This window comes from Podarcis vaucheri, assembly GCF_965113315.1.
Source record: "Podarcis vaucheri genome assembly, chromosome: 11".
Classification (NCBI taxonomy): Eukaryota; Metazoa; Chordata; class Lepidosauria; order Squamata; family Lacertidae; genus Podarcis; species Podarcis vaucheri.
Genome location: NC_138749.1, coordinates 61109781 through 61398138, shown reverse-complemented (window position 1 = coordinate 61398138; position 288358 = coordinate 61109781). Strand labels below are relative to the sequence as shown.

The 288358-nt window shown below is 42.1% G+C and overlaps 1 protein-coding gene and 1 long non-coding RNA gene across 7 annotated transcripts; both read left to right on the top strand.

Annotated features, from left to right (window-relative positions):
* Positions 1 to 19239: 19239 nt before the first annotated feature.
* On the top strand, positions 19240 to 34898 carry LOC309542779. The gene is made up of 3 exons (XR_014224425.1): positions 19240 to 20147; positions 33365 to 33536; positions 34313 to 34898. It is a non-coding gene; the product is annotated as an uncharacterized lncRNA (long non-coding RNA).
* Positions 34899 to 46479: 11581 nt separating this feature from the next.
* LOC309542677 (transducin-like enhancer protein 4) lies at positions 46480 to 172253 on the top strand. Of its 6 annotated transcripts, none has more exons than XR_014224357.1 (21): positions 46480 to 46922; positions 47814 to 47911; positions 49210 to 49273; positions 50715 to 50759; positions 85960 to 86022; positions 104669 to 104743; positions 119456 to 119660; positions 121384 to 121400; positions 157340 to 157459; positions 158443 to 158496; positions 158779 to 158931; positions 160993 to 161125; positions 162014 to 162207; positions 162596 to 162672; positions 164138 to 164387; positions 165545 to 165792; positions 167976 to 168123; positions 168569 to 168719; positions 168974 to 169050; positions 169861 to 170310; positions 171431 to 172253. XR_014224357.1 is itself a non-coding variant. In XM_082241568.1 (20 exons), the coding sequence occupies exons 1-20, from the start codon at positions 46878 to 46880 to the stop codon at positions 169966 to 169968; spliced, it is 2325 nt and encodes a 774-aa protein (XP_082097694.1). In that variant the 5' UTR covers positions 46480 to 46877; the 3' UTR covers positions 169969 to 170313. The 6 variants fall into 6 exon arrangements, 1 of the variants encoding a protein (XP_082097694.1); XR_014224360.1 differs by having other exon boundaries at positions 46481 to 46922; positions 119459 to 119660; XM_082241568.1 differs by lacking the exon at positions 171431 to 172253 and having other exon boundaries at positions 169861 to 170313.
* The last annotated feature ends 116105 nt before the right edge of the window (positions 172254 to 288358 follow it).

Genomic DNA, 288358 nt, shown 5'->3' with positions numbered 1-288358 from the left:
CCTCAGGGGGGAAAAAAGGTTACACAAGGGAACTTCGCAGTGTGCCATTCAGCAGAAGAGATTTACGCTTCCTAATTACTAAAGTGCAAAATTTAGCCACCTCATATGATATTGAGCTTGAGGAATCTTCCAGGAGGTATTTTCGAAGAATTTCGGGGGAGGATTCTAAATAATATTGAAGGGGTATAAATTTTGATAGAAGCAGTAAAATAAAAAGACCAACTGAATGCCCCAATAGGAAATGAAGAGATAAAAGAAGTTATAAAGGAACTGAACAGAGGGAAAGCCCCAGGACCAGATGGATTTACAGCAAGATATTATAAAGAAATGAGAGAGGTTTTAATGCAACCATTGAAAGAAGTAATGAACAACATCTTAAAGGAAAGAGACATCCCAGAAACATGGAAAGAAGCTTTCATTACATTGATCCCTAAACAAGACTCAGGCCTAACACAAGGGAAAAATTACAGGCCTATTTCACTGCTCAATACAGATTACAAAATATTTGCAGGGATTTTAGAGAATAGATTGAAAAAAATACTGAAAGAAATTATTCATGAAGATCAAGCAGGTTTCCTTCCAGGCAGGCAGATGGAAGATAATATAAGAAATGTAATTAATATTTTGGAATATCTGACTGCAAGGAATGAGAAGCAAGCAATATTAATGTTTGTTGATGCAGAAAAGGCCTTTGATAATATTGCTTGGGACTTTATGTTGAAGAATTTGGAGTATATGGATGTGGGAACAGAGTTCTTTAATGGGATAAAGGCAATTTACACAGAGCAGAAAGCAAAGTTAATTGTAAATAATGTAACCACAGACGATATAAAAATAACAAAAGGAACTAGACAGGGGTGTCCACTTTCGCCATTACTATTTATAATGGTCCTAGAGGTCTTCCTGAGGTCAATGAGACAAAATGAACTAATAAAAGGGGTAGCAGTTGGCCACAATGAATATAAAGTAAAAGACTTCGCTGATGATCTGGTAATTACGATTGAAGAACCTTTAGAAAGTGTAAAAGAAGTTTTGGAAGAGATTGAGAAATTTGGAAGTGTGGCAGGGTTCAGATTAAATAAGAAGAAAACCAAAATAATCACAAAAATATGGATCAAAGTGTAATAGAAATAATGCAACAAAGGACAGAAATAGAGGTGGTGAAAAAGGTAAAATACTTAGGAATTTGGTTAACTCCTAAGAGTATTGACTTGTTTCAGAACAACTATATAGCGGTCTGGAACGGAATAAAGAGAGACTTAGAGGTGTGGGGAAGAATGAAATTATCTTTTTGGGGTAGAATATCTACGATAAAGATGAGTGTCCTTCCAAAGATGTTGTTTCTATTTTAAACTATCCCCATATTAAAGGGGGTAGCAATCTTTAGAGAGTGGCAAAGAGTGCTTTCAAGGTATATCTGGCAGGGCAAGAAGCCGAGAATTAAATTTAAATTATTAACGGATGCCAAGGAAAGAGGAGGCTTTGCCCTGCCAGACTTGAAATTATATTATGAAGCAGCATGTCTTTGCTGGTTGAGACAGTGGATAAAATTAGAGAATAAAGAACTATTAGACTTAGAGGGATTTGATAACAGATTTGGATGGCACGCGTATTTATGGTGTGAAAAGAAGAAAACCCATAAAGGCTTTGGGAACCACATATTTCGGAGTTCATTAATTGAAATATGGGATAGGTATAAAAACCTATTAGAACCGAAAGTTCCACACTGGTTGTCTCCATTAGAGGTTATGAGTGTAAAGAAAATAAATATGAGAGGTAATTGGATTACATATGGTGAATTGATAATCAAAGAAGGAGGGAAATGGAAATTAAAACCATATGAACAAGTCAAAGAATATGTATATGACTGGTTGCACTATTTCCAGGTTAATGAAATGTTTAAAAAAGACATTAAAGAAAGTGGTTATGTAGAAAAAGATTCAAAGTTCCAGACAGACGTGATAAACAATAATTGTAAAATTTTGTCAAAAATGTATAAAATATTGTTGGAATGGAATACCAAAGATGAAGAAGTTAAATCGGTAATGATACAATGGGCTAGAGATTTTGGTTATAATATTCAGTTTGAGGACTGGGAAAAACTGTGGAAAGAGAATTTAAGATTTACTGCATGTACAGTACTTAAAGAAAACGTTATGAAAATGTTTTACAGATGGTATATTACACCGGTAAAATTATCAAAAATGTATAAGATGTGTAACAAATGTTGGAAATGTAAAGAAAAAGAAGGTACGTTTTATCATATGTCGTGGGAATGTAAGAAAGTGAAGGGCTTCTGGGAGATGATCTATAACGAAATGAAAAAGATGTTAAAATATACATTTGTAAAGAAACCAGAGACCTTTCTTTTAGGAATTATAGGGAATGAAATTAGAAGACTGTAAACTTTTTCAATATGCAGCCACAGCAGCAAGAATTCTACTGGCCCAGAAATGGAAACAAGAGGAAATACCGACAATAGAAGAATGGAGACTGAAGCTGACTGACTATGCAGAATTGGACAGATTAACCAGGAAAATTAGATATCTTCGAGACCAAAAGTTCATCGAGGACTGGGGGAAATTTGTTGAGTATCTGAAAAGAACATGTGATGTGCAAACAACACTGGTGGGATTTCAAGAAGCACTGTGAAAGTTGAGGTATATTGTTAAGAGTGGGAGAGAAGTTTAATGGCAATATAAACAGAGGAATGCGTAAACTGAGAGGTAAATATGGATGATTGTCAGAGAAGCCGAAGGAAGTCTAAAAAGAAACAAATTTGTGAAAACCTGATAGAATTGTATATTTGTGTTGGAAAATAATATATATATATATATATATATATATATATATATATATATATATATATATATAAAAGAATCACATCGGACCTTTGTGGGCAAATCTATCTCAGCCTCAGCAGCTTTTATGTCAAATACCCTACAGATTTATCATTATTATTATATTTTATCATTATCAAGTTTGTTTATATGCTGCTTTCCCAGCAATGTTCAATGCATTCACAATAACATTATGACACAAACATCAATACAACAATAGAAGAAAGGTATATAAAATGGCATAAGCATACTGTATGAAATTCATTATTAAAACATTTCAGAACTCATAGCATTTATCTTCACATTAGCCAGTTAACAAAACAACATCCCATCAATTAAATTCCACCATTATTGAGATTGGCACAAAAGTATCCATTTAGCTAGCTAAGTTATCCATAAGGTCTAAACATGAGGTCTACTAGGCTACACGGAACATGGCACTGAGGCCGGGAATTCCATGTTCTCAAGGGCCATTGCCTAGCAATGGAACTTGTGACCGTTTGAACTGAGATTCCTGCATCCTCAGCATCTCGCGGTTTGCAGTGGTGGCCTGTAGTGACCTTTGCTTAGTCACTACATTAGAAGATGGCGTCCCAAAGATTCCTGGAGGTAAGTGGAGGTTGCCATGGCCAGGGGACTTAACTCTAGAACCTAGATTAATGGTCTCACCGAGTTTGGCAAAGAGCTATCCAAAGTCAAATAAAGGGTTGAGCCTTGCCCAAGTTGTAGGAAGGGGAGAAGGAATGCCGAAAAGGAAAATTTAGTGTTCTATATTGCAGTCGATTGAATATTATTTTGAACAGAGGATTCCTTCTGATTTATGCACATGTGAATCTGGGAGAGGCTTCATTTCTATTTCTACATATGCTGGATGTTATCTTTGTACTATAGTTTGGAGGGAAAGGGAAAAACAGAAGAAGAAAAGAGTGTGAGCGGCTGGCCCAGTGGAGGGGAACGGGGTACCGGATGGATCTGGTTTTTCTGCAGAGCTGATGCAGGGAGCCCTGCTGCCCACCTGTCCCCCAACTGTCATGTGGCGGCAGCCATTTCATGAGGCTGCCTCAGTGGAAGATATGAGAACAGCATTCTAGACCCTGGGGCCTGAGCTTGTGAGTTGTCTTTTCCTCTGCCCTCCTTGCCCCCTTTCCTTGTGTGTTGTATTTCTGTTGGTCAGATTGTTTATTACAATAGAAGTCTGCGATTAGGGAGTTTCTTGCATTTGATTTCATGGAAGGCTCTCTTGGAGCCTTTTTGGCTTAGGAGAGGGGCACAAATGCTCTAAAGGAATGAATGGATGAATAAGGTCTCCAAGGAAATTGAGGACAGAGATTTTCAGTTTCTTTCCCAACCTCCCTTGCCTGCACTTTCCTGATCAACACAAAAACATGAATGGGTCTGATCCACTCCTCACATTCTGACGTTCTTGTTTCTCTTTTCTCGTGGACAGGGAATTGATTTCGACGAGGATCAAATATCAGAAATCAGCCTGGAAGAAGGGGGGGGGATCTTCCTCCAAGGTAATGCTGTGCTAATCCCCTCCCCCCAATCATCAATTGCTTTCAAAAGCCCCCCCCCATCCATTTCTATGGTGGTGGTGCTTGGGGTCTTTGAAGGATGGGAGGCAATAAAACCTTTTTACACAAGTGCTACTCCTCTCTCCCCTCAGCATCCCAACCACAGGTTCACCGGATGCGGCTGATCTTCCTCCTGAAAGCGTCAACGAGGACCAGCTGAAGGACAGACTTGCGGATGTGGTCACAAGGATGAAGAGTGGGAAGATCCGAAGGAAGGTGCTCGGAGAGCTTTCCGACCTCCTGCAGAAGATCCAGGAATACGTGAGTTACTGAAGCAAAGCATTGCAACCATGCAGGGCTGTCAAGGCCTTCAGGCGGCTCCTTCTAGGCCCACCTTGCAAGGTGCCCAAGGGACAATCAGGCATCCCAGCACATACCCAGTTTTGAGAACAGAGCTGGACCACAGCAGAATGAATCCTAGTGAGTAAAACAGCTGATAAAAGAAGCAAAAAGCAAACATCAGGAAAAGAGGGGTGGGAAGTCAAAAAGAAATTGATATTTTCTGTATAGGATGCTAAATGTTTTGGAATGTTTTGGAGATTTAATAAAAATGTTTATGACAAATGGTGAAGGGTTGCTTCTCTTATCAGTCCCTTCTCTGGGTTTCTTCTCAGCCATTGGTAGTGCTTCCTGCATCCTCCCTTAGCCAACTGGTGGCGATTTCCTGTCTGTGTGCATTGGATCCAGACCTGGAGTGCAGGCAGCAGAGGCCCTCTGCCATCTTCTGCCCATCCTGGGGCGCAACGAAGGCAAGACTGGAAGAATGCATCGCAGAATGGGGTGGGGTGAGCAAGACACAAACTAACTTTGACTTTCCTTTGCAGAGATGCTGGCACAAACGCCAAGGAACCAAAGACGCATCATCAGAGCTGAGAAGGTCCTCAATTCCACCGGAGGACCGGTTCCTGAATTGTTCATCAATGACTGCTACTCTCTTGCCAGGGTAAATCGCTGTTACACAAGGCACAGCGGTCTCTCAAGCCACATGTTCTGGGTTCCGGAGAGAAAGCCCAGGTGCTTTCTGCTCCCCAGCCCTGCCCTGTGGGCATCTCTGACCTTCCTCTCTTGCTTCAGGTCTTTGGCACCTTTCTCCCTGCGGAGCAGCTCTTGGAGGCCATGTGCTTCCTGGCCAGAGACCTGGTTGTCGAGAGCAGCTTCGACCCCTTGGACATCTCCCACCTGCTGCAAGAATTCATCAAGCAGTTTAGCAGCAAAGCAGTAGAGGTAAGGTGTCTTCAAAGGTAGGAGAGAAGAATCTCCGCTTTGGTGTAGGGGAGGCAACCTCATGCCATTGGGTGGCCAGGACTCATGTTTGTTGAGAGGGCCCTGGCAATGTCAGGACAAGAAGCTCAGCCAAGGGCCCTGAGAAACATGGATTGAGGAATGGGGAATCCTCCTCCTCCTGGGAGCAGACTGGTAAGCTTTTCTCTTGGCCCACAATGGAGAGGGGAACTGGTTCCCTGGAGCTGCCTGTGTCCAATACTCCCAAGGACCCTGATTGGTACCTTTGAAGGAAGATGGCTGTGGTGGCACACAGGTCAAGGGTCCCTCTTTCTATGAGGGATGGAGGGATCCGCCTGCAGACAGCCCCGCTTCCTTGTACTCTCCAAGCAACCCTCTCCTTTTCTCTGACAGGTGGAGGTGCTGCTGGAGGCCTTCTACAAAATCACCCAGGGGCCTACAGTGGAGGGCAGAAACATGGCCGTCTTCACTTTCTCCATCTTGTCACACCACCACCTGGTGAAAGTGGTTGAATACCTCCTCCAGTTTCCCTTCTTCTCTTCTTGTGTTGCAGGCCGCAAGGAGGGCTCTTTCCCATCTAGCCCCACAAGTCAAGTGGTGGGCGCATCCCAACAAATTTAGCCTCCACTTTGCTCTCCACCAGGCTGCCAAGCATCTGGTAAGGTCTTTCTGCTTCATTGGCAGCTTTGCCCAGGGACGTCCTTGGGGGTGCAAGGCTCTTCTGCTGTATTCTCAAGCCTGTCTGATGCCACTTCTCCTTTGTCTTTGCCAACAGAGCAAGACCTTCAGCAAGAACATCCTTCGGAGTGCTGCCTTGACATGTACAAAGCCGTCTGCCAACAGGCTGCCAGCAGTCTCCAGGGTGGCAGCTCTGCTTCTGGGTAAGTCAAGCAACGTCCTTCCCTGGTAGGGATGGACAGAAACGTCTTGGAAACAATGGCAGGGAGGATGGGCATGTCCCCAGGCCGCTTGCTAGATAGGTGTCCATCTGCGCCCAGATCTTGCTCTGAGTGCTCCACGAGGGTGGAGGCCTCTAGACGCATCAGAGCATACCTGACCCCTGTCAAGCTACCTGTGGCGTTTGCCCCTAGGATGCGTCAAGGAAAGAGTTAAAAATGGGTGTGATGTGATTGGCCAGTGAGAATGCGAGGGGGGAGTAAAAGATAGAGTGGGAGGTTTTGAAAAGACAGTTGAGGTCTGGGAGTTGAGTTTTGTCAGTTGGGAGTTGAGGCTTGGGTGTTGGAGAAGGAAGAGGGAGGCTTAGGTGTGAGTTGTATTGTGAGAGAGTGAGAGGAAGTGATAGGTGGAGTCAGATAGATAGTTGGGAATAATTCAGGTTGAAGTTGTTGGGAACTAAGATTTAAGAAACTGTCAAGAGAAATAAACAGAAACCATACGCTTATTCTTGCAGTTTAAAAATAAACTTGATTAGTTGTTTATGTTAACTACTGTCTGGACTCTGTGTGTCCCCGTGAGATACAGGGGGGTGGCAGCGAAGAAAGCACAGGGTCAATAGACCGTGAAACATCCGGGGGCCCTGTGTGATTGCCACAAAATTGGTGGTGCAGCGGTGGGATAACAACCGAACCTGCCGCCACAAAATTGGCGGCAGTGGTGGAATTTGTTAAGTCTAAGTGCCTGTGAGGGGAAGGGTAAATCGGTGAAGAGATTACCTGGCCTGGGGGTGTGATTGAGGATAAACCCCAGATTGCCGTGTGGCCGAGATAACAATAAGAGCAAGAGATCTCAAAAGACTGTTCTGGCGGAAGCTTAGGCTCAGGGTCAGAGGAAGTAAGCTTGAAAGGTTAGAGGGGAAAAACCTAAAGCTATACTTTGGGGACCAGGGTCTTGGAAAGCCAAGCTGGGAGGAACAGTGCTGAGAGTAAAAGTCTCTTATTTAATTAGTGCAAAATACTCACTCACCCATAATGCCACCCAAGAAGACCAAGCACCCGGTGAGAGAAAACCCATATGGAAGCTCTGGAGAAGAGAATGGAAATCCCCAGGGGGAAGAAACGAGAATAGAAGAGATGACTAAAACCCCACCTGAAGTAGAAGTTCCACAGTTTTCAGAGGATTTTGAAAAGTGGAAATTAGTTCAAGAATATAACCTGAAATTACAGCTTGAGAAAAATAGAATTGAATTGGAAAAAGAAAAACTGAGGGCTGAGCAGGAAAGGGAACCTAAGATTAGAGAAGTGGTAGCGTTGGAGCAATTTTACGACACAATAAATGGCCAATTGAAGTACCTGATAAAAGAAAGGAACCCCAAAACAATAGAGGAAGCAGCGGGTTTAGCCGATAAAATATATGAAATCAGAGACCATGGATTTGATGGGCCAAAATTTGGTGGGAGATATTGGGAAACAAACAAAAATAAATTTCAGCAAACCAAAGGAAAAATTACCTCAGAAACCGATGAGAGAAGCAGCCCCTCATGAAAAAGCCCACGAGAAGGCACACCCCCATAGGGAAAAGTCAATAAAACAAGTTATGGAGGACCCAGAGACATTTCATGCTGGAGATGTGGGAAATTAGGTCATAAACGTTTTGAGTGTAAACCTGGAAAAGAAACATCTAGTTATAGCGCCACACAGAAACAGACATATTGTATGCAGCCTGTGGAGCAGGGCCAACTCGTCAGGTTGTCAAGGAAACAGAAATGCCAACTAGGCCCGAGCCTGCTGAGGTAGTAGAGGCCGAAGTTGTGCATTGTTATGCGATTCAACAAGATAATCTCTTGTTAAAGAACGCTGGAGAGTATATCTGGATAGACGGGAAAAGATATCTCGGGTTAAAGGACACGGGATCGCAAGTCACCATTATAAAGAAATGAGAGAGGTTTTAATGCAACCATTGAAAGAAGTAATGAACAACATCTTAAAGGAAAGAGACATCCCAGAAACATGGAAAGAAGCTTTCATTACATTGATCCCTAAACAAGACTCAGGCCTAACACAAGGGAAAAATTACAGACCTATTTCACTGCTCAATACAGATTACAAAATATTTGCAGGGATTTTAGCGAATAGATTGAAAAAAATACTGAAAGAAATTATTCATGAAGATCAAGCAGGTTTCCTTCCAGGCAGGCAGATGAAAGATAATATAAGAAATTTAATTAATATTTTGGAATATCTGACTGCAAGGAATGAGAAGCAAGCAATATTAATGTTTGTTGATGCAAAAAAGGCCTTTGATGATATTGCTTGGGACTTTATGTTGAAGAACTTGAAGTATATGGATGTGGGAACAGAGTTCTTTAATGGGATAAAGGCAATTTACACAGAGCAGAAAGCAAAGTTAATTGTAAATAATGTAACCACAGAAGATATAAAAATAACAAAAGGAACTAGACAGGGGTGTCCACTTTCGCCATTACTATTTATAATGGTCCTAGAGGTCTTCCTGAGGTCAATGAGAGAAAATGAACTAATAAAAGGGGTAGCAGTTGGCCAGAATGAATATAAAGTAAAAGACTTCGCTGATGATCTGGTAATTACGATTGAAGAACCTTTAGAAAGTGTAAAAGAAGTTTTGGAAGAGATTGAGAAATTTGGAAGTGTGGCAGGGTTCAGATTAAATAAGAAGAAAACCAAAATAATCACAAAAATATGGATCAAAGTGTAATAGAAATAATGCAACAAAGGACAGAAATAGAGGTGGTGAAAAAGGTAAAATACTTAGGAATTTGGTTAACTCCTAAGAGTATTGACTTGTTTCAGAACAACTATATACCGGTCTGGAACGGAATAAAGAGAGACTTGGAGGTGTGGGGAAGAATGAAATTATCTTTTGGGGTAGAATATCTACGATAAAGATGAGTGTCCTTCCAAAGATGTTGTTTCTATTTTAAACTATCCCCATATTAAAGAGGGTAGCAATCTTTAGAGAGTGGCAAAGAGTGCTTTCAAGGTATATCTGGCAGGGCAAGAAGCCGAGAATTAAATTTAAATTATTAACGGATGCAAAGGAAAGAGGAGGCTTCGCCCTGCCAGACTTGAAACTATATTATGAAGCAGCATGTCTTTGCTGGTTGAGACAGTGGATAAAATTAGAGAATAAAGAACTATTAGACTTAGAAGGATTTGATAACAGATTTGGATGGCACGCGTATTTATGGTGTGAAAAGAAGAAAATCCATAAAGGCTTTGGGAACCACATATTTCGGAGTTCATTAATTGAAATATGGGATAGGTATAAAAACCTATTAGAACCGAAAGTTCCACACTGGTTGTCTCCATTAGAGGTTATGAGTGTAAAGAAAATAAATATGAGAGGTAATTGGATTACATATGGTGAATTGATAATCAAAGAAGGAGGAAAATGGAAATTAAAACCATATGAACAAGTCAAAGAATATGTATATGACTGGTTGCACTATTTCCAGGTTAATGAAATGTTTAAAAAAGACATTAAAGAAAGTGGTTATGTAGAAAAAGATTCAAAGCTCCAGACAGACGTGATAAACAATAATTGTAAAATTTTGTCAAAAATGTATAAAATATTGTTGGAATGGAATACCAAAGATGAAGAAGTTAAATCGGTAATGATACAATGGGCTAGAGATTTTGGTTATAATATTCAGTTTGAGGACTGGGAAAAACTGTGGAAAGAGAATTTAAGACTTACTGCATGTACAGTACTTAAAGAAAACGTTATGAAAATGTTTTACAGATGATATATTACACCGGTAAAATTATCAAAAATGTATAAGACGTGTAACAAATATTGGAAATGTAAAGAAAAAGAAGGTACGTTATATCATATGTGGTGGGAATGTAAGAAAGTGAAGGGCTTCTGGGAGATGATCTATAACGAAATGAAAAAGATGTTGAAATATACATTTGTAAAGAAACCAGAGACCTTTCTTTTAGGAATTATAGGGAATGAAATTAGAAGACTGTAAACTTTTTCAATATGCAGCCACAGCAGCAAGAATTCTACTGGCCCAGAAATGGAAACAAGAGGAAATACCGACAATAGAAGAATGGAGACTGAAGCTGACTGACTATGCAGAATTGGACAGATTAACCGGGAAAATTAGATATCTTCGAGACCAAAAGTTCATCGAGGACTGGGGGAAATTTGTTGAGTATCTGAAAAGAACATGTGATGTGCAAACAACACTGGTGGGATTTCAAGAAGCACTGTGAAAGTTGAGGTATATTGTTAAAAAGAAATAGGAGTGGGAGGGAAGTTTAATGGCAATATAAACAGAGGAATGCATAAACTGAGAGGTAAATATGGATGATTGTCAGAGAAGCCGAAGGAAGTCTAAAAAGAAACAAATTTGTGAAAACCTGATAGAATTGTATATTTGTGTTGGAAAATAATAAAAAATTATATATATATATATATAAAGAATCACATGGAACCTTTGTGGGCAAATCAATCTCAGCCTCAGCAGCTTTTATGTCAAATACCCTACAGATTTATCATTATTATTATATTTTATCATTATCAAGTTTGTTTATATGCTGCTTTCCCAGCAATGTTCAATGCATTCACAATAACATTATGACACAAACATCAATACAACAATAGAACAAAGGTATATAAAATGGCATAAGCATACTGTATGAAATCCATTATTAAAACATTTCAGAACTCATAGCATTTATCTTCACATTAGCCAGTTAACAAAACAACATCCCATCAATTAAATTCCACCATTATTGAGATTGGCACAAAAGTATCCATTTAGCTAGCTAAGTTATCCATAAGGTCTAAACATGAGGTCTACTAGGCTACATGGAACATGGCACTGAGGCCGGGAATTCCATGTTCTCAAGGGCCATTGCCTAGCAATGGAACTTGTGACCGTTTGAACTGAGATTCCTGCATCCTCAGCATCTCGCGGTTTGCAGTGGTGGCCTGTAGTGACCTTTGCTTAGTCACTACATTAGAAGATGGCGTCCCAAAGATTCCTGGAGGTAAGTGGAGGTTGCCATGGCCAGGGGACTTAACTCTAGAACCTAGATTAATGGTCTCACCGAGTTTGGCAAAGAGCTATCCAAAGTCAAATAAAGGGTTGAGCCTTGCCCAAGTTGTAGGAAGGGGAGAAGGAATGCCGAAAAGGAAAATTTAGTGTTCTATATTGCAGTCGATTGAATATTATTTTGAACAGAGGATTCCTTCTGATTTATGCACATGTGAATCTGGGAGAGGCTTCATTTCTATTTCTACATATGCTGGATGTTATCTTTGTACTATAGTTTGGAGGGAAAGGGAAAAACAGAAGAAGAAAAGAGTGTGAGCGGCTGGCCCAGTGGAGGGGAACGGGGTGCCGGATGGATCTGGTTTTTCGGCAGAGCTGATGCAGGGAGCCCTGCTGCCCACCTGTCCCCCAACTGTCATGTGGCGGCAGCCATTTCATGAGGCTGCCTCAGTGGAAGATATGAGAACAGCATTCTAGACCCTGGGGCCTGAGCTTGTGAGTTGTCTTTTCCTCTGCCCTCCTTGCCCCCTTTCCTTGTGTGTTGTATTCCTGTTGGTCAGATTGTTTATTACAATAGAAGTCTGCGATTAGGGAGTTTCTTGCATTTGATTTCATGGAAGGCTCTCTTGGAGCCTTTTCAGCCAGGGGTTGTCTGCCATGCTGAGGCAAGAGGAAGAACAGGGTGACCTTCCAATGGTCTGGAAAACGGAGTTGAAGGCACAGGATCGGACTGTGCCCCTGTTTGCTTCCTGCGGTGTCTCTCCCTTCCTTACCAATATCTGCTTCTCCATTTCAGAGCTGTCAGAAAGCGACGCTGGTGGATCCCTCCCATGGTAGAAAACATCACTGCTGCTCTCGAGGACCAGGAGTTTGCCGGAATGCCACAAGTAGCGGCAGTTATCTACATCGAGGTGAGGGGGACTGACGCGAGAGGAAATGGGTGCAGCAAGGAGGCCCTGGCTTGGTTTCTGTCGAGTTTTGGGCTTTGTGTTCTTTGGCTCCCTTTGTGTCCTTGGTTCCCCAACCAGCCTTCATCAGAATTTGGACCTTGCAGCTGTCTTTAGCTTCCATATTCTGTGGCTTTTGTCAAGGCTACTTTGAGCCTAAGGACTGTTGCCTGTTTTAGTGTTCCTCAGAGTAGACCCATTGGATTTGATGTCCATGACAAACGTGGGTCCATTCACTTCAGTGGCTTTGCTCTGTGCAGAACTACAGGTGGTGGATAAAAGAAAGATCTTACCAGATGCTTGGCAGCCTGGTGGAGAGCAAAGTGGAGGCTAAATTTGTTGGGATGCGCCCACCACTTGACTTGTGGGGCTAGATGGGAAAGAGCCCTCCTTGCGGCCTGCAACACAAGAAGAGAAGAGGGTTACAAATTGCCATAAAAGAAATCTCAGAAGCTCCTGAGAACAATCCCTCCCTCCTACTGTGTAAGTCCACCTCCTTGGCCCTCACCTTGGCTACCTCATCCTCGTCTTTGAGGTGAATGAGGACGACAACCAGTTCATGAATGGCTTCTTCTTCTTCTGTTGTTGTTATGGGAAGCCTTTGTTCTCTCACCCAGCCCCGAAGCAGCCCCAGATGTTGGATGGCTGAGGCCCGGACAGAGTCTTCCTCCTGTAAGCAGAAAACATCAGAGAATGTGTTTCTCATCAGAGCAGTTTCCTTTCGCCTGCCCACTGGGGTGTTTTGAGGCTGGAATCAGGGATGAGGCCATAATTCCAGGGAAAGTAATGAAATTAAAAGGACTTTCGAAACAAGCAGAGATCCTAAAGGTGGTGGAAATAGATGTCAGGTTCAAAAACTGGGCAGGGAAGTGGCAAGTAGCCCTTTCGGAAGAAATTCCCGCCCCTGTGCTCATTGGTTGGGACATTTTAGAACATGTGCAGAGTAAACCAGAGCAAAAGGGAGCCCACAGTCACCTAATCCTGAGGGGGTGAATACAGTAGCAGAGACAGACAATGCTGAAGGACAGCAAGGGAATGATCAGTGTGAGGAAGGAAAAGACGCCTTTTTATTTCCTTTGACCAAAAGTCAAACCCCAAGTTTTGCCAAAAAGCAAAAAGAAGATACTGAGTTACAAATGTACTTTGAGGCAGCTGAGTCGGCGAGGCCGTTAACTCCTGAGTGCCCAGAATGGTTTTGTTTGAGCAAGGGCCTTTTATATCGAGAAGTCCTTGACCCACCATGCAGGGGGGGGGGGGTGTTGAAGAAATGAGAAGACAGCTAGTAATCCCTCATACCTATGGAGAAAAGATTTTGCAACAAGCCCATAATAGCATTTTACTGGCCAGGCATAGGGAAACAAATCAAGCTATATTGCCAGGCATGTGATATTTGCCAAAGACGAGGTACAGAGCATAAGGCGGTTCATGTGAACATGTTAAAGCCTTATCTTAGACCCGAAGGCTGGACACTGTATGCAATACGTGAAGATCCAGACGAAGCTGAGATAACATGCTGGGAAGGGAGAGGGGAGCAATTGTGCAATCTACAAGTAAAGATAGCTCCTACATTAACCCTTAATCAGCAGGTGGAGGTTAAGCAGATCCTACAAGATTATAAGGAAATTTTCAGTAACACTCCAGGTAGAGCTAAGGGAGTTGTACATCATATTGACACGGGAGATGCCAATCCTATTGCTATAAACCCTTATAGAATAACTGGAGAGTATGTGGGGAACGTTAGCAATGAGGTAAGGGCAATGCTGAAGGCAGGGATTATAACCCCTTCGGAAAGCCCCTGGGCAGCACCCATAGTGTTATTAGACAAACCTGATGGATCTATTAGATTTTGCCTGGATTATAGGAAGCTGAACTGTGTCACTAAAGCGGATGCATATCCAATGCCCCGTTTAGATGACCTGATCGAAGCTATAGGCCAGTGTCATTACATCACCTGCCTAGACTTAACAAGTAGAAATAGACCCCAGGGACCAGGAGAAAACTGCATTCAGAAGTCCTTTAGGGTTGTTTGAATTTAAAGTAAAGCCCTTTGGCTTAAAGAATGCGCCAGAAACTTTTCAGCGATTGGTGGACAAAATCCTGAATGGATTAAGAAACTGGACAGTAGCATGTCAGCAGGCGTTTGATGCCTTAAAAAGCGCCTTAACATCAAATCCAGTCCTTGTTGCTCCTGATTATGATCTTGAGCTCACCATCTTCACTGATGCATCTGATGCCGGGATCGGGGCCGTGCTGTGCCAACAGGGAGAGAAGGACGACCTGTATCCCATCACCTTCATAAGCAAGAAACTACAACCAAGGGAAAGACATTATTCAACCATCGAGAAGGAATGCCTTGCCATCGTGTGGACATTACAGAAGCTGAAGCCATACATCTGGGGCCAAACTTTTACTTTATATACTGACCATTCACCCTTGTTGTGGCTGAGGTCAATGAAGACCAACAGTAAGTTGTTGAGGTGGGCTCTATCACTGCAAGACTTTAATGTTACGATTAAAAATGTGAAAGGGACCCTGAATACCGTCGCAGATGCTTTGTCCAGAAGACCTGCAGTTGAAAGTTAACTGAATACCTAATATGTAACAGGTTTTTGTATATATGTATATTTTACCAAAACACAGTATTTGATGTACAAAGGTTAGGTGTGATGTGAAGGGTGAAATGACAGGTTAGGAAATGTTTATTTGCCATAAAGATGTACTGCTGATTGATCAGGAGAATAACTAGGTTAAGTTATCCCTCCTGAGTCAATCTTCTTAAGGGGGGAGGAATGTCTTTACTCTGTGTGTCCCCGTGAGATATGGGGTGGCGGCAGTGAAGAAAGCAACCGCAGTGGTGGCACGGTCAATAGACTGTGAAACGTCCGGGGGCCCTGTGTGATCGCCACACTGCCTCTGTCTCCACTGCTTTGCACCGAGATGATGTCCCTTTTCTTGCCCTGTCTCTCTAGGTCATCTGGCTTTCCGGGATGCCAGTTTCATCCAGAGCCAAGACATGGCATCCTATGGCACATGTGAGATGTACGGAGGCCAGGGAGGGATGCTTCTGCTGAGAAAGGGCTTTAGGGGAAGGCAGATTCCCAGATGTATGTGCAGACAGAGGTGCCACAAGATGAACATGCAAAGAGGATTGGAATGCCCTCTCTCACACACAAATATTCCCCTACCCCACACCCTGGTCCTGGGAGGAGCTCTGGTGGGGGTGCTTTGCAAGTTTTTGCCTTGTGAAAAGCTGATTCCTCCTCCTCAAGGGGAACCACCACTGCTTGTGTCCTGGTTGGGGTGGATACCCTCTGGACCCCTGCATCCCCACCTACAACCAGCGCACCTCCCCGGCCCAATTGCTGGGGCCACCCGACGGCTGTCTTAATTTTTTTGATGGATGGCTCTTTTCCTATGCATCTCCACCTTGCTCAACCTTTCTCTCTTGCCACTCAGGGCTGGAAGAGATGCAGCAGCATGAGGAAGAAGGGCTCAGGCGGACAGGGAGGAGCTGCCAGGGAGGAGTGGGCCTGTAAACATCGGCAGAAAGGCAGGGTCCGGTGCAAATCAAACAGCACCCACCCAAGATAAAACCCCATCTTTGTTAAAACAGTCATTTTAACACAAGGGGACTGGCCTACGATCTGGTCCCACCCCCTAAGTGCTGCCCCCAAAGGGACAATCTTATCTTTGCTGTTTCCCCTTTGTTAGGGGTCCCGCCCTCAGGACAGGCAGGCTTCCCCAGTTGCTGGTGTATGCCCAAGGTCCGGTTCCTTGCAGGACTCTCTGCTGTCCTCTTGAGTGAAGGGTGGCAGGCAACCCCCAAGCAGTAACTTTCTTCCATTTCTTTGTTAGAAAACACCTCCCCCTTTTTAATTTTTTTTTCCACCAACAGCAGGGATTATGTTGGGGGCAACTAGAGGGACTAACACTCATGAGATTTAATACCCTTTCTAACATAATCTCTTTTCTCTCTTTCCTGCATGGAACAAAACCATGATAGGAAATGGCGGCCTATCTGCTGGAGCCTGGGGGGAGACCTCCGGAGAAAAGAAGACCCCCGCGATCCAAAGGGTGTATAACTATAATTTGTCTTTTTTTCTTTATTCTGTTTTATTATTAGTATGAAAAGTGGGGAATTCGTGGAAGGGAATTTGGGTCGACTTTAGAAAAAAGGATTTAAGAATGAGTACCGAGGTATAAATTTTGATGTTTGTAAGGTAAAATTGGTTTTTTAAAATTAATTAAATATAAAAAGGTTAAAAATTGGGGATAAGAACTTGCTGAATTTACAATTTGAATTGGAATATAAGAAGGGGAGGTGTGGGGAAGTCAGGGAAATATGTTATAGAAAATAAGGATTTTAAACTGTATTATGTTTTTAAATTTTCTTTTTCTTTTTGGCTTTTTAAATTGGAAAATTCTTAATAAATATTTATTTAAAAAAAGAAAGAAAAGAAGACCCCCGCAAGAATGTAATCAGCCGGGAAACGAGCCTCCCTGAAGACAACACCTGCAACATCGACCCTCCATCTAGCAGTGAATTTCAGGACTGGACACTTTTTATTGACTCTTTCAGGACTTAAAACAGCAAACAGGACTTTTTTTTAGTGAGGTAGGTTAAAATGGATGTATAGAATAGTATAGGCAAAATATGGAGCATTCAAGGATAGGTAACAATATGCTAGATAGTATTTTGTATATTATTTTTGTTCCTTCTTTTTTATAAACATCTTTGTTCTTTCCCCCCTCATTTCCCCCCTTCCCATCACTTTATTTCTTTGTAATTGTAATTATTTTATTAAAAACATATATATTTTTTTAAAAGGGTAAATATGGATCTTATGGTTTATGTTAAAATGTGTAAAAAATCATTTTGTAAAAAATGAATAAGTAATATTTTTGTTAAAAAGAGAAATAGGTCTTTTGGTTTGTGAAAAGTAAGCTAGTAAGGGAAATCTCTACACACTTCCCTGGAGGGATGCCCCGTCATCCCAAGATGGAGACACAGAGGCAGTGGCAGGGGTTGCATCTGGTGAGTTGGGAGGATGCTGGAATCTGGAGAGGCAGGAGATTGTCTTGCTCTGAGCTGGACCCAGAGCTTTGGTCTGGGGCCACCCTGGGAAGCTAATGGGGAAGTAAGATCGGTTGGAGGGTTATGCCGTGAAACGTTTCATCCTAGCATCTACGTGCAAGCAAAGCCTAATATCCCAAAGACACCCCCGTCTTCATTCCAAGGAAACTGAACCCAGGCTAAGCGCAGGCACCCCTGGAGTCGTCTGCCGCTCGGAGATGGGGATGTTCACAACTGTCCCTTTTCAGCATCCTGCCCCACTTCCTCCTCAGTTCTCTCCAATGCATCTCACCTGCAAGCTAGGTAAGAACTGAGCAAACTTTTTGTATGGTGTTTAAATCATTAGTTGAGAGAGCTAGAATGGCAAGTTGTTTGACTTCCGTGGGCCAGTGTGGTTAACATGAAAGATTATTCAACATTATCAGAGATTCTAATGTTTGAACAAGGAACCTCATAGTTAAGGGATCTGGCCTAGAAAAGGACTTGGAGTCCTCTTCAAGCTTGAAAAAGAAGTACAGTGGTACCTCGGTACATACGCTTCAGGTTAAATACACTTCAGGTTACAGTCTCCGCTAACCTATAAATAGTACCTCGGGTTAAGAACTTTGCTTCAGGATGAGAACAGAAATCGGGCAGCAGCAGCGCGGCAGCAACGGGAGGCCCCATTAGCTAAAGTGGTGCTTCAGGTTAAGAACAGATTCAGGTTAAGAACGGACCTCCAGAACGAATTAAGTACTTAACCCAAGGTCCCGCTGTATGTTGGTTACTAGCAGGCCTGGCATTATGAAGGTCGCTTCATCTGGGATAAATGCCTTGGTTCCTTAATACAAAATTCTCTTTGCAGGTATTGTTGGATACCAGCTCGGATAAGCCCAAGCTTATCCGACAATTCCTCACAGCTCCAGCCACAAACTTCAGGTACTTTGGACCCCATGGGTGACGCGCAGCGTAAATTAATAATGCAGTTTTCAAGTGAAAAAATAAGAGCTTTTTTGAGTTAAAATAAACTTCTTCATAAATAACATGGTTCCAAACTGTTTGACCGAGATTACATACTGACTCTGCTTACAGCTGCAGCAGACTGACTGAAATCTTACTGAGAACAGAGAGAGAAAATGGCTGCCACTTATAAGGGGCAGGAGTCACATGTCAGAGTGACTCAGCAGTTGGCAGTTAGGCCTGAATAACTTTAGTAGGCCCAAATGACTGTGCAGTCCCAGCACTTCCCAGCCTGCTTTGCTGCTTCTGCTCTCATGTGTCTCTGTCACATGACACTCCCCAAAGACCTTTTTTGGTGATGAATGTCCCCTTTTCTGCTGATTTGTAACTGAGCATCAGACTCCAAAATCAGATCTACCGTATTTTTCGCTCTATAAGATGCGCCGGACCACAAGACGCACCTAGTTTTTGGAGGAGGAAAACAAGAAAAAAAATATTCTGAATCTCAGAAGCCAGAACAACAAGAGGGATCGCTGTGCAGTGAAAGCAGCAATCCCTCTTGCTGTTCTGGCTTCTGGGATAGCTGCGCAGCCTGCATTCGCTCCATAAGACGCACACACATTTCCCCTTATTTTTTAGAAGGGAAAAAGTGAGTCTTATAGAGCAAAAAATACGGTATGTGTAGTGAATATGAGGCAGAGGGAAGTTCTGCTTTCCTAGTCAGACTGCTCTATCGACGACAGGCATATCAATGGACATACCAGCAGTGAGAAAGAAATACTGAGGTATGCACAACCAACAGAACAATCTTGGCATGTTTACTGCCATACTATTGCACACAATCAATCTTAGTTCCAGGTAAGTGTGTGCAGGATTTCAGTCAAAATGACCATTTGTGCTATACCACCTCTGGTAGAAATACAATTTGTAACTTCAAATGTCATCCTGGAAAAATGCTGCATTTTGTGACAATTGGCTAGCTGGTCTTTGGGAAGGAATTTATGTTCAGTCAGTGCTGTTCTCTCTAGAAAGGAGGATTTCTGAACAAAAACCTCTACCTCTTCATGCCCAAAGGCATATAATAAATTGAGTCTGATGTGCCAATATGGACAAGTGACCTGCAGCTGTACAGTACCAATTTTGTTATGATCCTTGCTGCTTTACCAGGAGGTGGGAGACACAATGTGGGCCTGGCTGAGCTTGCATTTTGATGTGGGTCAAAATAATTTAATGCACAACCAGTGAATTTCTTAAGGCCTCCCTCGTTCAGGAGGAACTTGAAGCCACAAATGCTGTGAAAATGCTGTAAAAATATCTACCACTGTACTTCTTTACACCTACACAGACACAGACACATTTCTTATGAAGTTTCAAGCATTACTTGTGTGTGTGTTCAGCAATACAAAATGCAAAGAAATAATACTATCACATAGCATCCAGTGACAGAAACGTTGGACAAAAACTTATTTATTCATTTATTTATTGCATATAATCTAGGACTGCCATACACCTGGATTTTCCTGGACATTGCCGGGATTTCAGTGGCGGAACTGATGTCCGAGCTTAACAACTCTGGCGTTTGTCAATAATGTAGGCCTCTCTCCTTTAAAAGCTCAACCATTTCGGTGGTTTCCTTTTAAAAAGCCCTGCAACTTTCAGGATGTTTTGGCAACTCTAATATAATCAGGGTGATGCTCTAACATGGAGGGTGGAGGAGATAGGTTGATTGTTGCAGTCCAGGATTTGAAATACCAGAAGCAGCTTCATGTTAAGAAGACAAATAATTTAAACTGTGTGTGTGTGTAAGAAAATGTATTTTAATAGCTTGCTAAAACTTCTAATAAAATAAAATCCAAACATGTCTTTCTTCATAGAATCTTAGAGTTGGAAGGTACCCCGAGGGTCATCTAGTCCAACCCCCTGCAATGCAGGAATCTCAGCTAAAGGGTCCATGGCAGATGGCCCTCCAACCTCTGTTTAAAAACCTCCAAGGAAGGAGAGTCCACCAGCTCTCGTGGGAGTCTCTTGCACTGCTGAACGGCTCTTACCGTCAGAAAGTTTTTCCGAATGTTTAGTCAGAGTCTCCTTTCTTTCAACTTGAAGCCACTGGTTCGAGTCCTCCCTCCAGAGCCAGAGAAAACAAGCTTGCTCCCTTCTCCATCCTTAAGATGGAGCCCTTAAGATATTTGAAGATGGCTATCATATCTCCTCTCAGTCTCCTCTTCCCCAGGCTAAGCATACCCAGCTCCTTCAACCGTTCCTCATAAGGCTTGGTTTCCAGACCCTTGATCATCTTGGTTGCCCTCCTCTGCACGTGTTCCAGCTTGTCAACATCCATTTTAAATTGTGGTGCCCAGAATTGGACACAGTATTCCAGGTATGACCAAGGCAGAATAGAGTGGGACTCTTCCTTTTTTTATATAAAATATTTATTAAGATTTTACACAAAACATACAGAACATAAGTTTTTTTTTTAAGTTAAAAATAATTAAACCAACTATTATACATACAAAAAAGAAAAAAAGAGCAACAGCTAACAAGAAAATTACCAAAAAAGAGACCTAAAAAACCAGTAGTTGAAAAAATAAAAAAGAATGAAAAATATCTTAAAAAGAAATAATCCATTTTTCAATATATTTAAGTTCGTTTGCTTATTTCCTTGACCTCCTCACACCTCCCCTTTTGTATTCCCGTTTACAAAGTCCTTTCAGCAAATCCTTACCCTCTTTCATTTATCTTTACTCTATAATCTTAACCTATTATAACTATATATTTTCATCCAAATAACTATCTATATTTACATATTCTTATTAGCCTTAATACCAAAACAACTTATTTTCAGTCCAACATCATTTTAACATTCATTAATTTTACAGTATTTCTGTAGATAATCTTTAAATTTCTTCCAGTCTTCTTCCACCATTTCTTCTCCCTGGTCTCGGATTCCGCCAGTCATTTCTGCCAATTCCATATAGTCCATCATCTTCATCTGCCATTCTTCCAGAGTGGGTAAAAAAGTTCTATCCTTCTTTGACACCAATTGGCCAACAATGCCTAGAAGAAAGGCCTCTGGTTTCTTCAAGAAAGTGTATTTAAATACCTTTTTCATTTCATTATAGATCATTTGCCAGAAAGCCTTAATCCTTGGGCACGTCCACCAAAGGTGAAAGAATGTACCTTCAGTTTCTTTACATTTCCAACATTTATTATCGGGCAAATGATAGATTTTTGCAAGCTTGACTGGTGTCATGTACCATATAAATCATTTTCATAATATTCTCTCTTAGGGCATTACATGCCGTATATTTTATACCTGTGGTCCACAACTGTTCCCAATCAGCAAACATAATGTTATGTCCAACGTCCTGTGCCCATTTAATCATAGCAGATTTAACCGTCTTGTCTTGAGTGTTCCATTTTAACAGCAAGTTATACATTCTTGAAAGTATCTTTGTTTTGGGATCTAACAGTTCTGTTTCCAACTTTGATTTTTCCACCTGGAAGCCAATTTTTTTGTCTAAATTATAGGCCTCTCTTATTTGATAATAGTGAAGCTAGTCTCGCACTTTATCTTTTAGTTTCTCAAAACTCTGCAATTTCAGTTTATCTCCTTCCTGCTCCAAAATTTCCCAATATTTCGGCCACTTGGCCTCCATATTGAGCTTTTTCTGGGCCTTTGCCTCCATCGGTGACAACCACCTTGGGGCTTTGTTTTCAAGCAAGTCTTTATATCTTGTCCAGACATTAAACAATGCTTTCCTGACAATATGATTTTTAAATGCTTTATGTGCTTTAACCATGTCGTACCACAAGTATGCATGCCACCCAAAAACATTGTTAAAACCTTCTAAATCCAAAATGTCTGTATTCTCAAGAAGCAGCCAATCTTTCAGCCAGCAGAAAGCTGCTGATTCATAATAGAGTTTAAAATCTGGCAGGGCAAAGCCCCCTCTTTCTTTTGCATCAGTTAATATTTTAAATTTTATTCTGGGCTTCTTGCCCTGCCAGACGAATCTAGAGATGTTTCTCTGCCACTTCTTAAAACAGTCCACTTTGTCCAAAATTTGTAATGATTGAAATAAAAACAACATTCTTGGCAATACATTCATCTTTATAGCAGCAATTCGACCCAACAAGGAAAGCTTCAGATTTGACCATATTTCTAAATCCTTTTTAACATCCGACCAGCATTTTTCATAATTGTCTTTAAATAAGTTCCCATTTTTGGCTGTCATATTAATTCCCAAGTATTTCTCCTTCTTAACCACTGTTAAACCTGTCTCATTCTGAAACCTCTCTTTCTCATTCGTTGTTAAATTTTTCTCAAGGACTTTAGTTTTTAACTTATTCAACTTGAATCCTTCCACATGACCAAATTCTTGGATCAGTTCTAATACTCTTTTAGTACTAGGTTCTGGCTCCTGTAATGTCAATACTAAATCATCTGCAAAGGCTTTCAATTTATATTGTTTAGCTCCGACCTTTATACCCTTAATCAGATGGTCCCTTCTAATCATATTTAACAGAACCTCCAGGACCGAAATAAAAAGTAATGGGGAAATCGGACAGCCTTGTCGTGTCCCTTTCTCTATCTTAAATTCCTCTGTCACCACATTGTTAACTATTAATTTAGCCTTTTGTTCTGAATAAATTGCACTTATACCATTTTCAAACCCTTGACCGACCCCCATCCCCTGAAGATTTTTCTTCATAAAACTCCAAGAAATATTATCAAAGGCTTTCTCGGCGTCCACAAAAATTAAAACTGCTTTGGTGTTAATATCCTCTTGCAACTTCTCCAAAATGTTAATTATATTCCTCGTGTTGTCAGACAAGTGTCTGCCTGGGAGAAAGCCAGCTCGGTCCTTATGTATCTCTTCCCCTAGTACTTTTTTTAGCCTTTTAGCCAAAATGTCGGCAAATATTTTGTAATCCACATTTAACAGGGATATGGGTCGGTAGTTCTTAAGTTGTGTCTTTTCAGACTCAGTTTTCGGTATAAGTGTAATATATGCTTCTTTCCACGACTCTGGCGCTTTTTCCCCCTCCAAAATTTCATTGCAAACCTCCTTTAGTGGTTGAATTATCCAGTCCTTCAAAGTTCTGTAGTATTTTGAGGTTAAGCTATCCGGCCCTGGAGATTTTCCCAACTGCATATTCTGAATGGCACCTTCTACCTTCTGTTCCGTAATTTTATAGTTCAACATTATCTTGAGAAATCTTTTGCAATCCATTTGTTTTCAAAAACTGGTCTATGTCAAACTCTTTCTGGGGCCCTTGTGTATATAATTGTTTAAAGTACCTCTGGAAACATTTTCTAATTTCCACTGGATTCTGAATGTTATTTCCATCCACCTCTAGATTAGCAATAGTGTTTAACTTTTGTCTTTTTTTCATCTGCCAAGCTAGCAGTTTCCCACATTTATTTGCCGATTCAAAAGTCCTTTGTCTCATTTGTTTAATTTTCCATTCAATTTCCTGATTCATCATCTTCATATATTGCACTTGATGTAGCTTTATTTCTCTCAGAATCTCTTGTGAATTGGGTTTCACTCTCAGTTTCTTCTCGCCCTCTTTAATTTTTTCAATTTTTTTTCTTTTTTCTCATTTTGAGCTCTCTTCTTTAATGAGTTCTGTTGAATCAGAAACCCCCTCATAACTGCTTTACTTACGTCCCAGATTACTCTTTTTTCCACGGTAGTGTTCAAATTTATCTCAAAATAGTCTCTCAAGGTTTTTTGGGCCTTCTTAATAACCTCTTGATCTCTAAACAAGGTGTCATTCATCCTCCATCTGAAGGAACCAGTTGGTGTTAGTTTTATCTCCATTTTCACAGCATTATGGTCGGAGCACGTCTTAGGGCAGATCTCCACCTTTCGAGTAGAGTGGGACTCTTACTTCCCTTGATCCAGACTCTAGACTTCTGTTGATGAAGCCTAGAGTAGCATTGGTGACAGCAGTCACGAAATTAAAAGACGCCTGCTCCTTGGGAGAAAGGCGATGGCAAACCTAGACAACATCTTAAAAAGCAGAGACATCACCTTGCCAAAAAAGGTCCGTATAGTAAAAGCCATGGTTTCCCCAGTAGTGATGTATGGAAGTGAGAGCTGGACCCTAAAGAATGCGGATCGCCGAAGAATTGATGCTTTTGAATTATGGTGCTGGAGGAGACTCTTGAGAGTCCCATGGACTGCAAGAAGATCAAACCTCTCCATTCTGAAGGAAATCAGCCCTGAGTGCTCACTGGAAGGACAGATCCTGAAGCTGAGGCTCCAATACTTTGGCCACCTCATGAGAAGAGAAGACTCCCTGGAAAAGACCCTGATGTTGGGTAAGATGGAGGGCACAAGGAGAAGGGGACGACAGAGAATGAGATGGTTGGATGGTGTTCTTGAAGCTACTAGCATGAGCTTGATCAAACTGCGGGAGGCAGTGGAGGACAGGAGTGCCTGGTGTGCTCTGGTTCATGGGGTCACGAAGAGTCGGACACGACTAAACGACTAAACAACAACAACAAGAGTAGCATTAGCTCTTTTTTTTTTTTTGCAGCTGCATCACACTGTTGACTCATGTTAAGCTTGTGGCCCACCAAAACCCCTAGATCCTTTTCACATGTACTGCTAGTAAGCCAGGTACCCCCCCCCCCATCCTATATTTCTGCATCTGGTTCTTCCTGCCTAACTGCAGAACCTTACATTTGTCCCGATTGAAATTCATTTTGTTAGCTTGTGCTCAGTTCTCCAATCTGTTAAGGTCATTTTGAATTCTGATTCTGTCTTCCACAGCATTAGTAACCCCTCCCAGTTTGATGTCATCTGCTAATTCGATGAGCATCCCCTCAATTCCTTCATCCAAGTCATTTATAAAGATATTGAACAACACTGGGCCCAGGACAGAACCCTGCAGAACCCCACTTGACGCTTTCCCCAGGATGACGAGGAACCATTAATGAGCACTCTTTGGGTTCTGTCAGTCAACCAGCTACAAAGCCACTGAACAGTTACCTCTTTCAACCCACATTTTACCAGCTTCCTCATGAGAATATCATGGGGGACTTTGTCAAAAGCCTTACTGCAACGGATGTTGAAAAAGATGTTGACTCAATTTATCTGACCAATCTCAAATTCTGAACACTTTAATTCATGTTTTTCTAGAGTCTCTTTGCTACTTCATTTGGAGACAATATTGTTCCTAGCTGGAACTCTTAGATAGAATTAACAGCTGCTCCCTTTTGCTTCAATGACAGATACAAATAATTCTCAGATTTATTTAGTTTTTGTCTTATTCACATTCAGGAAACAAATTAGAATGGTACATTATTTGATCAGAATCTGCTCCTCCTGTATGTTAAGAAGTACGAGGCGCCACTAATTTCATTGGTGAAACTGGCTTGTTTCAATGGTGAGACTATTAGCTGGTATGTTTGCAAAAATAATCTCATTCCTGCTAGGAAACAGCAGTTAATACAGGCAGCTGTATTTATAAAACTGAACCCTTTCCCTTCCTCCCCCCTGTCATTTACCTCTGTGTAACCCCTCCCCACAGGGATTTTTCTCCCAGTTTAATTTACTTCTGGTATCAGAGGAAAAAAGATTTTAGATAATGAAGGCAAATCTTTCAGCTCTCTGTACCCATGCAATCCTTTTAAAAAGTCTAATTCCCCTTTTCTTAAAATTTGAATTTTTCCACTCTTCAGCTTGACCTGTCTCACAACACCCATTGCCACCTATAATGTAGAGCTGGCAAAGCAAAATAAGGCCTTTCTAACACAGTCTTTTCTTGCCAATGTGAACTGTTAGCAGAACTGCGTATTATGCTATAGCAATACTAAAACTGTTATTTATTTTCCAGTTTGTTTACCTATGGCGCAGGCAGGTTAATATGGCTAATCTAGGATTGTGCTTAGTTGGCTTCTTCAGAGATAACTTCAAGGAATGTTTAACGTATGCCCCTGGTTGTCAGTCACAAGCTTGGAAGGGGTAGCTTTACATTCTGGTATAGTGCAGAATTCAGCCACTTTGCATTGCACCTCATCCTTTACGCAGGATGAGATGCAATGCAAAGTAGCTGCATTCTGGACTATACCATTTCAGGTCATAGTTTTTTGAATGCTCCCCCAGTACCCTGCAAGTACTTTAACAAAACTTCTCCTTGATGTTTTAGGAATTTTTTCCCTTAGGAAAACGCTCAAAACCATTGCCCCCCCCACCTCCACCAATTGCAATTTAAAATGGTACAGTCTAGAATTTTATCACCTAATTTGTGTAATGTGTCAGAGGAGCTCTTATTCCATTCATTGAGGGAGTGTCCAGCCAGGTTATTCTGATAACCCTTTCCAAGAACGGCAAAGTTTCTTACACAGTTATCTCTTCTGCACGTTATTCTGCCAAATAAAGTAATGGCCTTTATTACCTTGTCACTATCTCTGGGTCTCTCTTTCTATAGTGTTGTGGTGATTATTAATGTACAGCATCATAAATATAATTATAAGGAAAGCTTCAACTATTCCTTTCGACCCACCGATCTCTTGATTACATCATTTGCAAATGTTTTCACTGAGCGCATTATGAATTTCTCTAAGGACTATAAAATGTGTTTTAAAGTAAGCACAAAATGCTCTGATAAATAAAAACACTCAAATGATCTTCCTATTGGGTAGGAATGTCTATTTTAAAAATTATACCCCTCTTTTAAAGAAGTAATTGTAATAAAAAATGGGTATCCCAAATGGCTAAGTTACATTCGATATTCCTTGTCCCTGTGGTATGTACACTTTCTGAAAAGCTAAACTGACATAAACATTACTTTAAAAACTAATCAGGGTATATGGAAATCACATAAAATATCAGCACTGGTACTTAGAGCTAATCAGAAAATATTGCTTTGAGCAATCCGAAATCATAATATTTTATTGTGATTATTACCCACTGTGGTATCTCAAGTCTATGTGATCCTGATGGGCTAAGGCAGGCAGAGGCAACATCACAGACCTCTCCAGATTGGTTGAGCGCTGCCTTGCCAAATAACTTGAGAGCCACCCTTCCTCGTGGATATGAGCTTTCCTAGGTCCTTACAGAGGGAATAGCCCCCTTCTTGCCAACTATGCCATTGCTGGACCGAGTTGTCAACATTGTGCGGCTGATATATTCATAAAGGCTTGATATATTCATAAAGGCTCCTATTGCTTTGTGATAGGAGTTCATTGTTTCCATGGGATAAATGAAGAACAGAGAACCAGATCAGATATTCCATTTTCCCCCTCATGTGTTTTGATAGCCCTGCAGGGTGCCTTCACATATTGGGCAGATTTTATAAGTTAAAATGTATAATCAAGCCATAAAGTGAGACAATTGTGTTATGTGGAAATCTTAAAGTTCCTCTTAGGAGTTAATTCACTGTAAAGAAGACATTTGATTTTATATTAGTAGCATATGAGCCTGCAATGTAAATCTACAATGTTTTCTGCAACCTGATATTTGTGATTTCTAACATTTACTGGAAACTCTTCTTACTCTGATAGGTCAATTATTATCCTCCTGAGGGGGGAAGAGGGGAAGATGTAGAAATTTGACAATGCCAGAGAATGCTCCCTGTTATTTTTCACTACTTGTTCTGTTAGATAGTATCAGGGAAACACATTATTCCTTGCATCTAGAGTTTAAGGCTGTTAGGCTGATGCCAAAGATAAGTAAGAGAGATGAACTATAGCAAAAGTCTAAATGCCATCTGAAAGCAAGATGCCTCTGTTCAGTTACAGCATATCCCCCCCCCCCCTGCAATGGCTACTTGTAATGGGCTTTGTGTTAGGAGCCACAGAGCTGCCTCCAGTTCACTTTAATTTATTGTTGCAATAGCTCATGTACTTCAACAGCCTAAAGAGCATTTCCCACAGATTAGTTAATAAGATGCAGCCCCGAGAAAGACCCAGTGACTCTGTTTGTTACCGTATGCTTAGCGCTGCTCTGGCTACAATATGCCAGTGCTGAAGTCAGTGAAACGGCAAAGGCATCATCAGCACACCATCGTCCAAGGAGAAGGCAAGCTGATACAGCAGGAGAGATACTTTGTTTAGAGGCAGCAGAAGCTTCCAGCAAATGACCCAAGCGATTAGAAAAGAAAAATAGACAGGAATGCGATGAAAGGACAACCCCAAGCAGAGAATCATTATGAATGAACAGAAGGGCACTTTTTTTTTTAGTTTTCAAAAATGCACACACTTAAATGTAAAGGAAGGTCCTGACAAAGATAAAACACTACAAAAGAGTGACACATTTGATGGATGTGTCATAAGCCCTGAAACAAACACACACACTCATCAATTGCTTCCTTGGCTTCAGTCCAGTAATTTTTATTTGGGAAAGCCACACGCTAGTGCAGTTTTGATTGCAGGAAGTGAGTGGTTGTGAGGATACTGTTTTATTGATGCGCTTAGTCCCCCCCCTCCACCCCCGATAGGGATGCTGATATGATGGGAACTGTTCTGTTTCTTGGAAAGAAGGGCTAGCAAACCTTCTCAGTTTGTTTTTCGTAATCTGTCATCCAGCCCAATAAACTTCCCCAATGCTTTTATTTTAAAATAACACAAACACATGCAACTCCCTGGCAATCCCACAACTGTGTGTGTATTTATGTGTGTGCATCTGTCTATGCATCTGCGGGAAGCCTGTTGTGCTGCTATTAAAGCCAGTGATGGCCTTTTAAGACTGCCCTTTTCTTAATACGTTTGATTTGCACTAGCCATTTCCAAGTAATGAGAGGGAGTGGGACTGGCCTTCCTTCAGTGGATACATGAGGATTATCCTGCTTCCCTGTTTGAAGAGATGTGCTCTCCACTGCTGGAGAGAAGGAGTACAAAACATCCCAAGTGAAGAGAGACAAAGATTACAAGGGCCAGATGAAACAGGCCAGAAAGTTAGTTGTGTTTATGCCTTATCTGATGTCACTGTAGTATAGGATGTCAGTTACACATTGTCAAAAAAGAGGAATTCCATCAACAAAACAATTGACATGAATTTGCACAAATTTTGTGTGCACTAATGTATATGTATAGATGCAAATTTAGAAATGTTTACAACAATCTAAACAGAAATATGCAATGAATCTCACCTTAGTGGAAAAGACTGTGGCTGAATAACTAACTATTGCTAACTGTTGATGGGCAACTTCAAGGCTCTGGTCTCCCTTATTCTGGTTCTTTTAACTGGATTTGGACCAGACAGCCCTTCAAAGAATGGATGCCTTCAAACAGAGGACTGTAATTTGATAGTCTTTTAAAGAGAGGCCTTTTTAAACTTGGCCACATAGCCAGCCTATGTCATTGGCACCATTTTGTAGGTGCTCAAAGCAAGTACTACTGATTTTCCTGTCCTAAAACAAACAAACAAACAAACAAACAAACAAACAAATCACTGTGTTTCTTGCTTCGGCAACAATCACCATTTCTAAGCAAATGGACTACAGTTTTAGCAGTGGGAAATAGTGAGTTCACTCCTGATAAACTACCTGTTGATGGGATGGGATCTGAGCAATCACTGTTTAGTCTCTTCTCACCTTAATAAACTAACATCTGCAAGGTCCAGAGATACTTTTCGTATATAAATGGATTAAGAGTCAAATATAATTCAGATTCAATCATGTCTCCCTATCCATTTGCTTCATTGGATTTCCTATGCCCCAATGTATACCCATATAAATAGTGATGTAAGACCTGCGTTCACAAATAACCAAATGGTGTCATCCAAAATCAACACATTCAAAACTAGATAAGCACCAGCCAGGTACACAATGCTGACTCCTGCCCAAAGGGACTTGCAGCATATCAGCATAAAACAAGTGAAAAGAAAAACAAAGGAAAAGAAAAAGTCCCAGCGAAGAAACCTATTTGGGAACAGGCACTCACTTGTAACCTGAGAGTCCTTCTAAAGGGACTCTGAAAACTCCATGCATCCACCCCCATATGTGCACATGCTTCAGTTTCATGCTTCACTTTCAACCAGGGGAATTATTTTTGGGGATATGAAAAATATATTTATAGAGAAAGCATTAAATTGTTCATTAGAATATGAAAAAATGTAGATGGATTGGAATTCACACCACCTTTTGCACACAGCAGTAAATAAGAGTGCAGCAACCACTTTTCAAATCAGTCCTTCATAGCTAAACTCCTTTCATGAATAACTTTTCCATAACAAATATATATATATATATATATATATATATATATATATATATGCTTTCGTAGATTTTCACGGGTATAGGAATGCAGGTTTTGGTGTCTTCGGGTGTCTTCCCGTGTAAGAGTCGGGGTGTCTGTGCGACGTTTTGACGAGGTCTCACTCGTCATCTTCAGGCTGGTGCTTTCGGCTTCTTGTTACTGGAACAGAGCAGAATCTGGTGTTTGAGTTCCTATAAATACTGTTGAGGGGTGTGGTGTATAGCCTCCAACGTTCTGGGCAGAGAGGAAGTTCCTAGATTAGTGTGCCTTTTCTTCTTTTGTTCCTTAATTACTTGAGGGATATCTTGAGTGATTTCATGAGTGATATTCTGAATACCACTGGGTGGGTCATTAAGTGTAGATTAGTTGCTAAAGCTTTCGTGTCTTGACCTCTTGAGCTTGTGAAGAGTTTTTCTGAGAAGATGGCTGTGCTGCATTTAGTTGTGCTCTGGCTTGGCTTCGTGTATAGGGGCGAGCTGTGGTTTTGTGCCTTGTGCTAGCCAGATCTGTGTAGGGATTGCAGGGGGGTGCAGCATCCGGAGGTGCCACTATAGTTTGGCTACTGGATGGAGTCTGTAATATGTCTGTGGAGAGGGTCTGGGTTTGGGTCTGGTGTGGTTGATTGGTGACGGCGTTCTGTGTGCCTCTGGTTCTGGTGTCGGTTTTTGTGGGGAGGGCTAATTTCCAGATGTCTGGCAGGCGGGACGTGTCGTCACGCTTGTTCATGTTGTGAGGGTGTTTCTCTATCTCGATGGCTTCCATGATTATTCTCTTGTGGTGATGTTCCATGTTAAAGAGCAATTTGGAATCTGCAAAATTAATTTCGTGTCCTGTTTCTTTCATGTGTTGGAAAAGAGAGGAAGTTTTTTCTTCTTTTTTGACGGCATTCTTGTGTTCTGCGATACGTGCATTTATTCGTCTGTTTGTTTGTCCAATGTACGTGGCTGGGCAGACTTTGCAGGGTATTTCATAGACCCCTTGGTTTTCCAGCTGGATTTTGTCTTTTGGGTTTCTGAGGATATTGGCTATTTTTTGGTTGGTGCAGAAGGCTGTTTTGATATTGTGTTTATGGAGGATTTTGCTGATTTTGTCTGTAGTGCCCTTGATATAAGGAAGGAGGGCCATGCCATTGTTTTCTTCTGTGTCTTGGTTTTTGGGGGGTGTTTCTTTTTGGATTAGCTTAGTAACCCTGTTTTTCTGGTATCCATTGGCGATTAACACATTTGAGAGATTCTGTAACTCAGTTGTCAAGTGGTCTTTGTCAGCCAGGCGTTTGGTTCTGGAGATGAGAGTCTTGGCTACGGAGTTTATTTGTGCAGGGTGGTGGTGTGATTGTGCATGTAAGTAGCGGTTGGTGTGTGTTTTTTTCCGGTAGATAGTGTGTCCTAGGGAGCCATCAGGTTTTTTGTAGATTAGGACGTCAAGAAAGGGGAGTTGGTTGTTGTCTTCTATTTCCATAGTGAATTGTATTTTGGGGTGTAAAGTCTGCAAAGTCTGCCCAGCCACGTACATTGGACAAACAAACAGACGAATAAATGCACGTATCGCAGAACACAAGAATGCCGTCAAAAAAGAAGAAAAAACTTCCTCTCTTTTCCAACACATGAAAGAAACAGGACACGAAATTAATTTTGCAGATTCCAAATTGCTCTTTAACATGGAACATCACCACAAGAGAATAATCATGGAAGCCATCGAGATAGAGAAACACCCTCACAACATGAACAAGCGTGACGACACGTCCCGCCTGCCAGACATCTGGAAATTAGCCCTCCCCACAAAAACCGACACCAGAACCAGAGGCACACAGAACGCCGTCACCAATCAACCACACCAGACCCAAACCCAGACCCTCTCCACAGACATATTACAGACTCCATCCAGTAGCCAAACTATAGTGGCACCTCCGGATGCTGCACCCCCCTGCAATCCCTACACAGATCTGGCTAGCACAAGGCACAAAACCACAGCTCGCCCCTATACACGAAGCCAAGCCAGAGCACAACTAAATGCAGCACAGCCATCTTCTCAGAAAAACTCTTCACAAGCTCAAGAGGTCAAGACACGAAAGCTTTAGCAACTAATCTACACTTAATGACCCACCCAGTGGTATTCAGAATATCACTCATGAAATCACTCAAGATATCCCTCAAGTAATTAAGGAACAAAAGAAGAAAAGGCACACTAATCTAGGAACTTCCTCTCTGCCCAGAACGTTGGATGCTATACACCACACCCCTCAACAGTATTTATAGGAACTCAAACACCAGATTCTGCTCTGTTCCAGTAACAAGAAGCCGAAAGCACCAGCCTGAAGATGACGAGTGAGACCTCGTCGAAACGTCGCACAGACACCCCGACTCTTACACGGGAAGACACCCGAAGACACCAAAACCTGCATTCCTGTACCCGTGAAAATCTACGAAAGCATATATATATATATATATATATATATATATATATATATATATATTCTTACTTATATATGATATTCTCACCAAAGGAAGCAATAAGGACAAAAAAAACACCTCTCGCCTAATGCAGCTATCAACAGGAGCAAAACTTTTTAAAAAACACACATTTTCCTAACTAGTGTCTTGAACTTCTTGCTGAGTTGGCAGACCCATAATAACATGCAAGTCAACTTCAATATGGAATTGAAGATTAAAAGAGAAATGGTGTCTTTACACTGTTAAGAGAAACCAGGAAATTTGCAGCAAGGGGCATGAGCAAAAGAAGTTTGAAATCTTATCTATACTTTCAAAGTAAGTTCCATATCTTTCTTTTTTACAAAGAACATTTGTCCTAGTTTGGTGTCTGTGTGTGTTTATGTTTTCTCCCCTTCTTGCTTCAGAATAAGAGAGCCAAAACAAAAAATGGGTTGGGGGGACCATTCCTCTTGTAAAAAAAACCAAAACCTGTTTTAGAATGGATTCTGATGTTTGGTTTTATGTGGTACTAATGCAGTCCTTACACAGAGTCAGTTTGGTGCATACTCCCCTGGTGAAACAATAGAAACTTGCTTCATTTGAGTCACTGCCAGTTTTAGAGAACATCCTTCTGTGTATCTACATTGACTGTGGATATAGAGTCTCACTTTCTCATGTAGATCTATATTGCTAAGTTGGGGTGAGCACTTCTGAAGAATCTGGGTATGGCCATATAATTATTACAATACTGTTATATAGAATGTTTATATACTGTCATTTCATCTTAGTTGGTAAGGCTAAATGGTCCTTAATGGTAATTCAATTCTTTTTTGAACTTGTGACTCACTCCCCACTTTCCTCTGACTGTTCCTACCTCCTGGATAATATCTTTCAGAAGAAAGCAATAGGGTGAGAACAATATGGGTGAAACCAATTCTGCAAAGGTCAAATAGATTTGCTTAATTCATGTGACAAAGGGATTGCAGCTCTCAGTATCCTTGACCATTGACCAGGTTGCCTAGGGATGATGGGAATTGGAGTCCAACAGCATCTGGAGTAACAGAAATGCACACTCTGAATCCCAAAATTATTTCCCACTTTTTCTTTCACAGTGGATGCCATGAAGGTGAAAATGGAATGGTAGCTGAATGAACACGCTGGTCTTGCAGTGTATGTTCAATACTGGCTGGCGCCCTCACCGCAAGGTGGCGCTCGGAGTTCTATCCTCCCACCAGGTTCTTCTCAACTGCCTTGTTTCCAAGGTCTCCTGCTGCTCTGTTTTCTAGCTGCACACACCATTCTCAAAGGTATTTGAGGTGTTATTAATACAGATGAATTTTCACCTCTAAATGAGGTTGTTTAGTTCTCAGATAGTTAAATGTGAATTAGTATGGACCTATGGAGGCTGATTTCCATTAGTTTTCAAATCCATAGGGAATTCCTTGCATGGGTTTGCATCCTGCTCAAAGGCACCCATTAATACATGCTTCAAATGGTTTTATGTTTGGATGCAGAGTTCAACTGAATTCATACTGTGACTGCAAAAGCCATGGATGATTCCTATTCCTGACAGGGATGCAGTGGCAGCCCAGCTAGCTCTAAGGATGAACGGATCACCATATTTCTGGTCCATGGTCCATATTCATGTCCATTCTGTCATATTTTTGCATTTATCTGTTATTTGTTTTTAAAGAAAGACCAGCTACATGAGATTGTACATTTAAATGTGTAATTACCGTATTTTTTGCACCATAACACTCACTTTTTTCCTCCTAAAAAGTAAGGGGAAATGCCTGTGCGTGTTATGGAGGGAATGCCTATGGGTGGCATACCTACAGATTTTCCTCCTCTAAAAACTACATGCGTGTTATAGTCGAGTGCGTGTTATAGAGCGAAAAATACGGTAAACAAAACTTTTGAAAGAATTTTCTGATAAAATATTGGAAGATGTTTTATTTTAAAAAGTATCTATGTGCCACAAATTCAATGTAACATGGTGATGTACAACAGTAGAGATAATAAAATCCTATAAAAATAGAACAAAATGCTTAGGTTCAGTGGCCAAAGAGTTGCATAGACATAAAAAGGTCTTCAAGAGACACCTGAAAATCAAAAGCAAAGGTGCCTGCTGAATCTTTGCTAGAAGAGCATTACACAGCATGGGACCAGTGACACTAAATACCCAACTTCTAGTGGAGACCAATCAAGCGCCTGTAAACATAGGGGACAGTTAGCAACACTCACCCAGATGATCTCAGTGATCAAGCTGGGATATAACGTAGTCTGTAAGGCATCCTGGACCCAAGTGGTTCAGGGATTTGTATATTAATACAAGAGCCTGGAACCAGGCCCAGTAGCGTATGGGCAGCCAGGTGTTACCTGCTGTTGGCTACCTGCAGTCTAGTCACTCTAGCTAGAACTTGCAGCCAGGCCTACAGGCAGCCCCACCCAGAGCACACTGCAGTAATACACTTCCAATATTACCAATGCATGGGCCACAGTGACTAGATTATTCCTGGCCACAGGTGGTGTATCAGATGAAACTGGCATCATCATCATTGTTGTACCCCACCCATTTGACTGGGTTGTCCCAAGCACTCTGGGCGGCTTCCAACAGAATATAAAAGAACACAATGAGACACCAGGCCTAAAAGCTTCCTGATACAGCACTGTACTCCTAGCCACAGAGTTATGACAAAGATCCGTCCAAAAGTACCAGCAGGCAAGACTATCTAAATAAACTGTATCTAAAAATATGCATTTTGATATGTGTCTTAGTCAACAGCTGCACCACAAAATTCAGAGATGTGCATGCAAAATCCATTCCAGCACTTGGTGAGGCGGATCGGTGACTTTGCATCCGAACTCACAAAGAATTAGTAGTTCCTCAAGCTTCCCTAGCTAGAACAAGCTATCTATATTGATCTGTGCTTTAGAAATGATTCTTCCTTCAAGGTGCTGAAAAAGTGAAGCCTTTGTTTCCTGATGTGTGTTCCAGCTGTGACAAATGTGAGGTAGTACTAAAGAAGAGCAGGTCTCCGCACAGTGTGGTGTGCCTTTGTTGCCACTGAGTAACCACAGCTAAATCTTCCCCATTTGAGATTATGAAAGGATGCTTTACACCCAGTGTGCATCTTCCAGGCACAAGGTTGATGCTGGACCAGTAGATTTCACTGCAGAAATGAACCACTCCCCTCTTTCCAAAGTTTGGCCCTGTATAAAAAGAGGAAGCTAGCGGGCAATTTGTTCAACAATACTGCTTCTGGTCACTTCCCAGACAGAAATTTTGGCGCTACCACTGCTGCTCTTTCTCTGGAATGTGTGTATGGAAAACCTCCAGCCACACTGCTCTGACTTTAGTATAATTGCTGACATTCCTCTTCATTATTAAAGGCTCACTCTTCTGAAAATGAGACCACAGCTGATAAAAATGGCCGCAATAAAATGACTCATTTTGCAGAATTGGGAAATCTCAGTGGTAAAGTCCTTGCTGTGCATGCAGAAGGTCTGAGGTTCAGTGTCTAGCATCTTCAGTTTCAAAGGACCAGGGGGAATGGGACATGGAAGCCCTCTGCCAGAGAAACTGGAGAACCACTGCCAGCCAGAGCCAACGGTATTGTGCTGGTGGACAAACGGTGTGTGTCCTGGCCTAAGGCAGCTTATACTAGAGTCTATGTTTGTGTGTGTGTGTGTGTTTATCCTGTTGGCAGTGCGTTGCAGGGTTGGACTAGATGCCTCTATGGGCCCCTTTAAACTTCTATTATTCTACGCTACTCTTGCACAAGCAGCCTCCAATGCTCTGTGATTAGACAAAGGTTTCTTGGACAAGACAGCACTCTGATTTCCTTTCTTAGAGACACGCTATGACTCCCATGTACACCTGAAGCCCAATGCTTTGAATGCAGTGCAAAGATATAAATATATATAATTATTTTGACTTTTAGAAAACATCTGAAGGCAGCCAAGTATAGGGAAGTTTTTAATGTTTGATTTTTATTGTGGTTTTTGTTGGGAGCTGTCTAGAGTGGCTGGGACAACCAGTCAGATGGACAGGATATAAAATAACAATAACTATCATCATCATCATTATCATTATTTTATTTATATCTCATACTTTCTCCTTGAGTAGCTCACGGTTGTCTCACAGTTCCTCAATGAAAACAAGGGGAAGAGGTAGAAAACTATAGAGCATGCACAGTTGTTGTATTATTATTATTATTATTATTATTATTATTATTATTATTGCTGTATTGACCTGAATATAAACCTCACTTTTCCCCCAAATTCTGATCATGAAAAGTTAAAGTGAGGCTTATATTTGTGACCTTACAGTATGCAGCCAGGAGTACGGGGCAAACAGTGCCAGGACCGCGGAGAAGCGGCGCCCGCCCTGTGCGTAATCCCCCATCCTCTCCACCAAGGTCCAGGAAGGGAGAGAGAGCGACGAAGGAGTAATTTTAAGTTCCAAGTAAGGTGAAGAAATGCTTTCTGTGAGTCTAAAGTATAAAGTGCCCTTCCATTACAATTCTAATGCAGCCAGGCTGACCAGCGCTTGCCAGGGAACTGCCTCTGGCAGAAAAAAATGCTCACACACCCCTTCCTTTCCTGTGTGTAGATCATGTATAGTTTGTAAAATGAATCAACCTTAGCTATTTAAACACATTCAAAGTTATGAAGGGTTCATAGAATCATAGAATTGTAGAGTTGGAAGGGACCACAAGGATCATTCTAGTTAGGGGCGTCTTGCCCATAGAGGCTGGTGGGGCAGGGTGCCAGGGCCTGGAGGTCACCAGGGAAGAGGCGGAGGCTGGACGCAGCGCCTCCCAGCATCAGCTTGCTGCCCTCGCCCGTCTCCGCCATGCCGCGCTGAAGCTGCGCCATGCCCGGAGCCTCTGCGTGCCATGGCCACCGCGGCACAGGTGCCAGGGAAGAGGTGGAGGCTGGGCACCGCAGCTCTGAAAAAAGGTCGGCAGCTCTGGGAAACGGGGGTGGGGGGTGGAGCAGCGCGGAGGGATCTTTGCACCACAGCGCTGGATATACTTAAGATGTCCCAGATTCTACTCCAACTGATTCTCTTCCTCAGCTTCCCACCCCTCCCTCTGTCCCTCCATAATTTCTTTCTCACACAGTAGCAAACCCACAGGGGATCCTTTTCACTTCTTTTTCACCGGGAAGCGCCATGCAGCCTCTGCCATTCACTTTTTCATCTTTCTCCCCGGCTGGGAGCCTCAGTGGCACCCCTCCGGAGGCTTCACCCGGGGCAGAAACCCTGGTTAGATGCCCCCTAGCTACAGCTCTGCCAAAGTTAAGCCCTTCAGTACCAGAGGTTTCAATAGGAAAACAGTATTCGCCCCACTTACGAGTGTTCTACTCATGCACAACCACATATACACGTGGTGCTGGGAAATAATTAAATGCGTAATTCAATTCATGCCTGGAAATGGTGGAAGAGTGCTGGAGAGCCCTCATCGCTAATGAGGAGATCCTCTCTGGAATCCAAAGAGAACATCAGTGAGGGTGGAGGAAGCACTGTGAGGGTTTGTTTACGCTGCTCAGCCTCCCCGTCTAACAGCTGATGTGCTGATGTGCAGCAGCAACGAATTTTCCACTTGTCCTCCAACTTTCTGCAGGTCCCAGAGCTTCACTTCTAGCTGTGGACATATTTGGATAGAGTACCGTATTTTTGGTTTGGATTGAAGAGAGTGGCAGAGAGGGTGTTTTAAGGGCGTTTCCCACTTTATGCAATTTCGCTTGGGGGGGGAGAGGGCAGAACATAACCCCTGTGTAAGTGGGAGTCACCTGTAGTTCAGCATATCATCAGATCTACATTCAACTCCCCTCCCCCCGGGCCCATGTAGACTTTAGAGTTAAATATCATCTGAAATAGTTTGCTTATTATTTGCAATCACAAATTCTGGCTTTTCACTTTGCAATCTTTTAATTCCCAATTAATTAATTTGTAGCTTCTCAGTTTGCAGTTCTTGACTTCATAATTTGTACTTCAAAAATTGTGATGTGGTGGCTTATTATTTAGCAAATTAACCTTTATGGTGCAGATTTGAAATACTGAAATAAATTACTATCTAATATGTCATAAATAGCTGGTCATGAATTACAAAATGTCAACTAAATAATTAAACTGTGACTTCATGACATCACCGGCAGACCCCTGTTCATGACTACCATGTTTTCGCAGGATGTTACTACCTACGTTCAGTGAGAGAAAATGGGTGTCACATCTGAGCATGCACCATGTTTATTTTTGTTTCGCAAACATTTTGCATGGTGTATGTGTGTTGTTGCCTGGGACTGCTACCCAACAATTGCCTAATTACTACAAAGGTTATCTGGCTTGCAATTACTGCTTCTCCCTCTGCAACTTGGAATTCCTTCTGAGGTATTTTCATAACGTCAGTCATGAAAAGGCAGGAATGTTTGTAGGCAATTCTGTAATGATGCTCAGATTAGAAGTCGAGTGCCCTGAATGAATTCCGCAAATGCCACCCTAAACTCCTCAGAGTTTCAGCCAAATTATGACTTCCCCTATCCTATATACTCAATAGTGGTGAGGAACATTTTTCTGGCCAGCAGGCCAGATCCTTATCTCCTCAACCATGGCAGATCAAAGTTGACAAGTGGGCGAGACTGTTCATCTGCCAAGCACCTCATGTCATTACGACATCAGGTGATGCTGTTCTTTGAAGCCCTGGTTGTTGGTACTTCAAAGCACAGTGCAGCGCTGCTTGCAAAAGGGCTTTCAAGCAGCCCTGGGCTGCTTTTTGAACTTCCTAGAAGTCTTACAGCAAACTCTGTTCTCTAAGTTCTTATCTTTATGCAGCCAAAATGACACCATCTACACAAAGTAAATTAAGTTTGGGGAGGACTGAGTAGGTTGACTGACTTTTCTGGCTGGCTTTACAATGTAGCCTCATATTAAAAGTCTCATATGTTCTATAAATGGAAGCCATCACTAAAGGTAACTTAGTTACGGCCTCTCTGGCCATCTGTGAATGGAACACTCTTCTGCACAAGATGAACACCCTTCCCCCCCAATGCTGGCCAGTGGATTTTCGACTAATAAGGAAAACGAGGGTACCTGGTATGGGGAAGGTTTTGCCCTGTCTTCCAGTGCAAAAGGGTAGAATACTCTCCCTGATGGCTCTAGAATGTCTAATGAAATACCTGGAGGGGAACACTCCTCTGATGTTTAGGTGATGAAGGGAGTTGCCTCCTCAAAGGCATCATTTGGAGGTTTTTAATGTTTGCATTAATGGGAAGAGGCCTTTAGTGTGGGAGTGTTACCGCTGCCAAAACTACTAATTACTCATACAGAAGACTCAAGAACACACCCTCAATTATTGTACTGCATGAAGTAACTGCTTACTTTGTATGTCTCGACTTGCCAAGGCCCAGTTGTGGGACACCGTAATTAGGATCAGTCGGTAGATCAGTCGGCAGGAGGCTTTCAGTGGAGTGGGATTGCTTTCTTTGTACTTGCTTGATAAACTCAGTTTCATGGCTTAGAAAGATTTCTCAGGTTAATGACTTACATTAAAAGTATATGATGCCTGGCTGAGAAGGCGTCTTTGGCAGTGGAGAGGTTTGTTCATGAGGCATCATTTCAGTACTGAAGAATCAGAAGTCTAATTTTATCTTGCTACAATGAGGGGGAAGATTCCCGGATGAACTTGTATTTAAGCTCTGTAGAATTTTGTGTGTCAATTTGAAATTGAGTTTCAAACTGCCATTACTTATGTAACACCGTCCCTAGAACAGAGCAGTGCAAGTGTGTATACAACAGAAAGCTCCAGATTGAACATGAAAGGGAGAAACTTGCAAAGGCTGTTCCAGATCCTGGGCACAATCCAAAAGAAAATTATGGGACAGTCACATGGAAAGGAATGGGAGTTGTACGAGGGTAGCTGTGTGCTTAGCCGTGTGTAATGGGGTGTGCTTACCACTTGGGGATACTATTGAGAAATAAACCACAATGGTGATAATAATGACTAGTATGCCCAAGAGCATGGGTAGGCAAACTAAGGCCCGGGGGGCCAATTCAGCCCAATCACCTTCCAAGTCCGGCCCGTGGATGGTCCGGGAATCAGCGTGTTTTTACATGCGTAGAATGTGTCCTTTTATTTAAAATGCATCTCTGGGTTATTTGTGGTGCTTAGAAATTCATTCTTTCCCCCCACAAAAATATAGTCCAGACACCCACAAGGTCTGAGGGACAGTGGACTGGCCCCCTGCTAAAAATATTTGCTGACCCCTGCACAAGAACAGTTCCCTGATATAAATGCTCACATACCAATAGTGGCAAAAGAAGACCACTGGTGTCTTATCTTAGAGCACAATTCTAACTATGTCTATTCATTCAGAAGTAACTCCTATTGAATTCAATGGGATTACTCCCAGGTAAGTGGGGGTTACAACTGCAGTCTTAATCATCATGGGTATTATTATACTGGTAATATATTTTCTGCCACCTCCTATAATTCGCAAGTGCTTACTGGTACTCCTAAAAAGCTGAAATAGCTACTCAGGAGTGTTGGCTTGGCAAGAAAAAAAAATATCACCAGTGCTATTTAATTGTGCACATGCTCCCTGTGCAGTACTAACACCATTCTTGCTTTTTACTCCTGGTATGTGGGGCTGGTGCCCGCTTGTATCTGCTCCACATGAGCTGTGCAGCCTTACAATCTTCTCTTTGTTCACATTCTGTTGTGTGCCTGCACATGGATACGGACAAGAAGTGTACCTACAGTGGGCTAGAGGTGCTTTCTTTTTTTGGTTATGATTGTATTGATTTTTGAGGCCCAAATCAAGATGTATACTTCAGCAGTAGCATTCGCTTGGTAGCCTGGGGTGCACATTGTCTGCAATATATTTTACTGTGGTGTTCTGGCCCCCTACTCTTCCTCCGTTATCACCCTCGATGGAGGAATCAGGAACAGTAATCTGGGCCTAGTTTTAAATCAGTCCTGTGAGCTTAGGTTATTCTGGACAAGGAGTGCTGGCGACTCATTCTACCTCTGTCAGATGAAAGCAGGCACACTTGTTTTACACTGCATGGAAAACTAATCCTCCTCAGAACGAGATTTTGAGCAAACACCACGAGAGAGAACCACTTTCTGGTGGTCTGGGAACTGACACGGCATATCCCACCAGAGAATTTGGGGATCTTAACACAGCTCAATTACTGTCCAAGAGCTAAAGTTTGCAAAGCTTTGAAAGTATATGCACTGGAGTATGGATAGTGTATTTCATACAAAACTCAAGGAAAGATGCGTACTCTCAAAATGTGTACTCTCTTGCTTTTGAAAATAACTTTATTTTACTTAGTAGCAAACCAGAGGAGGGGGTAGTACACTGTGCTATTTTTCTAGAAAAATAGTGCTGGAACTCACCATGAGCACCTCCCTTGTGGGAATGGCGACCACCTGAGTTCTGACTGAAAAAAAGGCCTGGTCATAGATATTAAAATTTAGAAGGTAACATTGCTTTGTCGGCCAGATCCCCTTAAGGGGTCACCACCTCTCATCTAGTTCATGGATCTTAGCGCTTAGTAGGGTTCTTAGTAGGAGCAAACCCTAGCAAAAACCTGGACACCTATGCTATTTATTTTCTTATTTTTTCTTATTTTCTTCTTATATATCTGCCTCTCTTCCAAATTGGTAAACAAAATGGCATAAATCTGCTGCATTTCAGGAAGGTGGCGCTTGCCTCATGTCCTTCAGACCACACTCCAGGACTCAATGGAGGATCCCAGAAAACCCATTTTTTTAAGCATTTGTCCAGATTTCTTTGCTTGCAGGGAGATTAGACAATATCGGCTATTTTTAAAAAAGAATTCGTTCTGATTTGTTCGCAGTGAGGTAGCACACCATGGTATCAATTATTATCCTACACTTTCCAATTCACAAATCAGAATGGATGCTCAAGAAACAGATCTCCTGGAAGCATGGGCGTAGCTTTAAAACCTTAGTTAGCATAGTAGCCAACCCCAGGGGGCCATGGACACCCCTAAGAATATAATTGTGGGAGCTGGGCACCCACAAAGTCAATGTGAAAAGCTGGCAGTGGCACTGCCTCAGAGAGAGAAGCAGATCAGCGCCGCCCTCTGCAGCCAGCCAACGAGGCATCCTTGGGGGGGGGGTGTGTTCAGATGTGAAGACAAAGTCTCTCTGCCTCTGCGTCTCAGCCCCTCCCCATGGAAAGGGGTGCCTCACTGGCTGTGGAGAGGAAGAGGAGGCGCCACTGCCGCCAACTGCCACAACACAGACATCGCACATCTGTGTTTCGGCAGCAGGCACCCACTGAGGGTTAGATGGCACCCCTGTCAGTTAACTATGTATTTTTATTTATTATCGGGGGGGCAGTCGCCCCTCCCTGGCCTCCTTGGCTACACCCATGCCTGGAAGTCTTCCTTGGGTCAGAGGGCATGGTCTGACGGTCCATGAGGCCACCACCTTGTCAAAGTCAGGCAGATCTGGGTCTGGTAGGGGGACGGCTTGTAAAGTAGTTGTAATGACAGAAGAAAGGCCAAATATGACTGTGGCACAAAAGTGCCAAATCTGCTTTAACTGCGCGACCTGAATTTGCTGGTACTGTATGCGCCATTACTTAAAATGGAGACATTGTGCGTAATACACATGGGAGTAATTGCATCGTCATAAACACTACATGCATTTAGGAACCACTTGGCATGTACATGTGTCGTGGGAAGCCCTGGTGTTAACAGCTGTATGCATGCAGCAATCCTATGTGCTGTGGAAAGTTTGAAGCCGCACTAATTCCCTGCTCCATTGCACTTCTTTAAGAAGCCGAATTATGTGCTCTTCTGCTTACTCCCAGAGCTGCCCGTCGAATCGCAACCCTAAGGCTCTCCGAGCAATGCGTTTGCCGGCAGTACAGCTCAGGGTCCATTGCAGATGTACACTCGGCTCAGCCACGGCGTCTCGTCCATGCTCTAGCACTTAAACTACAGCGTTTGCCAATATTCCCCTTACCCCGCAGTCTCCAAACAGTTTGTTTTTCACCGTAGCCTGCACAATGCAGTCGTGTTCTATCTGGGTTTTCTGTGCATATAAGCAAAACTACCAGGTTTTTATTTTTCGGGAGGGGGGCGTTGCTTGGTTGCCGTTGGAGTCTAGGCAAACCACCCTCACTTCACCCGCTTATTAGAAAGGGAGGGCGACCCGACTCCGTCGCAACGCCCTCGGATTTCGAAAGGAGCATCCGCGTTCGGGGTGATGGCGGCGAAGGAAAAGCGATGCAATGTGCGATGATTTCCCAATTAACCTCGCGCAAAGCCTCTCTGGCACCGGGGGGGGGGGGAGTCCCGGCCCGTTTTGCCCAGCCTAGGTATTTCTCCCCCTCTCCCCCCCCCGCCCCGAAATTACTGCTCGCCCGCCGCCGCCGCTCTGGACAGAGGTCAGGGGCGCTGAGTAAATCATCTCCGGATAAATTATCCGTTTGAACAGCCTTCATTTCCTTCTGCCGTCTCTGCCTCTCCGTGCCAGGCGTCTTGGTGCCCAATTAGCAGCCAGCCTTTTTATACCGAGGGAAATCCTGACATCTCCCTAAATGGAAGAAAATGAAAAGATCGCAATCTCTCCCGCCCCCCCTCCTCCCTCCCTTCCCTGGGCGTCTGTGTCCCCATCTCTCTCTCTCTCTCTCTCTCTCTGCAGCGTTTCAGTCCCGTTCACATGAAAATTATGCCAGCTCCAGTGGCGCGTAAAATTGATGTGAACTGAAAGAAGTGGGATCAGCGTGCGCTCCCCTCGCTCGTCTCGACAGGGGTTTCGGCGCGTTGCACAAGGCCGAGCTTGTCTCTTTAAGGAGACATTGGCCCCTAATTAGTCCGCATTCCTCCCGGGGTGGGCGATCCGGCGGCGCTGAGTGGCACCGGGCGCGGGGGGGGGGGAGGTTCCGCGGATCCCCCGCTCCTCCAGCCGCGCACCTCCCTTGTTGTGCCACCACCCAGCGCCCAAGAGCCGGCGGCGGCGGCGGCGGCGGCAGCAGCAACCACCACCCCACGTTACTTTGATTGACAGCTGAACAAATGTTTCCCCTGTTCGAACGCCGGCGCAATCGAACGTCAGCAATCTCAAAGCTCCACCTCGGGCCGAGCGGAGGAGGGAGGGGCGGGGGCGTGGCTTTGGAGACGGAGCCTCCCGGTTGGCCGCCGCGCCGAGCCACGTCGGGTCCCCACGTGGGGGAGACGGAGCGGAGCCGCCCCCCCCACCTCAGAGCCGTGAGCCCATTTGTCAGCGGCGAAATGATGGGCATTAATACAGAACGGCGATTAATGAGTGGCCGTCGCTGATTGGTCGTTGGCGACGCCCTCCGTAGGAGGAGCTGTCGAGGCGGGGGAAATAGACAGGCGGCTAAAGAGGCTGCGCGCCGGCCGACGGGAGTGGTAGTTTATTTTCCCGACATCGCGCGCGTAAAGGCGGGGGGGATGGCTCCGCCAAGGACTCCACTTCCCAGGGTGCTTTGCAGCCACCTTGTCTTCCGATTGTTGTGAATATGTATCAGAATGTTAATGATTTGCTGCTGCTAAATTTGGTCAAAGGAGTCACCTCGCCAGAGCGTGTTGTTAGAGCTGCTCGGAGCGGTGGGTTTGGGTTGCCGCTGCGGTTTCGTGCGATATTGTTCCGTCTTGCTCTCTGCAAGAGTTTGGAAGGCGAAGGAGAGGATAAAAAAGAGGGAAATAAACAACTCAATCAACCGAGATCGCGTTTCTTCTTTTTTAATTTTTAATTTTTTTTTCATTCAAGGGGAGGGAGAACCAGAGCCATTTAAAGGGGAAGGAGAAAAACAAAACCACAACAAAAGGGTTATTGCACTTAGACCTTTGAAGACGCGTGTAATTTACTCGGCGGGGAGAAAAGAGACGGGAGTGAAAACAACACATTCTTTTCATCTCGGGAGTTCCTGGTGGCTTTCAAGAAAAAAAGGATTCCTTCTCTTCCTCCCCCCGCCTCCTCCCTCTCTCTCTCTCTCTCATCTGCCTGGTCGCGAAGGGCCAACAACTAAGATCCATAAAAGTTTTCAAACGGAAGAGGCGGCTGCGCGAGGCATCTGCTGCGGGGAGGATCGCGCTTGGTATGAGCGGAGTTTTCCTCTCCCTTTGCTTCGCTCGCCACCGAGGGGGACAGGCGGAGGCGGAGGCGGGTCAGCCGCGGTGAAGGCAGAGCAGCGTCGACCCTCGGACCGCCGGAGAGCCAGCGAGCGAGCGAGCCAGCGAGGAGGGAGCCGCCGAGCCAGCGCCGCTGGCCGGCCGCGAATGAGCAGCCTCCCGCCGGCCGCAAGCGGGACATCGCAAGCGGGACTTGCCGGGAGCGCCGCGGCGCCTGGACCTTCGGACTGCGCCTAGGGCCCTGGGCGTGGGAGCGGCGGGCAGTGGCCGCAGCCTCGCCGGCGCGGCTGGTTGTTGGCCAGGGACGCCCCCGGGGAATGTTGCACGGGTCCCCTTCTGCCGGGGACTCAGACGCCGCCGCCTCTCGCGTGTCCCCCCCGGGGTGGGAAGGTGCGGGCAGAGCCGGAGACGCTCCTCGCAGCGCCGGGCAGCCCCGTCCTCCTCCGCCTCCATCCCCTCCTTTGCATCGCTGCAATTAAAATCCATGAGCCGAGTTTTCTTCCAGGCCCAGAGCACCCACTAAATCGGTTTGGATGATTCGCGATCTGAGCAAGATGTACCCTCAAAGCAGACACCCGGTGAGTAGCGGCGAGACCCGGGGCGGGCTGGGGGCGAGGCTGGGGGTCCAGCAGCGTCTCCCCCCCCGCGACCCTCCCCCGAAAGTCTTGTTTACCAAATGGGAGGGGCGGAACTGTGCGGTCGGTCCGGGGAGGGAGGGAGGGAGGGAGGGAGGGAGGCTGGGGACGGTGGACGAGAATAAAGACAGATCTGCCCCCCCCTCCGCTTTGCCTCCCGCTTGGAGAAGGCAAATGAGCGAGGGAGGAGGAGGGTGAAGAGGTGGGAGGGAGAGTTGGGCGAAACAATTGAGTTGTAGCCATTTTCTTATTGTTGTCTTTGGCTTTCGAGGCTTTACGGTGTCAGGGGCTGGTTCCCTAGTACTTTCCGGCTTGCTTAGCCTTTGAAAGAGTCGCAGGCAAATGAAGCGGAGAGGGAGCGGAGGCGCCGTCCTCTTAATTCGGTTTAGCTGCCCAGTGCGTTGCTGCTGCCCATTTGCGCCTTGCGGTTCCCTTTCCCCGCCCTCGGCCCCCTTGCATCTCCCTCCGCGGGGCAACACAAGACCCCCCCCCCTTCCTTGAGCCCTTGCTGGTGCTGTCGGTTGGCTATCATGCTGGAGCGGGAAGATGCGCCGAGGAGCCGCCGCCGCCGCCTCCCTGGGCGGCTTCTGGAGGGGCGGACGAGGCTCCGCTCGGTGGGCGCGGGAGGCGAGCCGGACGGGCGTGATTGAAAGACAAAAACACTCGGCGTGTCCGTGCGCGCCCCCCCCTCGCGCCCCGAGTGAGTTTTAATTGCTCTTTTCCTGATTGATGTCTGGGTGACCTGGGCAGGCATGTTTGTATGTGTTGTGCGCGCCAATGGCGAGGCTGGGCTGAGGAGTAATTAAAACATTTCCTTCTGATGACCGCTTCTAGGCACCGCATCAGCCTGCGCAACCCTTCAAATTCACCATTTCCGAATCCTGTGATCGGATTAAGGAGGAGTTTCAGTTTTTACAGGCTCAGTACCACAGGTAATGATGTTTACTTTCCCTGATCCTTGTGTTTGCTGATCTCTTGTCACTCCCCCTGCCACCCCTCCAGGCATGGGCATGCGTCTCTCTTCTCCTTTTAAAAAATCATCCTCTTGTCTTCATCACAAAGAGACAGCATCTTCCCCGCCACTCTGCCAAACAAAACAAAGCGCAGCCTTCCCGGGTCACAGCCCTGATAGAACGGTGCCATTTCATCTCCTTTATCTTGGCAAGGAGCTGTGCCCACTTGACTGAGGGAGGTTTCCGATGCTAGGAGTGTGCTTTTAAACATATCCCTGAATATGTTCACAAACACTTCATCAAAGGTACTTCTTTTTTTTTTTAAGTTCTTCTGAATTAATCCAGGTGGAGGAAACACGCCTTTAAAAGGTTAGTCTTGGCAAATCTAAAAGCAAAAGGCAAATAAAAGTGCTCTTATGGATTGGGCAAAGCATCAGGAGCAAAGTGTTTGCGAATCAGGAGGCTTGGAAGCTGCTGGGCAAGGATTTCTCCCCCTCCCGGCCCCAGTTCTAGGGGTGTAAGCCAACAGGATTTGAAATCTCGCCCCCGCCCACCCATGCACATCTTTGCTTAAATTAAATGTTTTGACCCCACTCCTTCATATCTTGCGTGACAATGTGCCGTGTCAGGTGCTGATAGAATGGAATTGGAGCTGGAGTGTTCTCTCATTATCCTTAGGGTAGAAGTACTTTTATACTCTTCTTGACAAACAACTCTCAAGATTGTTGCAACCTTAAGTGTGTGTGTGTGTTGGGGGTGGGGGACTGCCAAGAAGGCTTTATTACTCAGAAGATGTCACTTGTAGATGCTGTTGTGCTGCTTCCTTTAAAAGCCTAAAACCTTTCAACCCTTTCTATCTTGAGTGGTTACTCAAAGTTATACTGCCCGTTTAAGGGCAAGCGAGATCACACGTAAAGGGAGCTTAAGTAGTGGTCTTTTTGAAAGAATTCTACAATAGCAGGTGATATTTATCCTTCGAAGACAGTCAAGACGCCTGCCTGAGAATTCCATTTTCTGACCATTTTTTTCCCTACCACCACCTCACCCACGCAAGATGCATTTGCCTGAAAACTTTCCTGCATTTTGGTTTGAGCAAAGGACAAGTGGATCTTATCGACAAGGGAAATCATAGATTCGCTCTAACTACTTGAATTTGGCTTCTTATTAATATTACAGAGGATAACCTGCAGGGACTTTTCATATATCGAGAGGCTATGCAAAGGGGCATTATTAAATACTCATGGCTGTCTGTGTGCCTGTTTCTTTTTCTTGAACAGTTTAAAGCTAGAATGTGAAAAACTGGCCAGTGAAAAGACAGAGATGCAGCGGCATTATGTCATGGTAAGCAAGCGGCATAACGAATTCAAAATGTCTATTAGGGTGGTATACGAACAGAGAGGAACACGAAGGTTGCTGGAGGCAGTCAGCTAGCTAGTGATAAGAGGCACTGTTGTGATGAAGGTTGCGTTAGGAAACCTTGGCCCTGAAGGTTTTGCGCCTGCTTGCTATTAGGCGCTTTGACATAATTTTTTCTGCTCAGTGGAACAATCCACTTGGACTTTCTTGTGTGAAATGAGTGTGTTCACTCCAGCACCCAATGGGTCTTGCATGGCAGAAGGTCCTTGAAGACTCTTGGTGCTTTAAGTATAAAGAATTCCTTACCCTTTGACATATTGATGAAAATATGATTAGCTGGTCAGAGGCGTATCCGAGTTTGCATGTAGTGTTCAAGACAAAAGCTTCCAATCTATGCTTCCACCTGCCATTGATCTGCAGAATAAATTTGTCCTTTCAGAGAAAGATATTTACATTTTAAGAGGCAAGGCAAAGAGAACCAGCACTCTAATAAAAAGTCTTAGTTCTTAAACCTGTTGCTTAAGAGCTGCCAATTAAAGGCTTCATGGTTAATTGAGGACGTTGGTGACCAGAGTTTTTGTAGAAAGGACCTCTCCCCTCCCCAGTATGTATTTGAGGACTCCCTGCAGCAATGATTGGCATATGATGAATCCCTAAACACCTAATTTTCTGATGGATTGGGATGACACCCAAAGACCTGTTTTCTATCTGCTCATCTGTTTATATGAGGAAATAATTGCTTTCTTTATGTGATGGAGTGACTGTTTTAAGGAGGACAGTAACCTTGAGATATGCCGCCTTCTAGCCAGAGCAAAAGCTATCCATCAAAGCTTCTATTCTGGCCTTCACATGTTCTGATGTTCCTTGTGCATATGGTACTAACTGGCGAAGCCGAGCTATCCTGCAATACAGGAACGCAGGGTTTTCCTTTTCCTTTTTTTAACCACACACACAATTGTGTGTCTGCTTTGAATCTGAAACGCTCTGCTGTTTTATTTCTTTGCAAAGCCTATATTTGCTTGTAGTCATTTCATGTTTTTAATTTAAAATATCGAAAGAAAAGTCTCCTCTACATTGCTGATTTATGACCCTGTCTGCTTTCTAGCATTTCCAACATTTTACCATCTTAAATTGGTGCTGTGGAACAAAATGTATACTTGGGCTCTGTCTGATCTTTAATAATTGTATTTGTCATTTTTCCTTTCTGGTATGCATGTGTGTGATTTCCTTCACCCCCTCCTTTTTTGAGTGGTAGTTTAAACAAATGTAGAATTAAAAGCAGACTAACACAAATTAGGAATGTGTATGATTTGAGGAGATTCAGCTTAGTTACATTATGCTGCATATGCTTTCAAAAGATTGCAAATTGTGTGTGTTTGTATGATTACATATTCTAAAATGAGTTCATTTTCTTCTTTCTTCTTAGTATTATGAAATGTCCTACGGGTTGAATATAGAAATGCATAAACAGGTAGGTAACACATTCCTTCTTTTTATAAAGTTACTGTTTTCTTCAATTTTTAATCCACTTAAACTACAGCACTTCTTTCACTCAAATTGTAGACAAGATTTTGATTTTTTTTTTTTTTTGCTCACCGGGACAAACTGTGGTTCTTTGAACGTGCCATAAGAGCCTTATGCAGGCAGGTGTAGGTGGTCGTAATATTTTGCGAACATTCCCTAAAATGCCTGTGTTGGATTTGTGTTGGATAAATGCTGTTGGATTTGGTAACAGTTGTGTGAATAATCTCTGCCTGCAAGTAGTCCAGTTGTTGCCTGTTGATAACAAAATCAGAATTTTAGGTACGAGCTGTCTGAGTTGAAGCCTACTGCCTTGTAGATGAGCTGATGGGCAGTGGACCTGAGACCAGTCTGTGTATGGTGAAGGGGCCACTTGTCTTCTAAAGTTGCTGGATGTGTAAGTTGGTGAACTTCTTGAGATCTGTAGAATGAAAAAAGGAAGTTGATGCGGAATGAGAAAGCCTGCCTCTGGGTCCTTTTATGTGGACCACCTCAGGAAATCCTGCGCTTCAGTGCCAAACACTCTTCACGGCAGATGAGCTTATACTGATGTGCCGCCCTGGTTGTAGACACCAGCAGTTAGGCCACGACTGGTAGGTTAATTTTTGTTTTTAGGTAACTCACTGAATGAGGCTAACCTTTCCTGGGGAAGAAGTGTGATTAAACAAAGTTTTTTTAGAATTGTGTATTGCTGAAAGTTATGGGAAGGTGGTAATGGAAGTCGCATAGCACTGCAGCATAATTCTGATCAAGTGTTGAATTCTGTATAGTATGTGAGAAAATTTGACTTCAGAATTTTGGTAACTGCTTCGTAGTTTGTTCCTGTATTTACACTTCTGCGGGTTTGTCGCAATAGTTAACCTGCTAAACTGGGCATAATAGTAACACACACTGTCTAGTGTCTACTAGCTTAAATTTCCTATTCTGTAACATAACAGGTTTTGCCTGCAATTCAGTTCATTTTAATTGTGCCAATTCAGATGTTGAGGACACGTGCAAGTATCCATTGGGTTAATGGTTAATATTAAAATTAATTAGTGCTGTGAGCTATTGGGAAGAATTGTTAGTGTCCATTGCGAGGAATTGTTCAAAACCTTTTGAAGTCAGGAAAACTTTGTTATGTCTTGAATTTGATGTAAAAACTCATCCATCTACCTTTTTTAAGGACAATAGAGTATTTTTGTATCTAAACAAAATTGGTAACCAAAATCCTCATGGATTAGTTTATGTGGTTTCTGGTATGTGTACAGAAAGAGCCATTAGCCGTTTGTTCAGGAACACATTGAGAACAATTTAATATACGTATATAATCCCCCCCCCTTCTTCTTCTGGGCATGGGGAACCTAGAAGGTGGAAAAGTCTAGATATAAAGTATGTAATTGCACTGCCTCAGTTTAAAACAAAGAAAAGTGGGCTTTAATTTTATTTCAAATATTTCACATTGAAAACTGCTTGCATCAGGGTGCTCTGAGTAAATTTTATATTTAATTTGAAAATGTGCTGATTTTGAAGGATTGAGTTTAATTAGAGTATCGTTCTTCCATCGCTGTCATTTCTGTTCAGATTAGTAGTGTCAACACTCCACCTTTGCAGAAAACACTTCTTTTAATACTTTTTATCACATGCTGCTGACTCTAATGAAATGCAACAAAGAAAGTTCTTCGCAGAATTATCATTCTGAAGAATCTTATTGTCTTATCTCTGTTCCTCTGCAGTGTAATATGTGGGCTTGGTAATGTGGATCATAGCATTTCCCCACCTGCCTGCAACCCCGTCCAGTAAACTTCCCCATCTGACATCATGGAAATATTGAAAGCTCCCCTTGCTGAAAGCCACCTTCTTCCAAGGGGACAAAGCCTTCGGACCTCCGCCTCTTTGTCCTGCCCTCCCCCCACCGCCCAAATTTTACCCATTTGAGGCAGAGTGATCTGCTTTGGGGATTATTTGTGGGTTTTGCTCTTATATTCAATCACACAAAAATCCTGAGGGCAGTTTATCACATTATGGAATACAGACAGCTCCGCAAGCCACCTACTTATTATATTTCCTTTATTCCTGCCCCTCCTCCATTTCTCCCCCCCCCCCCAAGAAAAAAGCACAGAGCCCTATCTATCTTTATTTGTTTTCCTAGGCAGACAGCCTTGGTTTCTCGTAGCTCCTTTTCCAGATGTAGTTGCTGGATGCCCTTGTAATGGAAAGCAGGCAATAATGGAGCGAAGTTGCCCTGCGGCATAATTGGGCCTAGTTCTCAAGATCAGGTTAGGCTTATTCGCTTATTAGATTTGTGTCTCGGCGGGTTCAAAAGTAGGGCTCCCTGGAGTCCCTGGAAGTACCCTAGTAATTGGTGGCCCTGGTATTTGAAACCTTTGTGTATTTTTCTGTTAAAACGTCTGTTCTTCTTGGCTGCTCCCAGCCACCAAGTATTTATTTTTAGAGAATTTTTTCATTGGAACAGAAAATGATGGCTGTGATGGAGTCATGACTGTGATTTAGCAAATTGATAAAAGGATAAATGCACATAGCTGGCTGGCGCTGTGTGTGTGCCTTGAGGGTGGGGGCGAAGAGGATGTGGCAAGGTTCCCCCCCCCCTTTCTCCTCCCCTTTCGCAAGGCTGATCATCAGTCATCCTGTGTTGATTTTGATAGAAGACTATTAAAGTGAAACCTATGGGGAATTTGTCATTCTGAAAGGAAAGCTAATGTAATTAGTACCAATTAAAGTACATTTAGCAAATTGGATTTAATCTTAATTAAGCCTGCATAATGTTGCCAATTTTTAACAATTATGTTTGAGAACATAATTAATTTAGATTTTGGTAACTGAGTAAATAGCATTAGACTGATAGAATTAGTTTTCTGAATTATTTAGGTTTATTAAAAAACAGACAGCCAACACCAACAACCCTGGCGTGTGGCACAGAATTGTTGTTGTTTGTTGTTTTGCAATCTCTGCTAAAATCAATAGTGTAGGCTAAGTGTGTTGGGAGATGTCAGATTAAAATGTGGTGTTCGCCCCCCCCCTTTTGTTTTTGCCTTGGGATGTGAAAAAAATTATAAACAATGCTCTCTGTGGCAAGATGCTATTGATAAAGCTCTGGTCCTGAATATTACTAAGAAGAAAGTGCCTTGTATTCAGTAGGATTTATTTCCAATCAAGCATGCCCGTAATTGTGTTGTTAACGGCATTAGTGTCCTGAAATATTTTTGGATTTTTTAATGGGCCAAACCTTCTTAAAAGCACATGCACACACTAGCACGTCTACATAAATTCAAAAACATATGGATGTGCTATTTCTCTGACGCTTTGGATTGTATTTTTGTTATTTTAATTAGTTGATAATGATAGGGTATAATAATCTCATCGTTTTAGTCAATCGGGAATTGAAGTGCTTTTACTCCAATATTCACTATTAAAATAAGAATTAGCCCTTGGCTGCAGATAAGACAGTTATGAATAGTACCAGTGGGAAGTTAAATAGGAGGCAAATATCATTCTCTGCGTGTGTGTTTTTTCTGAGTTGAGATTACAGTGGCCCTTTTGTTTTTCAGCAAAGCTCTTCCTAGTTGAAAGCATTCTCAGATAAACTGACTCCTTTTCCTATGGATATTTTCAGGAGATCAGACCTTGGAGCTGGACACAGGGACATGAATGGCATGATTTGTTTTCCTGCGTGCGTTTTTCAGAAGCATCACTGTACTCCCCTCTTTCCTTCCTCCCTTTCATTGCAATCCATGTAAATTTTATTACAAGTCTTAGGCAACAACCATTTGAGTGCTTCTAAAATATTAATTGAGTAGAAATGAAAGGGCTCTGGCCAGCTGATAGGATATCATAATCGTAGCTGCAGTAGTCGATGGTAAATGATGATAAATGGCATTAGGAACCTTTTAGCAAACTGTAATAACTACAAGGAGGGAAGCGGTATGGATTTGCATTATATCTGATACCCTCTGGTACCAAGTGGATTGCCAATACTGCTTGTTTAGCATTTTCTAAGGGCAATAGGATATTGATTTCTGACTTACAAGGAACAGCTCTATTTTCACCATTGAAAAGTATTGCAGGTTGTTAAGAAGAAATTGACTTGAAGAGGCCTGACTGCTGCCCATCATGGAGCAAATAAAGCAAAACTGCCGAAGCATGGTGGTGCAGTGAGATGGGGCCCTCAGCAATTTGTTGCTATTAATTTACCATGCTCGACAGCAAATCAATCGGCATCTACTTCATCTGCTGGAGAAAATGCTGTCCAGGGCAGATAAAAGGCCCCGCATAGTACAGGGAATAGGGCTGGATTGGCCAAACAGAGGCTGCAGTTAATGTGTAAATAAGTGAAATCAAGGCAGCTCTTGCAGAGGAAGCTGTTTTTAATTAGGTTGGGGCTTTATAGTGAGCTATTTAAGAAAGTAGCATAGAGCTTGGAGGGGGAGGAGATTTATTGCCGACTGGGTTGATATATGGTTCGTATGACATCCTAGCCTTGAGTCTGCTTACTGCTGGAGCTTCAGTAAATTACTTTGGTAAAAGACCAAAGATGGAAATCCATTTGTTTAATTTAGAGCTGGATTTTGACTGTTTTTCATCTCTGGGGCCACAGAATACTCATATTGTTGAGAACTACGGGTATATTCTCTAATGTAATGAAGGGTCAGTGGGTTGCTGAGGTCTCTGACTTAAATGAGGGCTCACGTCAACCCCTGACCCACCTGTAGTGGAAAGCCAGTGCCAGATGCCATTGTCTTGGTACCAGATCAGGGCTTGGTACCACCCCATCCTCAGGTACGCACATTTCACTCTTTTTCCTAGAGGGGACAAAAGAGAGATTTGCCACCACATTCTGTGTGTGTCCGACAAGCAAACTGGAGCTGTTCCCAGCCGCTCTTGGTGGCCTGTTTTCCTGAGTGGCAGAGTGTGTCTACCTGAGCAGGTGAGCAGCAAGCAAACAGAAGCAGCTGCTGTTTGTTGGTTTGCAGCTTCTTCTTGCAAGTAGTAGCTGCCTCCACTTATACTCTGTACAGGCTTCCTTATTCACTCAAGTGTTGAGAACAGCTCGGTGTTCAGATCCCATCTGCAGAGGAATGTCATGTGTGGGACAGAACTCGCCGTGATCAAGGATCCTCTCTGTTGGGACGAGCGTATCTCTCTTTACATTCTGAACACACAACTCTGTGATCTGTGGAAATTAAGAAAAAGGAGTGTAATTGTTTAAATGACATTTCTCTCTGTTTATCTTTCTGATTACCTGAAATGTTTTTGGATTGCATAAGGTTGCACAATGTATGTGTACTATATTGATCCGTAGCTGGAGAGATGTTGCCCGCTATTCTGGAGGAAAGCTGAGGAACCCACTAGAATTGCACCTCTTGAGTTTTCTCTCCATTTATAGACAGTAGGAGAGATTTAATTGAGATACCAGCAATGTAGTAGGAGCTGGCAGAAGAACTGGGAGGTTTAACATCAGATACACTAGAAGTGAAAATGTAAAAGATTGTGGTGTCTCACCGTGTTAAGGTTCTAACCGTGTGATTTTCTAACCCTGAGATTTTCCATCAAGTTTTAAAATATAAAATGGGTTGACAAATCAGTATGAAGGCCAGACTTCATGTGTCCTAGTTTAAGATGATTAAGCATGTATTGTGAAACTGATTAAGCCAAAATAGCTCATTTTGGACCTCACCTTCCTAGAGCGCTCCTATGGCCACAGCTCTTTGGACACTGGAGGATGGGGGAAGCAAGGGTTTGTCAGCAGGAGGAGATTCTTGTAAACAGAGCCATACACTTGGGAACAGGAGCAGAGAATTTGAAAATAGGATATTCTTGTTTGGTTTTTTTATGAAGTTGTATTGTTCCAAATTTAAAATAAAATGTACATCTTTAATAAAATGAGGTTTGCTGTTGCAGGACCTCAGTTGCAGGGGCATAGTATCTTTCATTGCTGTAGCAGGAAAGGGATCAGTTACTCTCGGGATAGCTGGATTGAGGCTGATATGCTCTAAATACCAATTTGTTCCCCCCCCCCTTTTTTGAAAGGCACTAATTTCCGCGCTGTATCACTCAGTTTAGCATAAGCCTCGTTTACCTGCACTGCCTGGAAAGAACAGAATCATTTGTATAATTAGATTTTCATATATTTGAGAAATAATAAATAAATAATAGTAAAAAAAGACTGCTTCTATAACGTTCCATTGCCCCACGGGTATGCATGGCGAATGGGATACCTATTTTGCCTTGATGCAGTTACACTGACATTTTGCAAAGCAAAAACATACGACGTGGGTTAACATGGCCACATCCTTAAACATCCACCATCCAGATGTCTAAAGATTTAGCTCTTTTATCCGCACTTCACATACTGTGAGGGAGAAAAACTGATGTGGCAGCAGCAGCGTACCAGTTGGGCCCATTTGGTAAGAAGTTGGCTCATGCTACTTTTTAGGCTGCACGCAAGGCATTTTCCATAGTAAACACACAGAGAGTGAATAGAGGCACACCTTGAAACAGCAATATGATGTTTACCTCTGTCAAACGTGATTGCTATGTACAGTCTGGGATGTTCGTGATGATACAAGTGAGTTTTCCATCATGTTTATCCATGTTCTTATTAATTGCTGCATATTCATAAATAGAAATATTAGGGCTGATTGAGTTTGATTTGTTCTAATTATTCTGGAGCAATTAAACTCCATACTTGAAAAATAAGAGAGACGAGTTTGTGTGATTATATAAGCTCAGTGCCCATTTGGAACTTGATAGTTCTGAGCGCACCATTTGCTTCAGAAAGTGTTTGGCTACATGTTGGGAGAAAGTCATGCTATTGGCTCTCTGAAAAATTTGATGTCTGTGACGTGTAGTGAATGCCATTTATTCCATGCTTTTTTTTTTTGCACTACAAAGCAGAACTGATCTCAGCAGGTCTGATGCTAATTGGCAAACATAGGTCAGCTTGTAATGGTGAGCCTCTAATCAACAAAGCCTCTAATATTCCTCTTAATTGAAGAGTGTAAACACTGGACCAATTGTCAGTCCATTGAAGTTAAGACCTAAATATTTATGCCAGCGTTGCAGCCTGCGAGCAACAGCCCATGAGGCTGGCATAACATCATATTACTATATTGCACTGTTGCAACAATTGGTGACCACCATTCTTCTAAACATTTATTCTACTGTGTAGCAAGTCTTTGGATTTGGATGCTACATTTATAATCAACAGCTAGAAAAGCCATATTAAGGAACATGTTGTTTTTTGTTTAGCCGGTGTCCTATGTTGTGATTTTTAACCAAGAAAAAGAATATAGATTCTCTTCTAATATTTCTGAACAGTTAAGGCCCTCCCCCTACTTTTTTCTTTCTCTGATTTCCTTTGCAGACATGTGGGCTGGAGTCCTCCAGGTTAATATCCAGCTGGTCATATTCCAGAGCAGGGTGGCCAATTAGGGATTTGTGGATCACAATACAGTTTTATCTGCCCTTCAGCAGTGGCATTTTTTCATGGCGAAAACATACTGCATGCTATTTAACTCAGTGAGCAGGACACTTTTGTTTTTGGAAAGCATGCATGTGTACATTTCCCTCTTTTAGTTTATAGAACCATAGAGATCTGGAACTGGAAGGAACTCTGAGGGTCATTTAATCCAACAGCTGCAATGCACACAGTAGTCTCCCATCCAACAGGAAACCATACTGGACCCTGCTTAGCTTTGCAAATGTGCTAACAGTTTTATTTCTGCACCACTAGGGGTTATGTAATGTCATGGTCATTCATTTCAATTAGTCTGGTCCAAATTAGAATGTGCTTGCTTTCAGCCCAAACTCAAGTTGTCCTTTCATAGTCCTTTTGTGCGGGGTTTGATGTATCACTAAAAATAAATGTAGGAAGTTTACTTTATTTTCCTTTGTAGACTCCAAATATTTACACATTTATTCCTACTAACTTAAACTATTTTGGAACATCTTCAGCTTATCATTCACTTGATAATTCAAATATTTATAGCATGGACTGCTTTCAGTTTTTGGCTCTGACTGTTAATGGTAAAAGACTGGAAATTAAGCCTTATGAGGAGCGCTTGAAGGAGATTGGGCATGTTTTGCCTGGAAAAGAGGAGATTGAGTGGAGATATGATAGCCATCTTCAAATATCTTAAGGACTGTCACATTGAAAGAGGGAGCATACTTGTTTTCTTCTGCTCTGGAGGGTAGGACTCAGACCAGTAGCTTCAAGTTATAAGAAAGGAGTTTCTGACTAAACATTCAGAAAAAGCTTCTGTTGGACAGTGGAACAGACTCTCAATAGAGATGGTGGACTCTCCTTCCTTGGAGGTTTTCAAGCAGAGGTTGGAGGGCCACCTGTCATGGATACTTTAGCTGAGATTCCTACATTGCAGGGGGTTGGACTAGATGGCCCTTGGAGTCCTGTCCAACTCTGATTCTATGATTGTTCCTCATAGCCATATCTAAAGTTACATTTCTGTGTTGACATTTTGAGAGATTTTAGGAAGTAGGTAGAATATGACTAACAATACTCATCTTGATAATGCAAAAGTAGCCAGATGTGATCTGAATTGTAGACTGTGGTAGATAAAATCTGGAGAGGTTAACCAGGCCCTTTCTCAGGCTTCCATTTGGCTGCTCATGTGTTCCCAAGTTGTGCGCCTTTAGTCATTATCTGATTGGTTTGTGGTGCCTCAGTTGTGGAATCTCCCCTAGGAGATAAGGATTAAGGATCCCTGGACGGTTAAGTCCAGTCAAAGGTGATTATGGGGTTGCAGTGCTCATCTTGCTTCAGGCCAAGAGAGCTGGCGTTTGCAGAGAGATTTCTGGGTCATGTGACCAGCATGACCAAACCGCTTGTGGTGCAACGGGACACCGTAATGAGCGCCAGAGTGCATGGAAACACCGTTTATCTTCCTGCCACAGCAGTACAGTGGTATCTTGGGTTAAGTACTTAATTTGTTCCAGAGGTCCATTCTTAACCTGAAACTGTTCTTAATTTGAGGTACCACCCTAGCTAATGGGGCCTCCTGCTGCTGCCGCGCCGCAGGAGCACGATTTCTGTTCTCATCCTGAAGCAAAGTTCTTAACCTGAGGTACTATTTCTGGGTTAGCGGAGTCTGTAACCTGAAGCATATGTAAGCTGAGGTACCACTGTACCTATTTATCTACTCGCATTGGTATGCTTTTGAACTGCTAGGTTGGAGCTGGGACAGAGCGACGGTAGCTCTTTCCGATTGGCAAGTCCAGGAGGTTCAGTGGTTTGGACCGCAGTGCCACCCACAACCCCAGGATATTTTGGCACCTACCAGGCCTTTCCAAGTTGCTTCTGGCATTAGTGTTTATTGTTTGAAAAGCATTGAGTTGGTCCCAGAAGATGGTTTCTATGATGGTTCTTTAATTTATTTTAGGCATGTTTCTTATTTGTTCTTGTTTGTCTGTTAGGTTTCTTGCATTTTTATTAATTTGTAGGCCGCCCTGAGATCCTAGGGTGGATAAAAATAGATGAAATAAATAACTCAAAATCATGAAAGTGTTGCCTGCTAAAATGAAGTCTTTTCAGGTTCTAAAATCATTTCTGACATGTGTTTGGAAATACTTGATTCATTTCAAGGTCCCCGATGGTGATTGTGTGTTAGTCTGAAGGGCTCTGATGATGAACAAAATGGAGCCTTCCTTCCTTCCTTCATTTCATTCTTGTTTTCAGTAGTTGCTTTAGCACTGAAGGCGTGAATACTCTCTGAGTGTGTTTTGTGTATCTATATTCGCTCAAAAGCCTCTCCTTGTCTGTGGTTACCTGATGTGTGAAAACACCCCATGCTTACATACCACAAAATAAGTTCTCATGTAAGCTTTTTTCCCCTTCTAAATAGGGATTTTATTGCAGGTTTAAAAAACCCGTAGAGATACTAGTTCTGATTTTGGTGATGCTTCTCCTTTTGAGGCCACATTTCCTGAACTTGTGTTCTCCCTTCCTGCTTTATACCAAAGGCAAGGTTGAGTTGGACCTGGTCAGCTGTGCTTGGCTGCCCGCATCCTGGGCTGTAGTAATCACTGAACTTGATTGTCAAGGTCAGAAGGTGTGTGTGTGTGTGTGTGTGTGTATGTATATATATATATAGTTTCATTTTGGGTTCTTTGACTTGTTGCAATCAGGTTTTCTCCATACATGAAAATTTGGAAGTATGCTGATGTAACCAAAAATGCAGTTTGGTGTCGTCTGTGTCAGGAGTGGTCATGTAAATTCTGGGCCAGGCTGTTCTTAGGTTTGGCGCAGTGGTGAACTGAATGAGGTTGGATCCTGTTAAGACAAAGACCTTGTGGGTGGTAGTGGGCTTCCTGGGTCTAATTTGCTTGTTCTAGACAGGGTTGAAGGAACAAGTGCTTTTCCTTTCAAAGTCACCACTGGGGACTGAAGTGACTTGGAACACCTTTCACCAGCTTTAGATGTGGTAGCTCTCACCATGCCTGAACTGCAATAGCCTTGCAACTCATGCATTAGTACTTTATAAAGCCCTTGAGGCGAGTCAGGAGGCTGCAACTGGAGCAGGATGCCATGGCGGGGTTGCTAAGTGCAGCCATTTACAACAAGCATGAAACACTGCTTTCAAAAGAATTGCATTGGCTGCCAGCTGGCTACCAGGCCAGGTTTAGGGCAGTGATGTGTTTGCAGCACTTGTTGAAAACCAACTTCTTGACTCAGGCCTTGGAGCTCATTAGTATGCCTTGTTGCATTTTAGTTAATTATGTATGTGACTGTATTTATTGCTCTTGTTTTCAATGCACTGTTGTTAATGAACTTCTATTTTAGTTGGCTGTAAACTGCCTTACTGTTTTCAAATAAGGGGTGGTGCCTGAATTGTTTTAAATAAATAAATAGGAACAAGAGTAAGAAGTATTTCCTCTCCAGTGAATACACTTGATAATAACCATCTCAAAATGCTTTCAATGCCTGCTTCTGCATTCAAGAATTGAGCCCTTAGAAGGATGATAAAAGGCTGCCACTATATTATACAACTATGCAGGGCTTTTTTCAGCTGGAACTCACAGGAACTCGGTTTCACCACCTCTCATGTGGGTTCTGGCACCTGTCAGGTGGGCACCAATGCCATTCTAAGAACGAGGGAGAAGTTCATGGTGAGTTCCGGCACCTCTTTTTCATGAAAAATAGCACCGCAAGAATCAGTGCCCAGGCTTGCTCCTCATGCAGATTTATGCATGCATGTTTAAATGAAACTTACTCACAGGTAAGTGTGAAAAAGCTTAGCGCCTCAACTCATTCAAACTAGACAATTTCTTCAACTGCACGACTGCATTCCTATTGCTTTCTGGGTCATAACTATACGGTTTCCACGCTTGCCTTCTGGGGTAGCATGATGGGCCAACATACATTCTCCATGGCTTTTTATACCATGACTGTTCTGTTTCCTCTTGGGGTGTGCAGTGTAAAATATCACACATCCCAGTTCTCTTTGTGGCTGTGAGGCCACAGCCTCCACCCTACCGACACCCCACATATTACTGTGTGCAATGCATCCCTGTGTGCCATAAGCTTTACTGCAACCTTCTGGAGAAACGTTCTCCTTGGTGTTATGTTTCTCTTTTCAACTTGTATGCCTGAGTCTCCAAATCCCCATATTCATTTTAGATTGCAATTCCCCTCGCCACTTTATTTAGGAAGGTATTGAACAAAAATGAAAGGCTAACTAGATGATGAGAAGCCACTAACCCACTACTGGCCTCTAGCACCACCAGTATAGAAACAGTAAATAAGGCATATGGTAATGCTGTGGTTAATCCATCAACTGTGCTTTCAATTGCATCCTCAGGCCAGGGATGCAGATTTACTGTCTTAGAAAAGCATTTCTGAAAGCTGAGGGACCCGTTTCCCCTTGCCTTTTCAGAGTTTGGACCCAGAATCAACAAATCAAAATACAACAAGAGCAGCATATGCTCTCTGCAAAGACTTAATAAAACATTTTGGTACTTGTAGGCACTGACAGAAAAAAGCTGTGTGGAAATTTAATACTGCAGAGGGATGGTGAAATAGAATGAAAAAAAGAGTAATAAAAAAAAATCTACCAGCTATAGGTTGAGGCTGTGTGTTGACGAAAGAAGTGCAGTTGGGGGGGGGGGGGTTATGAGTTGTGATTGCTACCTATTGAGGAGAGAGCAGAGAGAGCTGAAGGCCACTGGGCCTTGTCAGTGTTTTTGTGTTGCACAGATAAAATGGGCTACAGAAGATTAATGTCATCACCGAGAGTCTGAGCCACTCAGTTTGATGACACTTGGCCTTCAGCTGTGCTTCAGTTCTTCCTCCTCTTCTTCCTTTTTTCAGGTGAGAAGTTCAGCAAGTGCAGTTTCTCCCGTCACGGTACTATTGTGTGAAATCCTGATGCTAGATGAAAGGAAGTCTGTAAAAATATTTATTTAGTGGCCAGACTTGTCACTGCTTGCGTCCATTAGGGAAGGGCCATGGCTTAGTGGTAGAGCATGATGTGCTTTGCATGCAGAAGGTGCCAGGTTCATTCCTTGGCATGTCCAGGTAGGGCGAGCGGAGACTCCCGTCTGAAATCCTGGAAAGCCATTCCTAGTGGGTGTGTTCTGCGCTGGGCCTTGGAGCCTGATTTGGCACAAGGCAGGTTCCTGTGTTCCTATGAATTAGCAACCTTTTGGAACTGAAATGAACCCCACTTAATGCAGCTTTCTGAAGCCCAGTTTGTTTGGCTTAATTGCTTTTCTTCATTGGAAGGATCTTTTTTATACTGGTGAGGAGACGGTGTTTTAACACTGTGGGAAAAGAGAGTTTAGCTAAGAAGCGACTGAAGGTGTAGTTTCAGCACAGAAGAAGAGAGGAGCAACACAAAAAAAAAAAAAACTGCAAAGCTCAACAGTGGAATTTATTTGCATGGCTTAATGTTCAAACATGAAATCTTCACCAGAAGCGTCTTGCATTCCCTGTAGACGTAGGCCAGTCAGTAACCACAGCAGTTTGCAAGCTCTATTCAAGCATAAAACAAGTTGCAATCTCTTTGCCTCCAGTGAAAGACAATGGCTGTGTTCAGACTACCATATTTCAACTTGGGCACAAGTCATTTTGCTTTGCATGTAGCCCCTTCTCTTCTTCCTTCATGTGTACTTGAATGAAATAAGTCTCCAGTTAGGGTCGTAAACCAAGGGGAACCTTGATGCCACAGATGTTGCTGGACTCCCATCGCCACTTGCCATTGGCCACACTGGCTGGGGTTGATGAGAGTTGTAGTCCAACAACATCTGGAGGTCCACTGTCTTAAAAAAACCATTCAAACTATGATTTAAGATCCTGGCTTGTTTCATAGCTAGTAACCATAGTTTCCAAGTTTGCTTGAAATGGTTCGGTGGAGACTTCTCATTTCATATAGATGAGGAGAGAACATATTGTGCGTGTTGGCAAAAGACTCTAGCATATCTTGGTTTATTAAATTGAGATAGGATCTTTTGAACCCAACCCTATATGTTGAAATGCATTGAGTACATTAAGTATTGTAAGTCAATGCTACTTTTGAGTCCTGGCTTGAGACTTTTCTGCTTCTGTGTTTGTTTTTTTAAAATGTAGTTTCTTGTTGGCCACAGAAAAAAATATTTTAACATGCATAGTAGAATTCTAGTTCCAAGTGATTGTTCCCATCTCATGTATTAATCCTTTGAGGAACTACTTCTGTAGCCAGCAAAATACCTGAGAACACAATCATGGGGTATTCTTGTTTTTACTGTATTCTAGTTCAAAAAAACATAGAAATTGCAACTGGATTTAGAAAGTGTGGAGAAAAGCACTTGAGGGAATGGTTTGGCAAGAAAGGAGAATCTGATCAGGGAAGAATATTGTAGTTTGACGGTTGTGAATGAAAAGATAAAAATAACCCATCAGTTGAAATAACAAGGATGGAGGAGTCTAGGTTGATGTGAGGAGTAGGAGTGTTAAGTGATACTATTCAAGCTTAAAACAAGATCTGAAACAAATATTGGCAGAGATCTTTGATAAATTAGGAGTTTTTATTCAAGTAAATGAATATTTTGACTATGAGTGAAAAGCAGTGTTTGCTTTATCTCTACAATTAAAGTAGTATGTGTAGGACTTTTCTGCAATAAGTGATTCTGTGCAGATCACAGTGTTCCCAGGTACTTAAGTGCATTGTCTCTTTGTGTGTTTGCACATGTGAATTATGTTTAGTGCAATGTAATTATATATTTGTGCCTTATTAGTCATGATAAAAGACAAAATGGGCCTTGTTAACTCACTGGGGTGGTGATTTGGTCCTTGCGCCATCAGCCTTTACCTGACACAGCTGTCCTGTAATTAACAATTGCTGCGGGAGTGGGGGGGCGGGGGCTTTGTGCTTCCTTACTGCAGACACACACCCAACTTGTGGATGGCAACTGGGGAGGAGGCTAGCATGGGATGTGACTGCAGGGGTGGGGGCCAGTGGGGAATTGCTAATCCCTGGTGGTTCTCTAACTGAGCCATGGCAGGTTTTCTGTCACAAGCCGGTCTACAAGTGTGAAATGCAGACCAGAAGACACTGTCAGAATGGACACTGAATAGCACAAGTGAGAAATCTGTGGCCCAAGGCAGTAATTTATGGGTTGGCAAATAGTAATAATTTTCAACCTGTTTCTCAAATGTTACTTTTTTGTTGCACACAAGCTCTACATGATTGGCACATAGGTAGCAATTTAACATGCTATTTCTAAATGCCCCCAAAGGCTTCTGTGAGCCGGTATTAGGGACAAGCGGTTTTTCCTCTGTACTTAACAGCCATGCCAGAACCGGCCAGTCGGAAGAAGCTTGGCTAGGAACTGGCCTAGCAGAAAAAAGCAGAGCCCAAAGTTAGGAAATTGTGAATGTTGAAATGGATGCAGACACCCAAACAGGGGGAAATGGGGGGGGGAGTCTCAGACAAATGGGAGGATCCTAATCTCACAGGAGTGACCAAAGCACTTCTGGATTTCTGTGAGGGGGGAGAGACAATGTGCTTAAGATGCATTACCTCCCTGCCTACCCCCAACACCACTTTCTGGTGAACTGATGGAGGACGACTTGCTCCTCAAGTATTTGTAATCAGCAGTGCAAGATCTGGCAGCTGACGAGTCTCATTGCCCACTGAGTTCCAGGGAGAAAGATGCAGCTGCGCTTACATGCTCCCATTCAATGTATCAAAGCCATTTGAGGCATGGCTGTCGCTGTAGCAGGGTTGCTGTGGCCTTGTACCTTTCATTACTCTTACGCTGCAATTTGCACCTTCCCGATGTTGCATAGTGCTACTGCTGGTGAAATAAGTTGTGGGTAAGGATAGAGTAAATGGAGAGGAGGGAGAGGGAAAGAGAAAAGGGGGATAGATAGTGGGTGCAGGAGAGAGAGCCATATGCATTGTACAGGGGGTGAGGGAACCTAGAAGAACAGGAGAAAGTAGGAGAGCGATTGGACGGATACATACGGATTGGACGGAAGAAGGCCCACCCCTTTCTCTGTACCTGAAAGCGCTCTTTTCCCACCCCATTCTGTGTTCATGAGAATGCCATGGAGATAAGCAACATGGTGTGTGGGGGGGTGTTGGGGGGTCAAGAGAGAAATAAAACCTATTTATTGATTTGGGGCCTGTGCGCTTCCTTGCGCCACTATAAGCAGTTTTGGCAAACTAGCCCCCATAGTTATGCAGGCACAAAAGGCAGCGCGCATCAGGCGTAAGTCAATCAAAGTCTACACTGGAGTCGTGGTCTGAGGGAGGCTTGCAGAGAACAAGGAACAATGGGGAGAAATTACTTAATTAGTTTTCTCTACACGTCTCCGATTTCCCCGCAGTACCATTCACTCTGTATGACAGCCTTCCCATTTCACAGTACTCCCTTTGAAAGATGGCAGTGTATTAGCATGTGAGACAACTGAGTGCAAGGGGGAGAGAGTTCACCACAGCAGTGGCACTGTCTGCATTCTTCTTCTTTTTTTTAAAGAGAGAGGAGATATATCTATATCTATATCTATCTATCTATCTATCTATCTATCTATCTATCTATCTATATATACTAGATCTAGATCACATATGACGCGGCACAAAGTAAGACAGCTACTGTGAAGATAAAAGCTCGAAGCTGGACAAGGCCGCTGTGGCAGGCAAAAACGGTTCAAGCACATATATATCTATTTCAAATCTACCACATGCAGAGTTTAAAATGACTGTGTGCGTCTAAAGTTTAAGTCTACATCTTTGTCATGTTTATTAAGAGAGGCGTCGTATGCGTGGTTGACTTCCAATTTTGTGGCTTATTCACATGTTTTTGAAATAAATGACTTAGAGTCTCTCCAGGGAACTTGGCAATGACTCCACAACATTCCCAGGCTTGTCTTGTGGGAAATGTCAGCTTTGGCCCTCTGCAAGTTGGGTTCAACGTATAGGTCTTGGCCATGTGTGTGGGCTTCAGGAAGTCCTTCCTGTTCCAGTCACAGCACCCAAAGGGAGAAAGACTCCCTGGTGTGACTCTTGGGGCACTCACACAATTGTCCTTTCTCTGCTGGATGAGCACCTTCCTGTCCTCCCAGGCCTTTGGATAACAATCCACCAGGTGCCTCATTTCTTGCACCAAGTTCCCCTTGGCTGGCTTTTGTGGTTTCAGGTGGTTTAGATCCTTTTCATGGCTGGGTTTTATGCTTATTTTAAGTTGTATTTTATTTTGGTTCTGAATCATATTTTTTTCTGAATCACTTCTTAACTTCATTGTTTGTGTGAGCTGGCCTGTGAACTTGGTTGGATGGGTGGTGTGCACATATAATTAAGAATAAACACTAGTAGTTGGGGATAATAATGTGACTTGCCACATCGAGCTCTTGGGGACCAAACTGGTAAGGGAAGAATTATTATTACCCATCCTCTGTCCACCAGGTAACATGGGAAGGAACTGAAAAACTGAGAGCATTACACCTGAAGGTAATCTGAAGGTAGCAGGCCTCACAGGAAGACCTGCAGTAAGTCTCAGTTTGCACAGTAGCAGAAATCACAGCGGCAGTTAAAAGCATTAAACAAGCAATAATGTGGTTTTCTGATTGTCTGTCTTCTCATCTCTGGATGCCTCTTGGTTAGTGTGACCAAAGTCTGACGAAAGTGGTTCTTTCTTCCCCTCGCATACCTCCATCCATTTTGATGTTATGGTGAATTATAATGCTTCGCCCCCACATGCCCCTCCCTTTTATCTGTTTTTAAGTCATAAAGATAAATTTGTTTTTGACTTTTGGGAGGATCAGCAGAAGGAGACTGGTGCATAATCAGAGCTGCTTTTGTGTCTGCCTCGTTGACATGTAAAGAGATTTCGGTGTTATACTTGCAGCTGCTCTTGGGGCCACAGTGGTTAGGACAGGAAGGAAGTCTTCCCCATTCTAAGAACAGGCAACAAATTTTTCAACAAGGCGGTAGCAGAGGATCTGTGGGTGATGTGTACTTTAACTTGCAAAGGAGGAATTCACATATCTCTGCTGCAGGTGGAGCAGAGATGCTAGTTTTCCACCTTTCTGTGCCAGGCTGGAAATACAGAGCAGTTTGCCTATCCTGTCACCGCTTCTCTGCATATCTACGCCCGCCCTGAGTAAGTGACTGAAGTGATCTGCCATCCACTGCCACAAGAGAACTGGTGTGTTCCAGTGGTAAGAGTATTTGGAGCTGGAACGTTCATGGTTAAAGCAGGATTCCAGCAGGAAGTTCCCTGGGTGGCCTTGAGTGGAACTGATTGCATTCCTATCCCACCTTCTTCTCCAGGGAACTCAAGGTGGCGAACCTGGTTCACCCCAGTGCTGTTTTTCTGGCAGTAGTAAACAGTACAGTCATACCTCGGGTTGAACGTGCTTCAGGTTAAGCATTTTCGGGTTGCGCTCTGTGGCGACCTGGAAGTAACGGAGCACATTACTTCTGGGTTTCGCCACTCGTGCATGCGCAGACGCTCAAAATGACATCACGCGCGGAAGCGGCAAATCGCGACCCACACAGACGCGGGTTGCATTCGCTTCAGGATGCGAACAGGGCTCTGGAACAGGTCTCATTCGCATCTAGAGGTACCACTGTACATAGAACTGGCACTTACCACCCCCCACCCCATCAAATCTTGTGATAAGGTAATGGAGGGTTGGGAGAGCATGCAAGCAACAGTGGCTGAAAGGAGGATTGTGAAAAGCAGGAGTGGTGGCTGTGGCGAGGAAAAGGAGGCCCTTGTTTGGGGCTGCGGTTTCCGCTCTCAGTCTCCCCCTCATCTGCCTCGCAATGCACTCTCCCCCCCTGGACAAGTTGCTATGGCGCTGCCTCACTTTCTTCACTGCTCTGCGAGCGGCTGGGCAAGTGCAAGAGCTGGCTTCGCTTTCATCTTTACTTGCTGTTTCCATGTCTGCGGGGAGGAGAGAGAGAGAGAGAGAGAGAGAGAGAGAGAGAGAGAGAGAGAGAGAGAAGGAAGGGGGAGAAGGCAGGGGCCTCTGCTGCTAGCACCACCGCCCTCCACTCCAGGGGAAAGGGGCATGCAGAGTGGGGCAGAGGAGAGAGAGAGAAATGAGGGGGAAGAGTAGGCATGGCCAAACTTGGCCTGCCAGGTGTTTTGGGACTACAGTTCCCATCATCCCTCACCACTGGTCCTGTTAGCTAGGGATGATGGGAGTTGTAGTCCCAAAACAGCTGGAGGGCCAAGTTTGGCCATGCCTGGGGGAGAGGATTATTGTGATTACTGGCACCATTTTTCTAGAAAAAAAAGTACTGCCCCCCCCCCATTTAGTCCCCATGACAACACTGTGAAGCAGGTTATCCCAAGAGGCAGTAACTGGCCCAAGGTGAGCATCACAGCTGAGTGGGGAGATGAGCCCTTTAACCTGTCTAGTGTGCAGGCAGGAGGGCATTTTTTTTTAATGTGGATGACTGTGACACTTGCCAGATATTCCTTGAATAAACTAGAGCTGAGCCAAAATGTGTCCTTTTGCAGGGGACTGGAGGGGCATCGCTCTCCCCATCCCCTCCAGTGGCCCAAATTACGATAGGACTGGGGCAATAAATGAGTGCCACCTGAGAAATTGTTTGAGAATGTATTCTCCCCATTTAGCTGCGGCTTGCTGTGGTGGGTGAACTGGGCCAACGTTGACCAAAACGCCCTCATCCCTTTGTGACCTAAGGCAGTTCAGCCAGTCACTGCCAGTAACTCTATCACCGCCAGAAAGCCTTACGGTATATTGCTAACTATACCCGGTCATATTCATGTTTATGGACATCTTATGCAAGCAAATTATGTAATGGGCCTCTGTCTTAAGTATTTCTTACGTGAACTGTTGAGTCAGTTTCTCATCTGTGCATGAATGTGACCACTTTCTAGGCGCATGTACTCCTTAAGCCCTCGTCATTTCTTTGTGTGGTTGGCATCTGGTCATCATAACAGATATATTGATGCTATCTTAAAGGGCAAGAAACAGCACCTTATGAGTAGATGGCAGTAATAGGATCCATGGCTAATAGTGATAGAATAGGCTCTTCCCTCTCACACCTGTCAGCAAACCTACTGTTTTTTAGTTAGTTCTAAAATACATAAAAGCTGTACACTCTTAACAGAGGTGGGACATGGTCTGTGTAGCCCACCTCACATGTTCAAGGAATGCCTGTGTGCTTGAAGGTATGTGCATGACCCCCCTCTTCTATTGCTGACTGTTACAGCCTTAGTTTGCCTCTGCTCCAATTGAAAATGAGTAATAAAAAAGGATAGTTAGAGCTATCTTACTCTCGGTTGCTTTGTTCAGGATAACAGTGTTGGGTATTCGTTGATCCTATAATGTCGACCCAAGTTTGTAGAGAGGTTTAGGGTACACATGCTCTGGCTGAGGGGGCCGTGGCCCCATCCCCAGGCACATTTTGGGCCTGGTTGCGCCCCCACAACCGGCTCCTGCGCATGAGGCAGCTTCTTGGTACCAAGAGCTAGAGTATTATCTGCGTTTGTGATCCACAGCAATTGGCGTTAAGAAGTATCCTGCCTCTCCTACTAAGTTATCCAAGCACCAAGAACAAGGACCAATATTTGTTGAAAGTGTAAAGAAAAGGAGGGTACCTTTTATTATATGTGGTGGTCATGTAAGATAACAAAGTCTTTTTGGGAACTGATATATAATGAATTGAAAAAAATGTTTAAAATATCATTTGTTAAAAAAACCCAGAAGCATTTCCATTAGGAATTATAGGTTCCGATATCCCAAAAGACCAGAAAAGACTATTTATGTATGTGACAACAGCTGCAAGGATGCTACTAGCCCAAAGATGGAAAGAACCAACAGTTCCGACCAAGGAAGAATGGCAAGCCAAATTGCTAGACTATGCTGAAATGGCAAAACTGACTTGACTGGGAGACTCTGGAATAAAAATAATGGGGGAAATTTATAACTTACTTAGGAGATCATTGTAAACAAATAAAAACATTAGCTGGACTTTAAAAACAACTTGTAAAGAAACAAAAAATATGGATAATTTATAGAGATGAAAACTGTGGAGAATGTAATGAAATGTAGTTTTAGAAAAATTATGTTAAAGACCCATGCAGGGAACGGGGGGAAGTCACAAGATTCAGGGAATCTCATATATGGATATGGTAAAAGTTTTTTTCTTTTTATTAATTTGAATTTGTTCTTGTAAAAACAAATAAAAATATATAAAAATAAAATAAAGGTGAGCTTTCACATAAAAAAGAAGTCGTATCCTGCCTCCAACAGTGGAGGTAGAACATAGACATAATGGCTAGTAGCCACAGATGAAATTTCAACCCTTTTTTCTGAATCTAAGCATGGTAGATTTCATCTTTGTGAGATGCATTTGAATGACCATAGACCAGAGTATATACTAACAAACTGGAGCAATGCCTGCACACCCTGTAACAGATGCAGATAACTTCCAAGCAGTATGTGAAATGATGTCCTGGTCAGTGTGTGCTGTCATGTCTTCTGCTGCTGAATTTCAGCGCAAACCCTAACTTTCTGTAGTATTCTTCAGAGATTGCTGTGTAATGTAGGCTGTGTTGTACAGAAGCTGCTTGTTGATGTGGAAATTGTATGTGGCACAGGTGATATAATTGTATAAGAAGGCTAAGAACCAAGACACTAAAGATCAGAGCGTTACAGCTGGGAAGGTGTAGACATGCAAAGTTTGAATAGCAGCCCAACCAATAAAGAAAACCCTAATAAACATTATTAGTCCTTTGGAGAGAGATCTGTTTTTTCAAATTATAGTGTTTTAATTGTGGAACCCGAACTTTTGGAATACTAAGGCGATCGTTGTGATTTCAAATTTCTTAAGTTGATTGTTTTCACCAGAGTTTACACATTTTGTCCATTGCCTCTATAATGCTGCAAAATGCAGGCATACGTTTTGAAATAAATTTATTTATATACATAAGTATTTGATGTTGGGTGGGAGGGACCCTTTTAAAGACACACACAAAGGAAAGCATTCCAAAAAGTGAGATCAAATGTACTTGGAATATAAATGCCACCCTGTTGTGAACTGCCAGGGTGCTTGGCTCATTTATTGAGCTTCATATTTGGCGTGGGGGTTTTGGATTTTCAACTGCTCAAGACAGACTGCTTGGCCTCTAAAAGGCTTCTGCAGCCAAGCTTGTCAGGGTTTGGTAAAAGCCCAAATAGATAGAAAATAGCCCAAAATTACACGAATAAACGAAAACATGCAGACTGTTTCCAAAACCTATTAACTAGATCTAGAGACTTCCTGCCTGCCTGCCCATAGCTGGTCACAATTCTTCAGCATATGTTCCAAAGAGACCTTGCAAGAGACCATTGCCTTCTTTGTGATGGTGGAAGCAGATTAGATAGTTCAGATCTGCACTCATGCCTTGTTCACTTTCAAAGTGTGCTAATTTTTAGTGCTGTTGCACCAGGATCCTAGAATGACTTAAACTTTGCTAACTAAATCTAGTTTTTAGATTATTAATTTTGTTTATTATTGCTTGCTGCCATCTGGGACTGAAGAGAAAGAAAAGCATAGTAAAGACAGTGGTACATCAGGTTACATACGCTTCAGGTTACATACGCTTCAGGTTGCAGACCCTGCTAACCCAGAAATAGTGCTTCAGGTTAAGAACTTTGCTTCAGGATTGGAACAGAAATCGTGCTCCGGTGGCATGGCGGCAGCAGGAGGCCCCATTAGCTAAAGTGGTGCTTCAGGTTAAGAACAGTTTCAGTTTAAGTACGGACCTCAGGAACGAATTAAGTACTGTGGGTAAAAGCCTCAGCGCCTAGGGCTTGCCGATCGAAAGGTCGGCGGTTCGAATCCCCGCGGCGGGGTGCGCTCCCGTTGTTCGGTCCCAGCGCCTGCCAACCTAGCAGTTCGAAAGCACCCTTGGGTGCAAGTAGATAAATAGGGACCGCTTACTAGCGGGAAGGTAAACGGCGTTTCCGTGTGCGGCTCTGGCTCGCCAGAGCAGCGATGTCACGCTGGCCACGTGACCCGGAAGTGTCTCCGGACAGCGCTGGCTCCCGGCCTATAGAGTGAGATGAGTGCACAACCCTAGAGTCTGTCAAGACTGGCCCGTACGGGCAGGGGTACCTTTACCTTTACCTTTACCACTGCAATAGTCTTGGATAACAAGGTTTTGGGATGGGGTTGCTACATAACTTCATGTGACTGAAGAGTGTTTGCATATGCTGAGGAACAACCATTCTTCAGCCACCAGTTTATCTCCTTTTTGTCCTGTGGCCTAGCTTCTCTTATATCAGTGCTGGTGGGGTAGGATTAAAAACCATGAGAATAATAATTTCCTGGATAAAGGGGAGATTTATGTCTTTGGGATGGCTAGAACTGTGCTATAGTGGTTCAGGTTTCAGACAAGGACTGGGAAGCAGTGGCATATTGTGGGTTAGCAGCGCCCAGGGCAAGGTGCAGGGAGGGGAACAGATGGAGTATGCATATACACTCAACTTCCTGACAGTTTCTGCATCACCCAGGAGATTGCAGCTGCAGGGATAAGGAAAGAAGAGTCGCTCCGTTGTCTGAAGAGGTGGCTTCCTGGTTCGCATGGAGAAGCCGTTTTCAACAGAGCCCAGCGTTGGAAGCAGACAGTTGCATTGAGGCAGCATCGGGTGTTGAAATTATGCGCCCTTAAGAATTTTTCGCCTGGGGCAACTGCCCCGTGCCCCCGTCCCCATGCTATGCTACTGCTGGGGAGACCCTGGTATATATCCTTAGTTATGTAGATTATGGGTGTATGTATGGACTACTGTCAATGAGGTCATATTTCCCAGTATTACCCTCCCTCCCAGGGTTATAGCGAAGATAAAACAGAAGGAAGAGGAACCATGTTCACTATCTCTTTGGTGCAAAAGTGGTTTATATTTGGTATATCTATGTATGTTGAGCTGGAACCAGATTTGCCCTTCACAAACGGAATGGCTCTTTTTGCTGAAATCCAGCAGAGGCTCCCACTGAAGGAAGGGATGGGGGCACTTTTCTCCAGTTCCTCCTGATACCCCAGAGCAGCTTCCCTTGCACTGGACACAGTTCTGCTCATGGGTAGTCTGGCTCCATAATCAATAAGCAAGGCAATGCTGTAAATGCATAAATAATTATTTTTTCTAGTGAACATATCAAAACCTTAGAATACACTGTTATGTAGCTGATTGGGGGAGGATGTTTCATTATTTTAAAAAGCAACGCAAATGTACAATAATGTGCTTTGTTTAAAAATACGAAAAAATGAATTATTCTTGGACTCTGTATTAGGCTGTATCATTTTAAGAAATGGAAATAGCCTGTCTTCTCTGGGTCATCACTGGTGTGTTTTTATGCAAGGGGAATGCTTTTTCGTGTTAAGGAAGGAAGCGGTAGACACGTCAGTATTTATTAACATTTTTGACAAAGTATGGCAGCACAGGCTATCCTTTTTAGGTTTTGGCATGAACAATCGCCCTTTTATTGGGCCATTAATGCTCTTTCGGAACATCGTGCTGCATCCGCAGGCAATAATTTAGCAGCTGTTTATCAGAGGCTTTCATAAAGCCCTGAATAGTCTTCTAACATTCAGTCACCCTAACATCAGCGTTTCAGAATCCATGCCTGCTTTTAAATGGGAGATCTGTGAATGTGGTTGCTCAGGGATGCGTGACCCACATAACCTATAAATTTGATTGGAAGTTACATTGCTGGCATAGGCTGATGGATAGCAGATTAGAACCCTGATTAACCATGTGATTCGCAGGCTGGGAATATATTGTCTAAGCAAGATTCATCAGATGCAATCAGAATTTCAAGTGGTCAGATGAAATTCAAATGTGCCGTGTGGTTTCTCCACCCCCCCCCCCGGCTTTGTGCTTTTCTTCGTAGGTTGCCTTCTTTCTCTTGCACCCCCCCCCCCTCATTTCCAGTGCTGAAAAATACTTCTTTGATGAATCTGCTCCTCACCCTAAAGCTGTCTGACTGTTGTTCATCAGAAAGCAGGTCGCAGTTCAGTGAGCAGAAGAAAAGATTTTAATAGAAGCTGTGCCAAGGGCTGTAATGCATCATTTTAGGGCCCTAATTACATTACAATGACAAATATCAATGGTGACAACAGCAATAACCTACATCCTTTAATGGCTGTGCTGGAAAAGGAGTTTGGGCTCTGTGCCATTAGATTAGACTCGGTTTCAAAACAGAGGCCATTAGAAGTGTGTGTCCACAGTATTATTGGCCGATAACTGAAGCCCCACTGGAAAGCCTTGTAAATAAATGCCTCTCTAAAGCATGGCCCCATGGGACAAAAGAAGCAAAATTAGAGGACCATGGAAGCAGCGGTGTTTCCGAGGCAACTTTAGCTTTCAAAGTGAAGAATTGGCTACTTAATTTTGTGAAATCCTGCTTCTCCCCCTCGCTTGGTCTCTTTCTGTGCTTCCTCTTGCCAATTAGGGGGATCATAAAAACTCTATTGGCAAAAGCATCTGAATGAAGAAAAAGAGCATCTTAAGCGAAAGTAGCTTCCTTAAATGTTTTGCAATATGGATTTTTTTTTTTAATGAATAAATCAATGCAACTACTTTGTATACAGAGTTGAGCAAATGCTGGCAAGAAATTATGTCATTCATATTAACCTAGCTGGGAGCCAGGGAGAAATATTCCAAATCTGGTGTAGCCAATGTGCCACCCTCCATATGATAGACAACACATCCCATCATCCGAGGGATGATTGTAGCTCAGTGGTAGAGCAGTTGACTTGCCTGCTGCAGGTCGCAGGTTCAATCCCTGGTGTCTCCTGGTAGGGCTGGGAAAAGCGCCTTTCTGAAACCCTGGAGAACCGCTGCCAGTCAGTGTTGGCAGTATGCACTGAGCTAGATGAACCAGTGATCTGACTTGCTATAAAGGCAGCTGCCGGTGTTCCTGTCCCAGACCATCCTGGCTGGGCCTAATGAGTGACAGACTAGTGATACCTGGAAGGTGCAACATGGGGCATCCTTGCGCTAATTCTTCACCCAGAATAATTTGTACAAAATTAAATTTATTTTAAACTTCTTAAGCTTGCATGCTTTCAGTTTCTAAGTCAGAGCCAGACTTTTTAAATGCCGATTCTATGAAAAATAATAATGACCCTTCTCTGTCATTTATACTTATTTATACCTTCACAGGAATAGCATGAAAAGAATCCCCCATTATAACCTATTATTTAATTAATTAATTATTTATTTATTTAATATACCACCTTTTTCCCTGACGGAGACTCAAGGTAGCTTACAGATAAAATAGGAGCAGCAAAATGAAATGAAATACTATTAAACATTAACAGAATTAAAACTATACATCTATATCTGTCTATATATAGATGTATAAGAACTATTAAATACAGATAATTACAATAAAAACATATTCTAGGTCTTAAAGCTCTATATTATGGTATTTACTGTAATGGTGGCTTGAAAGCAACTAATGCAGGAACATTCCCAGTAAGTGTTACCGGGTGCAAGTGTAGCACAAAATTTAATTTCTGGCGCAAAGGAGGTGGAACCCATAAATAGGCTTTTAATCATGGGCAAGTCCCTGTGCGTAGGAAGATACTTGAGAGCCATGAAAACTACATGTGGCTCACTTCATCATTGTCTAGCTTGTGGCTTGAAAACCTGTACTGTACTAACTTTCCACACCCAAGAGATACACTGTACATGGGAGCTTGTTGCTAGTGGTAGGCAGAGTTATTGAAAAAATTGCAGTGAGTCCCAGGAGAGGTTGCCAACCAACTAAAGGAAACCCCCAGGATTGGCTTTGCTTTGCTTGCCTGCTTTCTGGCCAGTTGCCAGGACAGCGTGGAGCAAGGCCCTATTCTCTGCTCCCTGCTCCCTGCCACTTTTGTGTCTGTGTGTATCATGGATGAATAGATGGCTTGTGCTGCCAAACATCACTGGTGCTCCATCCTTGGGCCCACTCTGGGCTCTGCCCTTTGGCTGTACCCCTGGGCCTGCCACCTGTCCCGGCTGGCTTTGTGCCCATGTCCCAGTATTTTATTAAATACTGGTTTTTTACGTTAAAAAAAAGAAGACTGTTTTCTTTCAAGAGCTGGCAGCCCCAGGGGTGTGCATCTCCACCCACCGCTCACTGCCGCTGGATATATTGTCCTTCCTGTCTTAAAATGCAAACAGATGTAAAAATTCAGTCCCGAGTCAGTAGAATCTGCCACTGGCTGCAAAGGGGAACGTGTAGCAAACGCTTGGCATTTAAAAGGACTTGTGTGGAATTTTCGCCCGAGACTTGAAGGCATGTTGCAACTCAGAATTGCCTTTATGTGTGATTACAGTACAACCAAACATCGCTTACCAGAAAGCCGTAGATGTGTGCGGCGATTCTGTCATCTGCTTTAATGGGATGTGAAGAAACGATTGAAGAATGGTTTCAACAAGCCTGTGACCAAGAATAATTTGTATACCACTAATAATAGCTTTGCACGGATAGTACACACAGAACAAAATGAAGGTTTCTGCTGTGCCCGGAGAGTTGTATAATCCTTTTGCTACACTTTTATAGTATAACGATGCCAGAGCATCTGGGTTTCAGGGGGTTTTTGTTTTGTTCCTGGGGTGAGGCTCATATTTTCAGGGAGGGGAAATTACCTTGCGTTCTCCCTTTGTATGATTCTCCTCCTCCTCCTCCTCCTCATAATTATCTGGTTTAGCAGGTGGCAGGTTACAGCAGGTTTTGGGTGAACACATAGAGCAACCCGCTTATTTGCAATAAACTTTTATTTGATGCTTAAGATAAATCTTTGGCTTTGAGGGAAAGATTTACACAGGCTTCTGGGTGGCCAGCCCTAAGTATTGTAAAAACAATGAGTCAGCCACCCTGCATAATCACGAGAATTTTGAGAATAAAATAAAGCTTAGTTGCCGTTTTCATTATCTAACTTTCAGTGTTCTGTAGTGCTTCTGTCTGCATTTCTCCCACTCACCTAGGAGACACGTAGGTTTTTCCTAAGGCCTGCCTAAGAACCACATTATCTTTTACTTCAAACTCCTTAGCTGTCATGTTTGTAGGTGATCTAAAATCTACAGCAGGGTTGGGAAGCCTGTGGCCCTTCAGATGATGTTGGATTACAGCTCTCATCTTCCCTTAACATTGGCCATGCTGATGATGAGAGTTGGAGTACAACAACACCTGGAAGGTTGAAGATCCTCGATGGCTGGACTTGGAGTCTCTACTTTTATGATATTTTATATCTCTGCACAGAATAACAAAACCAGCTACCGGTGTCACAAGGTGAACAGTAACAAGCCATAATCTTGGTTATTACCATCATGAGAAAATGGCATTTTTAAATTTTATTTATGCCTTACTGGAAAAACGCATTTTGCTTGGAGCTACCAGGAACTTCAGTTGGCTCCAAATAGGGCATCAAGACTGTAAATGGTGACTGGACGATTTGACCATATTATGCCAGTGCTCTGTCATCTGTTCTGACCTCAACTTCATTTTTTGACCCTATTCAATGTTCTGGCATTAACATTAAAAACTTGAAGTGGCTTGGGGCCAAGCTACCTGAAGAATCACACCTGTTCTGACACTAAATTATGCTATAGCCTCCACCCCCCCCCCATGTGCTGGATAGCTAATAGGGAGACAGGGTTTTTTTTTAGCAGTGGCACTCCAGCTGTGGAATTCCCCCTCTCCACAATAGAACTTCCTTTAGCCTATGCTGGACTGTCTAGCTTTATTATTTTATTTGCTTGTTTGGTAGATCTAGCTTTTAGTGTAAGCCACCCACAGAACCTAATGCTGTTGGCCTCCCTATTAGCATTGTGAATTAAATAAATAAACGTTTTGCCCAGTGCAAATTGTGGATAGCAAGTTCATCCTCCCCTGAATCCCTTCTGGTTTTTTTGGAGGGTTCCTTAGTCTCTTTTGTAGGTTTGTCACCAACATCATTTCTTGTATGGTCACTTATAGGAACAAAATTTTGCTTAGCCAAAATGTGAGGCCTTCAAAATACACAGTGCAAGCACCCAGATGCCCTGGCATCGTGGAAGCAGAAGTAGACTTTTGTACAAATGAATGTACCAAGTTTATTGTGGTCAGTGTCTTGAAGTGTGTGTATTCTTTTTTTTAAATTGGTTTTATTTGACTGTAGCTGTAAAGGTGTTCAGAATCATGTGCCCGTGGTACTCCTCAGGTAGACTTCCCTAAAGGTACTGACCAGGCCTGCACAAAATTATCTTCATGATAGCCATTCTCTACACCCATACTGGATTTAAATTTTATATTGGAACCTTTAGCGGGGAAAACATAGCTAGTCTAGCCTAAAAGGGAACATCAAATTAGCTTTGAATTTAGATTCTGATGAAATGTTAGTAGTAACTTTATTGAGAACTGTACCTCTATTTTCTTTTATCCCAGCTGGTCCAATAAGTCGATAATGATTTGCAATTAAAGGTGCACTTAAAAAAATGGGTCAGTCGAACAATGTTTTCTTTACATAACGCCTACTATCTATTATAACTTGCTATTACTGTGGTCATCTTCTCCTAGTGGTTATAGATCTTAAAGATGCTGCAACTTCTACACAATGGAATAATGGTGAGCTGGTAGGCTGCATTTAAAAAGGGTGTTTGTGGAGTTGCAGCATAAATTAAGAACATTCATTTAGTGACTCTAAATATGTTATTATCTCAACATGCTCTGTTTGTTTTCTTAATTTTTCTTCTTGACCTTGGCCAACTTCTGTTCCTTTCACACATCTTCTTTTAGCTCAAGGGAAACCATATCTCAATGTTTTCCAGGAAGATGGCCTTAAATCCTTGTTTTCTTCTGTATGTTTTCATCTGATCTTTTATCCTTGCGGAAGGTACTGTCTTGACAAGTGCATGAAACCGGATTTTCCAGCCTAGGATCATGAAAGAGCTGGTAGTTTGGGAGTGGCATAGACAACTGTAATTAAAGCCGCAAAACGTTTCCATTACTCCTGCTTGTCATCAAGCAGAATATTATGAAAGTTTTCACTTTTTTCAGGATGTTGATTTCAGGCGAAATCCTTGTAGGTGATGGCAGCACAGAAAATCTGGAAAGAAGTGAAAACAACAACAACAACAATTTTATTATTTGTACCCCACCCATCTGGCTGGGTTTCCCCAGCCTCTCTGGGCTGCTTACAACATACCTAAAAACATAATGGCAAAAGTAGAGGAGCAAAACAAAGGAGCATATCATGAAAATCTGATAAGTTATTTGGGCCAGGTTGTACAGCCAATAGTAGAATGAAAGCAATGGGGAGCAGAGTGAGAAGGAATCTATGTTTTTTAAAATAAAATATTTCAGTAGTTATTCAAGAAAATAGTTCACCAGCCAGGACTGCTGGATGAGAGAGAATGCTTTCCCCATCATTGAGAAGTTTTTGACATCTGCTGAAGTCATATATGTTTTATCTGGGGACCAAAGAGATGATTGACCAGTTTGTATTGTATACAGAAGTACACTTCTGTACTACTGCTATTTTGTAATTCAACTGTGAGTTGGATAATTTTATGATTTTAGTGATGGTTTTATGTTATACTTTACTGTATCCTTTCCATACAATCCTGAGAACTTGGGTTGAAGGGGTGGTATACAAATATATAGATATAGATACCCACAGTGGTACCTCTGGATGCGAATGGGATCCGTTCCAGAGCCCCGTTTGCATCCTGAGTAGAATGTAACATGCGTCTGCGGGTCACGTTTCTCCACTTCCGCGCATGTGCGCGACATCATTTTGAGCGTCTGCGCATGCGCGAGCAGCGAAACCCAGAAGTAACACGTTCTGTTACTTCCGGGTCGCCGCGGAGCATAACCTGAAAACGCTCAACCTGAAGCATATTTAACGCGAGGTATGACTGTATATATATAACACCATCTCTAAACAGGAACACAAGGTTCAGGAAGAAATAAGATGCAAACAAAGGTAGTAACCTCCGTGCTATAGGTATATCTCACCAGAAGTAGGGCTGGTCAAAGTCCACTGCAATTTCATGTGGTCTGTCATCAACTTCATGTGGGAGTCATGTGGACCCTACCATGGGTCCCTAGGTGGTGTTGGACCACAAGTCCCGTCAGCCCCAGCCGGCATGGCTCAGTAGGACCACTCTCTTTTTTACAAAAATATTTTCCTCTCTTTATTGATGTATGCTGGTTTAAGTTGTGCTTTGAATGCTTGACTATTAGCGACCAGTGTCTTGACTAGTCAATTTGTTTGGTGATGTTTTATTTTGCCATTCAAATGCCAATCTTAATATGAAACATGTCACTGGCCTGCTACATTTCCGAAATGGACCTTACTTTTGATATTTGGAGATTGCCGCATTTGGATCTCAATAATTATTGTACCATGATAGAACCACACAGGTAAACCTGAAGATCATGGAGGTTGGGCAACAGGAGGACACAGCAACATGGGGGTTATTGTAAGGTTACCAGACGTCCCCGTTTCCCTGGGACAGTTCCCAGATTTACAAATCAGTCCCCATACAAAATCCATTGAAGTTGAAAAGTGTCCCCAGATTCATTGAAAAAAATCTGGTAACCTTATGTTATTGTAGTCTCTACAGTTACAGTTACTGCTCATCCAGTGAGGGCAGGCCTATTGCACAAGGACCCTTTGAAATTGTGCTGTAGGGTAGAGCTTAACAATCTGGTGTTTTCGAGTAGATGTGTAGACTGCTCAGTTTGAGCATTATTGTCAAGCGAGACTGCTGCCACTAGTGTGATCAAAATTCTAGCTTCACTTGTATAATTCTGTGTATGTAACTTTGCACACATGTGCATATTGGAGTGTGCAAGAATGTGAATTGCGCTTGCAAATAGAACTTTTGGTGCTCCCTTCCAAGCAAATTCAAATTTTCCATGTACCAAGGGCTAAATAGGGAGGGTATCATAGCTCAGTGGAGGAGGACATATTGTGATGCCAAAGATCCCGGGTTCCATTCTTGGCATCTACAGTTAAAAGGTTCAGGTTGCAAGAAATATGAAAGAATCTTTGTCTTGAGCTCCTGTTCAGAGTAGTCAACGCTGCTCTAAAGGGAAAAATAGTCTGATCCTGCAGTTTCGTAATGAAAAAAGCAACTTTGCATTTCCTGGTTTTCGGCAACGTAGTTGGGGTTTCCTTAGTAAGGATCTTTCAGGAAGAACGGCTTCTTCTTGGTCACTCTGTATTCTTTTCTGTGTTAGACAGGTTTTTGACGTATTTGCCTTTTAAAAGATTGCATAGTGAGAAGGTTGAAAGGGTTGCTGATGAAAGAAGGAAACCTAAATTAGACAAGTATGAGTGTATCTGTCCTTCGGGTAATGACTTTGCATGAAAGAGCATTTTGTCACTGAATGTAATGACAAACTGGCCCAAAGTTGAATGCAATTTTAAAATCTCCCTTTAGACGTGGACTGTCTTCCTTCCTTCCATTAAAGCAAAGCACGTAGAGTAGATTACAGAACAGAAGGGGCTGAATGTGCGCCATGCGAGCTGTTGGATCGCATTTTGAGAACAGAAAGCGCTCAGTTATGTTGAGCTGCTCTCTTTTTATTCTGTGTTAACTAGCTAAAACGTTTTGTTCACAGATCTGCTGGTATAAAATGTGGTGTTTAGGTGACACTTTATGCTCAGCAAAAACCTGTTGATGCTTCCAAAGTACAGTAACAAACGCAAGAACTCAATGGGAGAGAAGGGTCCAGCACCCTTCACCACGTCCCCCCTTTAAGGGCTTTACAGTATTTATGCAGTTAGAGATATGCAGCAGTGTTGATGCTCCTGGTTAAGAAAACTCTTGAATAACCAGTTCTTGCTTTCAAAAAGTCAGGGTGGGGGTGTTGAAGCCATGTCCCAGTTGCTCAGTACCTCTGAGACTTGTGTCACAGTCTCAAGTCAGAAGGATTGAATCTCAACCCACCGTTTCATGAGTGGACAATGTTCCCACTTATGAACAATGCTCCCCCCTCCAACCCCCACCTTCCCGTCTCACTGCATCTCTCTTTGGCACATCCCATTTCATTCTGGAGGGTCCCTTGACCCTCAGGAGCAGCTTTTTGGAGGGCTGCATCAAGGAGTAGAGGGTGGGATACAAAGTTTGAACTTCTTTGTATCCAGGTGTGAGTCATTTGCTGTGGCAGGTGTCTTTGGCCCTCCAGATGTTACTGACTCTCATCAGCCTCATTGGCCAATGGCTAGGAATGAGGGGAGTTGCAGTTCAGCAACATCTGGAGGGCCAAGGTTCCCTGCACCTATGCTATGGGATGAGCCTTTGTAGACACAAATGCCTATCATCAGAATGTGTTGTTATCTGGTGAAGTGCCTGGAGAAGTTCATGTAACAATGTACAGTATTATTCTTTAAACTACAATGGACTAATGCAGCTGCCTCTGAACAAAAAGCAAGCTGAAGGGACTCTTATTTCAGGACAATATGTTAGTAGGACCAAAGGATTTCTGTCTTCAGTTGGTTTGGGCAGCTGAAGTCAAGAGGATGACTGCTCTATCCTTTGACGGGCTGCTGAGCTAGGGGTGTGAATCCTGTTCAGCTAGGGATGCTGGTATGTGGACCGAGGTTCATGGGTCTGCTTTTATTAATGGTGAAGTTGGAGGTCTGCGGGAACAAGCCCTTGCTCAAATCCACACTATTTACAGATCCCTAAGGGATGCCAATTCACATGACCCTCGAGCTGATGTTAACTGCTTGAAATTCCTGTGCATTTTGGTTTCTTGCCATGGCCAGCTGCTTGGATGTGGTCACTACCATGTGCAGGGTTTAGGTCTTTTGCGCACTGCTACAAACACAACATCTCTCACTCTCTTTGTAATTATGTCGAAGTTATAGTCCTGTGTGAAAGGACATGTATGCAGGAATGTCAAGCAAGTATCACAGCAGTTGTGTGGAGTGGCCCTGATAACAGGGCTCATTTCAGAGGCATTGGATTGGGGGCTTCAGCAGCCTTGTTGTTGTTTATGCAAGCAGGGTGGTCCAGGGTGCGGTGGGGCGAATGTTCACCCTGTGCTTGAGGCTAGAGTTTATCAAAAAGCAAGCACCCACACGTCATCATGTGTGCATCTTGTGCCCTGAAGTGGAGCCCAGGTGGAGCCCCACCAGGAACAACACTTTTATTAAAGTCTTCCTGAGGCATTCAGATACCAATTCCTGCCTTCGTTTATTTTTAACTGGAACTATGCCCATGTAAGGGGGTGTTGTAAAATATGGGGGTGTTATGTGTGGGGTGTGCAAATGTTTGCTTTTAATGGATTGTTCTGATGCTAGTTGATCAATCAAATAAAAACTTTTAATCGTCCAGTAGTTGTTTGTAAATAAAGTCCGCACTTCAGTGTGAAACTTCACTTAAAAAAAAAAAGCAAAACATACACTTGATCCCATATGCAGTTGAAAGATAAGAGTTTTGCTTTTCACTTGTTTTTTTGGGGGGTTGCAGGGGTTGTGAGGAATCTTATTAAAGAAGGGGAAAGTGTGTGCCAATCTCAGAGGTTGTTTTTTATATTTAAAAAACCTGCTTATTGTGCTACAAAAGGCTCCGGAAATCTTTCAAGAAAGTCCGATTCACCAATGGAAATTCAATTCTCTGTTCTGCATTGAAGCTCAAGCGCTTGCTATTATGAGGAGCTCTCAGAGCAGCAAGTGGTCATTGTTGACCGTTATTCGCTTCCTAATTGCTGAACTGGGTCTGCCACTGTTGTTCCTGACGTTTGATTTCCTTTTGGAAGGATGAATACAACCAAGGAATCCAGAGTTCACCTAGGTCTAAAACATGCACATGAGTGATGCAAGATCCTCCAAACCTAACACATCCTGTTGGACCATCCAGTACAATCCAGATGCTGGAATTGCACAGAGTTAGCTAAACCAGTACATCTCTATGCTTGGGTTGGCAGTGAGGTCCAGCCATAAACACTGAGGCAGCAGAAAGCACAAGAAGAGGTCTGGCGCATCAGACCAAAAAGCCCATCCTGGCCAGCATTCTGTTCCACCGTGGTCAGCCAGGTGACTGTGGAAAACCCACAAGGAGGACACAAGTGCAACAGCCGCCCTCCACTGTAGTAGTACTAAAGCACTGTTGTTTTGATTCTGGAGGGGATATTCAGCCATCATGGCTAGAGGCTGCTGAAAGCCTTGCTCATTAATTTGCCTAATCTCGATTAAAGCTGTCCAAGTTGGTAGCCGTCACTGCGTCTTGTGGTTGTGAATTTAATCATCTTATGCGCTGCATGAAAAAGTACTTTTGTCTGTCCTGACTCTCCTGTCTTGCAGCATCACCTCAGGTTCTGTTATTGTATGGGAAGGTAAAAAACTTCTTCCTATCCACTTCCATCAGTGCTAGGCTGTGAAGGTGAGGGGATAGAAGCTGCAATTACCTTTCACCCCATGTTTTAAGAGTTGCTTATTGGTCTCGAGGATATGCACAACTGCATGCTGCTGTCCTCCTGTAGTAAGGCTATTTTTGTTAGAAAAAGGGCAGCTCTATGTCTCAACCCACCAGAGGTTCCTGTTTTCCTCCTTATAGCTGCTTTGGTGCAGCACCTGAAGCCAGTCCAGAGGACTGAGCTGCCCATCTGTCAAAACGGCTGTTTTAAAATGTGTTTTGCTCTTTATTTGTGATCACAATGGTATGTTTGCAATATGTTGCTCACTCACTTTCCCTTTCTCATCCACAGGCAGAAATTGTCAAGAGGCTGAATGCCATATGTGCCCAGGTCATTCCTTTCTTATCCCAGGAGGTAAGGGGGGCTGTTTATATGTGCTGGCCTCAAATTGCAGGATAATTGCTTTAACTAAAGAGAAGATGAGGTGTCTCTCTGGCAGTGCAATGCTTTCACTGTTTATATTTCACTTTTCTGCCATTTCATTCCTTGTCCATCATCACTTGGGTTTAATATGCATGCAAGAGTTTTAAAACAATGATCCTAAATATTGGTGCCTACAGCATCTCTGCCCTGGTGCCAATGTGAAATTGGAAGGACCTTAAGGTTAATCTGACATCCTGTTTTTTCCAGCCAGGTGCCTCTGGAAGTTTATAAAGAGGAAAGAGAATTATAGCCATCAAACTTTGCTTTGATGCCCACCTCCACACTCCCCCAAATGTAGTAATTGGAGGCATATTGTCTCTGAACATGTAGGTTCTAGTTAGAGGTCATGGTAAAAGGTATTAATAGTCCTACCCTCCATGAATAAACCTAGTCTGTATATATCTAAGTTAGTTCCATCACCATGGTTTTGGAATAGTGAAATTCCGTATTTGTGGTTTGCGGCATCAGCAGCTGGAAAGCCTGCGTCCTATTCTGCTTTCGTCCTGCTGCAGTAAGCATTAGGATCGGGCCGCTAGTTATATAAAAATGTTTGCCTGTCATTCTGATACATTGGTGTTAAAAAAATGACTCTGTCAAGCTGGCATCTAATAGGATATATTGAAAAATTGCTGGAAAGGCATGATTTGTGCAGCATTCTTGACAATTGGTGTTAAACTTGGCAGAAAAATAACAAGAGCCATCAACTGCTGATGTACTAGAGAGTAAACAGTAAACAGGCTAATGCAGGTCTCTCCCGCCCCACCATCTGGTCTTGGTTCCTCTTTCTTCAACCTGATTATTAACCAAGGATTAAAAAAAAATTTATCTAGGCTTAGAGAGAGAAAATTCGTATAGACTTGGTGAGCTAGTTTTCCAAATCTCACGCTTTCCTTGAAATGAAAAATTATGCTTTCCTAATAGGCTGCTGGTAACTTTTTACCTTTGGCTAGTGAGGAAATAAATAGGACTCTTAGGCCATGAAAAATATCATATGGCTTAATCGTAGATTAATGTTCATTGGGATTGGGGAGGAGAGAGTAGACTCAGTTTGTCCTGGGATAATGGAACCTTTCACATTCCATCCATTCCTTATTTTTGCATGGTTATTTCTCTCTCACTTCTCAGTAATCCTAAGAAAGGCAATCTGGATCTGGGGGGCTTCTGTTTACAGCATAATCAGGATGTGCTTATGATTCATATTGCGTGACGGTTCTGTGCATCTTATCATAGCTAGGCTTGATGCCTTTGGGTCCAAACCTCTTTATACGTATTTTGAGTATGGCCAGGGATAGAAATGGAGTGTGACCTAGAAATGAAAGCTACTTTTTCAAAGGCAGAAAGCCCTCCTTCCCACCAAGAACAACAACCCCCACATCAATGCTTTTCTCCTAGAAAAATAGGTGCTGGTATTCACCATGGTTATAGTAAGTGTCACACCCTTTTAACCCCCCCCCCAAAAAAAAGAGGTGCCAGTACTGCGTACACTTGAGTAGCCCCTGAAAAGAAAGCACTGCCCCTCATAGAGCAGAACGAGTGATTTCCCCAACTGAGTAGGCCTTACAGTGTTGTTTCATGGGCTTTGGGTTTTGAGTCTATAGCGCTGAGGTGAGGAACTTTGGCCCTTCCAGATGTTGATGAATAACAACTCCTATCAGCCCAGCAAGCACTGCCATTGGCCTGGAATAATGGGAGTTACAGTTCAGCAACATCTGGAAGGCCAAAGGTATCCACATGTGCTATAGTGGGAGGAAATTCCATAACTGGAGTGGAGTAGCCTCTGAAAATACCATCCTTTCTAGTCTACCGATGTCTAAATCTGGTGCAAGATGGCGTTGTTAAGAGTGTTCTTGGGGACCCCAGAGATTGGAACAAGTACTGAACTGGGGTAAGTTCCTCCAACCCTGTTAGAAGATGGGTTGCTGCAATGTACACTAGCAAAATAATATCAGCTTTTTTGGATTCTGAAGACAGTGTATGCTCTGTTACACAGCATGTTGGTGTTACAAACCTAATCTGGTCACGACTTCCATCTCAGGAATCTGGAGATAATTTTTAGAACTGTCCAGGAATTTGCATTCCCAGGGTTTCTTGTAGGAAACCTTGGCTCCTAAAATTGGAAAGTATTTGACATTTATAGTGCAAATGCCAGTAGCAGGCCTAATATCTGCTTTCAGGTGTGCTATGATACTTACCTTTCTTTGTGATTGTAGCTTAGATGCTTCCTTTAAAACACGGTCACAATATTTCCTTCTTCCATTTTCCATATAGCATTCCAGTTCACAAAAATAGTTTCTCTCTTTATTCACTGGCAGTGCAAATATGAAAATGTCTTTTTTTAAATGGAGTCGCCCATTGAAATTACAAATGTGGTTGGGGCAGATGATCAACAGTATGGAATGAGTTATCCTGCTGCTTGTTTTATCATCTCATTGGTTACATAAGCAGATGTGTAAAGACAAATCCCTGGTACCCTAAACCCTTGTGATTATCTTGTTGGGTTGTAATTTTACAAACAGTGGTTTGTTCTGCTTCTAGTCTTACATATCCTCTTGCCATTTGTATCTGACTAGGGAGCAACAGGATTTCAAATGAAAAGTAATTGTCAGAATTTCCATATAGAGTTTAAGTATAATGCTAGAAAAAATGGGTGTTCAGAGGAGATTTATCTCCCCCCCCAAACCCCCCCATTAGTTCCATTCCTCTGTATCTTACATTGAGGTGGACAGAAGATAGATTAGGATCTATTGTCAGATCAGCAAGGGTTTCTAACTCACAGCTGTTCATGAACAGTACAACATTTCCACCAGAACTAGGCTTCTCTCATGAAGAAAGTAACTAGGAGTGGAATTATTGGTTGAGGATTGTAAATTCAGTTCAGTTTTGGTACTGAAAACAATTTCCTGGGCTCTGGATGCATTTAGTGGCACCTTGTACTGAGCGTATGTCTTCTTCACTTGGCCCTGGCTTGTAAATATTGGAGTTCTAGTAAAGAAACACCAAAGTGGATCCTAGTGGCCTCAAGTCTGCCCACTCTTGCCATGCACAAAGTAGCACATATGCCAGATGTTGAGGCAGACGTTTCATCTTTAATTCCACTTACCCTGTGTTCTCTTCTCACCACCTTACCATCTGCTTGGCCACAGGAAGCAAGATTTAAAGGCCAGTAACCGCACACTTCCCTTTAAGCAATGCCTTCCCAGAATTGTGCTCATTACAGTGGTACCTTGGGTTAAGTACTTAATTCGTTCTGGAGGTCAGTTCATAACCTGAAACTATTCTTAACCTGAAGCACTACTTTATCTAATGGGGCCTCCTGCTGCCGCTGCGCCACTGGAACATGATTTCTGTTCTTATCCTGAAGTTCTTAACACGAGGTAATATTTCTGGGTTAGCCGAGTCTGTAACCTGAAGCTTATGTAACCTGAGGTACCACTGTATTGGACAATAATGTTGAAGTGTATCAGATTCTAAGTAGGTCATTTCTCTTTATCAATATTTTGAAATCACAGGTAGGATTACACTATTTTGTGCAGCAGTCAGCTGAGATGTGCAGTGTTTGGTGGGGAGCACAGATCATTTGTATCTGTAATGTTAATTATTTCAGCTATTTACTGCCCCTAGCAGTAAATGTTTCATCTAGGGCCACCCAGTGAGTGAGTGGTGGATTGAGCTAGTGTCCATATGAGATAGATATTATTTTTATTATACCACATTGGGCCTGTTGTATGGTAGATTACAGTTTTTAAAAAGTGAACCTTCATGAATTAAGAGACAAGAATGAAGTTCTCTGGCCCATGACTATAAACTTGGTATCAAAAAGTAATGAACCACTAAATAGAACTGGCACTGCCATGTGACAGAATAACCCTCTGAAAGCGTGATAGGCAGATATTTCTGTCTGAAAGCCCCAACCCCTTAAAAAGTGTTGCCATTCATTGAGGTGGTGATGAGGGACTATTTGCGCTCTGCTCCAGATAGCAAAATGTTGTGGGCCAGCATTGTATGTGTGTCTTGGGGGGTGGGTCAGGAGTGCCAAATAGTTATAAAAGAGCAGCAGAAGGAGGAGTAAACTCATAAGGGCGAGAGAAAGGATTGGTTAAATGTGGTGCCACACTCAGTGTGTGAGTTCTCAGCACAATCATTTAGTTGGTGGTAATACGTCCTTGTGAGAGTACTCCACAACTCCAAATTCTATCTACACCAAGGCAACTTGAAGTTTGCACCTGTAAAAGTACATAAATAGGGTATATTTCCAAGCATTCTCCTATTTTGCTAAAGTCTGAATATCTCCTATTTTACATAATCTAGTTCAGTTTTTGTATTGATATGGAATACCACATTTTTTAATTCAAAAATTGAAAACCGGTAGATAAATCTACTAAAGCTTTAGTAGTTGATTCAGTTACAGGTCAAATTGGCATTCAGTTTATATGGTATTTTTTCAGGGCTGAGAAAAATGATTTTTTTAAAATTAGAGTGAGGAGGGAGATTGGGGGATTGATTATAAAAAGAGGGTTTTTAAAAGAAGTGTGACATTACTTGAGAACATTTACAAAAGCTGGCAACTTCTGGCTATGTCAGATGGGATATAAATGCAATAAATAATAACAGTGACTGGGTGCACTGGGTGCTATTCTTAAAAAAGGGGGGGGAATTGGGGGTGGCACAAAAAGTCTTTAGCACCATGGCATTATAGCAGGAGATCTACAGGAACAGCCTTTAAAAATATCTAAATAATTTTTTAAAATGCAAATTTGGATGGCCATAACATATGTCTTGGGAGCTTGGATGGTATAAAATGGCACTATTTACAACCTCAGCTGACAACAATTTAATCAGTCACCACCATTAAAACGTTTAATAGTTTAGGTCATCAGTCTCTTACTTCTACACCTCAAAGGCTTCCAAATAACTTGACTAAAGTGAGTGGTGGTCTGAGCAGTAGCGTCACAGTCAGTGTTATAAGACGCCTTTGGCAAAGTCTCAGTGAATCATGGGTGGCCAACCTGGGAGTCTTCAGATGATGTTGTTGGACTCCCAGCTCCCATCAGCCTCAGCTAGCAAGATCAAGTATCAGGGATGATGGGAGTTGTAGACCAAATGACATCTATAGGGCTGCAGGTTCCCCATCCCTATAGTAGATAAAGTTGGGTTTGGAGGTGCAAGAATAGAAAGATGTCTGTTTCTACTAAATATCTCATGTTCCCTCAACAATATGATTTGGGTGTTCCATTTTTCCATGTACCATAGTTAGTGTCTGCCATGTCTTTTCTCCATCAAGTTTGATATAAGCTCACTCTCCTTGGTTCTCATTGTCATTGTTTTTGCACTGAGTTACACTAGTTATAAAAAGTGTAGAGCTTCTTTAGCTTTGTAATCTGAAGAGGCAGTTTCTTTCAGGTCAGGCCACTTTGGAATGAGATTTTTCTCTGGAGTTAGAATGGATACTCTGATTTGTCTTTCCATTAGCAATTCTGCTGAGCTATATCCGGTAGCTATCAGTGATGTTGACCTGTAGCTTTAAAAAGAGCAATATGTCAGTCATTCTGTCTCAATATTTTCTTTGCAGTCTGTACTGCTCTCACTGCCTCACTATTTACTTGAAGTCAATGAGATCTGTTGATAATATGGTAAAAGTGGTAAGTTGCACACACATTTCCCCTTCATTTTTGGAGGGGAAAAAGTGCGTCTTATAGGGCGAAAAATACGGTAACTGCTATGTTATGTGGGCCACTAGTAGGATTCTAGTATGCTGTCTCCTATGTTGTTTGATATTTTGGCGGGGCAGGTGGTCAGGGGATATACTTCTTTAAAAAAAGTAACTTGGTGTGTATGTGCTTATGATTTTCTTTGTCCTTATGCCTCCAAGAAAAAAAATACATATTTTGGATGCCATCAAGTGCACTCTTCCTTATAATTCAATGCAGGAAACCTCCCTGCACATCAGAACCCGAGCAGATCTTCTAACATTATCCAGACCATAATATGCCAGCAGAGGAAATGAATGAAATTGTGCCTACTAAATGGAGTGCATTGTGGTCCATGAAAGCTGATGCCATAATACATTTGTTACTCTTTAAGCTGCCACACATCTCGTTTTTAGTGAATGTAAAGCTCCCTTGTGACTTCTGTGAATAAGACCCATTAAGAGCTGGTGAAAAAGGCAACCTAGTCACTAGCCAATATAACCCAGGGGAATGAATCCTTTTTTACTCTAGCTATGGTGATCAGTCATCTTGAGTTGTAGAAGAATAATTAATCAATTTTTTTCCATTTTATTGAGAAATAAATCCATTAGAGCAGGCTTCCTCAACCTCAGTCTTCCAGATGTTTTTGGCCTACAACTCCCATGATCCCTAGCTAGCAGGACCAGTGGTCAGGGATGAAAGGAATTGTAGTCTGGAAGGCCGAGGTTGAGGAAGCCTGCATTAGACTCTACAACTTGTATCTAGTTGTGGTGTTACTTTATACTCTGAGACCATGTAGCAAAGAGAGTAATACACCCTGACTGGAATACAAATACAGTGGTGCCTCGCAAGACAAAAAGAATCCGTTCTGTGATTCTCTTCGTCTAGCGTTTTTTTCGTCTTGCGAAGCAAGCCCATTGAAGGATTAGCGGATTAGCGCTATTAGCGGCTTATCGGTTTATCGGATCAGCTGATAAGCGGCTTAGCGGCTTAGAAAAAGGGGGGGAGGGAAAAAACCCCGCAGGAACTCGCAATACATTGTTGTCTTGCGAAGCAAGCCCATAGGAAATTCGTTTTGCGAAGCACCTCCAAAACTGAAAACTCTTTCATCTAGCGAGTTTTCCGTCTTGCGAGGCATTCGTCTTGCGGGGCACCACTGTATCAGAATCCGGAAATATAGCACATACATCAATGCTCATTGTAGGAGATGATGTTGATAAGCAGAAGAGTCAAAACTAGGAACCAATTGGAAAGAGCATGGCACTCCCTCTCTGTGGTCCAAACCGATCCACATTCCCGCTTGTTTTCTTTTGTTAAGCTTTTTTTGGGGGGAGGGTAGCATAACGGTGCTGTACATATCTGAACCCTGGCGAAAGATGGTAGATTTGGAGTAGTCTTCGAGTACCTGCAACAATCTACCTGATTTCTGACCTTTGCCTAGGGAACGATTGTTGCAACTGCCTATAATCATATAGTATCTGTGAACAGGATGCACTATAGATCCTGGTGTTCTCTCAGAAGCAACAAGTAAGCGCTGCTTTTTCATATCCTGTGCCACTTTACTTCTCAGTGTAAAACAGAAACACCTAAAGAAGTTGTCTTTTCTTTCAGCCATGTGAAGGCATTGACGGCTTGTAAATGCTCCAATCTGTATCCTTCCTTTTATGCGCATATGTAAAAAAGAAAGAAAAGGGAAGGCTGGAGAATGTCACCAGTCATTTATTTATTGTGCCTGTGGGGAAAATGAACAAAATGCAGTGGCTGCATGCACTGATGGCAGTGTTAGAGCCTGATAATCGTGCTAGGTTAACTCATCTGATTGCTTGTTAACTTCGTAAGAAATCAATGGCGTGCGCTAACATGGTTCGATGGAAGAGATCATCGCCTAAGTCACCAGAGATTTCTTACGAAGATTATCATTGTGGTGTGCCACCATTGTCTGAAGTATATGCAGGGCACTTTAATCAGCATGCCTAAGAACATTCTGACCTTGCCGTATAAATGATCTCAGCAGCAAACCAGCTAAAGACCATGGAAACTCTTGCTTCCTTATAATACTTAATATGGTGTATTGCATATTTCTAGTAATCATGGCTGTTAAGTGGGATAATCAGTTTGTATATTTATGCAGCGTAGGGTCAGACTAGATGTAATGTCTCTGAAAATTGCAGCCACATAAAGAAACCCAGTTTAACCCTGTTTAGGCATTCTTCCCCCGGTGTAATCATGGTGGTGTGAGTGTCAGAGCAGGGTGTGACACTTTCTGGCCCCATTCTTTCTTTCTATTGCATTAACGTTACTGCTCCTGCACTCCTTTGCATCGGGGCTGGACTTACGCAGCAATTATGTAGGATCCCCACACGATTTAGAGCCCTAGGACAGGCATGGGCAAACTCGGCCCTCCAGATGTTTTGGGACTACAACTCCCATCATCCCTGACCACTGATCCTGCTAGCTAGGGATGATGGGAGTCCCAAAACGTCTGGAGGGCCGAGTTTGCCTGTGCCTGCCCTAGGATATCATGAGGCAAAAACCATCCCTGATGCAGAAGTAAAACCCCAGCTTCTCACATGGGAGTGAGTTGTGGGAGTGGTGTAGCCATAGAGGGAATGGGGGCAGGTTTGGGGTGGGGCTTAAACTAGACACTCTCTATGCCACCCCCGGCCCCCATGAGGCCTTTGCTCTTCACTGCTGGGGCTCACTTGTCAAGGAGAGAACTGGTCAGCAAGCAGATTGTAGCAACCGTTGCTCGTTTTCCTCAGGACTGCCACCACTCTCATCTTCATCTCTTCTGAGCGGGCCAGTAGTTGGGTGGGCAACAGTGGAGAAAAGCAGCGGTAGGTCCAGGGTGGCAGTGGGTCTGGGGGCAGTGCCCATGCCAGCCCTTGACAGATGCCAGGGGTTGGGTTAGGATGTGGGTTGCCTAATTCCTGCTCCGCTACAAAGCATTCTGGGTATTTTCATGCAAGTCTTGTTCTCTTTTCCCTACCTAACCCATCTGTCAGTATTGTGGCAAGAGCCTGTTCTGAGATGACCTTCCAGTTGTTATTGGACTCCTATTCCCACTATCCCTGGCCACAACATGCAGGCTACTGTGTTGATTATATCTGCACTCGCTGGATCATCACCTTGCCGTGGTGAGTGGGCTGACATGTTCCTATGACCCTTGTGAGTGAAGCTGTCAGGAGTCTCATACTCCAAGCAGGGTCACCCAAGGCGGTAAGGTCAAAGGGGAGGAGCTAGACAAAGAATGACCCAAAAAGTACTCATCGGACAGGCGGAAGATTACTTAAGTAGTTATAACTTTGCAGCTAAAATGTATGAAAAAAGCAATTGTGTGTTTGCAGGAAGCTGTGACATAATAACTCCTTGCTTGCTTCTTGTGCAACGTGTGAAATGGCCCCAATACTGAAAGACTTAGTTCTTTAGTTTACTGGTTGACCCATTTTATTTTCTGAGTATGTTTCCCAAAGGCTTAGACAAATGAACTAAGTTTCCTCGTAATGTATGCTCATTCTAGCATCGTCCAGTGCTAATGGCATGGTACTCCATTGGCATATGATAGATGGAGCAATATAACTTTATCTAGGAGGACCCTCAGTCTTCCTGTTTTTCCCCACTTTCTTTTTGCCTTTATTTTCCACCTCTGCTCATGTTTTCTTATCAATAGAAGAACAATATGATACGTGAACTATCCATTTCCCTCCTGATAAAGGAAATGCATGGTGCTGCTTTTTGTGAGGCATATTGAAATCCTGGAGACTTTGCATTCAGAACATTTGTGCTGTGTTCCTTTGCCAACCGTAACCTTCGAATGTGACTTACTGTCAATTTCCATGGGACTAGCATCTTCTGTCTGGGAAATGGCCGTCATTATTGTCTTTGAGACACTCATAGAGGTGAATGAGCATCATAAGCACTGATGAGCAAAGGCTAGTATTTGACTTGTACATTAATTTGTTGATGCCAGAAGGTCTCTGTTTCATGTTGCACTCCCTATGTGCACAATTCTGTTCCACAGTGATTCTGCACCAGTGATTTTTCTTTTCATCAATAATCTCAGTAGAAAAATATTTTCTGAAAATTGTGTCCTAATGGTAATGTTATTGCAATTAGTTGACCTATGATGCAAATAGGGTAAAACTACTTGTTTAGCTTGCAGCACATATAATAGGTCCTAGAACAGACAGTTCAATGGTAAGTCTGTGAGCTCTTAGAAAAGGATGCTGTGATTACTAAGACTCAGCATAGGTTTTTAAAAAATAAGTTATGTCAGATGACGCTAATTTCTTTCTTTTTTGATGGAGTACAAGCTTGGTGGATCAGGGGAATGCTGTGGAAATAGTGTATCTTGATTTCAGTAAGGCTTTTGACAAAGTCCTCCATTATATTCTTGCAAGGAAGCTGGTAAAATGTGGGTTGAACAAGGTAACTTATGTGGCTTTGTAGCTGGTTGACTGACAGAACCCAAAGAGTGCTCATTAATGGTTCCTCGTCATCCTGGGGAAAAGTGACAAGTGGGGTGCTGCAGGATTCTGTCCTGGGCCCAGTGTTGTTCAACATATTAATAAATGACTTGGATGAAGGAATTGAAGGGATGCTCATCAAATTTGCAGATGACACCAAACTGGGAGGGGTTACTAATGCTGCAGAAGACAGAATCAGAATTCAAAATGACATTAACAGATTGGAGAACTGGGGCCAAGCTAACAAAATGAATTTCAATAGGGACAAATGTGAGGTTCTGCACTTAGGCAGGAAGAACCAGATGTACAAATATAGGGTGAGGGACATCTGGCTCACAAGTGAAAAGGATCTAGGGGTCTTGGTGGGCCACAAGCTTAACATGAGTCAACAGTGGGATGCAGGAGCAAAAAAATAGCTAATGCTATTCTAGGCTGCATCAACAGAAGTATAGTGTCCAGATAAAGGGAAGTAAGAGTACCACTCTATTCTGCCTTGGTCATGCCACACATGGAATACTGGGTCCAGTTCTGGGCATCACAATTTAAGAAGGATGTTGACAAGCTGGAAGGTGTGCAGAGGAGGGCATCCAAGATGATCAAGCGTCAGAAACTAGACCCTAGGAGGGCGTGATTTGGGTATGTTTAGCCTGGAAAAGCAGAGACTGGGAGGAAATATTATAGCCATCTTTAAATATCTAAAGGGCTGTCACACGGAGAGGGAATAAGCTTGTTTTCTCCTGCTCTGGAGGGTAGGATCTGAACCAGTGGCTTCAAGTTACAAGAAAGGAGATTTCAACTAAACATACTGTCAGAAAGTTTTTCGGCAAGAGCTGTTTGACACTGGAGGTTGTGGACTCTCCTTCCTTGAAGGCATTTAAGGTTGGATGGCTCTATGCCATGGATGCTTTAGCTGAGATTCCTGCATTTCAGGGGGTTGGGCTAGATGACCCTCGGTTCCCTTCCAACTCTACGATTTTATGGTAAAGAAAATGGGCGATCCAGCAATTTCTTACTGAACCATTAGTAAGATATACTAGAGATTTCTCAAAAGAATGATCTGAACAATGGGCTATTTATGTGTATTAGGCTTGCCATACGTCATGAAAATTCTGGTTTTCGGGTGTAAAAATGGCATTGGGGGAATTTTGCCGAATCAGCAAAATGTCGGGGGAAACCTGGATGTATGGCAACGCAATGGTAAAAGGCGTGGAAACAGCTCCAAAAGCTTAAAAAAAGCTCAACAATTTGGGTGGGTTTCTTTAAGAAAAGCAATTCTACTCTTTGAAATATGGCAACCCTAATGTGCACTAAAAACAACTGTATACTACCCTTCTTCCAGTTTAGGATTTTCAGATGGTGTATAGCCAGTTACAGAACCCGTCCTCTTCCAAAGCCCATGTCACTAATGTGGTGCCCTTCAGTTGTTGTTAGACTACAACATCCATTATTTCTTACCATGGTTTAGGTTGGCTGGACTGATGGAAGCTGGACTCCACACTGGCCACTCCTGCTATAATGCAATAGAATGAAATATATTCCCAGTAAACTTGGGTTAACAAAGTGGATTATAGGAAGTAATATCTACACAAATTTTATTTATGATGCCTGTTCTACACACTCATACAGAAATTGCCTCCGCTATCCCCCGCTGGTCATCTGCACCAGTATTAACTATGCTCTCTCTTTTACTACCCAACCTGAATTACTCGAGCTTGTAGTATTTGCCTGAATCTATTTAGAACTTGCTATCTTGAGACATTCAAAAGCAAGTTGTTTTTCCTCCACTGAACTTGTGTGTGAATGTGTTTCCCTCCAAGGAAATGGTGCTGTGATAGTACATTACACCATGGAAGAAGCCGTGGGTATTTTATGTAACAGTAGAGTAAGGAGTTGCTTCAAGAAAACTCTGGCGTCCACCCAGTTTTGAATACAATGTCTTTGGTTTCTTTGTCCGGTCCTTTATAATGGGTAAAAAGCCTCTTACTGTAGTTAAGACCTGCTCTTCCCACCCACCCCTCCTCCCCAATTCCCATCAATATAAAGAAAATCCTCCAGTTCTTAAATCTCTTTTCAGTTAGTGTGTACTACTAAGAGAGTTTTTAATGCTCTGCTAGTGCTCTGTGGGGTGGCACTGACTTTATTTTTTTTGGTTAAACCTACTTTTCTAAATCTTTTAAAAGTAAATGTTATCTCCAGAGCATTTGCAAATTCAGACTCTGTGCCCATCCTAAAGAGGATTAAGTGAAATAAAGATACATTTAACAGCAAAAGAATATCTGGATCCCCCCCCCTTTCTCTCTCTCTCTCTTTTTTTTACTAGGAAGGCGTGTGCACAGAAACATGTATTAATGCCTTGGAGTAAATGTTTAATATTGAAGCACTCCATTCCTTTCTTATGCTTTCTGGGCAGAATAGCAAATGGAAATGATTTGAAAAGAGGATTTTTAAAGGCTTCGCGGCTCTTCTTAGATGTTGGGAAAGAAAATAGGCCTGACCTACATTAGCAAAAAACAATTTGGATGGTGTTGATAATGGCGTCACATGGAGCTTCCTATTGTCTGATTACTGATGAGCATGATCATATTAGACTAATACATTGTATCCCCCTCCCCAAAAAAAATACTTCAGTTGTCATTTTTGTAGAACCAGACAGAATCCCTTCACTCTGTACTTCATTCTGAATGATGGAGTGAATTGCCATACTCTTATGTTAGTCTGCATTTAAAGGTATTAGCTGGCTTCAGAAACTTTAGTCGTGTGTGTGAGAGAGATTTTATTAAGAAGGAAGTTTTAAAAATGTATTCTCTTGAGCTCATTCATGTGTAATCCTGCTATAGCACTTACAACAAGGAATCGAAAGCATCTGAGGGCCTTCACAGGAGGCACCTTTGGTGAAGTGGTGGCATCCTTCTGGTTTGTGTTCAATCAAGAACCTTCCTTGCCTGGTGACCTCCAGATATTTTGAACTCTTATCACGGCCAGTGGTCAGGGATGATGGGAGGTGCAGTCCAGCAATAACTGGAAGGTATCAGGTTTGTCTGTGGACTTCCATATTAGCAACTTTTAAGCTGATCAAATCCAAACTTCATTGGTTGTGGCCTTTATTTGTCAGCTGCAAACTGCTAGAAAGAAACCACCAGCAGCAAGTTGCTTTCTCAACAAGATCTTCCAAGCAGAGATGGATGCAAATACTTCTTTCAGCATCTTTGTCTGTTTTGGTGGTCCTTGGACACACACCTTCTTATTAATTATTTTGCTTTTCAGACTTCCTGTCTTGCCTTCTGGTGAATTTGGGTTTGATTTATCCGAGTTTATGCTCTTTGTTCTTAGGGACAAAACTTCCATTTCTTAAAGTTACATGTCTTGCGTTTTGTAGCCTCCTTGACTCACATACAGTCTGTGATAGACACTGTATTTAAGCCTCTATTACAAATGTATGTGTATGTTTTGAAAATTAGGCTTCATGCTTGTTGAAGGTATTTAACCCTCTAGCTTCATTCTTCAACTTCCCTTTTCACTCTTTTGCAAAATGTGATGCTGGAAAAACATATTTGGAGTTTATTTTTTGTGGGGGGAGGGGTTGGAGTAATTTTCCACTTAAACATATTTCATTTTCAATGTTATGGTCACTGTTTCTAAGTAGCTCAACATTGTTTGTCTTGAATCAGTTCCTTGGCACCACTGGTGATTAAATCAACAGTCGCCTCTTTCCTTGTAGACTTATAAATAACTACATCAGGGAAATTTGTCTAGTTCTGTAAGGCCCGAAATTACATTTTACCCTCATATATTTATGGCATTCATTATTATAGTTTCTACCTTCTTCCACCTTCCTGATGCCTCCTCACAGATCACCATCAGAATTTTGGTCAGGTAGCATAATATGTCCCTAATACTGTATTGCTTTTTTTGGCATGAACTTCTACCCATAGTGATTCTGTGAATAAACTTGTTTCCTGCAAGACTGGGACTGTGTGCTTCCTTTGACATAGCGGTACTCCAATATGACCCACAGATTTTGTATCCAGGGATAACAGTATCCTATTGGGTTTTTTTCTGCTCTTCTACACTTCTGATTCTATTCCCTCCCCACCCCCTCCGGCTTGTCCACATTTGATAATTACTTAGCTGTTAATCCATTTCCACCACCACCACCATTTCAAATTAGACTGGAAAAGTCCACAACCACACGTATTTGAATTTGCACTTGAGGAGCAATTTTGGTCTTTCATGTTCATCCCGGCAAGTGATCCCTGTTGTGTTTGTCGCCTCCTTCTGTTTTGTTGATTCTATTATGCCAGTTAAGTACTCACAGGGCATGCACTCAAATAGCTCAAGGTGCGCATGAGCACACACATAGATCACCCTGGAGAGCTGCTGCCATCACGGTAGGCAGTTGTGAGTTAGATGGTGCCAATGACTTTAGGCAGCTTTCTGAGCGCCCTTCGTTTGCAGCTCAGAGCCTGGAGTTGGGAGCACGGAGGAAAGTGAAAAGTCAAAGCCAATCCCAGGTTTAACCAACATTTTGGAGTGGGGAGAAGGCGGGGTTCATTCCCTATCCTCTGTGAAACCCTTGGTCCCCTGGTGAGTGTGAGTAAGATTGGTAATCAGGCCCTGGTAATCCTGGTCTACCTTCCCCAGAAGTTGGTTTAGATGCTCCACATACAGCCTTTGTGATCTTGGGTGCCAGTAGTGGGTTCCATTATAGTTCATTCAGGTAAAAAGGCAAAGTTGGAAAAGATGAAACTCAGTGAAGAAAGAAATTAAGGCCCCACTGCATACCTGGGGGGAAAGTAGTTGAGTGGGGAAGAGGATTGGGGTGGGGAATGATCAGGGTCTAAGAAGGACGTGGGGAAGAATTCTAATAGTTGTGAAGAAAGAAAAGAACGAAGAAGAAAATGGCAGAGGGGAGAAGAAGGATTCTAGGATTAGAAAGGGATGGGGAATGTGAAGAGGCGAACTGATGAGAAAGGAAGGGATCAGGAATAAATTATGAAATGAAGGAAGGCTAAAAGATGGAAGAACAAAAGAAGAGGAGGAGGGTTAATTTTGACCATTCCCAGCCCACCAGCATTCTCCTTTTGAGGCACCACCGTATTCTTAGATGCCCCAGGTCACCACTTGGATCATCATCATCATCATCATCAAGTTGTTGGAACCAAACTTGGCAGCTGCCGCTCACGGGACTCAGCTGGTTTATGAGTGACTTGAGGAGGGAAGGGAGGAAACAGTGACCAGCCCCTCTGCTTCTCCTGCTAATCCACCTTCACCTTAGGGAATAGAGTAAGCCAAGTGGCTGCGAGAGTCGGGGGGGGGGCGGGAAAGGAACAAAACAGAGAACAAGGGGAGGCAATAGCCAAGTCCTGTGTTAGAAGAAGTTTAAGGTCTTGTATATATAAAATAGATGTTCATAAATGTACCAAACACATGCAAATATGTAAACCACATGTCTGAAACCCACAGAAAAGTCCTGAAACCATTTTCTCTCTCCCAAAATGACCTCAAATATTTCTCTGCAAGGTCTAAGGAAATGGGAAAGCTCCCCATTGTCTCTGTACTCACAAATCCTGCCTTAACGGCACATTTAAGGTGTGAATAGGGTGAGCCTGTGATCTGGATTCAGGAATTAAATAGTTATAATAACAAAAGAGTGGCCAAAACCCAGATAATGCATTCAGGTAAATGGCGGACAGGAGATAAACAACGCACTCAGATTTCTGTTGTAGACCGCCTTTTCTGTGATGTAGGTGTGATGTATCTGGGGGGTGGTCATGGGCTACACCCCTTCTGTGATGTATACATGATGTTTCTGGGGGTGGTCTGGAGTTTGAGGGTGGGCAATTTAAACTGTCTATATAAGGGTGGGCACACCTTTGTTCTGGGTCCCTCCCCCCCTCCTGTGTGTGAGGGGGAGCACCCTTTTGGCACAGCTTTAATAAAGATCAGGCTTACTAGCTGCTTTGCTTCTCAATATTCTCTGGTTGGTCTCTGTTATTTTCTCCTACAACCTACAAAAGGACTCTATATGGGCTCTTGGGTACCCCATAAGGGAAAAGGAGCAGTTTTTTCTCATAGCACCTGCAAACAGCAGCACACAAGAAGCATTAGAATCATAGAATCATAGAGTTGGAAGAGACCACAAGGGCCATCGAGTCCAACCCCCTGCCAAGCAGGAAACACCATCAGAGCACTCCTGACATATGGTTGTCAAGCCTCTGCTTAAAGACCTCCAAAGAAGGAGACTCCACCACACTCCTTGGCAGCAAATTCCACTGTCAAACAGCTGGAATTGCCAGCAAACTGGTGCCAGTCACCAGGTCCAGCTTTAAAACTACTGCTGATTTGGATTTTTGCAGCCCTCTGTTTTCCTGTTTTGCACTCATTGCACAAAGCTCTTCATGTTTGTGGTTGGTTTCCCCTTTTCTTTTAAAGCAGCTGAATGCTCAGCAAACCTAGTAAGAATTCTCTCTGTGCCCAGAAGCAACAGGACAGGCCTGTGTGTGGGAGTTTTGAGTATGTTTATACTTCTTTGGTGGTGGCAGTATGATGCTGGTGTCCTCCATCACTACGTCTAGAGCTGTGGTTTTCAGCCGGGGTGCCTTGAATGGTGGTCAGGGATGCCACGGGCAGCACCAGCCTCCATCCCTCCTTCCTTCCTTCCCTTCCTCCTCTGATGTCCTCCCATGTCTCCAGAGGTTTGTGCAGCTGTTTGCTGCAGTGGGCCTGGCTACAAGCTCTCCAGGCGAATGGTGCCTCTGGGGTCAGTCAGGGGGTGCTGGTTGCCAGGAGCTGAGGTGGCTTCAGAGTAAGCAAGCAAGCGAGTGAGGGAGCCCAAGGGGAGAGGAGAGGAGGCTGAGGGAACCCTCCATAAGGGAGGGTGTCCGAAAAGGGGGGAGCGGCTGCCAGCTTGGCAGGGAAGGGATGACATAACTGAGCTCCTGAGACTTGGGAGTGCCTTTCCCCGCAGGTGAGCCACAGAAAGAATGTAGTTGGTCAAGGGAACCATGGACTCAAAACGGTTGAAAACCTCTGGTCTAGAGTAAGGAAAATCTTGATTCTTGCATCAATTCACCAACAGCCTATTTGGCAATTCATTGCCCAGTGTTCCTACAGTTAGAGTATCCTGCCCTTTGTCTTTCCTTACTTATTGGAGTGTCGTTTCCCCTAAACGGAAAAACTTTGTGGCGCTCCAGTCTAGAACATTTTTTATTCCATTTTGTGCACCACTCTGCTTTTCTAGAGGGCAAGGAAATTTCACACCTGCTGAGCTGAACAGCATTGAGACTTTAACAATATGTTCAGTCTACCTGATCTTTATGAAACAAATTGCATTGAAACTACCATGGCTCTAAGCCGAAGGCACCTGAGAATTATGGTTCTTTGGGAGGGGCCAGAGATATCTTTAAAAAAACCCCAAAAAAAATTCAGCACCCTCACCCCAAACTACCCATTTTTGACTTCTTGGAGGCTCATGATAGTTAAAGCTGTGTGATGATATAGTGCAGGTAAGCCAGCCCACCTCAGCTTAAGCCTCAGACATTTATCTGAGAGTTTCATGATGGCTTTTTCCCCTGGTGTAAGCATGTTTAGAATCTCAGCCTTAGCCTTAATCATGGCTCTGGTGATCGAAACAGCCAAAGGCTTTCACATTTTGATTGAAATATGAACAAAGATTCAACATGTATTTTTCCCTATAGCAAAGCTTCTTTAAAATGTGCCAACGCCTGTGTCTTCTGTCTCCAGACTTGTAATCCTAAATTAGCAAGCTTGTCTTTGCCTTGTTTACATACAGATGAAAGGCCAGGGTGTTTCAGCTTACTCTCTTGCTCTCCTCCTCTCTTTCCCTATCCTCTCTTTCTCTCTCATTTAATTGCTTCAAGTCTGGATTAACCCCTTTATTGGAATAAATAAATTTAAAGCTGAAGCTAAGGGATATATTTATATCAAAGTAAGCAGTCAAGTGCACAAGTCAGAGAGAATTAGAACTAACGTTTGCTTTTCTGACAAGGAAATAGCGTGGCTAGTGGGTGGGTGCCTTGCTTTTCAAATGCATCACTTTGTTCACTACATTTTGCTGTCTTATTCCTAGAGAACGACTCTTGCAGTTGAGGACAGCACTGTCCTCTTAAGTCATAGATTGGTATGCTGCTGTTGCCCATTTGGAACAGAGAGTTCTCTCTGGGCAGAGAGATGAAAGCTGAATTCCAGTTAATTACTTGGTCTGGATAAAATAAACCCTCACCTCGAGCTATCTTACAAATCCACCCAGAATTCTTGCTCTGTAAGGCACATATTATTTCAGGCCTGCATGCAATCTAAAAGAGGGGTTTTTTAAAAGCTTATTTTTAAAGGAGAGAAGGAAATTCTGTGCTTAATTCACTAGAAAGCAAATAATTTTATTCTGTTTCTGATCTTCATTTATAGCACCAGCAACAAGTGGTGCAGGCTGTGGAACGTGCCAAACAAGTGACCATGGCAGAACTGAACGCAATCATTGGGGTATGTCGTCTTTCCATTTTAGCTTTCATAGTCTTTTTTAAAATTAGTTCACTTTCTTTCTTTTTTCCTCCAAACTCTGCTTTTTGTTGTGAAGTTTAGTTCTCTCAGCTGGTCAGAAATAAATTGGACAGCAGTGGATCCAAGCACTGGTTAATCTGTGCTTCTGCAAATTGGTCAAGCTGTCCCTTTGTTGCAGTCCACCTAACAATATATACATATACGCTGTGCTTTTGAAACTTCGTAACAAGCCAGCTGGTAAACAAAAGAATACTACTGACCATGTAGCTATTTCTCATTTTCATTTTTCCAACTCATTTCTTTTTAAATGTGCAGAAGCTCAAAAGACTGACAACCAAATTGACAGAAGACGCTCCTATCTGGTGAAGAGCTTTGCCAGCCTTATATTTTAAGATCTTTCAGCCCCTCATTTACTCACTGGAAGTATCTACGGGCATCAAGATGTAATGTGTGAACTGAGACATATGCTGTAGCAAGTTCCACAATCTGAAATGTACTTCTTTTGAGGATGTGGAAGCTGTCATTGTAGAAGAACAAGTAGGATAATGTAGAAGGTGTAGGATTTGCAGTGCAGTGGTACCTCGGAAGTCGAGCGGAATCCGTTCTAGAAGTTCGTTCGACTTCCAAAACATTAGGAAACCAAGGCACGGCTTCTGATTGGCTGCAGGAAGCTCCTGCAGCCAATTGGAAGCCACGTTGGACATTTGGGTTCCAAAGAACGTTTGCAAACCGGAACACTCACTTCTGGGTTTGCGGCATTCAGGAGCCAAAACGTTTGACTCGCAAGGCATTCGGGATCCAAGGCACGACTGTAGTTTTTATCTCATGTGCTCCTGAAAGCATGCATTTGGTTTTACTTATTTTTCAAAATTGCAACCCACCTCTCAAACCAGAGTTCTCAAGGTGGTTGTAAAGACATAGGGGGGAAAGGCTGTGTGTGTTTTTAAGTCATATCATTTACAAATTAAAAATTAATATATAAAATATTAGTAAACATTCATTAAACATTAAACAAAATATATGAAAACAACAAGAAGCCACAGGTAATAGGTATTTTCAAAATTGACCATCAGATTTGATTGTTTTCTGAATGCACGTCTCATTGCTTAGGGTGGAGAATGGCTTCTGTGAATGAAGAAGGAGGCTAAAGGAACATCTGTGCAAACCTCAAGATGCATTTCAAAGCTATCCAAATATGATCAGTAAACTGCACACTGACTGTGTCTTGACTTTGCATAGTGTACACCCTTTGACCTTTTTTTGCTTGTTGTTTTGCGCACCTCTTTTTAAAACACCTCTAGAAGAAATGGTGCGATTGAATCCTGGAAACAAAGTGCCCCCCCCCACATGTGCCCTATTTTAGTTAGACAACTAAAAGGGCTACTTTGGCTGGTCAGCCATTATACCAGGGTAGAGCACCTTGTTTTCTCATGTTGCCTTTATTCCTTTTAACAATTCCAGCATGCCTTTGGGGCCTCTTTGCAAATATCATTCGGGCTGTTTTGACCTGAGATAATTGTATTTTGTAACAAGGACTCAAAGTGCCACACACGGGGTTCTGTGTCCACACAGAACTCCAAAGAGCTCGAGGTTGATATTTTAGATCAAATTCAGTGTGGCACAAGAAGCAAAATCTGCTCATATGGAATCGCTTTCCACTTGCCCTAGTGCCTTTGTATGTAGCTAATTCCAAGTCTCTGCCATCCCAAATACATAACATAGTTTTATGGAAAGCCATAAGTCATATTCCAAGGCAAAGGTGGGTTGTTGGGGTTTTTTGCAGAATTATCTAGGAATAAGGGATTGGGTAATATGACTCGTATTGGCCATCTATCATTACATTTCAGTTGGCTTTTTATTTTCTTGAGAACTGGTGGGCTCCTCATTGGCATTAACTGGGACAAGATTTTGTCCCAGTAAATTTAATATGAAATGTTAAATGCTGCCTCCTGAATTTCAAACATTGGGCACACAGTAGCAACATTTAATGGGCTCCCTTTAAACAAAGGAGGAGGAGGAGAAAACTTTTTATGATTCACTTCTAAAGACTGATAAAACAGTTGGTTGTTCAGAAGTACCATATAAAATAAAGGTGAGGAAAAATCACTAATAGCCCCATGATTCACATCTGTAATTATTCAGTTAGTTCAAGCAATTGTTTAAGTTATTCTAATGAAGACCTTACCAGTGTGCCTCTCCTTTCTCTGCCCACTCGCAAATGCTTTTTTCCCTTTTGTGTATAGAATATACATAAAAGTCTCCCTTTAAAAATGCACTGTATCAAACACGCTTTGAAATGCTAATTATTCCATTTACTTTCATTAAAATTCAAATTGCTGAGTGAAGATGTGGATAAGGGTTGCGGAATAATCAATCTGTAGTGAAGATATTCCTTCATTTATGCTTCTATCTTTTAACAAGGAAGTAGGGGCACTCTGATCCTGGCTGACAGGAGTGTAGATCGTGGTCTGATTGTAGCTTGTTTTTCTTAATAGGCTATTTTGAGTGTTCTTTCCTATCCCTCTGACCACAAGAAAATACCAGCAGTCAATTAAAAAATATAAATGGGAAAGAGTAACCTTTATTTCCTCTGAAGTGCCCCTTAGAAAGGAGGAGATGAATCAGACAGAGTAGGTTGTGTCGAATCATGAATAACATTTGTTATATGTCTTTTACGCTCCAGTGGGGAGACTAGAAGATGAATAATTTCCCAATTAGTTTTCATTACCTAATAAAACTACTGCTATCTAAATATTCTTTGAATAAAATAAATTGCAAAAGGTCTGATTTTTTTTAAAAACGTAAGTGCTTTTCATGTAAAGTTATGAGAGTGTGAGCCTTGTTTTACTCTGATTGTTAGACATTTTTTAAAACCACTCAACATTGTTTTAGTTGATGGACATGCATCTTGTAGTCCAGTGTGTGTAGTTTTTGTTTTATTTCGTTTTTTAACTGTTGTGTGGAGTTTCAGTGAAAATCTCCCTTTTAATTTTACTGTGAACTTCAAACTGCACCAAATGAATGCTTCCCCCCTGGCTGCTTGCTACCAGCTGGAGCTACAGCCTTTCAAACTAATTTAGATACCCTACATGGTTATACGTATTTAAATGAAGAAATATGAGAATAACATTGTCTTGCAAAAGGCATTTAATTTCACTGAGCAGGTAGGAGAGTTTATCCTCGCTAGGTGGCTGTTTTAACTGAATTTGGACATTCACAGGGTTGCGGGGAAACTCGTTCTTCTCCCATGTGCCCACCCTCAGTCATTTTCATCACTTTTTAAAAAATAAATAAATCTCTGCATACAAAATAATAGTGCTTCATTAATATCCATATTTTGGGGTTCCTCAAGAGGTGCGCTATCTTGAGTATATCTCAATAGGAAGATACACATACGTACATAGAAATGTTAGGAAAGAAAGTGCAGTTCTTTGTAGAATAAAATATACATGGGAGATATATGGGGTCATCAGGGATTGATCTAAAGGAATTCTGTGGTGTAGTTCAGTATTTTGTGAACATGTATTTGTAGTACGTTGTAGATCCTTCATACCTTGATGCTAGGATTTTGTGAAACCTAATGAAACACCTTGTTAACTTTGCAATATTCTTCCTTCATTGGTAAATGAACCAAACCACTGATCCATGCCATTTAAATGTGGAATGCTGAAGTGAACTTGAAAAACGGAGAGACGGGTTGTTCTCTTGACAGTAAACTAGTTGTGTTTAATGGAATGAAACACTTATAATGACTTCTTTCACAGGTCATGTTCCATTGAAAATTACTGACAGATTGTCACAAGTTAAATATTAGCCATCCTTCTTAAAATTTGTTTTTCAGGGGAAATGAAAGGGGGCGGGGAGGAGGATTTCTGGGGGAAACTTCACCATTATAATTATAACAGAACCCATTTGAGATGAAACTACTTGGTCACTGTTCACATTCCAGGGTTTTTATTCTAAGCTACTGTACACATATAGAAACATTTAATGCCCCCTCCAGAAATACTGCTCTTCACTGAAATGTTTTGGCTGGAGTTCTCTGTGCAGCTAAATGCCATTGGTCTGTGACTCTTTCCTTTTTTCTGGTATACTTTTACATAAAATGGGTTAGAGTCTACCTTGAGTATCCCAAGATCCCCTTCTCCTTCTGTTTGTGCCCTGTTTCTCCAGCCTGGGGCTGGGGCTTCTTCAGTGGACCAGGGCCAGGGCCATCAACTCCTGAGTAAAGGTAGTCAGGAGGCAGAGAAGTTTGGCAGGGGGAAGGGCAAAGGACCAGAGAGAAGTTGTTGAAGAAAATGAAAAGGTGAGGTACAGTGGTGCCCCGCAAGACGAATGCCTCGCAAGACAGAAAACTCGCTAGACGAAAGAGTTTTCCGTTTTGGAGGTGCTTCGCAAAACGAATCTCCTATGGGCTTGCTTCGCAAGACGAAAATGTCTTGCGAGTTCCTGCAGGCTTTTTCCCCTTCTCCCCCTTTTTCTAAGCCGGTAAGCCGCTTATCAGCTGATCCGATAAGCCGCTAATAGCGCTAATCCTCTAATCCGTCAATGGGCTTGCTTCGCAAGACGAAAAAACCGCTAGACGAAGAGAATCACAGAACGGATTCTTTTCGTCTTGCGAGGCACCACTGTAAAAGGTTGGTATCTATCATCATCAGCAGTATTGATAGTACTGACCTTAATGGTGATTATTATAATATAAACTGGGAATAGAAACGAGAAGAAGTTGTTTGCTCTCAAGGAGGCAGGGGCAGCATCTTAAAAAACACAATGTTAAACTCTAATTAATGTATCACTAGAATGAGAGATGGGTAGGTAAAGAAAGGGATTTAGAGTAGGGGGCGGCAAACTACAGCCCCCGGGCCGGATCAGGCCCACCTGGTCCTAAATCTGGCCCGCACCGTGAAGCTGGAACCCGCCACGAAGCCGAGACTCCCAGCGATGGCAAAGGGAGGAAGAGGCCAAGCGGTGGCAGCTCTGCCAAATGCCAATCAGTGGCGTTTGATTGGCAGAGACGTCACCGTGCCGCGCTGGGGTAAACTAGGTGCGGCGTTTGATTGGCAGAGCTGCCGCCGCTCAGCCTCTTCCTCCCGTTGCCGCCCTGGTGCTCCTGTGGGCCAGAGAGCAGAGCGGACAAGCTCGCTCTTTCTCTAGGCAGGAAGAAGCCTGTTTCACGTCACTGCTGCCAGCATAGGAATCAGATGATAGAGAGAGAGAGAGAGAGAGAGAGAGAGAGAGTCAGTCATACCTCGGGTTAGATGTGCTTCAGGTTGAGCACTTTCGGGTTGCGCTCTGCAGCAACCTGGAAGTAACGGAATGTGTTACTTCTGGGTTTCGCCGCTTGTGCATGCGCAGACGGTCAAAATGACGTCACGTGCATGCGCGGAAGCAGCGAATCGTGGCACTCGCAGGCATGGGTTGGTTTCGCTTCAGGATGCGAACAGGGATCCAGAACGGATCCCGTTCATATCCAGAGGTACCACTGTATATAGTCTGGCCCTCCACAAGGTCTGAGGGACAGTGGACTGGCCCCGTGCGGAAAAAGTTTGCTGACCCCTGATTTAGAGTAATAGAGATGGACAGAGAAGAATATGGAAGCAAGTGTGGAAGTCAGAGGGAAACAATTTAAAAACTATTTGTACACATTGACCTGCATCAAAGAACTACCAAACTGTATTTCCAAAATGTCAGCTGTCCGTCAGCTCCCTGTTTCACATTGTAAACTGCTTTTGATGTTGGGGTGTTTCAAAAGCAGTTTGAGAGAGGACATTGGGATCTGTTGCTGAAAGCGGGAAAGTGTTGCAAAATAAAATATCTTTCTGGATCACAGCCGCTGTGATAAGCGGTTAGTATAGGTGACCCCAGCTGAAACTGAATGGCTGTAGTTTACTTAGAATCATAGAATTGGAAGGGTCCCAATGGTCATCTAGTCCAGCCCCCTGCAATGCAGGAATCTCAGCGAAAGCATCCATGGCAGATGGATAGAGGTTTAACATACAAGGTTTAATTTACTGCATGTGAGCGGCAGCGGCTGACCATTAATTACAGTCTTATGCTGAAATGTATGTAAAGCAGGAAATACCGTATTTTTCGCCCTATAGGACCTCATTTTTTCCCCTCCAAAAATGAAGGGGAAATCTGGGTGCGTCCTATGGGGCGAATGCAGGCTTTCGCTGAAGCTTGGAGAGCGAGAGGGGTCGGTGCGCACTGACCCCTCTCGCTCCCCAGGCTTCAGGAAGACATCCGCAGCCTAGGCAGCCCTAGGGCTCCCCACGCTGCGGATAGCAGCCTGCCGCCCCTCGCGTGGGGCAGACATCGGCCAGCCCCACAAGCTCGGGGGACAGCAGGGAGGCGCAGCGCCGCCATCCTGCTGTCCCTCGACCTGGTTCGGTTTCCCCGACCTGTTTTTTTTGGGGGGGAATAAAGGAATTTCCCCCCCTTTATTTCCCCCCAAAAAAACTAGGTGCGTCTTAGGGGATGGAGTGTCCTATGGGACAAAAAATACGATAAATCTGATGTTGGCTCCATAAAGACATGTAGAATAGATTGTGATGTCAGCAATCAAAGGTACAAACAAAATTTTGTAATAAATAATTTCCGTTTTAACATAAGGATTTCATTTTTACTTATTACGTAGACAGAACGCTTTGGGGGGTGGGCAGGGCTAGCAGAAATCCACTGGACTAGTAAGTGACACACTTTTAAAAAGGGGAGTAGTAACTTGGAACTTAAATAAATTGATGGCTGTTCAGTGCTCCCCTTCCCTCAGTTCTGGAGGTAGTGATCATTTGTCTTTAAATGTGTTTGTGTATCCTCATATGCATACACACATACATTTATGTGTGTGCATACCGCACACCGTTGCCACATACGCCTATTTATGTTGCATACAAGTGGAGCCTTGCACTTGTGCTTGTTTATCACAGAGGGAAATGTAGCAAAAATGTAAGAACCAGGTATGCAGCGATGTTCCAAAAAATACAATTTAGCACAAGAAGTGCTGAACCTCAATTTTTAGCAGTGACACTTTAATGATAGGAAGCCTGCAAAATTATTTGCTATCAATTGTGAAGGCAATAACAAGCCTTGGTGGTTTTTCACACTCTCTGTGTTAAGTGCTTTCAGAATGACAGCGTAAACTGTGTTAGAGAACTCCAAGGAAGTAAAACTGATTAAAATGTTCATGCTTGAATGGTGCTGATGGAATAGTTCATTTGGACTTTCTCTACCTCCTGCAGCTCAAGCTGAAATATTAAAATTCAGTGGATTTAAATCTCTCTCCCCTCAGCTCAGGGAAAAAAAACATTACATTTTAATAGGTTTTAAACTCATAATTCACTGGTTTGGAGCAGTACTATTAAATCTATTTAAATATTACTTGTATTACTAAGGAAATGATTTAAATGATTTTGCCTGTACTGTTTCTCTCATACATATATAAATAGTATACATATATGTGTATAATTTTTAAAACAGTCTGGTTTAACCTTTAAGCATTTTGTTTTATTAATAAAATTATATTAATTGCTTTGGAAAATTAAAAATATGTTAAAAGTGAATGGCAAGCTTTAGAATAATAAACCTTTTAGATTGCATATAATTAGTAGATTTAAATTTTTTCTCATTAATGCTCTTGATGTAAAAAACAATCCATTCTGTGTTTGAGATTGAAATGTCTCTGCATTCCTCATCTTCCAGTATTTTTCTTTATTTTTTTTAAAGAGTGGGCAGCACATTGGTTAAAGCTTTTTGGAATATAATGTTTATTCTTTTGATTAGTACTTAACGTGCCACCTCTTTTCTATGTTTTCTGAGATATTTGGGGTTTGAGAGGGAAGTGGAAATCTCTGGATAGCCATGTGGTACAGATAAGTGCATACAAGTTCTAATAAAAACTTAGCATCGGTGCATGCTATTATCCCCGTGGCGCCACTGGTCCATGGCTCATGCTGCTAAATGCTAATGCATTTTTGCACTGGTGCTGAACGCAAGGAGGAATTTCTGACTGGGTGAAGGGGCTGCTTTTTGCCTTTCAAATGAGTTTACTCTTTGGGTCTTTGATCTGAAACAAAGGTTATGAAATAAGGGCTAGGCTTTGGGATGGCATAATTTGGCGCAGCTCCACTGAGTACCTTGATTTATGCCAGCTAAGAGTGCCTCCTCCTGAATCTACACAGGGAAGAGGATTTGACTGTCCCCGTTGATTCTGAACATTTTGATTTAATGCGCAGGGAGGGGAAAGTCGCATTTTCTCTGTAAATTATGGATGGTTACAATTTCAGTTTGTTTAGTAAAGTCATTCCCACCGAATGTGTGCGTGTTCAGAGCTGCCAACCTCTGAGAGCCGGGGAGGGTGTTGTATAAATTAGTAATAGACTGTGACCTCTGTGCAGCAATCATTTATTTTTCTGGCTTTTTATTGTTTGATCAAAGGCTCTGCCTATATTAAGCTGTGCTTGGAGCTTAAAGGCTGTAAAACAAATTGGCCACCTGCTGTATACTGTATACAGATTGCTATGGCGGAAAGGCAGAAGAGGAGTTGACATAATGGTGTGTCTGTTTCATGTTGTCTTTTGTTTCATGTTTTAGGAAACGCTGAAATATGCCATATCTTATTTAATCACAGTGTGGAACAGGTGCAGTGGCATGGCTCAAAGTGTCTGCAGTTGGATATTATATACTGTCCTATTTGGAGATTTTAAATTAAAGTATGAAAATTTCACTTGGTGCAGTAGCTTAGTACACTGCCTAAATAGGCTTAATGAATTCTTGGTGGATCATAGTACTTGTCATGAAGGGTTTCCCCCCTTCATCCCCTGCTTCAGTCTTGCCAAAATTACTGGGAATAAGACTTCTGAATAGGCTCTGCACATAGTGATGCTAATTCAGAAGAATTCTGGTTATCAGCCATTTTCCCAGGCAAGACAGTTCCAGGTCTTCTCATATTGGGGCGTGTTTTGCTGCATTTCAAAGGTAGTCTAAATGAACAATATAATACCTGCTTTGATGAAATTTCACCCACCGGGAAAGATCTTTATTATTTTTCCAGGCCTTTCTCACTTGTTGCCTTTGTTTCTGCCACTACTCTTGTGCTGCTTTTGTACATTTTACCGTTTGTTTGTTTGTTTTGTTGTATACATTAGCTTTATTCATTTTTATTCTTGTTGTAAGCTAAACTTGGTTATAGGAGGGCAAACTAATCCTGCAATGAACCAGTAGGGTGGATGGTTTTGGTCTGACGAATATTGCAAAGCCTAACGTTTAAAATGCAGAAATACTAAAAGAAGAAGGTGGGCACAGGATTATTCAATCCCTTGGCCATTTTGAAGGTTCGCAAGGGATGTGTGAAGGGAAGCAAAACTCTCTGGGGAAAATGGCAGACTGCTTAGTTGGTTCGTTTTTACAAGTGGGAAGATGCATCCAATAAGTTAATTCCTTTCCTAGTCAATACATACGGGCACACCTTAGTTACTCGGGTGAGTGTAGGCATTGCAGAAGCTCTTAATTATCATTTTAATGTTTTTCGCTGCTCTGGGCCCAGCTTTGGCTGGGATATTAAAAATAATAATAATAATAATAATAATAATAATAATAATAATAATAATAATAATAATAATAATAAATTCATTAATTAACCCACATATTGAGAGCCATTGGCAATTAAAGTGACTATAGATGTGTTGTTCTCATATCTTTGGCCAGTTGTCCTTTGCACCATGCTAATTTAGACACAAAGATGTAAAATTAGAATTACCATGTTTAAATAGAAGTATAACACATCTCACCACAGTGGGGAAGACTGTGGCCAGGTGCCTGGTGTGCCTGCTTAGTCTGCTGTCCAGTTGTTAACAGTTGATGGACATATTTAGGACCTTCCTATACAGGACACATGTCCACTGGAATTCAAGCCATGGCAAGTCCTCACATGAGTGATGGATTTGTCCTGCTGGCTCCAAAAGTGTGTTATATGTGTAAAGAAGACAAAATCTTAATGGATAACAAGTAAAATCCAGTCTGTATTGGGGGAGGGGAGGTAATAGCCAGCATCATATGAAACCTATTATGTCTTGTTCAACGTCAATGGCTGCCTTCTAAACCTGTGATTTCCCTCTCTTGCTAATGTTCATCATACTTGTTTTCCTGAAAGAAGACATGCTACTGACTTTTCCTCTTACATTTCTTACTCAATGATAAAGTCCAAGAGGTCAATACTAGTATGGGAGGCAGGAGTAGTGGTTAGTCTATGTGTTTTAACCCTGCATATTTAACATACCAGCTCATGTTATAAGGAATAGGATTTTCGAAGTGTGTGTGTGTGTGAGAGAGAGAGAGGGGGGGGAGCAGGGTTTTGGGGTGAGTGAAATGGATCTGCTGATTTACTGTTAATTTAATATTAAGGATTTCTATGTCTTGATATTTTATAATTTATTTTTTCCCTTTCTAGGTTTTGTAACTTTCTAGGTTGCTTATTTCTCTTTCTCCTCTAATTCTATTTCCTCCACTTGGTAGCTGTTTTTGTATGCAATGTGACTTGAATAGTAATACTAATGAGAATATTTTAATTGGATGTTGCCTCTATTTTGCAGGCAGCGTTGAAAGGATATACATACAGCATGCATGTGGGCTGAGATATAAAGTGAGGTCTTTGAGAGATTAATTTGTCAGTTAACATTAGAAATGTCTCTGGGTTGGAGGAGGATGTTAGGGCTGTTTGGATAATGGCAATGAGCTTTCAGGGTCTGTAAGGGGGAAAGCACTAGATTACTCTGGCATGGCACTGCTTGGATGATATCCAGTAGAAACCTGAATCCTTTCCAGGAAAATAGGCTTCTGAATGTGCTGACTCTAACAAGAGAACATTAGAAGCTAATTTGTCCATGGTTTATAAGCACATTGTGCTTTTAATTTGATCCCTTTTAGATATGTAGTTGGGAGATTTAAGCTTGCCATCAATATTTCATATCTTAGTTAGGAAATGGTAATGAAATCAATGGTAAACCTTTTTTGACTCCCTCCATGTTTTTCCACTTCCCCTTTAAAACACACCAAGTCAGGTTAATTCTCATTTTGTATTATGTACCTGGAGATTAATACCAATTACATGAAATGCCATAGATATTTATTAATAGACGAATTACCTGAGTTTCTGGTCAAGTGCTGTGTGAGAGAGAGAGCAACTCTACATGCTTTTAAAAAACATTTTGAAAGATTGGGCTCATGTTTCTGAGGTTTTTAAAACCTCCTACATTCATATGATTTGTTTTAAGGGAAAGCTTGGGCGTTCCTTTCAGGTTACAAAACATGAAGTGAGAACTGGTCCTCAGCTCAGAAATCCTGATTATTTGATTCCAGAAAAACAATTTAAAAATGACTCCCTTAATTTCACTTGCTGTCTAAATTACAATTAAATAATAAAGGTGATATATTGCTATCCCATGCTCAAGAGTTCACATATGCTTGTTGACTGGATATTATTTGAATAGCTTTAAGATAACAGGGTTGGTATAAGTTTGTAGAGAAATAGTAGTGCCCAAAGGACTCTGCCCAATTTATGATGCCACATTCCATTACAGAATATATTTGCCTTGGTGACACTTTTTACTGAATTTGTATTAGCTAGCCAGATAGTTGGAAGGTAGGATAGCATTGATTATATTCAAGTCAATGTTGCATTTCCTTGAAAAAGTTGGTTATTGCTAATGATCCAATCATAAATGAATCTGGTTCTTTCCCCAGATTTTTCTAAGAAAGAGTGAGGCCTCTAGAACCCATTGGGTCCCTTTTCAGAATAGATGTCTATAGCCTCTGCATCTCAACCTACTACAGCATCTCCCTTCCCTTTTTACAGACGATGTGCAGAACAGGAGGAGAGGATACTGCGACACACAGGTTGAGAGCTTGGGTGCAGGATGCAGTGATCCTCCTTCTGTCTGTGATGAAGTCAAGGCATCTGGGCATTATGGGAAATGCAGTTCTTAGATTATCTGAGATATCCTTGGTAGATTGAGAAGACAAATAATAAAGCCAGAAAGAATAGATCTTTGCCGTGTTTTAAACTGCACACATTGGAAGCCGTGTTTGCATTGGAAGGCTGTGATCAAGAGCCTTGTGCTTCCCTTGTTGCCAGTGTCAAGGGGGAGGCACAGCGGATAGCAGGATGGGACAGAATTATTGGATCACATTTTTATTAAATATTTTCTTGGTTTAGAAAAGCTGTGCACTGTCTCTTTTTCAGGTTGTGGAGTCTTTTCTACAGATCAGTTACATTTGATATGAGACATTAGTGTTGTATACAGTATGAGGTTGCTGAAGAAGGGGGGAGAGGAGAGGTGGGGTGGTGGAACTTAAATTATTTTCTATAGTGTACGTGTGGGGTTTTGTGTCAGCATCAACTGGGTAGCTTCTCTTCCTATTCGCTTAATATATTTCCTTGGTATTGAGAGGGATTGGGGGGCCCAGGGTGTGGTTGGTTGTCTGTGTTTGGCTGCAGTGAGGTTTGTTCGCATTTGTGAGGGGGGTGATTGTTGGGTCAAGTTACCCATATTGATTTGTATGCTGTTGGTGGATTCTTCTTCTCTTGATGGGCTGTGTACGTGATAAAGGGGAGACATACTGGGGTGAAGGCATCCTCTTCTCTTATCCCAGTGTCAGTTTCAGTTTATTGGTTAGATTTTCTTGTATGGCTGTTTCCCATATGATTTGGTACCACTGGTCCATGTTCACGCCTGCCAGGTCTGGCTATGATGCTTCTGGCTGCTGAGAGTAGGTGTGTTGTAAGCTCTTTATAATGTGAGTGGGCATTATCATCTTGGAAAACGTTCAGTAGGGCCAGTTCTGGATGACTTCTAATACTTGCTTAGTTCTTTTGCATATTTCTTGTAGGGCAGTTGATTGGATAACACTTCTCAAAGAAACATCTTTATTTTGGAATGTTCACCCTGTAACACTGATGTGGCCTCAGTATTAATTTCAGCTTGAGCAGGAACTGTTGGCTTATGTTTGCACCATTGTCACAGCACTCCTTCTGTGGCTAAAGTTCTAGTTTTAATCTGAGCAGAAGTCGAACTAGGATAATCTTTCCAACGGTTTAGAACCAAAAGTTGCAATAAAATAACTGGTGCAGCTGGTTGTATATCTAATTTAAATCCAGGGTGAAATGGTGGAAGTCGGGTGGAGGGACGGTAGCTTAATAGATACCTTTTTCAAATGATAAATTTAATTGAAAGGTAATAAGATTTTCACATAGTACAGTGTTGCCCATTTACATAATAGGCAGGAGTAAGTCTTGGAGTTTTGGTGGGGTGTTATGTTTCTGAAATTTGGTGGTGGTAATGCAAGTTCTTCCTGACCCTTTGTAAACATTATTAAGGGCTTGAACACACACACACACACACACACACACACACACACTGCTTAAAGAGTATAGTTTGTGAAAGTGAAAGCTGATTTCAGAGTCATTTTGTGAATCGCAAGTAAAGGAGTGGGGGGCGGGGGGGTGGGCTATTGTTTGGGCAAGTGTGAACTGAAGCAGTTCCCTGTTCGGATAGATTGAGCATGACACATTTCTTCCTGTTACCACTGTATCCCGCCCCCGCCCCCCCACGATTCTCACTCAGCAGCATCAACAAACCATCTACCCCACAATGGTTAGTATAGTAGAAAGCTTGATGCAGCCTTGGCTGAGGTCAAGCACTCCAATTCTAACCTCTCAAGGGCTTTCTCTATGTGTTGCCAGTGTACTGGTAAAAATGACTTTAAACTCTTGTCAGCGCAGTTACTGGTGCATGCATCACAGTCCCACTCAAATAAACCTGTCACAACACAGAGTCAGCAGCTAGAGAAGAGTACAAGGGCAGGCCTCTAGCTTTTCATTCGAGCATCACTAAACGTGCACAGAGTGCCCAATTATTTCAGCATTATTGAGCAAGCCTACAGGAGGACCCAAGCTTTGCTACATTAGATTTTCTTTAGTAATTTGCTCAAGTACCGCTGAGGACACTTAAAGGACTTAAAACGGTGGCTGCAACCAGTTTCCTTTTCTGGATTGTTAATTCAGGTTTCCTCTTTCAAATTAACTCTCACTGCACGCTGCGCACCAGCTCTAGGAGAACTGTTTAACACTAATTTTCTCAATTTTCTCCCTTTTTTTGGTGCGTGCGCAAAACTTTATTGCTGCTTTCATTGTTAACTTGTGTGTTTTGATTAGGCATGTGTATATATGTGTGTAACTGCTCCCGGAAGAGCTGCTCTTGAAAGGCCAGGCTTATCATTTTGGTTTTGTTCAGTTTAAAAATAGCTTAATAAAGTTCATGATGTGCAGCCTTCATCACTGTCCTACCCCCTAATTTTCCAGACATTATAGGACATAGTGCCACTCTAGATGTTTAATGGACCACATTTCCCATCATCCCTGGCCATGGAGATGATAGGAATTGGGAGTCCCAACAGCGTATCGGAGGGCGGTGCTTTGGCTACTCTTGCAGCAAACAATTGTGTATTTCAGCCAATTTCATTTATCAAATGTCTCCACCTGCACCAAGATGCTGTACTGTCTTTAATTATTTTTTGTGAAGCAAGGCCATTGACTGGCTGACAGCCCTTGAAGATACACGAGCGCAGTCCAGTGCACAGTTAACTGCACTTAAATCTCCCTTTCCTGGAACAAATTCAATATCTGTGTTTAATTTTTCACAGCAGCAGCAACTCCAGGCCCAGCATTTGTCACATGGACACGGTCTCCCAGTGCCTCTCACTCCACACCCTTCAGGATTGCAACCACCAGCCATCCCACCCATTGGCAGCAGCGCTGGCCTCTTAGCCTTGTCGAGTGCCCTTGGGGGTCAGTCCCATCTCCCCATCAAAGATGAAAAGAAGCATCATGATAACGACCACCAAAGAGGTAGGAGATGCTTCACTGGCCTCCGGGAAAGAAGTTTGCCTTTTAAAAATATACAGCCTGCCTCTTCGTGGAGAGGAAGGAGTGGGTGACAAAAGATTTGGTGAGCATGCAAGGGCAAGAGTCATCTTGGAACTCACGGAAGGTTTGGCAGCCTTAAAGAATTGAACTCATTCTGTTTTCCTCTCACCTATTCATAGAATCCCCTCGGTGGAACATGTACATGGTTGGCATGGTGGCATACATCTCCTTTCTTTGAAAGCCTTTTTTAGAATCCACATTTTCCATAGGCTTGTCTCCTAAAATTTATTCCCTACTGTAACCAATCCCGAAGCACATGTAACTGCATTTGCCCACATTATTCCCTCCCTACCCTTCTTTTGCCCATCTCTCTATTATTTTCATACTCTCAGCTTCTTGGGGGACGAGATCTATTTCTTTTGCACCCCAGGGAGCTCACTTCAGGGCTGCTAACATAGCAGTTTGACTTCACCCCCGGAGGTGCATTCCATTGCTTCTCGAGACAGGTGGATGCCAGTAATTCTGTAAGGCACCATGAGTCAGGTGGCTTTCAAATTTCAAAGGGGCATCCCACAGACGATGGAGCAGAATTCTGCCCTCTGGAAAAACAGGGAGCGACTAGAACCAGAGGATGGAAGTTGCAGGGAAGCAGATTTCTGATCAATATTAGGTGAAACCTCCTAATAAGAGCTGTTCAGCAGTGGAAGGGATTCCCTCAGAAGGTAGTGGAAGGTTTGTGTTTGCAGGATGTATTTAAGGAGAGGATGGACTGTCATTGTCCAGGATACTGTAGTTGCATCCTGCACCACAAATCCTGCATCTGAGCAGGGGTTTAGAGCACATGACATCCAAGCTCCCTTCCAACACTTTGATTCTGTGATCTGCTGACAGCACTGGCCTGGTTCAGTTATATTGCCAAACCATGGTATAGCATTGCAAGAACAAGCGTGTATCAGCCTTGGGCGGCACACATCTCCTTTGCACAAGGAGGTTAAAGGTTTCAGCCTTTGATTTAGAACTGTCTAAATCAACTATTAGTTCTGATTCTTGCTAGAAGAGTTAACTTGATTCTCTTTGGTGTTAACTAATAAAACAACAAGCCACAGCTCCATGAGTTTGAATATCACAGAGAATAGTGGTTAGTTCTAAAGTGGAAATATTCAGTCTCATTGTGTGTTCATAGTAGGATCAAGAGGGAGGGCTATAAAGCCAGAGGTTAAGCATTATATTTGGGTAAATAAAAATAATATTCTGTGTATAACCCTTGATTTGGATGATGTATGGATGGCAATGTTGGAAGTGTACTTTTGTTGGACTTAAGAAATTTGCTGTGGGCCATAATGTTAAGAGATAAGGATTGAATACAGTGTGCTTTGCTCCTATCTCTTCTCTTTGAAAAGCAAATATTTAGCTATACCTTGTACTGTAGATTCCTACATTATTGCTGTAATATTTATTGCTAGAAAGTGTCGGTAAGCCAATATAGTCAGATGATGAATTCAGTTTATAAAATTAGTTGTACAGTACAGGTGTCAATAAGAAACTGCACATATTAGATTATATGTGTGTTATTTATTTATTTTAGCAGGGATTAGGTTTGGGGGGAGGGTAAAGAAATGCATAATTTTATGTAAGCTAACATTTTTCTCTCTCTCCCTCCCCCTTGTCTTTCTCGGCCATGTTGGTGCTGCTGTTGTGCATGAAGATAGAGACTCCATAAAGGTAAGACTCCATTTCACAACTGGAAGGATTAGCTTAGAAGAGATGCAGTACTTTTCATTGTAGTTGAAGTAAAGCATAGGAGGTGTTGTGATTGTAGCTAGATATAATCTATATTGATTATCAGAGTCTTGGGTCAGCTATTCCAAAGGTGCTACATATAAAGACAACTTCAAACGGTCACACGATAATGATCAGTAGCTGCTGTGAGAACTATTTATGTGTGCTTTGCTTGTTGGCTGATTCCTGAGAAATACATACTACTCTTCTTATCAGGAAGTTTTCAGGATGAATGAGCTGATGCATGCTGGCTCTTTTGAGAGGTTTTGGGTTGCAGGGGAGACATCACACAAGGGAGCCTTCCTGCTTCCCCAACTCCTAAATCCCAAGAGGACCTTTGTTCCAATGTGCAGAGAGAGAATTCACTATGGGCTTGTCTCCCATCTGTTAAATGGTTGTCTGGAGTGACTCCCACAATTTTGAGCCTAGTAATGAATATTTTCACTGGAATTAGTGTCGGTGCCTAGAGGCTTTTTGATATTTTAACACAAATTAGCTGTACCGAGGCATGGCCTTTCAGATCTTTGGGTATGAAAAGCATCCTAAATGTGAGCGCTAATCTGTTGTCAAGCAGAAACGAAGACAGATGTCTTTCTAATAGCATTCTCCAACCCAGGTTCCAAGTTGGTATGCTATGTAAAATAGAATATTAGAGCTGATGTAATAGCCCAGAATAGAATATGCTTTGTATTTTTTTGTATAACAAAAATTATGCCAACTAGCCGAAAACAGTTTAATGGCTGCTTGTATGACACAGTACTAAACAGATTCAATTGATGATAGTAGAAAAACCAAATTAAAATAAACAATAGTCTTGACTATAACACGATAAAATAACTTCAGCCAGAAAGTAAATTAAAAGCTATTCTAAGCAAAAAAAGTGTATAAATTAATTCTCTAAAAGTCATCAGTGAACCAGCCAACTCCTACAGCATGTTGGTCAGTACCTGACCACTCCTGAACATTTCTGAATGCATATGAAATGCATTTATTCCCTCCTGCCAAAACTCTGGAATAGACACACATCCTGAATGGATTTTTTGCTATCCATGAGCTTCTCATGTATTTCTAGAAGGGGGTTGGAACAAGGCTGGCATCTTCACCATAGAAACTACTCTGCCATCCTCTGGTGCAGGAGTAGCCAATGGCTGTGCCATACAGGTGCTGTTGGACTCTAGCATGGCAGTCGGTCATGGATGATGGGAGTTGTAGGCCTAAGGAAGTTATATTAGCTTCAACCAGAGCCAGGGCCTTTTCAACTCTGGCTCCGGCCTGGTGGAACGCTCTGCCTCATGAGACCAGGGCCCTGCAGGATCTGATTTCTTTCCGCAGGGCCTGTAAGACAGAGTCGTTCCTCCTGGCCTTTGGCTTGGAGCCAATTTGATTCCCTCCCTATTTGTAGTTGATGCATACTTTCAGTTAACCATGAAGCATGTAAGCAAGAAGGCACTTTCTAGAGCAGGGGTGGGAAACCTATGGCACTCCAAACGTAGTTGGACTCCTATATCCATCAGTTCCAGCCAATATAGCCAGTGGCGAGAGACAGCAGATGTTGTAATCCAACAGCATTTTGAAGACCACAGGTTCCTCACCTCTGATCTAAAGTATATAGAACTTAAGGTTTTATGCAAAAACAATCTTGAGCAATTGGAAGTGTTCCATACTCAAAGCCTTTTGTCTCCAGTGATGACAGTGAAGTGCCAGAGTAACGTCAGGTTTGCAGTTAATGACATCTAAAGCTTTTTCCTATGTACATTTCATAATAAGTTTTTTTTCTGATGTGCACAGAGACACACTCCCAAGTGCAATGTTCCTAACAATACATGCATAAGACGCTACTACTAAAGCAGAGTTGATCTTTATGTGTTCTTAGATGTGATTTCTAGATATGCCTCATTGGTGCAGATGCAATTTAGCATTAAAATAACAGGAAAGCATAAACCTGCATGTATGAAGTCCACCTTGGAGAGTGAAGGAAATGGCTTCATGTTAACAACTATTTTTCTCTCTTTCCTGAAGTGGGAGAGGTCTGCAGTCTGAACCCTATCCCAGTCCTCTGCTGGTGCTGTTCACAGCTTTGTCATGTTGCAACAGAGTGAATTTGACCTTGTTCTTGTCACTTTCACAGTTACCCTCAGGGTTCTTAACAGCTGCAAACTGACAAGAACTGTCAGTTTTCCATCTGCAATAATTTTCAGTGTGTGCAGCAGTGGCAGGATAACTGTCTTTCTGCAGACTGAAGAAGCCAGCATTAAATCAGTTTACACATGGTTCAGTTTCCCAAATAATAAGTCCTAAAAACTTACCCCTCAAAAAGAAAGGAAGGAAGCCATATGTATGTATGATATATCTACCCCACCTTTCTGGCCTAAAATACCCAACCAATTTACTTGTTAACTGTTAAAATAAGTTCATCCAAAAAACCCCAGTCCCCAACAAAACAATCCATTTTGTTGTTTTTCTTATTTGAACTATAACAGTACAATAAAAAAACGTAATCCGGAACAGTTGGTCCATAATGAATTTGATTTTGCCCTTTCTCATAAAACCCTGGGTTCCCTTTAAATGTATTTCCAGACTCCAACAGAGTCTCTGTAAATCATAGGTTGGGAATAAGATCGAACTGGTGGGCTGCATCCTAAGCTGCCCCCATCCCTGACGGCTCCCACCCTCAGCTGCATGCCATTCTTGCAGGTAGGCAAGGTCAGCCCCCAGCCAGTCACCCTCCTGACATCCCTGTATGATGCCAGATGGACTTAACGTGAAAGGAACAAATCGGGAGCACACACTGAGAGTGCCCTCCTGATGCTTCCCCTTCTTCCTTTGAAGGCGTGGCTTGGATTCAAACAGGGGATGCAAAGGAAGAATGCAAGCAGGGATCAGCTCCACTCGAGAGATGTAGTGGTGAGGTGTCATGGCTGAAGGCTTTCTCTGCTTGCATTAGTGTTTCTGCTTTGCATATTTCTGTTGTGATCTTCGTGTGTGTGTGTTCCGTATGTTTTTAAGTTGGTTTTAATATGATTGTACACTGATTTTCAGATCTGCTTCAGTGGGAGGAAAGGCGAGGCATAAGCTGAAAAACAGAAATATACAGCAAAGACTATATGTGTTTCTCTTGTATTTGCAGCCAGTTTTCATTCAACTAGCAGTTATGGCTCTGTTAGTTTCTCTCTCTGCATGAACCTAAACAGAATGCATGGAAGCAACTTGTGATCTTTCCAAGAGGTGCTGTCTTCAACCATGTATGGTGGCCTTGCAGGGGCAAGCCTCCCATTTCTTGGAACTGCAAAACCAAAAGGGTTGCCCAAGCAAATATAAGGCAGTTTATGATACAGCTTATGGCTGGAAGGCTGCATGTGATTTAGGAAAATAAAAGTAAATTGGGCCTGTATACTAGTGGTTTAGGACGCTGGTGGCGCTGTGGTCTAAACCACAGAGCCTAGGGCTTGCCAATCAGAAGGTTGGCGGTTTGAATCCCCACGACAGGATGAGCTCCCGTTGCTCGGTCCCAGCTGCTGCCCACCTAGCAGTTCCAAAGCATGTCAAAGTGCAAGTAGATAAATAGGTACCACTCCGGTGGGAAGGTAAACAGCCTTTCTGTGCGCTGCTCTGGTTCGCCAGAAGCGGCTTAGTCATGCTGGCCACACGACCCAGAAGCTGTACGCCGGCTCCCTCGGCCAATAAAGCGAGATGAGCGCCACAACCCCAGAGTCGTCTGCGACTGGACCTAACGGTCAGGGGTCCCTTTACCTTTACTAGTGGTTTGGAGTGTAAATAGTCATGGCTATCTCCATGAGTTTTTCCATAATTTGTGAAAGATTGCATCATTACCCAAAGCTTTTAAGTATTTTTTTTTAAAAAAATGTTACTGCTTTTACTTTACCCCATCATATGAACACTTAATTGTTTGTTGGTTGCTTTTATGTTATTTAACTTATTCATCTCTTTATAACAAAGTCTTCCAGCAATTTAACACGGAGAATTTATGGTTAGACAGGGGTTTGGATCTGAATTGTAAACTGATGAATGGCATGTTAACAAATCCTGTGTGAACCATGAATGTGTGTAAACGATATTGCTGGATGGCCAGCGTTGCTCAAAACTGAAGAAAGGGCAATAGAGATTAACCAATGAGGTGTGTCATTGTTCAGTAGATGCGACTAATTCACCTGCAATTAATTTGGGGTTACTTTTTTTCTAAGCCATTAGGTAGACATCTGGAATGACAGCATGCAAGGGTGCAACTCCTTTTGCACTGATTTATTAGACAGCGATAGCTATAAATAAATGTTTGTCTTGTACAGCCATCAAATTGCAAGTTGGATTGTGTCAGCATCTAGGGCTTGTTGCCAGCTTTGCAAGGTGAAATAGTTTGCTAATTTCCTTAATGTGATCCGTGATGCCCAGAGTAGCAGTTAGTTGCTTGTTCTATTGATCTGCCCTCTCTTAAGTGGCTCCTGGTTAAGAGAGGCTTTTTATGATTGTCTACTGTGTGACTTGAGATGGTTTTTATCAGCCAGAACGTGCCAGTTGCCAGCAGCTGGAGACTGTGTGCTTGTATGAAATAATTTATTCATGCAAGATAATGCTCCTTAACATTTAACAGGTAATGAACGTGACATAAATTTCCTCCTTGCTTTTAATTTTTCCCTTTCCTCTTCTAATGTGCAAACAGGCAGCTCTGGTGCTCTAAATAATAAGTAATTTTTGGCCATCTGTCAAAAGGAAATTTCAATACAAATTTAAATTAATGGTGCCTGAAATTTTTTATAGCTCCTCTAAAAGCCTCTAATGTGCAGAAAATTCTGAATCTGCTGGTAGTAATTAGTGTAGCATGTAATGAGGATGTGGGCAATGTTATGCAGCCCCAGTGTAACGTTTTGATATGGTAGCAAAAGTTTGATTTATACAAGGTTGTGGCTGGGTTTAATTGTGGGAGACGCTTTCAAGTGTTTTCTTGAAGATACAGATTATTAAGCAGGGCAGATTTTAGAATAGCTCATAAAATGTAAATTTAGGTGTTGCTGTAAGAATGAGATAATTAAGGTAGCCTACTCGCCGGTGTGAACAGGAAAGAAATATGTCCAATTGTATTTTTATTCCCATATTTTTTGAAAAGATGTGACCACCATTCCCTAAAGGGCTCACAAAATGTAGAGGACTAGATCAATGCATAAAGGGGGATCCACAGTCCAGAAGTAAAGAGCATCAGTGAGAAAGGGGTACAGCATTTCTTTGCACAGATGTGTAGAAGAAAAATAATTTACACAGGTTCAGATCCTTTGAAATGATGAAGATGCAACTGCAGACCACAACAAATGAACTTAAATAGCCCTTGTGTAATCTGCTTTATGTTGCTCAGTGAAATTACATGTTTATTTTAAAGTGCTAGCTAACCAAATGAGTAATAGTAATTTAGGCTGGAATCCTAAGCACACTGAACCAGGGTTGTAAGCCCATTGGACACAGCGAACAGGAGGTTGCCACATGTCCTCTTTTTCACGAATATGTAAAATAAGAGCCATCATAGCGATCCATAGTTAAAAGTAGAAGTCGGCAAATGTGTCCTCTTTTTTGCCCTTCAAAATATGGGAACCCTAATTCTGAATAAATATGCACAGAATTCACTGTTGGAACAGCCCTCTTCAGGCGTATTTCACTCAGACTCCAACTTTCTCAACTCAACAACCCGGATCCATGCATTGTGTGTAGGCCTTGAAACCTATGTGTTTTTGAACCCCATTAATTATTACTTACAGAGAGCTAAGCATAATGATTTTGGTTTGTTTTTTCAAATGCAAAAACTAACACATGGTTGGAAAGCAAAGAAGCTGTGTGGTCTTCGTTGGTCCCACTAGCCATGGAAAATCTTTATTTTTCTGTATTCTTTATACTTTTTAAAGTTTAGTGTAGATAATATGGTACCGTTCGCACCATTGTTGTTGCTAGCAAATGTGCAGTCTGCCACTTCTATACTGACATGCCATAAGTAGCAATGGTTTTGCTGTGCTTCTCAGACCTTTAGTGTCAAGAATAATAATAATGTTATTATTTATATACCCTGCTCACCTGGCTGGGTTTCCCCAGCTACTCTGGGTGCCTTCCAGAAGAATATAAAAACATAATAAAATGCCAAACATTAAAAACTTCCCAATACCGGGCTGTCTTCAGATGTCTTCTAAAAGTTGTGTAGTTCTTTATCTCCTTGACATCTGATGGGCAGGCGTTCCACAGGGACAAGGCTGTTTGAAATGCAGCAGCAGAGATGCTGTGTACACTTAACAGTTAATTCTGTTAGTATTACTTTTAATAAATATTATTTTTTAAAAAATCTGTTAGTATTAAAGTCTACTAATAAAGAGGGGGATAGGTGGAGATATTGCTTAGCAGCTGGGCAGAATGTCATGATCTTTGCCGAAGTAACACATGCGCTGATTGGCTGTGTAGTTTTCAGTGACTTTTTCCTCTGTATGTTTGGTTGAATGTTTACAAACGATGTACAAGGCCTGAAGGAAGAAAGACAAAAGCTCTCTGTTTCTTTCTCCTCAAACTATACACTGGTTCATCTTGCTCGCTAAAGTGCTATCAGGATTTCTTTTCTCTTTCCTCAACTCCGTCTGCGTTATTTAAGTGACTTTGCTAACAATGGGTAGTTCTGAGTTGCATTTTCCAACACAGGGAATAGTTCTGTTCTGTTCTTGTTTTTTAAATGATAGAAACCATTTGTAGTGGTGATAATCAAAGTAAGGGAAGTAAGGAAGAATTTATCAGACTGAGAGGTGCAGGCAGTCTGTCTTTAGTTTCCTGTAATATTGACTTATTAAGCCAGTGAAATTGGGGAATTTTGCTTATAATGCCTTTTGCTTGCTTACTGGCAAGTCTCATAGTGAGGTGGGAATACACCTCCTCTTAAGACTTGTCCCTGCACTGTGGGTTGTGGTAGCTTTGTGGCGAGGGAATAAATTGTAGTAAATTCAGCAGTTTTAGTAAAGTGTCGGTGGACTTATTTGGCAATGTAATATTAAGTTGTAATAGAAAAAATACTTTTGAAAGCAGCATTTTTAAGGCCGCTGTAGATACAAAAGAATAAGGAGAGACACCTGTAGCAGAGAACCTTGTTAGTTATTATGTAAACCTTGAAAGGTATATAGATGTACACATTTTGTTCTTTTGTCTATGTGTGTTGATTCTTTCAATTGCTATAGTCATTTATACCTCCAGTTGCTTTAGGTTCATGTTGTGGATTTTCGGGTTGCAAACACCGCAAACGTGGAAGTGTATACTTCCGGGTTTCGCCGCATGCAAAGAAGCATTTTGCGTGCTTCGCGCAAGCGCAGGAGCGCTCTATTGCATCACGCACACACGCAGAAGTGGCACTCTACTTACGGACTTTCCGGGGTGCAAACGGCACTCTGGAACGGATTGCTTCCATAAGTAGAGGTACCGCTGTATAGCATTGTAGCACTTTAGTATTGAGAGAGCACCCAGTTTGCTTTCATAAAAAAGCACAACACGTTGCTGAAGGAGATGTACATTGAATGCCACTCATTTTTATCAGGATTTTTTTAAAAAAACTATTAGCTCATGCCAACCTCTGACTTACTGAATGTGTGAACAAGCCTTGAGACTGATGATTTATTACAAGGCCAGCGCTTCACCACTCTTCCCTCTCCCCACTCTCTGGATCTGTAGACTCGGTTCCCATGGTGAGTTGGGAGTCACCCCATCTTCCTTGCTACCAAGACTCAGGCGGGACTGAGGCAGGGGTAATCTTCCGAATCTCAACAGCAGGACTTTGAAAGCAGCAACTACCTATTTCCATTCCAAGAGGTTGACATGAGTTTCGATTAGCTTTTCCAGGATAACATTTATAAAGAGATGCAGTGTGAGTTTTCCTTTGTTTCACAAGGGTGTATTCTCTGGAGACGCTTGGTATTTTATTTTATTTCCTATTACTTTTTGGAGAAGGGAGGAAGGTCGCCGCATTGTAGCATGATGAGAAAATTTTGTTGGTCTGGCAGTACAGCAATTTGTGCAGTATTAATTGATACCTGGCTTTGGACGTGTAAGCTGTGGGGAATGTAACAGGTGCTGTAATTCCAGAAAATGTGTTGCAATTGTGGAGCAGATGAATAAATATCAGTGGGGCAGAGCCAGTCCTCAGGTGGTGAAACATGAGTGGATTGATGATGTGATTGGGTGAGACAGGCTTGTTTGTTTGCAATCTCATCCAGTGACTGCTGAAGCAAAGCAAATATTAATTAGCAAGGCCCTGTTTGTTGTCTTGGTCTGTCTTAAGTGGCTGATTTTGCATTGTTCTTTATAATACCCAATATTGTTGTTGGGTCATGAACATTTTGCAACTATACATATACGTATTTAAATTGCATCATTAACCTGATATTCTGGTAAATGCCTTCAGATGGGGACTTCTCCCTGCCTAAACTCTTCTTAGATTTCTACGTTTTTCTCCCACACTCAGTGTTCCCTTTCTAATGAAGTCATCTTGTGCTTTTTAATTCAGCATAGAACAGTCATTTGAGAATAACAGCATGTATTCTTGTTGCAAAAATTAGATTTTCCATCTCTCAGTGTCCTGTGTGTGTGGATATAGATATAGACATATGTGTCCATATTTCAGTGCTGGAAGCAGTCTTATCTAGTATCTTCTCCCAGATTTGCCTGCTGAAGAATTGCTTTATGCTTGTAAGGAGAGCCCCTATAAAGACACTTCAGACAAAATCCTCTGATGCCTACTTTACTAAATCTCTGACTGATTAATGATTTAGAGAAACATGAATTTTCTTTCTCCAGATGTTCTAGTCTCCCAGAAGGCAAAAATCTTATGGACTTGCTTATTTTTAACTATTTTTACACCACCCAATAATAGGAAGTTATCTAGGTGGTTTATAAATAAAATGATTAAATTCTAATCAATTTAATTAATCAATTAATCAATTAATTAAAACTAAGTGATACAGAGTGGACCCACTGAAAGCAGTGGACTTAAGTAGGTTGATACCACCTTTAAAGTCTAAATATAAGATGAGGCAAAAACAAAAAAAATCCGAAGCAGAATAAAATCAAGGTAAAATCAGCAACATAGGTTATAGGTTCCAATGTTTAATGAGTTACTGGAAACAGAATGTGATGTTTGATGTAGAGTAAACCTGTGACTCAACAGCTGCATGTTGGATGTAACAGAGATCTAGTCTAATCGACTCCCTGACATGCTAGCTTTCTATGGGCATAAAAAGGTTTATTTTTGTATGGAGAAACATTCAGTCATGTCAGCCCTTATCTGCATTTTGAAGTAATATGGCCCAGACATAAGTTTACCAAATTAATGAAAACTAGGTAATTTGTTGAATGAAGTCCAGGTGGTGGTGGTGTTTGTAAAAATGGACAAGGTTTTGTCCAGTCCACTTATCCTGCAGTTCAGTCTTATCAATCCCTAATACGGTTCAGAGAAAATGGAGAATAATAAATTACTGAATTATGTACTTTGAGATTTCCCAAGCTGTCATATAGTTTTACTATCACAATTAGCTTTTATATGATGGTATTAAGAAGTTTTACACTTTATTCATAGTTAACAGAAATGGCTCGAAAATAGCAGACTTGTATTTAAATTTCAAATAAATTCTAGTATTATCGCAAGCGGAAATGGGTGCTAATCAAACATCACCAAAACTGAACCTCAAAAAAGCCTCACGGTCTTGCATGCTTTTTCTGGTAAATGCTTGAATTTAATTATAAATAGTTTTCTAATCTGTAATACATTTGTGCAGTCTGAAACCTACATATTTAAGGAACTCTATGATAACATATTTAAACAAAGGGGCTTATGCTACTAATTTATGCATGTATTTATCACAGTTGTATAACTGCATAACTAAGGAGTTCAAAATGACATATACAAGTTGTTTTTTTAATTTTATTTAAGAAAGCACAACTATCATGTGAGATAGGTTAGATGAGGTATTGTGACTTGCTCAAGCAAACCTGGCTTGCTTCGTGCCTGAATATATATTTAAACTGTCTTCCTGGTCCCTGCTGCAACTATCACTCTACTCTTGTAAATGGTGTTGGAGTAACTGAAAATAGGCTTGGTCATCCATCTTCCCAATGAGTCCGGAAACTGTTAATATTCTAGGAAGAATGTAGGAAGCTACTTACATTGAAACATACTAATTGGTCCATCTCAATACTATCAGCTGACTTGGAACACAACCGCTGCATAAATGGGGAGTCGCTTGCACTGGCAGTGTTTCTTAGGGTGTTTCCCTGCACTGCCTGGAGATGTGTTCCATCACTAAACTCTGGTTGTTAATGTAACACTTCCATAGTCTATCCAGGAGATCTGTGTTGCAGAGATCAACTAAAGTACAGTACCAGTGGTTCCCAATTGATGATCTGCAGGGGTGGAGGGTAACTCACCCAGGATGTCCATGGCACCATTCACATAACAAAAACCACCATAGAGATAACAAAATTCTGAAAAGTAGGGGGCTGATGACTTGGCTTTTGAAAAACGGGGGTCCGCAGTATTTAGCTAATTGCCAATTATGCTTCTATTCCTTGTGAAAATGGGCAGAACAAGAAGCTATGGCACTAGGGCAACAATTTTAGCTGCTTAAAATGTTTTGGAAAATATAAATGTTATAGTCCTCTAAGACCCTGGAATGTTCTTCTGTGGCATTGGCTTCCAGATACATGGCTGCACAACATTTAACAGCAGTTCTTAAAATTGCCAGTGTCTTAAGACTTTTCAATATTTACCACTAGATAATGAGTAGTAGATAATGAGTAGATGGATCTGTGTGTCTGAAAGAGAGGACCTGATAGCCATCTGCATATTTCTAGTCCTATTCCAAAAATGTTTTTATGATGCCGTCAAATTTCATACTGCAGATACCCCATACTTTTAAGCTTTCAGAAAAGTTGGTGTGCATGTGTGCTCACTGTAAATAAATGCCAAGTGTTCGTTAAGATAATGCCAGGTAGGAACACTGACTTTGATTAATGTAAGAAGGTTTAATTTTAATATTGGTATTATTTTGGAAAATTGATATATTAATCTTAAATATGTTTTTAAAAAGAAAAGAAGTAGTGGGAAATGGAAAAATCTGACAATAAATTTAAGCTACTTCCTTTTCACCTTTTCATACCTGATTCATTTAATTAGATAAAACAAATACATCTTGGATGACCCATTGCATATAGCAATGTTTGAAGTTCTATGTTTTCTTAAGCTACATTTGGCCTTTGAAGAACAAAATAAAATAGGAAATGCTAATGTTTTTTTCAGCCAACTAAGGGAAGAAAATAAAAATGTCGCCATGGTAACAAAGCTGCTTTCTAGATGGCTTCCTAAGATATGCCTGAACTAGAAGCAGATGTCTGATTTGAGAATCTTGCCTCCTTCAATGTAAACAAATAACTTCTAGGCAGGTGTTAGAAATAATATGGAAATCCTATTAAGGGGCCCTGGGTTCCTGTCAGTCAGGAAGCCCCTGCCACAAAAGGGCTGGTTGTCTGAAGAAAAGAGACAGAGTAAATTCTCATTAGGCTTTAGCTTTCCCAGGAAATGATTGTCTCTGCATGTTATTTCTCCTGTGAATCTGAATGTAAGCCGTTACTCCTATTGATCTATTCTGCTCGCCCTCTCTTTTTCTCTGCCCCCCTCTTTTTCCTGGATTAACACTTGATATGTGCTGCTACTCTACGATTTGTGACATTTGTGATTTTAACCCTCAGCCCCTCAAAGAAGAAGGCAACAGACAAAACCTCTTTATCCTAAGCATTGGCTGGCCTGTTGAGCGTGAACAAACGCTGAGGTGTTGAACTCAAAGTGTGATGGAGGAAGAGTAGAAAGCTTCTGAATAAAAGCATTGAGCCAGGTTATTTGTGTGACTGTTGAGTAGATTTGTTCTCTAAGCCTCGGTTAAATGGTTCCGTGTCGCAGGAACCAAAATTTCCTCCCTGCTATAGGCTGAAGAAGCTTGGCGAAAAGTCGCCTTATTTTGGACTAATTATTGCCTGGTTTAGATCGGAGGCATTCTTTTTCTCCTAGAGAATTAGGAGGCGAGTGCCCGGTGCAATATATAAATATCCAACTGGTAGGGAAAGTATGTTGCTTCACGATTCTGTAAACATGCCGAGGAGGTTTTTAAAAAATAGCTTGCAGCAGAATTTTACCACAGGCCTGTCTGGGGCTAACCCCAGGAAATGCATATCTCAGATCTGGAAGCTGAGCATCTTTCCCACCCTGTTGCTATCTGTGTGTGGTGGGGGTGCCATGGCTGTGCATAGCAATGTGCTTAATAATACTCTGAGGGTTAAATGTGGATAAACACAAAACAAGCCTCCTGAAAAGCCTTGCTATTATCATGCAGCATTTCTCGGACTATAGTCCCCGAGACACACTTCATAAAGCCAATAAAGCGCACACTGGTGGTCTCCTGTTGCCCTAGCAACGGGCCATAGGGCACAGTGTATGTGAAATGCATGAACATCTGTGAATTAATCTTTTTTAAGTTTGTTCTTTTCTTGGCACTGATTGGGCCACTCTGGCTTGCGCTTGTGACATTGCGTGAGGAGGGATAAGCTGGAGAGTTCCCCTGGGCCCTGCCCTAAGTGGTTGGCAGAATGGAAAGTGAAGTGAGATTTATCCAGGCAGTGCTTTCAGTAGTTGAGGGATTTAGTCTGACAGCCCTCTCGGTGGGACGTTATTAGCTTACTTTCTGCTGCATTGGGGAAATGAATAAAAAATTTTCTAGTAAATCTAGGCATTATTGGGTTTATTGGTCTGCCACGGAAGCATAATCTGAGGAGAAAATTGAAATAATCGCTTGTGTTTATACTGCAGTTTACTGGACCTTACCACTCCCCCGCCTGGCTCTTATTGGGTTAGGGAGAGAAGGAAAATGGTTTAGAGCAAATCCGGATGTAAACACGGAAGAGGGGTGATCCAGATCTATAGTACCAGTATAATTTTCAGGCATCGTTTTTTGTTTTTTTTTAATTTGGGAGCCAAAGTAGTGGAGATGGGTATAATTCTGGTGCTGCTGAAATTTGAAGTGTGACACTTAATTATTACAAAGCATCCGAACATCAGCCAGCAGTTAGCTTCTCCGGTGAGCCTGAGTGATGATACGTAGTGCTTCTTTCCCTGGACCCCTTGGGCACACTACAGCGTAGATTTTGTGTTCAGCTCCTAATGTCAATACCAGATGCTCACTTGTAAACTGCTTGGCTTAGCCTTGTTGTTTTCCACTGTGTCTCTGAGAGGACTGTAGGGGGAACACTGTGTACGTCATATAATCAGTTAATGCTGCGTGCAGTCAGTATCTTAATGAAGTGAAATACTGCTTTAATCTGCTAATTGCATTAAGAGGGCAACAGATTGCTCCATATTTCTACTTCTTTTTGAGCTATGAGCTTATCAAAGAGTACTGAGGTGCTTTTAAGTGAAGCATATCCAGTCAGCCCAGAACCATTTGTTTTCAAATACGGGCTGATTGAAGCCGTACCTCCTGGCTTTTCTGTATCTCTTGAGAGGTTAGCAGCATATTTGCGCAAATATTCTTTTTATTTGCTTAATAAATGGAGGGGGAGGGGTTGCAGCTACGCTAGGATTTGTGCCCATGCAGTGAAATCTCAGTCAAATTTACTTAGACGTCCGTCGCATTGTGTTCCATGGGGCTTGCTCCCTATGAAGTCTAGTTAGGATTTCAGGCATTGTTAGTTTTCACGTCTGAAAACTAAAGTTCAAAGACTACAGGGGCTACATTTAAGGAGTAAATATCTGGGGCCAGGGGTTGAAAAATTTGGCCGATCCCTAACTCTAACGCTGGCATGTCCAAAGTCCGTTTCAGGGGCCTAATCCGGTCCAAAAATCCGATTCAGGGGCCTAATTTGAATTCAGCCCCTGGGGTAAAAAGGTAAAAATCCTAAAAAGCTGGCCCTCTTTGAAAAAAGTTTGGACACCACTGCCTAAGGTAATATAAGTCACTTATAGTAGATGGAGGAAACAACCCCATATTGTAGACCAGGGAGTAATTCTGCCATGGCAATACAGGGTGGAATTACATTGTTCACAGAGGAGGAGGAGTTAACAAACAGAAGTTGGTAGTTGCAGCTTCTGATTCAGCTGCCCTCACAGTTTAAACCATGGAGACAAGTGATTGGTGTGTCTTATTTAGGAGGGCTTTGGGCATAATGCTTTGAAGCTCCTACACTGATTTGTGTCTTAACCCTCTGCACGGAATTGTTTTTATAATTACTAGAGAATGTGTTTTCTTATTATTATTAGTTACAGTTTTATTTGTTTTCAACTTAAAATTAGCCAACTTAAGATTTTCAAAAGAAATCCAGAATGGAAATGTTTCACATAAATGGAACTAGGACAATAATTTATCGCTTCAGATAAGACGTTCACTGGGTAGGATTTCGACTATTAAAATGAATATCCTTCCAAAAATGTTCTTCTTATTTCAAAATATCCCAATAATTAACAACACTCGATTCTTCAAACAGTGGCAGAAAAATATATCAAGGTTTATCTGGCAGGGAAGGAAGCCCAGAATAAAACATAAAGTCATGATTGGTATAAAAGAAAAAGGAGGCAACACTCTACTGGACTTCCAAATCTACTTTGAGGCATCATGTTTATGGTGGATAAGAGACTGGATATTGTTAGAAAATATCAGAATGTTGAATTTGGAAGGGCATAATGTACAATTTGGGGGGGCATGTCTGCCTATTATATGGGAAGGCAAAAAATTATAAAACCTTTACAAACCATGTGAACAGAAAAAAATATATACAGAATATGGAAAAGTACAAAAATCTGTTATAAAAGAAAACATCAATGTGAAGCCACTGCAAGGAAAAGAACCAATATGGATAAAAAATGGTTAACATATAAAGAAACCCTAGATCTCACAGGACAGGAACCAAGGTGGGAAAATCTTGAGGAATTAAAAAATATATTAACGGATTGGTTAGAGATACATCAGATTAACGAACTGTTTACAATAGATTAAAAATCGGATTTGCAGAACAAAAATCCCAGTTTACAAGAGTTTTATTAGATACAAAAATTAAAGTATTATCAAAAATGTACAAACTGCTTCTAGAGTGGTAAACAAAAGTGGAATTTGTGAAATCAAGTATGATTAAGTGGGCACAGGATGTGGGTCATAAATATTAATTATGAGCTATGGGAGAATTTATGGGCAGTAAATATGAATTTTACAGTGTGTTATGCATTAAAAGAAAATATGATGAAAATGACCCATAGATTGTATTTAACACCTGCCAAACTAGCAAAAATGTTTAAAAAAGAAAAAGGCAAATGTTGGAAATGCAGTGAAGTAGAGGGATCTTTTTTCCACATGTGGTGATCCTGTAAAGTAATCAGGGAATTCTGGGAAGTAATTTACAGTGAATTAAAAAATATATTCAAAAAAACCTTCCTAAAAATGCCCGAGACATGGGATATAAACTTTTGCTATGTATTCTGCTTCAAAACTTTTAACCACAACTGAGTAACTCTTAAATGATATATTAAAATTAGCTAGGTCTATTCCACAAGCAGCAGTAAGATAACTATAAGCTGATTGGTAAATAGTGTGATTTTTCTGTGCCTAAATGAGTACCGCACCTTTTTACCACTTAGTCATCTTGTTGAATATTTATTCAAGATGTTAAATCTGTCCCCTACAGACTTTGGCTATGTACAACTATTAAAGACCACCGTTTGAATGTTTATAGAGCCTTATATAGAGTTTAGATAGCTTCCAGAAGATCTGAGGTTCTGCCCCCCTAACAAAAATCCTGGCCAGTGTGCCCACCCCCACCATCATATGGTAGAAAGGTAGCTATTTAAATGCTTTGTTTGTAAAAAGAACATGTTTTATTTATAATTTATACAAAATACAATTACATAAAGTGATAGGAACATAATGGAATATTGTTGAAGCTGAAAAACACAGAATCATGGAGCTGGAGGGGACCCGAGGGCCATCTTTCTAGTGCAACCCCCTGCAATGCAGGAAACTCAGCTCAAGCACCCATGACAGATGGCCATCCAAGCTCTGCTTAGAAACCTCCAAGGAAGGAGAGTCCAGAACCTCCTGAGGGAGATCCATCTTCCATGTATTATAAAAAGTAAACAACACTTATTTGACCCCAGTTATTTGACGCAGAGTGGGAAACCTACACATATAGTCCAAAAGGCGCACAGGGAGTTCTGTTTATATGGGAGAACTTTAAAAAGCAAGTGGTCTTCACTGACGTGGTGCAAAAAGATCTTGTCATTTGGAGGAGCCCTGGCTGCCTAGATAAAACACTATAGTCCCACACACCCTTACCTGGGAGTAAGGCCCACTGAACTCACTGCGGCTTTCTTCTGAGTAAACAGTTATTTACTAGATGCAAGTCAGTAGCAGCACCATACGACCCTGCTTGGTTAGGTGCTGGGTGGATTTCAGATTTCAGAGTCAGGCCCACCCAGGCTGCCACCAGGTCCAGCACTGGCAACAAGCAGCTCTGTCTCGCCCAACCCTACCCATTGCCACCCCACCACTGCCCTTACCTGACCTGGGGGTTCTGGACCATGGACTCTACTGGTCAAAATGGGAGGCTTGGCAATCGCCCTCTCCCTCCAGAAACAAACCATGCTGTGGCTCCCATTTATGCATTTTTCACCTGTGCCCCCCTTAAAATATCCTGGGGGGCCCCATATAGCCCCTGGTTGGGAAGCACTGCTATAGAGGAAAGTGAGGGGCAGATGGGGTTCATTAACTGGGGAGGGTAGCCCATCTAGGAGAAGGATAACTCTGATCCTAAATATCTGATTCCTTGTGGGATATCTTTGGGAGAAGAAAAAGCTAGGGAATAAACCCCACACAAATCTGGAGTGGAGTCCCTTGTGTGCCTCCTTCCAGCAATTTCCACAGCCAAGCTGGTGCCAAACGTATTTCTCTGCTTTGCTTTGGACAACATCAAGGAGGCTGAGAGGCAGATCTTGTTGTCCGGGTAACCCAGGACGTCCATACACATTGCCCAGGCTTGTACACCAGGGACGTCACCTCAGTCTCTCAAGACAGATGGATGCCAACATTGACCATGGTTATATCAAGCACTCATTTCAAACTTAAACAGAAAATTTTATTTGCATATTTTCTTTTCCAGAGTCACTAGGGATCAGATTAATTGAAAGGCAGTTATGGTGTGTTCAGTGTGCACAATACAAACACAATGAAATAGGAATATATCATTTAATAAATTGGATTAATTGATCTAAAACCTATTAATTGACTAAAAAGTTGCTCTGACTTTTTAAAAACTGGCAGGAGATTTTTAGAATATACAATTTTAAATTTAAGTACTACTAAAAACCAAAATTCTGTGTTTTTTTTACTTCAGAAGTATTTGATTATGTTTGCACGTGAGTGAAAGCAATCAATCAATAATAATTTTTCTGTAACATACCAGACAACCTCTTTCCAAAGGTAGACTACAATTAGTGGATGTATAGAAGTTTACAGCCAGGATAGTCCATCAGTTTGAAGCTGCCTGCACTAACAAGGAAATGTTCTGAGTGATTGCATAATATTTCCCACTTCCATTTTTTCTGAAATCAGTGGTTGTTTGAAGGGGGGGGGTGCACCATGGCAGTCCTCAGTCCTTGCCCATAATTAGCATTTGGATGCTGGAAGAATATGAAATAATTTGCATCTATCGATAATGCCTTTGTTACCAGTGCTTCTTTGTTGGCGTTCCATTACTGATTTTATGACATGAACTCTTAAAAAGCATCTTCATTGCTGTGTTCACACCCAAATTGTGATGCCCAACATCAAGCTATTTTGCAACTCACAATTGTTTATTTTCCCTGCAACAAAATGAAAAGTTATTGTAATATTATAGCTACATGTTAAATTATACAGGGGAGGGGAATCACCTATTCACAGGTGTGTGGGGTGGGGACCTGTGATGGTGATACGTGATCAGTTGGTAGATGGCAAACCAATACCAAGTCCACTTTTCCTGCCTTTGGCTACTCTCATAACAAATGTGCTTAGGTTTAGAGACCCAATTTTTAGTCCTTGGAGCTGCTTGGCATAAAAATTACCTTATGAAAGTGCCAAAAGATAGTGTGAGAGAGCATTCACGTGTAATGCTGAGTCATGATTTAGCACTACGTGAATGTAATCTTCCTCCTACTCCTCCCACCACCACTTGGCTTAAAGGAAGACTTTGGAATATTTTGCTTGGTTGTTTCCTGAAAACTGGGAATTGTGGTTTAACATTAACTGTTATCAGTTTCAAAGCATGCCACATTTAAACAATGAGTTATAAAGCTGGTTTGTTGAAACAATCTGATTATGCTCTGTTGTAATCTCCTCGTTGCCTCACCTTGAGCAGTATTCAGCTAAGTTTTATTAAGAATAAACCCACTGAAATTAGTTAATGTGAATAGGTGGTTCATTAGTTTTATTAGCTTTACTCTGAAACTTAGTTGAGTACCACCCCTTATGTTAATATTGATGGACTGTCTTGTGAGCTTCCGGGCGGGGTGGAGGTTTGAACCTGCCTTTCCTATATCCAGACCCTCCAAACTTTTATACTGTACCCCTTCGTCACATTGGCTCTTGCTAACCATCCACCCCTGCAGATTAACATGGATATGAAAGACTTCACTGTGTGTGTTCTCATCAAACTGTGGTGTGCAAATGTAACCTCAGAGGCATAAACGTTCTTTATCACAGTAGTGCATACCAATCCCTCCTCCCCTTTCTCTTCTAATGGTGCAAGAAGCCTTTTTTTGCAGGGGGGGGGGTACAGAATCAATTACAAGCTATGGCATTAGGTTGTGGTTTTTTAAAAAGAAAAGTAAGGGCCTAAGTTTACTTCTGTCCTCTGTGTCAGGATTTGCCTAATGCGCCTTCCGTTTAACAAATTGGACAGCTGGCACTTCCTCTGAAATATTTGAGGAGCCTTCCTTTAAGCAGTTTATGTGACGAGCCTTGAATAATTCATGCACGACAAATGATTAGACAAGCCCTCGTCTATCTGGCTGAATTATTCTGCATGTTTGCTGAAGCAGTAAAGCGGGAGAAGAGCATTTCCTCCTCCAGAGGGTTTTACAGTGGTAGTATTGACCCACCCCTAGTTATTGGGTTTCAGCCTTTTGTTGACATTGTTGTAAATGAAAGCGGCCTGGACAGGCCTTGAGCAGCTGGGGTTGGATAATTGTGAAGGATTCGCTGCTTGTTGCTGTTACCCTCACTGTTTGTAGTGGGTTGTTTGCTTTGCCTTGTGTTGAACTGTTGACAAAAGCATTAGATACAAATGGGAACAAATAAAGTGGTGAGGTGCCAGGAGGGCTTGGCAGACATGGAGGTTTACAGGCTGTCTGAAATGAGGGCTGTCAGCACTTAATCTGGATGGGAAAGTGTCTAGAAGGTGCCTAGGATGTTTGATTTCTCTTTTCCCTGCTCCCTCTGTCTGTCTCCCCCCCCTTCAATTGCTGTTTGCAAACAAAGGTGGTAACAAAGCAAAGAAGAACCCCCTCTGAACTATATGTGTTTTACTTTGATGGAGTTCCTGCTCTGACTCTGGTTTCCCTTCTGAGAGAATCCGGTTTGTGGCAGGCAAGGGTTAAGCATTTAAGAGAGAGGAGGGGGAGTTGGGAAAGTGCAGGAGATGGAGGATTGGAGAGAAATGGGAGGTGCAGGATTAGACTAGTATCCACCAGAATGGTATAGCCAGCAAAATTGAAGTCATTTACTGGAACGCTTTTAATTTGGTTTAAACAAAATGCTCTTTTGTATATTCAAATGGGGAGTAGCTCAGCTGTTGTGGAGCCAGAAAATTAATGGTATTTTTTAGTGAAATAGCAGAAAACCATGTCAACAACATAGCTGTGGATGATAATGCTGGAATTTTTATTCATGAGGAATTATCAATGCAGGTTACTGGACAGCATAGTGTGACTGCGAATGACTGAGCATGAGGAAGCGGCTGTCCTCCTGCAAAGACAGTTTCATTTAGCCTTCCGAAAAGAGGATGGGATTTTAATTCTCCCTCTTCCTTTCCTCCTATGCTTTGCAAAGTCAGAGGGGACTGGTACAACCCCCCCCCCCCCGCAGGATTAGTTGGGCTTTCCTTCTGGGAGTTATGGAAAAAGCTCAGAGTGGCAATTTCTTAGGAAAATCAGTAGGCACTGGCTGGTGTGAATGGTGTGACAAAGGATCAAATGCACTTAGGGAGACTTATTTCCATTAAAGGGGGTCTTTCTCTGAGATCAAAGCACCATAGAATTGTAGAGCTCAAAGGGACCCCAAGGGCCATCTACTCCAACCCCTTGCAATGCAGGGATCTTAACTGAAAACGTCCAGTGAAGGAGAGTCCACCACCTTCTAAGAGAAACTGTTCCACCCTTGAACAGCTCTGACCGTCAGAACATTCTTTCTGATGTTTAATTGGAATCTCCTTACTTGTAACTTGAATCTATTGGTTTGAGTCCTACCTTCAGGAGCCAGAGAAAGCAAGATTGTTCCATCTTCCATGTGACAGCCCTTAACATACTGGAAAATGACTATCATATCTCCTTTCAGTCTCCTCGTTACCAAGCTAAACATACCCAACTCCCTCAACTGTTCCTCGTAAGGCTTAGTTTCCAGATACTTGATTATCTTGATTGCCCCTGTCACTTCACCACCCTCAACTTGTCAATATCCTTCTTAAATTGTGGTGCCCAGAACTGGACACAGTACTCCAGGTGTGGTCTGACTAAGGCAGACTAGAGTGGTGCCATAACTTCCCTTGATCAGGACACTATACTTCTGTTGATGCAGCCTAGAATAGCATTAGGTGTGTTTTTTTTGTGTTTTTTTGCTGCATCACATTGTTGACTCATGTTAAACTTGTGGTCCACCAAGACCCCTAGATCCTTTTCACATGTACTACTGGCAAACCAGGTGTCTCCCATCTTATATTTGTGCAGCTGGTTCCTCACACCTAAGTGCAGAACCATACACTTGTCCCTGTTGAAATTCATTTTGTTACTTTTTGCCCAGTTCTCCAGTCTGTTAAGGTCGTCTTGAATCCCAATTCTGTCATCTGCAGCATTAGTTACCCCTCCAAGTTTGGTGTCATCTGCAGATTGGATGAGTAACCCCTCAATTCCTTCATCCAAGTTATTTATAAAGGTGTTGAACAACAATGGGCCCAAGACAGATGCAAGGGTTTTATCTGTGCTCTTGCTAATGTATAGAAAGGGGTGGGAAATTGTTGGACTCAGACTCCTAGAATTTGGTACATTTGAATGGCAAGTTGCAATAGTTTTTTATCTGCAGAGGGTCACATGGACTCGCGTTCAAGTTTGTTTCTTCCTTGACGTACGGTCAAGGGCAGTCTTAGCAGTGAGTCCTTAAGGAGCATAACTCCTGATCAAGGCCACTGTTTCCTGGTATTTAAAAGGGGGCAGTTGGGCCTCGTAAATAGTAATCACCCTTGAATTGCCATTGTAGTAGCATCTCGAGAAGCATCCCAAACTAGGATACATACTGCTCACATTTGAAGATAGATATCTAAGAATGTGGTTTCCTAGACAACCTTGATGAAATGTTAGCTTTTGCAAAGATCTAAACCCACACCAGAGACATTGTTATCTCTGTCCCTGCTGGGTAATTTGTACACTGCAATAGTTTGTTTGGAAACATGCCTGTTGTTCCTTAAAATGGTACTTAATGTTAGAGAACAGAAGCATCTTCCCTCCCCCTTCTGTTTATATCATTTCATTTCTGAACCATTTAAAATGAAGAGCTTGAGCATGTATAGTGTTCAGAAACCTTTCAAATGGTATTTTTTAAAATAGATAAATTTCAGCATGAAAATGTTAGGAATGGAGCCAAGGAGGAAAAAAAAAAAAGCTTGGCTCATTCCATACAGCTATAATGATAATATATTATATCCCCTTTCCCTGAAAGTGATTCTAACAGCTGAGTTGAGTCTGGTGAATTTAGGAGTGCATGCCAGAACACTGTTTTAGAGGGATTACTGTAGTCTGTTTTTAACAAAAATGAAATATGGATTCCATTATGAAGTACTTACCCCGCCCCCCAAAATAGAGACTTCTCAATGTATCTAAAGAACAAAACAGAAGGTTGCATGTTTGAATAACAGTTATCACGCTTAACACGTTGGCAGAATGTGGGAGAGCACTAGACAACGAAACCTGTTTTTCAGCTGCTCTAGTTTGAATTAAAAATTTATCGGCCACTCGTTGCTGACATTAAAACATTTCTAGCCAGACAGGCTTGATCATGCTTTTAACATCTAAAATTTTAACTGAGCACTCTTTCTCCTACCAAGAATAGAAAGAGAAAGAGGCAAGAGCTGTTCACAGAGCTGCAAAAAAATTAGGTGTAGGAAATCATGACTTAAAAAAAAAAGGCAAAATGGATATTTTAACATTGAGTTCATTTGCAAATGGGATATGCAGGGTTATAAATTATATATATTCCCCACCTGTGGTTTTCAGGTGGAACTGGTCCAATAGATTTCATTGCCACTGCCACACTCCACATATGGGCAATGCCAAGTGATAAGCTTCATTTTTTCTTTCAATCAACATTTCTAAAGCTACGTTAAAAGTGCCACCATTACCAGTATTTACAAATAAGGAGGCTTGTGTTGCAAATCTCTAGCATATTTTGAAGTAGGTATGAGTCCTGGCACCCTTTGAAAGTAAGCTTTCCCTTCCCTGTGAAAGATTTGAAAACTATCCTCAAAGAAGATCAGTAGTATCAACTGCAAGCTAAGCTATACAAGTAAATTTCTGTCAACTGCACATAATTCAAAGAAAATATCTGTAAATTCAACATATAATTGTTAGGAGATGTCAGGTTTTAAGCACCAGTTACTTGTACATTTGGTGGAATTGTAAAAAAATAAATACTGAAAACAGGTATTTAAAAAGTACAGGATATCAACTAACTGTTAGGTTAAATACAAGGTGACATTGAAAAATAAAGCATTAAAATGTGTATCTGAATGTGCTAAAAGTGGTTAGAACAGACACAGGACAACAATGGGGAGAGGGGCAACCAATGTACTACAGGCCAGTCAAAATGGACCCTATTGCCAGAAGCTCCTCCTGCATTGATGATGTGTAGGGACTGAATCATACAAGACCCTTACTGGGTCCTCAGAATCTGATAGAGGTGCTTTTAAGCCCCATTCACAGAGTAGCTCCTCTATTTTAATAAGGAGTGAGTCAAAAGAAATGCAAACAAAAGCTGGGAGTTGTCTTTCTCTTTCTCTGGGCAGGTCCAGTGTGGTTTCCAGAACTGGTTCTGGAAGTGCAGCAGCCTCACACTGATAGTCTTTCTCTCTGCCTTGGCCTGTAACCTCCCAGCCAGAGGTAAATTCACCATTCTTCTTAGCTTTTGTTGGCTTGTATCCCTGCCCAACAAGGGAAAGGATGTGCTGGTTCTTTGAAGGTAGAAGCCGCACCCTCTGCAAAGCTCCCTTCTCTGAGGATGTATAGCCAACTCATCACAGCAGGTCTTCAAGAGTTACAGATCTTGCCTTCTCTAGTCTATGCCTTTCACCACATGAAATTGCTCCGTTGGATGAAATTGAGCGGATAAAATGATGGCGAAGATTTCTTTGTTGCTGCCACAGGAAAGACCAGCAGTGTGTTCTTACCTGTGTGCTGAGTCATATTCATTATGAATCTTCTCCCACTTACATTCCAGTCATTGGCCCTGCCACTTCATTACCGTTAGTTTCCCGGAATCTCAGGAAGCCAACATGACTCTACAACTGGGCCAGGGGCATTTGGGAGACAGCATTTGACTTAGCAAGACCTGAGAGCAGTAGTGTTCCACCCACCCACAGCTCTGTGGCGTTTCTGTGAATACTTGAGGGGGTTTTTGAGGGTCATTTGCATGTCTATCCATGTAAACCAGGCATGCCCAAAGTAGATTTTGTTTGGTGTAATCTGGCCCCTAAAAAAGGCCAACAACTTTGGTTGGCCCTTCGGTTGACCCTCACGGCCCTTCACTTCATCAACTCTGGCCCTCTTTGAAAAAAGTTTGGACACCATTGATGTAAACAGAACAATTCTCCATCCCAGTCTCTTGCGAGACGCATGAAAACAACTGCCAGTTTAAAAGCATTATATGCAGGGTTCAGTTATGCTCAGGTGTGGTTTGGTGATCCTTGTTACATAATACATATTTGGTCTCATGACTGAGCCCATCCTTTTAAATTACTAACCTGGAAGAGAATTTCCCTTGGCTTCGTTTCGCTGCATTATCCTCTGCACTGCAGCCCTAGTGACCTTCTCTCTCACTGTGTTCTGGGGATCTACAGACAGGGCATGAACTCATGCCGCATTAGCAGAAATTAGAAACAAGGAAGTAGATAATGGTTGTTTATATTGTCCTTTGCATGAATACTGTTGTAAATAAAAATATGCCCTTTTCCCTTATGGGGTATCCAAGAGCCCATATAGAGTCCTTACATAGGTTCCCTATTGGTAGGAGAAAATAACAGAGGCCAACCAGAGAATATTGAGAAGCAAAGCAGCTAGTAAGCTTGATCTTTATTGATCTGTTGCAACAGGGTACCCCCCTCACACGCAGGAGAGGAAGAGGACCTAGAACAATGGCCTGCAAGGCCTTATAAAGACTTTTGAAATTCCCCTTCTCTAGATCAGGACCACCCCCAGAAACATTATGCATACATCACAGAAGGGGTGTTGTTTTTCTCTTCTCCTTGTTTATCTCCTGTCTAGCAGGTTACTTGATTGGATTTTCTGGGGAGCCTGGCCATTCTTTTGTAATGCTAAAATACTTATTTCCTGGGCCAGGTCACAGGCTCACACCTTATTCAAACACAGATTAAAGGAAGAGACAATGGGGAGGCTTTTCCATTTTTAACCTTGCAGAGAAAGGATTTGGTCAGTTTAGGAATCAAAATGGTTCCAGGTTTGCCTTCCTGTACTGTTCTATGTATGTGCAGTTATGAACATTACTATATATCTAAAACCATAAAATTCCTATCACAATACAGTTGGTTCTGAATAGGCATTTTTACAGCCTAATCCTGTGCATGGGGACTGTGAAGGAAGTTCCATGGAGTTCCATGAGACTTACACCCATTTCAGAGTAGATAAGATTGCAGCTTTAGTAAATGTTTTAGTAAGACACATCAGCCTTTCTTAATTTCTGCTTTGACTGATTTCCCCCCCTGCAGCTTCTAAGCAGCTCACAATCTGGCCCACTAGGGGGCTACTAAAATATGTAGCAAACATTTACCGTAGCTTTGGATTTGTTTATTCACTTTTTTTTTAGTATTATTGTCCTTTACTTCTTTTAAGCTGCAATCCAAACACACTTACTGTATTGAGGAGTAAGTTCTATTGGAATACAAAGGCACTTATTTCCAAGTAAAGAAACAAAAGTTTACACTGTTACAATTTATAGGGATTGGTTTGGCATCCTATGAAAACACCCTGATGGTAAACCTAATCAAAATGTTACGCTTCTCACATTCTTGGGAACTTGAATACAGTGGTACCTCGCAAGACGAATGCCTCGCAAGACGAAAAACGCGCAAGACGAAAGAGTTTTCCGTTTTTTGAGTCGTTCCGCAAGACGAATTTCCTTATGGGCTTGCTTCGCAAGACGAAACATCTTGCGAGTTTGTTTCCTTTTTCTTAAAGCCGCTAAGCCGTTAATAGCCGCTAAGCCGCTAATAGCCGACTCGCGGAACAGATTAATTTCGTCTTGCGAGGCACCACTATTGTTTTTTGGAGGGGAGGGAGAGACTTAAAGTCTTGCTTTCAGTTGTGTTACACCCACACATAACTGCTGGCCTTGAGTAGTGAGTTGTAAGGTTGCTCTAGACCAGGCATGGCCAAACTTGGCCCGCCAGATGTTTTGGGACTACAATTCCCATCATCCCTGACCACTGGTCCTGTTAGCTAGGGATGATGGGAGTTGTAGTCCGAAAACATCTAGAGGGCCAAGGTTGGCCATGCTTGTTGTTAGGCAGTCTTGTGAGATGTGTCATAAAAAATAATTCGATTGTCAACTATAGTTGCTATTAAAAAACAACTGTGCCAGGGATTCATTTCCTGTCTAGCATTATTAGCAGTGTGGTGTCTGCCCTTTACAAATATGTCAATGTAGACTGACTGACTGCCTCCATGCTAGTACTTTAAAACCATAGAGGGATGAGGGGCGGGATTGGTCCCACAAAAACAGCCATTCTGACTTCTGTACAAATTGCTCTGGTAGACAGTTCACGCCTTCCTGAGCTATGTGCCATGTAAACTTCATATAAGTGTTACTCTTATGTCATGAGTGGGATACGCACCAAGCTATCGTGGAATCACTGAGGTGGAGAACAGGAGACTCAGCACCTCCCAAAAAACCCCATGATACATGTTGCAATGAACAAAGCCATCACTTGAAAACTTTAGACCTTGTGTTTTTTCCTCCTGAAAGATGTTCTGTACCTCCATTACATTAAAATAGGTGCCAGTTGCCAAAACACCTTGCAAAATGACTACTGAAGGTGACCCGGAAACTACAACTAATCCAGAATGCAGCAGCCAGACTGGTGACTGGGAACGGCCGCCGAGACCACATAACACCGGTCTTGAAAGACCTACATTGGCTCCCAGTACGTTTCCGAGCACAATTCAAAGTGTTGGTGCTGACCTTTAAATCCCTAAACAGCCTCAGTCCAGTATACCTGAAGGAGCGTCTCCACCTCCATCGTTCTACCCGGACACTGAGGTCAAGCACCGAGGGCCTTCTGGCGGTTCCCTCACTGCGAGAAGCAAAGATATAGGGAACCAGGCAGAAGGCCTTCTCGGTAGTGGCGCCCTCCCTGTGGAACGCCCTCCCACCAGATGTCAAAGAGAAAAATAACTACCAGACTTTCAGAAGACATCTGAAGGCAGCCCTGTTTAGGGAAGCTTTTGATGTTTGATGTATCATAGTATTTTAATTTTCTTTTGGAAGCCGCCCAGAGTGGCTGGGGAAACCCAGCCAGATGGGCGGGGTATAAATAATAAATTATTATTATTATTATTATTTCCAAACTTCTCAGCAATTAGGTTTTTTAAAAAGGAAAGTTGTTCTGTAGTTGTCCCTGTTTGATCTTGCTGATACAACACTTCACTCCCTCCTCCCTTTTGTGCCATTGCTATTATCCCCCCTTCACAGTTCAAGTCCTTTATTCTGGAATAATTAAATCAGACTGGCTACTCTGCCTGGTTTTTCCCTTTCAAATGCTAATATAAATTCTCATTCCATCCCAACATAAATTTAATAACTTTTTGTTGTTTATCCAGTGTGTCTCTTGCGCCCAAATGTTCAGTGTTTATCTGAAAACATAAAGATGCATCCCAGCTCAGTCGTGAGCTTTCAGTCTCTGTCAAACTCAGTTTATCATCTGTGAGTCTAGAATATTAACTTTTCTCTCTCAGTAGTTGTGGGGCAATATCCATCAGAAAATAAAGAAGATGCCCATAGCTAGCTCAAAATTGGTCACCAAAACCAAGACTAGATAGAAAATTTCAGCCCCATGGTTTATGGGCTTCATATTTATCCTAAACTTGTCTTGCTGCAATACAGCTGCTTTCATGCTTGCATGGAGACCCATGTGTGCAATAGTGTACTGTATTGTTAATTCTAAGCAATTTTTGGTATTGTCTGCCTGGAACGAAAACTTCCTTTATTGCCAAGAAACAGAAGAGTCTATACATTTATTTTCTCTGTCTGTATTCATCTTCCTGCTAAGAAATACCTTTTATCACACCCTGTGCCTTTATTTTTATCAGCCTTCCCATGATGCTATTCCAGTGATCTTTCCCCTAAGCGTTGCTGCTGTGCTCTTCATTTTCTTTCACTGACTGTACTTCAGCATGGTTGGTTACTTTCACCCTCCATTGACCCTTGTAGGTTCAGTAGCAGCTAGGCCTCACCTGCGTTAGATCCCCTTAGTCAATGATTGCAGAGGAAGCTGTATGTTAAAGGATTAATTTTAAACTTCCACCTGTGTAGCGCAAGGTAGCTGCCCTTGCTGTTGCTTTAAACACCTGTTAAGCTCGCCTTTGTGCACTTGTGAATCAGGAGGGGCCAAAGAATCGGCAGCCCATGCTGACAGAATTATGCTGCAAAATAGGCTGGCATTTTTTGACTTCCATTGTGTAACCTGATCTGTCTGTGCAAATGCTGTGTGTGTTTGTGTGCGTGCTTAACTGCACACATTGAAGCGAACCTGCAGACAGCTTAGCAAGACCCTCCAAATTAGTTAAATGTTTATATATCGCCAGCCTTACAACTATGATTAAGCATTTACGCTTTTCAGTTTTCCTTTTCACAGCACTCTGCTTTGTTTTAGGTAAGAATAGTCTAATTAGTTCAGTTTGCTGTTTATGGGTAAACAAAATGGCCTGCGTAGCCTGGTATCTCATGTCTGGCGATAAATTGATAGCCAGGGGTTTTTTAAGCGAGAGCATCGGATGTGATTCTGAGGGCAAGTTGTTCCAAGGGTGACTGAGTCAATAAGACTATATACTTCTATTAAATTTAAGGCAGCAATACAGAACCTGCAGTTCTTCAAATGGCGTTGGACTCCAACTCCCATCACCCCTGACTATCAGCCATGCTGGCTGCAGCTGATGGAGCTGGAATCTGAGTCCAGACAAATCTGGAGGGCCACAGTCTCCCTCCCATGTTTAATGTCTCCTAAGCTGCATTCTACTTCTACTGATTCCTCCCACCCCTTTTCTCTCTTTTCCTGGGGCCTAAAAATACCCATTGTTAGAAGACCTATGTGAGGGCTTCTGCTTGTGCAGTGGGGCTTTCCTCCCTCCCTGCATCCCATGTACTCCCACAATTGGCTCTCAAGGGGTCGTGTGAGCCCCCAGAACGGCATGCAGGCGCAAGGGAGGAACAGAGCCATCTGGCAAGTTGATATGCTTGTGCAGATGGAACGTTCAACACAGCACAGTATTGAATTTGACCCTCCATGCTTCCACCCTCTATGTTTTAACTATTCAATTACTAATTGAAGTAGATGCTAATGGAAGTAGAGTTGGTCGGTTCCTGTTGTGCCTCATCAAGGAGGCTGTTCCACAGAACAGGGACAGCCATGGGGATCCCAGTGGATGAGGGTGCAGGGTGTACATTTAATCCAGCAATTAATCATCCAGATTATATGGGCTAATCTAGGCATAGAGCATCCTTTCTTGATATAGCAGAAATACCATGGATCCTTGGAATTCCCCTCCCATTGTGTAATATTGCCATTCTGTCAGTGACTTGCTTTATGTAGACTTCCGATCAAAAGAAAAAGGAACTTTATATATTTTTTGCAAAATTATTTTACTTCTATTGTTAACTACCAGAACTAAACATTTGTATTCTGCTATATTATATAGGACACTGTTTTCTGTTAATTAACTTCATTTAATCAGCAATTAGTGAAATTAATTAGTGGGTAAAATGGCATATAAACATCAAACACTGCCTGTTTAAATCATAATTTTCATTAAAAGTAATGATTGAACCCTTGCATTACTAATATCAAACCAATTATCTTAAAGAGCCAATGTGAGACAAAGTGATTTGTACTTGAATTTTATAAAATGCACAACTCTAAGGCTGCAATCCAGAAACGGGCAGTCTTATGGCCTCATTGAAATCAATGAGATTTCTACACAAGTAATATGTAAAGCTACAGTCCTGCAACACTTTCTGGAGATTAAGCACAATTGAATGTAGCATGAGTTACTTCAAAGTAAACATGCATAGAACTTTCATACAAGTCTGATTGAATTAACTGAGGCTTAAATGTGTCTACTTTCTCTGGAGAGAACCCAAAAGCTGCACTCTTAAGCACACTAGGAGGCCTGTTCCATTGGAAAAAGTGAGATTTACTTCTAGGCTTGTTCTGGATGTCTTGTGGAAGATTGTGCTCTGGAGACTAGGACCCAAACCAATTCAAGTTACAAGAAAGGAGATTTCGACTAAACACTGGGAAGAACTTTCTGACAATGAGCTGTTTGACTGTCCCCTTCCTTGGAGGTTTTTAAGCAGTGGTTGGGTGGCGATCTGTCCTGGATGATCCAGCGGAGAGTCCTGCAGTGTTTGGGGGTTGGACTAGAGAACTTTTGGGATCCCTTCCAACTCTGATTCTATGATGGCACACTGCAAGCATAAAAGGGACATTCAGTTTGAACTTCTTTACTGTATACAGTGGTGCCCCGCAAGACGAATGCCTCGCAAGACGGAAAACTCGCAAGACGAAAGAGTTTTCCATTTTGGAGGTGCTTCGCAAAACAAATTTCCTATGGGCTTGCTTCGCAAGACGACAATGTCTTGCGAGTTCCTGCTGGTTTTTTCCCCTCCCCCCCTTTTTCTAAGCCGCTAAGCCGCTTATCAGCTGATCCGATCAGCAAATAAACCGCTAAAAGCCGCTAATAGCGCTAATCCGCTAATCCGTCAATGGGCTTGCTTTGGAAGACGAAAAAACCGCTAGACGAAGAGAATCACAGAACAGATTCTTTTCGTCTTGCGAGGCACCACTGTATATTATGAGTTTGCACTCTTTCTTTGTTGCTATTTAGACTCGTAAGCATGTGGCTTTGCATATGCTGAATGATTACACCCAAATGGCCCAGAATCCTCTTGTGCGGCAGTTCCTAGAATATCTTCAGAGTGGAAATGAGAGGCAGCAAAGTAGACTCTGCACAAGTGCATATTCAGCCAAGTAGCCTTTTCTTCTGAGGTCATTTTCCTGCCATGCATACTTTATCAATTTTTTATTGTTGCATTTGTACTTTGAGCAGACTTTATAACACCAATAATGTCATTCAGATAATTATATTATAATTGACCATCGCGATGAGCATCCTTGGCTTTTACTATGGTTTGTTTAATACCCCGGGATGGTCAATTATCTCATAATCCCCACTTTGTTGGGAATTGATGTTTTAATTATTGCACGCAAAATACATCATTGTCCCGGTGTTGTAAAGTTTCACAAGGGAATGATCACATTTTGAGTCCTCAGCCTTATTGCGTGGGAGGGTTCTCAGTTGTCCTTAGTCATTATTTCCATCTCTAATTTTCCTGAATTCCTCCCCCCCCCCCCCGGTCTGCCTGAGGTTAACTGTCTAAGACGCTTTGCCAAATGGCTGAACAGTATGGAAAGCTTGCTTTAACTGGAGCTTTATTTTGCTGTACAGTGGTACCTTGGGTTATGTAACCCGAGGTACCACTGTATTGCCTTTTCCTCCCTTGTTGCACTTTGACCCACATATGCTAATATAAGTAATATTCAGTGGACATTGGGGGGTGGAAGGGTAATAATAATTCTTGGTTTGCAGTAATTTGAAGTACCGTATTTTTCGCTCTATAACATGCACTAGACCATAACACGCACGTAGTTTTTAGAGGAGGAAAACAAGAAAAAAAATATTCTAACCGAAATAGTGAATATATGATTTTTGTGGTTCGGTTCATGCTGTGGCCACAGACATGTGATCTGACAGTGAGTTTGGAGTAGCCCAATGCAAAAATCCTGAGGATCCATGTGGATCCATGCTTTGTAACCACGGAGGAGGGAAGGAAGGGGAACCATGGATCCTCTGCTCAAGACTGCAGCAGATCTCCCCCGCCACCCACAGGCATTCGCTCCATAACACGCACAGACATTTCCCCTTACTTTCTAGGAGGAAAAAAGTGAGTGTTATGGTACAAAAAATACGGTTCTAATTACTGCAGGCAGGCAGCAGGCTGATGTTTGCCCTCTTGCTGGTGAGATATTTATGGCTTTCTAGGAGGGTTTCTATCACCTTCTTTGTGATCAGTAAATTTTAGGATAGGCAGGCCATAGGTGGCATCTGCTTCCAACAGTGACTGACACCCCACAATTGCATCAAGGGACATGGTGCCAACTCCCTGCAGTGTGTCATCTGGTTGCTACTGTTTTTTCCGGCACACACCCCACTTTACCTCTGTACCACTTCCATTCCAGCTGGGGGCTGTGTGGAAAAGCTTCCATCCATATGATTCTCCTAAGAGTGTGCTTGGCATAGCACCCAACTGAGGCCTGGGGGCCTTGTGTCACCTGAATGATATTCAAAGCATGTGGTTGAGAGACCATGTTATATGGATGCAGGCAGGCATAGCAGCATAGAGGGGTGGGGTGGGGAGCTGGGCTATGAAGTTATGTGTTAAAGAGGTCTTAGTCATGTCAAATAAATCAATTAGAAAAACCTCTAAATCAGTATGTAAAGACTGATCTAGCTTCCAGTGTTCCTATTTTGTTCTAAAGATCCTCCTGATTTGATATTTATATTTAGTTTCAAATTTTATTTGATTTTCCTTAATTAGAATTACAAATAACAAAGTTAAACATCGTAATAACTACTCTGGATTCCATAAACGCAAAGTCATAATAAGTACAATCACATATTTAGTGGGTACATATTTTACAATATTTCAAATATCTTAGGTTTTAAATAACATGGTCTAGTATTCCAAAAATTAATACAGATTTATCTGTTTTTATAAATTTGTTTTGCTTCTATTTACTTTTAATTTGTGTTGGATGTTTCTTTGCTTTCTTGCATTTCCACCGTAAATGGGGGGGAGGAGACACCTAGAGTATTAGATTTACATTTTCATCTTCTGATGCTTAAATTTTCCAAGCGGCCCCAACCTCACTCCTGCTCTGCCTCACCCTTCTACCATCCTGTTTAGGGCAGTGATTCCCGTTTGGGAGGGCAGCTCCATTGCACTGGCCCCCACTCCATTTTTTTTGAAAGGCGTGCAAATGAACTGCCTTCCCAACACCAGCCACACCTTTTAAAAACATCAACTAGGGCACAACCAAAAAATATGCACAACTGTTCATGTGTACAGCCAGATGTCAAATGGTATCAAGGTCTTGTCCTAAGCTTGTCTTTTTAAAAAAACAAAACGAAAAACCTTTCTCCTTGAAATTGGAAGCAAGCAACATTCTGTATAGTTCTAAGGCAAAATTTCTATTGTCCACTGACAAGTATTTATTATCAGATTTAGTATTTTCCCTTAATCAAACCCTTTCTACTTAATCCACTTGGTCACATTAAAGTTTCTCCTTACACTTCTGTACCCAACTGCATTGAATAATACTTGTTTATGTGAATCAACCGTGTGTGTGTGTGTGTAAAAAAAAAATCAGTTTGATAACACTGTAATTGCCCTCACCCCCACTGAGAATTAGTCTTTTGCAGTAATTGATGTGGTGGATCATCACCACCCATGTTACCTCTGGTCAGTCACATTACTTCTGTTTACTGGCAAAGTAGTGCAGAGGTTGACATGAAGCACTGGATTGGCTTCACAGATGTGTTTTCACCACAGCAGCCTCATTCCTGCCTCATCCTCTACCTCCCGATAAGCAACAGCAACGTGACCAACTGGACACCAAGTGAGTGACAGTGTCCCACCATGCCACCTGCCTCTGGTTTTGTGTCGGTGGCGATGATTAAGAGATCTCCAGCCACCAATTCCATCCAAGACTAGCACTTTCCTTGGGAGACAGAGTGACTACTAAAGTAGTTTCTGCTGTAGGTTTGTGGTAGTTCACTTTCTCTAAATCCCTGTATTTATGTTACACTCTAAAATTGGGATTAGGTTTGGACTTCCATAAAATGGGGTCATATAGAACAATATTTGCAAGTGTATGTATGGACCATTTTTTAGGTCATGTATAGACAGATGCTAGGCAGTATACATTGTTCCAGTGTGTGGATCACCCTTTAAAGAGCTAGCCATAATTTAGCTGCTTTATCATGCTTCTAGGGTGCTCTAAATTATAACGTTATTAAGCACCAGAATCAAAGATTAAAAGGGTATTTGTAGCACTGAGGCTAACTAGATTGAGAAAAATTGAAACCATGTGGTTTCAAATTTATGAAAATAAATACTTTCGTTTAAATCAGTACCATGGTTTACTCCTCCCTCTTTAGCCATCATTCTAATTGTCATTCAGCAATTAGTTTTCTCCTTATTGCAGCCAATTACTTAGAGAGAGAGAGAGAGAATGAGTCATAGTAAATTGAATTCAAATTATAATCTGCCTTCTCTCCATTTGTGGAATGGAAATAAATGGAGCAGGGGTATTGTTAACACATGCATAAGGGTATTTGCATAAAGTTGCGGGGAAAGCTCTAGGTTTCTAGTAGTATTAGGACAAAGGGGAAAGGATCTGCCCTGAACCCTAAATATTGCTACTTAGAGATGAGAGGTAGTTAACAACTTCTTTATACTGATCCCAGCCCACTTCCCAACACACCAGGAATCTTTCATTAGATCCTTGTGTATTATATCATAAGGTAACTAGGGACATTTTTGGTGGAGCAAAGAAACCTAGTGTGAGAATGGGATGCATAGATCCTGATTTGCAAGATTAGACCAGATTTGTGTGTTTCTTTCTGGTGTGGTTACTTTCCCTGCCCCCCTACCCACGTATTTTCTATTTGCATACATTGCTGGTGCAGCGTGGGACCGGGCAGTTAAGAAACTGCTCCTGTAGCATAGCAGTAACACACAAATGACTATATAATGCTTGTGAACAGAACCATAGCTTCTGTATACAGCTTATGTTTTCCTTGGGCAAAACAGTGCAACATTAGCCTTCTGTTTTTAATATGCAATAGGTGTTCACACATGATATTCTTCTTGACTCTGGGAAGTAAAATCAAGCAGTTGGTGTGTAAACATATAAATGAATAACTCCCTGAGGCTGTTTAGGTAAAACATGTATAAAACATGTATAAAATCCTGTCTGTTTTTAACTGCTAAACAAGTTGTAGTGATTTCTGTGGGGCTTTCTTCAAGTGTGTTAAGCATCAGGGTAGCAAGACAATCATTTGAGATTACAGTGTCATAGGAAAGAACACCCAGCAGTCTTGCACATTAAAAGAAGCATTAACGTTGGAGGTGTAGTTTTCTTTTTAAATAAAATAGTTCAGAGTCATGTCCCCTCCCCACTATTTTTTGTCTGATCTGGATTTTGTGTGACTTGACAAAATAAAATTCTTACTAGAGGGCTGCTTGCTTGCTTGAGGTCATAGCAAACACTGGGATTACGGGCTGTGTTCCCTTTATCAGGACTCCACTTCTACCTTTCATTATGAGGTACTAACTTTCCTGCACCATTGAGACGGCAAGAAGGCTTATTCCCCTGTGTTTTCAATGTGAAATGACAGCAGACGTACTAGCAAGAAGACCTGCTCATGCAGCGCTAACCCCCCCAGCCTGCTCTTTCAAGTGGCACACTGGTGCAGCCACCCACAAACTTACCAACTTGAGAGTAATCACCCCTGTTTTCCGCTTCCCTCCATCAGGATAGTAAAGTGCTCATCAAAGATTAGGTCCTCTGGGAGAGACCTGGTGTTTGGAAAGGTCACCTGGCACTGTTCCCCATTCACAAGACCCTTTTCACAAGATCTGTTGCAGCCTGCTGCCTCATGAAGTAGATATGGAGTTGTTTTGCAAGTGAGCCCTCCAGCCCACTGCTTACAGTGGAAGACGGGCAGAGATCTGCTTATGACTAAGTTCCACAAAGCCTGATGCTTGACATGGCTGCCTAGATTATTTCCAAGTAGTTCATGTGCTTCTCTAATACTGTGCCAGGAGCAGAACTGTTTGCATCTATTTGTTGCGGAAGGAAATATGAGACCCTGTTTGTGGAGATAGAGCATTAGTTGTTGGTGATCTTCTCCAGGATGAGATATAAACACTTTTAGTCACCTTTCGTCTTCTTTTCTCTGATTTCAGAGCTCATCTGTGTCTCCATCAGCCAGTTTCAGAGCCTCTGAGAAGCACAGAAACTCAACAGACTACTCCTCTGAAAGCAAAAAACAGAAAACAGAAGAAAAAGAAATAGCAACTCGCTACGTGAGTGAAACCATCTGTATTTTGAACATTCCCCAATGTTCCACCAAGGCTTCTGCATCTACTGCTGCCTCCTTCTCATACCCCAAGAAGGGTGATAGGGCAGAGATGGCTCCAGCTCTTCAGTGAAGGAATGTGCTGGGGCATGCTTGGGCATGTGTTCCCAGTGAAGGCAGCTGTGCCATATCTTCTGTCCTAGATCACCTGTAAGGACCCTTCAGGAACCAGGGAAGGGAGATGGGTTGCAGTTACAGAGGTGGCAGATGGTGTCATAGGCAGTAGACTATGAGGAGAGCTTCCTCGTAAAGGGGGGTGGGCTGTGCTTTTACAAACTTGCCTTTATGGAATTCTGACAACACCCCTAATTGTGAGCCCCTAATTTAAATACTGAGTTTCAGATAACTGGTCAAAATTGTTTTATCTCAGGAGGTTTTTGCACGCTGAATGTTTCTCAGATTTCTACATTTAAAAATAATGAGATTTTGTGTTCTTTGGATTTTAAATTTTGGAGGTTTAATGTTTTAAATTTTGTATCTTTGTTGTAAGCTGCTTTGAGACCTTTGGTGAAAAAACAGGGGATATATATATATATATATATATATATATATATATATATATATTTGCTTTCGTAGATTTTCACGGGTACAGGAATGCAGGTTTTGGTGTCTTCGGGTGTCTTCCCGTGTAAGAGTCGGGGTGTCTGTGCGACGTTTCGACGATATATATATGAATACATAATGTGCATAGCTTTAGTAAATAGTCACCTTCTAAAAGAGGCCAAGAGCTATTTTTTCTGCTGTGACCCACGGGCACTTCTGTATGGCCCACCTAGCATGTCATTCGTTCATCGTTGGCCCTTACATTTTTGTTGTCATAATCGTTTTGGCTGTGCAGCACTACGAGTCTTCGTATTTGAATAAAATATATATTGGTTGTGCAAGAAGTTACAGACCTATAGAATCCTTACTCATTCTTCTTCACTGCAGGACAGTGATGGTGAAAAGAGTGACGACAACTTAGTGGTTGATGTTTCCAATGAGGTATGTGCAGTATCACTTTTGCTACCATCATTTATTGGGCTTGCTTCTTGAATACTTAGGAATTTGTTATTGTTTTGCTCTGCATCTGTTTTGAGAAGGAAAAGAAAAATTTCTTCTCTTCATCAGACCCAATGGGAAAGCATCATCACTGTCATGTCCTCTGGGCTGGAAGTATGCTTCTTTGGCCATTTCTGCCAAAGGCAATAGTCAAAGGAAACATATGTCGCTCATCCAACCTACAGCAAATAGGATGCCCTGATTATAATTACAGTTTGTTTTCAGGATCCTTCATCACCACGAGGAAGCCCAGCACATTCTCCAAGGGAAAATGGCTTGGACAAGACCCGTCTACTCAAGAAAGATGCACCAATTAGCCCAGCCTCAATAGCATCTTCCAGCAGCACTCCTTCCTCCAAATCCAAAGAACTTAGCCTTGTAAGTGACTATACAATCTATGCCCATGCTCGTATCCCTGTGTGCACTGCTGGGTGCCTAAATAGAGAGGGGGAAATAATGAGATGTGCCCCAGTTGCACATCTTGATACAAAACTGCCTTCAGTGCATTTCTACTTTAAAAAAAGAAAAAGCACATTGAAACCCAGGCTCTTTTTAGGTGATAGAGAGGGTTTGTTCTGCTAGCAGTGTCTGAAAATGATGTATATGCCTTTATTGTGATATATTTTTTTCATGCCAGGAAGCTTGCCATTCTGTGGATAAATAAGAGCACACAGGGGTTCTTTGAATATTTTTTTTCTATGGCAGTTTACAGTAAATTCAGCTTTCTACTTGGACGTGATTTGCTTCTTGGCTTTATTTGTATTACTGGGCTATGTTCAACTACAATCATTTTCTATCTAAAAAGTAATCTGTCATTTACAAGAGCCTTTCTTGACTTGCATAACAAGTCATAATTCAGAAAAGGGCTGCTTGCAAAGCCAGAATAATGTGTTTCTGTGTTCGTACATACATATGCACATATGTGCACTGTGTGTAAGAGAGAGAGAGAGAGAGTAGAAAATGCCATGCCTTGCTCACATTTTTCTCAGAAAGGCTGTTCTTGCTCTTCTCACACTATTGTCTAGAAGGTGCAGAGAATTGGAGGCAAATTTAGTAGTAGCCCTTAGTGCAAAATTGGTTCTGCAAAATCCCAGGCAGAATAAGGAGTTGGCATGTGACTAGTGACCTGAAACAGGGTATATGCATTTTTGCACCCCTGTTCCTATGTTACAGTGCAAAGGTAGGGGAGGAAGGACTTAGGCAAGCACCACGTCTCACCCTCACCTCCTCCATGAGACATTACCATATATTACATTAAGCTCTGGGCTGAATTACCATTGAACATTGCATATGTCACTGATGCCTTGCAGAAAGGTAGATTCAGACAACCAGATTCAGACTCCTCCACCTGTACGCCTTGACTTCTTTTGTCTGAGTGCTGCAGAAATACTGTTGTGATGTTTTACTCTCTGAAGTTTTAGCCAATGTCGTAAATTTTGTACTTCATATTTTTCTTTTTCTGTAAGCTGTTTTAAGACATGTGGCAAAAAGCAAGATAGAAATTTCTTAACTAAATAATTCAGACAGACTGAACTAGGTTTTGCAGTTTGGTCGCCATCCCTTTTGGGTTCGTTGGCACATTGGCAAAGCAGAGGAACTGTCTTGGGCACCAGACACACTGCAGCCAAGTCTGTTGACTACAATATAATGCTACTTTCATTGGGGTGACCCACAGGACCCCGTGGGCACCAAGGATGGCTCCTATGGGCATACCTTGAATGTGCAGGCACCCCATTGGTAACCCCTATTTTAAAGTATTCACTGCCTGATGGTATTGTAATTTGATCATAGGAGTTTTTACACTTTGTTGAATGAGTGTTGGCAGTGGAATCCATTAAATGTCAAATCCCTTCATTCAGTTATGCACATTTTGGGATAGAGAAGGAACATACCATTGCCTGATCCATCCTATAAATGTGGAGACTGGAAATATAATAGCTGTGTTAAAATCCCTTCCCATCCCATCACTGGGCACCTATCTTAGAAGTTACGGTTCCTCAGCTTCGTATTTCTGTCTGTGGGGGGATGACTTAGTGCTTCCAAAGCGATATGTACTGTAACTAAATAAATGATTATATAAGTAGGAGGGCCTAAAAATAACACCACTTAATGTCTGCCCTTTACCTTTCCTGGAAACACCTTAATGATCCAAACGAGACTGGCTTTTAATGCTAATTACAGCAAGCAAGTACTTGATTTTTTGTAATACAGACTGCTGGGAAGTCTGCCTATGTAGATCCAACTGAAATGAACTTCTGCAAGTTGCATTTGCTGTTGTTTTTGCACAAGCTGTAGCTGGATGATTGCACCCTTAGATGCCAGGAAGAGCAGATAAAAACTGAAAGAGAAACCACACAAGTCAACCCGTTCTAGATTGCGCTTTTGTCAATTGCCTTTTGCTGAAAATGTAAATAATCTACCTGTCTCTTTCCACATTAGAATGAGAAGTCCACCACCCCTGTGTCTAAATCGAGTACCCCCACTCCACGGACTGACGCTCCAACTCCCGGCAGTAATTCTACACCAGGATTGAGGCCTGTGCCTGGGAAGCCACCAGGAGTCGACCCATTAGGTTCGTAGACCACTTGAAGGAGGGGCTGCCCTCCTTTTTTTAAAGATCACATTGCTGCTTTGCACTCTCTCGCCCATAAAGTGGTTGAGCTCAGATCTGGGTTCAGATTCCACACCTGCCCTGGGTTTGCTAGATGATCGTAAGCAACTCATTTCATGGTACAGCAGGTCAAGACAAGGAAGCACTTTGGCCTTCAGTCAAAATTTGCCTTCAGTTTTATGTCTGAGATTATTCACCTGTGCAGAAATGACATTTATTTGTTTGTTTGTTTGTTTATAAAAACATTTATGTAACACTGTAGCATAAAGACCTATCACAGCAGTTTACAACAATATAAAACCAAGAAATGACATTATAAAAGTTTTTTAAAAAACAAGTTAAAAGCAAGCAGAAATAATAAACAAACATCAATAGACCACTGTGGGGTATACTCTCATTTGCCTACATAGGCCTGGCACAATGGAAAGGTTTTCAGCGGGTGTTTAATAGTGGGCACAGAAGGCTCCCACTGAATTTATGGGCAGTGTTCCACAGGACTGGGCCAATGACACTAAAGTATTGATTTCTCGTTGTATCTCAGTCGGTGGAGCAGGAAACTCTTAATCTCAAGTTAATGGGTTCAAGCCCCACATTGGGCAAAAAGATTGCAGGGCATTGGCTGAGATGACCCTCAGGGTCCCTTCCAGCTCTCCAGTTCTCTGATGCCATCAGCCTCACCAACTCTGGGAATAACCAAAGATGCTGGGATGTAAGGGTTCAGGTATCTTGGACCCAAGTTCTTCAGGGCTTTGGAAAGCAGTACAAGAACTTTCAGGCTCAGTAGCAGATGGGCAGCCGGTGTTTAAACAATGGTGTCACCTGTTCCCCCCCCCCATCTATGTTTTGTAGCTTCAGGCCTAAGAACGCCCATGGCAGTACCTTGTCCTTACCCTGCCCCATTTGGAATAGTGCCCCACGCTGGGATGAATGGGGAGCTGACCAGCCCTGGTGCTGCCTATGCAGGTCTCCATAACATCTCTCCTCAAATGAGTGCAGCAGCAGCAGCCGCCGCCGCAGCAGCAGCATATGGGAGATCTCCAGTGGTGAGTTTCTTTCTTCCTGGTTTGTATCCCATGCTCATTGTGCTCATTGTGTTCCTGAGTGGAAGGGGTTTGTTTTCAACCGAGGCACGAAAAGGGAGGTAAACTGCCCTAGGGAAGCAAAATAAATCAGGAGAGGTTTAAAGGCAGTATACCTCTGAATATCACCTGGTGGGAATGACAGGTGTCTGGCCATGGCTGGAAACAGAGTTTGGGAATAAGGGTCCTCTGCTTAATCCAGCAGGGATTCTTCTTATGTTCTTAAACCTTAGGGAGGACTCTTTTAAAGAAATGTTTGTGAGCCCCTGAGATTCAAAACTAATGGCTAGAATTCTATCATTCCCCATTAACGCTTTGAACTTTCTTTGTTCTGTTTGTGGGAAAACTTCAGGTTGGTTTTGATCCACATCATCATATGCGAGTCCCAGGCATCCCTCCCAATCTGACAGGCATCCCAGGAGGAAAACCGTGAGTGTTAAACGTACAAACTCAATCATATTATTAAGCTTTTGTTCCTTTTGCTTCCTCTGTGATACTGAATTCGATGCGTGGCAGAGGGTGGTTAATCCTCCTTTTAATCTTAAAAGCCTATTTGGCAGTTTTTCCCATAGGTGAATATGCGCCAAGGGTATCGGATGCTGTGGATAAAAGAGGCCATGGGGTAGGGGTTATCCTTCTGCAATGGGACGTGCTGGACCACAGTAGCTCAACTTGGCACAGAAATGCAAATTGCAAAGGGCTCTCTAGTGTGCATGTCTTCCGTGTTCTGCCTCTCCGTTTTAAAAATAATTCCTTTGTGCACAAAAGAAGCCCTGCAATCAATTGCAGACTTACTGGATTCCATAAACAGCACTTTGCAGAGAAAGAAACAGCAAAATGTTCTGTTTGATTGAAAATACTAAAAAGAATTATGGTATTGTAATGTACAAATGCATCCGTGATGGAACCGACCAGAAAGGGTGACCTACTCTAACAAGCTTGGTTCACTGGGAGCTGGGCATGAAAGAATTATATAATTAATACTGAGTTTTCACTCACATTCCTCTTCAATGAAGTGAAAATAGACACAGTGATCCCAGGGCATTCATTTGTGCATATATTTACGGCATTACAATCCCCTTTTGCAAGCAAAAAAACAAAAAGTGGCAGAGCTCTTGACGATAAGTAGTCATTTTTCACATGTTTATTTGGTTTTGTTTTTTTAAAAAACCCCAATCAGTTTATTTTTTGCACTTTCTAAGGCATAAATACTACATGTAAGAAAAACATTTAAAAGGCTTATGCTTCTTCACATGCCAGTATGTCTTATAATAAAGCTACAGCAAATAAGGCAGCAGAATTTCTTCTTCAGGAAAGATTTGTGATCCATTTTCAGTGGCCTGTGTGAGTTTTCCATTTGCGCACTACCTCCATGAATCTGCTAGCCTCCCCCATCCCTTCCATTAGCCATATATTTCCATATAATGTACTCCAGCTGAGCCTTCAATAAAGTTGTGAGCAGTGACAGAAGCACTCCAACACGTTGCATCTTAGAACAAAGCTGTTTTGAGCAGTGGAGCGCTCTCCCTAGCAGAGCTTTTGAGATGAAGTTGTTGATAGGTTATTCACAGGTGGTGTAACTGGCAGTCATATAACATGTTGTTCCTGGTGAGATGTACTGTTTGCCATGTTGGCTCAGCATTTATTGGTCTGCCATTTTGGCAATTCTTTCTGAAGAAAAATATATATAAACTCCTTGGTATTTGTGTCCAAGAAAAAATATTGCAAGGGTTAAGCCCAACTATGTTAAACTATGTTTCACAAATTGTGCCTTAGCCTGGATCTTTTTTTCTAAGTTAAGAGAGACGTTCTGCATCTATGTAAACCCTTTGTCTTGTGCATACCACACGTGTGGCTTATTGAAACATGTTTTTCTCTCTTCTTCTTTCCCTAGGGCATACTCATTTCATGTCAGTGCAGATGGCCAAATGCAGCCCGTACCTTTTCCTCCTGATGCCCTCATTGGGCCAGGAATCCCACGTCACGCTCGGCAGATTAACACCCTGAACCACGGGGAAGTGGTCTGTGCTGTCACCATCAGCAACCCCACAAGGCATGTGTACACTGGTGGGAAAGGATGTGTCAAGGTCTGGGATATCAGTCATCCAGGTAACAAGAGCCCTGTCTCTCAGCTGGATTGCCTGGTGAGTAATGGCAGTCAAAAGGTCTTTAGAGAGTTGGTGCTGGCAGTGGTGAGGTGGCCATGGAGGCATAGAGACCATTGTTGGGTGGTTGGGGCATCTGTAAATTAGTCATCCAATTTGATGTTTCTGCATATAGTTTAAGTAGTATTAAAACCCAGTAATTTTGCCAGCTGCTTAATTCATCAATCACATATTTTTAACTCTGGGATTTAATTGAATTTCAAAGGAACCTGTCAACTTTTAATACAGGTTTCTGTTTGTGTATCTCTAAATTTAGGTTATGCATTTTCTATAAAGGATAATTCTTCAGTTTTGGGTGCTTAACCAAGAAAAAACATCAACATTAGATACTTTTCAAATTATTACCTGCATTTGTTAAAAGTGACATTTATTGTGGCTACAATCCAGTTAAAGAAATTTTAACTGGCTAATCATGATGTTAGGAGATTACCTAGTTTATAATTTTATTAGGTTAACATGAATTTGCATCTGAGTAAAAGCAATAATTGTGACGCAAGAAGCATATTTTGTTTTTTGAAGATGATGCACACAATAACACCTATAATCATACAAGATTTTAATAAATAAGAGAAAAATTGTCAGATTTGAGAAGCATTGTTGTTCTAGCTTTTGGTTCGTTATCTTTTCCCCATCCTTGACCCTGATACTTTCTTCCCCTGTATTGCTACTATTATAATACTGAAAATACTTGCCAGATCTTTGTTTCTTGATTTTTCTTATGTCTTGGCAGCGGTGGTAGATTTTATAAAGTCACTGTCTGCTGAGAGTGACGTTGGTCTCCTTCAAGGGGTTAAAATAACAGAAACACAAACTTCCTCAAAAAAAATTGTAGGCTTCCATAAGCACTCAGAAGGCTCGCAAGCTCTGAACTGTTTGGGGCTGGGCACAGGCCTGCATGTGCGTTTTGATACTAATTAAGATTAAATATCTCTCACTGCTGAATTTTGTAGATCAAGTTTAAGTACTTCCCTAATGTCGTGTAATTTTCTGGCATTAATCCACTTTATCATTGTCATAAGTATAAATGGCTCATTAAAACCAAGAGGGAATACAATACTTTTATGGATTCCTGCTCTCGTGTTAATGCTGTTTTCCTTTCCTCATGAGTAATCTCTTGATGGCTTCTGTCTCTACAGAACAGAGATAACTACATCCGCTCCTGCAGATTGCTCCCCGACGGCCGCACCCTGATTGTTGGCGGGGAAGCCAGCACGTTATCCATTTGGGACCTGGCAGCTCCAACTCCGCGTATAAAAGCAGAGTTGACGTCCTCGGCTCCTGCCTGCTATGCTCTGGCAATCAGCCCTGATTCCAAGGTCTGCTTCTCCTGCTGTAGCGATGGGAACATTGCAGTCTGGGATCTGCACAATCAGACTCTGGTCAGGTAGGTCAGCTTAAGACAGATTGTCAATCCAACTCTAAATGTGTTCACCATACTCTGTGTTTGCACTGTAAATGTGTTCACCATACTCTGTGTTTGCACTGTAAATGTGTTCACCATACTCTGTGTTTGCACTGTAAATGTGTTCACCATACTCTGTGTTTGCACTGTAAATGTGTTCACCATACTCTGTGTTTGCACTGTAAATGTGTTCACCATACTCTGTGTTTGCACTGTAAATGTGTTCACCATACTCTGTGTTTGCACTGTAAATGTGTTCACCATACTCTGTGTTTGCACTGTAAATGTGTTCACCATACTCTGTGTTTGCACTGTAAATGTGTTCACCATACTCTGTGTTTGCACTGTAAATGTGTTCACCATACTCTGTGTTTGCACTGTAAATGTGTTCACCATACTCTGTGTTTCCACTGGGGGTGTCATGTGGTTGGAGCTATAGCAAATGAAGCAGCCATAAACTTGAAAGGTCAATAGTTGTTTGCGCATTAGGCTTCCAGAATCATGAATTATTACCTTTAATGCTGGATTATTTGGATGGGAAGAGTCCTAGGGGCTATTTCAGCCTTCCACTACCCATTCTGCCAGTGTTTCCCCATTCTGTCAAAGGAGACATTTCTAGGCAGTTGCTACCTGTGAAGCAGCAGCCATTGCAGACTGTGTGTGTGGGTGTAGTCCAAAGATTAGAATTAGATTTTTGATTGGTGCTGGAACAAATAAGAGTATTAGTATTAAAATACACAGTATGGCTCAAGTGGCCTGCTAATTTGTTATTTTTGTGCAGACATAGTGGAAACAAGGGCTGTAGCTCAGGGTTGGGGAAGACACCTGTCTTGAAATCCTGGAAAACTACTTCCAGTCAGACCATACTGAGCTAGATGGGCAAATTGTCTGATTCTATTAAAACAACTTCCTGTCAAAATTATGTATATGCATTAATGGCTGAATGAAAGGCCCTGGTGTTTGTAGTCTCTGAAATTAGATTGTGTGAACATGTATACATGATTTTGAGTGGCTGTCAGAAAGTACCAGTCATGTGAATTCCTATACTTTCTTTTTTCCTTTGTTTCTTCTTCATTGGCTCATTATGAGTCCTTTGGGGCTTGGGTGGAAAAATTGATTTTTTTTAAAAAAAAATGAATTCATTTTGCTCCTGAGATCTGAGGGCAGGGCAGGCAGTAAACCTAATTAAATACAGATGAGAGTTTAAGTACCTCCAAGCTGGGAATTCTTTGAGATGCATTGGTTTGCTGTTACCTCCAGTGGAAAAGAAGGCTAAACAAAAGCTAATAGCCTATGCAAAGTCTGAAGGCTAATAATACATGTAAAACATGGGTTGTCCTCAGCTAATAATCATGTTCTGTGTTGAAGCGACTCTACGGGGGGGGGGGGGTACAGGAAATGCAGTGATTGGGTTGCCAGAGAGAGAGAGGAAAGTGTACATATGTTGGATCTTTTAAAACGGATTTTCTTGAAACTGCATAGTTTTTTTTAATGGGTTCCTCACCAACCACCATCATATCGCAGATCACATCTGTGGCGTTCATACGGAGCCCCCGGTTGTCTCACGGACCACTAATCCGCTGCCACCAACCAGGTCCTCCCTGGTAAAATCACTTCAGTCTCAGTCAGCTTTTCAATTCATAAAGAAGAGTGTATTTTATTTCAGACTTAAAAGAAAACAAAGAGTGTTCCTCTTTATTTTCTTAGTCTTATGTTCCTCTCTCTATCTCTGCTACCACCACCCCCCACACACACTCAAGGACCAACTGCCCTGTCTCTCTATAACCAACTGCCTTTCCCAACCAGCCAACCCACTCAAACCAACCAACCACCCACCCACAACTCCCAACAAACTCCCCCCAGAACTCCTTTATAGACCCACTGACTCCACCCCCCTGGGTCCTGTCTGTGCAACCTATTTAACTATTTCCCCTCCAGCACTCTCTCATATATGGTAACGTCACAGCATCTATCTCTACTGACTAAAGAGCACAAATTGTGGATCTGGTGCTTTCTCGCATTACCTTGATGCAAAAACATGGATCATGTAATTTGTTTTCAGGATACATCCAAAAATTAAAATTGTGTGTGTGTGTGAAATTCCTGCCTCAAATCATACTTCTTTTGAAAGTGATGGCACTTTTGCCTTGTTTTGACATTTCCAGGCAATTCCAGGGCCACACAGACGGAGCCAGTTGTATTGATATTTCAAATGACGGCACTAAGCTCTGGACAGGAGGCCTGGACAATACAGTGAGATCCTGGGACCTAAGAGAAGGCAGGCAGCTACAGCAACACGACTTCACATCACAGGTGAAGAATTCACGACAAGTTAAAAGCAGTCTGTGATGTTTTTATATTTTAAAAATCAAGGTTCTTAAAGCAGGCTTGAAGAACAGCCACAGAAGAATCTTTTCCTTTGGCTTTTGCATCCTTTAACTGGTGTGTGTAGGGCTCCTGTAGATGATCGGCTATCTATAGGTCCTATTCCAAGATAACCTGTATGAAAATGCTATTTCAGCCCATTTCAGAATTAAGATGTAGGTCTTGATCAGTGCCGTAAGTTACACTGTTAATTGAGTTTTGTTTATCTGAGCTGCTGTCTCTTGAACTAGTGCTGTCGCTTCATTAGCATCTCTTTGAAAAATAAAAAACTGTGTTACACCAAATTATCTTCCCAGCAGCAGTAAATTCCGTCACCGAGACAGGTGTGTAAAGCTTTCATTAAGCATCAACCTGTGTACTATTTTAATTGCAGATCTTCTCACTGGGTTATTGCCCAACTGGAGAATGGTTGGCAGTAGGAATGGAGAACAGCAATGTTGAAGTGCTGCATGTCACAAAACCAGACAAGTATCAACTTCATCTTCATGAGAGTTGTGTGTTATCCCTGAAGTTCGCTCACTGCGGTAAGCAGTTCAGTATACAGTAGCGCCGTCTTCCGAACCTGCTTCCCGTAAAAACCAAGAAGGGAGAATCAAATGGCAGATATTTAATTGTACATGTATGGTTGACTTTTGTTTTGGTGAGCCGTTCAGCTGCAGATCATTGTTTCAACCAGGGATAAAGAATGGATGGGAAGGGGAGAAGAGAATAGATTTTGTTGATGTGCAGATTAATCAATTGAAAAACTACTTCTAATTATTTTTAAATCTGATTTCAGGCAAATGGTTTGTAAGCACTGGAAAAGACAACCTTCTGAATGCTTGGAGAACACCTTATGGAGCCAGCATATTCCAGGTAAAAATCATAGAGGTGGGATGTTAACCACATACAAAGCAGCCTTATACCAATGGTTTGTCGTAGGACCTTGTAGAGCTTTTGTCAGGGAACATTCAGCAACCTCCCTTCGCATAGCGACATTTTACCACCCTTTTCCCATAACCCCACCTTATTCTTTCTTTCTGCTGCAGACTTTGGCAGTTCTCAATGTTTCTTTCAGTGTTCTCCTTAGATACACAGTTTTCCTTTCTTTGCCATTTTGGCACGGCATGCCTTCATTTGCCACAAAGGCTATTTTTCACAACCAGTCAGCAAAATGGTGATTGGGTAACATGATTGTCCGGAATACATGCAAGGCAAGCTTGCACATTGTTCAAGTCTATGGCTAATTTTTGTGCTGTGGGGGTATATGTTAAATACAATTCATGAAGTTCTGCACGTTCCTTCCCAAATTGCCTGCTTTGGGGCTAATTTTTAGCCTGTTGGTTAACTTGATGACAACACATTAGCTGTTTCTGTTTCCCCATTAACTACTGAAGGAATTAATTGGGTGCTGTGTAACAAAGTAGGTTCTTAACTTCTCTTGGTTTTAATCTCTGGAGGACAGTTGATGTAAATAATAACATGATCAATGTCTCGGGTCTGCCGAGTTTACTGAACTTAAGTTTAAGGGTGCAGAAACAAAAAAAACAAAAAAAATGACGTTGGGAAGGAAGCAAAAATGGCTAGACCATTCTGAAAAAGTCTTGTTTGAAGGGAAGAGTTTAATATTGCAATTTTTTGTGCAAAGGGTGGTTAACTTTCTTTTTCTCTCTTTTCTTTTTTCAGTCCAAAGAGTCATCTTCTGTGCTTAGCTGTGATATCTCTGTGGATGACAAATACATTGTTACCGGTTCTGGGGACAAGAAGGCTACAGTCTATGAAGTTATTTATTAGAGACAAATCTGAATGAGAACTGTACTCCTCCTTGTAGCACTTTGCTGTATATTTTTCTTCTCTCTTTCTCTCTTTCCTTCCCAAAGTGAGGACAGAAACTGTTCATCACAATTGTGGACTTTCCCCACCAGACTTGCTATTTAATATCAGGCACCCATTAAGGACTTGTAATACCAAATCTCCAGCTATCTACTTGGAAGAAGATGGAATAAGCATACCTAACAGGGAACTGACTCTTTCAATTATGTATCATAGCTGTAATGTATTTATTTTGTTTAAAGAAAATCTTTTTAACAAGGAACTGACTAAATAAAGTAGTCTGCTTCTGCCTTGGATTTAAAGGTATGTTGCATTCTCAATGTTTGTATTGTTTGTGTGGGATGAGGCTATTTGGTAAAGAATGGGAATTTACCATTTATTACCTAGTGTACACATCTGCACCACTTCTGATCTCAAATGAGTGCTTCATTAAATTCTATTGTTTAATAAACAATGCATAATTAATTACAAGAGGTGATAAACTTGTTCAGATGAAAGTCTAGGAAAACAGGGACTGCAGAAGATCTCGCCTGACTTGCCTCGCCTTTGGCCTTGCCAGACAGCCATGGATGGCCTTGAAATTTGAAAGGTCCACTACATGTTGAAACAGACAATGGTCGAATTTGCAGTATAACTAAACTAGGATTTATCATTGCGGCCCTGAGGGCTTGTTTGTTCTCCCTCACTCTCCACCTCTGGTGGAAACTTTCACTTCTGTTTTTAACAAATTGCAATTGTCCCTCCCAGTCCAAATCCAGATAAACTGATCAATGTTGACTATGGATTAGGGAAGAAAGCCAACTTCAAAGCATGGTGCATGATCCGGGCTTATTTCCCTATATGTTGGTGCTGTGCTCCTTTGATTTTATATGCATAGGCCTTATGCAAACCTTGCACCTGTGTGGGGGCTTAGCAGGTCCAGAGGCAAGTCAGAGCTAGACACAAAATGACCAAGGCTCCTCCCCACCAAACATAGACTAGAGGCTTCTCCAGACCCAGCCAATCCAGACATAGTCAAGCATAAGTTTTTCTGGCTGTCTTGAAATTTTATACGGACAAACATGCTGACTGGAAATTTGAAAGGGGAAAAAAATTGGTAGTTCTATATCAAAACTGGGTTATATTATTGCCACTTCTGCTCTCAAATGGGTGTTGGTTTAATCTCAGGAGGCTACACACAGTGGGGTCTTGCCTGCTTCACCTACTGCATTTTGGGGCTCATTCAGTAACTCTGATTTATCAACGGCAAGTTCAAGTGACATATGACGAGGGTATCAAAAAAATACGCCCAAAATAGAATTGCTATATTATCTGCCATTTTATAGTGTTTTGTAAACAGTGCTGTGTATGTTGTTGTTCTTTTGCAACAAGTGCAGCGTGTTGCCCAAAATGATGAATATCACTTTTCTTTTGTATGTTTCAGAGAGAAGTACAATAGTGTGTCTCCAAGAATGACCTTCATCCCTTCTGGACATTTTTGCCACATTTCTTTGAAAGGGGAGATGTGAGTCTCTGGGCAATTCTGCAGTTACAAAGATTACAGAAAAATATTTGATATATTCATTGGAAATGGCACTGAGAAGGGAAAGGATTCTACAAGTGTACAAACTATAAAAGCGAGGACCTCAGAGGTAGGATTTAGAAGAGCACTCATTCTGAAGTGCAGAACAGAATGGATTTTCACTCGGGAGAAGGACTTGCGTTATTTACCGCCAGTTTTACCCAAGTCTTAGTTGAACGTCCCTGAAATGGACGCAGGCTGAGCCATTGTGCCAGAAACATTGTGTTATCTTTTTATGTTGTTGTTGTTGCTGTTAAACTATGACCTGTGACTTTTTTTTTTTGAATGCTTAAAAAAAAAATCTTTTAAGTCTGTGGATCTGCTGATGTACAGTGCCTTTGCTGCTATGGATCAAAATCAAAAGAACTGTGTAGATAAATCTTTATTGTGTAAGTAGAAATTTACTTAATTTCATACTAGAAATGGGTTAATGCTGCAAGTTGAAATGGACTGTTCATTGAAGTTCCAAATGTGGTAGCAAAAAAAAGATAATAATTGTGTTAAGTGCTCAGTGTTTGATGTCATTAACAGTTTCGTAATACTCTACAGTGTAGAAAGATTTTGATACTAAACTGTGTCATTGTACATAGTTCTAATGCATTGTATTGACCACAAGTACTTCTATAATGGTAGATTATCGTTTGTGCATTCAAACTTTTAAGCATTAAACATAAGTAACTTGTAAGATGTGGTTTTCCTAATTTCCCTCCCTCTGCGTGTGACAAAAATGAGCCCAACTGACAGGCATAAAAGCTTTTTAAGCCCACACGATGAACAGTGTGTGTGTTAGAAAGAACTTCTCACCCATGTGTGTCTCTTTTCCCATTTATGAACAGAAGAGAAATGTGAAATGCAGTTTCTGCCAACTTCATGAGCATTGCAGGATTCAGCTCCCATTTATGTGCCCTTCTTCAGGGAGTTTCTATACTGCAAACGTAAAGTGTTCAGTAGTCATTCCCTGGGGAAAATTAGGAATTGCAGTTTTGTAAGAGGGAGTTAGAAGTGTCTGTTAGAAAATTCTCAGCATTCTCACCAAATTAACAATTCTTTACATTTGTCATCATTTGCGGGAAGGCACAACAGTAAAACCAGTTGTATGGATAGAGGTTTGTGGTGTAAATCCACCCTTCCTTTCTATGTATTTCTTGTAATTTTGTCGATTGGGTGTGGAAGCAGGTAATGTTCCACATCCAAAGAACAATCCTCCCCCTTCTCTCCTCAGGAACTCTGATATAATTTTGTATTGAGAAGAATGCAATCCTTTTTCCTTTGGTTCTATGGCATTATGTGTAATTGACATGATCACATGGGTGGGGAACTTTTTTTTAAAAGAAATCTGGGTTGACAGCCTAGATTGAAGCTTGCATGGGGCAAAGTGATTTGTATGAGTGCTCTAATTCAATTTGCAACTGGTCAGACTGTTCTAGGGCTGCTTAAGGTGGCACATTCAATGGCAAGATGATCTTGGTAGCATACTCTTAACCATCTCTATGCATTTGCACTCTTCAAGGCTGACTTGTGATCAGAATGAACAGAAAGCAGCCTACTGCACATTTAAGGGTTGTGCTAATCAGCTCTCAATGATAGTTATGTGATAGTGGTCCCATCTTGCCCTGTTGCTGCCATTGAATTTAAAGCCTTGCCCATAAAGCAATCCTTCAAACTGCTTTATTCCGAACATCGATGAGGCCGCTCTGCTTTGCATGGCCTTCCCTTGTGAATATCCTTTGTCATTGTTCAGATGCTGGATCTGGTTATTGCTGTATCAGCTCACATATGTCCTTGTTTGAGGTGTACTTAATTTCTTATATTCTGTTAACTGGGATGCTTTGAAAAGCAAAATCCAGTTAAATCCAGGCCTCTGATTCACAAGTAGCAAACAGTGACTGATAGCCTTCTGCAAGGATAGCGCACGGTATATTACCTTGATTGCACTCCCTATGTTACATTAAGTCTGCAACACATCACAGGGTGCGGAGGATCAGATCAGAGCCATACCTTTGAAGGTTGTGGATTAGTTGTCATGTGACAAGGTCATGTGAATTAAGATTCCAATGGGTTGCTCATTTATGTAATGTATGTAATATGGTTTGGGCCAGTGGGTGGAAAAGAGAGCAGAGACGAAGTCCTAAGTCCCACATTTTCCACCGTGTGCCCCCTTCACAATCAGTGGGAGAGATGAAGCTTGAAGAAATGTGCTGTAGAAGATCATATTTGACAAGCTCTTAAATAATGCACCTGCCGCATCTGCTTTTGAACCAAGAGTTACTGAACATAACCCTCGAGACTTCACGTTTCTTCCGGTATTTGGAGTACAGCATCTCTCCCCAACAGAGCAAGTTTTTTTTAATGTCAAAACCAATAAATGTTTTTACTTTTACCAAAAGATTTTCTGTCCTGGTTACAAGGAAACAGTATTATAGTGTCTTTTTTATTATTAAAAAAGGCGTAGCCTGACATTTACAATGTGTCCATAAAACTGCTGTTGGCTGCAGTGAAGAATGCCTGTGGGTCACTTGACTTCACGTGGATTCAGTCAAAAACATTGCCTCTGTTTTTCATTTCTTATACAGCTATGATGCTTTGTAGTGGCCAATAGAGTTATCTTGTTAGTCAAGTCAGGATTTTTATTTTTGTCTCTTCAAAGTAGAAATGTGTGGGATCAGAGAGATTATTAAAATATCCTTTTATTGTTCTACTAGACAACTGAAACAACTGAATAGTGTTCAGAACTTGAAGCGAAATTTAAAGTGCAGAAATCAAGGTTTGCAGAGCAAATATGAGGAGGTGTTTTTAGAAGTAGAATTTCATAACTAAGGCAGAAGTCCTAAGGTGTCAGAACAGACAGTCCAACTCAGTATATGACAATTTCCCATGTTTCTTAGGATCCCTTGAATCACCTCATGCCAAATTTGACATCACAGCTGTAAATCCAATGCATCCTATGACCACTTGGACTCCCAACCAAGGGATGTACGATCACACACATAAGCATAGCATGTAATATAATTTGTTGAGTTGTCGAGCTTAAAGGTAAAGGGACCCCTGACAGTTAAGTCCAGTCGCGAACAACTCTGGGGTTGCGGCGCTCATCTTGCTTTAGAGGCCGAGGGAGCCAGTGTTTGTCCGCTTCCGCAGACAGTTTTTCTGGGTCATGTGGCCAGCATGACTAAGCCACTTCTGGCGAACCAGAGCAGCGCACGGAAATGCCCTTTACCTTCCCGCCAGAGCGGTACCTATTTATCTACTTGCACTTTGACATGCTTGCGAACTGCTAGGTGGGCAGGAGCAGGGACCGAGGAACGGGAGCTCACCCCGTCATGGGGATTCGAACGGCCGAACTTCTGATTGGCAAGTCCAAGCGGCACAGTGGTTTAAACCACAGCACCACCCATATATATCTATATTTTCAAACGTATGCCGTGGGACAACACTAATCTTAGATCATGCAAATGTATTTAGCTGGGGAAATGAAGCTAAAAATTTGTCAAGTTAATGAATCTCCAGCATTGGGGATGAAGCTCAACTAAGGTTTTTCAGTGAATAGAAAAAAGTTTTTTAAAAGAAAATCAAAGTAAGCAATAAGACTTAAAAATATATCATTGATGAAAATCAGTAGTTGTTTAAAAGCATATTGAGAGAACTGTGCAGCGTCTCGAGAGTGCTGCGTAACTATGTAATTTCACAGTCTCTAAATAAATCTTCTGAAGTATGCTCAATTGCCTCACATTGGCTCCTCTGGGGGTGGGTAACATCTAAACCCAGCTACTAAAAGAAAGCCTTGTTGTTGTTTTTCTAAGGATGGATCCCTATACTTTTGGAAAACTGCTGCCTTAATGCTTCTCTTCTATTGAGCACCCCAAATCATCGGTTGCTTTTGAAAAATTAGGTATGTAGTGCACTTTTGACTCCTAAAATACATTGAACAATAGTGCAGGAGTATGTAGAGTCATTCTACTAATGGGTAATATGCTGAGAGAGACTCCTTCAGAATCAAGCTTCCCTTCCCGTGGAGAGCAGGGTTTTGTATAATTAAAATCAAGCCACACTATATGATTCTCCATCCTAAATAGACTTCCCGGGTAGGCTGCCATTGCATTTAGGTGATTGGAACTCAAGTGGAAAGCTCTTTGACAAGCTGATGGACAAGTAGAAAGTGGAGGCAGGTAAAAGGAATTTTTTTTTTAACTTAGTGGAGAAGCAGGCAAATAATTCTTAATGCATATTGCTCATGTTATGTGCGACAGATGCATTTAACAGTAGAGATCATAGAGGGCGCAAGCTTGTGTTTGGCAGCTGCTATATTTTTGCCAAAGAGCTCTTGGGCTCCATGTCAATGGCCTTCCAGTGCTTTCGCATTTGATGGGGTTGGACAGACTTGATGAATTTGGTCAGAACAAGCACTATAATCTCTTGCCCTCTTTCACTTTACAGTCCTGACTTGTGAAAGGAAGCCACTAACCATGTCACTATGACAGCTCGCTCTCTCGCACGCACACACACACATGTACATCACCTACAATAAAAATGACATTTATCCAGCCCCATTTTGTCCAAAGACCTTGACAAGGGGAAAAAAGAGGTGGGAACGGGAATATTTCCATGTTTGCTCTGTTTGAACTCCAGCCAATGCTAACTTTTAGAGCGGAAGTAAAGGGTTATTTGGAAGTGCAAGAGAATGTGAAAAATGGAGGAAAGGGCTGGGTTGCTGCTTTCTTTGAGCTCAGCTTCTGAGAAGATGCAAAGTTGTGGAGACCAAACTCTCATGTTAGCATCAGTGTGGCTCAACATGCAGAGATGCTCAGAATATAAGAGACTTTATGAGAGTTGAACATTGGTGTCTGCTGAGTTGCTGACTCCTTGTTCCAAATCTCACCTGTCCCTTGCCTTCTGCTGTTGCTAGACTACAACTCCCATCACCCCTGACCACTGGCTATGCAAGTGGGGCTGATGGGAGTCCCAAGAACACCAGGAGGGCCACATGTTCTCCACTCCAGGAAGACTTCTAAGGGAGCAGGACATGGAGATTTCAAGAACTGAAGGCCCTTCAGTTTCCTTTCATGGCTGCCTATTCTTGCCTCAGCATTTTGTCTACCCAGATTATTTATTTGTTCATCAGTTGTAGAAAGAAAGAAACACACACAACACCTCTAAGCAGTTTACAAAAATACAAAGTTTTAAGATTATGGATTATAAACAGTTAACACAACTATTTAAAATATTTATGATGATTAAACAGTACCTAAAATAATAATAATAATGCATATATCTTCTATACATCTGGATAGGCTTGCCTGAATAAGTAGGTATCAAAAAGAGTTTGGTGCAGGCATCTTCCTGATGTCAGTAGACAAGGAGTTCCAAAGTATATTGCGCTGCTCATTGAAGCTGTCTGTATTTTGGGCCTGATCCTACTTGCAATGCTGAATTCTAGTCTTGTTCATTCCTTCAACAAAAATCTCATGGGGGCGACTTCACTTTAAAAGGTAAAGGGGCCCCTGACCATTAGGTCCAGTCGTGACCCACTCTGGGGTTGCGGTGCTCATCTCGCTTTATTGGCCGAGGGAGCCGGCGTACAGCAGTCTTGTTGTTTTCTGCAGCAAAAACCATCACAGATGTGGTCCTTAAAGAATAACAGCATAAGCTTTTGGAGACAAAGCAACACTGTGTAACTGACCTGAAAATTGTCACTGTGGAGCAAAGCAGCTTAAATGAGAAATACAATGTGAAGCAGCTAAATTGCAGTTCAAGAAATCTAATGTCACTTGTTGGGTTAAATTGAAACAAAAGATTCTTTAATCATAGTATCTGTGTTAGTTAGTTCACCAATGCCAGGAAATCTGTGCCTTCTATGACTGTCCCTTGCAAGTGGTTCCCTGCCCCATTGTAGGTATAAATACCATTAGCTGGCCAATTGTTACCATTCAGCTTCTGTAAAAGATTATAGCTGTGCCTATTTAGCATACATTTAAGCTCTAATTATTATGGACTGTAATGCTTGCATCTTACTTTTATTCAACCCCCATCTTACACATTTCTCCTTTATTATGTCAGCCAACTTAGATTTCATGCCATGAGTCCCTAAGAAGTTTTCTTCAGGTATCCCCATGTAAATTAATTCCAAAATTATCCTCATTCCATTAATTTTATTTATTTCAGCATTTGTATGTCACCTTTCAGGGCAAATTCTCCTAGAGCAGCTCATAATATATTAAAAGCACAAAATTTCAACAGAATAAAACATAGGGATTTTCTTCAAAAGACAAAAAATGATGACGGAACTACTTAAAGGGCCCATTTTAGTGTCAGTAATTGCTGCAATGAGGCAGGTTTAGATCTACATAACAGGAACTGAAATTTCCATTCCACTCTTCCATGGGGAGCTAGTTAAGGGGCAACCTACAGGTCCTATCTGGCCATAGACAAATTACATAGAAGACCATCATTGCCATGGCCCAGTGCGCCCCACTTGCATGTTTTTTTGGGAGCAGCTGAGAGAGCTAGCTGTGAACCACCTAGCCTGGTGAGAAGACCACAGAGTTTTAAAGTTCAAAAACCGAACGAAGTATTCCAATATTGCTTCCTTTTTATGAAGTGCTTTACCAGTGTCCAGGAGCACATATGTGCATCAGCCAAATCTCAAAAAGAACATTGCAGTTGTAATTTGTTGTTAGTTGCTCTGCCTTTAAACGATAATAACACCCTGAGTGCTGTAAAAAAACCCTAGCATCCAGTAGTCCCATTCCTGATGCCCTCATCCTTCATGCAGGCAAAAATTATTTGAACGCAGTGGTCTGCCTTGGACTTGGAGCCAAACAATCCATTGCAATCTTAGACAAATCAAAGTTCAGGCCCCTAACCTGGTCATAGGTCAAAGATAATGGAGCACTGAGCTTTCCATGGGGCTTTGCATCTCAATAAGATCGATGGGGCCCACCGCCAGGTCACCCAAGGTAAAGAGGTGTTTCCTGCAGCGGGCATGTGGTTGCATTCCTCACCATCTCCTGCAGCTTTAAAGGGGAGATGGAGTTCAGCTGTCTGTTGCAGACAGTGCCCTTTTTGCCGCGAGGCTTCTCTGATTTGTTGGGATGGCTTCTCACTATTGATATGCCTTATAGGGTGGTGGTGGTTGTAAGGACTACTGGCAGAATGTATGTGGAGCTATGGACACTCAAAAGTGCTACTGAAATGCTAAAAAATTATTAAGTCCATCTCAGTGAGATCAGCCACATTTACTGCCACATAATTGTGCATCGGATTGCAGCCTTAGTCACAGATGGACTATCACTAGAATAATTTCATTACAACTGTGAATTACAAGGATTTGCTCTTTAGGTATTTCTGCTCTGGTTCATGAAGTTCACACTTGCTACGAGCACAAGGACAGTGGGTATAAAGCAAATTTATAATCATGTCTTTTTTCCCAGTCCAGTCTGCATTCATCACTTAAAGTAATGGGTTTTGTTAACTCTGGATTTCTGCTGGTCACATGACTTTTGCAGTCCATTAAAATTCCAGCTCAGTGAATTAATGTAAGAACAGCACTTGACTGAAAACATTCTGGCACAGGAGACACAGGTATCGGATGATGCTTTCCTTATTATAGTCTATACCCTTGGCTAGCCTCCTTACTCCAGCCCCTGGTTGTTGTTTTTTACGTGGGTCACTGAAATATGCTAGGGTTTATTGCAGGCTTTGTTTATGTATGGAGTTGAGTCTCAGACAGTGTCAATTAGGTAAATAGGCAAATATGAGAGAGTTAAGGCTTCAAAGTTGAAATCAATGTATAATGGAGCAGGTTTGCCGGTGGGAAGCCAGCTGTGAGATTAACTTGATAAGGGATCCAGTGTGATTCTCTACTGCTTACAAAGGGTGTCAAACAGCCTTTTAGCGACACCAGGAAGAAAAGCTATGATTTGTTTACATGAAAGTGGTTCAAGCTCTTCATCTGTGACAAATTGTGTATGTCACGTCAGTACATTAAAGTTTACCATAAATCACTTACTCTTGCCAAGATAAAAGGAAAGTTTATCATTTCTCGTCACACATACACAGGTTTAACTTTATGTAGCTATCTCCACCCTAGGAAGGCCTGATAGTCTGTGGTGCCTATAAGCATTGCAGCTGTCTCTTTTCATAGATAAATTGTCTGTCATCTCATGCAGAAGCCTCTAGGTGACACACAATAAAACAGATTCAAGAATTTCAACAGCCAAATGCAGCTTATTAATAAAGAAAACAAAACAATTTACAAGAAGCTTCAGTTCCAGCGAAGGACTGTGGCATCAGCTGTAATCCAGTGGGAAGGTTAACATTCAAGCAGTCCAGTGCTGCCTGCCCCTAATTCACCTTTTGCCACCCTGCAGGGTCAACAAGTAGGCACATCAGACATGGGCCCAGTTCTTAGCTGCCAATCAAAATGGAAAAGCCCATCTATTCAAGCGAGTATCCATTAACGCCAGTTTCAAGAGATGATGAAGTTAATACTGGTTAACTGATGTTAAAAATATGTACACGGTGTTAAAAGACCTAGAAAAAGAAAAGGATCATTACCCTGGGTGAGCCTCTTTAGGCAATATAATAAAAATAAACATCAAACATTACAAACTTCCCTAAACAGTGCTACCCGCAGATATCTTTTAAAAATAGGATAGCTGCTTATTTCCTTGACATTTGATGGGAGGGTGTTCCACAGGGCAGGCACCACTACTGAGAAGGCCCTCTGCCTGGTTCCCTGTAACCTCACTTCTCGCCGGGAGGGAACCACCAGAAGGCCCTCGGCGCTGGACCTCAGTGTCCAGGCTGGATGACGGGGATGGAGATGCTCCTTCAGATATACAAGACTGAGGGCATTTAAGGCTTTAAAGTTCAGCACCAACACTTTGAATTGTGTTCGGAAATGTAGGCAAAGCATCCCAGATTGGGGGCTACCATTGAAAGCTGCCCCTCACTTGTTGCCACCTTGCATAATTCAGAACGAGAGGCCTCCATGGTTGGTGAAAGCCAGCACTTTGAATTAGGCCCAGTGGACGTGGGCAAGGATCAGTGTGAATGTGTTCATAACGCCTGGTCCAAATTAGCAATCTTAACATGACATCCCGTGCCAGGCCATATTCAAGGGCAACCAGTTACAATTTATATTGCAAAGTGTTTGCTCTCTATACTTTGGGACGCCACATTTTGAAACCCCCTTTTCTTCATTGCCCCTTTCTCAGCAAAGCCACAATTAAGTAAGCTGTAATCCCAGCGGCAGAAGCGTCTGTGCAGACACTTATAATGTAATGAATGCATTTATAAAATAATTCAATCACATTTAATGCTTCCTATAAAGCATTCTTGTTTGAGCTAGAAAAATGGTGGTTTTAATTACTGACACTACTTGTTCTACAGCCTGGACAGGATGTGATTCATAATCTTCCTGTTCTAATGGAATATGTTTAAATGTGAAAGAAAAATGAAGAAAATTACAGCCAGTCCTATATAACTACAGTTGTCATATTTGAAGACGAATCTGTTTTGTCCCTTTGCTTCGTACCCCCCAATTTCATGCATGTAAATCCTCTGTGTGTGTTAAATCAATGGAATGTACATGTGTGTTAGGAGAGCAGCCATTCTGTTTTGGAGATGACTGGGGAAAGGCCATAGCTCAGTAGCAGAGAGTCCGCTTTGCATGCAGAAAGTCCCAGGTTCAAATCTCCAGGTAGGGATGGGGAAGACTCTGGAAAGCTGCTGTCAGTCAGTGTAGATAAGACTGAACTAGGTGGAGCAGTAGGCTCAGGCTAACAAAATGAATTTCTATAGAGACAAATGGAAAGTTCTGTGGTTAGGCAGGAAGAACCAGATGCACAAATATAGGATGGGGAACACCTGGGTTACCAGCAGTACATGTGAAAGGGATCTAGGGGTCTTGGTGAACCACAAGGTTAACATAAGTCAATCGTGTGATGCAGCAGCAAAAAAAAACAGCTATTACAGCGGTATCTCGGGTTAAGTACTTAATTCGTTCCGGAGGTCCATACTTAACCTGAAACTGTTCTTAAACTGAAGCACCACTTTAGCTAATGGGGCCTCCTGCTGCTGCTGTGCCGCTGGAGCATGATTTCTGTTCTCAACCTGAAGCAAAGTTCTTAACCTGAGGTACTAGTTTTGGGTTAGCGGAGTCTGTAACCTGAAGCATATGCAACCTGAGATACCACTGTATAGGCTGCATCAACAGAAGTATAGTGTCCAGATCAAGGGAAGTAAGAGTACCACTCTATTCTGCCTTGGCCAGACCTGGAATACTGTGTCCAATTCTGGGCTCCACGATTTAAGAATGATATTGACAAGATGGAACATGTGCAGAGGAGGGCAACCAAGATCATTAAGCCTTACAAGGAATGCTTGAAGGAGCTGAATATGCTTAGCCTGGGGGTTTACGGTAATATCCATCTTCAAATATCTGAAAGGTTGTCACATGGAAGAGGGAGCGTGTTTGTTTTCTCCTGCTCTGGAGGGTATGTCTCAAACCAATGGCTTCAAGTTACAAGAAAGGAGATTCTGACTAAACATCAGAAAGAATTTTCTGAGAGTAAGATCTATTTGACAGTGGAATGGACTCTCTCAGGGGGTTGTGTACTCTCTCATGGATGCTTTAGCTGAGATTCCTGCATTGGGGGGGGGGGGTTGGACTAGATGACTCTAAGATTTTCTGATTCTATGGACTTGGTATTCTATTTTCTGACTTGGTAGAAGGCAGTTTCTATGATGATTCATGAGAGAAACTGAAAACCACATGATCCCTTTTCTTTATAGCTGTATTAGAGAGAGATGTTGAATTTGGCAACATTCCCCTCCATCCTTACGCCCTTCTGTCAATCTGCTGGTGAGCATAGGATCTCCTCTTTTGTGTATCACCAAGAGCTCTGGCGACATCAACTTCCAGGCATCATAAAATCTGGCTTATGGAGAAATGAGCCAGACTTCAGACCCTTCCACGGCTCATCCCGTCCCTAATCAAAACATGCTATGCAAACTTCCAATAGCTAAGTGCAGTAATATTCGCTGCAGCTGTGCTGGGAGAACACCTTTCAATTTGCCTCTCCGCCTAAGCAAGCAGCCGCATTAGAGAGCAACCTCTCACAATGGGCCTAATATCTGTGCTGGCTGCTTGCCAGGGGACAAACGTTTCTTGGCAGCTCTGAAAAAGAGATCCACAAAAGAAAGTCTGTTACCACAAGACACGTAAGACTAGCCTTGGGAAATATAAATCCTGCTGTGTGGAAACCCAATTAAACACAATCACTGATCCCGTCTGCTTTTTTTTTTTTTTAAGCATTAATTGCATTAGCAACATTTCTAAGAGTAACACAAAAACAAAAACAAAAAAGAATTGTAGCCAGGATGAACTAATCCTCTTCTACAACACACCATGCGCGAAATGTTCAAAAGCTGTAAATACTGGAGGGATATTGGAGAAATGAATTCACAGGTGTTGCAGCGTTTGGGATGCTGTGTTCTTATTACTATTATTATATTATTTTCAAGACAGGTATACTAGGGAAGAGATACAGCTCAATAGCAGAATATAGTTTTGCAGGGGTCAGTCTCTGTCACCCAAATGAGCAAGTTTAGGGCTCATTTCTGTGGTATTCGCCTTCAGAAAAACATCCATTTGCAAATAATATGAGGAAATGAGGGCTAAACTTGCACTACATTCCACTATAGTACCAGAAGTGACTTTTACATCACGGGAAAGCTCGTGTATAATGTGGAAATTAACATACCTTCCAACACTCATCAGATGAAAATAGGGTCATTTTAATCTACATCAGTATGCAATTGTGGGTGAATTTCATTGGGAGAGAGAGCGGCTGACCCTTCTCAGATGATGGGACGCCTCCTCTTGCTGCTGCAACCCCTTCCCCACTCAAGGGGACACCATGACACCTTGGGAATCAGTGATGGCTAGAGGGCTTTCAGGATGGTACTGGCATTTTTGAGGCATCTAGAGGATATGAATTAACAGGGGAAAGTTGTGAAAATGGAATAAAGTGCCATGTGAATACAGCCATACTCAGCTGCCACCATTCATTTTGAACCACTTTAGACTAGATGGCCCAATGTTTTGGGACTGTATAATATGCCTGTTTCTATAATTCTTCTGATTTTTTTTTTAAAAAAAACTTATCTAGTCCCCCCTCCCTTTTACTTTCATCAGCACCTTTGGAAAACTTCCCATATGTGCAAGTTTTGCTTGTTTGCTTGCTTCTTTTCCCAGGAGAGGCGACACTGAGATAGTTGAGAAAGGAGAAGAAAATAAACGGTGTTTGTAGAAGTTCCCCAAATGTCCCTTTATCCCTGACAACTACAGAGCAGAAATTCTTCAATGCTTTTGTGACACCATCAGTCAATACACCAATCCCAGCTATCTTCTCACAGCTGTTTGAAAACAGGGTGGTGGACTAAATGGCCCTTTGTTCTGATCAAGCAGAGCTCTTATGATTTCATGTCTGTATGCTCCTTTCTGTCTGATTTTAGATTGTAAGCTCTTTGGTATAATAGTGCAGAAGTGGTAAAATAAAATAGCAACAGGGGCACCACAAATTAGTAAAAAGGTAAAGGTAAAGGACCCCTGGATGATTAAGTCCAGTCAAAGGCGACTATGGGGTGTGATGCTCATCTTGCTTTTTAGGCCAAGGAAGCCGGCGTTTGTCCACAGGTCATGTGGCCAGCATGACTAAACCGCCACTGGCACACAGAGGACCATGATGAGTGCCAGAGTGCATGGGAACTCCATGTACCTTCCCACCACAGTGGTACCTGTTTGTCTACTTGTACTGGCATGCTTTGAACTGCTGGGTTGGCAGGAGCTGGGACAGAGCAATGGGAGCTCCCCCCGTCACGGGGATTCAAACCACAGACTTTCCAGTCAGCAAGCCCAAGAGGCTCAGTGGTGTAGACAGCAGTGCCACCCGTGTTCCTTCCACAAATTAGCTGTGACCTTTTAATATGGGCTGAGTCAGTCCCCATAATCACCCAAGGAATCAGCAGTTCTCTGTGACTTAGGCAGAGTATGGATGATGCTATCACCGTTTTCCTATTTATATGATGACATGTGAAGGCTCCAGTTTCCTGGGCAAGTTGTCAACAACTGTTCCTGCCATATTTATTTTAGGAATTCAAACTGGAGGGGGTGCCTACACTTCCTCACATCTGACACCCAGTCTGGGAAATGCTGGCAAATCATGCATATAGAGTCTTGTCATCATTGCTCATTAGCTTACTTTTTAATACATCTTTTCACCTAACATTAGAGGAACTCAGCAAGGTTGGGAATCTATTCCTTTCTTGGGGCCGCAAAACAGCATTGTATGGTGGTGGGCAAGCAGTCCTGGCTCCCTGAGGAATGCAAACACGCTTGTTGCAGTCATTCTTCCATTAGTAAGGTAAAGGTAAAGGGTCCAGTCGTGACCGACTCTGGGGTTGCGGCGCTCATCTCGCTTTATTGGCCGAGGGAGCCAGCGTACAGCTTTTGGGTCATGTGGCCAGCATGACTAAGCTGTTTCTGGCGAACCAGAGCAGCGCACGGAAACACCGTTTACCTTCCCACCAGAGTGGTACCTATTTATCTACTTGGCACTTTGAAGTGCTTTTGAACTGCTAGGTTGGCAGGAGCAGGGACTGAGCAACGGGAGCTCACCCCGTTGCAGGGATTCAAACCACCAACCTTCTGATCGGCAAGTCCTTGGCTCTGTGATTTAACCCACAGCGTCACCCGCGTCCCACTTCCATTAGTAGGTGTACACATAAAACTGTTTTTTGTGTGATCACACCTCAAAATGTGGTGTATGATGTAGCCCTCATGTTCTCCCCTGTGCCATCTTTCTGAGCTGGATTAGATTAGCTTTGTTCGTTTTCCACAGTTAGGAGTGAATCTGAGGTCAAAGTGTGCCATAATTCCTATCAAGGTTAGAGGTTCCTGACCTAGCTCTGTCTAATCCTGAAATAAGCATTCATGTAAACAAAAGCAGCACTGTTATCTCTGGGTTCACTATTCCACAGTGCAACATCATTCCTGTGGGTGGTCCAAGGAAATTGTGAGTGGAATTCCCTGTTAATGCAAGATAACATCCTTCAGGTTGAAAATGTAGGAATCTTGGTTGTGTAAAGTGGCCCTGAAACATTGAGCAGTGACAGGCAGCTGCTTTCATGACCAGGTAAGGATAATAACCTGGACGTAGGCACACAAATCCCACAAACTCACACTCCCCCCCCCGTCTCAAACTAGCTCTTGCTTTCTTTTTGATAGCCACAGTCTTCCCACCCCCAAATAAAGTCTACTCTTCCTTTTATGGATGTTGGAAATGGAAATGAGCGTGGAAATTGCCACACTTTGCATGTTTCTCTGAGGTCAGGAACAGAAATTATGTTACATTCTCCATAGTTTTTGACATTTTCTTTACATTGAGATTATGTCATTAATTGTGTTAGTTTTAGCACCAGTAGATAGCCAGACAAATAACAATTTTCAGCAGAAGCTGAACTGCAGTGGAATAGATAAAGCCCTGATTGCCATGAGCACAAGATGGGATGGAAATGGATGTTTCATTTCATCCCCACTGCCAAGTAAAATCAACAAATGGTCTTGTGGTGCTCTCTTTGTAAGCATGGTTTGTTTAAAAAAATAAAAATAAATCCTAGTTTAGTTTGATTAAATCTCCTGGAACACCATTGATGTAAGAGGCATCAACATTATTAATAATACGGAGTGCTGTAGCAAAAATGCTGAGATTGTGGTAATGAAAAAGATGCAAAATGTGGTAAAGTTGGGGGTTGTGAAAGAGGCCCAAATATATACAGAAAAGAGACCAAAGGGACTGGGAGAACAGACCTCCTCCCACTTCTATTGAATGTTGCAGTGCATGCTCTGAACTAGAAGAATGGAGAGGTGCAGACAAGCTAATCTAAAAAGAGAAAGTGGATACTTAACAAACCCCTGAAACTGATGCTGAGAGGAAGTGATCAGGAGGCAACATGTCTGCTTTGATCTGCTCTCCTTCAATTGCATAGATATACAATACCTTCAGGTCTGAGGGCATGAACTTCATGCAATCTATTCCAACTTCTTTCCTTTGACTTTCGGGAGTTACCTGAGTGTGTGTCAGATGGTTACTAGTATCCAACTGTGACAGATAGTAAAGATACACCAAGGCCATTTTTCAGCTTAACTGATGATACCCAGTTCCTAGTCTCATTTAGCAAATCCATTTTGGTCCACTGGTATACCTGTATTGATTTGATCTCAAGGCACAGAGCATTCATAAATAAATTTATCCCATGTGCATACAGAAAAAGTATTATGGTTACTTTCTTTCTATCATGATTAGGGGAACAGAGTATGACTTTACTGTGTACATGATTAGAGGAACACTGTCACCCGAGGCTCAGGTGGCCTTGAGAGCCAGGAGTACCTTTTCCCGGCTCTGTCTGGGACCCTTATGACAGAAATGATGTGCTCCATGATGTAGTAACTTGTAGTCTGGATTGCTGCAATGCACTCCTTGTGGGGCTGCTGTTGAAGATGACTTGGAAACTTCAATTGGCAGAAAATGCAATGGTCAGGTTACTGTCTGGGGTTCCATCTAGATCTTGTATAACAGCTGCAATAGTTCTTTTCCGGACACAATTCCAGGTGCTTGGGTTAGGGTTTAAAGCCCTAATGGCTCAAGACCCAAATATCTCTACAAACCCTCTTGGGTGTTAAGATCAGCAGAGGGGGCCCTCTTGGGTGTTCCTATGCCCTCAAGACATAGTGTTCTTGAAGCTACCAACATGAGTTTGACTAAACTGCGGGAGGCAGTGGAAGACAGAAGTGCCTGGCGTGCTCTGGTCCATGGGGTCACGAAGAGTCAGACACAACTAAATGACTAAACAACAACAACATGCCCTCAAGAGCTTGCTGGGGGTGGGTAGGTCAGAAGATGACATTCTCTGTCATAGCTTCTAAGTTGCGGAATTCCCACCCCCACCCTCAAGGTGTTTTGGCACCTTCAGGATGCAGTTTTCATCTTCTGCTGAAGGCATACCACTTTACCTAGGCCTTTGACACTTGAGTTGCATGTTTTAGGACTCTCTATTCTTGTAATAGTAATTTGTTTTCAAGTGATTTTAATGCATTGCTTGGACCTACTCTGGGACCTTAGGGTGATTGTTGACCTGTTGATAGTGCAAAAGCAATCTTCAACTGTCAGTCAACTGCAGTTTGCTTTTGTGCATGTAAAGGCAGAGGGCACCAGCTTGTCCTTTGCTTCAGGCAACAAAATGTATTGGGCGAAATTCAGCAAAAGGTGTGTGCAGAACAAAGCCTGCATGTGCAATGGGACTTCCTCACTCTCCATGCCTGTGCACCCAACACTTCTTAAATCTGTTCTGGAAGGTTGTGGGGGATGAAACACAGAACAAGTTTAGAGGGGGCAGAGGAGAGGAAGAAAGCTCTGTTGTGTGAGCAGACCTTTCACCTCCCCATGCATACCCCAATCAGTGCTACATTGAATTCCACCCCTTGGGCTGCCCCAAACTCATTAACCCTGAAGGAGCGTCTCCGTCCCCATTGTCCAGCCCAGACAATGAGGTTCTGCTCGAAGGGTCTTCTGGTGGTTCACCCACTGCAAGAACCGAAGTTACAGTGAACCAGGCAGAAGGCCTTCTTTGTAGTGGCACCCTCCCTGTGGAATGCCCTCCCTTCAGATGTCAAGGAGATTAAGAACTAGATAACGTTTAGAAGACATCTGAAGGCAGTCCTGTATTGGGAAGTTTTTTATGCTGGATGTTTCATTATGTTTTATATATGCTGTAAGCTGCCCAGAGTGTCTGGGGAAACACAGCCAGATGGGCAGGGTATAAATAATAATAAAAAATTATTATTATTATTATTAACCCTGACGGAATGTGGCCAGCAACAGAAAACTGTTTGTCCATCCATTCCTCAATGTATGGAGCATAATCCAATGGAAAATTAAACACATTTTAAGTCATTGAATAATTCTGTTTGATCCTTGTGCCAAGAATAGGGTTAATACCTGATGAGATTAGCAACCAACAACCCAAAGACAAATAAATGCAATTGAACAGTGTCTTTGTACATGCATGTTCACAATTCAGTGACCGTGACATCAAAGCTTTGGTCAGGCAAGTAGGGGAGTTGGACTGCACATATTCAGTCTCTGCAGGTTCATTAACATGCTACCCCCCCCAATAAAAATATGCATGTGCAGGCAGAGGGACACCCCCCCCCCAGGAGCCACACAACTGAATTGAATTTCATTTACAAAGTCAGTTAATCTTGTCTATCACGGTCTAGTTTAATTTCTTGCAGTGACGAAGCTAGAGGCGGATGGGATGTCACTCCTAGAATTTCTCTTTGGAAGCAAGGCTTGTTCTGGTGACATTCTAAGCCTGGCAAACCACGATGCCCTCTGTTTTAAAAAGGAACTTGGGCTCACTAATGCCTTGGAATGATACTCTTAAACTTCCATTAGCCTTCAACTCCACACCGGAGAGAAGTGTAAAGTTACAGCAAGATGTCAGACTGTACTAACTGGGAACTTGGTATACAGTGTAAGTGATTCTAGTATAAACCCCTTTGAACTATTTGCTTTTAAAGCACTTTACACTGCAAAGAGCGAGGGAGTGCTGTTGCCATGCGGAAAGTCAGATGCTGAACTCATTTCCAATAAGAATGTGCCAATGATAGTGGGAACTGTTAATTTAGTGGAAAATGACAGAGATACGAATGCCTAGTAAGGAATTCTCTGAATGACGTGGTAAATGAGCCTGCTCAGATCATGCTTAAAAACAGAGGCATTGGATGAAAGAACTCACTTCCTCTTTGGACAGGGTGAAGCTGTTGTTGACAAGAAGATATAGGCAGCACTTCCGAGTACAAAGGTATAGGGGTAGGGGTAGGGGTAGGGGTGTGTGTGTGTGTGTGTGTGTGTGTGTGTGTGTATGCGCGCACACCTGTTTCACACACATTTACATGCTTTGCGTGCCTTTGTGACTTGAGGGGACATGTGGTGCCATTGCCTGGAACAGAAGGCAGGGATTCGTGGATGATAGTTCTATGATAAAATGGGGAAGGAGGAAAGTGTTCATGTCACCTCAAACTCCTTTGCAGAAAGATGGGATATAAATATAAAAAAATACAGGCATCATTCATTCATTAGAAGCCTGGCAAGAATCCAGCACCAAAACTACTGCCCTAATACTTTCCCAGGTCATTATGAACTGTTTCTTCCTGCCCCTGACAACAGCAACCTCCTCTCCCAATTTTATGCAAATTTAGCCGATGGCATGAGGGAAGTTACAGTGACAAGCCAATTCCTCCTTATGCAAACAGTGTAGGTGACTTTCCCAGACTTGTTCGCCAGAAACCTTAGGCATAATTACAAGGCAGACATGTGCCCTACTTTACAGAAGGCAGATCTCTAGTTAAAAAGGCTTTTTGGTCCAAGTCCAGTTAAGCAACACAAGGATAGTGTAGGCTTCTCTAGATGCTATTGTAGCCCTATGGTCTACCTTGTGTTCACTGTGGTTTGGCCTGTTATGATAGACAGCAAGATAAAGAAGTCTCTGAGCTTAGATAGAAAGACAGTGTTTAGTAGCTGTGAAACTACAGTGGAACCTCTTCTCATGACCACAATCCATTCCGGAGGCCCGTCCTTATGGCGAAACGCTTCGCTGGTAGAAGCGCCGTTGTGCGCAGGTGCATTTGCCGGCAGCCCACTTCTGCGCATGTGCGAATCACGGCAAGCTGTTTACTTCCGGGTTTGCCGTGGTTGCAACTTAGAGTGGGCCTAAGTAGAGTGGGACGTAAGTAGAGGTTCTACTGTATTCAGACAGGAGTTAACTGGAGGGGTTAGTTTGAGCAAGGAGCGGCAGAAGCTGTGAGGAGATGGTCTCCTTGGGCCTCACTTCAGTCAGGAGGGGAGAGATCTTCTAGACAGAGAAGACTCCCAAGCCAGTCACAAGGGCTGAGGGGATCCCCTGGGTCTGTTAAGCTGCTAGAAGTACCTCAGGAGTGTGTTTGTTAAAAGTTCGGTAACTGACAGGACGTACCACCTTGGTTAGGATCCAAAGTATTAAGCTCTGTGTTAAGGTTGTTTAAGAACCAAAGAATTACCGTATTTTTCGCTCTATAACACGCACCAGACCATAACACGCACGTAGTTTTTAGAAGAGGAAAACAAGAAAAAAATATTCTAAATGAAACAGTGGATGTATGATTTTTGTGGTTCATGCTGTGGCCACAGACATGTGATCTGACAGTGAGTTTGGAGTAGCCCAATGCAAAAATCCTGAGGATCCATGTGGATCCATGCTTTGTAACCACGTTTTTGCACCACTGCGACCCTAGGCAACAGTGGGTGCGTGATTTTTTTGGTGCAGGCTGTAGCCATGGACATGCTATGTTATCTGATGGTGAATTTGGGGTGACCCAATGCAAAGATCCTGTAGGTCCATGCTTTGTAACCACGTTTTTGCACCATTGCAGCCCCAGGCAACAGTGGGTGCGTGCTTTTTTTGGTACAGACTGTAGCCATGGACATGTATTAGGCTTTTAATGAAGGGGAGAGGAGAGATGCTGTAATCCTCCTGGCTCAGGAGATTCTGATTTACCAGCCGCGTGTAGAAAGTATAGATTAACATATTTGATATACAGCATATAAATCCAGAGATTTCCATGTCTCACTCTGCAATCCAGCCTGCTGTTACTTACAAGCAGGGAAGCAGGGTTTCTCTTCCAAACAAGCATGCTGTCTCCCTCCAGCAGTACATTGCTTGGAGAAGCTGTAATTTGGAGGGGGCCTGGGGGCAGGGCTCTCTGCTTTTGGAAAAGAAGTGAGAAACCTACCATTGTAAAGCAAAAGTCGTTCCCCCCCCCCACCCAAGCCAGCCCTCTCTCTCTCTCTCTCTCTCCCACCTGCATGCTTTTCGGCTGCCTGCGAGTCCCTAGAGCAAGGAGAGGAGGAGGTGGTGGGCTGGAGCCTGCACGCAGTGTGTGTGACTAGGGACGATTAGAAGGAAGGACGCGATCCTTTCCTTAACCCTCTGCTTGCCAGGAGGGCAGGGGATTCCCTCCTCTTTGTTGAGTTTGAGCAAACGCAGCAACAGAAGCGGGCGGGCAGTAAGACCCTGAGGCAGAATGCAGGAAAGCTTCTGCCTTCCCTCTTCCCTCTTCCCTCCGCCCGCCCGCCCGATCTTATTTTTGCCTATTTTTTCCCTGCGCTCCGGCGAGTCAGCTCCAGGGACCACACATTCGCTCAATAACACGCACAGACATTTCACCTTACTTTTTAGGAGAAAAAATCTGCGTGTTATAGAGCGAAATTTACGGTATACTGTAACATCTATGCAATGAAATTTAAGAAACGGAAGTAACAAAACTAGAAATAACATGAGCATTTACCATCTAGTCTAGATAGAAACCTGTAACTTCCAACTGAAGAGTATTAACTTAAAATAAGCAACTGAACTTTAAAAGGAGTTTTGTGTTTATTAACTTGTTTAGAAGCCTGTAACATCCACTATATTTACTATAATTATTAATAAGTTAAAAAAGAACTTAATCTCCTGACTCCTCTTTTGTTTTATCAACTTGGTTCTGTAAAATAAATATTTATTATTTGTTCAGCTTCTGTGTGAGTCTCCAAGTATCTAACTTTATCCTCACACAAGAACCAAACGATAACCCATGGTGGTTATTATAGAGTATACGGAGGGGGTTCGTTGCACCTAGCTTTTCAGTTACCAAGCTTATCAGATATATATCTTCCTACATAAAGAAATATGTAAGGTGTCGTCACTCTGCAGTTTGTGTGGCAGCTGCTAGGCAGCCACGCAAAACGTAGCATGACAACCTCAGGCAGAATGAGCAAGCGAAGCAGGCAGACCAGTGCCATGAGTGGGCAAAGCGGGCAGGTGAGTGGTCCAGGTGGGCATTCCCATGGCCTGGGCGTTGCCATTGCTGCCATCTGCCATCCCCACTTGCTTGCATGCAAAACTGGGAAGCCAAGAATCTGAAAGAGTGGGTGGCCTGCCTAAGCGAGGGCCACTCATCATTGTCGCTGCCACTACCCACAATTTGCTCCAAATCCCCTAGTTCTTCTGTGGTTTTGACCAAAATATGAAGGGTGGGGAATGGGTTGGTAAAGGGGTGAGGGATAGGTGTGGTTGGCAAGCAATGTAAGCAGAGGCAGCAGCAGCCCCTGGTGTGTGTGTGTGTGTGTGTGTCAATATATTCATACATATGCACATGCTGTATATCTTACCTTTGGGGCTCAGTTGTTGCCTACATTGCTGATCGTAGAGGTTCCCATATGTTTGTTTATTATGACTTGCTTTTCTTCCCTTGAAACATTCCCTTACTAATGTGATCCTTCCAGGTATATAACATAGATGACAGCTATTTATTAGAAGAGCCTGGAACTTACTTTCTCATCAGACTTTCCAGGGCTAGAACAGCCAAAGAATTAGCAAATCCATCAGCACCATTGTGGGCTTCAAAGAGAGAGAAAAACAACAAGCCATGTTCAGCGTGAAATGTGTTTTGTTTTGATTGGGTATGTGTATCCAAATGCACTTTGCAAGAAATCTTACCTTGTCTGAATTGCAGCCCTGTTCTTTTTCAGCTTTAGGAAGTGTTTATGACTGTTAAAATAAGAATGAGAAATAGAGATGTGAAACAGATGCTATTTTCTCCTGCCAGACTGAACATTTTTTGCTACAATCCACCATCGTCTGCCTGTCTCCTATGGACAGAGCCGTGTCCCGTCCCACCCCCCAAAAAGTGTATGGGATTTATGTATCTTACAGGTGGATTTGTCACAAAGAGTCACTGTAGTGGGACAGCTCATGACATCCTACTGCAATTAATTCATTAAAACTTAACTTCCTTGCTCCCAGAAACTACAGAATTTACAACAAATGCATAGTCAGTCAAAGCAAATGAAATAGCACATGAATTGTGGGCTAACCCAGGCTGCTTTGTCAGTGTAGCAGTATCAGTTGATGTGACTGTGAGAGCAACGGTTACCATTGCTTGGCACAGGGAGATGGTGGTATGTGAGTTTGGAGCTTAACCCTCTGAAGTTCACAAAGAATCCCACATGCACTAGAGCTTTCTGTGCATGCACTGCTAGGCACAAAGGATTAGACACAAGGCTCACAATTCAGTACCTGAGTGCAGCCAGTTCAACGAGACTTTACCATTATTAGTTATGGAATAATTTGAACTTGCAGATCTTTGCTTTCCAAAGCCAGATGTAGTTGTGTGCACAGTTTTCTTCTTTTATAATAATAATAATAATAATAATTTTTATTTATACCCCGCCCTCCCCAGCCAAGGCCGGGCTCAGGGCTGCTAACATGCAATAATAAAAACAAGTTGAATGAATACAACTTAAAAACAAGATTAAAATACAACATTAAAATATTGAAACATTAAAATATTAAAATGCAGCCTCATCACAGGAGGAGAAAGGAAAAGTAAGAGGGGGAGGGAATCAAATTGGCTCCAAGCCAAAGGCCAGGCAGAACAACTCTGTCTTACAGGCCCTGCGGAAAGAAATCAGATCCTGCAGGGTCCTGGTCTCATGAGGCAGAGCGTTCCACCAGGCCGGAGCCAGAGTTGAAAAGGCCCTGCCCCTGGTTGAAGCCAATCTAACTTCCTTAGGGCCCGGGACCACTAGGGTGTTGCTATTTATGGACCTTGAGGCTCTCTGTGGGGCATACCGGGTAGGTACGAGGGTCCTAGGCCGTGACACTCACATTGTGGCACTCACATTTATATCTTTCCTATGCTTAAATATGGGCAGTTGGAATGCATGCATTTGGAACCAGTGTGGTGACAGTGGACAGAGTATCATGCTTGTGTTCAATCTGAGTGACCCAAGAAGTGACTTTATAGCAGGTCAGACTATGTGCCCATGTATCTCAATAGATAGTCTTTTTATCTGGCGATGCCAGGGACCTTTTGACACGTGCTCTGCAACTGAACTATGGTCTTGCCCAAGCGGTATATCTCAGCCTAGCCTACTTTGAAAGGCTGTTCAGATAAAATGGAATATTCCCCAACTACAGTATATTGAAAGGTATTGTTATGTCTGCATTCTACCCTAACATTTGGTATGCTTAACCCTACATTCTTAATTTTACCCTGTGATTCTGGAAGCTCACAATCCTACATTTTCGATTGCCCTTCTTTACACTGAATACCCATATTCACTTAAATTATCAAATGCTTCAAATTTCCTTCCCTGCCATGCTTTCTTTTCTTTGTTTGCTATAGATTTAGATGTGACATGAAACTGTGCAGCACATTTGTTATTCTTGAATGCTCACTGAGAGCATTTTATAACCCAGGAGAATACACATAATTTTCTGCTTTAAAGTCATAAGAAGTTATTTGTCACTCAATCAAAATAAAAATGTCATTTCAGTATGGATTTGCAGAAATGACAGAATTTTATTTTCCTGAGCAAAACAGACAAATCCCTATTCCTAGCTCAGTAATATTTGCAGCTTTGCTAACTCTTTCCTTCTACTGCTTGCCAGCAAACATCACTTAATGGAAGTTTTTGAAACAGATGTTGCAGTACTAAGTTCACACAAATTATAACACTCCATGTAAAAGGCTTGGAACTTGGAATAATATTTGTAAAGCACCTTCTCCTTTCAGTTCACGAGCCTGACCATCTCACAGCTTTCACCCACAGCTCTTTTGTGCCCCTTCTCATGCATCTCAACAAACCATGTCCCATTAAGTGTGTTGAAATGAGCCTTTTGAATTTTTATATGTCGGTCACCCAAAAGTGAAGTACATGTTCAAAGGATTCCTTCACACATACAAAACAGAACTTGGTGTATCATGTTTTTTTTGTGTTCCTTTATCTGCCAATTGTTTTAATTTGACTGCATATCCCTTTATGAAGTGTTATATTGGCCAAGAGTAAATAATACAGTATTTAGATTCACAAGACCACTGCCATCCATGACTTGATAATGAATGGAGGAATTGATCTGGCATTTGTAACAGAGACTTGGTTGGACATGTACCTGTTCCTGCTGCTGCTTGTGGGTTACGCGCAGCAGCCCAGGTCATGTGGTCTTCCCCTGCCATTTAATGGATCCAAATGGTTTCCATAGAGTGGTAGGGTATGTCTTAACCCATGAAGATGGCCTCTCAGCTGACATGAATGCTGAGTTAACCAGGGCTATTGATTGGCTCTGAAGCACCCTCTCTGATTGCATGGAGCCCAGACAGCCCCATGGGTTTCCTTAGAGCTGAGGGCAATAAACAATCACTGAGATGGCTGGAGCACCGGTGGTGGAAAACTCATTCTGAATAGGACTGAACATGGATTAGAGCTCAACGTCGAGCCTACCAAGTGGCAACAGCAATGGTGAAGAGGGCCTTATTCACCGCTGCTATTGCATCTACAGAAAACAGCACCAGACTCTTGCAGGTGGTTCATAATATAACAGAACCACCTTCATCATTGGGGCCTATTGAGGACCCCATGATCTCCTGCAAGTTCATTCCAATTTTCTATAGCAATGTGCAAACTGAAATGCAGGTATACTTTTAAATTGGCAGTTCTCTGAATTTTGCAGTACAGCTCTACACCATGAGAAAGTATACAAATGTGCATCTTAGAGGGAAGTGTACAAAAATGCATATATACTGGAGAAAATAACACATAAATACAGTGCAGTAGGGAAGGTTGCATTCAAAAATATGTATAATTGCATAAACATTTTGTAGTAGGAGAAATACATACTAAAATGCTGGACAATGTTTGTGAAGATTTAAAATAAATGAATTCCAAAGTGATGAAAATTTGTGATCTGAAGTTTGGATTGGAAAAATGAGAATCAGAGAAACCAAAACTGACAGATTTGTCCATCCCTAGACCAAAGGGACGCGGGTGGCGCTGTGGGTTAAACCACAGAGCCTAGGACTTGCTAATCAGAAGGTCGGTGGTTTGAATCCCCGTGACGGGGTGAGCTCCCGTTGCTTGGTCCCTGCTCCTGCCAACCTAGCAGTTCGAAAGCACATCAAAGTGCAAGTAGATAAATAGGTACCGCTCCAGCGGGAAGGTAAACAGCGTTTCCGTGTGCTGCTCTGGTTTGCCAGAAGCGGCTTGGTCATGCTGGCCACATGACCCGGAAACTGTATGCCGGCTCCCTCGGCCAATAAAGTGAGATGAGCGCCACAACCCCAGAGTCGGTCACGACTGGACCTAATAATGGTCAGGGGTCCCTTTACCTTTACCTTTAGACCAAAGGGATTTCATCAGCAAGCCAAATTAGGTATGATTATGTGCTGCTGATTAATGAGTGGAGTGATCCGTTTGCATAGCAGTCAAAGCAGAAAACAGTTGCATTCTACATGACTAATAAATACAGCTTATACATGCATTCCACGACCTTCCTGACACAACTGGAGATCAGACTGGCCTGTGCTACTTTTCTCCGCCCATCTGTTTCTTAACTCTTAGGGTGAGAAAGGCCCTTGGATGTACCTCCAGGAAGACCTAATGATGAAATTACTTGAGAAACCATCTCAGATGAATTGATTGCAACATGCTTTCTCCTACTCTTTTATTCAGGTTTTGGGGTGTCTGCATGGTCCTCAACTTTCCTTTGTTCTCTTCATTTCTCCATGCATCTCGTTTTGCTGGAAAGTGTTTTTACCCTGAATGCTGGGAGCCAACTTTCTCTCCAATTTTACTTTGCCACCCCAATTCGCTTCTCCTTTTTTCTTTTTTTGGATCACCACAGCATTCTCTCTTCCTTGGTGTGTGCTACCTACAATCCCTTCTCCAATACAGCCCTTCAACCCAGCCATGAAACCCAGCCTTATTCCTTCCCCTTTGATATGTCTTCTCAGTACCTGGATGAGAAGTGAGCTCATAGCAGCAGCTTCTCATTCAATTCAAAGAAGACCCTATTTAAAAAGGAGATTTAGGCTGCAACCCTATAAACCAGCAGTGAGGAACCTCCAGCTTGTGAGAGTAATTAGGTCTGGTAGACTTCCCTGTTTCACCCATGGGGCCATTTTGGACAAGCCACACCCACTTGCCCTACAGCTCACATTACATAACTTATACAGAGATCTTGGCAGAATGTAATGATGTAAGGGAGAGGGCTTTGAATTCTCTGGAAAATCCAAAGTTCCAAGGTTTCAGAAACAACTCAGTTTTGTTTGAGAGACCTTGAAGGAAGACTCAATTCATCTCAGAAGATCCTCAAATTTCTCTGAATCTGTCTGATTTGGTTCAGGATTTGTCCAAACCAAATGCACATTCCTACAGCAAATCAGAGAGGCAAGGGTTTTAACATCACTGCCTAGGATAGATGGGTTATAGAAGACCTCTGGATTGGTCAAGTCTGGTATAAATTCGGGGAGCTTTGTTTTGTCTTTGCCCCACTAAAGGTTCAGAGTCATGGCCTGCTGCATTTTAGCACTCTCTCTGCCATTTGCACCATGTCAGGAGGTCTGCCCACTGTCCCAGCATGGCTTGATACCATGGCACTTCTCTGTTGTGCACAATTTCTAGTACATTGTGGGCATTAATTGGACTGAGCTGCACAATCTCTTATTATCCCTCCTCCAATCAGGCATTTCAGCTCAGTTTAATTTGGGTTAAGAGACTGCTGAGACTGTTTATGTCTTTTATGGGTGTAATCAAGTGCACTTCTTCTTGCATAGTAGGGAAGGCCTTCGAAAAACAAGGTATTGTGGTTTTAATAGTCTGCCTTAAATACTTTCTAAGACCAACTGTTCCTCCCTCCTCTCCCAACTACAGAATATATATATAGCGAGAGAGGGAGAGAGTCTTGATAGGTTACCAGTAGGATTAAAAAAAAAAGTCTTACCTTTTGCATTTTGTAACATAGTCTTATGTGAGCATTGACAAAGGACATCTGTCAATAAGTGTCCAAATATCAGACCTGGGAGTTTAAGCAAGCCCCAGCCTTTTGGACCATGGCCGTCTTCATTTCCAAGTTGATGCCATTGCAGCACCTGGTCTTCCATACTTGCTAAAATACCTCTTTTTATTCATTCTTTGTCCCGCAGTCTTTGTTTTGTTGTGTTGAGAGGTGCCCCTCCCCTTTTACCCTTTTGGCTATGTAGAAACCTGAGATTTTTCTTGTCAATGTACATTTTCTTTAACTTTGAGTTGTCAGCGTTCTCTTTCAAGCTCTTTACCCTTGCACTATATTTTATTTCTTTTGTGCAATCTGTCATTTTTTATAAGTCTACAGCTCTTCACCAGATGTGGCATATGCAGGCTTCAGATCCATTAACTGTTGTACTTCATCCCAGTTGATTCTGAAGCACTTTGCAAGTTCTCCACTTCACAGCACTTAATCAATGGCGACACCAAACAATAGATGCGGATGGCAGACATTAACACAAATTGAGTACAAGCTGCTTTTCTTCCATCCGTTCAGATGCCTATCTCTTGAAAGTCACTTACTTTCTCTTAGTGATGACTATATGCCGGGCCATTTTGAATTGGTGAGCATAAAGCATCCATCTTCCCATTTTTCATCTGTGCTCATGCTTCCTGTTCATCATGCGAATAACTTCATTTTTATAAATGTTTAGGTAGGGCAAGGTCTTCACCTGAAGTATAGCCGTGTTGCTTGGAACCAATCATCACAAGACAATCAGTATCCTTAGTCCACATTTTGCAATCCCATGGGATAAGTCTGCTGTTGATCTGCACATCTCATGCTGCTCTTCCAAACCAGCCCAAGTTCATACCTAAAGTGAGACGATATACTTCTGGTTACTATGCATATTCCCCCCCCTAAATAAATATTCAACACATAGCACCATAGTCACACATTAAGTAGTCAGTGGACTTTTTGTAACAAATTAAGAGTGTACAAATAGATTCAGTTGATGCTGCTCAATGTATGTAAACCCATGGTGCTTTGCTTACACAGGGAATCAAATCCGCATCAGAATCTGAATCTGCTTCAATTCTATTTGAACATGTAGGAAGAAATCAAATGTAGAAATCCTAGAACTGTAGAACTGGAAGGGACCACAAGACTCATTTAGTCCACCCTCTGCAATGCTGACATGTAAAAGCATAGCACTCCTCCCCCTTTAAAAAAATTATTAAAGATTTTATTGGTTTACAAAAATTCATGCCTTGTCTCTTTTTTCAGATTGTACAGTCCTTTTTACAAATCAGTTACATTTGTTGTGAGACATTAGTGTTGAGTACAGTATAAGGTTGGCGAGGAAGAGGAGGGGTGGGGTGGTGAGGCTTATATTCTTTTGTATAGTGTGCCTGTGGGGTTTTGTGTCAGCGTCAACTGGGTAGGTTCTCTTTCTATTCGTTTATTACATTTCCTTGGTAGTGAGAGGGATTGGGGGCCCAGGGTGTGGTTGTTTGTTTGTTTGTTTGTTTGTGGGTGGCTGCAGTGGGGTTTGTTTGCATTTGTGAGGGGGGTAGGACTTGTTGGGACGGGTAAGCCAGATTGATTTGCATGTTGTTGGTGGATTCTTCTTGTCATTGGGCTGTGTATGTAAGGGGAGCCATATTGGGGTGAAGGCGTTCTCTTCTGTTTGTCCCAGTGTCAGTTTCAGTTTATTGGCTAGCTTTTCTAGCAAGGCCATTTCCCATACAATTTGAGACCATTGGTCCATGTTTACTCCTGACAGGTTTCTCCAGCATCTGACTATGAGGCTTCTGTAGGCTGGGAGTAGGTGGGTTATAAGTTCTGTATAATGTGAGTGTCTTTATGATCTTGGAAGATGTTCAGTTGGGCCAGTTCTGAGGTGAGTTCTAATACCTGTTTAGTTATTTTGCATATCTCTTGCGGGACTGCTTTCCAGAAGGGTGGGATTTAGGGCATTCCCACCACAGGTGGAGGTATGTGCCTGTGGAGATGCAGCCTCTCCAACATCTTGGTGAGGTTCCTGGGTGTATCAGCACCAGTTTCTGTGGTGCAAAGTACTACCTGTAGGTGAGCTACAGAGTGAGTTCCCTTCTTTTGATTGATATAGACTTAAAGGGAGGTTTTGACCACATTCTAGTCTATTGGGTGGGATTAATTTCATATGTCATGCTCCCATTGTTCTTTTGATTGCATCAAGGGGATTTGTGGGATTTTGGAGCAGTATTTTGTATATCGTGGAAGGCATCCCTTTGCCATGTCCCTCTGCTGTCAGGAGAAGGTTTTCAAAGGTGTTCAAGGGCCTAGTGGCTGCTGATTTTACTCTTGGGTTATTTAAAAAAGCATGTAGTTGATGGTGTGTTAGCCAAGGTATTTGGGTGTCCCCTAGTTTGTCTTGTATTTCTTGTGTTGGTATGGGTTTGTTGTTTTTGTATAAGTCTTTTAGACAGTGCAGGCCTTTGGTTTGCCAGGTTTTTTGCTGTGTGTTGTAATAGTGGGTGATGAGCCAGGGGGGTTAGTGGAGATAGGGATGAGGATAGTTTGCCTACTTTTCCTTTGTGTGAACCTGTTCAGTGTTGTGGGGATTTTCTTTGGTTTGTTTTGGAGAAATGTGTATGCTATTGTGGGGATATTTTCGATGGTGTCTCTGTCCAAGTGGACCCATTGTTCCGTCTCATCTGAGGATGGTGGAGTTTGTGTGTGCTGTGTCCAACTGGTGTAGCGGTAGTGACACTTGCCCTTCTTCTGATAGGAAATGCTCTGTGGTGGGGGGTGGGGTCAAAAATGAGGGCTCAAGGAGGGTCAGTTGAGGGGAGTGAGAAATGTCCCGGTTTTCATTTGAGGAATGTAGGAGGTGCATCAGGTGATGGTCCAGGTGGCTGTGACTTGTTCCAAGTGGCTTTGCAGGCCAATAGAAGTCATGGTGGGCCTATTTAAGTCCATGAGCTAGAGGTTCCCCACCACTGTTAATGAATATGTTGACGAGGCTCCACGATTAAAGACATCATGCAGAGATGTTAACGAAGTTCCATGATTACAGACAACTTCCGGTTAAGAGCTCCTAGTGCATGATTATAATAGCAACAGAACACCCCCCCCCCCAAATCAACTGCAGTCAGGTTAGGATTTGCCTTATATAAATAACTGAAAGATGTCAATTTAGGGAAGACAAAACAATCCTCCTATGAAACTGAACACTTTCAGCCTGAAAAACAATGTGACAAACATCAAAAAAGAAACCTGACACTGGTAAACAATAATCAATTATTTAAAACTATTCTAAGAAAAAGTGCCTCAATTTATCCTTTTCAAATGGGAAGAGCAAGAAAATTAGGTTGAAGCTGTCATCATATTAAATTTGCTATACTGCATCTTAAAATGAACCAGTGTTGAGATTATTCTTTGCTCTGTAACAATTTACTTCCAACACAATCCTTTACTTGCCACAGACTTGGACAAAGCATGCATCTGCTGTTCAGTCTTCCCCACTGTCCATGAGTTGCTCACGCAGCCAGTTCATGAAGCTTCCTCACACTGTGTCCAACCATTAGCCCATGGTCTACTCTGGCTGGTAGCAGCTCATCAGGATCTTGGCCAAAGCCCTGCAGCTGTTTTAAAAAGTAGGAAAGGGGAACTGGACTCAGACTTGATTGCCAATTGTTTGAATGGCAATGTCATAACAGAGGTGATTTTAGAACTTAAAATCAATCAGGTATGTAAGCTGACAGTTTCTCAGTAATGCACTTTGGCTTAAGAAGAAAACAAAACAAAAACAAAAACACTCCCCCCCCCATGGCTCACCTGTGACCCTTCTATGTTTTAAGAAATCATTATCATATCATGAGGGGGTGGGGTTATTAGTTCGCTTTGTTTTTTTCTGGCTTCTATTACGTATTTTGTGTTTTTATCTTGTGTTTTTATGCTGTGAACCACCCTGAGAGCTTTGGATGAAAGGCAATATTCGAATTTAATAAATAATAAATAAAATGAAAAAGAATACAATGGTACCTCGGGTTACAGACACTTCAGGTTACAGATTCTGCTAACCCAGAAATAGTACCTCAGGTTAAGAACTTTGCTTCAGGATGAGAACAGAAATTGTGCTCCGGTGGCACGGCAGCAGCAGGAGGCCCCATTAGCTAAAGTGGTGCTTCAGGTTAAGAACAGTTTCAGGTTAAGAATGGACCTCCAGACCGAATTAAGTTCTTAACCCGAGGTACCACTGTACTTAGAGAAAATGCAGCAAAATATTAACTATATTCCCAGGAGAGGTCCTATTCCCCCCCCCCAAAAAAAAAGAATGGTAAGCAAAATAATGATTTGAGCTTTTTCTTCTTTCTTTTAAAAGCAAATAAACTTATTAGTACATGTTTCTTTTCCCCTGAATTAAAAAACCCACCTCTGTTAAAAGTTTTCTTAAATAAAAATAAAAATAAAATCCAAAGCATATAACTCCATATTCTTTAGCATGTTTTTAATGTTTTTACATGCCAGAAAGCACACTGAGACATTAGTAGGTCTCAGATCAGAACTACTGAAATGGACAGACTTAAGTAACTTATGTTCATTGATTTTTATGAGTCTTCACTGAGTATGGCTTGGCTGGATATAGCCTATTGTAAGGATGTTGCCAGCTGCTGATGGGCTAAGTGACCCTTTCTCTTCTTGCAATAGATACAGTTATATTTACTTTATGACGATTTCAGATCATGCATTTCCCCATGCCCTTTTCACATCCTTGGCTGCTCTTAGAGGGGGCGGGTAATGCCAAAATGCCACAGGGAATCACACATTATGGGGAGAGAAGTGAAAACATGACATGGAAGTGCCATCTAGGATGTGTCTTTTGTATACACTTTTCACACAGTCTATGCCAGAGTATTATTATGTAGAGTAACATGATGGAGTATTATTATGCTTCTATTCCTTGTGAAAAAGGGCAGAACAAGAAGCTGTGGCATTACAGAACCATTTTAGCTGCTTAAAATGTTTTGGAAAATATAAATGTTATAGTCCCCTAACACCCTGGAATGTTCTTCTGTGGCATTGGCTTCCAGATACATGGCTGCACAACATTTAACAGCAGTTCTTAAAATTGCCAGCGTCTTAAGACTTTTTAATATTTACCACTTTGCTTATAAGGCAATCATTTCTGACAAGTTAAGAACTTGCATGAAAGCCCAGTAGAAAACAGTTACTAATCCTCTTACATTTGTCACCCATATTGCTGGGGTCAAAGATGATGTCATTTTTTTTCAATGGTTGCTACCAGCAATAGGCTCAGAAATCACAAATATTATTAGCATAAGCCTTTCTTTTTAAAAACCGTCCACAGTTTATGTGTAAGCACTTTCATGGTGTGAACTGTCGGAATTCCAGTGTGCCAAGAAAAATAAGTACTAACGCTAGTAATCCTTTTAGAGTTATTAACCATCTTAGATCCCGTGAGTACTAATATTACAATCCTCACTCAATAGTTTCGCGGACTCACAGGACATGCTGATTTTTTAAATAAAAACATTTGTTTTAGCAGAACAGCTTAACTCAACCATACATTAATATATTGCATACGCAGTTTCAAAATTCTTTGCCCTCTGTTCTTCATCTTCCTGTGAAGATAGCTGACCTATCTGGCAGCCATGTTAAAAAAAATGTCACTCTCCACATTCTATAAAGACAACAATAGCATTGGAGGGGTTCAAAAAATTGAGGGAAGGGGAGGTGAGTAGCTTTCTTTTGTATGTGTGTTTTTAAAGACGGGACACAGGTGGCGCTGTGGGTTAAACCACAGAGCCTAGGACTTGCCAATCAGAAGGTCAGTGGTTCGAATCCCCACAATGGGGTGAGCTCCCGTTGTTCAGTCCCTGCTCCTGCCAACCTAGCAGTTCGAAAGCACATCAAAGTGCAAGTAGATAAATAGGTACCGCTCCAGCGGGAAGGTAAACAGCATTTCCGTGCGCTGCTGTGGTTCGCCAGAAGCGGCTTAGTCATGCTGGCCACATGACCTGGAAGCTGTACGCCGGCTCCCTCTGCCAGTAAAGCAAGATGAGCGCCACAACCCCAGAGTTGGCCATGGCTGGACCTGATGGTCAGGGGTCCCTTTACCTTTACTTTTTTAAAGACATCTCTTGGGCTAGCATAGTGCTGAAGGAGGAAGTGATGCATCAACATGGGGCTTCAAATGGAAGACCTAGCATGGTGGAAGTTCATACAGAAGACCAAAGATGAAGTCCACAATATCTTCAGTGCACCATGGATTAAAGTGTATTTATTCCAACTACTTATGGCTTATGGCTACTCCTAGATCATAGAATCATAGAATAGAATCATAGAATCATAGAGTTGGAAGAGACCACAAGGGCCATCGAGTCCAACCCCCTGCCAAGCAGGAAACACCGTCAGAGCACTCCTGACATATGGTTGTCAAGCCTCTGCTTAAAGACCTCCAAAGTAGGAGACTCCACCACACTCCTTGGCAGCAAATTCCACTGTCGAACAGCCCTTACTGTCAGGAAGTTCTTCCTAATGTTTAGGTGGATTATAGTGTACTTCCAGTTATAGATTATAGTGTACTTCCAGTTATAGAGATTCAAATGATATGTAGGCATGCATGCAGTGCTACTGGAGACCATATTGGCCTTGCGTCCTGGAATACCCAGCTCCTTGCATTGCTGGCTTTTCCCATCTGGCCTGAGGGGGCGTGGCCCAGATTGACTCCAGCTACAGAAGCTGAAGGGACTCTTCAGTTGGGGGCGTTGTTTGCTGGGTTTTGTTGTGAGGGGTTGTTTGTAGTAGATGTTGAGGAGGGGGGTTGTATCTTTCTTTAGATATTGTGATTTATGTGGAAATTGTTCAGTTTGGTTCTGTATTCTTAATGTTTTATTTATTATTTATAACTATTTTTATGTTGTAGTTATGGTTTTTTTTTAATGTTGTAAGCCACCTTGAGTGGTTTGAACTGTGGAATGGCGGCATACAAATAAAATCATGCATGTATGTATATATGTATTGGGGCAGATACCAAGGATAGAGAGAATAGTATCCAGGCACACAGAAAGTTGGAATCCTGTTACATCTTGCAACTCTAATTGGTGAGCAATTGCCTCGGCTACCAGTAAATCCCAAACTCTGTCATGCCATTCCAAAAAGTTTAGGCTCTTGCGGTTCTGCAGGATTGTTAGCTGCATCTTGCCTACTACTAGCAACAAATGAACTTATTACATCCTCTCAAAAATATTACACTTATTAATATAATGCAGAAGCATGAAATCAACTTCCATTGCACTGCTGATGCTTATAATTTTGCAATAATGATTTACTTCTCCTGCTGCTGATTCACCTAGTAGCCCCACTACATATGAAATAATGTTCCTGTAGTTTTACAGCAACAAGTCTGAGAAAGAAAGCAACTTCTTTGTCCTTTAGGAAAACATTGTCTTTTTGTCTTGAGCCTACTACATGGAACTGTATGTAAGATATGTTGCCATGGGTAGTGGCTGGATTTTATTTTTGGACACAGTTGCTGCGCGCTGTGGTGCTTTTGTGTCCCACTCTATGAAAGATGCTTCACAGCTATTCTGGGTGGTGTAATTTTGACATGCAGCAGCTTATTATGACAGCATCAGTTGATGACAGCTTTCCTGATCCACTGTTATACACACTCACACCCAGACTCACACACTCAATTTATTGGAATTGGCATAACTGGAATCCTAGGCCTGGTCTCCTGAATATAAGCTCCATTGAACTCAGTGATGCTTGCTTCTGACTGTATTGGTTTAACTTGTAAAACATATTGAGATTTAACCAAAGATCTTCAGCCAGTTCAAATGCACCCTTTCATTGTTAATCAGAACTACAAATCAATTTGCAAAGATGCTCTACCAGCTGTTTATATGCAGCAGGAATCCCATCCAAGGACAAGAAAGAGGTTTCCAGCTTCTGCTTGCCATTCCCAACATTCAAATATACCCAAATACTAGAAGCCTAATAATTAGATTACACATACAGTAAAAAGGAAAATAAAAATTAAACCAAGACAGGTGGAAGCCATTAAGAGTTCATATTTTCTCACAGCCTACCATTAAAAACAAATATTTGTTTTTCAGCTGCAGGGTCCCGCTTCTACCTTCCCATGTCAGCCTAAGGTTTTCTTAGGATCACATTTTTATGGCTGGCAGTGCAAACCTCTGGAAACAAGTTTCACTTTAAAAATGCTTACAAATCCTTACTTAGCATGACTTCTGAGGCTAGTGCCTTAATTAATTTCCTATACCCTACAGTATTTTTAACAGTTAACACATTGCCATGCTTATACAAGATCAATAAGAGAGTTAATTTACATCCCGTAAAGGTGGGTAAAGGGGCCCCCGTATTAATCTTTCCGGTCAGCTGCTAATTGCCGCAGACTTTAAGCATGTATTTATAGCAATGCGTGTTAACACCAATGCCGTTAATGCTTTGGCAATGTTCCCTTTATATTTACTACTGTTCTCCAGGATATAAAAGTTCATAATAAAAATTAATTTACTCAAGGCTGAAATTTGGCACAATACTTATCTAGACGTAAAATATATTTTTAAATAACATAGAGCAGGCATGTTATTTCTCTCCCCCCCCCCCCGCTGTGAAAGCAAAAAAGAAAGAAAGAAAGAAAGAAAGAAAGAAAGAAAGAAAGAAGGAAGGAAAGAGCTTGATCATGGGCATTTGTGAGGCGGCGAAGATGTTGACTGCTTAAAGGTTTTACCGTACATTTTTACAGGAGTCTCTAGATAGAAGAGCTCAATAATGGCCATGACCTCTAATAGTCCAGTTCTTATAAAGTACCCAGCCAAATCTTTCACAGGTTTCCCCCCTGGCACTTTGAGGGTGTGTTGTGTGGGAATCCCTTGTTGTTGTTTAGTTGTTTAGTCATGTCCGACTCTTCGTGACCCCCTGGACCAGAGCACGCCAGGCACTCCTGTCTTCCACTGCCTCCCGCAGTTTGGTCAAACTCATGCTGGTAGCTTCGAGAACACTGTCCAACCATCTCGTCCTCTGTCGTCCCCTTCTCCTTGTGCCCTCCATCTTTCCCAACATCAGGGTCTTTCCCAGGGAGTCTTCTCTTCTTGTGAGGTGGCCAAAGTATTGGAGCCACAGCTTCTTGCAGTGAGGGAACCACCAGAAGGCCCTCGGCGCTGGACATCAGTGTCCGGGCAGAACGATGGGGGTGGAGACGCTCCTTCAGGTATACTGGACCGAGGCCATATAAGCTTTCGTGTGCATGCACACTTCTTTCACACGAAAGCTTATACCCAGAACAAACTTAGTTGGTGTCTAAGGTGCTACTGGACATTTTTTTTAATTTTTTAAATTTATTTCAAGTTCTTGACTGTTTAGAATGTCCTGTGCCAGAGCTGTGGTGTTCATTGCTTTGCTTCCATGTTTATTGACAGAGTTCATATTTCTGTCAGATGAAAGAGGTAGCTTGCTCTTTGGGGTGAGACATGAAGGGAAAATATACTTCATAACGTACCTGTCACACAGGATTATGATTCTACAACCTAAGCAGTTCTTGAACTTGATAACTACATTAGTCCAATGATAAGCAGTTTGGCAGAATGTTGTCATTTCTGCTAGAGGCAGCAAAGCTCTTGTGAAAATGATTGATGGATGTGGAACTTCCTTGGCAATGTGGGACAAATGGAAACTGAAGATGGAATCCTAACCCCACTGGCCCATTGAATTCAGCAGGACCCATCTCTCAATACTCATGGTTGGGCATGTGCTGCTAATCAGGATGGTGGCTCAGTAGTAAGTGACAAATAAATGTAATAAATAATAATATTTCTATTAATATTTTTATTATAATATATCCATAGGCTATGGATACAACCAAGCATATTTCTGATTTTTAGCATTTTACCTTGGTTATTTGTCTATTTATGTTGTAAGCCACCAAATTTGAAGGGGGGGGAAGCTAAATAACAGATACAAATTATGTGGCATTTTGGAAAGTTCTGTGCACAGATTCAGCTTAATACACCGCTGAAGATGAGGTCAATGAGTTGACCAGGAAGGGAGGTCAATTATACTTGGAACTTCAAGAGGTGAACAGAGGGAGTTTAACCATTCCCCTCACCAGATGGAAATTGTCACTCACCCCAACCTGGGTCAGTCCCCAATTCAAAGCCACTAATGGGAGCTTTCCTCCTCAAGCAAAGAGCAGCATTGAGTTGGCCAGGGCGGAGATTTCAATGGGACTGCTGCAGACCCCTTCCCCACCCACTTAAGTCCCAAGCCCAACCATGACTCCTGTTTACGTGTGGACTAAGATCTATTTAGTATAATATGTACTCAGACAGACCCTGTCCTCTCTTCATACTGCAATCCTATGGTCCCTGTGAGGGCATTCCTATCATACGGTAGAATGTGATCTCCCTTGCTAATGATGGGCAGAAAGAGAGAGAGAGAGAGAGAGAGAGAGAGAGAGAGACCCAAACTCTCCATGCTGTGTCACATAAACCTCCCCAGTCCTGGCAACAGAGTATAGGTGTTGCTGTTAGGAAGGAAAATGGAAAGGGGGGGGGGACACATGGAAAAGGACAGAAGAGCTCACTGCTCGGCTCTTACTTTCAGCCTGCCAACATGGTCTGGCCACGTTGGATGAGACATTATCTTCACCTTTAGCTTTCCCTCTCTCTTCCCTGTCTAAGAACTGCATCCTTAGCCTCATGCTCTAGATTCTCAGTAAACATGATTAATGTCTATTAGCAACATAATGGAAATGGTATGAAATTATTATTGTTGTTGTTAATAATAATAATAATAATAATAATAATAATAATAATAATAATAATACCCAGCACACTAAAGGGAATATATTAAAAGGGAATGAATTAAAGGGAATGTAGTGCTCAAACCTTCACTGTCATGGCATGATAGTTGGGATTGTAAAAACTTCCAAGGACAATTTTGCAGCCTGAGATTTTTGCTCTAATTCACTTGGTCTCAACCCCTGCCAGTCATGTATATGGATTATAAATTTAATACTTCCATTCTTTATATTTGTCTAAATCAGCCCTAGAACAGGTAACCCACAAAGTCCCACAGAGAGTAAATTCTTCACTGTGAGGTCCTTCATTGGGAAGTGAAGTTCTGGTAGATGACCCAATATAATCAAGATGGAAGCTAGATGAGATCATCTTTACAACACTGAGGAATTTCTGATTAAAACACCATGAGAACATATTCTAAATGTCCCCTTTAATTTGAATCTCTTACTGGGTACATAAATCTGAGAAAAGGCCATGACAAATGCAGTTGGGGGGCGGGTGGGAGCAAGAGGCACATTTAATTCCTCTGAAAAGGCCAGATTTCAAAGAGTACATGTTGCATGACTGCTAATAGCACATAGTAAGAAGCAGAAAAGGGACATTCTGTTAATGCATCATCAAGAAATCAAACAAGCATAGAAGAAATTGACACTGGAAGAGAACAATACATCACATAACTTAAGAACTACTCTTTTGTGAATGCTGAGTAGAAGCGAGAGCAAGACACTAAGAATGACACTTGTCAATGTTGGATAATATTTCTTTCTGGGTTCACTTTTGGGATGGGCAAAACTGTCGTTTTTGGTTTCCCTTCCCATTTTTCTCCCATCTTAAGTACAGTTTTCCACATTTACACAACAGTTTGTGATTTTTTTGTAAGAAAAAAGTCCTCATGAAATCCATCTGCATTTTAGTGTGAATTTTATATTTTCACAGAGCAATTTCCCTTAACATTGCATTTGTGTAAGTTATTTTTATGCGTTTTTGTGCTCACTTCATCCCATTTCATGCATTTTTGTGTACGTTACTTGGCTGGAGAACTGCAAAAGTGGGAACTCTGAAGGATGCCTGTCTTCCAGTTAGTGTATTGTTTCAAAACGTGCACATTTGGTAGGTTCACCTTTAAATGTGAAATGAATCAAATTACTCTCCGAACTTCACAATATTTAAAATGGTCCCTTTTTGCTGTTGCTTTTTAAAAAGATATAGATTGATTTGGTTTGATTTCTGATGCTAAACTGCTGAAGTCAATATAGATACATCTTAGCTTGGAAACTGTTATAATACCCCACTCCCCTTCATTTTGTCAAATAAAGGACGAAAGGAGTACCATTGACCTTCTTGCAACTGAAGAAGTACTAGATGATGAATACTGTAGCACATAAGAGAACCTTTCTTTATTGCATACATGCAAATCACTAAGCAGAAAGTAAAGAGTGTAAACAGGCCAATTAAAGTGAAGGCTAAAGTAGGTAACATTGAATTTCAGACCGTGGAAAGAGGCTATACAAGACAGATTACATTCTGAACAATGGCAGCCATTCTCAGAGGCCTGCTGTTAAGGCCTGTTTGAACAGACGAAGGAGCAGAAAGGCTATGCCACTCCACCTGGGGAGGTCAAGCACTGGACTTTGGGCTATAATAAAATGTGGATTTTGAGCCAACTGTAATGTAAACAAACCAGTTACAGACAATAGATGGGTAGACTTCATGAAGCAGAAGTACATTCCTTTAACAGAAAATCCTACCCCAAAGACACAGAGCCATTAATCCTAATGGAACAAAAAGAGCATTGTGCCCATTCACGTCCACAGGAAAATATGAAAGCTTGCCACATCATCAACAGCGCTTTTAGTTTGGAAGTATAATAGCAAATACTTTATGATGCAGTTAAATATTATGGCAGTAACAAGCTTTTCGTTCATGATCTTAATTCATTCTAAAGTTCACAGCAAGCAATAACAATGAAAATAATAAGCTAGATCTGAAAGTCCATAGTGAAAGCTGTTGTGTACCTCAAGGATTAAAACAGTCAGTTTTCTGACATAAAATGTGTTAGCTCATTGATTATTATTGTATTCTTTGACTACATTATTAGGGCACTCTAATTCAGATTTGAAACTTTTTTCTGATTGGTACCTTCAAGGAGAAGGAGGAAGCGGTAGATCAGGTATACCTGATGGCTCCATTGTTAACCCAAGACTGTAGCCAAAATAACAGAAGAAAACAAGCGGAACCTGCAACAAAGTGTGACACGGAGAGCCCTCTTCCCACCAGGATTTCCATTCACCCACCCAAACAGTCAGTCGGCATTCTTTGGCCACTGCATAGGCTCAGTTCTCCCTGGTGTATTTTTAGGTCCTCCCCCCATTGATTTGATTCCCCCCCCCTTTGGAAACCTCAGGGTTCCTTCAAGCTTGCTGACATTACAATGGCTACTAACCCTAATGGCTTTGACCTACCTGTGGTGTCAGACAGTATGCTTCTGAATCCTAGATGCTGAGGACCGCAGGAGGATGCTGTTGTGCTCAAGTCCTGCTTGTGAGCTTCCCCTAGGCATCTGGTGGGCCACTGTGAGAACAGGATGCTGCCTTTAGATGGGCCACTGGCCTAATTCAGCAGGGATCTCCTTGTGGTCTCCTTCTGGAATGTAGATGGTGCCGTTTTATCTACTACATAAGTAATACTGCTCACCTCTGACCATCCAAAATAGATGAAATGCTTGGAAGGGATGGGAGTGGGAAGGGGGTTTGAGAATGGAATAGAAGCAATCTATTCAGAACAAAAAGCTAAGTTGATAGTGAACAATGTGGTGACAGAAGAACTTCATATTGAAAAAGGAACACGTCAGGGGTGCCCCCTTTCCCCTTTATTGTTTATTTCAGTCCTGGAGGTTTTGCTGAACATGATAAGGAAGGATCGGCAGGTACAAGGAATACGGGTCGGAGCGAAACAATATAAACTGAAAGCATTTGCAGATGACTTGGTTTTAACATTACAGGAGCCAGAATCTAGTACAAAAAGAGTTTTGGAATTGATTCAGAAATTTGGTCGGGTGGCGGGTTTTAAGCTGAACAAACAAAAAATTAAGGTGTTAGGGAAAAATTTGACAGCTACTGAAACAGAGGGGTTTCAGAAGGAAACAGAACTAAATATTGTTAAAAAAGTGAAATACCTGGGGGTCAATCTTTCTTCCAAGAACTTGAATTTATTTAAAGATAATTATGAGAAATGTTGGTCAGAAGTTAAAAAAGATCTAGAAATCTGGTCAAGATTGAAACTATCCTTGTTAGGCCGAATTGCAGCTATAAAAATGAACGTTTTGCCAAAAATGTTGTTTTTGTTTCAAGCCTTGCAGATTGTGGACAGAGTGGAATGTTTTGGAAAGTGGCAGAAGGACATCTCCAAATTTGTCTGGCAGGGCAAAAAGCCCCGAATAAAGTTTAAAATACTAACTGATGCAAAGGAGAGAGGGGGGTTTGCCCTGCCAGACTTAAGGTTATATTATGAAGCTGCGGCCTTCTGCTGGATGAAAGATTGGATTCTGTTAGAAAACACTGATGTCCTAGATCTGGAAGGCTTTAATAATTCGCTAGGTTGGCATGCGTATTTGTGGTATGACAAGGGAAAAACACACGGAATGTTTAAAAACCATATTGTCAGAAAAGCAATATTTATGGTCTGGAAAAAATACAAAGACTTATTGGAAAGCAAAACTCCGAGGTGGATATCACCAATAGAGGCCAAGGCCCGGAAAAAACCCAATATGGAGGCCTGCTGGCCGAAATATTGGGAAATAATAGAAAACATTGGAGGTAATTGGAGGTTGCTGAGCTTTGAAAAACTAAAAGGTAAGGTGCAAAATTGGCTACATTATGCCCAAATTAATGAGGTCTTTAAGCTAGACAAAAAAACAGGATTCCAGGTGGAAAAATCGAAACTTGAGACAGAGTTGTTAGAACCAAAGACCAAGTTATTATCGAGAATGTATAACTTGCTGCTTAAATGGAACACTCAGGATGAGACAGTTAAATCAGCCATGATAAAATGGGCTCAGGACATTGGTTATAATATCATGTCTGAAGACTGGGAGAGGTTATGGACCACTGGTATGAAGTTTACTGCATGTAATGCTCTGAAAGAAAATATTATGAAAATGGTATACAGGTGGTACATGACCCCGGTCAAGCTGGCTAAGATATACCATTTGTCCGATAATAAATGTTGGAAGTGTAAGGAAGCTGAGGGGACATTCTTTCACCTTTGGTGGACTTGTCCAAAATTGAAGGCCTTCTGGGAAATGATTTATAACGAGTTAAAAAAGGTGTTTAAGTACACCTTCCCCAAGAAACCGGAGGCCTTCCTTCTGGGCATTGTCGGCCAGAAGGTGTTAAAGAAGGATAGAACCTTTTTCATGTATGCTACTACAGCAGCAAGAATCCTTATTGCTAAGCATTGGAAGACTCAAGATTTGCCCACACTGGAGGACTGGCAGACGCAATTGATGAACTACATGGAACTAGCCGAGATGACTGCAAGGATCCGAGATTTGGGAGAAGAAGCAATGGAGGAGGATTGGAAAAAATTTAAGGACTATTTGCAAAAGTATTATAAGTTATATGAATCTTAAGATGCCGTATGACTTGGAATGTTAGCCCCAGCAACGAAAGTGGATTATATATGAAATTGGATAATATTTATGAAAGAATCAAAGTTTAAATGGGTAAAAATGACAATATGTTATATTTTTAGAGTAAATGGAAAATAAGAGATTTAAACTTAAACTGCAATTGAAAGTACAAAGAAACACATGAAACAAGGTCATAATTTGCTGATAACTTTATTGTCAAGAATGCACTATGTGGGAGATGCGGGGAAGTCCGATAGAAATCTGAAATAAGTTGTTGAAATGGTTGTGATTTTCTGTTTTTTCTTTCTTTCTACTTTCTATGTTCTTTCTTTTTTCTGTTTTATCTGTAATTTGAAAAAAATGTAATAAAAATTATTATAAAAAAAAACAAAATAGATGAAATGCTGAAATGATGGTCTTACCACTACAGATGGGGGCAAGTAGTGGTGTCACAGGTTTGTTTGTTTTTCTTCAAACCTGCTTTCAGGCTGCATTGGACAAGATCCAAAGCGGAACCTCACTTATGAAACTTCTTGTGTCTGCTCACTAGACTATATTGGGAAATCAACAAAGAGATATAACTCTCTCTTTTTGTAGAAATTTGTAGATACGGCAACCTACATGAGGGGATGAAGCCTACCGAATGTGACACCGGTTGGGTTTTGCGCTCGGTGTCTTGTGGGGGGAAGTCACCTCTGCCTTGAGTAAGGGCCAAATTGGAGCAAACTTCAATCCAGAGAAAACTCCAACCATTTCCTCCAACTGAACACTGAAGAACAGATTCCCCAGGGAAAGGCAGCAGGACAAGGGGAAGCAGGGATAAATTCTAATTTGATGCCTGTGAATTTCCATGTCAACAGGCCTGATCCACATCTCCCAGATTAATGTATGGATTGGAATGTACTCGTCCTTTGAGTCTCTCAGTTTCCCAAAATGTGTGATATGGTTCAGGACTCAAAAACTGTAACACAAAGTAATTGCAAGATAAGTATTTTAGGACAAAGTATGTTTAGAAATTACTACTTTGAGATAAAATATGGATGAAAATGTGTATTTTCTGACAAAATAAGTACTTAAACCTGTTTTTGTGCACCTTCTATTTTTTAAAAATTGTAAACTGAAGCAGAAACCAGATAGAGCAGATTTATGAATGAATACATGCAAAACTGGCAGGGACCAAAAATAGACTGATCTCTGTATCCCTCGGGTCCAGAAACTGCCTTGGGTAACATAAGCTTAGACATACTTCTGCTTCAACCTTAATGGATATTTAATTGAAATCTGAAAGTGTACACTGATGTAGTGAATGTGCACACTAGAACATCATGCATGCTCTTCCCCTATCTATCTGTGCACAACACAGTTTCACTCAGCATCGTCACACCAAAGAACACAGACACAACCTGACATTTACACAGACCTTCAAATTTTGAACACTGAAGTTAGAGGGAAGTGAACTAAATAACAGTTAAAGGCATAAACAAACGGTAAGAGTATATAATAATTAGGATGCAAGGCACTGGGTTTTAGGAAATGATTCATCTGGAATAAAATAAGAGGAGCTCACACAAAGCAAAAGAGAACTAAAAACACCAGAACTTCCAGCGTTTTCAACATCCTCCCATTTTCCTCTCTAGTCTGAGAGCAACCCACCTCTCTTTGGACCAATTCAGAAAAGACCATTTTTTCCTTGGGGGAGGTTCACATACTTCCTAATCAGCCTGCTTCAGTTGGGTATTTGACTAAGATGGATGCGCATTGCCAGTGACAACCAGCAAACTTCCTATCTGTTGAACCCTAGTGCTGAAACAAATGTGTAGTGCAACAGGAAAGGCAAGCTTTAAGCCCTGAACAGAAGTTTATTGGCTGACAAATACCTCTGTGCAAACCTAGTAATACTTCTCTGCAAGTAATCACATTACTTCGTTTCTCTTCATAGTGCCTCCTCACCCCAATAAAATTGGTCTTATGATGCATAGCTTCCTTAGCTTGGGTTTTGCTGAAGAATACATTATGTTAAATCATATATAATTTAACAGTCACAAAAGTACCGACATCAGGAACGGGAAACCTCAGGCCCAGTTATCTGGCCCTCAGGACCCTCTCAGCCATACCCCCAACTGGCCGGCTGCTTACCTCCTCAGGAGCTTTTGCCTGCCTGAAATGTGTCCTTAAATTGTGATAATGCCTCTAGCTTGCCAAGATGGCGGATGGAGAAATATGTGTGGAGAATATATAGAAATAACTGGTTTTTGCTTCGCAAAAGGTAAAAATCATATCCGTTGCTCCATACACACTTGCCTATGACACTACCTTCCATTGGAATGTGGCCCCTGGAAGGTTCTTAATCAGGCCCTTGAGGGAAAAATGTTTCCCACACCTGATCTCCATAGTATTATGCACTTTCCATAAGTGAAAATAAATGGGTCTTAGTTCACTAGTGGCATGGGGATTGTTGTCACATTTGAGTTGGCATTTCTTCTTCCCCTTGTCTGCCTGCTCCCACCTGATAGCAATTTTGTAAGATCCTCATGAATTGTCCCAATTTTTGTAATGAAGTATGCTCACATTGTATTTTGTTATCAAAACCCATTCCACTTACAACAGAAAGTTGTGTCCCCGAACATTAACATCCAACTGTATGTGATCATGCCTATACATAGTGAGACAGAGATTATTTGATGTGGCATCATTTAAATCTCACTAGATGGGCAATTACCAGCAGGAAGTAAATTAAGCAGGGACATGCTGTATCTAATGAGTTATTGTACACCAGTTCTGCAGTTCATACACTTCTAGAAACAGTAGAGAACTATGGCATTATTTCACTGAATACTCTACAATTCAGTTTATGTACTTAAACCAATGGCCATTACAAAATAAGCAAATATATGCATCCTTTGCCTCAATTCTCAACAGGATCTTAAAGCAAATAGTCTCCTGATCAAGGCACGGCTTCAGCCTGCACAAGTTTCAACTTCTTTTGTTTTGTTCTCTTGCAAACAGTGCTAGATTATATATTGTCTGCTCCAGTTGTCTTACTATGACTAACGTCTGTCAATATCAGGGGAACTATAGCAGCACCACAAACAGCTACAACCATTTTACACAGTGTCTGACAAAAATAGCATATGTCCATGGTTTTTATTTTAAGCCTAAACTGAAGCGCTATTCATTTTCCTTGGGCAGTTCTAAGACTGTGTGAAAAAGAGTTCTAATGTTGTTCATGCTCCGCAATCCATTCTTAAGAACTCTCTCAGCTTCTAATGTGGTAAAGCTGCCACTCTGCTAAGTGTAAACAGTTTGTTGCTCTGCTTGTAGTTGACTACTTCCTGCTATGAGACCTAGGGAGGTACTTACTATAGAGCTCAGAGGGCATGTGTAAAAACACAGACTCTCTGTTTGATCACTGATCCAGACTAGATGTCTCTGCAGTTGATCTAAAGCAGGGTGCTGGACAAGGTGAATACACTGCTTTGAAGGTTTATGAGTCCAAAGGTCAAAGGTCTAGGAGACTTCTTGGGAATAAAGCAACTGGAGCATGCTCAGAAGGGGATTACTACAGCTTGAAGGTATAGCACACACATCTTCTTAGTGTCAGTTCACTCATTGCTTTCAGACAAATGGACAGGGTGTATGTTCTGCAATCTCAGAAGCTCCAAACTGTACGTTCCAAGCTGCAAAAATTGCCATAACAGGGATTCATGTGTGCCATGCTTATATGCCACATTAGTTCCATGAAGGAGTAACTCCTGGGTACAAGGGAAATTGCTTTTAGTTGAGCTGGATGGAAGCCTTTCCTTTTATCAGTCCTGTCCCTTTCCATAGTCCCACCAGTTCCATTTTGTAGCCTCAGGTGTTGCTATAGCTCTAACTTTTCACCATCTGGAAAATTAGGGTAATAGTGACTGATCTCTTAGAAATATTGTGGGATCAAAGCATACACGTGGGTAGCTGGCCCTTGACAGAGAAGGGAAGGATGGAGGGTTGCCCCTTACCTTAAATGCACAAGGTGAGTGCATGTTATTTGCTGTTTTTTAACCTTTAAAGAAGGGGCCGTATGAGTCCCTCTATGCCTTCCCCCTCCCCTAGTGTTTATACTTTCCAAAAGGTCTTCAGAGCAATGAGATGCAATTGAACATTATGTCACCCTGGAGCCACTACAGCAAGTGTAGCTGGCTTGTCGCTTCAGAGTGATGTGATGCTGTACTGTGCTGTGTTGCTCTGAAGACCTTCTAGAAAGTGTAAGTGAAGTGACTGAGTGAAGATGGGGCACTGAGAGCACAGTGGTGGACTCAAATTTCAGCAGCGCCCTAAGAGACGCTAAAATTGGTGCTCTGTTCTACAGCATTGTTGTGGTGACCCCTACAGCACGGTGCCCAGTGCAGCCAAACTGGTCATGCTACCCTAAAACCACTTCTGGTGAACAGCTCAAGTCCCTTCTTTTAAAGGTTAAAAAACAGCAAAATAACTCTAGACCCCCTTATGCTTTATACACCTGTTATGTACTGAGTTGAATAGGATCCAAACTGCAGGAGTCTGATTGGTCCTAGAACAATAGGATCCAAAATGCAGCAGTCTGATTGGTCCTAGAACAATGCAGCAGTATGATTGGTTGGCAGGAACCACCCAATCCTGCTCCAGATAGAAGTGAATCCACAACCTGATTGGCTTACAGTAGAACTCCGGAATTAGCCAATCATGCGCAGCCCATTGTGTAAATTATGTATATAAAGCAGATACTGTGAGGGGACTTTTATTCATTCCTCCTCACCACTATGAGCTGAATAAAGAGCATGAAATCACTTGCGATTCTGAGTATATTTCAACACCCAATCAATTATTCTACCTCCACCAGGAAGTCCATTCCACATCATATAGGAAGGGGGCCTTTATTGTCATGGCACCTACCCTTTGGAATTCCTTCCCCTAAGACGTCATACAGACATCCTCTGTTGCCTTTTAAGCACCTACTGAAGACATTCTTCTTCCAACCAGCCTTTTAAATGGAGGTCTTTCCCAGCCCGTGTTTCTGAATCGGAATTGCTCTGAGATGTTTTAATTGTTTCATCACTTATGTGTTTGCTGCCCTGGACTCCTTTGGGAGGAAGACGAAGACGACACCAATAAAGAAGATGATGGTATGCATTTAAGGTGAGAGATGAGCAGAGCGGCCAGAGAAAGGGGCCCTCAGAGCAATCAGAGCTGGAAGTTCCCTTGGGAGGCAGGTGCCTGGTCTGTATCCCCCCTCAAATCTAGGAACATCTCTGAAAGCATGGTGAGATTGGAAGTCACGTTGCAAACTAGCAGTGCATTTGGAACAGTGAGTTTCATAGGTCACCAACTGGCTGTTTTTTGAGTCGGTCCCCAAGTGAACTTGGCTTCAATTTAAAGAACCCTCTGTTTCATTTTACTCAAACATGATAAGTGCTCAAATAAGATATTTCCTTCAAGTTGCTATTTTGCTTGGCTTCATCTTCTCTTCCTCCCAATTTTTTATGTTTGTTTCTCGGCTTTGCTTTTGATGACATTCATTGCTATTCAATTTCCTGAAGCCTGAAATGTATCTTTTTCTTTATTAGAGCCACTTTTTTAAAATGCGAGGGTTGGAAATATATATTTTCTTTCTTGGAACAGAAATGTGTGTAAAGCTATTCAAAAGATAAATTTCTAGCCAGAACAATATAGGAGGAAAAATATACATGTTAAGGAAAGACCCTTTTAAGTCTGCATAGGTGGCTATCCTATTCTTCATGCCACTATAATCTTATTTATTAATTTTATTTCTTTACAATATTTATATATAGTACTGCCAAATAAGCAAGTTTCCCTGATCAGTTTAGGGGTGGGGGCGGGGTGAGAAAGGGTTTTCAATCTTGTAGAAAATATCTTAAAGGCATTGTTAGGGGAAAAGTTAGTTCCCCTGAATACGTTTTAGCTTCAAAAGGATGCCAGCAAAATTGTTCCTTGGAAAGCTTGGAGTTTGGTGGTGAATGCTGCTTTCCCTTCTGGTGATTCATCATCAGCATCTTTCAAAAAGCAGGCCCTGTTAATGCCTATGAAACGAAGCCAAGTAAAAGCTTCCTACTGTTTCTTCATTAATGTGTGCTTTGTAATGAGTTGCACTCTCCCACTTAACACAGTTGAATTCTTAAGGAAGACCAGGTTCAGAAAGCTATTTAAACATCTCTCTAACTCTCAGCAAAACATTATTCCATTGTAGTCAATTGGGCAGGGGATGTGGATGAATACAGCTAGCTTTCTTAATAAGTGCTTTGCTGAATCGTCGGCTGCAATTGCACCATTTTCCTAATCCACATTAAACTTACAATTTTTTTATGAGGGAGGTAGTAAGAGTGCTTTCAGATGTACTCAGTTCAAATTGGATTGAGCTTGATTTACTCTTCTGCCTTGACACAATGATCCACCCAAACAGAACTCCTTGAGTGTGCCAGCAATCTGTTATTATGGCTGGCCCCATTTTGTTCTTGGTTGGGCAGATGGTAATGCAAGACCTGGAATGGACTGGAGTTCTCCAACTAGTGTGCTGAGAAGTTGTGGCCTGGTGGCGTTCCAGTCAGCAAGAGTCTTGTGCCAGATAGAAATATCTCACATGCTAAGCAGGCTGCATACAAAAATTCAATATAATTCCAATTTACATCAATTTCAGTATAATTAAGAACTTCCCTTCATGAATTTTTGCAACTGTTATTCATGTTATTGTTCAGTCCCTTGCATCATTTTATCTTGGAATTTCATTTCTCTATGTCTCTTAAGGATCTCTAAGGAAGATATTCAGACTGCTTCTTTGCCACTAATCAGGGTAATAAAGCCATTCAATTATTTCCTGCCATTACCTGAAGAATTACTGGGGAGGTGCGCTCAATTTTTTCCAGCTCCAGTTGCATAAACACACTCCTTCACTGATCTCATGCGCTGAGCCTGGACTCCCAGGTATACACAGGTCACCTCTATTGATGACCTATTCCTAGGAAACATTTTCAGATGTGCTAAGCGAAATTTTGAGGAGGTGTAAGATCCTTTCAAACTTGGTATCCCGAGGAATGTACTTGGGGGTACATGCATACAGGGCACTATGCAATCTCTATAGTTCATAAGTGACTCACTGTACAGCCAGTCAGAAGTTACACCTTATGGAACGTCTTATAAATATACATCTCTATCTCTTTGACAGAAGACACAACCTGAAATTTGGAACTGGTAATGTATGACTTGAAACAGCAGGATAACTTCTTAAATGACCTAGATCAAGCGTAAACACCAGAGTAGTCTGAAAGGTTTCGAATGTGGGGGAGAAAGTCACATTCTGTGGAAATGTGCTCCCTCCATTTGATCTGTCACTAAAATTTTCAAAACATGACACTCCTTGAACGTAATATACTTTGATGATAAACTAGATTAACTTTCCCCAATACAAGCGAAAGGGCACCTGTTGCCAGAATGCCCATATTCCTCGTTGGCTGTCTTGTAGCTGTCATCACTTCAATGCAATCTGCGCCCAACATGCTGGAATATAATGAATATGTCAGGAGTTGGAGGTCAGCCATCCAACTACATGAAAACTTGGCTTGCGTACAGTGTCAGCATGGAGGCCTCGCCTATCATCTTGTGCAAAGGATTTCTGCACCACTTGATTTGTTTGCACAGGGTTTGTTTTTGTTGGATGGAAGCGCATTTACCGAGAGGCTTTTTGACAGCCCATCCAAACATTTGCAATTTGGAAAATGGTGCTTCCTCTTTCAAGCCTCTTAACTAATGGGGGTGTGTGAAATGCCACTGCTGCTGATTGCACTCTGTGTTTATTGTTATTATATTATCATGGAAGAGACTAAATGAGGACTGAGTGTTTAGACAAGGTAGAATAATCTGTCAGTGTAAGAAGGTTCTTGGCTTTTAAATGAAACTCTTCCAAACTGTGTGTCCTTCTTTTTAGGCTTTATACATCCAGTGGGGATTTTATTATATATATTTTTAAAATTATCTAAACTCTGAGGGTGAGCCGCCATGTCGCCCAAGCATCATTTTCCTTTCCCCTCGCAGCCTCTGCAGCCTCCCCCAAGGCTGGGTGTGTCCTCCCAGTCTCTGGAGTAGATTGACGGGGCGGGGGGGGGGGAGAGAGAGACCTTGAAGGTCCTAAGTTCACTTCTCAGCATCTCCGGTTGGGCTGCCAAAGACTACTGCTTGAACTGCTGCCTGCCATTGTAGACAATACTGAACTAGCTAGACGACTAGTATTGCTTTTTATTGATTACCTGCCCTTTGCCTTCTAAAGTCCCAGGACAGATTACAACATTAAAACACAATATTAAAAACAGTTTAAAGCAGCTTATAATCACAAAAATAGTACTCAGTGTAAGGCAGCTTCATATGTTCTTACCTTTGTCTGTAGATCTTCTCCAGGTCAAAGCCGGCAAAACTGGACTCACCTAGTATAAGGCAGTTGTCTACCTTTTTGGAAAACACACACACATGCAATTGCTTTTTCTAAGCTATGCATTTCCCCACTGCATCAATACAGTACGTATTTCCTGATGGGAGGGGGCACAGGCCTCGCTGCCATGAGTTCAGATACGTTTTCTGTCGCTTAGCTGAGTTATGTGCACTGTGGAGGGGAAGGGCATAGCTTTACAATTAAAGTCTTTTTCTAAATTGCTACAACATGGGTAGACTATATAGGCTGTGGTTGGCTTTCTATGCTACAGGGAGGGACAACAAATGCAAGTTGCTGGTGTTCCCAGGCCACAATCCCCACACAGAGTTAGGCACACTTAAGCCCAAATTCATGGAAAATAGTGTTGCCAACAGATGTTAACTATGATGGTTAGGGAAAACATCTGTTTGCTTGAAGTTTCCCAGTATGTGACTCAGCTGGAAGTAATTACCAGATTCTGGAGTGCTAACTGAAGCAGGTTCCAACACCATCCCCCCCGATTTGGAGGGCCCTTCCCAAGGGTTTTATCCCATGAGGAATACATTGGATGGGACCCCGACTCAGTTGCCCTAAGTCTCACTGAAGTCAATGGGACCAGTTATCCATCCCTTAAGTGGGACTCTCCTTCCTTGAAAGTTTTTAAGCAGAGGTTGGATGGACACCTGTCATGGATGCTCTAGCTGAGATTCCTGCATTGCAGGGGGTTGGACTAGATGACCCTTAGGGACCCTTCTATCTCTAAGATTCTATGGTTCTATGAAGTTCTGTTGTTTTCAGTTGGAGCTATGTGTAGGTCATTTGTTCTGTATTTTATAATTTTATATTTTTATGATGTTTTAATTATTTTATTGTATGACAACATGGTATTCCCCCCCCCAACGAACTGGTAGTTTAGAAAGAAAGCTAAAGATAAATAAATAAAATAATAATAATAATAATAATAATAATAATAATAATAATAATTTATTATTTATACCCCGCCCATCTGGCTGGGCCTCCCCAGCCACTCTGGGCGGCTTCCATAAAACCAAAAATACAGTAAAATATCACACGTTAAAAACTTCCCTGAACAGGGCTGCCTTAAGATGTCTTCTGAATGTCAGGTAGTTGTTTATTGCTTTGACATCTGCTGGAAGGGCATTCCACAGGGCAGGCGCCACTACCGAGAAGGCCCTCTGCCTGGTTCCCTGTAGCTTTGCTTCTCGCAATGAGGGAACCGCCAGAAGGCCCTCGGCGCTGGACCTCAGCATCCGGGCAGAACGATGGGGGTGGAGACGCTCCTTCAGGTATACTGGGCCGAGGCCATTTAGGGCTTTAAAGGTCAACACCAGCACTTTGAATTGTGCTCGGAAACGTACTGGGAGCCAATGTAGGTCTTTCAAGACTGGAGTTATATGGTCTTGGCGGCCGCCCCCAGTCACCAGTCTAGCTGCCGCGTTCTGGATTAGTTGTAGTTTCCGAGTCACCTTCAAAGGTAGCCCCACGTAGAGTGCATTGCAGTAGTCCAAGCGGGAGATAACCAGAGCATGCACCACTCTGGCGAGGCAGTCCGCAGGCAGATAGGGTCTCAGCCTACGTACCAGATGGAGCTGGTAAACAGCTGCCCTGGACACAGATTTGACCTGTGCCTCCAGATGAAAACTTTCATCTGGATCCAAACAATTGTTTTAACTTAATGCTTCTCCAGATTATAGCAATGCACTGAGGATGGATCTAAAATTTCACCTCTGTTTGAATAATACACCCTATAAATCAATGAATCATGTATAGAGAGATGTATGAACTGTCCTGTATCTGAACACATGGGATATCAGAGACTGAGGCATTTCTCCCACCCATTCTTCTTCTTTGGCAATCACTCATAGCCAAGAAAGATTGTCTTTCATGAACACGGTTTTAACAATGAGTCCACACGTCCTTCCACAGTGGGCACACTGGTTTCTGGGTGGGAGTTGATCACAGTGTGGATTTGCCAAGTGTGCCTTCCTCTTAGCATGTTTCTTCCTTGCGTCCTGAGTTTGAGTGTCTTCAAAGTCCATGGCACCTTTGGTAAAGGCTGTTCTCCAACTGGAGTGCTTGCAGGCCAGTGTTTCCCAGTTGTCAGTTTTTATACTACATTTTTTAAAACCCTAAATCTGCTCCACAGGGTTGAAGGACCCTTGCGTGGGAGATGGTGGAGAGAATGGCAGCAGGGCGGGAAAATGAGCAAAGATGACCTCCAAGTTTCAGCAGAAAGAGGGAGCAAATAGCAGTTTCTGCCAACCATTAATAATTTCAACATCATTGATCAACTAATGCTGCCAATGCAATCTCCTGCTTTTGATCAATCCAACATTGCTTGTGCTTGTGCTTCTAGGGGTGGCGGGTTTGTGGCTCTTTTACTTCTTTTTATGTGTGCTCTTATTGGCTCTTTTGTATTTATGTTGTGGTTTGTAGTTGATTGTATTGGATGTTTTAAACTCATTTTCATTGTACATGACACAGAAGCTTTGGTGTAATGTGACTAGTGAAATCCCGTTACGACTACTACTAATAATATGCAACACTTTATGTGAAAAACCACTCCCTGTTCCCATCCTGTTGGGAATCATGGTTTCTCCCAGGGCTTTTTTTCAACAACAACAAAAAGTTTAGGGGTACTCTCATTTTCCTACTCATATTGAAATACTGCCCCTCAATGAGGCCAAACTTAGATTCACAAAATGTTTAGGGGTATGTGTACCCCTGCGTCCCCCAGAAAAAAGCACTGGTTTCTCCCAATTATTGCTCCTTCATCACATTTCCCTTCCTTTAACTGCTTCCTTTTCCTTCTGAGATTATTCCCACAAATGCTCGCACCCAAACAGGGACAACACAGGAAAAGGAACACTGTCACAAGGTAATGCAACCACTCAAATTTTCTCAGTGAGAACAGAATATTGAAAAGTGGAGACTTTTTCATGCTTACTGAAAATGTTCATGAAAAACAAAGTACTTTCAGCACAGATGTAGTGAAAACAAAAGTGTGAGCCAGTACTCTGCTATTTGCAATAGTAAAAACTGCTTTGGGTGTTACAGCAGCAGGACCATTCTGTTTTAGGAGATGATATTATATATATATAAACATCTGGACATGCCCTGATTCCACAGATTTGTAGTCCCATTACTACAGATACCTACAGGTTGGTATGAAATCTGGAAGTGGGTGCCACAAATTGTTACCAATAAATAATCCTTTTTTTGGAAATGGGTCTCACCAATTCCTGAAGGAAACTTGCCATAGAGCTAATCATAAATGAGTCCTAACAGAGAAGCTCTGTGGTCCACTTTAGCAGTGCCAACAACTGGCAGGAAGAACTCAGGGCAACCCATACACAATGATCTCATTTTATCTTGACATCAGTGAGATAGGATAGGCTGGGACATAGTTACTTGACAAATTCAAGTGAGCTTCATGGCCAAGTAGAGATTTGAATCCGAGGCGCTCTGGTCCAAATCTAACACATATATCTCCACATCTACAGCTCCACATTGGCTCGTATACTTTAGCGTAATCTGCCACTCTCTTTTTCAGTTTTATATGTATTGTCTTGCTGATAAGCGAGACAAGGAATCTGTTTTATCTTTAATTCATGCCATAGTGATTTCTGAATCCCACTCCAGCACTTTTAACTACAAATAGGTGTATAAAATCAGAGGAGATTGTACAAAATTATCTTTAATGAATTGGCCAGGATTAAGATTATCTTTGTGACAATCAGAAATAAAATTAAAACATAAGTAGTTTGAAGAAGGAAAGGCCTCCTGGGAATATTTGCCACAGATGGGATCACAGAAACTTGGACATAAGTCTTATCAAAATCTTTCAGTGAAATATGTCTGTGGATCTGGAAATTAATAATGGAATTGAGTTGAGGCTAATTGGCTAGGGAAGTATGTTCTTGCTCAGATGGTAGATTGCATTAATAATTCCTTCCCTAGGGTGAGAGAGGCAGAATTTTCTTTATGAACATTTAAGAAATGAACTGTCTGATTGACTCAGACGTCCCCTCAAAATGCTGTAAAAGTCATCTGTGTGACATGTGCATGCATGTGTAGCCTGTGTTCATGCACACAATCCTAATTTGTGGTTGGAAGAGCTTTAAATGACTCAGGCACGGTGAAGGTAACATTTAAATAACCCAACCACAAAAATGAGTGATCAATGAGTATCTCAGATAGAATTGTCATTTCCCTCCTCTTGGCTGGGCAACAGTTCTTTAGAAAAGATCCCTATGATTAGCCCTCATTTGTGTGATTGGACCATTTAAACCAGCCTTCCTAAGCCTCAAATGTCTTGGACTGCAATTCCCATCAGCCCTACGGCTGATATGTTACCTCAGTCACGTTGGGCATTGTCAGGGAACTGACATCGGAGCGAGAGGCGAAGGGGAGGCTCCCAGATGATGCTGGCGAAGGACCCAGCAGCAGGGGGAGAAACAGCTCAGTAGAGGGGGAAGCCAATCGGCGCAACACCAGGGATAAAGGGGGGCAGATGGGGGAATTGGAGAGAGGGCTCCAGGACTCTTCACTGGACATCAGTGAGGAGAGCCCAGGTCCTCCACTGCCCACGCCCTCCCTGCGCAGAAGACTCCCGCGCAGTGAGAGGAGGAGGAGACTGGGTGTCAAACAACTTTTATGCTGGAAGAGGTTCAAGAAACCCACTGACGGATTCTGCCAGTGTCTGAGGCAGCCACGATGAGAAGGGGCTGTGCAGTCAGAAAGGTTTAACAAGGCAAATTAACCGAGAAAGGCACCAGTTTACGCATGAGTAACTCATACCTATTACAGGTAGAATCCTAGCCTTCAAGTGTGCATCACCTAATACTGTACCAGCGGCATATTCACGGTGGAAGTCCCTGTTCAGAAGACAAGTGTAGGGCAGATAGGCAATAAGGTTTCCACCAGTGGCCTTAGGACGGCCACCTCAGTAGATCGACATCTTGGGGAGGCCATAAACTGTGGCATGGCCTGGCAGCAGTTCCAGCCCTCTGGTAGGAGGATGGAATTGATATATACCCAATGCCTGAGCCAAAGTTCTACCTATACCTGTAATCAATAAAGTTGTGGCCATTTTAACCCAGATAGTTGTCTGCTTGCATTTGTACTGTCACACCTCACATAGTATTAGGCCAGGGAGGGGAGGCACTGGGACTGGGACCGCAATGACCTTCGTTTACCGAAGGGTAAGGCCCTATTTCTGCAGGCCTGGCATGGCTTTCAAATCATCAGGAAGCCTGTGCCTGCCCTCCAGCTGGTCTGGTCTGACATCTTTCCTTGGAGGGTGTGATATAGTGAAGGGGACCCCGGACTGATACATAGGGTCTACAAAATGATCGGCTGGGAGATTTGGCTGGCGCTACTTGGCTGTGGTTGGCTGGTCTTGCATCGCTCAGAAGTGCAGCAAGTTAGGGTTGAACTATTCCAGCCCAATGACATTCTCCTTTCTGACCTGTAGAGGCATCTGCGGAGAACAACAGAGACACAGATGGGAACTGGTCTTCTGGGAACTGGCCTTATAACCTAAGACACTACTGAACTATATTTACTGCACTAAGCCATTTAAATTGAGTTTTTGAGATCAGAGAGTGTAGTCAAAGTGGTTTGGGCATGCGAAGTAATTTTTAACTGATGCAAACTTTCATAAAAGAAGCCTCCTCAAGTAAACAACAATATTGTCAACTTAGGGAAGAGCAGGGGTTAGCAAATCTCATTTCTGCACATTATGGCCTATGTTTCTGCTTGCGTATAAAGGCTCAACACAAATGAATAAGATTCAGCCATGGGATCTTTACATTTTTGTGTATATACTAGGGGGTGGGGAGACACAGCTCTGCTAAATATTTAATACAGCAAAGGATTGGTTTTTGGAGCAATTCAGAAAGTATCAGTGAAAATGTCAGCTTCCACAATAGCATTTGTATTCATTTACAATACAAATGGGAAGTAATAACACTTTTTACTTCTCTAGCATTTTTATTAAAGGTTCTTGGTGTGCTTTGAAAGCAGCCATTAATTAAGCCATGAAGTCTCTGGGAAGCAGGCATAGTTTCCTATAACCCTCTTAACAATCCAACACAGCAATATGTGGGATGAGATTTTCAATATGTCTAATTGGACTTAGCTGCTATCAAAGAAACAGTAGAGTAGAACACTTAAATTGTTTCATAGCTTTTCGAAATCCCATTCTTAGGGTCATGTCTTCACTCAGATTTTACTGGTCCTTTATTGAAAGGACAATAACTGCAATTTCCTTGTTCACGAGGATTCACATTTTTATCAGTAGCATTTTGAGGTTAAATCAGATTTTAGGCATGCCTGGAAGATACAGCAGTAGCTCAAATTGTCTAGATGCAACCAGCATCAAAGGGACATTGCAGATGGTTCCAGAAGGCCAGAAATAGTTCGCTAGAGCATTTATTAAAAGCGGTATCTTCCATAATCCTCCTTCTTAATTCAATGGGACTATGAGACAAGCCCCAGGATAAAGTGAGGGGAACAAGAGAGAGAGAGTGTGTGCTGATGGAAAATAATAGCATCTCTAGTAACTGCAGTACGTGGATGGAACAGATAAAGGTGAACTCAGTACTATGACAGGAGCATATTAGCTTACTGGAGAACGAACACACATTTGTTTCGGGGGACACTCACATTGGGTCAGAATCACCAAGCAGATGTAGATACACTGTATTACACAGGAATGCAAAGTGCAGATAACAAAGCATATCACGAGTGAGGTAAGGCAGAATGGCATACGAAACATGATCTGGATGCCTGAGCAATGCATTATGATGTAACTCCTCACCCCAGCTTTGACCACAGCAGTATCAACCTTTTATATGAGCAGAGGCCAGAATACTATTTAAATGGACACTTATGTACAGAGGCAAGAATTGTTAGTAGGACCAATTCATTGGGTCTCCAGTAGACTCCTGCAACTAACCATCCACCGTCTTTGATGCTTCAACAAAAGAAAGGATGAGGAATTCCATCACGGACACTCAGGAAATAACTACTTGACTAGGACACTCAGATCCATGACCCATGTCCAAATGCTTTCATTCAACACAAATTGCTTCCACATCTTTAGTAATCAATTTTGCAAAGGACAAAAGTTAAATGTGCCCTGGATATCGACAGCTTCATTCTTGTGTTGTCTAAATCGCATAAGCACTTCTCTGCTTGAGAAGCTGGAGACAGGTTCGTCAATCCACTCTCCATATTTTAAAATTGCTCTGCTCTTGTAGCTGCCAAATCAGCCACGATGTCCTGATTCTATTAATGTCATCATTTCTAACTGCTACTCAAAAAATCTGCTAAATAGATTTACTCTTATTATTCTCAGCATAGTGGAACAACAGTGTTATCGTGCATTAAGTGGCAACTGCCCAGGCTTCCTCCTCCACTCCCTCTTTTTCTTCTTTTTTCTTTGGTGAACAAATACAACTCCCTGACTATTTTGTTTAATTGTCCTTTGCAAATAGTGGGGCTGATACTGCCAGATGCTCAATATATCCTCTCACAACAGATCTGAGAGCTCCGACTGATCTTTTTTTTATTTTTGAAATCTACTGCCCATTGATTTTTAACCTTGACATTCACTCTCATGAACAATCAGGGCATTTATTTCTATAGAATCTAAAGAAAGGGGAGTATTGTATTTTAAAGCTCTGAATTACACATGCAGTTTATGCACCAGGCTGTCACACATATGGCAGAAATTAGGCACCCTCTTCTCAGCACTATGTAGCACCAGTTTCCATTGCACACCTTTCAGTCACAAGCACACAGTTTAGGTTTGCCTAAAATTAGGGAATATTTTGCTTTGCAACTGGATTCAATATGAAAAGAAGTTATGAGCTGATATTTTGATGATTACAACATCTAATAATAATAATAATAATAATAATAATAATAATAATAATAATATCTTTATTGTCATTGCCCCCATCGGGGACAACGAAATTACTTGACTGCTCCATAAAAACACTAATTAAACAATACAGTATAATACAGCAAGGGAGATTAGATGACTTTCAAAGTCCGGGCTTCCCATTCAGGGCCAAGGTCGCTCTGGAGAAGAAGCTGTTCTTAAGACGGCTCGTTCTTGTCTTCATCGACCTGTATCTCCGTCCCGACGGCAAGAGCTCGAAGAGACAGTGACCAGGATGCGATGGATCTTTTACTATGTCCAGTGCCTTCCTATGGCACCTTGTGGCATAAATCTGCTCTAAGGTGGAGAGTGGGCAGCCAACAATGCTCTCTGCTGCCTTAACAACCCTGCACAACCCCATCCTGTCCTGGGTAGTACAGCTTCCGTACCACACACATAAGCCATAAGTGAGCACACTCTCAATGGCACAGTGATAGAAGGCAAGCAGCAGTTTCTGCGGAAGATGGTTTTTCCTTAGTATTCTCAAAAAGTACAGTCTCTGCTGCACCTTCTTCACAACCCCCTTGTGTTGACACTCCAGGATGCTGCAAGAACGTTGTGGTCACAAGGTGTACCAGATCTACAATAAACTCCCATCTGGAAGCACCCTTAATGCAGGGGTGAAACTAGGCTTTATTTCGCCCAGGTCAAAGATGCAGTGTGGCACACAGCCAGGAGCCTAAATGGCGCCCCTCTGGAGGCTTCACTTGGGGCAAAAAAACTGGTTAGAAACCCACAAAACTGGGAGCTGACTTGTCTTTTTGCAGTGAGTATTTGTGAAGAGACGCCAGTAAGGGAATTCAGAAAACTGTCAGGCATCGTTGTTTCATGGATGGGGAACCTGTGACCATCCAGGTATTGTTGGACTCCAACTCTCACCTGCCCTAGCCAGCATAGCCAGTGGTCAGGGATGATAGGAGATGTCCAACAACAGGTTCCCTGATCATGGCCCTGTTCCCCTGCCCTCTTTGGGAGGCGTTCTGAGGTCAAAGACACCATTGCTGCCTAGTCATCAGAGGTAGCATCATTCAGTTGGTTGGTGGCCTTTCACAACGAGAGCCATTTCAGGGCAGGGAGGCGGAATGTCTTAAACAATTCCATTTTCTATTGCCAGCCTTGCCAATTTATATTACCAAGTGTTGAAAATGACCAGATGGAGGACAGCTTCCGAGTGGCTGCATTGAAAATAAGATATAAAATTAAAAGTTCTTGTGTGATCTTGGGAGATCTACTTAAAAACTGTCGGTCTTTCAGCACACATACCAGATGGTTGGAAAGTTCTTTAAAAATAAAACTAATTCATATTCATTTGATAAATGGAAGCCACTACATGCAAAATCATAATTGTTTGGGTAGCAAAAACTGCTGCAAGTTATATTCAATATCTCTAATTAGGCAGAGAGAATTAAAAACTGCCAAACAGATGTTCCACACACAACAGTTAATCTCTTAGATCACAGAAGTCTTTAATGTTCATTTGGTATTTATTAAGTCAACAAGCCCTTTAAAAAAAATCTCAGTTAATTACTTAATTGAGGACCTTTGGCTTAAAAGACAGTTGTTGGTTCTCTATAGAAAAACTTGGGCCCTATCCATTAACAATCCATCAATAATGCATAGAACTGACCCTGAAAGGAAAATGTATACAATGTATGTGTGAGTTGCTAAGGCAAATAGGTGAATTGCAGAGAATGAAGGTCGCTCCTGTGTTTTAATATTTGAGGTTTTTCTATGTTTTTTTATGTACTGCAAGCAGCCCAGAATGGTTTGCAAAACACAGCCAGATGGGCAAGGTAGAAAAAGAATAAGATATGAATAAGAGAATAAGAATAAGAATGTTTGTTCTCCTCTAAATTTTACATAAAGTATAGTTTCTGGCAGTTTGGTTCGGCCCTACAAAGCAAGAAAATTTTGATTGTACTTGTGGCAGCAAAGCTTCGCCCTACAAGTGCATGAAGTCAGAGAGGAAGGGGATGGAAGGAGATGAGAGCTGCTGAGACAGGAGAGGACTGCATATATGGAGGGAATCAAAGGACCATTTTGCTTGTACTGCCACTGCCACTATCCTCCATTCCGTAAGGAGCAAAATATGCAAAGCCGGGAGTTAAATGACAATTGAATATAAAAGTGCAGGCTGTGACAATAAAATAAAATCTTAAATGTATGCTAAATGACCTTAATTGAGAAGCAGCTAGGAGTTGTTTAGTGCTTATTTCTGTGTTTTCAGAAAAAATCTGTTTGCAACCCCATTAAGTTGGAAAATTGTGGAAGTTTTGTGATATAATTTTTTGTTGTGGTTTTGTAATGAAATTTTGGGTGATGCACAGGCATAAAGTTCTTTCCCACTATTTAAAACTTAGAATGACATGGAGATATAACAATTTAAAAATCCAATTTCATAATGCAACAAGGTATTGCAGTGTAAATGGAATGCTATAAATCAGGACAGAAGAGTTAGCATTACAACTATTATTATTATTATTATTATTATTATTATTAATCTCCCAACTTTTCCCCAGACTGGGACTCAAGGTGGCTTTCGCAAATTAAAACAACACAGATCAAATACAAAACATACAAAAGCTAATCATTAAAAAGTAATTAAATTCTAATACAACTAAAACAAATCTATTAAAATACAGATAATAAAAACAACACAGTACTATTAAAGTCCGTTTCTTAAAAACACAGTCAGTTCCAAAAGGCCTGTTGGAATAAAACAGTCTTTGCCTGTCAGTGGAGGGTCAAGGAGGGAGCCGATTTAGCTCAGAGTTGCCACCTTTGGTCAGGCAAAAGAAGGGACAGATTGAGGGTGGTGGTGAAGGGAATTGGGGGGCTAAAATTGCTTTACCTGATGCAGAAATGACTTCAAAGCAATCCATTACAATGATCAAATGGAAGCTCTCAGTAACTGCAAACATTCCAACAACAAGATTGAAAGGAAATGCGCCCGCCCCACCTGCTGAATTTCTGCCTGCCAGACGGATGGTAAATGTAGAAAGCCAGCCAAAAAAGAACAAAGAAAGGGGGGGGGGAAGAGATAGCAAGAAATTCTGCTTCTCTTCCTCACAGAGCTTTGCCTCCAACATCCTAACAGGGTTCACATGACCCCTCATCCCCCCGAGGGCTTCAATATATGAAGGTTATGATGCTTTAATGCCAAGAGATGGATGGATTATTATTTATTAAATTTTTCTACCACCCTTCATCGGGGCAATTTCAGCAACAGAACTCTAAATGCAAGAAGCCCTTTCTGCAGTCTCCACGCTATCTATTCTAGAGGTGGAAATAAGCCAAGAGACCCTTAAACACTCAGCAAGAGACAAAGTGAGGCTAAGCTTTGCAAGCAGGGGCTGCTGCTCCAGGAAAGGTCTTGCTGGGTCTCTTAAAGCCATTGGCAAGAGCTCCACCCAACCCAGAAGAGCCTGCTGGCTGGTGAGCTCTATTGGCTAGCCTGGAGCGTCCATCAGACAACTTCTGAGGGGCCTAGCAAGCTAGGCTGTGCAAGACAAGGGTGAGTGCACAAGCTTTATTTTTTTTTATTTTTTATGACTTCAAAAACTTAACAAAAGGCATCTGAAACAGAGCAGGGGACTCTGCGCCCACAAAGCAGAACAAAGACGTATTTTAAAGGACAGGTAGCAACCCTAGTCTAGCTTCTCTAGGAAGGGAGTTCCAAAGTCTGGGAGCAGCCACCAAGAAGGCCCTGTCCTGCATCCCCACAAAGCATCCCTGTGAGGTTGGCAGGACCGAGAGATGAACACCTGCCAAAGATCTCAGAGCCTGGGCAAGTTCGATGGGAGAAGACGGTCCTTCTGGCCTGGGACTAAGCCCAGTAAAAGTAATGCAACAAACCCCATAACTGAATGCAGCCGTAGAGTAGACTTACTGAAACAAATTAAGTGGGTCTGCTCTGCGTATGAATTAACACTGGCTATCACCCCCAGTGTTTAGGAAAAAAATGATCAGGACTTGATCAATGAAAACGATCAACATTTCTTTCTGCCAGGCTCCTTCACAGGGGCTTCCTGTACTTTCAGTTTGGGGTTTTTCGAAATCTAGGAAATTTAAGGAGCAAACACCTTTGGAGGGAAGGATCCCTGCAGGGACACTGCACTTGTGGTTTACAAACCTTGGGACAGATTAATATACAGAACAGTTCTATTGTGTATATTAATCATATGCACATTTATTCTGTTTGAGCTTTGAATACATTTGTAAATATGTTAGTCTAAAGCTATGGGCATACATGTACAAGAAATAATTTATTTCCCTTTAGGGAAAACACTGATTGCTGCCTAAAGGCGGGAGGGCAGAAATCATTTATCATTTATTGTCTCATGCCTTTGTGTTCTTGGGTTGCTTTGCTTATGATAATGTCCTCTGTTAGGCGGAGAGCCAGGTTTCCTATCCCTCCCTTCCCCCTTCACATACTGGTTTATTATTATTATTACTTTTTTCTCTTTTTTTTAAAAAAAGAGAGCATTTCTACTCTAAACTAATACTGCAGGATGAAAATAGCAAGCATAAATCAGTACATCAAAGTCCCACCATGCCTACAGTGTACAAATAGCTGTTGATGAGTTTGCCATGCTTACTGAACTGAATAAATATAAAAGTGTTTCATGCGCCTTCCTATTTTCAGTCCCAATGCAATGCGTTAACCTCAGAATATCAAATTGAATCAAGGGTTCTGAGGAGAGCTGCCTGCAAAGCAGTTAGGATGACACTCTTCATTACCCTATCTAGATACAGGTTTCAGACAACCATAACCAGTGCTTTCACAACCTCTCACCTAAAGTCAGATAATGGAACAGCCACCCAAATAAGCAACTGCCTCCCTCCCCCCCCCCCGACAAGCGTTTCAGAACCTCTTGAAATGTGAAGCCCATGGAGGCCATGAAAGCTGAAACTGAAATTGTTATGAAGAGACTTTTACTGGATGAATTTTTTCCTTGCCAGGCACAAATAAACAGCTCTCAATAGGGTGCTCACCACACAGTGTGTCAGCACATATTATGCAGTCTGGTGCTGAGTGGATGTGTCAGCTGCCCATTAGACCACACTAAAATAGAATTGCCAGGAGCCTGAAGCATGAAGCATGATATTAGATAAAGTGATGAAATTTCACTCGATTAAAGAGCCAGGTCAAGGACAGTTACCTCAGGAAATTCCTTTTTCTCCTCTCGAATATTTCTTGCACTTTGATGAATTTATCCCTTTTCTGCTTATTTCTTTATTATCATATTTCAAACTATCTGGGTGATGAATTTTATGCTCTCCAGCCTCTGACAGATTGAGAATGCTGGAACCTTTTCTTCTTTTTTAAAAGTTTTTAAAAAGCCTCTTGCAGACAAACGGACTCCACCTAGGTTGGAACAAACATTGGATTGACTTGTTAAAGATGTGTGATCTTATATTTATTTTTTTACAAGGGAAAAGAAATCAGAGCAGGCTGATTTTTTTATTTCGTTTTATTTAGGTTTCTTGAGCACTAAGGTAGAATAGTACCTACAGGCACAGCAAATCTCCCTGTTTACCTCACGGAACAATATAGACTGAAGGCAAGAAAAAGTGGGATTTGTTTCAGGAGCCTAACAGAATCCTGGGGTCTCACATAGACTACCCCTGGACTATACATTTATACCGCACCACTTTAAAGCATGGATCTGGCCCAATCACCTTCTAAATCCGGCCCACGGACGGTCCTGGAATCAGCGTGTTTTTATATGAGTAGAATGTGTCCTTTTATTTAAAATGCATCTCTGGGTTATTTGTGGGGCATAGGAAATCATTCTTTTTTCTTCTTCTTTCAAAATATAGTCTGGCCCCCCACAAGGTCTGAAGGACAGTGGACCAGCCCCCGCTGAAAAAGTTTGCTGACCACTGCTTTAAAGAGTCATGGTTTCTTGGGAAATGTAGTTTGGTAAGGGTGCAGAGCTGTTAGAAGACCACTATCCCTCCTGAATAACAATTCCCAGAATTCCCTGGGCAGAGGAATTGATTGCTAAACCACTCTAGGAACTGTAATTCTGAGTAGAGAGTAGGGATCTCCTAATGACAAAGAGACAAAATATGTTTGTCTCTTTCTGATTCTCTCAGGGCAGTCTAAGTAGAAGTTAACACAAACATTGTAACTTTGATGATTTTTGAATAATGCATTACAATAGTAGCAGTAGCACACAGGCTGGAGATAACAAACATCTCACAATTTCTCTTGGAGACCAGGTTGCTTTGTACAACCGCAAATTGTGATTGCCTTTGATCCAGGACAGGCAGCATTGTCCTTCAGTCCTTTATTTGAATACTTCCTCCCCAGGATCCCATACTGAACAGTGTGAATTTTCTTACATCAGCCATTGAATCTTTTCACAATCACACTATATGCATATTTAGGGTTTTCTGAGAGATAATATATTATGAGTCCTTCAAAGTATGCAACTAGTCCTCTAAACTCATATCCTACCATTATTTCTGGGAAACGTGTTCGAAAAACTCTAGAATCAGACTAGTGATCTTGTCCTCTGGGTTTTCCACATATGGACATAATGCCTTGGAATTCATCGAGTTCTCTAAGGGATGCTTTAGACTTTTTCAGTCTGAAGGCCATATTTCCTTCTGGGCAACCTTCTGAGGACCACCTGCCACTGGTGGGTGGAGCCAGCAGCAAAAGTTGGCAGAGAAACAAATGCAAATTTACCCTTTGTATAGGCGTCTTGTTTCTGCACACCTGCAAGAGACATTACCAGCCGGGCAGAAACACATGAAGAGTGTAGGCAGGTATGGAGGGAGTTTTGAGAGGCCTGGAGGACTGAATCTTCTCCCTTGACCTGAACTCCCCACCCCCTGCATAAGCAGCTGTATTGGCGGCTTAGTCATGAAAGGAGGGGTCAAAAATGCTTTGAGTTACTATCAATTAATTAAAATACATCTGCTCTACCATTCAGGCTGAAAGTCATCAAACAATGAAGAAACAGTAATCAATATAACACTTGACAACAATAATGGAAAGCACTGAAATGAAATGTAGTCAAAATAAAAATACACTAGGTGTTTAAAGCCCAGGAAAATAGATAGCACTTTGCTTGGTAGCATGTATGGACTAATCCGCTTAATTCTTTTCCATTTCTGTTTCACTGACATTCGATCACGGGTCTGTTCCATCTCATTTTGTGCAGATTTTTTTAATTTAAAAAATAACACATTGAAAACTCACATTTAAATTGGACACACTATTAGCATGGAATCCACAGTTTTTATGTAGAAAATACTTATTTTTTAGTGTTTTACAATGTATTTTCCACAAAAAATTGTGTGCATTTTAAAGTAAAATAACAAAATTGTGCATGAAAAATACAATACAAAGTCCAAATAAATGTGCAATCTGGCTGAAAATTGTGTTCTGATTTGAAAGCAAATGTCAGATTGGGACAGTCCACTGGAAAAAGCAGATTGAATGACTTTTCCTCCATCCCTAGATGGAGGCTCAGAAAACAGTAGCATGAGGGCCTTGTCTTCACCCATTTACCTCGGCTCTGGGGGACTTGAAGAAGGGCCTTAACAGAAGATCTTAGTGTATGAGGAGGTTGCTGTGGGACATAGTTACTTACTCTTATCTGTCACATATTTTATCTCACTCATATACAAGTCCTGCAGTACTGTTATCAACCCATTTTGTGCTGGTACCAATGAAGCTTTTCTCAATATATGAGTTCCCACACCTGTTTTTTCACATACCCTAAAGCACTAATAATCTGTTTGTGTGTGTGTTTTGTACGTATTTCAGTCATTTGAAATAAGATCTGCAGTTTAAAAGGAAATGCAACACATTGAATCATAGCAAAGAAGCTTGTCTCCCTGCTCAGTCCGCTGTCCAGGTGCAAACTATTGATGAGCAACTTCAAGGCCTCGACTCGCCCTACTTCTCATTTGTCTCTGTTGGAACGGAATGGTGGGAGATTTAGAAGTTCATTGCTAAAGTATGGAATTTGGTACCACAATATGTAGTGAATACTACCAAGTGGCTTTAAAAGGAGGGTTAGACAAATTCATGGAGCATCAAGCTAGCCTAGATAATGGCTGCTAGTCATGATGATTGCACCCAGGATCAGAGACAGAATGCCACAGAACACCAGCTGATGGAGGGCAAACAGTATCAAAGGGCTTTGTCCATGGACATCTGGTTGACTGCAATGGTCTTGGGATTCTGGATTCGATAGGCCTGATCCAGTTCTCATAAAACTCACGCTGGTATGATGTACCACCATGTGGTGTACAGAAAGGGGGGAGCAATACAAGCAAACTTGTATAGGATTATGATCCATTATGCAACAAAAGAAAATATCCATGTGGCCATTATATTGGTGCTTCACAAGAATGTTCATGTTTATTATGAGTATAGAGAAACTTGTCTTTCAGAAGAAGAAGAAGAGTTTGGATTTGATATCCCGCCTTTCACTCCCTTTAAGGAGTCTCAAAGCGGCTAACATTCTCCTTTCCCTTCCTCCCCCACAACAAACGCTTTGTGAGGTGAGTGGGGCTGAGAGACTTCAAAGAAGTGTGACTGGCCCAAGGTCACCCAGCAGCTGCATGTGGAGGAGCGGAGACGCAAACCTGGTTCCCCAGATTACGAGACTACGGCTCTTAACCACTACACCACACTGGCTCTCAGATGATTAATAGCATTTTTTAAAGCTCTTAATAGACACAAATAAGACATTCTAACAGCCTTTAAGCCATTTGGCTTATTTATATGTTGAGAGAAGATAAGTTCTATTTTGTAAACAATGCAGTAAGAATAAAGAATACAATATATAATAAGGTGTGACAGACAAAGAAATAGTGAAACTAGGGAGCACTGCAGAGCAACCAGGAACCAGCAGTAGGAAAACTGTGTTTTGATGGGCAAAAATAAGGTAAGGAATATTTTTATTTTACCAAATAAAATAAATAAAATTAAATTTAAAAATTCCTCCAAGTAGCACCAGTAGACCAACTAAGTTAGTTATTGGTATGAGCTTTCGTGTGCATGCACACTTCTTTATTTTACCAGCATACCCTATGATGTTTTAGAACAATATATCTAATATCATTCTAATAATGATAAAAAGGTCAATGTAGATCCAGCGCTTGGTCTTTCCTGATGTTCTTTAGGAATGCATGCAGAGACCCTGAGATTTTCTAGAAAACCTTGGGAAGATGAGCTACTGAACAGGTGACATAGGGCTGGAGTTCCTGCTTTTCATCCTCCTCCTCAAAAGTAATAGCCCACAAGACCTACTATATTTATTCAGATGGCTTATATATTTTGCAGGTGTATTTCAAGCCTCAGTCGGGTGAAGCTGATCTCATCTACAACAGCTACACGTCTGCCAACCCTGTGTGAAGATGATGCATTTGTTACTTTTCATCTGCATGAGGTTAAGATAAAAGGAACATAATCCTTCAGCAGACAGTATATAGCACCATTTGAGAAGGGAGGATCTTTTTTTTAAGCCTCTCTTTTCACATACTCATTGAACTGTGTTCCTCAAAGCCTGTCTGTCATCACATACAGCCAGAGCAACCTGAGAGAGCCTTGGTTGATATTCTCACTGTGGTTTGCACTCTGCGCAGAAAGGATGCCTGCAGCAAAGTGCTTGTCTTTCTTCCCTTTTGTTTTCATTTGGTTATTTCCTTCATCTCAGATCCTTTGTGTAGCGGACCCACCAATTAATAATGTGGCAGATCCGCTAACTGCCCACAATTAAATATAGTGCACCCACCTCACGGTATACCAATTACACATTATTCTACAATTTACCACATATTATCTAGTGGGGGACTTGTGTGAGGGAAAACTTGATGATTTAGAGTCTCAGGCAGAAAACAAACAAACAAACAAACAAACAAACAAACAAGAAAAGTTCATTAAACAAAAAGAAGGTTATGAAACAAAGTGGGTCCGGAAATGCAATCTTTCAGGTAGAAGTTAACTTATTTACTTTAACTATAGGATGTCTCAGGCTTAAACACAATGTTACAGTGACAACTTCTCTTAACCTCTCTTTACTCAAAACCAGTTGTTATACTTCAGTTTCTGTTACTTATGACAGGTGGTTCCTTTAAATACTTTTATTACAACACAGCTTCCTTCACAGCTTAATGCTTTGGTTCATGAGCGGGGGGCACTTCTTCTCAGTTGCCCACTCTCTTGACCATCCCACCCCTGAGCTATTCCGAATGGTATATCAGACCCAGCGGATCCCCTCACCCCTTGTCACTGCGTTGGGAGTCTTCAGTACCTAGAAGCCCTCTCCCTTCCTGGCTAGACTGAGACCCAGGGAGCCTGAATTCCCACAGGATCCACCTCTCCCAACTCAGACTCAGCCCTCCCAGGACACTCCTGTCTGTATTCCTTTCCCAGACCCCCAACCTGATCTCCCTCTCCAAGCTGTGAGGCTCTGTCCTCTCACTATGGATAGTCTCTTCAGCGTGTATGTTTAACTTCACTCAGAACCAGTTCTCCTTATCTCACTCCCTATTTCCCAACTCCAATCAAACCCTATCTCTTAAGCTAAACCTTAGCCCTATCTCAAAACCAAACCCTATCTAACCAACTCCCTCAGAAACGGCTCCTTTTATATCCCCCTCAAAGTACTGGCTCCGCCCCCTCTGTGGCCAACTGACTCTGTAGCCAATCAGAGAGAGGCTCCAGCCCTCGGGTGGAGTTTCAGAGGAACTGCATCACCAAACTCTGGTCTGGCTCTGCTGTCCATCACACTTTGCTTAAATTATTTTAACCATATAAGGTCCTTCACAGTGCTATCAAAATCATAGAGTTGATAGCTGACAACACAAGGATGTGGCTGTTCATTAACAGATCTGCAGTGAACTGCTTCCCTGCTGCCTTGTTCCTGTCAAAAGGCCAGTTTTCCAAGCCCCAAAATGACTATGCTGGTTTGATCGTTGCTTTCCAAAAGGTGGCTCCATGTCTTACTTTACAGAACTCTGTTAGAAGGTTGTCAAAGGACCATTCTCTGTTCTTAAGGGCTGTCTAGTCCAAGTCTCGCAGGTGGCGCTGTGGTCTAAACCACTGAGCCTAGGACTTGCCAATCAGAAGGTTGGCGGTTCGAATCCCCGCGACGGGGCGAGCTCCTGTTGCTTGGTCCCTGTTCCTGCCAAACTAGCAGTTCGAAAGCACGTCAAAGTGCAAGTAGATAAAGTGCACCTCCGGCGGAAAGGTAAACAGAGTTTCCGTGCGCTGTTCTGGTTTCACCAAAAGCGGCTTAGTCATGCTGGCCACATGACCCAGAAAAACTGTCTGCGGGCAAACATCGGCTCCCTCAGCCAGTAAAGCGAGATGAGCGCCACAACTGCAGAGTCATTCGCGACTGGACTTAACTGTCAGGGGTCCCTTTACCTTTTTTTTAGTCCAAGTCTGGTTTTAAGTAAAGAACTATAAGAAGTAGAAGCAAGGGACTTGAAGTTGCTCATCAGCTGACTATGCAGGCACACAGGTCACCGTGTCACAGTCCCTGCAACTATAGTGAGATGCATTGTTATGATTTATAAGTTTTCACCTACACATATAAATGAGCAAATAATATATGTGCCTTCTTTTGCCGTTTTTTGTTTTTTTTAAAGTTGGCTTTGGGTGAGGTATTCCCTGTGTTTTGGTAATGCTTAAGTGGTCAGGCTAGTTTTAGATAGAGGTCCCTTACAGTTCTGCCAACTCTAACTGTAAACACTGAAGACTAAATAATAATAATAATAATAATTTATTATTTGTACCCCGCCCATCTGGCTGGGTTTCCCCAGCCACTCTGGGCGGCTTCCACAGAAACCAAAAAACACTAAAATATCATACATTAAAAGCTTCCCTGAATAGGGCTGCCTTAAGATGTCTTCTGAATGTCAGGTAGTTGTCCATCACCTTGACATCCGATGGGAGGGCATTCCACAGGGCGGGCGCCACCACCGAAAAGGCCCTAAACCTTGAGCCTTTTTTTGGGGGGGGGGCGACGGCAAATAACATATGTTACCACCAGACCACAGCCTCCTTAACATGTTCCGTGATATGTGGCACCTGAAACATAGTATATGTGGGTGAAGAGAGAAAGTGACTAGATGATTATTTTTTAAGTGTGTAATGTTGGTACATAATGACTTCCCTGTGTAGGTGTCTACTGACTTCTCTATGCAAGGAACCCTATTTCATCCTTGAGAGTGGTCTTGGGAACTGTAGAGCAGAGTTCTCACATACCATCCCCAAGGTTCTATGGCAGAAGCTGTGACAACTAAGCTGACAGTTAAGCAGTATATGTTTTCAGTAGAATTATACCCTTAGGCTGTACCTGAACCTGGAGCCATGCAGCTGCTGCTTCAGGAGAGAGAGAGAGAGAGAGAGAGAGAGAGAGAGAGAGAGAGAGAGGCGGTAAGGGAAAGACCCTAATCATGATTGTTCAATGCACCCAGTTTGGTTCAGTTTCTCATGTGCAACTGATCCTGTTCAATCCTTGCATACATGATAGGCTGAGAAAGAAACTTTCAAAGATCTGACACCACCCTTCTCACAAACAGGTCCACACAGCAATTTCTGGTAGCACTGGCTCTCCAACATAATGTCTGAAGGAACCAAAACTATGTAGGCACAAATTTTCTGAGCTGACCTTGCAATAGTTCAAAAAGCACCTGTTGTTCCAATGAGGAAATAACACTGGTGGATGTACACATGCTATCCTCGCTCCTCCAGTTTGTCTTCTGAACAGCTCTCTTGCCTAATCCACATATAGTTTTGAAATAAGAAGGATTTAAACAGTAGCTACAGTTTCTGGGGATGGGGAAGTATACCTTCTGAAACAGCTACATCAACAGAGCCAGTTCAAGACATTCAGCTGCCTAAGGCGATGGACAAGAATTCTGGTTAGCATAAAAGCTGACCAGACTGGCAGCTGCATTTTAGCACTGGGGACAGGACAGCATCTTCTACTGTGTCACAGGGCAGCAGACTAATTCAGGTCTGTTGGCTTCCTACCCCTCCGTATCTGCCTCACAAGGAACAAGGGATGCTTCTGAGTCAGACCATTGGTTCACCTAGCTCAGTACTGTCTACTATTGTTCACTGGCAGCAGCTCTCCATGGTTTCTCTCTCAGCACCACCTAGGAATGCCAGGGGTTGAACTTGGGACCTTCTGCATGCAAAGCATATTCTCTGCTGGGCCCTTTCCTACTCTGCTTTATGGTAGGGCCACTATTATAAATCAACTTATATCAGGAAACTGTCTCCTCTCACCACCTTGTGGCATTATTGACCAAACTTTACCAAAATATACTCTCTTGCTTACCTGGGTTGCCAACATGGCACCCATGGATACATCTGCACCCACAGAGGCCCTTACGGGTGTCCTCTGCCCTCCCTATGAAGTAGGCTGAAAAGAAGCATTCTGTAGTAGCTAATAGAACAGGTTGTGGTGCGTGCTTGGCTGGGGGTATGTGGGTGGTGCCCATGGCAGTTTATTTGGTTTGCAAATGTGCAAATAGGTCCAAAGAGAATCACAACCTGTGATCTAAGTATCTTTACTCAGAAGTAAGTCCCACTGAGTTAAATGATAATTAAATAAGTGTGCATTAAAAAGGAAATGAGTGATTCTACCCTTGTTTGCCTCATTTTAGGTACTTTTATCTTAATAATGCTTGCAACCAATTTCAAAACATTTTCTTTGTTGGGGAAGACAAAAAATATTTACCCCATATTATCAGAACCAACTGCCTGTAAAATGTTTGTTATTATAATCATTCTTGGTCTAGACTCTAGGGCCTGGCAAAGGAGGTAACTGAAATCATCAGAATATTATGTTTTGTTTTGCACTGTTTTCATTCTACAAATGATGAATGTTTATATTCAGTACTTATATTCAGTACTTTTACAAAATTGTTTTAGCTGAGACAGATATCTACTTACCTGTGTAGGTCTTAAACCCTTAGCTTATGAAAATTCATGATTCATCTTTCCCTATTATCTTGGGACGCTCCCTATTACCTTGCCCCTGTCCTTGTTATTAGGACACACACACACGCACGCGCGCGCGCACACACACACACACACACAGAGAAACAGAGACGTGTGTGTGTGTGTGTATGAATGACAAGGGATATAATAAACCATCCTTATCTGTTCTACCCTCTATTCTTCACATATAACACTGTTTCTGTTCTTCTGCAGTTCATCTTCCACCAAAGACCTATGTTAATCATTCATTGTTCACTCTGCTGAAATTATCTAATTTATGCACTTATCATAATTATATTACAGTATCATTACATTAGTCCATCCCATTCATTTCAGTGCAAAGGAAAACACAATGCAAATAGGGGGAAATGTAATCACTTATTCACAGACTGAAAGCAAAAACAACCGCAAACACCAATTGTGGACATGGGATGAATAAACAAACACCAGCAATTTTGATGTCTGTTTCCATTTTCATCGGAATCCTCCAACATCCCTAATGACAATCTCCCTTGCTGGGGTGTCAAAACACATGCTTCTTAATAGATATGCATATGATAGTACTGTAAATTTTTAGTTCAAAGGCAAAAAATACTTCAAATAAAGTAGACCAGCAATTTATGTGGGAGTTAACATTCAAAACATATTGGGTGCAATGGTGGGTGGGGTTGCAAAGCATTTTTTCCCTGAATGCTCCTTCTTATTTTTTAATTTTTTGCTAAGGTCCTAAAGCTGAATGCACACAAGTTAAATGTGCTTAAGTTGTGGGTCGACTGTATTACAGACGATGGACAGTATGAGGAGGAGAGTTCTTACTTGAGGCATTTCTTGATTATTTCATAGTTTTCCAGGACATGTTGTTGTTGTTGTTTAGTCGCGTCCAACTCTTCGTGACCCCATGGACCAGAGAACGCCAGGCACTCCTGTCTTCCATTGCCTCCCGCAGTTTGGTCAAGGACACAGGACATAGCAAGTTATTAACTGGAGAAAGGAGTGAGAAGGAAGGTAGCCAAGTTTGTAGATTATATTCCTGCCAGTGAAAATCAAGAAACACTGTGAAGACCTCTAGAGAAATCAAAACTGGGTGATTTGACAGCAAAATAACAAAAGACAACATTGTGACAAAAAATAATAATCTAATTTTACATATTCACTGTTTGGCTCTGAACTAGTGGCTAACCAAGACAAAGATCTTGAAGTTATGGTGGATAATTTTATGAAAAAACAACTGACAAGGTCACAGGAACCATTGTCTGTTGTTTTTCTTACTCTTGAGGACCTTTGTTTTAGTTGGATAGTTTGGTGAAAAAAGTGGTTCACTTTGCAGCAGCTGTAAAAAAGACAAATTCTATGCAAAGAATTATCAGGAAATAGACTGAAAAACACCCCTGCCAATTTTATATTAGTGTTATGCAAATACATGGCACAGCCATATTGGATGTCAAGGTTTGTATGGACCCCACAAACCTGTGGTTTTTGCCTGCTCATCTTTGTCACCCTCTCGCTTGCTCCAGCCTATAAAAGTTCACAGAAAAGGTCAAGCAAAATGATCAGAATAAACCGTTTGAGTTTTGTTTTGCTTGTTTGCTTTTAGAACTGAGATTAGTTTGAATGGTAGTAGGTTCAGGGCAGACAAAAAAAAGTATTTCTTCACACGGTGCATGTTTAATTTATGGAATTCAGGGCCTCAAGATGGAGCAATGGCTTGCAGCTTAGATGGCTTACAATGGGAAGCAGAAACAATCATGAAGTTTAGCAATGGCTGCAGGTTCAGAGACAGTGTGCCATTGAGTACCAATCACTGGGAAGCAGCAATGGGAGAGGGCTATTGCCTTCATGCATGCCCTTCTTGTGGGCTTACCAGAGGAATCTAGTTGACTTCATTGGAGAATTGGATGATGGGCTAGATTAACCCTTGGCTTTATCCAGAAAGGCTCATCTGATATTGGTGTAATTATCGGGGGTGGGGGGGTGGGACCTGATTAATTTTCTCCAGTACATCAGGAGAAACCCGTGGCTCATCTCAAGCAAGTTCCCACCTATATTCTATTTATAGCTGATTACTGATTTGTTATGTATATTACAATAAATTTTGATGATATGCAAAGTAGCAGAGTAGCTTACAGCTGGGAAGCTAAATAACTCTTCTAGGTGATTGATAGCTTCTTTGTAAAGGCTATACAATGTCCAGATTCTTTATATTCAAAAGAACTTTACTTTCATAAACATATAACTAAGAAGAATATATTTACAATCTCATGCTTATTCAAACATGGGTACACTATTGAGCTTGACATTGATACCAGGGAAGCTCCTAGAACAGATAATTCAACAGTCAGTCTGTGAGCATTTAGAAAGAGATGCTGTGATTACTAAGACCCAGCATGGGTTTCTCAGAAATAAGTCATGCCAGACCAATCTTTCTTTTTTTGATGGAATTACAAACATGGTGGATCAGAGAAATGCTGTAGACATAGTGTATCTTGATTTCAGTAAGGCATTTGACAACGTTCCCCATGATATTCTCATGAGGAAGCTAGTGGAATGTGGGTCGAATGAGGTAACTGTGAGGTGGATATGTGGCTGGTTGACTGACAGAACCCAAAGAGTACTCATTAATGGTTCTTCGTCATCCTGGAAAAAAGGAACAAGTGGGGTGCCACAGGGTTCTGTCCTGGGCCTGTTGTTGTTCAATGTCTTTTATAAATGACTTGGATGAAGGAATTGAGGGGATGCTCATCAAATTCACAGACGGCACCAAACTGGGAGGGGTTACTAATGCCGCAGAAGACAGAATCAGAATTCAAAATGACCTTAACAGATTGGAGAACTGAGCACAAGCTAACAAAATGAATTTCAATCGGGACAAATGTAAAGTTCTGCGCTTAGGCAGGAAGAACCAGATGCACAAATATAGGATGGGGGGGGGGCACCTGGCTTTCTAGCAGTACATGTGAAAAGGATCTAGGGGTCTTGGTGGGCCACAAGGTTAACATAAGTCAATAGTGTGATGCAGCAGCAAAAAAAGGCTAACACTATTGTAGGCTGCATCAACAGAAGTATAGTGCCCAGATCAAGGGAAGTAATAATCCCACTCTATTCTGCCTAGGTCAGACCACACCTGGAATACTGTGTCCAATTCTGGGCTCCACAATTTAAGAAGGATGTTGACAAGCTGGAAAATGTGCAGAGGAGGCCAATCAAGATGATCAAGGGTCTGGAAACCATGCCTAATGAGGAGCGCTTGAAGCTGTTCGGCAGTGGAGCAGACTCCCACAAATGGTGGTGGACTCTCCTTCCTTGAAGGGTTTTAAGCAGAGGTCAGATGGCCATCTGCCATGGATGCATTGCAGGGGGTTGGACTAGATGACCACGGTGTCCCTTCCAACTCTAAGATTCTGTGATTCTATGATAGACTACAATTTTTCTGTGTTCTGTCAAATAGGGCCAAATGTCTTATTCCTTTTATAATGAACATGATACTCTGGTTAAAAATATGTCTACAGCATTGAACTTGAAAGTATATTTCAGGCCTCTCCACAGAATAGGCCTGGCTATTTCAAGTTTGATCACATTTTACTAACTCAGGCCCACTAACTCCTGCTTCAAACCATATGAAGCTTACAAATGAGGTCTGGTAGAAAGGGATACCTTGGAGAGAGAGAAAATCATGAGGACCCAGGCTCAGCAATTTGCTGAACTGCTCTCTAAAGTGGGATCAACAGGAAAAATAAGAGAAATTCACTGGGTTTTAGACATGTGGCGATCAATTTATGCATCTCCAATTGTGCTGCTGTTTTCTTGCTGTGATGACCTATTTGGGAAATAATTCAAAAATGTTATTTGTGGTTTCTACCATTTCAGCAGCATCTGCCTTCTTCTTTATCGTACTTAGCTCAGAGATCATTTTTGAAATCACAAGGAGGCCCTTTTATTTTAATTTCGTAACTTATTTTCCTGCACTTTCTTGTATATTTGTGCTACATCTAAACTTCTAGAATAAATTGGGGTGGTGGGAGAGGTAAAGCAGGACAGGAACCTTTTGTCTATTTGCTGCAAAGAGTCACCCCATTTATCTGCTTCTGTGTATTCTAATGCGGGAGATGTCTCTGATGGAGAGAAAATAGAATAATGCTGGTAATAATAATATTTTTTTTATTTCTACCCTGACCACCTGATGATCAGAATGATGCACACACTGCACATTTCAAGGGCACAGAACCACACATGGAGGATTCCAGGAAGGTGAAGTTTTGTTTAAACAACAGAACTGAGACAACCCATGCCTCAGCAGAACAGCTTAATGAGCTCCCCCCGTGACTCTCAGGCTCCCATGAGCCAGAGCACTGTGGGGGCTTGCTCAGCTGAGGCGCATCTTTTCCACACATCAGCTGCTAGCTGGGAGGCTGAAGAGCCTCAGCAAAGCCCTTCTGCGCCTCCAGCTTGCCTATGCTTCTCTGGAGTCCGTAGAGCAGAGGTCAGCAAACTTACCGCACCTCGGGCCGGTGTCTCCAGCACCGATCGCGTGGAGGGCTGGAGAGCGGGGGAGCGCATGCCCATATGCGTGCACACACGCTATTTCTGGTGCACTTCCAAGTCGGAAGTGGGCAGCTGCGCAGTGCAGCGTCAGTGGGCGGCGGGGGTTGCCATGGGCTGGATAAACGAGTCCCTTGGGCCTTATCTGGCCTGCGGGCCTTAGTTTGGGGACCCCTGCCATAGAGGATATTCCCTTCATGCTCTGGGGAGGGTCTCCTCCCCCACTTCCGGGCCCAGCTGAGAGGTGCTGGAATACAGTTCTGGTGAGTTCTGGCTGAAGAAAAACCCCTGGCCATACAGATACGTGCTTGTTCCACCCCAGATTGCTAGTGGCCTATTTTTTGTGACCTTATGTCCAGAGAGGACACCACATATGGCCCTAATTTCCAATGTCTTTCCAATCTCCATTCTCCACAGCAGGACTGTTCATGATGGTCTTCTGCAGGGCTTTAGCTGAAGGCTGTGGAGTGCAGTGTGCAGACCTTGGTAAGATTATTTTCAGAGTGAAGGAAAGAACACTCACAAACACCTCTTGACTTGAAAGTAATGTAAACAATAGCAGATGGCAGGATAGAGTGGTCTAATTTACCTGACCTCCCATTGGCAGAGTCGCTGCCAGGGCCAGCCCATCCACAAGGCAAGGTGAGGCAACTACCTCAGGTGGCAGGATCCACCAGGGTAGCATACCCGGCCTCCAAAGTATGTACCACCTTCTGCTGCCGCCACTGTAGATCTTCACTCACACCCCTCCTACCCTGGCAGAGGACGGGCATCATTTTGTGGTTTGCCTCAGGTGCCAAAATGTATTGGGCCAGCCCTGGTCACTGCAGCTTACTGGGAGGAAGAGTGAGAAGGACAAGGAGGTAGGGATATCAGCAGTGTGCAAAAGTGCCAGCAGGGACACCGTATTAGCACCACTGTGTTTGCACAGCAGCAGCAGCCCCATCACCTTCTCTCTTCCACTCTCCCTCCTGGTAAGCAGCAGTGTCTCTGTGGCTAGGAGGTCAGGTAATTGTGTCGCGTACTCCACACGGCGTTTTCAGTGAAATACTAAGAGTTCCAGGTTTTTCAGTGCAGTCCTTTTTAATGTGAGCTATATACAGGCATTTACAAAAGAAACAGTCCTTACAGAGTACTTACAAACGAATACTCTCCACCACAGCACCACCACACTACAGCACAACCACCACACCCCCTGTTAAACAGGCTTTCCTTTTTAAAACAGGTGATAGCCAATTACACTAATCACACTCCTGCTGAGTCACTCTGACCCAGCAGAGTATTGCATCATCCTGTTGAAGCCTGCAGACTTATCCAGTATCCTGTGAATCCCAACAAATTGTCCCCAAACTTTTCTCTTCCTTTTCATAAATTTTGAAATTGACCTTCTTCTTCATTAATGGATACAGAACGCTCAAGGAAAAATACAGAAGGCATCTCGCACATCACTAATAATAAATAAAATAAACACACCAAGCTGTTGTAAACCATTGTGCAATCTCAGACCAAAACACATCACAGAGTTAGACATGCTTAACTCTGTTTAAATCCATGGATTTAAGCATGTCTAAATGTGTTGGATTTCAATTTTGTATTATTGATTTATTTTTTTAAAAAGTGAAATCTCCAGTAGCTTTTTAGTCTCAGATAAGCTTGGTTCCGTTTTTAGATTCCAGCTATTTAAAACTGTAAACATTGCGGCCGGCTCAAGACTGAAACATTGAGCAAAGGGGTAAATCAACGATGGAGCAAAATATCTGTCATTTTGAGATATTCAGGACTCTGATGTGACACTAGCTCCATCAATGGCAATACATGTCCATTAGTACTCCCCATGTGTTAAAATAACACATTAGCATTTAACCTGGAAAAAATGAAGTTATTTGGAATTTACATAAAATTATGGAGTAAACTCCAAACAGGTTGTCTCAGAAATGTATTATTATGCTCAGCGGTCCTGTCAGCATACATAGAAACAATTTTACTTCTAATCATCTTCTGCTTTTATTCACTCAGGGATATATCATTAAAATTTCCACAGAACAATGAAGCTTAATAGGTGCTAATGCAATTGTGAATTGTGGTAATTGTTACCTAAATTAATCTCTGTACTTTCAATTCCCCGCTGCCTTATGCAAAGTGAGTGTGAAAAAGCTAATATAGAAATTGAAAATTGTATAAATTACTGAGATGTTTTCTTCTACCATGGCTCTTTAACGGAAATTGCCATCATAGAAGGCAGTGTCTGTTGTTGAACCTATTGTGTTTCTTAAAACAGATAATACACAACATTAACCGATGCTAATTTCTTAAAGTATTTTCTTCTAATTTGTGGGCTTGTACAGAATGTCCGAATATATGTATACTATAAGAGTGGGATATAAAACAAACAAAAATACAATACAATACAATACAATACAATACAATACAATACAATACCTAAGCATCTTCTGCTACAAATGTAACAAATCTGAATGAAATATTAGTTATGTTTCAATGCTATATATGTGTTTACTTTCATGTATATGTGTGTGTGTGTATGAAGACTGTCTTACTCATACAGGAAAAAAATGAGTAAGCTAGTGCTAGTGCTTACTCATAGAGGAACAAATTCCATTCTCCAAACCAGGAAGATGAAAGCATTATAGGCTTGCCACAATTATAAATGAAACACCAGAATGTTGAATTCTGAGGTAGGCAGCTACCCTGGTTTCACCTGGTGGATCATGAAATCAATGCCGACAAAAACAAATGTGGCAGAAAAGTCTGGACTGTCCAAAAATTGAGACTAACACATCCTTGGAAGTGTTTGACCAAATCTAAAAGCCACATACTAACTGAAGAAGCACCCCAAATAATTCAACCTAACCAGGAGCCAGCTTAGCCAATGAGGAATATAAATTTCTAACTTGCCTTAGGTCTAACTCTAATCAAATCTCTCAGAGAAATTTTAAAGAGCCTATGTCATACTGTTCTTGGCCAATTTAGGCAGTGGGGAACCTTCACACAATGATCCAGCTCTTGGGATCCTCTGCAGGCCACATCCCACATCTACTTCATACCCTTTTTGGGTGCTTCCTTTTGTGGGCTGGAATGTGTCCTTTTTTGCAGGAAAGTAAATACATTTCCTTCACTTAAGCTTCCAGTTAATGCATGTGTTGCTTTAAATCACCTGAGGACACTGTTTTGGTAGCAATCTAGACAGCACTTGCTTGTAACTCCCCTAAGTTAACCCCACCACTAAAAAGTGGAGCCATTTTTGTTTGCTGTTTTCTCCAGGCAAGTATCCATTATTTCTCTCCTATTTCCACTCATCCTTTAAAAAAATCTTGCATGAATAAAGCCTTTGAACTCCACAACTGTAAGCAATCCTTTCAGTTCAATTCAATTCAATTCAATTCATTCAAGCTGCAAGGTCTGCTAACACCTTAAACTCTGATAGCACCTTTTGATTGCCTGGATAGAAGATAGGGTTGTGTGAGAAACTAGCTTACTGCACAGAGATAAAACTTATGTTTGTTGCTTTACTTTCCATTTAACTCTCATTGATTTTGTCTTAAACAGAATGCATTATTATTGCTATTATTATTTTGTTTTGTTTTATAATAAAATATATGTAAACAGTTACTTATATAAAAATGAGCAGTTGTGTATAGCAAAATAACTAAAAGCATGCACACGCACATAAACATACATATCCACTCACAGTTCAAAACAACAACAATACATACAAAAATCAATTCAAATTCAATACCAACTGGGATAAAGATCTCCATTTAGAAGGTTTCTTTTAGGCACAAGTCATGTTCCTATATGTTTTGGGTGGGTGTATCAAATATAGACAGGACTCCCAGACCCTCCCAGTGCCCCTATTTTCCATTGACATCCCTGATTTAGAGAAGCTGTCCTAGTTTCTGATTTGATCCCGGAATGTCCCGCTTTTCCTTATGACGTCCCTATTTTTATTGGAGAAATGTTGGAGGGTATGGAGTTATCCGACTCCCGAGCCATCTGAAGGCAAACCCGTATAGGGAATTTTTTTTAAAAAAAAGTTTAATGTTTTATTATGTTTTTATATATGTTGGGAGCTGCCCAGAATAGCTGGGGCAACCCAGTAAGATGTGTGGGGTATAAATAGTAAAATTGCCATTATGGAATGGGACATCCCTATTTTCATTGGAGAAATGTTGGAGGGTATGGACTCCAGCTGCCATACGATCATCTGTTTCAGTTAACATAAACAGAAGCAATTAGTATGGTGTTATTTCTTGGTTTCTGGCATGCCAGCAAAAGGAAAAATAGAAAAGAAAACTTTTAAGGAGATCTAAAATTGATTACTTGTGCTTCCCCTGTTTGCAATAGGTCAAAACTGCATTTGCTATCTTTAACTTCCATCTTTAGCCTGAACATAACTCTTGTGCTATCAGTAGCCCACACACTGACGCCACACTTCCTCCCCTCCCACCTACCAATTTATTTGCTTTCTGATCACACTATATTGCATAGAGAGCGTGTAGGAGATATTCAAATTTCGTCACCATGTTTGGATGACAATGATTGTAATGAGAATCGAGAGTGGTAACTGGCACAACATGAATATCTTGTGGTGACAAGGCCTGTAAACGCAAGACTGTAAAATTGACACCCTTCCTAAACCTATCCTTTCCTGCTTCATCTTCTTCTTGTTTTCAAATCTTAAAAGCTGATTCCTTGGGGGCCTCGTCCCTCCCTTGCCAAGCGTACAAAAAAATATTTATATATTCCAGCTCAGATAAAAATTACAAATATTTCAGTGAAAGCTCTCTGGCAGCTTTAACGAACTTTAAAGGTTAGCCCTCACGCTAGTTAGCATATCTATTCATGTCTCTATCATTCTATTGAATTACTCAGCTGAGCACACGCACAAAAGCCAAACCTAAAAAAAAAGAAAAGAAAAAATAGAAAAGAAAAACCCAGAAAGGCAACATTAATAATTCATAAATACTAGAGGCTTCTGATTTTTTTTTAAAAAAAACCCCGTATTGGAAGTCTGTTCAAAACTGAAGCCTGATAGCTCCTAAGTTACTTCAGAAGCTCACCAATCACCCCTGCCTGGGAATGTTAATGCTCTCATAAGTTGTTAGCTACCAAAACACATCGCAGGATATTCATACCCTCTAGCTCTTGCTCCTGTTTCTGTGGATTAGCATAAGGTAGGACTTTTCTTGACAATGTTTAACTGACAGTTTTTACATTTGAATTTCACAAGCTTCTGTGGACCATAAAGAACTCCAAATGCAACCCTAATCCTCTGTTACAAAGTAAATCGGAATTTTTGAACAGATTCCAGATGCCAATTATGGAATTAACGAGGATATACAATCTTCTTGGCTCCTTCAGCTGGATCAAAAGTGATGCCCTTGTCAGGCTAACCTGTCTTAAATGCAGGCGTATTATATAGTCAAATATATATCTATCTATATGGCAAATTAAAATGTTGATTATTAAATCTTTCCATTGAAAAGCTGAGGCTATTAGCATATCTTAGAATTAACCATTTTCTAGGGAATGAGCCATGATGAATGCTGCAGCTGTTGCCTGACAACGAATTGATTTTAGGTGGTATTTATGAAGGATCAAAATGCAAGCTTTAGTAATTAAGAAGGTTTAGAGAAGTACTCCAGCAGAGCACATACTACTTGAGGAAATGATAGTGTGGGGCTAACCCATTCACTCCGCAGCTTCAAAGCAAATATTCTTCATTGCTGCATTTGTACTGATTCAAGAAGAGGCACAGCCATATTGGCCCCTCTCTCTGTGTGTGTATCTCTCCCCCCCCCCCCCACCTCAATCCAGAGAATGCAGTCTGTATAAAAAAAATACTTGGATCAACTATTTCCGTTATAAGGAAGCAGGGGAGAGAAAACCATGATGTCAGATAATGCTTACAGAATTGCATGTCTGTTTTAGTGCAGAAGTCTATGCGTGGTCTAAGCCCTGTGTTGTCACAGGTGCATGAGTTTTATTCCAGATTTCTGTTGATGTTTCCTAGTCCTCTGGCTTACAATAGGAATGGATTATTCTGCCATTTTGGTTTCTCTCACCTTCACATTTTCCCAAACTTGAATTCAATTCACCATATTATTGCATCACTTTGCAATTTACTTGGGGGGGGGGAGGGGGTTAGGATATTTCCGTTCCACCTTAAAAGGGAGCAGGCAGGAAGTTTATGTTTTCTGTTGCTTTCGTTTTTCTCTCTCGGTGCTTGAACACTGAAGCAGGCGGTCATGTTTTTTCTCTGTTCTGACTAACACAGAATAAACTCTTAAATAACGCTCTCCTGCGTGCATCTTTCACTGTGCATTAACTGCTGATAAGAGCATGCATCAGCTCTGGAATGTGGCAAGCTATCTCTGGAGCTCGTGTCGCTAATTGCTGATACTGCGTGTCTACGGGAGATCGATGGACGTCCGGAGGCAACGTGGGGCCATGATGGACTTTGTCTCCCTGGCAGTATCCCAACAAGGGGTAGGGGAATCCTCACAAAAATGTGCATTTTAGTGCACATTTTTGTTAATGTACACATTTTTTCAAACAGCATCCCCTAATAGAATGCATTTTTGGGGGGTTATTTTCACTAATATATGCAAATGCCTAATACGACAATCGATCACTTAAGTCCTCCATTCATGTGCAGGACGAGATTCACGTAAAGGTAAAAGGTAAAGGACCCCCGGATGGTTAGGTCCAGTCAAAGGCGACTATGGGGTGTGGTGCTCATCTCGCTTCAGGCCAAGGGAGCCGGTGTTTGTCCACAGACAGCTTTCTGGGGCATGTGGCCAGCAGGACTAAACTGCTTTTTGGTGCAATGGAACACTGGGGCGAGTGCCAGAGCACATGGAAATGCCATTTATCTTTTCCCACAGCGGTACTGCACTGATATGCTTTCGAACTGCTAGGTTGGCAAACTGGATAGAGCAACGGGAGATCACCCCAGTTGCAGGGATTCAAACCACTCTTGACATCACACCTAATTCTCTGTACTCTCTTGGTGGCCACCTGTTGATGTTGACAACGACAAAGGCAGGGAGAAACCCCCTTTGCAAATCTCCACATCAATGCACAGATACCTGGGGACATCCAGGGGCAAGAGACACAGTCTTCCTTCCAACCCATGCACATAAATGCTATGGACAGATGGGAACAGCTTCTGGCTGACGCATTTCAACATTGGAATGAGTGGTATGCAAATGATAGCTAGAGAATATCCCAAGGTCCCATCTCTTTTTAAAACTTAAAGCTTTTGGGATTGGTAAAGCTGACAGATGACTGCCTGGGAAACCACATGTTCACTGTCTTGGATTCTATGGTGCAAAAAAGCTGGGATATAAATGCAGTGTAAGGAAAATTAACCCTCTCTGATGGGAAACAAGCAATATTATACCAGCCATGAAAACTGAAAGAGATGATTGTGAAAAGCTATTCAAAAGCTAGTTATATCTGCCCACATTACTAAGTAACAGGCATAGACAAACCAAATAGGGTTGACTAAACTTTATCAACTTTGGTTTCTCTCAAAATTGAGTTTGAGACCATAAAATGGCAGTCAAACAAACTCGGAGCCAATCCATTATGTTAAATGCATTGTTGTAGTTAAGTGTAACTTTTTAAAAAGCCAGATGTGGGGCAATGGATGAGAATCATTGCAAGCAGGGAGGAACGTACTCTTTCCTTCCTGCTAAGAATGGAGAACCCCGAGATCATATTCTGAAGCCCTTCTTGGTGTGCCTCCTCCACACAAGGACTGGAGGTGCAACACGAGAACGGGCCTTTTCTGCAGTATTTCTCCATTTGTGGAATGTTCTCCCCAAGGAGGCCTGCCTGGCGCCTTCATTACATATCTTTAGGTGCCAATCGAAAACGTTTCTCTTTAACCAGGCCTTTGATTGATTAACATTTTATGTCCTTTAAAATGTGTTGGGGGGAGGGGCCTATTGGTTGTTTTTGTTTTTGCTCTTTTTAGTATGGATTTTATGTTGTGAACCACACTATCTTTGGGTGAAGGATGATATACAATTTCTAGCAACAATTTTAACAAAAACAACTCAGTGAAAATCCACCCCCACTCACAGCTGCTATTGTATTGGACAAGAAACTCCCATTAGCATCCATGAGAGCTTATCTTTCAATGCAAGTAGCAGCTTTGAGGATGTCATTTTCATCTGGATGGAGCAGGTAGGAAAGAGTCAAAGCCCCCCCTGTCCGAAATGGTTTGCTCTCCCCAATTTTCTATTTTAGCTTAAAAAGTCAATTACATTAAATGTAATACAGTTGTACCTTGGAAGTCGAACGGAATCCGTTCCGGAAGTCTGTTTGACTTCCAAAACGTTTGAAAACCAAAGCATGGCTTCTAATTGGCTGCAGGAAGCTCCTCCAGCCAATCGGAAGCTGCAGAAGCCCCGTTGGACGTTTGGCTTCCAAAACTATTAGAAAACCAGAACAGTCACTTCTGGGTTTTGATCGTTCGGGAGCCAATTTGTTCAGGAGCCAAGGCGTTCAAGATCCAAGTTACAACTGTAATGCATTTATGTAGCACACATCTTTCCAGTCAAAATAATCACGATGACATTGACCAAGAGTTATATAGGATGTGGAATGAGGTAACTGGAATTTAAATTATGCTATTAGAACATTTGAGAAGATTGGAAGTTCTACTACAGTATATGCTATTGCATTTAAAAAAGGAGTTCTCCCTTACTCTTTCTTATTAGACTCCATAAAAAGACATCCTGGCTGCCTTATTTCCTGGATTTTGAGACACAATCTAAGAAGATAATGCAAATGATGCTTCAGAACAAGCAAAGAATATGTTGTTTGTGCATCAGCAAAGCTTGCTTGGTGTTACGAAAGTCTGGATGGAGAAATTTATATCATCTTGTAGAGGAAATGTCAATATTCTATAAGTATGAATTAGAATTATGGAATTATAGGATCACTATGTAAGCCTCGGAAACAGTTGGTGTTCTTTTGAACCCCATCCATAAATTAATGGAAATTGTAAAATATTTGCAGGAACAATGATGGGAACTATCAACAAACCCCCATTTTCTTCTACTTTGCTCCTTTAAAGAGCTTTACACCCAGCTTAATTGCAACAGACTTGGGCCCCTATTTGACACTTGCATTAACTTGCTTTTCATGCTTGTTAAAAGCCAATGGGGGCAAACAACTGTGAAAGCCTATAGCTGTGAATCTCTGAGGCATAACTTTTATACTCTGTCTGATATCAATACGCTTGTTGTGTCGCACCAGATGTATATGCATGAGTTCTTTTAGCATGATGAGTCAGAAGAAATTACAAGAATCAGGATGTCTGATCTTATGAATTATTAACTGAGCTTTTGTTCCAGCATCAGCGGAAATACTTTTGGAACAAAAGCGAATGGTGTTGCATCTGTTGGTTAAAGGTCAACTCTTTGTTCAATAAAAGGGGCAAAACAGTTTTCTGCTAAAGGGCTACTTTAGATAAAAAGTGTGTTTAAGAATCTTCTCTGTCAGCTATCAAGGTGTAGAGGATCAAGTCAGGGGAGGTACTTAGGAGTAGACCTGGCACTATTATTGATAATCAAATCAAAGATAACCCAAACCATATATCACAGATTAAAATGCTGATCTTGGCAATTTAGCCATCTCCTCCTCTCATAATCAGGTATCAAATCAGTCATTTAAAAAGTCTCTTGGAATCAGTTAATATATATTATTCAGACCCTCCCCCCACCAACCAGGACTTTGGTGGGTCCACAACAATCTTCCTGTTAAAAAAGGGGAAAGCCCAATTTAGTTTAAATGTGGTAGTTATGTCTAGATTGAGGACGAAGCTGGATTGGTGTTTGCCTTCGCTGATGCAGACAACCATCAGGCTTTGGCTAGGGAGCTTCCTGCTGAGATTTACCTACCTTTTCTCATTCCATCATAACCTGGGTCTCTACATTAGTCTCCCTTCTTAATTATTAGCTTCTAGTTATTTTCCCCTAAGCTCATTGAGTCCAAACTTTGTGTATGGGTTTGAAAATTTTAAATAAAAAGATGGCCGTAGATCAGGAGTAGCTACTCAGTACTCTTCCAGCTGTCCAACTACAGCTTCCATCTCCCTGACCATCATGTTGGCTGGGACACCTGACATCACAGGTGACCTGTTTTTACCTTGTGTGGCATGTGGCTCTTTGATGCTCCAATGATCAGCCGACAGCTTCAGAGAGCCACACACAGATCTCTGCAAGCGCTAGGGATCAGCTGATAGTTGGTGCTTTCAGAGAGTCCTGCACAGCCCTATGCACAGGATTTTGTTGATAACTGGCAGTGCCTGCATGTCCCCTTTTAGCTCAGCCCCATCCTTACTTGCTGTTAGAATATAGGATTTGTGATAACATCAGGAGTTAGTCACAACTGGCTTTCACATCTGGCCAGGACACTATTTTGTGTGTATGTACTTTTTTCTTCTTGCTGTTACCTGGAATTTTTCTACTGAAGATAGAAAAGTACACACACACACAACACACTGTGTCTTTCCATTTGCTTTTCCCTGCCCCAGCATATGTTAGATCAAAGTGCACACCTCTCTGTGATAGGTCACCAGGCAAAATTTGCTGAATGGGATTGCAGAGGATTTTCATCAGTCATAAGAATCAAGGCCTACATTTTCTCCCGGCGAATGTGTAACTCACTTTCAAAAACATATTAGCTAATCTTAAATTTATGTGGTTAAGAGGATGTTCAGTTGCTGAACCTGCTCTAGGATGGATTAATGTTGAAAAGTCAGTTTTAAACTGGTTTCTAGGCCATGTAAGAGGTTATACTGATTTAATTCTTCTCATTTGAGGAAAGAAGTGCGAAGCAGAGAAAACGTCACCTTTGAGAAACTTAATGCAAGAGGCTCCCCACATGAAAAAGGTCAAAAGACATCTGTGCTCCCAGCTGGGTATATTTTAAAAGGAACTGGTTTATCCTGTGGTCTCCTGAATAGGGAAATAGATGCTGCAGAAGAATCTGGTATAAGAACGGATAACAAATTGCTAAGCCTTCCATAACTCCCGTGGATATTAAGAGAAAATATGTGGTTAGTTTCCTGCCCGCAACTCCAATAATGTTCTTTCCACTCTTGTGGGCAGGTTCATAAATGCTTCACTTGCATTTGTTTAAAAATGGGTTAGGGAACCTGTGGCTCTCTAGATGTTGTCAAACTGCAACGCCCATCATCCCTGATGACTGCCCATGCTTGAACTTAGTCCAACAATATCTTGGGGCGCAGTTATCCTGCTCATGAGCAGTTGGCCTTTATCCACACCTCAACTTGCCTCTGACAGGGCAATTTGAACTTGGGATGGTGGCCAGCTGGGGAGGCTGCCACAACCTTCTGAACGGGTAAGCGGCCGTTCTCTGAAAACATTGAGTAGCATTATTTATTGTCTCTCCTGTCCTCAGAGTGCATTATGAATTTGGCACTTATTTATAATTCACGTTGTTGTTATTTAAAGTAAAATAAGGGAGCTACCCTCTGTTTTCAGAATCCTTGGTCCCATGGTTTCCACTTTTCTACTTTTGAATCAGTTACTCAGTGTTGTATATTGAAGATTAAAGTAGCTATTGCTAAGGGCTGCAGGTTGGACATATGACTCGTCCCAGGTCTATTGGCCAGGCCCTAAATCTCCTGCCCCTTCCCTTTAGCATTTTTAGAGTAGAGTACAAAGCAGAGTACTGTGGAGACCCAAGCACCTTCCATGCATACATATAAATTTGCATATGCAACCCTAAGAAAATTTGTGCCATGGACAGGGGCCAACTTGGATCCCAGACTGTGGATGCCCCAGCATATGCATGCAACATAATGTCATGGCATCATGTTGTGCATGTGCATGCTGCTGGTGGTCTCTGGTGTTGTGGCAGTGGCAACTGGGCTGCCTTTGCTGCGAGGCCTTTGTTAGCATGGCACTGGAGAGGAAGAGGAGGGAGGGCAGCGGGGGGCAGTGGGCCGAGGCTGAGCAGTCCGTGCAGAACGTGGTGGCCAGGCATCCACAACAGAAATTTTGTGCGTGCCCGGGCACCCAAGGGTCCCCAGAGATAGCGCCTGAAATATACTCAGAGACCAATCAGACTGCTGCATTCTGAATCCTATTGTTCTAGGACTAATCAGACTGCTGCAATTTGGATCCTATTGTTCTCAGTACATAACAGCGCCAGTGGCCATGGGCCTCTGCTCCAAGTCCTTCAAGTATCTAACAGTCACCCTGCCTGACACGGTTGGAATTTACTCTTTCTTTTTTGGGCACTGCACCCAATACCAAAATGGGACTACGCAGACCTACCCGTACATTCTTCTTGGCCATTTCTACTACAGTGGTACCTTGGGTTAAGAACTTAATTTGTTCTGGAGGTCTGTTCTTAACCTGAAACTGTTCTTAACCTGAGGTACCACTTTAGCTAATGGGGCCTCCCACTGCCGCCATGTGATTTCTGTTCTCATCCTGAAACAAAGTTCTTAACCCATGGTACTATTTCTGGGTTAGTGGAGTCTGTAACCTGAAGTGTCTGTAACCCAAGATACCACTGTATGGGACTTGAGGCGTCTGCTGTGCTTCACCCTCCTGTCTGCTTTCATTGGTTAGAGGTTAGTGATGAACAGAACAGGGAGATTTCCCAGGTGGTATGAGACACAGGGTAGATGTTTTTCCTCCTCTTATATATAGACTGTCCAATGATAGCGTGCTTCATGTTTCTGCCACACCTGGTTTGTGAAGGTGAAGTGTAATGCACATTCCGTTGATTTCACTGCCCTTGAAACTGGCTGCACTCTGCATAGGGAAATCCTCTCAAAAATCAAGGCTTCAATTGACCAAACCTTGAATTCAGTGACAGCATTCCTGTTAAACCGGATGCCCAAATCAGACATGGACAAAATGTTTCTTCCATTTTTCTGTCCCCCCCCCAAAAAAGATATTTATTAAAGTTTTTAAAATATAACAATGAAAATGAAAAATAAAAAGAAACAAAATACAACATAAAAACAGTTAAAAAACAAGTAATTTCCCATAACATATCTTCCTTACGCTTGTTTCCCCAGACCTCCTCTACCTCCCTTCTTTGTATTCCACTTCAATTTGTTAGTTCAGCAAATCCTTACCATTAAGCTTTTACCCATTTGTAAACCTTTTTTTCGTATCTCCAAAAGCATTACAGCTGGAAACCCCTTAGTTTCTATCCAACATCCTTCTAACATTCATTAATTTTACAATATTTCTGTAAATAGTCTTTAAATTTCTTCCAGTCTTCTTTCACCAACTCTTCTCCCTGGTCTTGGATTCTGCCAGTCATTTCTGCCAATTCCATGTAGTCGATCACCTTCATCTGCCATTCTTCCAGAGTGGGTAAATCTTGTGTCTTCCAATACTTTGCAATGAGTATTCTTGCTGCTGTTGTAGCATACATAAAAAAAGTTCTGTCCTTCTTTGGCACCAATTGGCCGACAATGCCCAGGAGAAAGGCCTCTGGTTTCTTCAGGAAGGTATATTTAAATACCTTTTCCAGTTCATTATATATCATTTCCCAGAAAGCCTTAATCTTTGGGCACGTCCACCAAAGGTGAAAGAATGTACCTTCCATTTCTTTACATTTCCAACATTTGTTATCGGGCAAATGATAGATTTTTGCAAGCTTGATTTTTGTCATCTTTCCTCTCCCCATTCTGATTTCTTGAACGTGTGCGGAAGCAGCCCTGGGAGAGGGGGGAGACTAAAAAAATGCTAAGGGGAAACCCCACACACTTTCCTTACCCCGTTTGTTTTTCTGGCAGTGGTCTGAAACCCAAAAGAAAGGCTAGGTCATTTTGTTCTGGTCAGTTGGTGACCCTACTCTCTCCCCCCTGAAAGTGTTATCTCAGAATTCAGAAACCCTCAAATAAGATGACATCTCAGAACCTTAGATAGTTCACCACCAAATGATACTCCCCAGTATGCAAAATATACAACAGAGTCCTATGCATGCTTTTTTATAAGTAGGCCCTGTTTATACGGCTTTCCATAGACATCTGAAGGCAGCCCTGTATTGGGAAGCTTTTAATGTCTGGTGGTTTCTTGTGTTATTTTATATTCTGTTGGAAGCCACCCAGAGTGGCTGGGGCAACCCAGTCAATAGGCGGGGTACAAGAAATAAAGTGCTGTTGTTGTTCAGGAGGGCTTTCTCCCAAGTAAGTATACACAGAATTGCAGCCTTAGGATACTGTAATCCTGTGCCTGCTGCTTTGGGACTCAGACCCACTAAAATCAAATGGATTTTCTTTGTAAACATGGATGGCATCAGCCTATTAGTCTTAGAAATAGTAGGAAATCCCAGTGTGTTGAGAAGCAGAGATGCAAAATGAGATATTAAATATATATTTGTCCACACTACAGATTACAATTAATCCTCTTTTCCCTTTTCATTTTGTCTTAGTACTTTGCCATTCCCTTCATTGTGTTGTTCCTATTGGCATTTCCATTAGACTTGTATAGATTTTTGTGTATAAATCCATAGCCTGCACGGGAATAATAAACCTCTTTCTCTCTCTCTCTCTCTCCTTTCCATATATTTCTCTCTTGCCTTTTTGCTTTTCAGATTTGGCCTGATATAGAACTCTTAGCACTGCCAATCAATTGATTACAGGTTGGAGTCACTGTTCCTGCCTTCCTTAGCCTAAATTATGAGCATGGTCTTTAGGGAAGAGAGTTTTTACAATCCTACTGTGAATAAAACTGCTTTAACTCCCCCCCCCCCCGTGTTCTGTTTCAGAGGCAAAGCTTCCATGTTCCCACAATTCCTCTAAGCATATACATCTGTGTAATGCAAACAGCTCAATTGCCAGATACTTGATTACTCCAAAGGGTAGGCTATTAGCAGAGTAAGAGGGAATAAAAAAGAAAACATATGAGATTAAGGCCAGCTTCCTATATGACAGCTACAAGAAACTTATTTTTTCCTAGTTGCTTCCAATAGAATAGAGCAAGGGAAGTAGGGGACCTCAGCCCTGGAGGCCACATGTGACCTTCGAGAGCTCTGTGTCCTATGCCACACTCCTGACTAACACTCTCCTCAAGTGCTTCTGCCTCTTGCTTGCTTGGATACAGACTGGAAGGTTGGGTGTAGAAACTTCTGGCTTTTTAAATGGGTGGAATATAACCTACCAAGCAAGGATAAGAGTTAAACCTATTGCTCCATTTGCTTATTGCCTCTAGCCCTGCCTCCCAGACCCATGAGGAAATGCTGCCCTTTGGGCTGAAAGAGAGCAGTGGCCAGATAAGCTATCCCAAGGGGAGGAAGGCTTGAAGGTTTGAAGTCAATGGCAAGGTTCCAAAGTTGTTCCAGAGAGGAAGGAACTGATCTTTGCTTCTTCTGCCCCTGCAGCCTCTGCAAACCTGGAGGGTTTGGGAGACATTTCAGAACAGCATTGAAGGTGGCATGTGGGCTTGTCGGGGGAGAATCAGTCAGTGGAAACTGCCGTCCCTCTTCCAGCAGAAGGCTCCACTGACTCATGGACCCTCTTGGAAATGGAAGGGAGATTTGGGATCCAGACACTGATTGGTAACAGATATCAGCAGGCTTTGGAAAGATTACTGGGATGTGCTCGTAGATAGGAATACTGGATGTCCACTGCTGTAAAGGATACCGGCACCCCCTATTGACAGAGCATCACAATTCGATGAGATGTTACACATGGTCTTCCTTTCTACGCTTCTGCAGCATGTAATGGAAATTCATTACTTCTGATAGCCCAGCAGTCTTTGAGAATGCTGGGGTTAAGATCGAGCAATGTGCCTAAAAGCCACCCATTGATCTAAATGTAGAGATGTGCTCTGAGCCCAGAACTCTTCAGATTCAAGTCATACACTGCACCACATTCAGCCATGGGTATAATAGTCACCTATGGCTAAAGGGCATTGGCTGTAGTTCAGTGCTTTGCATGCAGAAGGTCCCAAGTTCCTGACATCTCTAGGAAGAGCTGGGAAAGGCCTTGTCTGAAAACCTGGAGAGCTGTTGCCACTCAGTACAGAAAATAGTGAGCTAAATGGACCAACGTTCTGAGAAGGCACACAGCAGCTTCATGTGTTCTGTGTTCTTATGCACCTGGAAATGTGAATGCAAGTGCTTAGCTCCACACGTGGTTCCAGTTGATATTTTACTGTAGGTTCCCTGATCTCAAAGGGCTTGTAATAGTGTGGTGAACATGGCTAGAACCACATGGGCAACTTCTTCACCAGAATAGTTTGTTGTACATGGAACAACTTCCACATCTTCAAGCAGCAACCTTGATTGCAAGTGTACATTAGGCCACAGTGACTTTCAATGAGACACAAAGTGTGCATATTTTGGTGTGGCTAGAGCTGAAAAAAGGAGGAGGGTGCATTTAACTCTCTTGGTTTCCTCCTAATCTCTTATTCTGATATTGTTCTTCCTGCAACATGCAAATAAAAATGGGGATGGATTTTTCCCCATCTGTAAAATTATGCAGTCATAATTCATGCTGCCGAATGATGGTGAGCAGGCATATTTTTGTTCATGGAATGCATTTCTGTGACAGTAACAGATGCCAATGTACAAAATGAGTCCAGCAGCATCTTGGCTCTGGAAGATTTTCATAAATTCTCTCTTGTTTCAGTCCCTCTAATTAAATGATATACTCTTTGTAAGACTGGGGGGTGGGGATTTAGGAAGCCTTCTGCTTCAACTTGTTGCCATAAAAACAGGACCCTTCGTATAGCAGCCCCTTGCATGTCAACACGCAGTAGAACCAGTATTAGGCTTGCCATACGTTTGGTTTTCCCTAGACACGTTCTCCTTTTCAGGGTTAAATTTCTGTCTGCTTTTAACTTGCAAGATCGAGTTGTGACAGAGGATGGATGCTGGGTCGCAATGTACAATAACACAGCCTCAAGCCCCTTGTGAGTGAGTGAGTGGGTGGGTGGGGTGCTGGGTGGTCGTGAAGCATAATAGCCAGTGGCTGTGAGGAGGGGCGGGAAGTAACAAGTAAATAAATGGGGTGCTTATGTGTGTGTGTGTGTCCCCTTTTTTGCTCTTCAAAATATGACATTGTTGGCAAGAGAGTAGTTTGCCAGTTAATTCATTTAACTGCACTCCACAGGTTCAGGGTCATTACACACAAGACTTTTTTCAGGTGAGAAATAAGCAAATAAAATATACACATGAAAGTGCGCACATTAAACTGTCCAGCCCAATCAATCCACTCACAGTTCTCAACCCAAGAAGTGAGAACAACATTAAGCTGTCAGGGACTCAGGAAAAGATGCCAATTTCCGTAACTGTTTCAGTGTGTGGAAAGTGTGGGAAAGGGCTTAGCCTGCGCCGATTTCCAGTTGGTTCCGTGTGTGTCACGTGGAATGAATTCAATCCCAGTTCAGCACACCTAGAATGGTTTGCTGTGGTTTGCCAAAAATAAAAAATAAAAATGAAGGCAGCTCATGGTGGTGCAAGGTGGGATTTTCCTGTATTTTCCACACACTGCAACAACTGCTTGTCCTCAAGCATGTAGAACTTTCTGAAGCTTGCATAACTCTTAGAGACAAATTTTATTGGACAAGATGGGCTGTGGTTGATCCAGCAAGACTTATCTTATGTCTTTCATGTAAACTAACAGCATGCAGTTTGATTAGCGCTTTGGGTAGCTGGCTGGACTCTTCTTCAGGAGGAAAGGCACACAACATTCTCCCCCTGTGTGACCTCTCTTTCCCTTGCTTTTCCTCTGGCACCTTCACACTTCACAGCTGCAGAAAGTGGATCATCTCCATTTCATTTTGGCTTCTGTGACAGGTCATTCTGTCCTTTACTTAGCTCAGCTTGCATGGCTGTCCACAGCTTTCCCAGCTCAAGAGCTGCTGGGTATTTTCAGCTGGATTGCGGCATAAGTGACAATCCTACTGTTTTCACTCCTAGTGGCCTGCTGGAGCCAAGAAAGTTACAAAGGTCCTCAACTCTCCTAATGCCTAGGGGAGCACCAATATGTCTTTTATTGAATACAGTGGTACTTTGCGTTACATACGCTTCAGGTTATAGACTCTGCTAATCCAGAAACAGTACCTCGGGTTAAGAACTTTGCTTCAGGATGAGAACAGAAATTGTGCTCCGGCGGCACGGCGGGAGCAGGAGGCCCCATTAGCTAAAGTGGTGCTTCAGGTTAAGAACAGTTTCAGGTTAAGAACGGACATCCAGAACGAATTAAGTATGTAACCAGAGGTACCACTGTAAAAGGTATTCAAATGTACTTCATAAGTTTTGAGTTCTACAACAGGGGTTGGGAACCTCAGGCTTGGGGGCAGGTTGTAGCCCTTTTGGCCTCTCCGCCTGGTCCTTGGGATTCTCCCCAGACCACTCTCCTCACCGGTCTTTCTCTGAGCCCTCTTCGTACTTTTGCCTGACTGGAGTGTGCCCCTGAATTATAATGATGCTTCTAGCTTGGATGGGCAAAGGATGGAGAGGTGAGTTGGTGCAGAAACCTGCACAGAGTGCAGTCGACTGTACATAGGTACAAGTCACATCTGTCACTCCACCCACTTTGCCTCTGTCCCTGCCCATGTGGCCCCCAGAAGGTTGCTTCTGGGAGAGTGCTGCCCTTTGGCTGAAAAGGGTACCTCCATCAGAATCAAAATGCAATGAACACTTACATGTGTACTGAAATCAATCAAGCACAAAGGCAGCTTGTTGAGAACTGAGCAGGGCACATTCATTTCTGGGGTCTGCACTTGCCTAGATTTCTGGCATGTGTTGCAACGCAAATGCAATTCTCTTCTGAGTCAAGGTGGCCTCATAAATGTGCAAATCTCGTTTGTTTTTTAAAAAAACTGTTAGGTGGCGAAACTATCAGTATTTTATTGGCATGAAATTAAAATGCTGAAGAGCCATCTGGGTTCAGATATGTGGGACTGAGTGGGCTCTGGTTAGGGATGGGAGAGAAAGTCAAACCAGTTCACCTTTGGAGGTGAATGTTGCAAATTCACATTCTGTGGAATTCAAAAGCAATACAATAACACACCATACAGTATATATATAATAAAAGAAGCAATAAAAAACAGTTAAAAATCATACAGCATCTAGCTTCTTCTTTGGCGATCACTCGTAGCCGAGTAAGATTGTCTTCCGTAAACACGGTTTTAACAATGAGTCCGTAAGTGACTGTGGAGGCCAATTCTGGATCCACACGTCCTTCCACAGTGAGGACATTGGTTTCCAGGCGGGAGCTGATCACTTTGTGGATTTGCCAAGCGTGCCTTCCTCTTAGCACGTTTCTCCCCTTGCGTTCTGAGTTCGTGTGTCTTCAAAGTCCATGATACCTTTGGTCAAGGCTGTTCTCCAACTGGAGTGCTCACAGGCCAGTGTTTCCCAGTTGTCAGTGTTTATACTACATTTTTAAAGTTTTGCCTTGAAGCAGTCTTTAAATCTCTTTTATTGACCACCAGCATTACACTTTCCATTTTTAAGTTCGAAATAGAGTGGTTGCTTTGAAATACAATAATCAGGCATCCGCACAACATGGCCAGTCCAACAAAGTTGAAGTTGAAGAATCATTGCTTCAACACTGGTGATCTTTGTTTCATCCAGTACAGTGATATTAGTTTGCCTGTCTTCCCAAGTGATGTGTAAGATAGCACATTACACCAGGCAGAAAAATAATTATGTGGTCCACCAAGACCTTTAGCAATTTTCAAGTGGTCCATGGAAAAATTTATTAGGAGCCACTGGAATAGTCCACAAATGGCAAGAAGTTCATATGGAAGGTGGCTTATTGGTTGGTTTTTGTTCTTGTTTTATTATGTATTTTGTGTTCTCATTTTGTATCCTTTGATATTTGGATGAAGGACAGTATACAGATCTAATAAATAGTAATAATCCAGTGATCAAAGAAATAAAAGAAAAACAGGAGTCAGTGGGACAGTGAAGCAGCCTGCTCTCCCTGTGCCCACCAGTCATATTCCTGCTTCCTTTCATGGCATTAGCCAAAGGTGCAACATTTCAATGTTTAATCTATGGGACTAATTTTATATAAATGTGCTTCTCTGACTTATGTGATCGGATCCCAGCCTGTGCCTCAATTCATATACTATCTTTGCAAGCAACACAACAATAGCATGTGAAGTCATCACATGAATCCTGCATTTGCGTTACTGGAGATGTGTGAGAATTGATTGTGCTAAAATGGCTCGTATTGCAAAAATAATGTAAGACACAAGTCAGTGGTAAAATAGATGTGAGCCCTATACTGAACTGCATTGTGTGGATCTCATGCACCAGAAAGCATTAAGACATGCTCTGCCAGCATTCATGCAGGGGAACTCTTCCCCCTGCCCCACCCTGCCCTGCCCACAATTTTGTACCTAATGCTGCCGCCGTTCCATATTGTATTTTGTAGAGCTGCCTTGATAACTGTCTGGGTGCTACAGATGTTCAAGAATGCTGCAAAGTGGTTGTTTGTCCAGAGATGGCCAAAGCAAGTATTATAACAGCAGCACTGAGGCAACTGCAATGGCTGTCTTTAGGTTTGGGGGCATCTTTGCAGGATCACTTTGAGTAGGAAATAAGAAAGATTTCTAGTTTGCATATCATGACCAACCTCAAACCACTGCATTGTAAAACTGCTGAGAATCCAGAGGAACGTCCCACTGATGCTGTGAAGCTGTGGAATTATGTCCTGGTGGGCAGGGCCTTGCAGAGCCAGGCAGAGGCCCGGGCCAGGTAGATAATGTGCCCCCCCTTTTTTACCATGGGGATAACTGAAGTCTTAGAAATAAGTAAGTATATAAATAATTTTCACAAAAGTTATGCTGACAAATAGTTTTATTTCAAGGCTTCAACCGTATCTGCATATAAATCTGAGATTGTGAATATGCTGACCCGACCCAGGCCCCCTTTGGAATCGGAGGCCCGGGCCAAGTGCTCCCCATATGGCTCCCCCTCTGTCTGGGCCTGCTGGTGGGGGGCAAGTTTTCCCCTCCAATCTACAATGTTTCTGTCCTGCCATCTCAGGTAGTGAGAAAAATATAGACACAATCCTGTTAAGGAGCTGTGCAATCCTACAGAGATGCCAGAAAGTGTTGTGCCACAGCTGGTGTGTTTGGGTGGTACACATCAGTGAAAGGCCAACTAATACTTGGTAAAAAGTCAACATCAATAACTCTCAAGGATAACCAATAACCGTACTCCAGATGCCTGCTGGAGCCTTATCTTAAAAATCAAAATCCCCACATGGCGCCCTGTCGATAAATTACTGACTGTGAGAAACTAATACTTAATAAAAGGAGTAGAGCTGACTTTTGAGCATCACCCATATCTCCTTGAGATAACAATGGACTTTTGTAATATGGAAAATACATTGTTCAGTCAAACATAAAGCACCATAAAAAGGGAGCTAGGGACCTTGAAGTTGTCCATAAATAGTTAGCATCAAGATAGAGTAGACACACAGATCACACTCTTCCCTACTGTTATGAAACGTGTTGCGTTGCTATTTAAATTATACCGATTAGTTCCAAATTTGCATTTATACGTATATGAAAATTTTGTGCAAAGCTGTGCACTCTTTTTTGGATTATACATTTTCCCTCCTTTTTTGGCAATGCATCTTGGTTCCACTGGTAGAAGATAAGGCTACTTGGTGTTCTAACACCTCCTCTCCATTTCTGAAATCAAGGGAAGGGGAATCCAAGTGGGGTGAATGGCAATTCAGGAGGGAGGTGCTGTTTAAGCCTCCCAGACATGACAGGAGTAGCCCTAGGCTGCTGCAGTGTAACAACATGGAATTAGATCCCTCTTCTGCCATGGAGGGGGACATCTTGATAATCTATACCAGGAACAGATAACTTGTGGCCCTCCAAACGTTGTTGGACTCCAACCAACTCCCAGCACGCCTGGGACATGCTGGTTTGGTCTGAAGGGAGTTGGACTTCAAGAACATCTTGGCATCTCCAGGTTTCTCATTCCTGTTCTATATTAAAGCAGTTAGGCCACAACTGCACCATCCATTTAAGGCATTCTTCTGCCACTTCAATAGTCATGGCTTCCTCCACAGAATCCTGGGATCTGTATCTTATTAAGGGTGCTGAGAGTTGTTAGGAGAACCAAATTCCACTCACTGAGCTACAGTTCTTTGAGTAGTTTAACAACAAATCCTTCCCAGGTGAGTCTGGGGACTGTAGCTCTGGGAGGAGGACTGGATTCACTCAGCTCCCTTAACAAACTACAGTTCCTAGGATCATTTGTGGCAAGCCTTGGCTGTTAATGTGGTGTAGCAGTACTTTAAATGGATGACACAGATGTGACTTTAGGTTCTCTGGGTAGATTTCTTAGCATGGTGGCATGAGCAGGCAGAACTTCACAAAGCAAACAAGCTCAGGAGTATCTTTGCAAAATGAAAACTACCATATTTTCTTGCTCACCGAGGGACGTGGGTGGTGCTGTGGGTTAAACCACAGAGCCTAGGACTTGCCGATCGAAAGGTTGGCGGTTCGCATCCCCGCGACGGGGTGAGCTCCCGTTGCTCAGTACCAGCTTCTGCCAACCTAGCAGTTCAAAAGCATATCAAAGTACAAGTAGATCAATAGGTACTGCTCTGGCGGGAAGGTAAATGGCATTTCCGTGCACTGCTCTGGTTCGCCAGAAGCGGCTTAGTCATGCTGGCCACATGACCCGGAAGCTGTACGCTGGCTCCCTTGGCCAATAAAGTGAGATGAGCGCCGCAACCCCAGAGTCGGCCATGACTGGACCTAATGGTCAGGGGTCACTTTACCTTTACCTATATGGAACTATGAGAGGGAGGACTGTAAGGATGTATATATGCCTGTTTGCATGTGTGTGCAGTGCGGATTTACGTAAAAGCTTAACAAGCTATAGCTTAGGGCCCCACTCTCTTGCCCCCCCCAATTTTACTATTAATATACTTCTTAATTGTATTTCAGTTCAATAATTACTTTGATAAAATACATATTTTGTTATGTGCAAATGGCTTTAGATACCTATTAGGCCCATAAATTACCATATAGCATATATTCAACACAAAAGAAAACAGTGACAATTTGTTGTTGACAAAGGACAGCTGGACATATAAAGGGCTCCATTATCTTCAGTAGCTGAGGGCCTCTTCAAACCTAAATCCAGCCCTGTGTGTGTGTATGTGTGTGTGTATGTACATGCACCTATTTGTGCGTCTTGGGATAAGCTTTGTGTTGATGTTGTAGTCATTAAATTAAGCTTTTAAAATTTCACATTGTTTTGTCATAGGAGTAATATGCAACACAAAAAATTAACACAGCATGCAAAAGTGAAATAAATGTTTTCACCCTTGGCTTAATTTGCTCCATCAGATTAGTATTTAGCCCAGTGCTTAAAGAGATGAATTCTGATCATCAAAATATATGTCATCAATCAGTAAACAGTTTCTGTTTGACTTTCAGGGGCTGCTTTTCTGAGAGAGGTCTGCCACCTTTATTTGGATTTTTTCCTATTTCATAAAAAAAAGTGTTTGTTGATTCCCCTCTATGTCTTTATAATGCAGTAAACTCATTTGAATAATTGTACAGTCATTTAGCTAGCATGCTCTTTTTTTCAACATGCCTAACTACAGTGAATGTAGTTTTGATGGCAAAATAGCCTCTTTTATGTAATAGCACGTTTCCCTCCCCCCCCCCCTGCTTCCCTTCCACGTTCCTGCAAAATAAGTGCAACATAATTATTTTACTGTGGAGAAATTAGCTCATTTGCAAATGCCACCTTGGAACACAAAACGAATGGCATTTATTGAAGCACTAATAAAGGCACCATGTTAGAATAATTTTATGCTGACGGGCCCACAATCACTCAATATTTTAAGAGCTGTCATCACACCAGCATGAGCTGAATGCACAAGTACAAATTTATGCTGTGACATCATGGCACTAAGAGTATAATTGGAATAAAATTACAGCGCTTCACTCTGGCATTCAGCAGTGAAGCAGAACACTTTAGATGCCCACCCCAGGCGGAGACTTTGCTATGCCTCTGTGTGCCCACACATTCTGTTAACACATGAAGTATCATGACATGGATTTCTGAAGAGCTCAATGTGTCCTTCAGGTATTTCCAGGCTGAGCTTTCAGTAGGTACTCAGTGGTCCATACTGTTCATATACACTACGCTGCACACCAGCAGCAAGCGTAAAGAATCACAAATCAGCAAAATCCACCATTCCAACACTTTAGACATGGCTAATTAAGCATGCAATCACTACACAATGGCAGAAGACCAACCCGCCACCCTTTTTCTTTTACATGCTTCTTCTTCATCTTTATACTGTATCACTGTCATCTTTCCAGAGATGCCTTCTTCTTAAACGATTAAGTTTTAACAAACGAGCACAGATGCATACGAGTGGTGGTTTTAAAAATGCTACCTTTATTATTTTTACTTTCACCTCCACTGTCCTTCTTTGTTGTAGATGAAAATGCACCTGACATCAGAGTTGGGGGGAAGAGATACAGGAAAGTGCAATGAAATTACATGTCATGTTTAGACATCATATTTTTGCAATCTAGCATCGCCTTGCTGGCTTACAAGCCCTCTGTGCATAATCAGATATGCTTTGTGAAGCAGTGAAGAAGGGGAGCCTTGATTCTGATCTGATTTATTAGCAGTGATACATGGGTATTGTGTTGTGGCTTTCAGCTGATAATCATATTCATGTAACAAACACACACACAAACCCAAAGGCACACAATCCCCTGCTCCCAGTTTGGAGCATTTTGCCATTCTCTGGTGGGTTTTTGTGCTCAGATAGACTGTTTTGGAGTACATCCAGTGGGTGTAGGAATGGGAAACTCTCCCAGACTTGGAAGGTTGGCAAACAGAGTGAGGTACCGTAGATCTCTCGCTGTAACTGCCGTTTTATATACTCTTGCTTGATCCGCCCACTCCCATTTCATTCTAAACACATATGTTCATTATTTCTAAATACATATGTTTGCCTATTTACTGTGGAAATAAACAAGCCAAATTAATTTCTGGCTTACGTTTAAAATAAAAGAGGAAATATCAATAGCCCAGAGATGAAGTATTGTTCCACCGCTGTGTGTTGCTGGTTTCCTCTGCTAAGCCTGATTAAATTGTCACATCGCTCTCTAAACCTCATATTGAAATTTTGACATGGTTCACTTTGAAATTTGGATTCATTAAATGTATCAGTTCTAAAACTGACTTTAGAATATTGGAATGCAAGCCAGTTGTTCTTCATTGAATTAACACAACATTCGCCAGTGATCCCTCCCACTGCAAAGCAAGTCAGAATTAAGACTTACACTCATGACCGCCATGCTAAGGGACAGTGCTCTTTTCAAGAAAAATAGGTGCCAGAACTCACCATGATGTTGTTACAGTAAGTCGCCAGGCGACTCGGGGCAGCCCTGAACAGAGGACAGTTTGACAACAACCGCATTCACTATCTGCAGACATGCTATAAACTATGGAAAGCTCTCTCCCTAGCTAGTTTGGGGGTCGCCCCTGGTTGTGGTGCAGGTTAAATAAATATGCCCTGCCTCCCTCATTCTCTTAGATTCAGGCGGATGTCTAGCGCAGCTCGGAATGTGCAATGTGCAATGGTAGAGCGTGTTCTCCTTCATGGGCGCCCACTGTTGCTGGGCGGGAAAGGAGTTTGTCCACCATTATCATTGAGCTTCCTGTTGCTGGGGAGATTTAAATGTTGCCATTTCGTGATTGACAGCCATAGTCTTTAAATATCCTGCGAGCAGCGTTGAGCTTCCTCTTTTCGCTGCTCGCATCGGATCACCCGCCCTCCCTCCCTATTTTCAAGTTGTTCACTTGACCTTGCTATGCCTGTCATGGGGTCGTCTGCCATTGGGGCAGGGGCCTGGTAGGAATTTTGTGCATTTGGCTGATTGGCTGGTGCCATTTGGTTTTTGCCTACTGCGTAGCAAATTGTCACAACTTGTAAGGCTTCGGTTAGGCATTGGTTTAGGAATTGGTTGGTGGAGGAGTATGGATTGGCTGTGCCTGCCCCTCCAAATGCTGCTGCTGCAAGGGTTTTCTGTTAAAGAAACCCAGGGGGTCGCCATGCTTTTGTCCGAACCCCTGCCAAGGTGCTAGGGCCATGCAAGAGCCCCTGGGAGCATTTGGGGAGAAGTGAGGCATGGTACCCAGTCCCGTCTCTCTCCCCAAAATGTTTTCCCTTTCTGACTTTCGCGGTCGTGCGAATGTCAGTCTGTCCCTGTGCGGGGTCAGATAGTCGCAACCAATGCCTAAGCAACCACTCACATTGCTTGTAATTTTAATAAAGTTGTGGCCAAAATTATGCCAAAAACCTTAAACTAAAAAAAAAGTGTCAGTTGTGTTTTATTGGGGGGTGTCTTGGGGACCTCAACACGCAAAGGCCTGGCTGGAAAGCTTAAAGCCAGTACATGGGAAACAGATTGAAGAAAAGGAAATACAAAAATGTTGGGACTTTGGCAGGGTCCCATAACCTTTTGGGCTCTTCCACAACCTGTTGGATATTGTCAGTATCTCAAATCTGCGTATTTTGAAAAATATGATAAAACCGGTAGCTCAGGATTGTCGTCCATTGTGTAAATTTGGTAGGTATCTTGTATTCATTGATTTGAGCCCCTTTCACACGAGTATTGTTTCTCTTTTGCCGGATGTGTAGACAGTCTTGGAATTACAGAAAGATAGAGCTGGAAAGTTCCTCCTAAATGGTCATCTAGACACTAAGGAAAGTGCCCCACCTTTTGAGGAAGAAGATTCAGGACAGAATAGAAGATGCATATACTACAAGGGGTAGTTCATGGAATGCACTGTCTTGGAATAAAGAAATTCATAGAAGATAGGTCTATTTTCATACCTTTATGTTTAGAGATGGTATGTTCCCTTTCTTATGGTGATGGATACAGATTTATTTCCTGAATATGATTCAGCACAGGGATGCCATGTTCTTCAAACCAGCAATATAGCCATCTACTTGAGTGTTCAGTCTGATAAAAGGAAACCCAACAGCAACAAATACATAGACACCATAAATCAGTAGTACAGCATTGTGTGCCCTCTCCCTGAGAGGTCCAGAGGGTGGCAACATGAGAATGGGCATTTCCGCAGTGGCTCCCCATCTGAGGAATGCTCTCCCCATTAAATATTTTTAAGCACCAGGCAAAAACATTTCCTTACACCAGCCCTTTGGCTGATTAAAATCCTATAACCTTTTAAAGGGGTTTGTGGGAACGGGATGAGGGGGTATTGTTTTCTTCTTGTTCTTATTATGTATTTTGTGTTTTATCTTGTGTTTTTATACCATGAACCACCCTGAGATTTATGGATAAAGGGCTTAATTAATAATCATAATTATAAAACTTGTGCCCTTAGATCGAGGCTGTGTTCACATTACTGCTTCCTCTGCACCCAGCGATCTCTCACTATGCGTTGTTGAGGCCACATTCACACATTACTTACATTCCACGTTGATTGACTTTTTACATTTGTGTGTGTGTGTGTATTTGTTGCAAACTGCTTTGATTTTTTTTTTAATGAAGGGTGGCATATAAATGGTGGCATATAAATAAATAAATTGCTGTAGTTTATTGACAAATACTGCTTGTTTGATGTGCTTTCCCTCAATCCAGCTCCAATCAGATTAGAAAATTTAAGGCACCATCACTTTGTGGTTCAGAATGTTGTGCACTGCTGTGCATGCGCCAACAACAACTTCATGAATAGGAATTACCAGAGTGTGGGGAGGTGTTTTAGGGGCATGGTGCACATAAGTCCTTGCCAGGGGAAAAGGTGGGGAACCAACCAACCAACCAACCAACCAACCAACCGGTGAATACACCCCTGCCCCCTCTCTGATGTCAACAAAACTGTGCAAATGCGACTTAAAACGCAATGGGGGGAAATGACTTTTTAATGACATTTAAGCTGCTAATGTGGACACACCTTTAGTCTCTCCGGTGCAAACCATCTGACCACCTGCTGATCCTGAGCACTGTTCCCTGTGCTGACACTTACATAGAGAATATAACAAGCCTTGTAGTTGTTTACAATTGGAGTTTACGAGTATGGAATGAGCTGAGACCAATTTGCAATGCCTTTATTCAAGGGTAAAGAAACTGTGTTGGTCTCTGCGGTTTAATGTTCTGTGGCTGTTAACAAATTGCTTCTGTGAGATCTGTTTTCATACATTTGTCTATTATTTGTAGGGCACAGTTCTCCCCCCGAAAAATCCCCTATATAGCTCTGTAATTCAGTGTGTTTTCCAGCATGAGGCTATACAAATGAGCCTTGATTGATTTGAGTGTACAGGTGCATTTTTACTCCTTGAGAATGTCAAAAAGAGAGAGAGAGAAAGCGGGCGGGGGGGGGGGAGCTTGATTTTGAACTTGAAAGCCTGATGGCTGTAAGGCTATAATGTGATCTAGGTCTGTCTGTGATTAACAGAAATAAATGAACACCTCTTAACAATGTTTGAAAAGCAATAGCTCATCATGCATAGTTATCCTTTTCATTGCATATTATTTTTCTGCTCATTTATTCACTATTATAACTCCATAATAAATCTGTACCCTTGTTAATATCCATTCATTGTGGTTTTTAAAGGTCCCTTTGTTCAAACAGGTTTGAGAGGTAAAGCAGAAGTAAAGAGCCATCGTGGGCTACCGGCTAAATAATGCACATTTGAAAAATTAGAGTACAATCAAAATGCCATTAGTTTTCTACTTGGCTTGAAGTCTCTTATCCAACCTTAACAAAATGAATTCACAGTGAGAATCTCTTCAACTAGCAATATGTAGAGGCTAGACTTAAATTTTCCATTTTATCACAGAGTGCCAGAGAAACGGTTCTTTGAAGTTCACGGCAAACTGGGTGGTGAAATAAATGCCACCTTTTGGCTTTTACTTTGTGAACTTTCTGGCAAACCAGTGAGTTGGGTGGATAATGGTTTTGTCAAATTGTTAGTATGGAGTGATCTAGGGCTGGCCCAATTCATTTTGCTGCCTGACGCAGAGAAGCAAATGCCAACCCCCACCCCCCCCATTCAAGGCCAGCCAAATCCCACAAGCACCTTGTAGGAAAGAAACAACAATAAATTAAATAACTCAACAATTCCCTGCCCTTTCGTCACATCCCACATTGGATGCCTGATGTGGCTTCTTCACTCTGCCTCAATGGCAGGCAGAGTTTCCCTCTGTGAAACAGGGAAAGGACGGCTGGCTGTCGGGAGCAGCTGAAAACTCTTGAGAGAGGAGGAGGAGGAAGGGTTGGGGTTCATTACAGAATCACAAATAAATTAAAGTGACTGCTAATCCCGACAAGAGAACATGCATTGGGCGGCAAAGAGTCTTTAGAAATGTGAAATGAGAGTGGGGAAGGGTATGCTTGTGGCGTCAAGCCACTCTTAACAGGTGTGCTTTGTGTGAATTCTGTACAGTGGTGCCCCACAAGACGAAATTAATTCGTTCCGCAAGTTTTGTCGTCTAGCGAATTTTTTGTCTTGCGAATCACGAAATCCCATAGGAATGCATTGAAAATCAATTAATGCGTTCCTATGGTCAAAAAAAGTCCAAACAAAGCCAAATTTGGTACAACAACAGTTTATTAACTGCTCTTTAAAGTCACACATACTGTAAAGAGCAGTTCAAAAATTGAAGGGAAAATAAATTAACTTTATAAACAAAACATGTCTTTGTTTTTAGACAAAGGAAACAAAGTCGCGAGACGTTTTCGTCTTGCGAAGCAAGCCCATAGGTGAAATTCGTCTTGCGAGGCAAATCGAAAACGGAAAAACCTTTCGTCTAGCGAGTTTTTTGTCTTGCGAGGCATTCGTCTTGCGAGGTACCACTGTACTCCATCTACATAAAGGTAAAGGTAAAGGGACCTCTGACCATTAGGTCCAGTCGTGGCCAACTCTGGGGTTGCGGCGCTCATCTCGCTTTCTTGGCCGAGGGAGCCGGCATACAGCTTCCGGGTCATGTGGCCAGCATGACCCGCCAGAGCGGTACCTATTTATCTACTTGCACTTTGATGTGCTTTCGAACTGCTAGGTTGGCAGGAGCTGGGACCGAGCAACGGGAGCTCACCCCATCGCGGGGATTCGAACCTCCGACCTTCTGATTGGCAAGTCCTAGGCTCTGTGGTTTAACCCACAGCACCATCCGCGTCCCGGCACTCCACCTACATACTTTGCCCAATAATCCTGATATTGGGTCAAGATGGTGCCTAACCCTGCTTTGGGATGCTCGGTAGCTTTGGTGAGGGGGAATTTCTGGACAGGGGAGGAAGACAGACACTTCTCCTGTTGCTGAGAAGCCTAACTAACAAGGCCCACAGACTTTCTTTACCTGAGAATCCATGGGGAGGAAAGTGTGAGGTTTTTGTCTTATTTACTAAAACTAATGTGGAGTGAGTTTGTCCACAGATGACCCAATAAGCAATCAGAGATTCTGTGGCAGCGGATGTCATTTTAAAATGAAAAGGCATCGTTGCACACTGTATAGCTGTGAGGTTTTGCAGGCTGCAACTTTGTAGAAAACGCCTATCTGTGTGACAGGAAACAAAAAGGGGTCAGCATGATTTTCTCAGTGGTCTTTAACAAAAGGGTTGATTTTCTCTGACCTTAATAGATTAAGCCTGGGTGTTTATTTTTGAATCAATTCTTATTGATTCAGAAGACATGGCATTTTAATTGTGTGTTCGCTCTTCCTCCTCCTCTTCTACTCCCCCCGCCGCTGGCTGTTGGAAGCCGCTCTTTGGTATGCTAACTGTATCGCAGCCTAAAGGGCTACGTTTTCAAAGCAGGGCGCACAAATCCCATTAGCAACAACAGGGGCTGGTTGTTAATGTGTAACTCCCCATGAACTTGCTTTGAAGAGAAGGAGGGGGGAATCTTAGCGTCAATGCCTGTTTCTAAGCTGAATTATGATTCCACTGGTATTCGGGATGTGATTCTTATGGATTCCGAATTATTTTATGGCTCCCCTTTTCAATTTTTGTTTCTTTTGTTTTTAACCACTCAAATTTCTTAAAGCTGGCTATGTTATCTACTAATAATTCAGGCTCGAACTGGTGGAAAGCTAAACCAGTTGACTGGCAACACCCCTGCTGTGTCTTCAGCCCCTAACAGGTCACTTGTGATTTCAGCAGAGACTGATTTAACATGAATGAGACCTTTGTGGGCCATTTTGTTCTGTCTTTCTGAGGAGCAAAATGCCAGCATGGCGAAGATCTAGAAATTTGTGCATTTAAATGAGAAGACATAGCAAATCAAAGGACAACTGTATTTGCATAGGATTTCTTGGGTCACAGGAGCCTCCTTGACTCATTGGGGTTTAACAGACTAGACTCATATCTGGCAAAACATGTCATATAAATCCTGTTATTTTTCTCTTTTTTTCCTTGTCTAGCCTATTATTTCCAGAAATATGATCAAACCAAGATGTTATTTCCAAACTTTTGATTTAAGCTTAGCATTGCTTCAATGACATCTGTCTTAATGTTGTGTTTTGGGAATCATTTTGTGTGTGTGTGTAATCTCTAATAATAAATAAAAATCAGGGTTTTTAAGTGTAATTTGGCTCTTACAATAATACTTGAATATAATTCAGTCAATTTTCTACACTTTGCTGTCTCATTGGTTTCAAGGGAGAGTTAAGCACAGCATTTAATCTCTCTCATGGAAACCACTGGAACTCAACTTGGGCACTTAACTTTGGCTGGATGGTGCCCTGGGTGTTTAATTTTTTGTGCTTCAGTTTTTAAAGTAGCTTTTCATATAATTTAGTGCAGCATGTCTCTGAATGCCCATTCCTGGGAATCAAAATTGGGGAGAGTGCAGCTGTGCTCAGGTCCTGTTTTTGGACTTTCCACAGGCATCTGGCTGGCCACTGGCGGAACAGGACGCTGAGCTACATGGGCCGTTGGCCTGAGGCAGCAGGTTCTTCTTACGTTAAGGCTTAGCTTCAGAATACAGCTATCTCTGTAAGGCCAGAGTAGCCATAGCAAACTACAGCCCCAGGATTCTTTTTTTGGGGGGGGGGAGTTCATGTGCCTGAACTGTGCATTGGATGCGCTTTAAATGCATGCTGTGGGTCTGCCCTAATGTTCAGCCTGGCCAGCCATTCCTGAGGGCCCACACCCCATCATGGGCTTCACTGACAAGACCCATCTGGATGTGCTCCTTCCCTTCACCATTGCAACTCGCCAGCTTCTTCACCTGCCCCTCACTTTGATCCAGACTACCTAGACAGCATCTCAAAAAGTAGAGACATCACCTTGCCAACAAAGGTCCGTATAGTAAAAGCTATGGTTTTCCCAGTAGTAATGTATGGAAGTGAGAGCTGGACCATCAAGAAGGCTGATTGCCGAAGAATTGATGCTTTTGAATTATGGTGCTGGAGGAGACTCTTGAGAGTCCCATGGACTGCAAGAAGATCAAACCTATCCATTCTGAAGGAAATCAGCCCTGAGTGCTCACTGGAAGGACAGATCCTGAAGCTGAGGCTCCAATACTTTGGCCGCCTCATGAAGGCTCCCTGGAAAAGACCCTGATGTTGGAAAAGATGGAGGGCACAATGAGAAGGGGACGACAGAGGACAAGATGGTTGGATAGTGTTCGCGAAGCTACCAGCGTGAGTTTGACCAAACTGCAGGAGGCAGTGGAAGACAGGAGTGCCTGGGGTGATCTGGTCCATGGGGTCACAAAGAGTCGGACATGATTAAACGACTAAACAACAAAAACAACTGCGATGGTCAGATTGAGGAACAACAGACGCCACTATCTCATAGTCTCCAATTGCCATGAAAATGCTGGGACCTTCATGAAAACCCTTAAACCATCACGGTTTCTCACTTTGTCATGCAGAGCGCTGAATTCCCACTTGCAAGCCTTTCCTCCCCCCCCCCCCGCTAAAAGCAAAACAAAAACAAAACTCAAATCTTTCTCCACCGTTTCATTCAATTAGTGTGTTTCCTTTTAATAACTGTTGTACTTGACCAGGAGCAAATGCTCAAGCAGTAATACTGATGCAGAATAGAATGTCCCTATTTTCATCTGAGGAAAGCTGGGGGGTATTCTGTCTGGCTCTCTGCCCGTCAAACAAGCAGGTAGTCAGAATGAGGAGGAGGAAGAGGAGCAGCAGCAGGTCGTGAGTACCCTCCATAACCCGGAGCTTGCACACGGTGTGGAGATAAACCCCTGGATTAAAAAGCTGTAAACATGTTAACCCCGTAAACAAATGCTTGAAACAGTTAAACTGCTGTTTAAAAAAGAGGAGTTAGAGAGCAAAATGAATGCATGGTTTGTTGAAACTGTAAGTAAACTGTCAAATGCCTTGGGGATGGAGCACGATGGAAGGCATTCCACAAGTACAAGTAGGATTAGATTACTGTCAAGGAAAACCCTCAAATATTTATGTTAAAGTAATGGCTTGCTCACTGGTTGCTAGACACAGCCTCTTAGAAATGAGTGGAAACTGATAAAAAGAGAGGTGCATTTGACAAAGTAGTTGAGATATACGTTATAATCATGTGTTATGATGAAGTGCTCAGGGAACGGATGACATGAGGGGGAAGGGGGGCAGCTGTACCCCCCCATTCCTGCCACCCTTCCACTCACCCTCTGAAGGTGGAAGCTTCTGTACTTGTAGATGCTCCCTGCATGTATTACAATTTCCAGGGCTCTGAAATGCACATGGAACTTTCATAAAAACAGGAGACTCCCTACAGGAATGTGAGGTGTGTGTGTTGGGGGGGGCAGAGCTTGTTCATTTCCTTCCTGGCTTCTTCACATGTTCACTCATGTCTTCATGGTAATGCTTCATACACAAAAAGCCCACCATACTGAACAGAATAGGTTCCTATATGACACAGGCGGCAATCCTGACCCGGGAGCTAGCCCCATTAAATTCAGTGGGACTCTCTTCTGAGTTGTTTAATAAGTGATTGTAGATAGACAGCTGCTGACCCTCTGTGTGGACAATATGGCACTAGATGCTTCAGTGGTCTGATGTAATACGGCAGCTTCCTTATCTACCTAGGCTTATGGAGGTATTGGCTTGTACAGTTGCTCCCTCTACACAATTCTAAGCGGGTTGCAAATCTATTATCAGAATGTGCACAGAATGACCACATTTTGTGATCCTTGTTGATAGGTTGCATAAATTGGCCCTGTAAGTTCTGCACTCTTCAAACAGAAAGCACATTTGGAAAGATCCTGTGAAAAGCATGTATTGCTGTTATATAGCATCATATGACCCTAAGAGAATGACCAGGAAGGAGGAAACTTGGAAATGATTTCACTTGAAGCAATTGCAGGATTTTCCTTGACAACATGTGCTTTCACTCTGACAAAGACACATGCAAGGAAGCCCTAGCTTCAGGCCTGAGCGCTCTTGATGCTGCAATTCCATGCCCCACTACCACACACGTCAAGAAGGATACTTGAGGAGGGTGGGTGGGTGGAATGGGATGACAGAAGAAGCAATTATGAGGGTTTATCATAGATGATCAAATTTGAAAGCGACTAATTAACAGATCCACATGGCATGCATTCCGATCCAAGTCTCTGCAAAGGAAATGAGCCCTCAAATTTGATTTGTGAAGTTGAAAAGCATGATTATTCATTTCCATTGACTCATTTCTTTTGATAAAATTCTAGCCTGACTCTTAGGCAAAATACCTCAATCAGGAAGCAGCATGTTCTTGAGCCCTTGCATGTTCTTGAGGACCGTCAGTGTCTCAGGCACCAAGAGCAATTTTTCTTGTATATAGTCAAAACAGAAGGAAGCCTAGGGAGACATTCCATTCATCTCCTGCTCACTGTTTTTGAATACATGTGGTTCCCCATCGTCTGCTCTCTGCCTCACCCCATTTGGATTAATCTTAAAGAAAGCTCTAGGTGAGTTTAGGCCAATTTGTTATTTATTATGTCCTGAAGGTGAATGAATGATTGAAGTGACCCTGAGTGTTATTTTGCTTCATATGCTCCGGTAGATCAGGCAATTGAGATTGTAAGGTCTTGTGTGGCAAGGACACCCTCAAGGCAAAGGCAGGCGTGGAATTTGCTTTTCATTTTAGATTCTGCAACACTCTTCCCTTGGCTAGCAAAGAAGCAGCAAGGGACTTTATGGGTCAGTGTGAACGTGTGTTACTTGATATGCTTCTTTGTATTAACTATCAACAGCCATACGGTTTGTGACAATCAGTACATGTTTGTTTGCAATAGTCTAACCACCCCCATTAATTCTGAAAACAAACATGAAGTATTTCAGAATAGAAAAACAAAAGATAAATAAGGTCAGTGCTTTTTCCCCCCTTCTAAAAAATGTTTAGGGATACTCTCATTTTGACTCAAGAAAACCACCATTTTATAGTTCAAATCAGGAAAAATAAATACAGTGGTACCTCAGGTTAAGTACTTAATTCGTTCTGGTGGTCTGTTTTTAACCTGAAACTGTTCTTAACCTGAAGCACCACTTTCGCTAATGGAGCCTCCCGCTGCTGCCGTGCCGCTGGAGCACGATTTCTGTTCTCATCCTGAAGCAAAGTTCTTAACCTGAAGCACTATTTCTGGGTTAGTGGAGTCTGTAACCTGAAGCGTATGTAACCTGAAGCGTATGTAACCCGAGGTACCACTGTACAGTAAATGGACAGAAGTACAAAGATTCACAAAATGTTTAGGGGTATGTGTACCCCTACATCCCCCCAGGAAAAAAGCACCGAATAAGGTCATCTATAGCCCAACTTATCTTTTTAACATGTTTCTTGATTTTAATAATTTATGTTGTTCATAAATAATGATGTAGAATTTGTGTTGCATACCTATGTCCACTTACCTGGAGGAAACCCTATGGAACATGATGGAACTTACAACCAAGTGAAAGTGAAAGTGCATAGGATTGAACAGTGAACGCCAAGGTTCCTTTCCACGAGACAGAGAATTCAGAGTTCCTCATGCATGAGACACAGCTGTTTTGAAGTATTCCAGTTTAAAAAATACAGTGCTTTTTCAGAGCTAAGCACATTGTTAATTCTCTTTCTTGTTTCAAGTTTCCTGTGACAGAAGCGGAGGAATATCCAAGTCAGCCTCAAAATCTGGTATGTGTGGACTCACACATATAGATTATTATTATTTTCTGAATTAATTTCTATCTAGCAGAGAAGGATTTGGATAATTTATAACTGAGCTTTTTGGAGTATGCAGGCTTTCCCCCCTCCTGTGATGAAGATGTAAGCCCCTCTTTTAAGTAGAGTTAGATTAGTATGATGGAGCATTTATACCCAAACAGGTGAAATTATTTGAGAATTCTCTAATTTACTAATGGCTTCAATATTTGGCTCTTTAGAGCTGCTTTCATAGGATCATAGGACGAGCCTGATGGATCAACCAGATGCCTGGGGAAGCCTGCAAACTGGACAGGAGCACAACAGTCCCCTGCCCGACTGGGATTCCCAACGGCGGATATTCGGAGGCATGATGCCCTGCGGGAGCAAGCAAATATTTCCCAGCCTCTATTTCGTGCTGATGATGGTGATTTCCATGTCGATTCTGTTTTGTGATATAGGATTGTGCCAATCTGCCTTTCTGCAATTTGAGAGAGCAGCAGCAAGGTCCACTGGTGCTGTTTATCGACTGTCATTTAAAGGTTTTGCATCTTTCGTAGAGGAGCAGTTGATCTGCAGAACTGACCACACATTGTCCGTTCTGTGTTTATGAGGAGTCAGTCCTTTGGAACTTCATGCTTATGAGGAGTCATCACTGTACTCCTTTAGAGGTCTGTTTCAGCCTCTTCAGATACATGATTTGCTTGAATAATAATAATAATAATAATAATAATAATAATAATAATAATATATTATTATTATTAATTATTTATACCCCGCCCATCTGGCTGAGTTTCCCCAGCCACTCTGGGCGGCTCCCAATCGAGTATTAAAAACAATACAGCATTAAATATTAAAAACTTCCCTAAACAGGGCTGCCTTTAGATGTCTTTTAAAAATAGGATAGCTACTTATTTCCTTCACATCTGCTGGGAGGGCGTTCCACAGGGCAGGCGCCACTACCCAAGAAGCCCCTCTGTCTGGTTCCCTGTAACCTCACTTGTCGCAATGAGGGAACCGCCAGAAGGCCCTCGGAGCCGGACCTCAGTGTCCAGGCTGAACGATGGGGGTGGAGATGCTCCTTCAGGTATACTGGACTGAGGCCGTTTAGGGCTTTAAAGGTCAGCACCAACACTTTGAATTGTGCTCGGAAATGTACTGGTCCAGATGTTTTATTGTGCTTTAGATGTTTTTACAGCTTTTAAATATGATTTTAATTGTATTTTTGTTAATGAACTCTTTGTCACCCTAGGTTCCTTTGCGAGGAAGGGTGGGATATAAATTAAAATTTAATATAAATTTAATAAAGAAAAATAAAGAAATGCATGCAATCATCTATGTTGAATGTGTTGTTGTTGTTGTTGTTGTCATAGGAATTAGAAATGTGGGGCATTACAGCTTTGCTGCCTTGTTCCCTGGGAGCCATTCTCTGAGCAGTAGGCCAAAGAATTCACACTCAACCATCCTGAGGTCTTTTTCCTGACAACTAGACTGGAAGAGCTAGTGATGCTCTGTTAATTAGGCCCTGAACAGTTTGAAGGAAGGTAATGTTAACAAAGCTGAGGCTGTTGAATATGAGTGTAAATGAGAAGAGAGACATGTTGAGGGAAAATTTTGTGTGTGAGAGAGGCTGTGTTCCATCACATTGTGTAGGGTTGTTTATAATGGTGCCTGAGGCAGCCAAATAACCCCTAGATCTTTTCCGGCTGTTAGCAAATATAGCTTTAAAAACACCACAGGCCTTTTTGCATGTGAAACCTGCATGCAAAAAGGCATTAACAGATTTATATGTCATCCCTTCCATAATGTAGCAAACATATCCTTTTTATTTTTCATTTATTCCTCCCTGCCTCCTGGACTGATTAGCTTTCAGTTGACCAGAATGCCTCTAGCCCACCACTGCCTAGTGCTGTGCTGCAAATTTCTTCTCCATTTTATTTTTACCTCCACTCCCCACTATTTAATGAGAAAAGAAATTTCATATGAAAATTATCAAAAAGGGAGGTCACAAGTATCTGGAATTCTCATGGGTGGGGTGCAGAGTTTTCTCCTGCTTCCTTTAATTTCAAGGTGGCCAAGGGCTGTTTGTGAAAGTCCTTTCATTCCACGGTTCATCAGTCCAGTGCTCTGCACTCTGCAGCCTTCCTAGGTGTTCACTTTTCCTGAAATCCCATGACATCTTCAGTTGGGCTTTCCTATAAGCACAGAAAAGTGGAGAGGTTGCTTATTGTGAAGCTGACAGCCCTTCATCATTACTATTTTATTACTTTGAGCAAAATCCTTTTACTTTTGAAGAAATCAATGTGGAAATATTTTTTTTTTCTCCTAAAGGCAAAAGAAAGCACTTCCCTTGAGAACAAAATCAGCCCCAAACTCAGCCATTCAATAGTCAACCTCCTTGGCTTCCAGTGTCTGAATTAAAGCTCTGGGGAAGGTATCTGAGGTAACTCCTCCCATAAGGTCCCCGTCCCCCCATATCTGGCAGCCTGGGAGGCTGTAGAGTGCTGCAGAAATCTTTACTGGAAAGCAAAACACACAGATCGCCCATTGCAACCTCACTGCAATAAAGCTCAGCACCCAAATCACCAAAATTCTGAAGAGATTCAGTGAAATTCTAAAGCAACTTTGGAACACCTTTCTAATTTCACTAATATGGAAACAAGAGGGACTGAACATATACTCTGTAAATGAGTATATGCTCCCAGTGGGATGCTATGGAAGGGCAAGATGCTGCCACCCAGATTTGTCACTAGGAACTCTTCCAGAATGTCAGCAGTTTGGGGTGGGATTCATTCACCTATTGACAAATGCAGGTTGCACAATTAAAATTGATTTGGCACTCTTGAACAACAAAGACACTCCCAACCAAGACCAAACCGAAATTTTTATAACAAGGGAAGTGACAGAAAATGCACTGGAAAGTGTGGAATTACAGTCTTTGACACAAAATTGTGTAACCTTCCCACAAACAAATCAGAACAGTTGCTCATTCAATAGCTGATGTCACCTTACCTTGGTAAACCTTTTTTTTTTTTTAATAAAAAAGTAATCTGAAAGTGACTTAGGTTCCCTCACAACTTCAGTAATGGTGATTTTGGTTGGATCATCATAGTCTTTGTTTGGAAATGGGCTCAACAGTGGTAGCTTATAGGGCAAAGGATCAGCTATGGCTAGGAGGCTTGGGGGTAATGACAACCAAATTTGGAAAAAGTAGAAGCCAGAAATGGAACATTCTGGTAAACTGTGTACTTTTCTGAGTAGCAATTTCCATAAGCCTCTTGGAGATTTCTCATTTGTGCAGCATTTATTTTGCTT

What these genes read in the sequence shown, in the direction of transcription:
- LOC309542677 (XM_082241568.1), top strand. Translation starts at nt 46,878, where the DNA reads ATGATTCGCGATCTGAGCAAGATGTACCCTCAAAGCAGACACCCG. An exon ending in ACCCTCAAAGCAGACACCCG is followed by an intron (nt 46,923 to 47,813) that starts GTGAGTAGCGGC and finishes GACCGCTTCTAG; the next exon opens with GCACCGCATCAGCCTGCGCA. An exon ending in AAGAAATAGCAACTCGCTAC is followed by an intron (nt 157,460 to 158,442) that starts GTGAGTGAAACC and finishes TCTTCACTGCAG; the next exon opens with GACAGTGATGGTGAAAAGAG.